The sequence below is a fragment of the Erpetoichthys calabaricus genome, chromosome 3 (assembly GCF_900747795.2).
Source record: "Erpetoichthys calabaricus chromosome 3, fErpCal1.3, whole genome shotgun sequence".
NCBI lineage: Eukaryota > Metazoa > Chordata > Cladistia > Polypteriformes > Polypteridae > Erpetoichthys > Erpetoichthys calabaricus.
In genome coordinates this window covers 215,122,987-215,411,344 of record NC_041396.2, presented here as the reverse complement: position 1 = coordinate 215,411,344, position 288,358 = coordinate 215,122,987, and positions in this window count along the sequence as shown.

The window sequence follows — 288,358 nt, the reverse complement described above, 5'->3', positions numbered from 1 at the left end:
TAGATACACAGATATACACAAAAAATGAATTAAAAATGGTACAAATATGGAATTTAAAAGGCAGTGGTATATCAACTGGCAATTATAAAAGCAACAGTCATAATGCACCATGGCAAATTCCAAAAATCATTTATTTTGCATATGTATGTATACTGTACCAGCAAGTACCATAACTTGTATTAAGTTCACTTTTATTATCATCTTGACCTAATTTGTGCAGATATGTCTGTGAACGTTTTCAGTCATCCAGATCATGATATGAGTATTAGCAGTAAGTCAAAAACCACTGGACTTGCACTATATTTGTGAAGATGTTTCACTACAAACCTTTACACATGTTTTAAACCGGTGACTATAAAGAAGTATAAATAAGGCCATCCATGTCAGACTGGAAACGCCATCCTTAAACAGAGGGAGAGGCCTCTGGCACTATTTATGAGCCACATAAAATTCTATCCTAACACCTTTACCCCAGCAGTTTCACAACAATTCACACCTCCAGTCATGTGAAACACTTAACACCTGCCTCTCTAGAGGTTCTTGACACCATGGTGATTGGACTATGGGAAATGAGTGCATTACCAATAAGGTTTTAAATGGTTGAGAATTTCACTCAGTTGAAGTAAAGAAGTCTCCCAGATGAGCAGTGAAATGTCTTCAAGAACACACAGCAATCGAGCTGTTTTTGACTTAATGCTAATAGATGTGACTTGTGCAGAGCTCAGCATCGATACACATTTTTATGAACTCTTTTCTTCTGTTTGAAGTCTATATAAAGTTGATAATGAATTTATCATGGTGATGAGGGAATTCCTGAAGAAAATCCACACAACTATGGAGATTATAATTAAACATCATAATGTACAAAGAAAACATTGATGCAGTATTGCCAGCTAATTCACCATCCCAAAATTCAATATATCAATTTCTTGATCATGATTAATTCAGCTTTGAGGTTGAGGACAGCCAGAACCTGCCTTGGCATCTTTAGGTACACATTAGGACACATCTCTACTTTGGGTGCCAACACCCCTACAGTCTTTTTGAGGCCAGTTCAGTGTTACTATTTAACTGAAATCACATATATTTGACATTTTGGCGAAGAACTTTAATACTCAAAAGATAATCCAACTGAACATGCAAAGTTCACAAAGTGACTGGACCAGGATTCAAACAAACTGAAGTAGTACTGAAAAAAAAAGTTATATAGTAGCATTTAATAAGTAGAACCATAATTTGGAATTATCCATTACATCAGTTCTTTGGAATAGACTGCAGAGTTCCTGAACAATATTAAGTAGGCTTCAGTAAATGAATGAATTGCAAATCCTGGATGGACTGATGGAGGAAAGAGAACCTACCACAGGAGAAATGTGTTCAAAGCAGCACCAAGAAGTTGGCATGATGACAATTTATTGTGTATGAATATGGCTGCACCATGACCTAGGCACAATAACAGTTTATTGTGTATGCATATAGCTGCACACAGCAGGAACTCTTTGCACACAACAGCAATATAGAGAAGGCCACTGACTTGACATACTGTATGTCTGGAGTCCTCAGAGGAAGGTCACACATACATAAGATAAAAATGCAATTTCTGCAGTACATGGTAAAACAGAGGAGCCAATACGTTTTACATACTGATACTGCCCAGCCAACCACAGTGCTGCCTTTTAAGTTAAAAATCCTTATTTAAGTCTTTGAAACTCTGATTTGGAAGAAGATTTTAAACCATTTGCTGATGTCACAAATCAGTCTTGTAATCCAGCTGTAACAAATTTTTATTTTTAATCTCTTACAGCTCCAAAGACACGCAAAGTAGTGGAAATGTTCTAACTTTTTCTGAAAATGTATTTTCTCATATTCATACTTGACCACAAAAGCTATATATAAACATAAAATTATTAGTTGTGGGGGTAGCAGCCCTGCCAAGAGGAACTCAATGGCTTCCGCAAAATTGTGACATAAAGAAAATATCTTGGCATTGCTTTGCTATTGTTAGTGGCTGAATGTTATAGGCAAAGAGCTTGGAAATTTAAGATTCTAAAAATTCGTGGTAAGAAGTGAACTACGTTAATGGGTACTTTACATTTGTTATAGTTCCAACTTATATCTTTTAAACATTATTTTCTATTTCTTGTACCTAAAAAATTAGCATTCATCAAATCAGATTTTAATTATTTTTGATTTTGAACTGATGTGACCAGAATTTCCATACAAACGAATATTTGAAGTTTGTGACCAAGAAATTAAGTTAATTGGAAAAGGAGCAAACCAAAACAGTAGTCATAGTGTAGACGTATTCAATTACGAAAGAAAAATGCAAGAAACTGTCAAAGTCCAAAACAAAGAAATAAATAATAATATGTAGACAAAAATGAAAACAACAGGTTCTAACCAACAGAAAATATTTTTGTAATAAATGTTAACAATATTATTGTTTTTCTTTTTCGAACATCCAAAATTTGGATGCTTCTGATAGTGTGCCACCATCTGAAACATTGGCAATGAAATATGGTCGTATGTCATGACATCCATGGGTCATGTGACAGTGAACATTGTTGCCAACAACAACATGACTACATTCAGAAAAAAACTAATCACAACACATTGATGACAGAAATAAAAATAATAACATTTATTTCTATGGCACATTTTCATACACTCAATGTAGCTCAAACTGCTTTACAAAATGTCAAAAAATAGTTAAAGTAGACAAGAATAATGAATAAATGCAGTGCATCATGTGCAGAAAAGTAGAGTACCTTATATATAATACTGTTTTATAAGTTTCTAAAAATGATTCAGATGATAAAGTGAGAAGAAAAACTACAGTTAAGCTGGAGAAAAAAAATCTGCAGGGGTTCCAAGGCCAAATCATCTCTCACTAGGCATTCTATGTACCATAAATGTTTTAAAGTCATTCCTCACTGTTTCTGGGTTTTGTCGCAGAGGGTTCAACACAGTGGGTCTCTTGGACAGCTGGGGCATCTGCCTTCATTCCAGTATCTCTGGTGGCTGCACAGTGCCTCAATCATGTGGCCACCACAAAGGAACCAGAAAAGAAAGCAGAGAAAAGTAGAGGTCAGTAACGAGTGCAAATGCCGAAGAATATAATTCTGTGCTTGTATATTCTATAAGGAGTACAGCTAAAATGTAACTACAAAAAAGCCATTAAAAAAGTGGGTTTTTATGAGTTTTTTTTAAATGACTCACAGTATTAGCCTGGCATATCTCAAGTGATAAAGTTTTCCAGATTTTTAGTGTATAACAGCAAAAGGCCGCCTCACCGTTTCTTTTATGCTTAGCTCTTGGAATTATAAGCAGATCACCATTAGAAGATCTACGGTTGGAATGTAGGTGAATGGGCACTCCAAAATACAGGCAAGAGCAAGATTATTTATACACTATTAGTAGTATTTTAAAGTCACTTTTAAAGGATACGCATAACCAATGTAATGATGCTGAACCTGGTGAGATGTGCTCAGATTTTCTTTTTCTGGTGAAGATTCTTGCTGCGGCTTTCTGAAGTAACTGCAGCTTATTAAAGTCTTTCCTAAGTAGACCAGTTGGGAGACTTAAAACAAAAACATGAATTAATTTCTCAGCATCTTGCAATGTTATAAGAGGTCTAACTTTTGCAATGTTCCATAAAAGAAAAAAACGCAGTCCTAGTGATATGGTTAATCTGCGATTTAAAGTATAGGTCACAGTCCATTATTACACCTACACTCTTTACTGCCAAACAAAATGGCGACATGAAAATGTAATAAAATTACAGTAAAAATAAATAATCATAGTAGTATTATATTAGAGTGCAAAATGATTCCAAATCATGAATGTAATATTGAAGGCAGCTTAAAAAATAAACAGCAAATTATAATAGTTTAGAGTTGGAGCAAAGGCAGGCTAGGTGACCTGGTGAAAGAAGCAACAAACATGAGGTTAACGTTCATCATCTAGCATCCAGTGCCTGCTGTAGGTTTTGTAAGTAAAAGCAAGCAAAATGAATCTGGTATTTCTAAAATGTTTATTCAAACATTTATCTTTTAAATTTCTAGCTTAGGATAATGAGTGAAATTTACATAGGTAAGGCCCATATTAATATTTCTTGACAATACACATGAATATAGCTTTAGTGAAATATAATAATTAGTAAGTTGCAAGCATAAGGATGAGTAGCAATAGGAACTATGTATAATACTTTGTGCCCTACTTTACAATTCTACAAGGCAATTTCAAAGGAAATAAGCATTTATTTTATTATCCACCAAGGATAAGCCCATCAAATCTGTGTGCCTTTGTTTACTTCTGTATAAAATTCCCATTCTGGTTGACACATTTAGGCTATCATTCTAGAATTTTGAAGATCCCATAATGGTAGAACTCCATTTCAGATGTTCATAAATAGTTGATGCCCTACTCCACTCTCCACTCCCAGTTCTCTCTTTATCATGTTGATTTTCTCTGGTGAGCACATTTTTTAGAGATAATTCACAAGTAACCATTGTAGGGCAAATCTGTGTTTTCATCTTTAGAATGCCATACCCATTGCTTGATGCTGCTGGCACTCATACAGGAATCTTCAAATGCATGTTTAAGTCTTCCATAAATGTCAGAAATGGGGATTTACTCCTTCACAAGAATATCAGTTACTACACATTGTCAGAAAATAACACTTTCTTATAAGTTATCATTTGGCCTAAACTTGGAACATGTACCAGACAATACTAGTACTGTGCATTTTAATTTTGTAAATCATTTCCTATCAATTAGTTCTTAATGGTAAACATGTCATTCAAAATGTTCCAGTTTTGTTTTATCTTTCCATAGACTAATCTCCCAAAAGATCTTTAGCAAATGAAATGCAAACACATTACCAAACGAACCCTTACTCAATCACACCAGGGAATTTTTAAATCAATAATTAGTTTATCCAGCACGTCTTTGGCATATCTACAAAGAAAAAAAAACATGTAGACTCAGGAAGAACATGCAAACTCCACACACAAAGTGTGAAGGGACTGAGTCCCTAGAGCTATGTAGCAGCAGCACTATCCACTTCATCACTTTACCTCCCATTTATATTTGATTGCCAGAATCTAACAATATTTGTGTAATATTGTAGAGGCAGACCAATAGAAGGAGGTACAACATGCTTGGAGAGCAAATAAGTGGGAGTGATGAACAAGTGAACAGGCATGCAGTTGTTTAGGATAGAGTAATAAGTCTTAAGCAACAAAGAGACACAAGACCAAGTGTTCTGTATTTATAGAGGCATTCCCCATGGACTGAAGGGTGGTGAAATTTAGTTAGGTGGTAAGCAGTTAGGCAGCAGTGTGGTTGTAATAAATGCAATCTATAACTGAAAGAAAAAGAGCTAAGGTATAGAAGTCTGTATGCATAGTTTCGACCTCAGTGTGTGTTACTGTATTTTATTTAAAATACTTTTGTAAAGTCTCTCTAATAGCTTTGGTAGAGATCAACTACAACACTTCTGCCTAACCAAAGTATGGGTAAATGATCACACAACTACCAATAGGCTGACTGGGTTTTTAAAACAGAAAATATTATATCAATTTTAACAAAATGGTAATGCTAGTTTAGGTACTGCAAAAATACACCTATTACTCATGAACCGTCTTGCAGCAAGACCATAATAAGACCTATTTTGGTGTTAATAACAATTAAAAAGCAATAATAAAGTGATTATTCATCTACGCATTGCAGCCTGCTAAAATAATTTCACTTTGGAATTTCAGAGGTGGCTTAAGTGAGACAATTTTTTTTTGATATTGCAAACTTCAATATAAGACCTGTAAATCTTTTTATATTCACACATAATTTTACCAGTATATCACCCGGTTTTAATATGACAAACTGCACAGAGATGAATAACTATTTTACTGATACTTTGAAAGAGTTATAAAACACCAAAAGAAGCCTTTGTTAAGGTCTTGTCATGTAACAGTATATGAGTAACAGATACATACTTGCAATGCCTCAACTAAAGTGTTACCAATAAAATGCACTAAAGAACACTGAAAAGAACCTCTTTTAAAATTTTAGATGACCTGTGTACTTTTGTTACATTTTTTTTGAAAAGCAGATGTTATATGTCAAGACTGTGCCCACAAATTTTCAGGACACAGAATATAAATATACTGCCACAGGGGTTTTTGTGTGTGGTGTCATTAAGATCACAACCCCTCCCCAGTAGCCCCTAGTCATCTTCTCTCCATTTGCTTCCAGCATGGTTGTTTATTTTAGCACATGCCTCATACCTTTATGATCTTCCTCTTGCATGTGCTTGTTTGATGAGGAATTTGCTGGTAATACCAGATTAGAAATAACACTTGCATTCTTCTCATCTAGTAAGAGGAAATGCAATTAGCACATATTAGTGAGACCGGAGCCTCGCTGTCAGGAGAGCAGTGCACACCCAGCAGTACTGCCTCACAACAGGGGCTAAAGGAATTCCAAGTAACACATTGTCAGACCCCTGTGACAAAGAGGTGCAACATAGAGGTCATTAAAACAAATATTTCATTTAGTGCTGCTAACTTTTGTAAAATAAGTTTGAAGTCTTCATTAATATTTTACATGTTATATGTATATACTGTACAGGGTATATATAAAATACAACTGAACTGTCTGAGGAACATGATTAACATTAATGGCATACTGCAAGGTAGCAACATTTTGTCAAGTGTGTTTTTGTATAAGAAAAAAGAAAATACTGCACTGTGCTGATATTTAAGGGTGCTTGCGTGCTTTTATTTCTTAGTGTTGTGGATCCAAAATAACACTGAAAGACCATTGTTGGTTCTGCAAACCTGTCCTTTGGATGAAGTTTGAGCAAAACAATCATTGCAATGCTTAGATTCACCATAGATTAGTTTTTGTGTTGTGTATGCATCCTTAATATTAGTTACTTGCCGTCTGGTATTATAAATATTAACTTGCAGATGGTGTTGCATATTTCTAACTCTGTAAAGTTTAAGATTACTTTAGGGCACAGCTAGAGTCAAAAATGATCATGCTGACTGTTCAAAGAGAAAGTGTAGGGGCAAAGACATGGCATTACCCACAGAACTATTAGCTTCACACTCAGACTGAAAAAGATTTAAGAATATCATTTAGTTTTTAATTTTATACTTTCTATAAAATGCCTTGTTGTCATACATATTGTGACGTCCCATCGAATAAACACACTCAGGAGCCGCTTGTCTGGGGGAGTCTTCCAAATGCCGATTGGCTTTTTATTGAATATGCCGCAATATAAACGGTGCCGTACCACCGCCCGTTGTCTGGGTCATGGTGACACCTCCAAAATGACAAAAATAATTAATCTTCAACCTATCTACCTCTTTAACTGTTCGCTCCCTTCACCACTTGAAGCTGTCTTCCTTTCGCTCCAGCAACAATTCCCACATTTCCGACCACCCCCTCCCCTTTTCTCCACGCACTGTTAATTAACCCGGATCCCTGACACTCAACTCTCTCTCTCTAGGGAGGTGCCCCAAGCCCTTACAAAAAGTGTTCCCCCAAGACTCCTCCCCAACACTGCTTCTGCTCCCTACAGCCCATGCAATGGCAAAACACGTCACAATATCATATGGTAATTATTTAAACCAAAACCTAACTGACTGAATGATCGTCCCATCCAGTGGAGGTACCTGGTTCACACCTATTGCTGGCAGGATTGGTGCCATCTTCTCACAATCCGATATGAGTGAGTTACAAAATGTACAGACTGAAGGATAGTGTTATTATGAAGTAAAATAAAAATATCCTACTAACTTACTTGATATTCTCAAATTATCTTGTCACCTGTAAATTTCTGCATATGAACGTACTGTATTTGGTGTGTGAATGTGCGGCAGATGAAGTTGTAAAAAGATGCAGGAGAGATGGAGCTCTCTGAAACCAACAATTATTACAAAATGTGAGGAGCACATTATTTTGGTTTTTACATTCAGCTGCATTGTTTTTTCTTGACTGTGCCATTTATTAAACAGGGTTGAAGCCGATTTAGCACCTTAAACATTGCACCGTGTCTAGTGATTCTCTCATCTGTGGTTGACAATGTATTTAATTTCCTCTGCATATACTGGCCAGGTCCATCTTTGACAACAGGTAGCTGTCATTCCAAATGATTTAAAGTATTTTTTCAGCTTATTTAGTGGCAGTTTTACCTTAATCAGTGGCATAGGACATAAACAAGGAATATTTCTAACAGTCACTGTAGGGCAAGTCTTCCTCACAAACATTGTACATCTAATGAGACAGATACAGCGGCAAAGACATCTTTACACTGACAACTAGAACACTTCACTTTTTCTGAAGTAGCACTACCCTCCTTGAAGCCAAAAGCTGACAACTTTAAAGAAACAAGGTTTTTAGTTTTTTTAATTGTTTCAGCATGTTTCACACTGCTTTTTAATTTCCTTTTAAGTACTTGAATGAAAAAAGCATGAATCTATTTTTTCATTTTAAATTAAAAGCTATCCCGTTCTCATTAGCTTAATTACAGTTTCGGCAGAAATCAAATGTCCAAGTGTAAATTAGAAGAGTAAACAGTTTTCTTTACAGCATGCATAAAACTTTATTAACCACATCTGTTCTACAGTCACTGACTATGCTCAGTTTAAAGATATTTTTCATAATAAAACAGCCAAACACTTGATAGTTCTAAACAACTAGTACACAGCAGTTTAATGTTGATGAGTTAAGACAGGATTACTACTAATAAAAGAAAGACTGTCAATATTATAAATTAGTCAGCACAGCATAGAAGAAAATCATTGTGCAAAAAGACTTGACTGTACTATATTTATTCTTTTTGTGTCTTAATGTTGTCGAGGTTGGCTTTTACAGTATGCCCTTTGATCATAACTGGATAACTATATAAATGTATCCATCCCTTCTTAAAATGTATTTTTCTTTTACAGAGTCACAAAGAGTAACAGACATAAAGCAGAAACATGCACATGCATCCATATTCATATTTTGGAAATTAAGGAGAAATCCAGAGTATGCAAATAACGCCTACTAAGAGAAAGTCCACAGAAACACAGAACAGACTGGGAGTCAAAGCAGATCTTGGGGCTCTTAAGGACAGTGCTCTGGCCACCATGAGTCCCAATATACAATTTAATTTATGATTGAAAATGAACCTGGTAATTGTGGGTAAGTGCCTTGTATTAACCTGCACATGAAGCTCATGGAATAGACTAACCCTATAATGGAAAAAAAATCAGAAAAATAAGTTTCTACTAAAAAAAACAACTATGAGTAACAATTACAATGCCTTGGTACCATACAGCAAATAAAAATAAACCCTTGTCTCACTTTATAAAGATTTTGATCTGTATTTTACCAAAATAATGTATACTATGATGATATAACAAAAATACTTGTCCAACAAATAACAGGCAGAGTGAATATTAAGGTTTATTGCCTGGTTACCATGCATGCATAATCTGCACTTCCTCCATCAGTTTTCCTCCCATGTGCCAAAGATGCAGAATTCAGTCTGAATGGTAACAAGCGCAAGTGTGTACAGTATGTGTGTGTCCTGTAATGGGCTCCCTTGTGCCCAGCACTGACAGGATAGTCTGATGCCTTATGCAGCCCTAAATTGCATAGTGGTTTTGGAAATGGATGTATGGATGTCTTCAATAAGATTGAATTTTTATTTTAACCAAGCACACCGTAAAGTTTTTATTGGAATCCTATATGCCTGAAAGAGAAACTATACAACAATACAGTAAACATAAAAGGAAACTATTACAAGCAATCTGTGAAATCTGTCAAAAATAATTCATGCATTCATGTTTTTTTCCTTCCCTCCTCCTACATTCCCAATTTAACAAATCCAATAATACAAAATACTTTCAAAGAGAAACGCTAACTGAAACAATGAAGAACAGAAGCCATACACAGAAATTCACCCTGTCCGTATACTGAAAAGCATCTTAAAATAAAGGATAAATCACAGTTTTTTTTTAATTTGAGTGTGTTTTTTTCACAGTTTTGGCATGCAGTTTTTCAATGCAGTCACTTGCTTTTTTAAAGTTCTATGTAGTAATTAGACAAAAAACACATTTCCCAGAGTGTCTTACAATTTCAGCCAAAGGGTAATCATCCAGACTTGAAACAAAAACCTTAAAATACTTCCAATTTGAGTTGAAGAATGTTTCTGTTCACTGATTAATTTCATGAGACTGGGTTGCATAAGCGTGTATCCAAAGTGTTTTGAGAAAAGTATATTCCAATTTATGAGGCTTAACATTCATTGAAAGTGGTCCAAGTGACCTTATCACCTTTCACCTTCTGCATATCACATCTTGCCTGAAGAAGGGGCCTGAGTTGCCTCGAAAGCTTGCATATTGTAATCTTTTCAGTTAGCCAATAAAAGGTATCATTTTGCCTGACTTCTCACCACCTTCAGCAAATAAATAATTGAACCCCCATGATCCCGGGATGTGGATAATGGCAGTTAAAAACTAAAGTTACAAATTTACTTTCATAACAGTTCTTTTGACTATACTCACCAATAAATTCATCTTTGAAAATGATGGTAATGAAACATTACATCTCACTGTTGACCTTTATGTACAGCACCTTACCCACAGAACATAAATGAGCAGCAGTTGTAACAGAGACAATAAGAAGATAGCAGAATTAGTGAGGTAAACATACAAAAATTTAGAGCCTGTAGCTGCTGTGAGGCTCAGGGAGACCAGCAAATGTTGGTGCACATGTGTTAAATGCCCATCAATATCCAATGAGAATGAGTTTAGACTATACCACCTACGATATCAAAATATACACTCATATGGTACAAAAATGTAACCATATGGGAGCAGTGTAATACTGCAGGCAAACACTGTTATATACCTCTTATATGGCTAGATTGGAAAAGACGATAGAACCAACATAAAAAACATAAATAAATAGCCAGTATCATAAAAACATATACTCATCAACCAGTAAGCTCGGATGTTAGATTCATCATTTATGTTTACTGTAAATACACACTTTCATATAATAATTATGCCCACCCGATTGAACGTAATACCCCAATTCCCTGATAGTCAAATATTAGGTGCATTCACTAACAAGGCTACATACAAAACAAAATCAAGTGTGTAAAGAAAAACAAAAAAACAAAATTAATATCAAGAACATGTGATAATGTCTTGTTAAAGAGGATTTTTCTCTTTTCAAACTTTGTCTCTCTGCTACCTAGCTTAAAGCTAATATCCTCTTTTCTGGAATAGCAGAAGTTCAGCTCTGCTTCTCCTCCTATGTGTTGTTGAACCAGTCTGGCCCATTTCTCAAGGAGTATTATAACATCAGCAGCAGTGTGCTGCGGCTTAGGAAATATACCAAATTAGGAATTATTTCAAAACCGTTTAAAAATATTCAATTTCCAATTGGTTACACCACAAACAAACTTTCATCAATACAATAAACAACCTAGAAATCAAGTAATCCACAATGAAATAAAAGAACAGTATGAAAAAAAGTTCTCAAGAGGTTTTAAATTTTTCCAAAAGTAAATTACACAAAGCGACCAAACAATAGCTGCCATTGGAGTAAGTTTGACTAAAGATTTTGTTTTGATGCAACAGGTTTACCAAACATAACTGCATGTTTCAGTGTGGCCTGACCGATATGAGATCTCACGATATGTATATTGATGTTCTGAAGTTTGTCAGAGTATTGATTTCAGACGCAGTAGCCATATCTTAAAAGTATATGGATTATGGAAAGTGTAGGCAGCCTTTCTTTCTTGATTATTTATGATTTCTTACCACTGCTTCCATTGAGACCATCAAATATATTGCTTGCATGAAAACTCTGCCCATGCATTTTGCATTTCAAAGACAGTAACAAAAATCTGCAATAAAATTAATTAATCTCCACTTTGTGTAGTGTCATAAATATATAATTAAAGTACAAAAACATGTTTTGGAAAAAACAGAAAATGTACCACTTCAAAGAGATCATACTTTGTACTTTTATTTCACATATGTTCTGCTACCCCACTGGCTGCTCGAGGAGAATTAAAAAAAAAAAAAAAGATTAAATAATGCTTTGTATCAAATCTATTGTCTAGGGCAGGCATGTGCAACCTTGACAGGACTATGGGCCGGATTAGAAAGTAGAAAGATTACGCGGGCCGGAGTACTTCAGGATATATATGTATTTCTGAAAATCGAAAATGCAAGAAGGCCAAAAAAAAAACAACAAATATTTATTAATATATTATTTAATAAAAACTCTTTATTAATGCGACGATTGAGATTGCATGGTGGTCACAAGCTTATCAATATTAGGAGATATTGTGGACGTGGAAACTCGCAACGTGTTTTCTAGGTGCTCATCAGTAATTCGCGTCCTGGTTTTGGATTTTACGAAGTTCATCCTTGAAAAAAGTTGCTCGCATTTATAGGTGCTGCCAAATAGAGTCATTCTTTTCTGAGCAAAAGCTGTGAGCTTTGGAAACTTGTCACGTGGGAAATAGTTTTTATAAAAGTCAAGTAATTCAATATCATTGAATTTTGATTTCAGGACAAGGTTCTCTTGTAGTTCAATTAATTCCATTTGCAATGAAAGTGGAGCTAGTTCGACATCAACATCAAATGGACAAGAGAAAATTTGCAAGTTTGCTTCTTGATTTTTAAAATCACGGAACCTAGTGTTGAATTCTCCACTCAATAAATTGAATTCATTCGCAAACGATTCACAATCAAAATCTTCATGGTTCGCAAGTGTGGGAAAATGATAAGTATTGCCTTCCTTTAATTGGCTTTCCCAGAGTCGAAGCTTATTTTGAAATGATTTTATGTGTCCATAAAGCTCATGAATCATTTGTCCCTGAGTTTGTAATTTAGCATTAAGTTCATTTAGATGTGTAGTTAGGTCGACAAGAAATGCAAGATCACACAGCCAGGGTTTGTTTTCTAGCTCAGGAATAGGTTTTCCTTTCATGTCCATGAAAAGAGATACCTCATTTCTCAAATCATAAAAACGTTTCAACATTTTTCCCTTGCTAAGCCAACGCACTTCACAATAAAATGTAAGATCTTCATGATCAGAAAGAACATCAGCCAGAAATTCTTGAAATTGGCGGTGATTTAGCGCCCTGGATTTAATGAAGTTTATACATGCAGTTATTGTGCCCATCACATGTGCAAATTTAACTGATTTTGCACATAAGTTTTGCTGGTGTATAATGCAATGCAATACCGACAAATCTTCGGTACTGATTTTGTTACTTGATAATTCGGTTTTTATTTGGGCAACAACTCCGATGTTTGGTCCAATCATCGATGGAGCTCCATCGGTGGATATTCTGCATAACTTTTCCCACTTTAAATCAAATACAGTAAAAACAGTTTTTACTTCCTGGAAAATGTCTTCACCCCTTGTTGTATTCTTCATTGGTTGGAGAGCAAGCAATTCTTCCGTACAATTGAAGCTAGCATCAACTCCGCGAATAAATATAGCCAATTGAGCGGTATCGTTGGAGTCTGTACTCTCATCAAGAGCAATGGAAAATGCTTCAAATTTTGATGCAATATTTTTAATGCTTAATTTTATGTCACTGGCCATTTCGTCGATTCGTCGGGTTATTGTCCAACGAGAAAGACTTATCTTTTCCATTTCATGGCTTTTCTCTGGACACAGAACATTCGTGACTGCAGTAAGGCATTCCTTGACAAACTCGCCTTCAGAATATGGTTTTGAGTGCTTCGCAATTTTTTCTCTAACAATAAAACTTGCACGAACAATATTGTCAGCTACATCAGTATGTTTGTGGAATAACATCTGTTGTGCCGATACACATTTTTTCAAATTTTGTATCTTATCTGTTCTTAGTTTACCTTTGTAACTGTTGTAATTAGCGTGTTTTGTATTGTAGTGTCTTTTAAAATTGTATTCCTTTAAAACTGAAATACTTTCCAAGCATATCAAACAAAGAGGTTTTTCTTTCTGCATTATAAAAAAATAATCGTCAGTCCATTTCTCTTGAAATGTACGACTCTCAGCGTCCACTTTTCTCTTCTTTGTTGAAGCCATCTTAATTAGGGTTTGATCAAAAATTCACAAGTATTTGAAAGTATTGAAATGTAGGCCGATATAGCGTGAAACTCGAAACAACATGCAGATAGGTACAGCACTAGCAAAAACCATGAAAAGACTGCGCTATGCTACACACGACAGCAGAGCAGAAAGATGCAGCAGTCAACGACTACGTGACTACGAGCTCTTGCACACTTTAAACGTGCGACAGTTCCGGACGTGCCGTAAAAGAGGGGGAAGCACAATATAAAGTACAGTGGACCCTTGACTTATGAACTCAATTCATTCGCGAGGGCTGGTTGTAACTCCAGTTGGTTGTAAGTCAAGACTATTTTTCCCATAAGAAATAATGGAAATACCCATAATGCGGTCCGAACCTCCCACTGCAACACTTACTTAACCTTTTCATAATAAAAAAAGGGTTGTATAATGTGCATAATTTACCAAAACACCAATAATTTTTCTAATGTACTAACCAAAAAGTAATAAAAAGTGCCTAGCCTACCAGAAACAACAATTTCATACTGTACTCACCATTTAATTTGACATCTTTGGGCTGCAGGAAGGGAGGAGGATGATAATGAAACTGAAGGCTTTTTAAAGGCTTTCTTTAACTTGCGCTCAGGCATTTGCAATCATTTCAATAGCTTCTTTTGCGTTAATTTTAATCTCCTCCTGCCTACAAGTTATTCTGACGAGAATTTTTCTCAGCATTTCCTTGCGATGATACAAGGAACTGTTTCTGAACTCTTCTGAGACACCCCCCCCCCCCCCCCCCCCCCCCCCCACTCAATGGGAACGACATGCTGAAGTGCGTCCTGAAGCGCGATTGCCGCGACTGTGGAAGCTTGCTTGTCCATTGCCGGGCAGGGATATCACATGCATATCACCCATCGATATCTTTTCTGTTTGCTTTGGCTAAGAGACTTAGCACAGCTTTAAGCCGGCTGTTGCCCCAGCAACAGATAAACAGTCTTCCATACGGAGTTTGGACTTTGGCATGTCTTCTAGTTGGGGGAGGTCCCAAGAGAGTTTACAAACCTGACATTTTATTGAATGAGTGCCGCATTAATAGGAATGATTCTGTTTGTTTACAATCGCGCAAGCGGATACACGTGACCGCATTCAGGTCGTAACGCAAGATGTTGGTCGTAAATCAAAATAAAAATTCTGGTCGTAAATCAAGTTGTTCGCATGTCAAGCCGGTCGTATATCAAGGGTCGACTGTACTTCAGAAAGCACTGGCCGCATCATACTATCAAAAATAATCCAACAATACCACAAGAACAAACAGGCATCACCAAGAGGGTTAACGGGCCAGATTCAATGATATTTGGAGAAGTCGTCGCGGGCCGTATAAAATCAGTACGCGGGCCGCATTTGGCCCGCGGGCCGTAGGTTGCACATGCCTGGTCTAGGGCAAATGGCTATATGCCATGACTGTGGAAAAATAACCTTAACTTCATAAATACTGAAGCTATCCTTTAAAGAACAAAGTTTAAACATGCAAACTGTGCATTTTAATATTCAGTGCTCATATCAATATGTATATCATGCCAACACACCTAAACTGCTGTTGCGTGCACATAAAACGGTTGGTTTCCTAGAGCCGTGCTCCTTAATTCTGATTATTTCTCATTCAATCAGCTATAAAAATAATTTGTCTGACATGTCAGATAGTGTTGTTTTAGTGTTGCTGCCTCTGTTTCCTCATTCTGTTTATTTTCCAATACCTGATGAACTTTGGCCTGATGAGGTTTAAGTCTTGGTTCATCAGTTGTTATATCCTGGATTTAAAATGTCAGCCTGGTGATTACACTCTTCTGAGAGATTAAGTCTAAGAGGCTCTCTAAGTGCTTCTGTCTCTTATGCTCCTTTCTATTTCTATACCTAGTTTTGGCAAAATTGTTAATTTAACAGTAATAAAGGTTTATTTAGATAAATTACCATCAAATGCTAGCACTGCCATGCGGCATATTGATGGACTGTTATCTGATAAATCAATACCTAAAATTTCTGGTGAATCTGCTTTCACTTTTTGATAACAGCTACAGATACAGTACTATAAAGAGTAAGGAGTTTACTATAGCAGTTCACAAGTTTAATGCATTATTTTAGCTGTTGTTACAGCATGTCATGGTCTCTTAGGTATCTTGTGACTTATTATCGAAACTTTGGTACATGTGGAACACTTTTAAAGCAATATGCTTATATACCCTTGAACAAAACCTAATAGCATGGGCCCTCTGTTTAAATTTTTCTATGCAGAAGCAACTCCTTACTTTTTCTAGTTTTTAGAGGGATTGTGATAAAATGTCTGTTGTTTGTATTGTATAAAATAGCATACTTGCAAATGAATAATTTCCATAACTATATAGTTGACAGCTAAACAGATTCAAATTAAGAGATGGACTGCTATTTCAACTTATTATGATTATATGCCAGATCAGAGCAATATTTCAATTCTTGCAATGCAAAATTCCAACAGCACTATTTTTCTTTATTGATATGTGCTTTGACTATCATGCAGTGTTGTCTCTACATTAAGGGAAGTGGGACACTGCTCCAGCAACACCCAGCGGATGGCACTGTTGAATAAAACTTAAATAGGTAGTAAACTCATCTCCTTAATTTAATGAATTGCTAACATGTTTATAGAAAGATCAACTAAGTTGTTATCATCAGGTTTTTTTTCACAATACAACTTCTTATCTAGAAAAATATTTCTTTTTTGTGCCTAGTTATGCTAGCCTGTTTCTGGGATGTTTGGCATGCCTCAGCACATGTGTGAACATGTGCAGCCTGGACCTTTTAATTCTGCCTTCGCGATTGAAAAATAGTGCTCTTTAATCCACCTATTGACTGATTTTTTTGTGACAAAATTTAAAGGGAGCATGAATATCTCACTATTTTGGAATAGTCATCATCGTTATCATAAATCAAGTTGCTAACTCATCTATAATACAATTTAAAGCTTTGCCCATTAAATATAAATTCAAAATTTAACATTCCATCCATTATCCAACCTGCTATGTCCTAACACAGGGTCATGGGGGTCTGCTGGAACTAATCCCATCCAGCACAGGTGCAAGGCAGGAACAAACCCCGGGCAAGGCGCCAGCCCACTGCAGGGCACACACCCACACACCCAGCACACACAAGGGACAATTTAGGATCGCCAATGCACCTAACCTGCATGTCTTTGGACCGTGGGAGGAAACTGGAGCACCCGGAGGAAACCCACGCAGACACGGGGGAACATGCAAACTCCACGCAGGGAGGACCCAGGAAGCGAACCCGGGTCTCCTAACAGCAAGGCAGAAGCGCTACTACTGCGCCTCCATGCACAATTTATGACAATGTATTTTTGTTTCTGTCTTTGGTGTTGAACATTTGATGTTGATGTTGCAAGATGTCTTTTAATACTGTCACGTGGTGGTTGGACTGTGTGATAATATGTTAATCGATTTCAAAATCTGGAATACTTTACTGATAGAAAATCCCATTATTTTAATGTGGCTTTTTCGTAGCTACATTTTAGTTGAATTCCTAATAACTATATGAGCATAAAATTTTCATATTCTTCAGGGATCCGCAATATATACTACTGTCTGCTATTCTGTGCTGTGTTTTTCAGTTCTTCTGTGCCGGAGATCTGTGCCACCACCACCTGATCAAGGTACTATGCAGCCCCCTGAGTTTATGGATGTCCCAACTATCTACGAGACCAACACCATTAAATACTATCATGTGAAGCCTGAAAACCAAGAGGACTGATTTCAGATGCCCAGTGGTGGTTGGGCGGTCTTTTTGGCCTTGGAACCCCTGCAGATTTTGTTTTTTTCTCCAGCCCAACTGGAGTGTTTTTTTCTTTCCTTCAGGCCATCTGACCTTACCCTTTTCTTTACTATTATTGCCTAATTTTATTTGATTATAATTTCATATAAGTTACTTTTTGTTATCTTGTAAAGCACTTTGAGCTACATTGTTTATATGAAAACGTGCTATATAAATAAATATTGCTGTTGTTGTTTATTTTGTATGATATTTTATGGTGTTATTCAGCTAACATTTTACCATTACAAGTACTGGTAGCCTAATACATTGTGAAATGCAATGTCTCTCCCTCTTTCTGTCACGGGATGTTTGCAAGAGGCTGTCTCCTTCCTCGGCTGCACTCTCTGTCGTTGCCTGCCTCTCAAATATTCCATAGCTTCTTCCAAGTGACTTCATAGAATTTTTTCCTGCTGCGTCCCCTACTTGAGTATTTATGTCACAAGCCCTGTCCCTCACTGCCTACTTGGGATTAGAAGCAACATCTGTGCTCACTTTTGTCAATTCCTTAAGCCAATTCAAGCTAGAAGCCTTCCTAATATTACTAGTGGCTCTTTAACTGCTTGATCATTTCTCTTGCTCACTCTCTCTCTCACACACTTTCTACTCTCTCTTTCACTCATTCAAACACATTTACAACACTCTGCATGGCTTCTTAAGTGTCTCTGCTCCTAACGGCAGTGTTTGTCGCTCAGGTCCTTGTGGTCCCATTAGAATACTCATAAAAAATGTCATTGCTGTCAAGCCCAAATAAAACAATAAGCAAAGCCAAACTGCAAATTGTACCTAATGCACACAAATATAATTCAGTTCCCACACACTGGTATTTTTCCCATGTGAGGCATCTAAATGGTGTTTACTGAGAGACTGATTCTACAAGCAAGACAGTCTCACGCCACCTCAACACTGATTACATACTGTACTTGCAGTTCTTTGCAAGTGCACAATAAGAAAATACCAAATGGTCTGCTAGGCATCTCAATTTTTCATGGAATTTTCTGAAGAAATTAAATATTTTTTTTAATAAATGTGCTTTAAAATGTTATTTCTAGTTTTCTGTACCTTTTGACTTTTTTCTTTCCATTGTTTATTTGTTTTAAATATCTCTCTTTATGAGTTCCATCTACTGTATAGTAGAGGGTGGTCACATATCTGGCCTTCTCCATTTTCATAAACAGAGTGAAAATATTACTTCCATATGTTCAGTGACCTTACGACATAACTTAGGCAGTTTGTAGACATTCCAAGCCATCTACAGTTTAGGAACTTCATGAACCCATTCCATCTCCTGAAAAAACACATTTCTTTAACACTATTGTATATTTAAGTCTTTTGTATTTTGTTTCTACGTTAGGACTTTAGAGTTCATATGGGGACTGATTTTAATGGGTGCCTGGGAAAAGGGAATGGATGTTGCATGATCACTGACATATCGTCTGTTTCCAACCATAGACAGAGGAGTACACCTGAAATTAGGGTTAATGATGTTACTTCTGCACTGCCTCAGACACCACCTCAACTGGCCTCAGAGTCAAAAACGTCAAAAAAAAGTGTCCATAATTTGAAGGACTAACACACACAATGGTAGCACTGACAATGTGTTATTGTTATTGAAGGATATTTTAAATCTTTTTTGCACACAGCGATTAAATAGGGTTTTCCCACCTGGGACCCTGACCCTCTGTGCCATGACTGCATGATTATTTCCTCTAATTAAATAGATCTATCACAGTAAAGGTACATGCGTACCACAGAAGTTCATAGTCAACAACATTCGAAGATCAAATAGTAGATCATAAGTATCACAGGTCAAAAATGAAAGGGAAAAAATTAAGACAAAGTCCTAATTTTTATCGCAAAATTCTTTCCTGAATTCACATTAAAATTATTTTCTTAGATGTTCTTTTAAACTTCACATTCTTCTTGGGGCATGTGTTCTTAAATAAGATGATGGCTTTCACATCACACATTGATGTGTGTGCATACATTTGTTACAACGACAGCCCTGAGCAATCTGTTGATTGATTTTTTTGTGATTCAGTTTACAGGGACCATGAACATCTCACTATTTTGGAGTATTTGTTATAATTATCATGAATCATGTTACTTGCTTATCTATAGTATGATTTAGCACTTTGCACATTGAACAAAAATGGGATATTTATGAATATTCATTTGTGCTTCTGCTTTTGATATTGAGAATTTGATATTGATGTTGAGATTCCTTTAAGCACTGTCTTCTGGAGGTTGTAGTGCATTAATATATGATGACAGATCTTTATTTTGTGTGATTATTTTATGCCATTATTCGGCTAACATTTTATCGTCACTGGTGCCGGTAGCCTAATATTTTGTGAAATGCGTCATCTCTCACTATCTTCCTCCCGTAAGATTTACTAGAGTCTGTTTCCTTCTTTGGCCATCCTCCAATGACAATGCCAAAACAACACCATCTGCACTCTCTTTCACCAACTTCATGAGCCAATCCAAGCCAAAATCATTTCCGAGATTGCCACAACAATTGCGGAAACTAGTGGTGTTACCAATGAGTGACATCAAACAAGCAATGTATAAAAAGAATTTATAAAATTGAATTATTAAGCAAATCCAGAACAGAAAATAATAATTATAAAACAACAATACTAAATATTTCTTGAAACTGAGACTTTTATTTTTTTTTTGAGGAAAATTAATCATTTTCATGGTCCTAGTGTAGTACAAACAGAACAGTTTATTAATCATACTCTGAGTATGTAAGGGTAATGCTGTTGATATGAACTGCAGACCTTTAATGGTTCAACATTATGAATATCACAGGATATAATTCAATTATACTGAATGTTCTTGAGGCGGCATGGTGGCGCAGTGGGTAGCGCTGCTGCCTCGTAGTTGGGAGACCTGGGGACCTGGGTTTGCTTCCCAGGTCCTCCCTGCATGGAGTTTGCATGTTGTCTGCGTGTGTTTCCTCCCACAGTCCTAAGACATGCAGGTTAGGTGGATTGGCCATTCTAAAATGGCCCTAGTGAGTACTTGGTGTGTGGGTGTGTGTCCTGTGGTGGTTTGGCACCCTGCCTGGAATTGGTTCCTGCCTTGTGCCCTGTGTTGGCTGGGATTGGCTCCAGCAGACCCCTGTGTTCGGATTCAGCAGGTTGGAAAATGGATGGATGGATGAATGTTCTTGATTAGTATAATGTTAGATTTTCCTGTAGATGTTACATTTTAAAGCAGAGAAGGCAGAGTGGGAGTGGGGTAAGGGGTGCACAAATCAAGTGTATGCAAGGAAGAGCTACAGTATATTGTGAATCCAGGCTTGCATTGAATGTTTCACATGATGAAAATGCCAATTCACAAAACTGAAAAAATATTTTAAAAAACTTGATATTTATTTAAGATATGTAATTTTAAAGTATTAATGAACAACGTTGAAAAAATAACACATATTTTGTGTATTATACTTTGCATTTTTAAATGAATGATGTTATTGATGTATATGGTATTATGTATTATCTCTGTTGAATTAGCTGTAATTTATTTTATGTGAATACAAAAATATTTGTCTAATTAGTCTACCAAGTTGTTTATGGTTCAGTTAATTTAAAGATATTGGTTACTTTTTCATTTTTGCTTTAGTTCCTGTGTAAATGTATATGTATAGCTTTGTGACAACCATAATATTCTGTAATAGCGTACATTATTTTTTATATTTTGAGGGAGCAGTTATCAATACAAATAAACAATATATTGAAGCTAATAAAAACAATCAGGACTTAAATTTCATCTCTGTCGCTAAATTTGATTAAACAGATTAAGAATGGTATTATATAGCATTAACATTAGACAAGTAGACTCTTTAAAATCCTTAAAATTACGATTTGAATAACTAGATTAAAAATACATACAATAAATTCTGCAAACATGTTTCAATACATTATAATTTTAAAAATTTTTGTAATAAAATGTATGTAATTTTAATATGAAAACAAATAATTGATACAAAGTAAGGTAATGCTTTTGTTCATATAAAATAATCCTGTGGTGTTAGATCTGGATTTTTCGGAAAATACCTCAATATAGGCACTATATTGGTTCACTGGATAGCATGAGTGAACCTACTTGTAGATTTTATTTTTAAATTCTACTTTATTTTCTTGGAACTATTTCTTTTTTTGTACAGTATTTACTAGGCTATAATGCTTTAAAATTGTATCATTCTTTTACAGACACCCTGTAGAGTTAATAGTATATTGCAATAACAAAAACAGACAGCTATTTACTTCTAAACTTTATGTTTAAAAGATTTTAAAGTAGCTATGTGACTAATTGAAATCTACTTTTTAGTTTCATTGTGAAGTATATAGTTTAAATGAATGCTTTTACTTTTGAAAGAAAGGGTGACAAAATTGAAACATTGTGATTTGGGCAGCTAAATGACAAACAGAGATGTGGTGAGAGGGATGTGGGCGGCAAGAGGAAGTCTTTTTTGCCTCACTTATTACAATCCTGCGAGCCTAAACAATCTCAAATCATTCCCTACTTGATGCAAGATGCTGCCTAGATTGTATTTGAAACATCTGCGCCCGAAAAGTCTGTTGCGTGTTGTTACCAAGTAAACATGCATATGGATGAGATGCCCTCAACAAGAAGGATTTTTTTAAAGAAAGTTTCTAATGTGCTTGACAGAATGACAAAACATTTTACATGCTGCTTTGCTTTCTTTAGTTTGTAAATATGGCAGTGAATACTAATGACCGGCAACAGTAGAATCAAAAGTGATTTTTAGTCAAATAAATTGATATGATTTAAATATGATATTTTATAGTGTTATTCAGCTAACATTTTACCATTACAAGTACTGGTAGCCTAATACATTAGGCATTATATTATTATATACTTGTAATGTCTATTATGTTTGTTGTAATAATTTAGAAACATGCCATTCTGAGAATTGAATAAATACAAATAGAGCTATATAAAAGAAAATTAAAGCATGTATTCTACCTTGTAGTTTTTAATATTTAAATTATATATGCTAATACCTTTACCTCTGTTGTCAAAATTGTAAAATTATGTGAATTTCTTATTGTTTAATCAGTTTCTTCTGTAATATAACTCTAGATATTTTGTGCTCCAAAACCAGTGCACAAATTCCAAGTTCAGAAACTTTTGAAGGTTAATTATATCCTTTTTGTACAGTATGTCCCATTTGTTGCTTTCATATCTTTAACAGTTCGTGGATGACTGAATTTCTTCTGAACCCAATGCAAAAATTGTATCAAAAAAGAACTTAAGAAGGAACACAATGAAAGGTTTTATTGTGAACAAAAAATTTTGCTAAAAAGAGTCAGTTGCTATTATTGCTTTCATCAGTAAGTCTGGAGTCAGTCTAGGTGCTCATCTCATGATATCAGCCTAGCAGAGGCGACTTTAGGGGTGTGCGGGGCCTAGGGATGACCAACCCCGTGTGGGTCCGGTTACGTCAAACGTTGTTACCGGTATATGTGGACTGTATAAACTTGCGTGCGAATTTAATAAAAGTAATGTTAACATACACTGGATTTTCTCATTACAGTATCCAGCTACATTTTTGCAAGATAACACATGGACTTTATCAAAATATAACGATATAATCTATTAAAAAAGTGCATAATTCATGACAATACAATGACAGTGCGAAATGCGATGCGGTGTAATGCAGAAATTAGTAGGGCCTCTTCTAGAAAAGTACCCAAATTGTGAGTCTCGATATTCAGGATTTCATAGTCATAACTCACGTTGATGTCATGTCAGCCGGTTATCATTAGCGATACATGTTTATGTGCATTAATATTACGACTATGGAATGTTTTCAAAGATATACATGTACAGAATTTGACCTTAAAGAAGGATTTTAAAATGGTTGGTTCCACTTAGAAGCATCTCAAATATATATATATATATATATACTGGAGAATATAACTTGACAAAACCACTCAAACGGGACACATGGACCTCAAAAGCGGGGCCCCCTTAGGCAAGGGGCCTGGGGTGGTCACCCCACTTGCCAACCCCAAACGCCTCTCTTGCAGCCTAGTGCTTTTTTTGGTGTTTATGTACTATGGAGACCAATACTGCACAGAATATTCCAAAAGAGACTTCACATGTGTATTATAAAACTAAAACAAAACTTCCATTGACTACACAACACAGCATGTTATGTATCCCAATGTCGTATTTGAGGTCAAAAGAGCTTTTGTATACTGTCTGGTTGTGGATATAGACAAATAAACTGGGCCACAAGAATGTTGTCATTTCAAATTTCTAATGCTGTGATCCCTTTTTCCAAAACGTCATTTATTTAATTAAGTTTAATTGACACGGTTACGTCAAAGTCTAAAATCTTCCTCACTAAACTGAAAGTGTTCACTTCTGTGGTGCAGTATTATCTTCAGATTTAACCAGCTTTGTGGTTAGATGTCAATATAGATGATATGTACAAATATAAAAGAACAGCAGCCTAGCAGTAACTTCTAAGTGACCTTTAAATATGACATGTGGGTTAAGTTCTTTGGACCTGTCCTGCTGTCTTTGTCTACTTAAGACAATTCTTTTTTGCATCTCATAGGGTTTCTTTTAAAAAATGTTTTTTTTAACACACTAAATAATTTTACTTGCCCTGTCATGATCAATAGATTTTGGTGAGTTCAAATCTGCCCTACTAATTAAACACAATGTAAACTCATGTTGACTACTCACTAGTATATTCACATCATGTAGATGTTTCTCTTTCTCTCTCAAGCTTTGTGTAATTGCTTACACTTAAGAGAAGAAAATGTGTTAATTTTATTTCTGCAAAAAATTATATACAGTACCTATGATGTATTTTAGACTAACTGGCCTATAGTTGCCAGTGTCAGCTGAATTCCTTTTTGTGTAATTGGACAATGTTTGTTTTATCTTTAGTTCACCATTGGTTTTGACTTTGTGGAATATCAGTCGGGTGGCATGTTGGCGCAGTGGGTAGCGTTGCTGCCTCGCAATTAGGAGACCTGGGTTCGCTTCCCGGGTCCTCCCTGCGTGGAGTTTGCATGTTCTCCCCGTGTCTGCGTGGGTTTCCTCCCACAGTCCAAAGACATGCAGGTTAGGCGCATTGGCAATCCTAAATTGTCCCTACTGTGTGCTTGATGTGTGGGTGTGCCCTGCGGTGGGCTGGCGCCCTGCCTGGGGTTTGTTTCCTGCCTTGTGGCCTGTATTGGCTGGGACTGGCTCGTGACCCTGTAGTTAGGATATAGCAGGTTGGATGGATGGATGGATTATCAGTCACCAGGCTTACCTGCACACAAAGCAGGCTCAGTTGGGTTTGGGATGACCTGGTCAAAAATCACATCTAGCGTCCCAAGATTTATGACACATTAATACAAACTCTGGAAACAATCAGTAATAAATAAAGTAAAATTAACATTTCTGGAAGTCTCATTTTTCTTCTGTATGTTACCAAAGAATTTCTTTATTTTTAGATTGAATAAAGAAGTATTGGATAGCACTATGGTGTTGTGTGTAGCCCTGCCACCTCATGTATCCAAACTCCTTCCATTGGTTTAATTAATTCCCATGCCTGCATTGCTGCACAGTCCACATATTCTTCATGTGTCTTTTTCTGTCAGGGTAATTTGTTTTCTTGCCACAATCCCAAAGATGTACTGGTCGATTGGTGTTTTGTCCTTGAGAGTCTCTAAGCATGGAAGTCCTTAACAGTTCCAAAATTGCCCACTAGAGGAGGAAACACTGTGAAAATCCCTGGCCAGTAACAAAGAAGGCCATGTAGAATCTTTATAAGTAAAAGAGTTTACTACAAAAATGCTCTGTAACAACAAGAATCTCTGTAGAGCACAAAAGGCAAAAAGGAACTTCTTGAAAAGTCAAAGGCAATCCAAGGCAAGTAAGTCCCAAAACAGTAATCTAATGGTGAAGTCAAAAATCAGAGCAAAGAGGTAAAAATACTTAAAGCACAAGTAAATCATAAAGCACAAGAAGTCACCACTCCCAAATTCCTTTGAAGTAAATAACAAGGAACTGTGGGTTGCCGCTGCCTTTATAGAGCTAAGGCCAGTCCCTTGTGTTGATTTGGCTTGGGCACCCACAAAACACATAGAATATAACACAGGTATAGATACACAGATAAAATCAAATATAAAAAGTAACACAAATAAGCAGAAATAAAACAAATATAAGCAAAAGAATGAAAAATGAACAAAGAAGATGTAAAACAAGCACTTGGTGGCTAAAATATAACAATTGGACTGGAAGCTCCAAACAAAGCCCTGTTTGTTGTTGTGTCAGTGTACAATTCAACAGACCTAAACCCTGTCCAAGCTGTTTTTTTGCCTTGTGCATTGTGTTCCTGGGGGTAGGATTTGGCTACACAGGCCTAAACCTGATTAAGTAAGTTTAAGAATGTTATGTTATAATATTAAGAATATGATGTTATGCTTTCTGTTAAAATGTAAAATAATAATTCATTTGCCAGGTTCCCCAAATTCCTAATTTCTAACTAATTTTTGCAACACATTATTTAAAATCTAGCTAATCTGAGCTGATCTTCACCCACTAGATCTTTTCTAGTCTAGGCACATGTTAGTCCCCCAGTCGAGTACAAGGTTGCTCTTTCTTAGTCCTTTTCCTCAAAACAGTAAATAAAGCGCTACTATGCTATTTTTCTCCACAAACACCGAGGGGTCTCTCGAGATATGAAGGCTCATAAAGGAGATAACTATGCTGATTCAAAATTCTTTCTGTATTTTTATATTTAAATTACAGTTATTTAACTCACCAAGCAATATTTACTGTAATTTTTATAACCATTTTATGGTGAATGATTCTGTACTTTATTACAGAAATGGATTCAATAAAACTTGTAGTCTATGCCTAACTGCATACTGTAGCTACCCTGTGTCAAAGAAGAAATATGAGATACTGTATTATTAAATAAAATATTCTTGCATCCCCTGAACAGGAGTTTTGCACTATGCACATCTTTATGACTCGTGTTGCACTTGAAGAATGGAGTTTAACAGTTAACTGTGTCAAGGTAATGGGGCAGAATAAAGAAATCTCTTAGCCTAGTTTGGGACACAGGTAAAGTGAAAGTCCTCTTGTGATGTTTCTGTTGTTCAGTCTATCTGCCCATCCCATTTTCTTATGCAATTTCCAGTTAAAAGATAGCCTGGAGTAGTAGCAAGTTTCATCACATTCTTCACATAGCTGGAATAATTCTCACTTAGTGTCCATGCAAATCTGTATCCCTTTATATTTGTTTCATTTTCCTATTGTAGCTTAAGGTTCCTTTAGTCTAAGGGTAAAATTCTCTTGAAAAGAGATCATCACCATTCTTATTATTGACAGTTATTATGGTGCAGGGTGATCTCAGAAATAGAAAAATGACAAAATGCATGTATGTCAATTAATTAATATACAACGTTTGTACACAGATCAGTGCTCAAATCAATATCCTCCCACTACTCTGTGATTAAGATGAATATATTAAAGGGCTGTGTTTATAAATACTATACATCTTTCTACATCCTTTTTCAGTAGTGGTTTTTAACATTTACAGTAACAACCCTATTGTGAAAAAACTTCTGAAGTACAATTTCTTTTTGACTGTACTAGTCTGCCTAAAAGTCTGCAGTAAATCTGACATTACGGTAAAGTTGTTAAAAAAATTACTTAATCTCCCTACAGGTTCAATCAGTCATCTATGAAAAAGGTTTGATGACACAGAATGGTGAGGGTTGCAGTGGGATTAAAGTGTCACTCTCCCATGCTACATAACCCTGGGATTTGCCGCCTCCAGTAAAGAAAAGTCCAAGATCATCTGGGATCAAAGGAGCAAATTAATGACCTGGAAGACTGTTTCCAAATGGTCTGATGGTTTTTCATATGTTGGGCTGAAGGCCAGTACATCCTAGCAAGGAAAGTACTTCAATTAGGCACAAACCTCTTGCTGAGTTGCTTGGGCTGCATGGCTGTAATTCTTATTTACTTATGTGCTTATCCCAACTGTCGGTGCTTTGTTCTCTTTGCAGTATGCAATCCTAAAGACCTGATTTTTTGTAAGACATGCAAAGCCCTCCTAGAAAGATAAGGAAGGTAAAAATTTCATTGCAACAGTCTGTAATACACAATTGTGGTTGATAATGAAATTAGCAAAGCTTAAAATAAAAGATACTGCGACAGTACATGGGTAAAGTTATCACATTTGGATAAAAAGCACAGAGATAAGGCAACTGAGGTATGGAACCAATTGTTCTTATTTATAGATGAGTCAGTGGCAAACATTTTACCAGAAGCAATGCCTAGGAGAATCTATGGACAAAATATGACAGACTGTTAGGTTCTATACATTCAGAGTGGTATTGTCTTGTTATTGCCTTTAATTTATGTGTAGTATTTCTCAAGTTGCCAATTTTTTCATGTCTTTACATTTTTACCTTACGAGATGTCACTTGGGTATTGTGTCACCCCTTTCTTCAGTTGCTGGGATTGCTGGGTATATGGTAACTTGATGCAGTCATTCTGTCCAAAGCAATTTCAGCCAATTAATAGCATGAACTCCCCAAAGTGAAGGTTCCAATGTCCAGGATGTTCCAATGCTGGGTTCCTATCTGTGACATAAATCACAATCCTATTAGCCCTCAGTGACTAATGCCCACTAGCGACCCTCCATTTAGCCTAACTGACTTGATTAATAGATTTTTCTTAAAATTCCAGCTACTAAGTGACACTTTTTTTCAAAAGCATTGCCAATTTCTAAAGTGAATGTATTTTTACCCAGCACTCTTCTCAGAAGACAAGCTCACAGCAAATGCAAAAATTAACAGAAGAAAAAATACAACATCATAAAACATTGACATACATAAACACGTCATAATCTGTTGAAATAGACATTTATCGTAATGGACTATAAACCTCAAGGTTAATAGTCAAACTCACCCTGCGTTCCTAAACAAGCCACTTAACCCATCTGTGCTCCAACTGTAAAAAAGCATGTAAACAACCATACTGTATCCTAAATGTAGAAATCTACTTGAATAAAGGGGTCAGCCAAATATATAATAATTATCAGTCTAGAAGACCAAATGTTTGTGTAAGTGATAACTCATTACATTTACGCACACTTCATAAACAAGGCTCAGCGTTGAAGTAGCATAATAAATCAATAAAAGTATACACAACAGATTAACAGACATAAATAAAAATATTTTACTGAATGAGAAATTTGCTTAAATAATTTTTCTTCCTAATTTGACTCTCCCAAACTGTTATTCTTTCTGATTCTATGTCTACCAAAGGGAAAAATGCTTGGACACACATGTTAGCGTTTTCCTGGCAATTTGATATTAGCTTCATTAGAGAATGCCAAATACAATTAATGAAACAAGAATACAGAGGCACTGTTTTCATTCAGAGTGCCTCTGGTATATGTCGTAGGCTTCAATTAAAATTCCCCTTAGCAGTTTAATGGATTTTTGGGGATAACTGCCATATGGACACATTAAAAGGGGTATACACATGTAGTGTAGTGGTGCATTGACTTTACAAAATATTCAAAAAGGTGAATATTATCTTTTTCTGTTACATACGTTAATGAACATTTTAGCGTTTCTGATATGTTCAGTCTTAATTTTTGTTCCTACATTGTATTCTTATTTAACTTCAGAACTGTATACGGAATGTAAATTTCTTACAATAAAATTTTTTTAAAACAACTTATTTTAAACAAACAAAATAAAGGAAATTCAAGAGGTCATTGGATTCAGAACTGCTTACTGAAACAAAACTCGTCGCTTACTGAAAGCAAACCTGTACCTAAACCAAACTTTTGTGATTAAATGTATACAAAGTAACAACTGATTTTGCCTTCATGCTTCTGTAGTAAATCACTATACTATAATAGTTTCATTTTCATTTCATTTCCTACTCATTTTCCCAGGGTAGTATCATGAGAGCAAAAGTTTGCAGAAGTCTTCCGACCTTCCAGGAGGATTTATAGTAACTTATTGGTCTCTCTTAAGTGAGACATGCTTAGTACTCTTACCGTGGGAGATGACCTGGGGATATTAACTAGATGTCCAAGCAACTCTACTAGCTCCTCTGGTCTGCTTGAAATGTTAGGATTGTGTTAGCTTTGCTGAATTAAATTTGAATATTTATAATCCTATGCATTTTTCTATAGTATGTATTAATTTTATTGTGGTTGATATGAAATTTATGATGAAAGTATTTTATTTTCACTTTGTATAATGATATGTTTTGATAATATCACAACACCATTTTGTTTCTTCATGGCCGCTATTTCCTAAAGTCCCTTCATATGATGTCATTGACGTGATTATATTTAGACACGCGCTGCACTGTGGTACATCATCCAAGTTTATGGATTCTCCCTAAAACTTGGCTTGTGCTATTTTCTGATTAATTTTTGGATTATTATTTTGACTTTGATTCTGGTTTTATTTAGGGTTTTGTTAAAAGAATAGATGGTCTATTCTGGTCTGACCTTTGTTAGTCTATTTACTTTGGCTTCATCTCTTGCTCCCTTTTTTGCCAGCATACTTTTGTGGTCTGGAAATTTGGAAATAAAGCAGTTGGACCTGCATATTCAGACACAGAATTTATTTCTGCTTTTGTGCACGTGTCTCTCATGTCTGGGAGAAGAGGATGCTACAATGACTTCTTCATTACTAAATACATAAATCTATGTATCTATGTATCTATCTGTGTTCTTTTCTCTATTTGTCATCACATTCACCATTTACATGATGACATAACATGAATTTTAACTCTTTACTGTCTTCTTTATAATTTATAAATAACAACTTCTTATATAATTATAAAATGCATGCCAAAGACTTTTAGTTTGCAAACATTCTGGCATCTTATCTTTATATTTCTATAAATATACAGGTACTATTCATTTTTATGTTGATTGATGCAAAATGTTAACTCTTACAAATATGTATGCAAATTATCCTGGCTTTATAAATTGAATGCACTGTCATATTTGGCAGTCTGCATAGAGAACTAAACTGTTAATATGAGCTCCATTAGTTCCAATACTAAAATAAAGATATCCACATTGACTAACTACAATGGTGATGTTGGCTGTTTTTAAAAATGTTAATTTTCCCAGCAACTTATTAAAGCCACCTATATAAAATATTTATTCAGAAGCCAAACTGCACTTCAGTTCTTGAGAGGTAATCTTCTTTATGGACTCCTTCACATTAAATATTCAAATGCCACCTGACATTCCTTCTTAATATTTGGAATTTAGCATAATCATAATCACATCCTTGATCAGTGACATTTAGCCTTCTCATTAAAGAAACATGTCAAGAGAGCACATCCAAAACTACCAAAATAATGTTGTAAGTACATAACAGTGTACTTTGTGGTAGAAATGTAACATCTTATTAAAGAAAGAAACATCCTCCAACAGGACAATTCAGTAATCAGGAAGGAGAAAAGCTGTTGATTGTATCTTTTAATTACTCTTCGGCAAAATGCCTTGGTGCGGTGGGTTGGCACCCTGCCGGGACTGGTTCCTGCCTTGTGCCCTGTGTTGGCTGGGATTGGCTCCAGCAGACCCCCGTGACCCTGTGTTCGGATTCAGCGGGTTGGATAATGGATGGATGGAAAATGCCTTGGAGGGAGCATTCTTCAAAAGCAGTCTGTTACAGCATGGTCAGAATGATCAGAGAAACAAATAATTTACATACAGTGTCAATCAATGCATACTTTTTACTCTGGTTGGTTCATTGGTTTATACCCAAATAATTTATATAAAATAAAATATTATATTTCATTCTGGTTCTTCTTATACCTTTGAGTTGTACCACTACCCTTGAAATTTCTGTGCATATAACAATTTGTCTATTCTTGTTTATAGCACATTTATTGATTTCTTAGTCATCCTTCAGTACATTTTGTATATTACATCAACTTTTCTTCTGGTAAAGAGCAAAACTTAAAAGAAGTGGTGAGGCAGCCTTCTGCTGTTATGCACCTAAAATCTGGAATAGCCTGCCAATAGGAATTCACCAGGCTAATACAGTGGAGCACTTTAAAAACTGCTGAAAACACTTTATTTTAACATGGCCTTCTCATAACTTCACTGTAATTTAATCTTGATACTCTGTATATCCAATTCATTATAATAACTATTCATGGTGGCTCTAAAATCTGTACTAACCCCTACTCTCTCTTCTGTTTCCTTTTCTGGTGTCCTTTTGGTGGAATCTTGCGCCACCACCATCTACTTAAAGCACTGTGATGTTCCAACAATGATGGATGGATTAAAAGCCAGAAGTCTGCATGATCATCATCATCAAGTCCTTCCGTGAGAACCCTAAATACAAAGAGGACTATTTCATTTATGTTAGGTAGAATGCCCAGAGGAGACTGGACGGTCTCGTGGCCTGGAACCCCTGCAGATTTTATTTTTTCTCCAGCCGTCTGGAGTTTTTTTTTGTTTTTTCTGTCCCCCCTGGCCATCGGACCTTACTTTTTTTCTATGTTAACTAATGTTGTCTTATTTTAATTTCTTATTTTGTCTTTTATTTTTCTTTTCTTCATTATGTAAAGCACTTTGAGCTACTTTTTTTTGTATGAAAATGTGCTATATAAATAAATGTTGTTGTTGTTGGTACATTATTTACTTGACCATCTCAATATTTTTCCTAAACCAATTCTTATATTTCAGTGTACATTTTCTTGTTCACTTGACCTTTATCTGGCTTCCTGGTGTGCCTGAACAGGTTTCTGACATTTATTAAGCCTTTATGTTATTTCTTTAAGAGAAATGCTATGTTACTCTAAAATTATTTTTCCACAACTTTCATTACAGTACAGTGCATGGTAAATACCTGCATGGTGTTGTGAGAGAGAATTAATTACTTGCTACTTTTTAATGGTTTTTTTTCTATCTAGTACAGAAATATTCTGCTTATGTTATTAGGCAGTAGGCTCTGAAACAGCTCAGCTAAGAGCATAAACTTCACCTGAATAGTGCAAAACAAATTAAACATTATTGATGTAACGTGACCACCAGCACATAGTGAGTGAAGATAAAGATTTGAACTCAGCACTGTGTGGTTTCAAGCCCAGATCTATAGCCATACCCAATGGCAACGCACTTCCTTATTAAATGCCAAAAATGTCTTAACTTATTTTTGTACTTGTGAATAGCATGTTTGCTCTTTCACAACTTCTATAACAAGCTGATGAGAAAAATGCTGGCTATTCAGAAAGCAGCCACAGATGTGCGAGTCCTCGCTTCAAAGTTATTTATCATTTACAGAATACACTTTAAAGGAAACACAAGAGAAATCAATAATGTACAGCCCACAGTTATAGTAACAGTTTTCTGCACTAACTCAAAGATAAGACTACCATAAGCAGTTTAAATGGATTCTGAAGAATGTTAATTACTCAGCAAAGCTTACTAAATTGAGCAGTTTTAAAAATGCATGGGCCTAAAAGTCATTTAAGATGACATGCCAAGTTGTAATTGGGATTATAATTATCATCACTGCCTTTCTTCTTATATGGAATGAAAAAGGACCATAATAAATCATACACTGTGGTTGTGTCTATGGATCATGCACAATACAATAAATGGTACAGTATGTTCCAAAATGATAAAACAAAAAAGAGAAACTGCAATTGATCATTTAGCTTGTCAAAAGTTATCATTTGTCTGATGGACAACTGTCCCTCAAGACATGTAAAGGAACAGTTTAAAAATATGTATTTTTCATTCTTTAATATATGATTTTAAAGGGACAGGTCTTCGATTCAAAAGCTTGAGTTTGCTTGAATGAGCTTCATTACTGTCATTTTCCAGAAGCATTTATTTAAAATAAAATATATGTGTGTTTTGGACATTGTGAGCATGCAGCTGGATTACTGACAAATGGATTAGGCAACACAAGTAACTTGACATGTTTTCATGGATGTTTTATTATTGTTTACTCCCACTGTTCCCTTGTGATGACAATTATATTAGAAATGTTGTTCTTTTCATTTACAATGAACACATGAGATTACTTTTATTTATTTATTTGTTTATTTATTTATTTATTGTTTTGATATGATTTTTGGATGGAACATTCCGTTAATATTATCAGTACATACAATATGATTCAATCAGTATCAAACACACTGGCCAGGTTCTTGTCTGTTAATTGTTTTTTATTTGCTTAATTTTTCCTTTGTAATTGATCATATTAACGACATCTTCTCTTTAAAGCTCAATTCATTTAAGTCCATATTTACAAATCTATGTGAAAAAGAACATCCTTATAATCTTTTGCCTCTGACATTACAAAAAGATATCACTATGAACAAAGATTAAGTCATTGCACTCAATCAAAACGTACAATACAAAAGGTATATTTTGTTATAAAATTGAAGACACCTTGAAAGAAAAAGTGCATTATTAATTTTGTTTTGTTAGTTTGTAGGTGCATATTTATTAATATTTAATATTTATTGAGATATATATATAGTGTTTGTGTGTGTGTTTGGTCCCTCCGAACAATCTGATTGGTTAGAATGGCTTTGGTTTTATTGGTCAGTTTTACTTGGTTGCTTGGTCAAACCTGATCAAGACAGGAATTGCTGTCAAGCACAATTGACACCCACACAACCAAGCACTACCAAGGAGAGGAACGGTGCAGGAAGAATGCGGAGAGTCACCTTCAAAGATGGGAAGTATTTGCAAGAATATAAATGAATGTTTTCATAGCAGATAATGGGAACCCACCTACCATTGCTTGTAGTCAAAAAACAGACAAAAGTTGAGCAAGGTGCCTCAAAATAACAGAGTCTGAGAAGCAGGCTTTATGGGAACATGATCAAGAGAGGAAGCACCTGCCAACAGGATAAGACATATAAGGATACTGAAGAAAGGCATAGGACAAATGCTGAGGGTGCACGTAGGGCAAGAAATATAAAATACTTTTAAAGTTTATGCTAATATTTATCTTTGATAGGTAACAGAGGTAGTGTGTGTGTGTCTGTGTGTGTCTGTGTGTGTATTGTGACGTGTAAGTCACTTTCTTGCACCCGAAAGACGAGGCTGAGTCCAAGGGCTTCAGGAAAACCATCTTTATTCAAATCAAAACACTACCACTTCAATACACACAGACACAGCAAACAAGCAGTGATGTTATCGTTCTGCCTTGGCTCCCTTCTTCAGTTCAGGAAAAGATAGTCCTCCTCGTCAGGTCGGTCCAGCAGCTGGGATCAGGTCATCCTGGAGGGAAGGAGACAGAAAAGAGTGTGCCTGGTCAGTGGCTGGATTAGATTGTTCCCCACCTTAACCCCGAATGGTGTTTTTTGCAGTTTAAGGAAAAAAAAAGGAAGCACACTAAATCAATTGTCAAAACCACAACATAAAACCAAAAATCAGAAGTCAGCAAAATGCTCTTACCACTACATTTCTCTCCGAAGCAACATTGACCGTCCTCTACTGTGGAAAATATTGAAATAACTAAGAAACAGAATTGATACTTGGATGATACATAGATGTCAGGTACTGTATAGTGCACCTTAAACAGGTGTGAAATAATGATGCAATTCAACATTTCAACCCAATGTCAAATGACTAAGAAATGAAAAATGGAGACTGCAAACAACATGGCTGTTGCTAGAATAATGGAAGATTGTAAACAACCAAAAAACCACAAGCAGTCCAAAAATGAAGCAGACTTTATCCCAGGATGTCAAAACCCAGATTCACTACAGTTAGAAGCTTCTTTATTTTAGACTGGTGCTTCTTCCTTATTATGTAGGTTTACTGACTCAAAAGAGACAGTATGAGCAATAAACTGACTCAAAGATATGCAGTCAAAAACAAAAATCAAGCCAATCTGTTTCCAAATCCAAAATGTGATCAAAAATTGAACACTGGGGACAAGCTCACAAATTTGTGAACCAGTATATTAAAAATAAAGGCTTGAAACAATCACAAAAATGTTTGTATTTGCAAACCTTGATACAAAACGTCCACCACGATATCCTTTTAACCCCTCACCTAACTGACCTCTCGATTTTGTGACCTTGTGATCAACTCGGATCTGTGTCATAATGACAGGACCCACAAAATGGCAGAGTCCATATGAAAAGCAAAGTGGTATTGTGGGAGGATGCTAATAAATTATAAGTTCTTCAGAAATGTGTTATATATAAAATTTGACTTCACAATCAAAATGCTTGAGTTCCAAAATGCCAGAAAAGACACATAGATGGCCAGAATCCATTCAAGACGTAAAAAAATTAATGTAAAATATCTAATCGTAACAGTAGGGTCACACAGAAGCAATCCTTATGGTTTCTACAACAAGGCCTTCATAAATGTGTAGCTTCATCTTCAGGTCAGTCAGAAGTAAACCAAATAAAGGGCTTAAATGTTCAGTCACTGCCTATATTTAACTCAGTTTAGAGTCAGGGGTCGGTTCTCTGGGAAGGAAGTAGAAACTACAAATTTTAGAAAAAGTAAGAGATAGAGACAACAGAACACAGAATGGTGACCATTGTTAAGCTATTTGGCATTGGGGAAAGAGGAGCAAATGGAAAGCCACCCTGCCTGGCACTAGCATACTGCTTAGTCAAATGGATTATTTTGTTAACTGTTTTGATTGTGTTCTCCATCTATTAATATTTATCATTTCTAATAATAAATTATCTAAGTTAAAATTTTTAAAGAATCTTTCCATTATCATTCTAGACATAAATGACCCTTAGAAGACACATGTTAAAATGTACAATGGATTTTGATTTTTAATAAATTTGCAAACCTTTCTGAAAACATTTTTTACTTTATTATGTACTACTGAGCATAGATTGATGGGCAAAAATGACAAATTTATTCATTTAAAATTATATCTACAACACAACAAAGTTTGCAGAAAGTACAGGGGTCAAAATATTTTCCGATTCCACTGTACTTTACCCTATTTCCGTATTTTACTTAAGGGTAACACAATATCAGCAACATTTACACAGACTAACTTGCATTTAAGAATAACTGATACTGCACCATGGATTACTACTTTTATATTTGCCATTTGTCTCTTTGCAATCTTCATTTTTACTTGTTTTTGATATAGTTGCATTTTAAATAGATAGATAGATAGATAGATAGATAGATAGATAGATAGATAGATAGATAGATAGATAGATAGATAGATAGATAGATAGATAGATAGATAGATAGATACTTTATTAATCCCAGGGGGAAATTCACATATTCCAGCAGCAAAAATATTAAATTAAAGAGTAATAAAAAATGCAGATAAAAAAAACAGACAATAACTTGAATAATGTTCAACGTTTACCCCCTCTGGTGGAATTGAAGAGTCGCATAGTTTGGGGGAGGAATGATCTTCTCAGTCTGTCAGTGGAGCAGGACAGTGACAGCAGTCTGTCACTGAAACTGCTCCTCTGTCTGGAGATGACACTGTTTAATGGATGTAGTGGATTCTCCATAATTGATAGGAGCCTGCTGAGTGACCGTTGCTCTGCTACGGATGTCAGACCGTCCAGCTCTATGCCAACAATAGAGCCTGCCTTCCTCACCAGTTTGTCCAGGCGTGAGGCATCCTTCTTCTTAATGCTGCCTCCCCAGCACACCACTGCGTAGAAGAGGGCACTCGCCACAACCATCTGATAGAACATCTGCAGCATCTTACTGCAGATGTTGAAGGATGCCAGTCTTCTAAGGAAGTACAGGCGGCTCTGTCCTTTCTTGCACAGAGAATCAGTATTGGCAGTCCAGTCTAATTTATTATCCAGCTGCACTCCCAGGTATTTATAGGTCTGCACCCTCTGCACACAGTCACCTCTGATGATCACGGGGTCCATGAGGGGCCTGTGTCTCCTAAAATCCACCACCAGTTCCTTGGTTTTGCTGGTGTTCAGGTGTAGGTGGTTTAAGTCGCACCATTTAACAAAGTCCTTGATGAGGTTTCTATACTCCTCCTCCTGCCCACTCCTGATGCAGCCCACGATAGCAGTGTCGTCAGCAAACTTTTGCACGTGGCAGGACTCTGAGTTATATTGGAAGTCCGATGTATATAGGCTGAACAGGACCGGAGAAAGTACAGTCCCCTGCGGCGCTCCTGTGTTGCTGACCACAATGTCAGATCTGCAATTCCCGAGACGCACATACTGAGGTCTGTTTGTAAGATAGTCCACGATCCATGCCACCAGGTATGACTCTACTCCCATCTCTGTCAGCTTGTCCCTAAGGAGCAGAGGTTGGATGGTGTTGAAGGCGCTAGAGAAGTCTAGAAACATAATTCTTACAGCACCACTGCCTCTGTCCAAGTGGGAGAGGGATCGATGTAGCATATAGATGATGGCATCTTCCGCTCCCACCTTCTCCTGGTATGCGAACTGCAGAGGGTCGAGGGCGTGTTGGACCTGTGGCCTCAGGTGGTGAAGCAGCAGCCGCTCCGTGGTCTTCATCACATGTGATGTTAGAGCGACAGGCCGAAAGTCATTCAGCTCACCAGGATGTGATACCTTTGGGACTGGGGTGATGCAAGATGTTTTCCAAAGCCTCGGGACTTTCCCCTGTTCCAGGCTCAGGTTGAAGATGTGCTGTAGAGGACCCCCCAGCTCTGATGCACAGACCTTCAGCAGTCGTGGCGATACTCCATCTGGACCTGCTGCTTTGCTGGCACAAAGTTTCCTCAGCTCTCTGCTCACTTGCGCTGCTGTAATTGTGGGTGGGGATGTCTCTCCTATGTTGGTATCAGCAGAAGGATGTGTAGAGAGTGCAGTAATCCGAGGTGAGAGTGGGTTAGGGTGGTCAAACCTGTTAAAGAAGATGTTCATTTCATTTGCTCTCTTCACGTCTCTCTCGATGGTGGCACCCTGCTTCGAGCTGCAGCCAGTGATGATCTTCATCCCATCCCACACTTCCTTCATGCTGTTGTTCTGCAACTTCTGCTCCAGCTTTCTCCTGTACTGCTCCTTCGCCGCCCTGAGCTGGACTCGGAGTTCCTTCTGCACGCGCTTGAGCTCATGCTGATCACCGTCTTTAAAGGCCCTTTTCTTCTGGTTCAAAAGGCCCTTGATGTCACTTGTAATCCATGGCTTGTTGTTGGCATAGCAGCATACTGTTCTTACTGGAACTAAAGTGTCCATACAGAAGTTGATGTAGTCAGTAGTGCAGTCAACAACCTCCTCAATGTTCTCACTATGTGATCCCTGCAGGATATCCCAGTCTGTAGTTCCAAAACATTGTCTCAGAGTATTCTCAGCCTCCGGGGTCCACTTCCTGAATGATCGTTTGGTTACAGGTAGGACTCTCACTTTTGGTTTGTAGTGAGGCTGAAGCAGAACCAGGTTATGATCTCCTTTCCCAAGCGCAGGCAGCGGGGTGGCACTGTATGCGTCTTTAACGTTTGCATACAGTAAATCAATAGTCTTATTTCCCCTGGTGTTACAGTCCACATACTGGGAGAATGCAGGTAATGTTTTGTCCAGCGTCACATGGTTAAAGTCTCCAGCGATTAGCACAAGCGCCTCAGGGTGCTGCGTTTGTAACTTAGCAACAGCAGAATGGATGATGTCACTCGCTATCTCCACGTCCGCCCGAGGAGGTATGTACACGATGACAACAATGACGTGTCCAAACTCTCTGGGCAAGTAATAGGGACGCAGACTTATGGCCAACAGTTCGATGTCCCTGCAGCAAGTGGAGATTTTGACTTTAACATGTCCAGAGTTACACCACCGTGTATTAACATAGAGAGCGAGTCCTCCTCCTTTGTGCTTCCCACAGGTACTTGCATCTCTGTCCGCTCTAACGGTGCTAAACCCGGGTAGCTCCACATTAGCATCTGGGATGGTGTTAGTTAGCCACGTTTCGCAGAAACACAACAAACTGCATTCTCTGTAAGTTCTGACATTTTTCACCAGCGCAGCCAGTTCGTTGATCTTATTTGAGATTGAGTTCACATTCCCCAGAATAACAGAAGGCACCGAAGGCTTAAAACGCCACTTTCTCGCAATCTGCTTCATTTTTAGCTTAGTGCCGGCTCTGCTGCCACAATACCGCCTTCTTACCTCGTCGGGTAAATATGGAACCACACCGGCACTGGCATTTGTTCTCATGTATACAATATATCAGCATGGGGCTGGAGTTAATAGCCAAGATACATGTAGTTAATGCTATTTTTGGCTACAGACACTGACCACTGGAACCAATTAATACTGCTAACCAAGATTTCATAGTACTGTAAAGCAAGAGGATGCTGCATCATCATGATCATGAAGGCAGAATATAAGATGAAACCTACCATTAGACATAAGTCTATGATTTCACATGCGGCTGAGAACACACTCTGATCTGCAAGAAGGAAGCTTTTCAATGTCATCAGTGAATTGGGGAGCTTCCAACCACTACTGCCTAGGGGCCCCACATACTCTTGAGCTGGCCCTGACAGTTACCCTACATTTTCTTCTGAAGACTTCTCATGTAAAGATGACCATAACCTACCAGTAAGTGCAAGGACTAATAGGAAGGTACAAAACAATTTGGAAATTAAAGAAAGAGAGAGAGAGAGAACTATCCCAGAATGTTCAAGGCAATCAGTGATACATACTGCATATAAAACCCTTTTTTTTTTTTTTTTTAGAAAAATAGATTTTTAAAAGATCACAGGTCACTGGGGACGACTGGAAGGTAATAAACATTGCCCCGTTATAAAAAAGTGATGGAGTCGATCCTAGTTACTGTAGGGGGAGTAATTATTAAAGAAACACATATCCACTACTCATGCATTAGTGAATAGCTACAATGGGTTTCGATGGTCTTAATTATATATCATTGTTATATCTGGATAATTCATCAGAATGAAGCAAAAAACATATGATCAGAGAGATGAACACTAAATTATTTATCCATCCATTATCCAACCCGCTGAATCCGAACACAGGGTCATGGGGGTCTGCTGGAGCCAATCCCAGCCAACACAGGGCCCAAGGTCAGGAACCAATCCCGGGCAGGGTGCCAACCCACCGCAGGACACACACAAACACACATCAAGCACACACTATGGCCAATTTAGAATCGCCAATCCACCTAACCTGCATGTCTTTGGACTGTGGGAGGAAACCGGAGCGCCCAGAGGAAACCCATGCAGACATGGGGAGAACATGCAAACTCCACGCAGAGAGGACCCGGGAAGCGAACCCAGGTCCCCAGGTCTCCCAACTGCGAGGCAGCAGTGCTACCCACTGCGCCACCGTGCCGCCAAATTATTTATTTTGATTTCAAAATAAAACTGCTATGATACTATTTTAGAGTTTAGAGATCAAATCAAAATATGTGGGATTTAAAACAATGCAATATGTAGTTGAATGCAAAATAGGCTTTAAAACAGGACACAAATAGTTATGATGCATGGAACATTTCCAGAATTAGGTTATGTTAAAAACAGATTCCCTCAGGCACCAGTCATAGGGCCTCTTGCTCTTTTAAATTTATAGAAATGATCTAGATAAGAATGCACCTAACAAGCTTGTTATGTTTGCTGATGACTCTAAACTTTAGATTGGCTAATGGCCTAGAGTATTAAGAATGCCTAAAGGTGGATCAGAGCAGAATTCACACTTAGGCATATACAGTATGTTTCAGATTATATTTAATATAAATAAAAATCAAGTGTTACATATAAAGTCGAGAAGCAGGCTTCACAGCTTGCACAGGGCATAGGAACCAATAACAACTTTCTATATACTAAAGGAAGAGGCAAATCTTTAAAACACTATGCCTAAATGACCAAAACAATTTTCCTTTATATTTAAATATGTATTTAGTAAATGATCAAGAATAAGGTCAAAAATAAGGTCAAAGAAGTAAGAAATGGCATGTGTGGCATAACAAATGGGTACATTCAAGGACTTAATTAACTGATTTGAAAGTTGGTACTTCATTAGAGAGTTATCAGTTTTAAGTTTATTAAATATCTTTGTAACAATTAGTTGCAATAAAAAAAAAAAAAAGCGATAACAGAATGCAATAAAGTGTTAATGGACCACATTAAATGCATGCTATTTGCAGTCATAGAGTTTAACACCCAGTAAGCTCAATAGCGTTCATATTCTAGGTATTTTTTGTAAAAACTGCATTGATTTATTTCCTGTTGTTGGTTTTAGAGGGCCTGCAACTAATTGTAGTTCACTTTTCTTAAAAATAACAGTTTTGAGGGAAATTGCCAAAGGAAGTCTAAACTGTCTGTTGAAGTATCAAGGTAAAATTGTTAGCTACTTTGGACTATGACAGCCTGGAGCTGTGCCGATAAATTATAATGTCAAAGAAATACTTAAATTATTATAATATGCAGATAATGCAGAAATTAGTTTGTTTTCAATAAAATGTAAATGCTGACTATATATTTGTTCACTCTGTGCTTCCCTCCCACATTCATTTGTAGGCAAGTGACTTTTTAAAAAAAGTTTACTGTTAACTTGATATAAGTATTTGTATTGGGGATCCACTTTGCCATCAGAAGCAACTGTCAGACAAGTATAAGAGGAAAATATACCAAATATATGAGTTTACGTAGGCGCTCTCAAAGTTAGAATTGAAACAGTAAAGTAATCTGTAATTGAAATTTTAATATAGTGGACTCTATTCAATATACCTCAAAAAAATAAAAATTTGCCAAAATTTTCGTCCAAAATAAATGTGCCAAATTTCAACAAAATCGTTCCTCTGGGAGTCCCTAGACAGATAGTTATGGCAACTGCAGGTGCTTTTCACATTTCACAAGGCGAATCAAAAAGCAACAAAACACAGTCTGTAATACAAAACTTTTAATTCAAAATTCATGAGCAGAGTTTAAAAAACAGAAAATCACAAATACTTCTTAAAAAAAATCTCCAAAAATCCAAACCCAAGAAATCAAAACAGAGCTAAATCAAAATCAATATATGCTAACACCTCAACACTAATCCAGATGTTTTTCCAAATGTATATAAAACTTGGGGCAGTCTCACAGCTACAGCATCAAGGAGCCCTGTTTCCCTGGACTTAATACATAAATCACAAGGGGCATATGATATAGAATAAATAAATAATAATTAGCATAATACAATAAAAAGAGAAGTATTAAACAGAATAATATCCATGAAAAAGAAAATTAGAACATATTCAAAAACAAAATAATACTCAAATGATAGCAAAATGAATGAATTAAAAGAAAAGAAACCCAAGCCAGGGAAGAAAGACTCTCTATAGCATAACAATAATAAAAATTTAGGAGTCATAGCTTACTCATTACTGTGCAAATAATAGACAAAATTGACTAGGAACTGTGTACAGAAGGGTATCAGGTGTTACATGGCGACTTTTAACTGTTCATTTTAAATTGCCTTTGCATTAATGATTATGATTGTGGGCTGAGATAGACTAGCACACTGCCAAAGGGTGCATTGACCCTGATGCAAAAAAGTTTTTTTTTCCCCAAATCGTACTGAAATAATTAGTTGAGCTTTACAGAAGTACCAGTTTTAAGAATATGCAACAAGTTGTTCACACTAACAAAATAAATTACTTTTCCCATTGTGTAGAATCTGAATGCGGTTTCTTGAAGCTATGGTGACACAAATTGAAGAGCCTGATTACTTCTGTGTTACAAACAAGGTACACTTCAGAATAAAGTGTAGAAAAATCTACAAAACAGGAAATCACAGGTAAAACAAAAAATAAAATACATTTTGGACAGAAACATGGGGGAATAGGATGGTGTCTGTGTTGTAAGAAGGTGATTCAGATATTAGGGTAAGTGTGCTCAGTTTGACAGTAAAAGCTTAGATGCAGACAACTTTGCTCTAAAAATATTCCCCTCGTTTCAGACATGCAGAGTATCAAACAGAAAATCTCATCTGACTCAAATATTTTTGCTGACATTTCTCAGTCTAACCAAATGGTTACACCCTGAGGTCACTTTGAATGGTAATATAATATTCTTTGCCTTTTTAAAAAGCAGCAATCATTCCTTTAATACTGTATGTTCTTGTAGAAATTAAAAGCAGAAAATGATGTGCTTTTTTGTATTTGTGGAAATTTTTCAGTATTTTAATTCTCTAATATTTTTGTTTTTTTCCATTAGTCGCATGAGGCATTTTATAAAAAATATTCACTGCAATATTTACTATATATATGAGAATCTTAAAATCCAAATATGACTGCATTGTGTTCAAAGTTGTACTGAAATATATTATAAAATTAGTTTCAGGACGGGGAGGACAAAACTGGTCTGGAAAGTCTACAGTGGCTTCAGATTAGTTCTGTAAGCCAGTTAATTGATGTCACTTTCCTAATATGTATGGAATATGAAAGAAAATCAAATCAACTGGAGGAAAAAATAACAATTCACACAGAGAGACTGTCAATTTGAACTCCATCCATGTCTTTTCCTTTGAGGCCTTTTCTTGCTTTTGAGTCTCTTAACCTATGTAGGTTGGAGTCTAATTAGAGTTCATGGATCTGTGTGTCCTCCTAGAAGCTTTGCTGATGTTCAGGGCTTCTTTAATTGCACTGTACCCTCTTTGCTTAATTATTAATATAACAGCGTCAGTTCACTTTTAAAGCATTAATGTTCTGCAAGTACTGAATGTCTCTGCTGAGGAATTCACTCAGGGTGTTGCTGCCACTCCCAGCCTGCACCCTTCTCTGTGACATGAATATGGGTTGCGAGAATTACAAGCAGCAAGTTCTGCCATTGAACTAAATAAAGATTGCCCTTTGGCTGACAGGCAGAACTTGCTGCTTATAATTAAAGTCCTCCACTGCTGTTATCTCATAGTAGACAAAGGTTGGGAGGGTGAGTGACACTCTGATCAAATTCCTCAACAGAGATAAAGCATTACATACAAGTCTTAAGACTACAATTTTAGAATTCTGAATATATATTTTAAAAAATATGAATTGATGCTACCCTATGATAAAATATGTTACAATGTTATTTAAAATCTAAAAACTGTATACTGAAATTTTAATAAAATTTTGCCCAGATTTTATGTTACCTGGTAACAAATACAAATTATTAGATTGTTATAAATATGCAATACAACTGTAAGTAATTTATACAATTTTGAATGGGAAGCTAAATTTGCAGCACCTTATTGAACCGAATTAAATAAAAAAAAAAATCCTAATTTTTAGAATTTTTGTCACAATGTAAATGATGCTGCCTCTTGCGTAAAAATGTTGTCAGTCTGTTCTTCGCCTGGTGTCAGCAGTGTTGCATTTTAACTGTGTTCACCCTTTTCACTCTACAACCACCATATAAACACTCAGAATGCTGGCAAAGGCCTGGCTGGACCACAGAGCATTTCCGTTTCTATGACACATGGCTGAGGCAATATTTTACAACCACACTTGTCTAGACCTTTTAAAAAACTAAATTTCATGTGTATTATAACAGTCTATATAATACAGTTTATAAAAAATATATTTTTAAAATGGGTATTCTATATTCTTGCAAACTACAGTATATTCAAATAAAATTATTTATGTGTGGCTGCAGGCAGTAATTAACTAACTCTGGAATCAATAAGAGTTTTTGTACTTTCATCAAGATTAATGACAACTAAATTTAATCAACTAAAACATAAAACAAAAGAATCAGAAAATGTATATTTACCAGATTTGGTGTCCAAGGATATCTTATACAAATATTGCAATCTTGATTATATTGCAAGCTTGAAGTTCATATCCATTTCTGTTCCAGGTATACTTATCGTAAATGCAATTGAATGCAATATGGAAATTTACTTTCATAAGATAATTATAATGTCATATGTTTAGAATCACAATGGTCTATATTTATTTTAACAAGAAATTCCACTTGAGATTTAATGATTCTCATGCAAAACTTGTACTTTAAAAGGTCAGCCAAGCCTGAATGGTGTGGTCTCCGAAATATAAAATGGAAAATGAAAAACTCATAATGAAGAATCAAAAATAGTTCCCTAAATTCTTGTTACAAATTAAAACAGTTTTGACTTTTATTTGTAAATTGATTTTCCTGTAAGCCTCTTCTTTAATGTCAAAAACAATTCATATTCCTTTTAAGAATACCTAAGCAAACAAATATGGTTTGTTTTTGGAATGTCAGTACGTAGGTGTTGTAACTGCTTAAATATTCTTAGAACTTTGTTTAATAAGCTGATATAAGAGTTTTTATGTAGAATGAGTATGGCTAATTGAAGAAAAATGAAGGGAAGGTGTGAAGATATCATGATGTAAAAGTGATATGAAGACATGCTATGACAGCATTCTGCGCAGATATGAAATAAAATGAAGCTCTGTTATGGCAAGGCATGTAGGTGTAGGATGGGTAATGACACTGTACATTGATGGTGACTAGTTAATTAATCTCGATTCTCAATTTTTACCAAAATGATAACACATGTGTCTTTTAAAAATTATGTGTTTTCTGAATAAGGCAACAGGTCTGTCTCCATAAACTAATCATCAACAAACTGCAATAAACTAAGGCTTTTTAAACTGGGGGCCATCATGCTGAGCTTGGGGGTCTATTGCTGCCCTGTTTTGGTTAACATTTTTAAAAACTGAAATCTGAAAAAGTTGTCTTTAAATTATCTCATGTAGTTTTTAAATAAGTTCTGGTATGTGCCACCTAATGTTCACAGTACATTCCGCGAAACAGAATGTTTTGTGATTTTGGGCGTGTGCTAACACCATATTATACACAGCACTTTTTTTTTAATACCAGATCCCCATAATGCTTTGCAAGGCCAGTGTAATGTCCTCGGGAGCTGTACCAGCCAATATTGATGGGACTGCACCCCCCTGGGTATATAATGTTGATCATTTGTATTACAGACACTGTGGGATGAGTTATCTGTGCTTGTAGCCAAATGTGCAGGTCGATGTTCGAGTTCCATAAGAGAAGGAGGCGCATGCCCTATGCATACATAATATTTAGCCTTGTGGCAGGGTGTGAGTGAAAACAAACCTTGAAGGAGGCAAATCTATGAAATAATAATAATAACGAACGGTTTATTACTATTTACAAGACGTTTCTATCTTTCTGGTAGAATAAAAAGTGCAAAGCATCAGCACAAACATTTTAGAGAGCCTTCAGTGTGACTTCAAAAAACAGAACAAGCCAGCGATTTCAATCATGATTACGTGTCTCTCACTCTGCACAGTTCAGATTACCTTTTTGGCCACAATAATCCATCCAGTATAGTTGGCAGACATTTCCCTAACCCTCCAGGGACAATTTAAAGACGGCTTTAAATTTATAATCCAGTGAAATCTAGTTCAGTTAGTCGTTCCCCATTGACTTCAATGCAGTTTGCCATGTTCAGCAAATATCGCAAACATTGTTACTAACCCTCACCTATGTATTCCGTATCTGTTCTCAGTACTTAAATGTGGCACTTGGTGTCACTGCCCTACTGCCAAGTTGTTTTGCCTGCCTAAGGTAAAGTCGGGTAGAGGGGTCCTTTCATCGGATTGGCTGGCCCAGCGCTGTCTCAGCTGTGGAATGGCCAATAGGAGGAAGCAGCCTGATGGCAGAGGTCTCCAGGAATCTGAACAAATCCAAATCGTATTATATCATCTACTGTTGAATTTGGCTCTGTACTATATATTGTATTGAAGATTACTTGTGTTCTGTTCTGTGTATTGTATTGTATTTACCCCCTTTTTTTTGACACCCACTGCATGCCCAACCTACCTGGAAAGGGGTCTCCCAAGGTTTCTTCCATTTTTTCCCTACAAGGGTTTTTTAGGAGTTTTTCCTTGTCTTCTCAGAGAGTCAAGGCTGAGGGGCTGTCAAAAGGCAGGGCCTGTTAAAGCCCCTTTGCACACTTCTTATGTGATTTTGGGCTGTATAAAAATAAATTGTATTGTATTGTATTGAATTCCTGTAATTTTGGAGAAATCACAATGAAGTGAGCTCGGCAATGTTCGCTCATCACTAGCCAAGAGTCAAATTTTCATTTCAAAAGCTTGTTCCTATGTGCAGTCCTCTGATCTTCCACAAGTGTTTATTTAAAAGTATTTTAACAAAATATGCAAGCGTTTTGCACATTTTGAGTACATGACTGGATGATTTGGCATGTGAATTACTGCATGTGAAATGAGTAATGGGCAGTTTTATACTGTTTACATTTATTCCTCACTGGTCACCAAAGAGGGACATTCTATCAGAAAGTTTGTATCCCACAACTCCATGAAACCTTAAGATTACATTTTTTTCTTGGTTAGCACTACAAACTGCATGGGGTGAGTAACTGCATGAAAGTTTAGATTATTGAATTTGCAGCTTTTCGATTGCTATTTCAATATGTATTCATGTACAGTATATAGTTGGGGTAGGCAAATTAATTAGGAGGGTTTTTAAAGCATTCAGTATACACAAAAAGACAAACCTTATAATCTGTTATTATATTAAATTAAAATATGCACAGTTAGAGTTGTCATCATCGCTATTATTTAGGTTTTCTTTCTACTTACAGTACATGGATTTGACAATTATGTCTAGTAGATTTCATTGCTCTTGGAAACTGCTGCATTTGAGGGATTGGCATTTCGTAGATGTGGTAGATATTTATTTTTAAGTTTTGGCTTTTAAAAGAATTGACTTTATTGACACTTTGGAACTAATTAGGTATTGGGATCAAATTGCAGAAAAAAAGTTGTAAATCAATTTGCACTGCCACTTCAGAAACACTCTAGTGGGATCTTGGTTAAGAGTTCCTTGTTATGAAGTGGACTTGGAACGCCAACAAAATAAGCTCTTTAATTTTTGCAGCTTAATTTGCCAGCAAATACTTTGACCACATGAGTGAGACGTTGTGTAACAGGGTTCCAGCTGTAAAATAATGCTGTTTGCCTGGCAGTCATCCTGGTCCTGGTGCCTGTTTAAATAGATTCACTTTATCAGCTGCTAGTAAAACAAATAATACTTCCTGTATTTGTCTGATTTGTAACCAACCAAAAATAAGATCCAAGTGTGAATAACAGTTTCAGAACATGCAGGATAAAAAGGCCCAGCTGCTGGTAAGCTGTATGCAGATAGAAACACTATGTTGTAGATCTTTAAAACCAGACATTCCAGAAATTCAAATGAAATCCTACTCCTAAAGTGACATCTCTAACAAATAATATGGGTTTTTGATTCCTCTTTGTGAACAAATGCCTGCAATGTGGGTTGACTGGCAACTCTAAATTCTCTTTTATCTTCAAGCTCATGCGTATGACGTTTGACTTTGCTGTCCTTCAGTCTCATCTGTTTCTGTCTTTCTGTTTTCTTTTTCTTTATAGACAATGAACCAACTTTTTAATTAAAAGGAAAACCTAGAATTAGGCATAGGAAGTAAGCTTCTATTGCACACCAGTCTATTCCAAGGAATAGTCCCTGGCATGCTCTTACACTCAGCTATGTGGGTGAAGGAAACAGACCTCCCTGGCGTAAGCCCATGAAAATATGGACTTAGTCATTTTCTGAGTGAAGAATTGATGATAAGATTGAGATGGGTACTCAGAAGGCAGGTTTTAACCCATTGTGCTACTGCACTACTGCACTGTATATTTGCATGCTAACACACTAATCAGAATGCTGTTTGCATTTAAAGCAAAAAGCACCTACTGCAATGGCTATGTCTGTCTGTCCAGCCATCTGTCTGTATGAATCAACGCAACCCTCACTGGACCAATTTTGTTGAAATTTTGCACACTTACTCTTAAAGGAATTTTGTCAGAACATTCTAATTTTTGTTCAGATATCTCATCTACAGCATGCTGTACACATTTTTGAAATTTTAAAATCTCCCATTGAAAAGAAAAGATGAATTTGCAAAATTGTCTGTCTTAAAACAGGGAAACATTCCATGTAATTTCAACTATGAATTGGTTTACTGTTTCGATTTTACCTTGAGACAATTTTTATATATTTTTTTTAACTCATATGACAGCTGCTTCTGATGGCAGAAAAGTGAAACACCTGCACTCCTGTGTGCTGAAGCTATGTGCTATGAGAAATAGCATTAATAATAAGACACTGAAACTCCAACAGATTTTTACTTGTACTTAATTGTACTTAATTGTATGGCAATTAACTAATAATACTCGTATCTAACATTATTTAAATATCAGAGGGCTAAAACCAAATACAAGTTCTTCAGTACTGCTGCAGCATGTACTTTATGTGTGAATCAATGAGCATATACGGTACACTCCTGACAATGAAAACAGAGCTTGTTATGCTGCATTGCATTTACCTCAGAATTCGGATGTCAGAACTGGGAATGATGACACGCCCGAGTTGACCAAATGGGAAAATCAATATGAACATTTAGAGGGAAACCTTTTTTTGTGCTAGCTTTTTTGGAATAAATACCAGTTGATAACAATGCATTACAGTGTATTTTATGTGTCCAAACAATCTATTTGTCTACATCTACAGACAGAAGTTGGACAGTATTGGATGACTGACCGATTTAATGATACACAAATAGACAGAAGTAGTAATAAACTTTATAATACTACAGCTTTCGTCCTCTCTGTACGTCACCATTTTGGATTGATGACATAATCTGAAGTCAGGCCAGCCCTGAATTTCTTAGTAGGAAGTCTAGCTTGTGGCTGTTCCAGTTGAAAATTCTGACTAGGAACTTGGAAATCTCGACTTCCCATTTCAAATGGAATGCAGCATAAGTCTGTGAAAGCCGCATACACGCAAGATATTAATATTTCTGGAGCTAGCTTCTTCAGAAGATCAGTATTTAGTCAAAGTGACTTTTGTATTGAAATAAAATTACCTAAAGTGTTGGCCAAACGAAAAAAACAAGGATAAGGTAAGGTAACTAATCATGTGCATTGCACGTAAATGGCTAGAGCATCTGATAAAAAGTAGACAATCATAATAAACAAGGCACATATAAGAATATCGCTCATTGATATACAATGCATAAAAATTGTCAATCAATTGTAGTCTTGTTTGAGCCATTTTTTAACATTAAATTGCTGATGGTACAAATTATTCAGCATTGAAGGATTCATTCACTTATCAGAATTCTAAAGCAGTGCTTATATTATTGAGAAAGAGTATAACTATTACAGATTTCATACATTTTTATGACAAAATCTGCCTTTAGCTACTCTGCACAATCACAATGATGTTGCTCGACTGCTGAAATTTGTTTTTACTGTTTTTATGGAATGTTATTCATTGTTTATCTTTATGAAGATATTATTGTAAAGCATTTTTCACTTATCTTTGAGCTTGCAGGTTAGTGTCAGAGTAAAAAAAAGGTAAAAAGAACTATTCAGGAAACAACAAATTTGAATGAAGTAGTGGTGCTGTGGTGGCACAAAGAACATACACTTCTCAAAGTACAGCATGTTACAGTTTTCTATTGGCACATACAGCATCCTCAGTTTTCTTTGTGGAAGCAGTTCTACTACAATATTTATTTGACAGTTGTCATATGTAACACACCCCTTTGTTTAATCAGTGTTCTTTACGCTCTACAAAAAACAAAAATCAATAACCATCAGTGACAATAAGGGCAGATAAGGAGTCACACATACACACATTTGGGGCATCTTCAGGTTTTCTATGATAACTGTAGTTCCACCCTGAGATGCGGGTTGGTGCTGTCATTTATACCTTTCCCTTTTTAGTTCTCAGCTCTGAAGACTGCAGGATGGAGGATCTCTAAAGATACTGTCATTTATCCACTGGAAGTCTCACCTCTTCCAGCCCTGAGACCTACTTAAAGCCCGTCCTCGCTGGAAGTAGGCGGTCATTATAGATTAGCACCTAACCAAGATGTTACCAAGGACCAGTGCACTGGCCAAACTTCATTTAGGTTTCTCATTTTGGTAAATCAATCTGCCATTAAATGGGGTTCAACCTGTGGTGCCTTAAGTCCTTTACGCTTGTTGATTATTTTTTCTTACAAAGGTTAAACTTGGCATCTAATGAGCTCAAATGGAACAAGTGCACTGTAAAAAAGAAGCATACTTGCTGTAAGAAACCTGCTCAGTGAAGTGAACTGTGTGTGTTTAGCATGACTCGCTACGACAGTTGTTTCCTGTGCTCTGTGTTGGAATGTAATGTGCGGGGAGTGCCACCCATGACGACGGTTACATCTTCACTCACAATTGTGCACCAACAAGAAGAAAAAATGTTTAAAAAAAGCTGCATTAATGGTATTGCTACAAATTTTCTTGTAGAAGGGGCCTGAGTTGCCTTGAAAGCTTGCATATTGTAATCTTTCTAGTTAGCCAATAAAAGGTGTCATTTTGCTTGGCTTTTCTCTACATTCATAATGGCTAACACGGTACAACACCCTAGTACTACAAGTTTTCTGAAAATATTAAATATTATGATCTTGAATGCATGGTAATTAGCTTTGTCTCATTAGAATGTGTTGATATTTGCATTGTCAAATGGTATGTGTAAAAAGACTAATGTAACAACTAATTTAGATTTTTAAATGAACAGGTTCAAGTGTTAAGGGACTGCTGAGCAATTTGGCATGGTGTAGGTATCTTGTGAGACCACTGGGGGATGCTCAACCAACCAAGACACTAGACCACAAATGAAATGTTTAAACCCAGGCATGCTAGACATGTTTATTTGTGTTATTTTCAACTGTAAAAATCCATCCATCCACTATCCAACCCGCTATATCCTAACACAGGGTCACGGGGGTCTGTTGGAGCTAATCCCAGACAACACAGGGCGCAAGGCAGAAACAAATCCCTGGGCAGGGCACCAGCCCACCACAGGGCACACACACACCCAAACACCAAGCACACACTAGGGACAATTAAGGATCGCCAATGCTCCTAACCTGTATATCTTTGAATTGTGGGAGGAAACCAGAGCACCCGGAGGAAACCCACGCAGACACAGGGAGAACATGCAAACTCTATGCAGGGAGGACCCGGGAAGCGAACCCAGGTCTCCTAACTGCGAGGCAGCAGCGCTACCACTGCGCACCCGTACCGCCTACTGTAAAAATCTCCATTCCTATTTTCAGAGTAAAATTCATTTTAAAATAAAAGTTTTAAAAATGGCAATATGCAGTAAGAACTAATTTCTATGCACATACTTTATGTTTAAAAGGATGTGAGTCCTCTTTCCTCTTCCTGTTCCTCTTGCTAGCATGGTATCCTGGTGAAACAGGTGAAATTCCAACTTTCTTGACATCCAAGGGTAAACTCCTTTCCCTTTTTTCCGATCTTGATTTATACATATCTGGAGTCATGTAACCAGAAGGGACAAACTTCTCTGTTCCTTTTAATTTTTTGCGAGTCCTGCTTTCTAAGATTTTCTGGAACCAATTAAATGCTTCATTTTTCCATATTCTTGCTGAAAAAGAAGTGAGACAAGCTGTGAGATGTATGAATGTGTTCATTTCTCTTGTAACAAGTTCTCCAGTGCTACCTGTGCACTTTGCTTGAGGATACAGAATAAAAGAATACTGTGATAGATAGATAGATAGATAGATAGATAGATAGATAGATAGATAGATAGATAGATAGATAGATAGATAGATAGATAGATAGATAGATAGATAGATAGATAGATAGATAGGAAGATAGATAGATAGATGTGGAAAATGATAATCATGCCAGTCAACTGTGAGGCCAAGTGAAATAAATCAATCCATCTATTGATTAAATTGAACCAGACAATGTGGCTACAGAGGCAGACAAAATAAAACAGACTCGGAAAACCAGGAGGTGAAACTCTTAATTATTACTTTGAGCTTAGATATCCTTTTTTGTTTATTTGTCTTTTTTATCCTTCCAGGATGCCTGGAGAGGTCTCCCATTTAGATTTGTGTCCTATTGTCGAGGCAAAATGAACTAAGCTTCATCCTGGCCTCTGACTTTTTATATCCTCTGTCAGGGGCATAATGGGAACCACTAGTCCTGAAATGCCCTTGTATTCACATTAACTTTTCAAGTTTCTATTTTCCATTCTTGGGCAATTTTTGCTGCTGGCACTGGAAGTGAGTTCCCGCAACGAGAAACTGACAATCACTGAGGCATCTGCAGCTCTTAATCCTACTTTTAGTAGTCTCCTCTGTACCCTCAGGGTGGTCGGTGTAGTGTTATTCATTTTTTTATGTACCATTATGAGTTGTGATTTTTATTCAGTGATTATACAAACACATGTCGAGTTTTACAAGGTGATGATAAATTGCTCTTATCATCTCATAAAAGTTCTAATATTATGTGCCAGATCTGGTATAACCCAATCCATCCTTTTACAAGTTTTAATGCACTCCTCACCTCTTTAAATTCAACAGTGTGTGACTTTTCAAGGCTGGGTACACATTATTTTTCCATATTTAGCCTCACAGCAAGCCCAAGGTGTTTTACTAATTTATCTGTGAACATTTCTTGCCCTTGTAATATTTATTTTAACCAATAAATAAGTGACTGTAATATTGTATTCTGCATTGCTCTTAGACAATTCCACATTTTACATTATAGCTCTGGAAAATATGACAATATTTCTTGCCTCCTTTAGATCTAAAATTGGTATCATGCCATGTTTAAGGCTTCAGATGTTCACGGTGCTTGCAGATTATTAGGGCCTTTTATAGGCAAACATCAACGATAAAATGTAACTTTTTTGTAATCAGTGCCCAATTTGCGAGTCTCAAATTTAATTGGATTATTCCCTTATACAATATAATGAAGAAACTGTACAGGCTGGCACACCGCAGCATTGTAATGAGAATTCCCTCTTTCCACAATTGTAATGGACTTTGTAAGATTTTGCATAATTCTAAATTACCGTTCAATTAGAATGCATACTATTTTTCAACATTACTCAGAGCAAAATATTTTTTAGAAATAAATAATATTTAATATATTTTAAGATTCACCTTGCCTGAAGAAGGGGCCTGAGTTGCCTCGAAAGCTTGCATATTGTAATCTTTTTAGTTAGCCAATAAAAGGTGTCATTTTGCTTGGCTTTTCTCAAGATTCACCTTTTAATCACACATAGGGAGGATTTTACTTAGGCTAAAGGTGCCTGCCATAACACATCTAACCTGCTGCATAAAAGCATACTTGTCAAAGTATTGCTGCAGGTCAAAGAGCATACATACCTTAAGTGAGCTTACAAAAGGAAAAAAAATAAGCTTCAGGTGCTAAACTTTCATGATTTCTCAACAGATAAAACATCTGGGAACCAAAGCCTATTAAAACTACATCAGATTGAATTGTGGTTCATCAATAGGCATTTACATATTTACATTCACTGACACTTTAATAATTTAGAGTAAAAATTAACCTAAAGTGTGTATCTTTGTAACACTGCAGGAAAACTATGCAGGAATCAAACAAAAATCCCTGCAGCTGTGAAGAAGATGCACTAACAAGCCCACTGCCGAGTCATTTTTACAAGTTAATTCATCTGATAGACATGTTTTGATAGTCCAGTAGTCTTTTAGTTAGTTAATCTAATAGTTTTAATGTTGAGTTGTCCTTAATCGCTCTTTCCTTTGTACACATCCCGTTAATATTTTTGAATGATTTTTCAACTCATAAGAGCTGGTCTCCATGCAATACCAAGATTTCAGACAGGTAGGATTGACTGGCTTTCTGGCTACCTTAATTACAAGAGTTAGTAGGCAGCAAGCTTCACATTGTGATGAAATTGCCTCCCATTGTTAGCACCTGCTTTGTGTCTGTTGTTACTAAGTTGGAACAAAGTCATCAAAAAACTTAAAACAATAATTGCAACGACTACACTGACAAATAAGAGTATAATTTTTGTGCACTATACCTATCAGTTATCACAAATGGATACAAACTACAATAATAATAATAATAATAATTGATTTTAAAAATTTTGTCAGGGGAAATTGAGACTTCAGTAACACTACACATTACATAGTGGGGTGACTGAGCCTCTCCTGCATGTCATCTGGGCATGCAATAATTCTGAATTAATTTTGATTGTAGATCAACTACAAGCTATATGACCTGCTAATGAACTTTTTTAACAACCACTTCCTCAATAGACTTTCTTCCTGTGCCCAATGCTCCCAGGATAGGCTCACACTCTCTGCAACTCTGAACCTGATTAAGCTTTCCTGATAATGGATTGATGGAGCTACTTTCAATATTCCTTTTAAACCCGCAAAGTATTTTTTTATATTTATATATATTGTAAGTACAGTATATTGTATTGGGTTGGGCTTTGGCACTACTAATTATATGCATTTTAGTTACCCAAAATTGGGTAATAAAAGAAAAATTATTAGTTTTAGTTTAATTCTGTAGAAAGAAAGATGCATCAGGCATTTTAATTGTGCAAATTTGAGCTTAAATTTTGAGCTTTCAGATAAAAGTTCCTTGTTTTCATTAAAAATTAGTTTAACAATTTAAGGTCAAGATGAATGTTATTATCCCAGGGTATGAAATTCAACTGGTCTTGTGCACCGAAATCTGGGCAAGACACAATGTTAGAAAAAAACTATATAGTGAGAGAAAAAGGAAACTGCTTAAATACGCTATGCAGAATGGAGGAGTCTAATTGCTAGAGGAATTAAAAATTGCTTGAATTATGCCTTACAGGATTTTATAAGTTTTCAGACTGTTGTTTTATAGTGCAGAGGATAAGCAGGATGAATACTGACATTATGAACACTGCTACTATTACTAAGATTTTGAAAAGTATAAAATAAAAAGGAATAAATTATTCATTTGGAATATGATGTAAAGAAATCCAAGGAATACATAAACCATTGTTTTGGACCATCACTTTACATCTAATTACATTTTTATTTGATGCAACCTTTAAATATTTCAATGCATATTATAATAGTATGTGATTATTTAGTTATATTCGTTTTTCTTATATGATATAGTGAAGCTGACATAACCAAAATGATACTTATAGCATGGACAGTTTAAAGAAAGATTTAATCCCATATTAGGTGTGAAAACCAAAGAGAGAACAGTTTTACAAGCTGTAATACTAATAGTATGCCTTAGGGTGAGGCTGTCTTGAGCTGGGCTTTAAATTTCCACCATTTACAACACTACTGAGCTTTTATGGTAACACTTTATGAAAGGAACTTTAAGAATTTCCTATAGAGCACTTATCAGTATGTAACACAAACAAAGACCAATCCTGAGGTTTGTTATGTTCTAATAAGTGAATAATAGATGCACTACAGGAAATCTCAATTCTAAAGTGTTACAACTGGTGCTTTGTTATGTCTTATTAATACCACAAAGACCTTCTTTAAGGTCTTGTTATACAGTGTATAGCAGTATGAGACTAATAGATTTTCCTAGGTAGCCTGTATTCTAAAATATTACTACTGTACTTTTATTTTTCCAAAAGACAGCTAACATATATACAGAAGATGCAGCTATATATTCAACAGAAAGTGATGAAGGCAGCACAGAATTTTACAAACACCAAGCTCCCTTCTGTTCAGGATATTTATACCTATTTATATCATATGCTGCTTTAGAAAGGCAAACAGAATTATTAAAGACCTCAGCCATCCCTGCAGTCATTTTTCCTACTCCTCCCTTCTTGCAAATGATACAGGACCATTAGCATTTGCATCAACATTTTTATATAGAATTCAGAGAAATTCTGTCCACAAAGGTTAGTGAATAGCCAAGCCAGTCATAAATGTACATATTCTTACATATAATAATGTAAGTATGTGTGTATGTACTTATATATAGGTATATATGTGTATATAATGAATATACGTACTGTATATATTATATATACTCTATGTATGCTGTTCATTTATTTATATGTGAGTGTGGGTCTTTTTCTTGGTATTGTATCACATTCTCTATTCCAATGAGACATGCAAGTAACATTTCACTGTACTATGTACACTATGTATTATGTAAAGTATGTATTATGTACACGTAACAACAAACCTGAATTGGAATATTCTTCTCTGTGTCCTTCTAGAAATTGCAGTGAAAATACAGCCCAGAACATTGCCGTGTTTACATTATCTTCCTTCATCACACACCATTTGATCTTGTCAGAATTCAGTCTTTCTCACTTGCTTCACTCAGCTCCCATTCTTCTTTCCTTTCCTTTATTCACATATTTTTCCTTAATTATCTACATCAAATCATGTTTTCCTAAAATGACTTCTCACATATTGAGATATTCTAAGGCAAGTAATTGTTTTTTTTAATCTGACTGATGAGACCAGATATGTAGAAAAAATAGTTTAAGGAAAGATCTGTGAGTTGTAAACAAAACATAGGGGTGCAAGTTTCCTGACTAAGCAGTCAACTTTCTTAGTTGTTAAATGATTCCTTTGTAAGTCACATATTCTAACTGTGTGAATGTAGATTTCAAGCAATTAGGTATTCTTGCATAATACAATAGTCCCCAGGAGTTTGCAAGCTTGTTATGGTAGTAATACAGTTTATGTTCACCTATGCCAGACCATAAAAATCTTTTTTTTTAATGTTTAAGATTTACAAGATTCCCATTTATCCCTGGACAGTAATGTGTCAGCACAATGCTTATCATTTTTTCCTTAACTGTCAGTTGCTCTCCTCCGTTGATACAGTGGGGCAAAAAATTATTTAGTCAGCCACCAATTGTGCAAGTTCTCCCACTTAAAAAGATGAGAGAGGCCTGTAATTTTCATCATAGGTATACCTCAACTATGAGAGACAAAATGAGAAAAAAAAATACAGAAAATCACATTGTCTGATTTTTAAAGAATTTATTTGCAAATTATGGTGGAAAATAAGTATTTGGTCACTTACAAACAAGCAAGATTTCTGGCTCTCACAGACCTGTAACTTCTTCTGTAAGAGGCTCCTCTGTCCACCACTCGTTACCTGTATTAATGGCACCTGTTTGAACTCGTTATCAATATAAAAGACACCTGTCCACAACCTCAAACAGGCACACTCCAAACTCCACTACGGCCAAGACCAAAGAGCTGTCAAAGGACACCAGAAACAAAATTGTAGACCTGCACCAGGTTGGGAAGACTGAATCTGCAATAGGTAAGCAGCTTGGTGTGAAGAAATCAACTGTGGGAGCAATTATTAGAAAATGGAAGACATACAAGACCACTGATAATCTCCCTCGATCTGGGGCTCCACACAAGATCTCATCCCGTGGGGTCAAAATGATCACAAGAACGGTAAGTAAAAATCCCAGAACCACACGGGGGGACCTAGTGAATGACCTGCAGACAGCTGGGACCAAAGTAACAAAGGCTACCATCAGTAACACACTACGCCGCCAGGGACTCAAATCCTTCAGTGTCAGATGTGTCCCCCTGCTTAAGTCAGTACATGTGCAGGCCCATCTGAAGTTTGCTAGAGAGCATTTGGATTGTCCAGAAGAGGATTGGGAGAATGTCATATGGTCAGATGAAAAAACTCTACTCGTCGTGTTTGGAGGAGAAAGAATGCTGAGTTGCATCCAAAGAACACCATACCTACTGTAAAGCATGGGGGTGGAAACATCATGCTTTGGGGCTGTTTTTCTGCAAAGGGACCAGGACGACTGATCTGTGTAAAGGAAAGAATGAACGGGGCCATGTATCGTCAGATTTTGAGTGAAAACTCCCTTCCATCAGCAAGGGCATTGAAGATGAAACGTGGCTGGGTCTTTCAGCATGACAATGATCCCAAACACACCGCCCGGGTAATGAAGGAGTGGCTTCGTAAGAAGCATTTCAAGGTCCTGGAGTGGCCTAGCCAGTGTCCAGATCTCAACCCCATAGAAAATCTTTGGAGGGAGTTGAAAGTCCGTATTGCTCAGCGACAGCCCCAAAACATCACTGCTCTAGAGGAGATCTGCATGGAAGGAATGGGCCAAAATACCAGCAGCAGTGTGTGAAAACCTTGCGAAGACTTACAGAAAATGTTTGACCTCTGTCATTGCCAACAAAGGGTATATAACAAAGTATTGAGATGAACTTTTGTTATTGACCAAATACTTTTTTTCCACCATAATTTGCAAATAAATTCTTCAAAAATCAGACAATGTGATTTTCTGGATTTTTTTTCTCATTTTGTCTCTCATACTTGAGGTATACCTATGATGAAAATTACAGGCCTCTCTCATCTTTTTAAGTAGGAGAACTTGCACAATTGGTGGCTGACTAAATACTTTTTTGCCCCACTGTATGAAGGTCAGTTTATTTGGCTGTACTATACAATACAATAGACAGTACTGTATGAGGAACAGAAATAGGCTAACAAAGGAACATGAAGCAAATCTTTTTTAATTTCTACTCTTCCTCAGCAGAAAGTCTTAAATCGTTGTTAGCCTGTGGTGTACATTTAAAATGAAATATTGAATATAGTAACTACAAAATCACTGTGGATGGCCCAATGACACAAGACGTTACCTCTTCTGGCTTGTGCATCAATAGTTTTGAAGCTTTAAGTGTCCACATTGCCCAGGCACTCAAGTTTCCTGAAAATAAAAAGAATTATAAAAGTATTCAAATCAATGTATGGATGATTTTTGTAGTGCTCCATATAACTTGGGATGAACATACATACTTATTTTCTAGCATGTCTATAAATATGTAAATTATAGTTTAGTAAAAGTCAAAACATTTTTCATATAGTCTGACTTTTACATTTATCAATATCATTTTATATTTTTCCTTCACATATGAAAAACATTGTATGTGGATTTACATTAAATGTATTTTGAGCCATCCCAATGTTCAAATTCTTTTACTTAAGATGCAAGTAAATTGTCAGTTATGTGTTTCATAACAAACATTCTTCAATGCTTAGTTCAATTCATGGTGGTGGATTTCCAGAGCCTATTCCAGCAGATATAGGTATGAAGTAGAACCAAACCCTGGACAGAGTGCCATTGCAATGCCCACTCATTTCCAAATTCACACTCATGTTCAATCAAAGGTAATGCAGATTTAAATATTAACCTAACACACGTCTTAGGGAATGTGGAAGTAAAAATAGTGTGCCTAGAAGAAAACCAACATAGACATAGGAGGCCACTTAATGTCTGTGGAGACAACTACCAGGCAAAGGATTTGAAGTCAGGATACTAGATTCTTAAGAAAATTGTGCCAAACACTGTTTAGTTAAGTGATGTTTACAAGTCATTGAAATCGTGTATTGGAATAAAATGGCTTTTGAAGATTAATAGATGAATGTACGTAAATGAAACCACATAATGACCAGAACATTTCCCTATGAAGTACATGTTTTACATCTTTGAGCACTAATAACAAGGAGAAGGGCATGAATATGATAATTTATTTCTTTCCATATTTAAAAGAATTTTGTACTCATGTACAAAAGATAGGTTGCATTGTTGCAGCTGACTGTTTTCCAAATTTTCAAAACTATATTATGTAGTCAAAGATGATGCTAGATATCTGTTTTAGAAATATATTTTCATGGGATATAACAGTGGCAAAAATCAAATAGAGTGCTTACTAACACTGCGTTTAATTTTGCAGAATTTACAAAATGTGTCCACCACCTTTTTTTATTAACTCATTGGACTAAGAGAGTTTTGAAAACTTGCACTTTATTTTGATGGCAAAATCACAACTAGAACATCATATTGAGAAGATAAAAATCAGCACCTGCTGCTGTAGAAATAGAGCTGGATATTTAGCTTACTGCAAAGCCATACACTTCTATTGAGAGCCTTGAATTTGAAGCACAATTACTATTTGAGAGGTTTGAAAAAATTTGAATAGACTGAAATTTTAGCAAGTTAAAACTCAAAATTACATCTACTGCATCTATCTATCTATCTATCTATCTATCTATCTATCTATCTATCTATCTATCTATCTATCTATCTATCTATCTATCTATCTATCTATCTATCTATCATTTGTTATTGCAAGGTCACAGGCAATGCTCTCACATTGGTAAACTAACATTAAGAAAAAGCCATAATGTTTATTTTAACTCAGAAAATTCAAAAAGTGCTAGGAAGTGTACAGACAGAATCACAGACTAAATTGAATCGGGCAGTACAAAGAAAAAGCATGACTAAAGTCAGCAATACTGCCTTACTTTAGCTAAGCCACATGACTAAACAGAGTTTATAAATAGAACATAGAATTGGGATACGCTTCAAAGAGCTGCTGCTCTATTATTTTGTGGGAGTTTCATTTCAGATGGCATCTGCTCATGGAAGATAAGCAAAAACACACCCAGATTTTGGCAATCACCCTGTCTGCTAGTTACGTCTGTCTACTAGAAGAGAGCGGTGCAAGAAGTCAGTGTCAAAAGAAGCCATCTGATGAGAGTGCCCAATTTGCTCTAATGAAATGACTAAGAATTTCCTTTTCCCTGTCCAATATGTTAGACATCAGACTAATAAAACAAACGCTAGTATGCTAAAAATTAAAATAAGGCAATTATTATATACTATAATCAGTTGGTGCCAGATTCAAGAATTTATGACAAAGAATGAGTAACAGGATAGGTTTTTGCTTACTTATTCCAGTTTTCTTTCATGGGCCAAATCTACTTATGTTAGGTAATTTGATAACTTGTATCTGACCCTTGAGGATAATAATTGTGCTGTCTTGAACTATGCTTATTGTGCAATAGTGAGCTAAATGGGTTAATGACTTAATGAAAATAATTAGATGGATAAAGCAGTGGATAAAATATATATTTAAAATGAAAATGAGCTCCTTCAGTATTATAGTATTATAAGCTAGTTTGGATCATGTCAAAATCAGAAAATATAAAGCCTAGGTAAAATCAACATATTGTGTAATTTCAAGTTTTTTTCAGATGCTGCTAGTTTTCTTTTGAAGTTACATATTGATACAAAGGTTTTTCCTGCTCTAGAATACTGCGTTCAGTTCCTGGCCAAGCCACTGTCTATGAGTTTGCACATTTTGCTCCTGTGTTTTCATCAGGTATTCCAGTTTTCTGCTAAATGTAAATGAAGATTATGTCTAGTAAACTGGCAATTTAAAATTTTGGGTGTGTGCATGAATGTGCCCAGTGGTGTCATTTTGAAGCATACCTTGGTGAGAGCTGTGCTGCTATAGTAATAAAGTAATTTTTATTTGTACAAACCTAGTTCTGAACTTCACTCTTGGGTGATTGAGATGGAACATGTTTTTGGTGAATATGAATATGAAATGTCCAAACTAAAGTAGAAACAAATTAGCAGTGATTAAATCCATAATAGGCTTTAAGCCTAACACAAATGAAGTGGATTTTGAAAATGGATGGGTAAATGGATGGAAAAACATTTTTAAAAATTCATAATCTGGTAAGACCAAGGACTGCTTGTGAACAATACACATCACATTTTTTCAAACGTTAGCACTTGTGACGAACGGCCGGGTCCCATGCCCGGTCGGGACGCCCCTGCTGTGTATGTTCCAGGGGAGCAGTCATGGACAGCTCAATACCTCCCCCGGGGCACTTGGTGGCAGCCTCCCTGGCCGACGCTTATTCCCCAACCTCCCACAGGGCTCCATGGGAGATGGAGTCCTCCACAGCTTGGTTGGGGCCCGGGGTGGCCGCTAGGGGGGGCTGTCTCCTTCCAACAGCCTGGCTGGACGAATCTGCAGCCCCACCCAGAAGTGCAATTAGGACCAGGTGGTCAAGCACCTGGAACGCTTCCGGATGGGATATAAAAAGGGCCAGCCACCACCACTCAGGGAGCCAGAGTCGGGAGGAGGAGGACTAAGTCTGAAGAGGAGTGGTGGTGCCAGAAGGATTGTTGTGGTTATTGTGAGTGTTTTGGGACTGTGTTGGGCCTGTGGGACACGGGGAAGGCGTACCCCATGGCTGAAGAAAAATAAAAATCTGTTTATTTAAGTACGTGCCTCTGCATCAATCTGTGCCGGGTCGAGCGCTATATAGCACCTTTCACACACTCTTAAGGCATATTGTGTATAACATGATCATTACTAAAAAAAAAATTCAACAAAATGTGTATGTGGAAAACTACATCTTCTCCTCTCTTCACTGCAAAACTAAATATATTTTTGATAAAAATACAAAATGAAAGTATTAAAACAGATTGCTCCAGCTCCTCGTCATGACAATCACAGATTACTTGGAGCTTTTTGGCTTCCTTTGCAGGAAAGAAGAAACTTCCTTTTAAATGGTACATTCTCATAAAAGTCATCCAGACGTCCTTGGAAGAAGATTCAGGGGTGTGACAGAAATCATGTCCCTCCCAGTTATTGACACTAAATAAGATAAAAGAAATTAACTCCCTAGGAGGGTAATGTAGGAACTTTTTCTTTGTGACATCAACTCTGCTAACCAGGAACATATTATACATTTTATTTTAGTTTATTAAACACATTCAGTGACCACTTTATGAGGTCCATGCTGATTCAATAGTATGATAGTTTCTGCTGAGTTTTCTGCTAAGCATTCACACTGTATACCTCCTGTTCTACAAGGGGTGTTCAATTATAAACAGGAATTTTCATGCTCTGTTCTTATAAATAGTGCAAGGTAGACCTGACTCATTAGACAAACACACGCATACCGTATATGCTCGCGGAAAAGTTCTCCCGTGGATAAGTCTAGACTTGATTTTACAGTATAATTTATGGTATTTTATAATGTCGGTCGTATAAGTTGAATGCAGAAAACTCACACTATTGGCACAAGGGATTATGATATGCTAACACCCATCTGAGAGAGTAACCACGGAGCACACTGCCTTTTTATTCTACATGGGTGCTGTATCAGTGCGTGCTCCTAACCTCTCTCTCTATTGTGCCTACATGACCACGCGGTAATACCCAAACTATTCCGAAGCAACGTTTGCACTAATTTGTGTTTTTTGTATCTCACACTCTCATATACCTTTATCGTAAGAGCATCCCTTATCTATGATGGAGCGCTCGATCAGAAGAAAATACGAAGCTGGTTTTAAATTAAATGTTGTTGAAGTAGCAAAAGAAATGGGTAACTGCGAGAGATGCGAGATTGGAGGAGGCAAGAAGATGTTAAAAAAAAAATTAAGTGATGCATTTTTGAACGGGCATATAAGTCGGGGTCTGATTTTATGATCGATTTTTCAGGTTCCAAGACCCAACTTATACGTGAGTATATACGGTATATGCAGTTGTTAGTAGTACTAGCTGCTCTTTCCCCCTTTCCTGTCAGTTGTAATCAACTTGTCAGAGCAGGAGGTACACAGTAGTGTTGTGCAGCGCATTATTATTCAATTTTTGACAAATGAAGGAGTCATTCCATCTCAGATTTATTCGAGACTTAAAAAACAGTTTGGGGATGAATGTCTCTCTCTTTCAGTCTGGAGTGTATGATTGGTGCAAGTCATTCAGAGAGGGACTATCATCTCTTTGGTCCACTTAAGGAATTTTTAGGAGCAAAGAAATTCAAGCCGAATGAGGAGGTTATTGACACTGTGTAAGAATGGGTCAACATGCAGTCAAAAGACTTCAACTCTTTGGGATTTAAGAAGCTTCCTGAGCACTGGAACAAGTGTATTGCAGTGGCAGGAGACTATATAGAAAAACAGCGTGTAAATTGTTTCATTGTATTCAATAAATAAAGCATATCTCATAAATTCCTGTTTATATTTGAACACCCCTTGTATATTGTGCTAAAAGTGCAGTTTTGTTTTGAAATCTGAACACTTTGCAGGCCATAGCAGTAAACTGAAGCTAATGTCACGTTCATGGAACAAGACTGAGGTGATACCTGATTGGTAACATAGGGCATTGTCCTGCTGAAAAACAGTAGACTTTGGTTATAAAAGGCTGTATATGGTCATTAGGAAACCTTATTGGTGCTAAGAAAACATTCCCTTCACCTTTGTAACACTGATGGCATGCTGTGGTGGAAATTGAGATTCAACATTTTTTCAATCTTCAGTCATTCAGGATTGGCTATCATTTGTCCACTGTGGGCTCTTATTGATGTCCCTACATAACAAGTAACAAGTGTGAAACTGAGAGTGGTCCAGCTCTTCTCTAGCTCAATGCACTGTGCCTTTGTCTTTGTACAAATCACTCTTGTTGATTATTTATGGCCTTTCAGTTAGCATGAATGAACTTTGCCATCCTCTGATCTCTCTGATTAACATGGTGTTTTCACTCACAAAACTGCAGCTTGTGTGTTGTTTTCTCTTTATTGCGTCATTCCCTGTAAACTCTACAGAGTACAGTAATGTGAAAATCTCAGGTGGGCAGCTGCTTCTGAAATGCTAAAATCACTATTTCCGGCAACAATGGTCATTCCACAGTTAAATACATCATGCACCTTGGCCATTCTAATGTTTGGTCAAGCAACAATTAAACCTCTTGACAATGTCTCCATTCTAGATATGTTGAGTTTTAGCAACATGTTTAGTTGTTTGGAGAAACAGGCTATTTAATTTAATGAGTAGACAAATCTGATAAAATAGCCAGTGAGTGTATATTGCTTGAATAAAGCCACAAGTCTTGGTCAAAACATATGGTAATACGAGTATATTTAAATGTATGGACATAGAATTTTAAACTTGTCCAACACGAAAAATACTACAAAAAAGTCAGGCAAGAAGATATAGTGATTACATAAGCACTCCTGTGGAAGTAGTGTGGCTTGCTGAAAAGGAGATTGGATATCAAACTATAAGGCTTCCAGTTGAATTCATACTTCTGACACCCTGTGTGACCCTGATCAAGTCACTTAGCCTGTCTGGTCTCCATGTATAAAAAAACTGCAGTACGTAAGCAATTTTTAAGGCATCCTGAAATTGTTAGTTGCCTTGAGAATCCTCAGCAGCATGGTCCTACGTATCATCCTTTTGTCATTTACAATTAATTCTACTGCTGATGTTGTTCTGCATAAATATTGTAATAGTCGGTCATTTGTCTTAACAGCTTATTCCTGAACAGGGTCATGGCACTGGGGGGGTGGTTTGGAGGTGCTGGTACTGAAGCCCAACCCAGCTAGCACAGAGCACAAAGCAGGAACATTCCCTGGACAGGGTGCCAGTCCATCTCAGGATGAACACACACACCCTAACAGCACACTAAGGCCACTTTATGGCCGCCAACCTACCTAACATGCATGTCTTTAATCTGTGGCAGGAAACTGAAGCATCTGAAGGAAATCCACACAGATACATTCAGAATCCATGCAGGGAGGATCCAGGACGGGAACCCTGGTCTCCTTACTGCAAGGCAGCAGAACTACCACTATGCCACTCTGCTGCCTAATACTGGGTTTGAAATCCAGCATTGTCACTAACTGGGTTTTAATTCCTACAGACTTGGGGAGAACACAATGAGCTCTGGTGGTTTAGGAGCACTTACCCTGAAGGATTTAGACAATACTGGCAATGGATGATCTATTGATTGGGAGTTATAACTGAATCCAATAGTCTGCCTCACTAACTCAATGTAGATATCTGGAAAGGGGCCAAACAAAGACAGCCCAGCTTTAGAAAGCACCTCTAGTTATTTTTTGATTTAAACTCTCAAAACCATTCTGAAAAGGGTCATCCTTGGTCAGGGTGGGGATACGATCACAGCTATCCAACTGCCTCATTGAGTTCATCTTCTTCAACAATACAAACCATCTCCAGGATCTTCTAGGTATTAAAATTATAATATTGGATCAACCAATTGTTCTTAAATTTCATTTTATTAAATTATAATAGTCAGAGCCAGTTCTGTAGCTGCTCAAGTGTGTGATTAATAGGATCCATGCTTCTTTTATGTTTTTGTGGTGCTACTAAGCATGAGACTGAAAGCCTCTAAGCAATTATGTTCTAAAATATAAAATGCCATACATAATTATTATTAATTTAATAATCCATCAATTTTATAATCTAACTTTGCCCTTTTACCAGATAAATAAATTTAGAGCCTATCCTGGTTTTACTAAGCACAAAGCAGGAACCAGCCTTATGTGCCAGTTTGTCACACAGTTTGAAACACAGTATGTACAAACCCACACTTAGTCACAATGGGTCAGTTTAGAGCTACCAATCAGCTTAATGTGCATGTGTTTTGGATATGGCAGGAAACTGGTCTTCCTTGAAAAAAGTAACACAGACATCCGAAAAAGTTAAAAATTGAACATATTGAGGGGTCAGACCAGAACCTGACACCAGATGCATGGAGCTGAATTTATTTGGCATCAGTACTAACTGTTGTCTTAGCAGAAAAACAAAAGCAGTACTGTATAGTGTAAAATCTTGCAATATTTGCATACTTATATGAACTCAGATTTTATAATACATATATATAACTAGTATTAAAACTTTATCAGTCACTTTGTAAGAAGTGTTCTTCTAGAGGGCGGCACAGTGGCGCAGTGGGTAGCGCTGCTGCCTCGCAGTTGGGAGACCTGGGTTCGCTTCCCGGGTCCTCCCTGCGTGGAGTTTGCATGTTCTCCCCGTGTCTGCGTGGGTTTCCTCCAAAGACATGCAGGTTAGGTGGATTGGCGATTCTAACTTGGCCCTAGTGTGTGCTTGGTGTGTGGGTGTGTTTGTGTGTGTCCTGCGGTGGGTTGGCACCCTGCCCGGGATTGGTTCCTGCCTTGTGCCCTGTGTTGGCTGCGATTGGCTCCAGCAGACCCCCGTGACCCTGTGCTCGGATTCAGCGGGTTGGATAATGGATGGATGGATGTTCTTCTAGATAAACACAGGCAACCAAGCCAAGCACTACCAAAGGAAAATGTGCTATAGTGGTGATTGTAGAGATTATTAAAACACAAACTGAAATAAGATAGGAGAAGAGTTTTTTATGGTTTAAATAAATGAGTTCAATTGTGTGATTAATCCTTATCATTTTTTTCTAGAACCTCCCTAAAAATTTTCATTTAAATAATTTACCCAGCCAGCAATAAACATGATTAATGTGAGATCGGATATAAAATTAGAGGAAACATCTAGAGCTGTGTTTTTTCAACCAGTGTGCTGTGACACAGTGCACCATGAGAGCTACCCAGGTGTGCTCTGGAAATAATAGTGTAGGGCACCTGGGTCTGAACCTGAGAGGGACAACCTCCTTGGGTGGTCAAGACCTGTCTTAGGAGGTCAGGACTACCTGGAGAAGCTGGTATAAGAGCAGCTCGTGATCAGTATGTTGCAGACACAGCTCTATGAGCACTTCAGATGTATCTCCAGGCTGCTAGGTTCCATCTGCCTGAGTGTGTGGCCACCAGTGAGCCTCACCATACGAGTTGCCTCTGAGGCAGAAAGGGGCAGGCAATGGGGCGAAGCAGCTGGGAAATGCAGTGTCTGTGAATGCTGCTTTATTACCAGCTTCTCCCGTAGTACCGCCCATCCGGGCAGTTGAGCACATGTATGAGATATACATGTGTTTGTGGTTAGTAAGACAGTGGTGTGCCTTGGGATGTTTTTGGTTACAAAAGGTGTGCCACCAAAGAAAAAAGCTTGGGAAACACTGATCTATACCTATTATGGACACCTTCAAAAAAGGGCTGGGTGCCCAAAGAAACTAATAAGAAAAACTGACTTTGCAAAATAATGAAGACAGAGGATCAGACAAAATCCTGGACATAGGACAGGCAGAATTAAAAGAATTTGAGAAACAAAAAGAACAATTGTCAAAACAGGAGCAAGATCCAAATTTCAAAAAAAGCACTGCAAAAGGTCGTAACCACAACTAGAAATCCTTAGCCCTAACTGCATTAATAAAATTAATTAATTTTAGGTTTATTACAAGGCTTGGATAACTGAGTAGTATGTGCCACCATGTTAAATAGTGGCAATGCGATGATATCATGCCATCACCATGTAAAATGAATACAAAATGGTAGTTTTTTAAGTAACAGTCCTACTACATGACCACATCAAAATAATGACAAAAATTAGTAATAACCAGAAAAAAACAATACGATTTTTAAAAATTTAAATATATTCCAGAAAGGAACAAACCCATATTTATGACAATACTAGTTAAAGTGAATATGGGAAATATATACTGGTAACAGGGTGAACTTCTAAAAATATTGAAGAAACTTTCCAAAAACCATTATGTCATGACTGAGATAGAAAGGTAAGCCTGACAGCAATATTCACCAACCAAAGATGAAAAAGCCATAAATGGGCTGAAATAGTGGCCCAGAGAAGAACATCGCAGGAGGTTGCTTCACCCTCCTAACTCTACATAGTCAGGGCAGACACCTGCCTGGAGCTAACAGAAGAGGTGTTGCTGAGATCATCAAAGGGCACTTAACCTGTAGTCTGAGTGTGGGTCGCAATGCCCAGGGCAGTGACGGGAACACTGTGCTGTAAAAATAGTGTATTCCTTCAAACGAGATGTAACAACTGAGGTCCTGTCTGTCAATGGTCTTAAAATATTCCTGCGTATCTTTTAAAAACTGTAGGCTGTTTCTCAGCACCCAAGCTAAATGGCCCACCTTGGCCTGGTCATTCTGGGTCCCTAAACATTCCCTGTCCCTTATTGGTTAACTATCTCTTTCACCCCTTCACTATTTAATAGCTAATGAGTAGTGAGTGTGCTGACACAAAAATGTCTGTCGTCACATCAACCAGGTCGATGCTGCACATTGAAGGTGGTTGAAATGGCACCCCACTATCTACTGTATGTAAAGCACTATGAGTAGGTAAGAAAAGCTCTACATAAATGTAATTTATTATTATTATTATTATAACACAAAGAAAATAAACAAAAGTACGCAAAAATGTTTTGAAAATGAAAAGATAATAATGGAAAAGCGGGCGGCACGGTGGGTAGCGCTGCTGCCTCGCAGTTGGGAGACCTGGGGACCTGGGTTCGCTTCCCGGGTCCTCCCTGCGTGGAGTTTGCATGTTCTCCCCGTGTCTGCGTGGGTTTCCTCCGGGCGCTCCGGTTTCCTCCCACAGTCCAAAGACATGCAGGTTAGGTGGATTGACGACTCTAAATTGGCCCTAGTGTGTGTTTGGTGTGTGGGTGTGTTTGTGTGTGTCCTGCGGTGGGTTGGCACCCTGCCCGGGATTGGTTCCCTGCCTTGTGCCCTGTGTTGGCTGGGATTGGCTCCAGCAGACCCCCGTGACCCTGTGTTCGGATTCAGCGGGTTGGGAAATGGATGGATGGATGGATAATGGAAAAGCTAATGTCAAGCAGCAAAGCTGAACACTTTCAAATACCAAATTTAGACTCAACAGAATTTGTGTAACTAGTACTGTGTATTACCAATTCAATTTTATAACTCACTGTGTGTTAAACTTAAACAAGGACTCAAATTATGGTGCATGACAAGTAATATTATAAATATGGATATTGGGTTAAGTTAAACCTGCAGTTAAAAAATGAAATGGAATAAAAGAAGTGATAATTAAATGTATAATAATATTTTATGCTGTGTTTAAGAAGGGCAAGTAAAGTTGAATATACTGTTTTTACAAATTACATGAATATGAGGTCTATAAATATACAGTAGGAACCTAGAAAAATGAAAATGTGGGATAACAAAAGCATCAGATTGTTTGAAACTGAAACTGAGAGTCTGCTCTGTCAGTTTTATTATGTGAAATATACTTTGGATTGCTTTGAAGCGAAACTGATTAATGACAGGCCATCTTGTGAGACATCAAGAGTCAGCAATATGACAAGAGTAAATACATTGATTGATGATGAAGAGCCTTACCAGATGGCATAGACTTTATGATTTTTTATGTAGCTGAATTTTTCAAAAGCCACAAAAGCATGCTAAAGTTACAATCTAATATCAATAAAGCAAATGAGCTGTTTTAAATAACGAAACAAAGACAGATTTATAAATAATGAAACATTAAGACTATTCATTTAACTTTCTGTAAACAGTGGCCAACCAGTCCAGATCAAACCCCTGAATGGCAAAGTGGAAAAATGATCATTTTTACCAGTTCAATATCAAAATCAGAGAAATGAAGTATCACCCACAATTTTATGCTTACTATGTCAGATAATGGAGTGTTAATAGTAGGAAAATTCAAATTTACTGCCTGTTATTCCTTCTACAGTTCTATGTATGCTTTGAATTGTAAATAGCCTGTGTCTTGTAGTCATAATGGATGCCATTTCTATTGAATGGAGGGAAACAAAACCTTTGGTGGCTTATTAGATTACAAAGAAGATTTTGAAGTTTAGCCCTAAACTTAAGTGTACTGAATGCAAAGATTTTAGAACACAAGTTAGGCCATCATTGTTCCTACTTACCTACAGTAATGACTGTCATGTCAGCATTTTGAAATAGCTGCAATCAAGAACATGAGCTAAAAAAAATCTTTTCAAGCTCAGTAGAAATTAAAAGATTTTACATGTCATTTTTTTTTAAAACAAAAATCAATCTAAATGTACAGTTTTCAATGTTTTGGATTATCTCAGACCTAATTGATGTGTACTTAATGCTTGTGTATTTAGTGCCTTTTGAAACTACTGCTTCTTCAAAATTTCCAGGGGCTCGATATTTTAATTATTCAAACCATAGTAGGACCTAAGCTCCAAGAAATACAGAGAACAAACAATGGTGAGAAGAAAAGGCACCTTAAATATCATTTTAAATAGATACATATGTCTATTGCATAAGCAACTATCAGTTGAAAGTATACATGATATAAAGCAAGACACAATATGAAGAAATACATAGCTGATGTATTAAAGAGTAAATTTGGATAAAACTACACCTTTATTAAAAAGGCTGGAATAAACAAACAAGCTAAAATCTGCTATATGTTATATACGTAACAAATTTTATGTTCAAAGAAAGACTGATATCTTGTCTACAATTGTTTCCTGTCTTATACGCCACTGCTGCTGGAATAGCTTTTGACTCCGTGTTTGAAAAATCAATTTAAGTACATAGGCAGAAATTTACGTTAGGAATATATGGGGGACTAAAAACTATTTCTAGTTAATGTGTTTACCAATTGCCTGGATTTGTTCCACTTTTGCTTACCATTTGTTTCACTTTGTGCATGGTGAGCCCCAGTAATGCCTCCACATTGATTTTTCAGTGTGAGTTTGACTGTGTTACTACATGTGTTACCTGGCCACTAGGAGCATACAGAGTAACATCACACCGAGGCCTGAACCCAGGAATGGCTCCTGAGATCTGTGATGTGGGCAAAATTCCCTTTAATTTATTTATTTTTATCACTGTCTGGTATGCATCAACTTGAATTTATGTATTTCATTGTTTTCATTGAATTATTATTTTTCATATTTAGATGTACTCTATCATTTTTTTAATTATGTACTGTGTTTTTAAATGTGCCCTACATTCCACTTGTTTTGTGGGTGGAGCACCAAGAGGCGGGGCCACTCTGACATCACCACATCTTTATCTGGAGACAAGAGCGAGAAATAAAGCCAGTGGTTCATTAGTTTGTAAGTATTAGTTTTATTATTTCTTTTTTTGCTGGTTACTGGATTTTCTTAAGTGTTTATTTAGATTTACATTGATGAATTGTGCATTGGCAGTTGGTGTCTTTGGATTGCTTTTCGGCAAATCCCTTTTTTTCTCTAAGCATTTTGATCTCATTTTCTTATTTTTTAAACACATTTTTTCCTTTATAAAGATTATTTGTTGCCCTTCTGTTAACAAGCCAGGGGTTAGCAGTTATCCACTCTGTCATAGCATATTTTCATATATATTTGGAACCTTTCTTTATATTGTGAATTGTTAAGCCAGTTTCATCAACTTTTGGTGAGCCAGGATGAAGATGGCAGGCAGTTGTCCGGGGCAAATTGGACTGGGTGTTTCTTCATCTGGGCTGGCTAGAGAAGGTCCTGGTAGTATTTATGTTTTTGGAGCCCTCTGCCCCTTTTCATCATGTTTGTGTCTCCATCATAATCCAACATAATGTTTGTTGAGGAACACACCTCCAACTACACACAGGTCACAGTCCTAGTAGAGTGTATGTCAGTATGTTCTTACTATGTATCTAATCAGGATAAGCCTAGTAAAAAAGAAGGAAACATACTGATCAAATGTAAAAAAAAAATATTTAAGATATGACAAATATTTTTAAGAATATTTAACATCAGCATTACTCCCACAATTATTATCTCTATATATATAAAATCAAATCCAACGTCTGTCTGCCTGATTTTATGTCTGTCCACTTTTCACGACAGAACTACTTAACGGATTTAGATCTGTTTTTTTTTTTCTACAATTTGCTTGAACATTCTGGTTGATTTTGCGACTAAGTATCATAGTTCGCTTCCAGTAGTGATTTATTTCCACTAATCTGAGACAGAAGCTGCTGGCCGAGGGAGGGGGAGGCATGGCATCAGGAGTGGGGAGCTGGGCAGGGCCCCCCTTACTCACGCGTCAGCCTCTGTTCCAGTCGGTCTACCTCTTGCTACGTTTTGGAGCAGACCTTGCCTCCACTTAGCTAACTATACCTGTTTGTTTATTGATTTTTAAAGTTCATCCTATTTCACTGCTATGCGGGTGGAGCCGCTGGGGACAGCTAGTTTTTACTAAAATATAATTTATTTTGTATCTTAGTAAAATTAACTTGAGTTGAAGATAATGGAGTTATGATTAACATTCTAAGACCCATTTACTTAATTTAGGGCTCTTAACAGCATCAGGCTCAAGGTAGGAACTACACCTGTAGAGGATGTCAGTCCATAACAGTACCTACCCATACATAAATCCACACTCAAATACACATCCAGGAGGTTTAAAATCACCGCACCACCTAAACTGCACATCTTTGGGATGTGGAAGGAAAACTGGAGTGTCAAGAGGGAAAACCCACACAGACATAGCGAGAACTTGTAAACTTCATATAAAGAACACTTGAGTAGGAGATCTGGACCCCGAATCTATGAGGTAGCAGCACTAACTATTGCATAACGGATTTTTAGCCCTTTATTTAAGTGCTGATATTCTTTTGATAAATATTTTTTTCTGAAACTCTGCTCTCCGTAATTGCAGATGCAATTTGGTACATCTGATGTTATTTCCACATCCTGCAAAAAACTTTAGTTAGGCTTGTATTACATTACTTCCTATGCCATGGGAAATATCTAATCCTTATGAAATGATTTGAGCTATTCCTTGGTGGCAGGCTTAGGAGAATTAGCTGACAAGCCAATCTTTTCAGATCAGATGTCAAACTACTGCTGCAATAAAGCAACGCAGTTGTGGCACATTTAGGAAGTCCCAAGAAAAATAACTTGTTTTTGAAGGCCTTACAGAGCTCAGCACTCATAGCCACTAATAAAGTGCTGTCTGCCGGACATGCCATAGGGACCAGCAGGCTAATTAGAAACAGCAGTGCATGGGTGCCTGCATTTTCACTCTACGCAATCCACATAACATGCTTTCTGAGGCTACTCATTTTAAATTCAAAAATAGCATTGTTAGGTGTTCAATAAAGCTGCTCTTTAAACACAATGCAGTTTTTTTAATGCGTAGTCTTGGTGCATTTATTTGATTAATTGTGTATCAATAAAATATAGCACTGTGGGGTAGCAAATGAAAATTAATAACGGACCTGCTTGCCAGAATCAAATTTATTTTAATTGCCTAACTATGCTGTCATTATAGTACTTGCACCTTTATGGCCAAGATCCAAAAATGTGAACAGATGTTTAAAAGTTTTTAGAAAACTGCAAAGAAAAAAGAAGGATTAACAAACTTTCTTGAACCAGCAAGATACAATTAATAATTCAAGGTTAGAGAAACACAGAGAGATGCAATAAGTGACTCATTCCGCGGACACAATATTTACAAGGTTAAATATACTCCTCAAGCTAATCAGTATAATCAATTAGCTGAAACTTCATTCACATGCTTCATGCCCACTTTTCTGACAATTTATTGTATGAAATACAGTGTATGTTGGTTTTCTTTGTTCTCTCCGCTGCTTAATCATTCACACACCCTTGGTTCTAACCCAGTCACTTTTGGCAAAGTTAAATAGCTCATCTTGAGAAAAGTATCGGGCTACATAAGGACATAGGAAAAGCTCAAATAAAAGCTAGTATCTATCATACTTATTTCTTTTGTGATGTTAAATTCTTCTTTCATGTCACATTTTAATCTCCATTCTTCTTAAATTGAAAATATCAAACTTCAGTTATAGACAAAGTATAGCAGGTACTGGATTTCTTTAGTTCTGTTATGCCTTTCATATAACCAGAAGTGTACCAGGTATTCTAGAAATGGCGTTGTAAGTAAGATCTGCATTATACACAGCATGCTAAATAGCACAAGACTTAAGAAACCTTGTTTAATCTCTACTGTGCAGTACTTGTTTTCAGCAAGTGTCCCATATCCAGCTCCCAGTAATGGGTACCAAACTTATCCTAACAACATCACACCCAAGTCAAGAACTAACACAGGAAGGGACACTAATCCACTACAGTTGCAGAAACCCACACTCATGAAATTGGGTACAGTTTAATGTCACTGGTAAACCTAAAATGCCTGACTTTGTGGAATGAGAGGAAACTCAAAGTACCTGTGGAAAAATTCACACACACTCAAGAAACTCCATGTTGGCAGTAGCCAGGCCCCAAATTCTAACCTATTGCAACCATTGCATCACTCTCACCATTGCATCACTCTCACTGTTCTCTAATTATATCTATAACTAGCTGTGTAAACCCATGCTGTAAAAAGCCCAGGGTCCAAGAAACTATTGAAATTGTCAGAAAAAAAAACGGAAATGTAGAGATATCAGGTAATTGAAAGGAACTACTCTGGGCATCTTTCTCCTAGGAGGATTCGTTTTGCCTATGTGCTCCCCTCACTTGTGTATTAGCGGCGGGAGGAAAACTACAAGGGATACCGTTTGGTCGATGTTAGTGGCTAAGCGACTTTGTCTTTCTTCTATGGTTTTGTTTTGCTGATGTGTTGGCCTCACTTGTGTATTAGTGGCTAAGAGATGTTTCTGTTTCCTTGGAGGTGGAATCCTTACCCCGACTCCACCTCTCACTTCCGGGCCAGACAGACAGACACACACACTTCCATACATAGATGTTTATATATAAGATATACTTACTTCATATGCAATAGACTTCATATTTATTTACATGAAACCTCATTTGCCACAAATTAGACCATTATCTGAATTATTGATGATAGCTTCCAGGCTTTAGGAATTTTGCAGTTACTTTTAACTTAAAAAAAAAAGTACATTATGGTGTGTCTATATAATTATTAAGTTAACTGAAACAGGAGAAAAAAATATAAATCCTTAATACATGGACCTAAAGGGGCATTATTAATTATATATATATATATATATATATATATATATATATATATTATATATATATATATTATATATATATATATTATATATATATATATATATATATATATATATATATATATATATATATATATATATACTGTATTCACATTCAGAAATCTGAGCAAACAAAAAAGGGGTAACACTTTAGATTACCTCTAATGCATCTATAAGTCACATACTGTTTATTATATAATAAGACCTTAACAAACACTTCTTCTTGTCTTTAAAGCATTAATAAAGAGGTTAATCATCTCTGTACTGTGTGGCATATTAAGAATTTTTGAAATGCTGGTAAAATTACTTCATTTGGTCATAGTAGTAGGGTAAGCAAAATGACACGTTATTGGCTAACTAAACCAATTACAATATGCAAGTTTTCAAGGCAGGGCGGCATGGTGGCGCAGTGGGTAGCGCTGCTGCCTCGCAGTTGGGAGATCTGGGGACCTGGGTTCGCTTCCCAGGTCCTCCCTGCGTGGAGTTTGCATGTTCTCCCCGTGTCTGCGTGGGTTTCCTCCAGGCGCTCTGGTTTCCTCCCACAGTCCAAAGACATGCAGGTTAGATGGATTGGCGATTCCCTAGTGTGTGGGTGTGTTTGTGTGTGTCCTGCGGTGGGTTGGCACCCTGCCCGGGATTGGTTCCTGCCTTGTGCCCTGTGTTTGCTGGGATTGGCTCCAGCAGACCCCCCTGACCCTGTGTTCAGATTCAGTGGGTTGGAAAATGGATGGATGGAAGTTTTCAAGGCAGCTCAGGCTAATTTCATTTGGTCATGCAAAGCATTAATTAAGGAATCCCAACCCTTATAGTTAACTATGGAATATTGACAGACATACTGCATTGTCACCCACATAAGTCACCAGAATGGTCGTTGTAGCATGCCACATTGCACAGAGTTAAATAACCACTTTCCTGATGCTTAGTGTTATTTACATTTACTTTTTTTGCTTAGCAGATGCTTTTACAAAAAGCAACTTATAAAAAAGGTCAACATACTCAGATAAACATCAATCTAGGAGACTGTTTGGGAACAAGTGTTAAAGGGCAAGACTACAAAATGGATCATCACAAGTGAAGAGCTCAAAACAAAATCAGAATTCCTAGGTTACAAATCCTAACAGCTAATATCAGTGAGACAGAAATGAACAAAACAAGACTCTTCAAGAGTTTCCCAAACACATTATGGTAGTCAGAATTTTGGATGCGGTGGGCAGCTCGTTCCACCAACTAGGAGCTACACATAAAAAGAGTCTGGACTGACATTTGATGTCACAAAGAGGTGACATCACCAGATGCCATTCATCAGCAGACCCGAGTAGTCAAGAAGGAGCATAGGACTTCACAAGGGTGCTGAACAAAAGAAGACTTTGTTAATGTTTAATTGCATAATGGTTTAGGAATACTATATGCATCATAGGTAGTGCCTAATGTACAGTGTTACCAAAAAGATTGGGGACAATTTATAGACACTGAGAACATTTTGTTACATGGACCTAAGTCTGTTATGCTGATGGTGACAAAAAAGGACATTCTTCTGAACATGGAGTTATCAAACAACTTAAAGAATACATTTGTGTAAGGCGCACCATTCCTTTGAAGGTAACCACACTTTTGTCTTTTTTACTAGAGCTCAGCAGGCTCCTATCAATTATGGAGAATCCACTGCATCCACTAAACAGTGTCATCTCCAGACAGAGGAGCAGCTTCAGCGACAGACTGCTGTTAATGTCCTGCTCCACTGAGACTGAGGAGATCATTCCTCCCCCAAACTATGCGACTCTTCAATTCCACCCGGGGGGGGTAAACATTAGACAATAACTTTGAATAATGTTGTTTTTACCTACATTTTTATTACTCTTTAATTTAATATTGTTTTTTTGTATCAGTATGCTGCTGGAGTATGTGAATTTCCCCTTGGGATTAATAAAGTATCTATCTATCTATCTATCTATCTATCTATCTATCTATCTATCTATCTATCTATCTATCTATCTATCTATCTATCTATCTATCTATCTATCTATCTATCTATCTATCTAGAGGTTTTAGACACTTGCACAAAAGATGAGTACATTTTACATAGAGGCTGCCTTTTAATATTAATTTAAACTGCCTTGTATCATTAATTCAAAGAAAATTTGAAAGCGTTTTTCCAATAAGTCTTTTTTAAAATAATAAGCAACTGCTATAGCCATACAAATAAATTGTGTCAGTGCTCTTCTGTTTAAGTACACAAGTTCATACTAAGTTAAGCATAACATAACAATAATACCTCTTAAATCTATTCAGGTCCATATGGTGTTAGAAGTCTATCAAAGGAGAAAAGTAAGATAAGATTAGATCAGATTAGTTTAGATTAGATTAGATTAAACTTTTTCAATCTCATGGGGACATTCGGATGCATACAGCAGCAGAAGTATAAAAAACAATGTTACAAACTCAGAGAACAGAAAATGCATCTAATCTGTCAATAAATAAAAAAACATCTGGTGGAAGTGGTCAGAAAAGACCTCCAGAAGAACTGGTGGAATGAGCATGTGGCTAAAAGTGCTCCAAGACAGCGCTTCCTCGAGAGTATGAAGGGGATTTTTCATGATGTCATCCAATTTTGCCAACAGCATCCAACCCTGGACAGGAAGCCAGTCCATTGCATGGCCCACTCACATACACTCCCACATTCATAGACAGTCAAGTTATAATCGCCAGTGAACCAAACATGCATGCCTCTAGAACATGAGAGCAAAACTGGAGTAAAAGGGAAAAAAAAAAACTCCAGTTCAACAGAGACAGCAACTAAGCCAACAGTCGCCATTTAGCATAACATGCACATGTTTGGAATGTGCAGTGAAAGCCAGGGTACCGGACATTATGGAGATGTACAAACATCACACAGACACCAACCTGATGTGGGATTCAAGCAAAGCACACAGGATCTACAAGGTACCAGCACTAACCACTTTAACATTTGTTGCTGAATTGCAGATTACATTATATGCTATTAATAGCATCGGGATGACTTTCTTGAGAATTAGAAAGTATTTTTATGAAAATTAGATTATTCTGCTAAATTGTTGTTGTGTATGCTGTTTTTCTTTTCAAGTGGACAATGACCAACTGGTAGCGAATACAAAATAATTGGCAGGAATAAAGCATCATAATCAAACTTAAGGGAACTTTTACCCTTAATTACAAACACTTTGATTTGCATATTTTTGAGTCCTCACTTATTTAATAAAATTGCATAAATATATGGATTTAAAAATAATTCATTACTACATTTAACACACTAAGGGCCAACCTATGGGGTAAAATATTTTTAGTTAATCACAGCACAATTATTCTAGTCTCATCGTACTTCAAAAGTTTATTGAGCCAAAATTATTAAGAAGAAATAACTCGGCATTCATGCTTGGAAAGATCCGAAAAATACCGACTCCATCCATCCATAAATGATCAAATAACACCTAGTTGTGTTTCACTTATAAAACTGCACCTCATAACATTAAATGGCTTTCATTTTTTCCCTCCCTCTCTCTCTCTGAGAATGTCGCAAGCCTGCATTAGCCCTTTATCAGCCAGTTTAATCCAAAGTCTATCTCCACCAATAACTGCCAGACAAAATACTTCATGCTTAATTTCCTCCGAGCAATAGGGGCCCACTTTCTTTCCCAACAATGTCCTCACACCATGTACACTTAGCAGTCATAACACACAGTCTGACAGCCAAAGGTTTTAGATGTTAAGAAAAGCCATTGTTATGATGAAAATGCTTTGAATACAGTTGATTGCATAGTGCACATCGTTAATAAATGTGTAAAACACAGTTGAACACTCAGACAACACAAGAGGCTTTAACTGCATAAAATAATAAATGTTCATATGCATTAAGTAATAAGGTTTAATATTTCTGTCAGGATGGTAAAACACTTTTTTAACTATGTGCAGATGTGAGGGCTGAAACATATTATAAAGTAGCCAGCAAAATATACACATCCTTATCCCTCTACTTAAATACAGTTGTATTATTATAACACAGCCACGACCATCTGGAATGATAAAGTAGCTGTGATTTGAAAACCACTGCTACTCCAGCAGACAGAACCCTAGCCTTCAAAAAGCACATATACAAAATCAAATGCATTTTCCTCTTTTTTCTGGTTATTGAACTCTTAGTTGCTTTTTTCACAGTTGCTCATTTGGATTTATGCCACGTAGCCTATGCCATCAAACTGATCTGTACTTGCCTATTGAGACCCTACTGTCTGGCTTTGCTCTTCCATGCAGCTGCACTCTTATGATGACCTTGTTCTTTAAGTGCAGAACATCTGTAGGTTGTCCCAATATGACCTTGACCACAAGTTCCACAGGAAAGAAAATAATTCATTTCTCTCACAATATGTATGCCACCTTGTGTACAAGAAGGAAAGGTACAGTACAGTACTTGGAAAAAAAATAAAAGCAGCCTTGAATTTATTTCTGTTAAAGGAGAAGACTACTTGGAAAATACACACTTGTGCAATATAAATATATATACATTTATATACATATTTTTATATATAAAAATTGTTTCCTGAAAATAATTAATATCATAATGGATTTGAAAAGTATATACATCAATTTTTTATTTCCTCTTATCCAGCCTGGGATCAAGCCAGAGACTGCCTTTGAGACTTGCAGGACTTAAATCCATTCAGGATGAAGTATGGCCCACCATAGGATATACACACATACAGCAGTTGACCTTCCAATATACTGTGTGTTTAGTATGTGGGATAAGCGCATCTTTAAATAAGCAGTTTTATTTTCCTATAATATTATTATTACCTTTTTTATTGCATGCTGAACCTTTTAAAGTAAGAAGTATGGGAAGGGACTTTATCAAAGAACTAGCTCTATTACGCAGCTTTACCTTGTAACTTTCTTAAAACAATGGGGCTCAGTTATAGTGCTGTCCGTGTATTAGAAGTACTACATAACTAAATAGTTTCTATATACAATACAGGGTGATTTAAAAAGATTCATCCGATTTCAAAGTGCCATATTTTTAGATCCCAGGCACCTAGAAACCAATCACATACCACTTGAAAGAGGTGGTCATAGAGTTTTTGACTGTCACCGGAAGATGACTACCTTCTGTCTGCTGTGAGATATGGCCAGCCATTCATCCCGGCCAATACCCCCAGGCCGCCAGATGGAGCCCTCCTTGCAGCATGGAGGTGCCCCGAATGCCAGCAGGGAATTATGGACAGTGGACTTTTAATGCACAGCCCTGCTGGATACCATGGGGGCCACCAGGAGTCGCTGCAGGGAGGCCCAGGGACTGTTATTTGCCCTATAACCCGGAAGTGCGTCTTAGTCACAGCGACAGAGGGAATGACGTACTTCTGGGATAAAGAAGAAGAGTTATTACCTGTCCCGGAAGTGCTAGATAATCACATGGACTGAGGGCTCAGAAGCACTTCCAGGTCGAGGACTATAAAGGACTGTGGGAGATCCCAGACAGACGAGCTGAGTTGGGAGGCAGGGTTACTAAGCGTCTGGGAGTGGAGGATTGTTTATTGTGTATTGTTTATTGTTGAGAATTGTGGAGTGGAGGGTGCTTTGTGCACTGTATTATTCAAATAAATATCATATTTGGACTTTTATCTTGTGTCTGACGTATTGTCCGAGGCTTCAAGAGAGAGAGATGCCCCATATCTGTCACACTACGTATTTCTCAAGAATGAGCTCCCTCATTGCACACCACTTCTGGCCCCCAAGATCACCAGATCTCATGCCGTGTAACTCTTTTTTATGGGGGTACGTTAAGGATTCTGTTTATGTGCTACTACTCCCAACAACAATGGACGATTTCTGAAATAGCATTGAAAAAGCTGCGAGTACAGTGACGCCGTACAGTGACACTGTTGTCCGTACAGCTGGAGGAACACTTGCAAAATTACATAATAAACTTTATGCTCACCTAAACCATTTACAATTTACTGCATTGTTCTGTAATGATTTACAAGTGAAATCAATCATTTTGAAATTGGATGAATTTTTTTGAATCACCCGTATTTGTAAGTTTTTTATAAAGGGGTAATATTATAGCCAGGCAATGCAGTGTAGTGGTTAAGGCTTTGGACCTTGGACATTAAATCCTTAGGTTGTGGGTTGAAATCCTGTTACTGAAACTGCGTGACCATTAGCAAGTCACTTTACTTGCCCACCTCCAACTGGAAAAACAAAAATGTAACCAGTTGCACCTCAAAAGCTGCATGTCGCCTTGGACAAAGGGCATCAGTCAAGTAATAAGTAATAATAATATTATAAGGTTGCTGGAGGTGCTTAGTGTTTAAACTGCTATACACAATTGTCCATGAGCAAAACATTCCTGTACTTGAGCAATTTCTGCTTTTCCTGATTTGGCTTTTGTTGATGTTCACTGCAAAATACAATATTACAAGAAAGTGTATTTTTTTTGTTTTATTTGAAACATGTAATCAGTAGGAATAATCTGAAATCTCAGCATGTATTATTATTATTATTATATATTTACAATTTTCATTTTACTCATGTATAGTATTTCTTTTTTTCATGAGTTGTGTGGAGTCCCCTTTCAAACTCCACTAGTACTAATACAGTAATCCCTCGCTATATCACACTTCGACTTTTGCGGCTTCACCCTATCACGCATTTTATACGTAAGCATATCTAAATATATAATGCGGATTTTTCGCTGGTTCACGGATTTCTGCGGACAATGGGTCTTTTTACTTCTGGTACATGCTTCCTCAGTTGGTTTGCCCAGTTGATTTCATACAAGGGACGCTATTGGTGGATGGCCGAGAAGCTACTCAAATAGAGCACGTGGTTACGTTCCTGGGTGCTGATTGGCTCAGCAATGGAGCGCCAAATTCGATTCTGCTTTGTGTTAACCAGGAAGTATCATCTCGCTCATTCAGCATCAACGTGTTTCGCTGTGTAAAGAGTTAACTTTTGTGCTCTTTTGTGTTTATATTTGTGCACAGTCAAGCCCTTCGTTATGGCTCCAAAACAATCTGCTCCTGCTACTGCTTCAGGGGCCGTGCCCAAGCGCCAATGGAAGATGCAAACAATTGCTGAAAAGGTAAAAGTTTTGGATATGTTGAAGGAAGGGAACAGCTATGCTGCTGTAGGACGCCATTACAGCATCAATTAGTCCACGGTTCTTTTTATTTAAAAAGGAGGAAAGAATATAAGATTTATGGCCACAGTGTCCTTTAACCAGGGCGCAAAACAAGTTGTAAGTGGACGTAATAAGGCGGTAGTCCGGATGGAATCTACTTTAGGGATTTGGATTGAAGACTGCCGGAAGAAGAACAACGGCGGTGCTACACAGTCACCAGAAGAGGTTCCTTTAGAAGAGCTGTAATGCTCTCCTTTGTTGTACAGTAAAATTAAACTTATTATCGGACAAGTCGTCATGTCATTGTTGGTGAGTAACCATGATTAATTTTCTGCGTACAGTACTTAGTACATGTACGTACGTTTAATGTAGGGGTGGGCAAAGTCATTCCTGGAGGGCCGCAGTGGCCATGGGTTTTTGTTCCAACCCAGTTGCTTAATTAGAAAACAATCCTTGCCAATAATTACATTTCATGGCTTGTTAGTGCTTTAACTCTGCTATGTCAAGTCATTCTCATATCCTAGATTTTTTTTCCATTCTAAGGATATCATCCAAATACTTTGAAGTGTAAAACAGAAGGGTAATTCTCAGTCCTTCACTTTTTTCTCTTCTCTTTCCTTCAAAGTATTTAATTAAACCAAATAGTGCACGATAAATACACACAGGTATAAAGGGTAACAAGCAAAATGGATAACTGCTGGTTTCTTTTGTCATTTGCATCTTATTGCTAATAAGGAGCAATTAAAAACCAAGAATGCAGCTGTTTAAGACTTAAATAAGCAATAAGGGTTCAAAATCTTAATGAGGGAGATAACTAAAATGAAGCAGAAGTGTTTCTAGTGTAATAACTACTTCTTATTAAGCAATTGGGTTGGAACAAAAAGCTGCAGCCACTGCGGCGTCCTTCAGGAATGACTTTGCCCACCCCTGGTATAGTGTCACTGTACACACATTTTACTATATACAATTTTTCTTGCATTGTACGTATTTATTGCTGGTGGCCTGTCTATCGTAATGGCTGTAACATATATGATATCGGAGACGCTTGATATCTTTAAAATAACACTTAGGTTTTACTGTATATAAACAGTGTGTTTATATACATAATTTCAACGAATCTTACCTATTATCTAAGACAATACAAAGGATTTATGCTGTATAACTGTGCGGGAAATGTTTATAAGAGAGTGGGAGAGTTTATAAGGGCTTAAAATATATAATAATACCCATATAAACATATGGTTTTTACTTCACGGATTTTCACCTTTCACCTCGAGGAGGGATCACTGTATACGCAAAGGAGTACTTAAAGTGGATATACAGAACTGTCAATTCCCTATGAGCGGGGAAGAATATAGCTTTGAGCAACATGACAAAATTTCAATTACCCATTAGAAATTGAAGCACCACAATCTAAGGCTAAAACTGTGATTGAAGCGGGAGGAGTTACTCCCTTTTGGAATTACTAGAGCCAAGTCCAAAAGCTGGCGGTAGACGGGGTGGAATGGATAACCATAATGAAAGCTGATAGTCTAGAAAACACTAGCATACTAGATGTCTGGTGGACATCTAAGAGTGCATATAATCAAATGCAAAAATTGAAAAATATAAGCCCACTTCAATGACCGATGCAAGGAATTTTGGGACATCCCTGTTCAAAGTAAGCAGACACACATGTAAATGTAAACAATTTCTGAGGGTGAGGTAGGGGTGCCCCTTCATAGTCCATAGATGTGAAAATGTATTGCAATGGGAGTAGTTTGTGGGGTAACCCATTACGTTTAAACTGATCCCACCAGTCCAGGGGCATATCTAGGATTTCCAGATGTCAGGGCCTCAGCCCCGTCTGTGATTGTCACACACGATCATACATGTATATAAAACTGAAGTGCGTAGGGTGGTGGTGTGGCATCCAGTCATATAATGGTGTAACATTGATCATGAGCAATATTATATATAATGGACAAAACGATCAGAGGCTTACCCTTCTTGTTTTCAGAGAAGCAACACCTACTCACAGCCACAGAACCTGGCACTGGCACTTAAGGTTTATTGTGTTTGCAAACCATTGACCTTCACATCTTCAATGAATTTTACTTAACTTTTTCTGTCCATTTCATACCTGACTGTAGATGCCAGACGTGATCACATCTCTTTGTACTTCTCCACGATACAGCCTCTTCTTCAGTTATTCGTCCACCATATTAGCTAGTGCTGCTGTCCGGCCCGTCAATCGTTTCTGCGTTTCTACTTCCTCCTTTGTTTGCATAAAGCAAATTCTCAGTGGAGCACAGAGTATTTAAGTTTGCGTAATATTAATACATATCGAAAAATAAAAGATGCATCCACAAAAAAAAAAGTGTCAGCTAATTTTCTTTTTTCTATATCATACTAACTAAATAGGAAATAATGTCTTGTTGATAAGATAGTGAGTTAGTCAGTCAGTCAGTCAACTTTGCATTTTTTTATATACAGGGTGTACCACTGTTAGATGAGCATTGCTGTTGAGCCTGGCTCTTCCTTTTGCTTTTGCTTTATGACCCACGAACAGTCTGGGAACCTTTACCAAAAGAAAAAGAGTTATGACAAGGGCTCTTCTCACTTTGAACTCCAGCATTTCTCTTACCCACATTGATTTCTGTAGTGTGCGTTGCCATTTTTCTGACTCCAGGACTCAGTATATTAATTTTGTCTATTAAACAGCTTGTCGGAAACAGTGCCGCTTGGTTCCCTTCAGTTACATATTCTTTTATGATGCACAGTACAAAGATTCTTCACCTGTGCAGCCAAATCAACCTTGGGACTAGTTGTTATTCTAGGTCATTTCAGGTAGGTTTCAACCCCTTCCAGCTCTGCTTTGGCCGGAGCTTCCACCACCTTTAGTATCGTTTTCAAGGAGTCATTTTCAAGGACTCCACCACCCACAGCTACATAAGTAGTGGGTGCAGCAACACTTCCAATTTTTAAGCTTTGATACTGTTCTTTCAGTGTTGTAAAGGTGAGCTTCAGCATCTTCTATAAATTTCCTCCGAGTCAGACAGCGTGTTCATCTTCTGCACATACTTGGTTGGGAGGGTGACAGCAGATGTGGCTTTTCAGAATGGGTGGTTGTTTATGCAACCAGTGTTACTTGGCAACATTAAGTCAAAGTTGAAACCCAGACCACTCTACCATTCTCTTTCTATACAAAAAATTAATGAGTGTATCATTCACCAATTGGTTCCTGCAACCTTCTACCATGTTTCCCTTTGGGATTCACGGTCCCTAGTACAGGAAGCCAACTTGATTTTCACAAAGTTCTTTGTGGTCCACCATGTGTCTGTTCCTGACCAATGGGGATTCCGAGACATCACACCAGAACTTATGGAAAAAGACAAACAGGAAATGGCCAGCCTTAGCTTCGCCTCTCACTGGTGAGTCAGGTGTGGTTTATCTTAATTGACTCTTGATGTTTTCGGCTCTGTGATGGGGCCTACCACTTCCTCAGTGCCTTCACAATAAGCAGCTGTTGAAGCAGCCGTCATGCAGTCGTCTTCTCTAGCTTCTAAATCTCCTGTGGAGTTTCACCAGGACAAGCACCCACTCTTCCATGTGGTGCTACTGTAAAGCCACTCATCCTTTGCGTAGATTCCAGGTAGACAGGGTTTGTTTATTCCCTGGGGACTTTTTGGGATGTTTTCTTTCCATTGTTGCAGGCAACAGGCATGGATCACTTTATTTGCCATCATTTGGATCTCTTTGGGGTTTTTCCACAAATAGTTTTTGTTATAGGTCCCTGCCAAACAGATCATCAGGAATCCTGATGACTACTCCAGTTGCGGCCACCAGCAGGCATCACTGGGCCCCAAATTCCATACACAACTACAGAAACACAATTACAAGTTTAAATAAAGCTATTTTTATTTGTAACAGTACCTCAATAGGCTTCTCTTCAATTTGTTGATTACCACACAGTACAATACCAAAGAATGAAATTCTTTCCCTTCATGTTCATTACCTCCCAGCAAGTGTTGTCCATTGCCTAGTGACTCTAACTTCCTAGATGTACTTCTGATGCCCAAACCTTACATCCAAGAAGCACTTCCAGGTTTGGCAGAGTCTCATTAAACAAAAGATGACATCCTTTTGCAGCTGCCCATAATGGTCTCCACATATTCTTGCAGGCCTGCCTGCCAGGAATACAGCTCCATTGAACACATTGGAGCGCCACCAGCAGTGTGCTGCCATGCAGTGCATCGGGGAGATATCTGTCGGTGGGGAGCAATCTCCCTCTGTCCTTCCACTAACTCAGCCAGGGGCACTCCATGCATCTGTGTCCTTCCATTAACTAGGTGTCCCAGCTGAGTAAGGAGCCATCTATCACGTGTCTTCTGTGACAATACACATTGCCTTTTTCATGAATATAAATGTGCCCTTCACATTTTTAATAATTTATAGTAAAAAGAACTTCATAAAATACATTAATTCAATACTTTGCTCATTTTATCTGTACTTCTGTCTCTTTTCTTAGTCGCTGTGTTCTGCATGCGATGTATATGAAAAAAGCCTTCCATGATACTTTTGGTGGATAATTGCATCCAACCAGTTTATTTATGAAGTTCTAATGAAATCCTAAAATTTGAGCCTAACACAAAAAAAATATGGGATAACTGGAAACTAAAGGGGAAGCTGGAGGCGCAAACAATGAGAAAAGTAACCTTCAGCAGCATGTGATAAAGATTCCACTATACAAAACTCCTAAAATTTCAAAGCAATGCTATATTACAAACAACATTAATGACAAGCACCATGGACCTCCTGTACACTGAAGCTCCCAGAGTGTGCAAAGAAGCCTGAAAATAGGGAAATCATGGAAACCAGTAGATGAACGTTGGTGGCCTACAATAATTATCAATACATAAACAGTTAAATCAATAAAAGTAAATAAGCACAAACATTAATGAATGTTAATCTGCAAATACTAAATAAACAGCAAACAGACCAATTAGAAATATAGAGGTTACTTTAAATGTATGCCAAATTTAAACCCTTACTCAATGTTCTCACTAGAAAGAGACGGCCTGGCTTGGATAACATAATAAATTAGTAAATATAAATAGTAAACAATGTCATAAAATTTATTTTTTAATCCACCACAAATCAAATAACTTCTGAAATTTCTAAAATTATTGCAGTACTAGGGTGTTGTACCGTGTTAGCCATTATGAATGTAGAGAAAAGCCAAGCAAAATGACACCTTTTATTGGCTAACTAGAAAGATTACAATATGCAAGCTTTCGAGGCAACTCAGGCCCCTTCTTCAGGCAAGATGTACATCTTGCCTGAAGAAGGGGCCTGAGTTGCCTCGAAAGCTTGCATATTGTAATCTTTCTAGTTAGCCAATAAAAGGTGTCATTTTGCTTGGCTTTTCTCTAAAATTATTGCTTAACTTTATACTTATATATGCTATTTACCTTGTTTTATGAAAGGTGCATGAAATAAACTCCTATTGATTGTCTCTTAGGAAATAGTGTCAAGTTTCAAGTTCCTTTGGAGTTGCTTCTCATTCTTTCTTCTGTCCTTGCTTTGACCTTTAAGTTATGATGCATCCATGCTATTTTTTACATTCTGCTTTTGACCCCAACACGGCATTGACTTTTGCAATCAGCTATTGCTCATTTTATACCAGTTGCGCACAATGATATTTGGGCCATCTTCCTCGTGCGTAACATACTCCAAACAGTCTAATCTGGCTTATGGCCCAATAGCGAGACAAAGGCTTTAAAATCCAAATGTCCATAAATGCGGAGAGAGAAAAATATAAAAACCGTCTGCCCAGCAAATACAAAGTTTTTTTGCAAACTCAAAAAGTTTACAAAGGAGAATATAGACAGCAGTAAAGAAAAAGGGTAACAAAAAGTTTGCCTTGCATGGTTTACTTCATATTTATCAATTAAGTTCAATATGTACAGAAATGGGCTGGTGGTACTCCATCATTATATTTGGAAGTTAAATATGGTGTCCTGCATTGGTCTATACTTGGACCTTTACTGTTTTCATTTTGAGTTAATTAATTAAAATAGTAAGATGGAAGATAACTACCTGTCTCTGAATACAGAAGAAGCAGACATGTTATTTATTGGGGGAACAATGCAGACTGCAAGAGTATTATGTCACTTTATAACACAGTTCCCCTAAACATTAGTTTTATTGAATTGGTACACTACTTAAGCATTATTTTAGAAGACAGTTTGTCTTTTAAAGCACACATCATAAAACTATTTAAAACCTGTTTCCAGCCTAAAAATATTTGAAAATTAAGATGGTTTATAAATATGGAGGATACTGAGAAATTAATTCATATATTTATTTCTAATAGGACTGACTAATACAATGTGTTATTCACTCACTGGCTGTTCAAATTGTTCTTTGTGCAGCTTTCAGTTAATTAATAATTCTGCTGCACGAATCATTACATGAACTAGAAAGTACAACCACAGAACGTATGTTTGCAAGGTTTTTAGCCTGGCTTGTAGTTAAACTTAGGGCTTATTTCTAAATCCTTCCTTCTTACATGTAAAGCCTTAAATAGCCAAGACTCTGCTTACCTAACTGAACTTATCATTACTTACAAGACACAGTGCAAATTAAGATCTCAAGATGCCAGCCTTCTAAAGATTCCAAGCACTAATAAAGTAAAAGTGGGAGGTTTAATTTATAGTTACAGGGCCCCAAAGCTGTGAAATGATCTGCCTGATGATATAAAAGATGCACATTCAATCTAAGCTTTTAAGTCCAGGCTGAAAACTCACTACTTGAATTTAGCAAACCCTGATTAGAGCTGCTGATTAACTGTGTATATTGCATGTCTGCTTTTTAGTCATTTGTTTAAAAGTACAAGTAATACAACAATCGTAAACTGTTGCTGAACCTCCTCTATTCTGTTTGTGGTATCTTGATGTGGCATTTGGTGCCACTGCTCTACTTCCAAGCTGTATTCCTGTCCTTGAAAAAACATCTCAGATACTGAGATAATTGGAATCAAAGGATACAAATATTCTGTTGTCATATTAGACTGCACAGCACAGACTTCACTGTAGAATGCACAGGTAGGTGTGAGTGACCATTTGGTAGAGGTCTAAAGGACTGCAACTGTGTCTGACTTTCATTTTCTCTATTGTAACTGATCTAGTGGTTTACTTTCTCTGGGGATGCCGCTCTCTGGAGTTTTTGTGTTCCTCTACTCCATTGTCAACATGCCCTAGTTCAACAATAATATTAATTGACATATATTGTTAGGTTCCATTTATGTTAATCAGTTTAGCACTGCATTGTTTTCTCATGTATTTAAACAAAAGTGTATCTTTATAAGTATTTAATATGTAACAAATAATTTGCAAAGCTTGTAATTGTATTTTATTATTATTATTATTATTATTACAGTGTTCCGGGCCTGAAATCAGTGAAGAGCATTATACTAAAATAAACTGAATTAAATCAAATTGAATTCAGGAATTTTTATGTACAGCTACTTGAGACTCTGAACTGGATAAGCAGGTAAGTAAATGGATACAATTTGAAAGAGCATGGGTATCTAGATTACTGAGCTCTATAATTAGTCCAGGTTTATATCCTACTTGGTGATCAGTATAGAGTTGTGTGGATAATAATCCTGTGCCAACAGAAACTGGCAAAAGCATGAAGCCTTTAGGTTAGGGAATTCTAGAGTAACCCCCTGTATCATGTACTTGATAACTCTGGAAGATTTTTAAAATTACCTGGGTAGGATATTGGTGTACCTTAGCCCTAAACTCACTCCGATTATTCTGATGAATCAGATGATTTCCAGTCAAGTGTAAAGTTCCTATCACAGTGCATAATCATGTACTCTCCCATACTAATTCTCGCATGTCAACCCTCACTGCTCTTCTTAATATTTTTCTAATTCTGAAACAGTTTGAATAATAATAGCAAGAGTGAGTAACTCTTGTTACTCACCCATGACTAAAATCTATTTGTTCCAAAACTTTTATGATTCACCAGTTTCTTGGGCCTCTATTTTGACTTTTTTTTGTATGGTATGACTTTTGCCTTGGCTGATTTGAAGATATTTGGCTCCTTTTCCAAATTTTTCATTGAGCAACAATTTCCAAACATAGATGCAGCTTCAGAAAATCATCTTGTTCAAATTCCTCTTATTATCACTTTGAAATAAAAGACAAAATAGTTAGATTGTTAAAGTGTCCCAGGTAATGGCTTCAAGTGCTGTTTCTGGAAGAAAACAATATTTCTGCAAATTATCCATATAGTGACTAACAGATATTGCTTACTTTATATATTGTAGACAATCATTCAGAAAAGACATCATTGGAAATGACAGAAAACCCATACATATAAAACAGACAATTAGGCCTATGTATTCCTTATAATATGAAGATCTAAGAATTGTCAAGCACTTATGCCATATACTGTTCTACCAAGCTGCCTGTCATAAACAATATAAAAGAAACTTATTTTATTTTAACTCCTGTATTTTTTAAATAATATTTTATGTATGAACTGTGTGCCATTATAACCCATACTGTTCAAGCACAGTTTACTACCTGAAGACTATTCCAAAAAAATTAAATATAAAATAGTCTGCTTTTCATAATTAACACCAATGAAAAGTTCTTAGTGTGTACTGATCATTTCATTATAAAAGATCTGTGATTCTGATAGGCACACACAAAAATTAGTGGTGGGGACAATAACCATGTGCTTAATAGCTCAACTTCATAGCCAACAGGCCACACTTCAGACTAAAACTTTGAACAATGCATTCTTAGGAAACAATGTAGGCTTATTACAGGCATAAATCTTTCAAAATTGTGAATGTGCATGTATTTGCTTGGTACTTCTAAAGTCAAAGAAAGTAGAAATACTTATAAAGATAAATTAGATATATACTCTTTCAATTGAAGGAAGCTTGAATATTCTACACAGAGGAAACACTTTTTACAGTCTGCACTTCATTTTATTTAGCCCCTTGGGAACTCTACTCGCTAAAGTCTCGGGAAATCCTTGTATGCAGTGCTGCAAGTATTAGGAATTCTTGATAAGTATGCAAAAGCAGCATCTACAGTAAACTTTAGTTTGATATTTCTACAAAAGGTCTGCCTTATTGCCAATCATTTTGGTGGGTAGCTTTCTATCAAGGCTTTTATTATACAGTTAAAACTTTCCAGCATCTGACTATTCATGTAATATTTTTGCTGCTCCTTTTTGACAATGTTTCACTGTTTATGCATTATGTTATTATCAATTCCACAGCTCTGATTAATTGAGTTCTATGATTGTCTCCCTCTGGTGACATGCTTATCCCCCTGCATTAAATAACTGCCAAACCCACCCTGACATTTCATTTTACTCTTATAAATCACAACAATGTAACCTAAATGGAAAACCCTTCCTAGGCTAACATCACTACTCCACTTGACCCAGTCCAACTAGATATGCGAGAAGATTGTACACATACACATTTACCGGTAAGAGTCAAATGAACTGTAGCCTAAAACCTTTTTCGTCTGTCCTTTCTTTTTTCCTCTTCTGACGTGCAGGCTCCTCTTATATTCAGCCTGCCTAATAGGGTGCAGTTGTGACAAGCCGCTCCCTGAAATGAGAACTCTGACTGACTGTCACATTTGCATGTGTGTGCCCCTGATAAGCCAGGAACCCCAACAATCCCCAGAGCAGAATGCGCTTGCACACACCCACACCCAATTGGAATCTACACATTGTTGGACCTGATTATTTACTTAAAATCTGCACAGCGCCGTGGACCACTTATCACAGGGTAGCTTTAATGAAGTGCAAACCACCATTTGGTTCTTGTTTTCTGATTTATTTTGAAGCATCTTCATGCATTATGAGTGTTTACAACAAAGAAGAAATTAGGTACAAGTTTTCCGGTGTCTGATAGTTTAATTTTTTGTAGACAGAGGCACATAGCACCCTTAGCTAATATTTTAAAATTCTCCTTTTTTGGGTAACGGTTGGTCTGTTTAACAAAACATTCTTATTCTTGCAGCCATTCATTGTTTCTTTTTTTCTGACTTTTCCTTTCTATCCACTGAAAAGAAGCACCCTATAGCATGATGTTACCACCACCATGCTTGACACTAGATACTGCCTTCCTTGGGTAATAAACTGTGCTGTGCAAAGCATGTTGTTTGAAATTAAGGCTAAAAAGTTTGCTCTTGATCTTATCAGACCATAAAATTTTTTCTCACATGGCCATAAAAGATGGAATTTCATTTAGGGCATGTAGCATTTTGATATTTGTATCAGCAAACTTACTATAAAGGTTCTCTGGGAAACAACACATAAAAGCATACATGGTAAAAGCTTTCTCCATAAAACCGAATAAGTGCTTTACAAAAACCCTAACCTAACACAAATTTAAAATTTTGCAACAAGAAGAAAACCACACATAATTCAAGCACTGGACATCATCTAAGATTCTTGAAATCTTTACCATGAAAATGCTGCAGCAGGAAGATTGAAAGAGTTACAAGCTAGTGCTCTGAGTACCACCTAGCATTATAGCCAACTACACATTCTGATGTGTGTTAATACCATTGTGTGCTGGATACCATGGGGGCCGCCAGGGGACGCTGCAGGGAGACACGAGTGTTTCTATTATAGCCCGTAAGTACTACCTCGTCACGGGGACGGAAGAAATGAAGTACTTCCGGGCTTAAGAAAAAAAGAAGAATTTTCATCTGACCCGGAAGTGCTGTGGCATCACATGGACTGAAGGACAGAAGCACTTCTGGGTCAAGGACTATTTAAAGGACTGTGGGAAACCCACCCAACTCCGGCTCCACTTGCTGGGAGTGTGGCGGAGCTGCTGGGTGGAGAGGAGGATTTATTATTATTGTATTGCTTATTGATTTATTATTGAGTATTGTGGAGGTGGAGGTGCTTTGTGCACATTATAGCAATAATAAATATTACTGGGACTTTTTTACCTGGTGTTTTGGCATGTGGTCTGTGGGTTTGGAAGTACAACAGCGCCCCCTACTGTCACACCCTACATAATTATTTTCCTGAAGTCACCAAACGTTTGCAGTTCGTCTTAGATGTGAAGTAATTGGTCATAATAAGAGACACTGTATACCATTCCCCATCAATCTTTCCTATATTTTTCAAACTTAGGTGCTATATAAATGAAATGTATTTTTGTAATTATTATTGTCTTAGCAACTGCTTTTGATTCGTTTCATCGTACCCTAACCCAACTTCTTTTTCTTCAGTTATATTCTTGAATAAAAGCACACTTGTTTTGTTATACATTACTTGATCTTTAGTGAAAGTGTTTATTTGATATTTGGACTTCAGTCTTCACACATTATACACTTCAAATATACATTTTGTCAATTACTACTAAAACATGAATAACATTTCTGTTTAGTTATGTGTTCAAGAATTCCTGCCTCACATTTCCTGTCATCCTACATTTACATAGATTGTTGTAGACATGGAACACACATGAAATGAATGCATTCCAAATGACAATATATTACTTACCCTATACAATTCCAGGCATCTCACACCCAGACAAACAGACTTCAGCTCTAAGAATCTTCTGTGCGACTTGAACTTCGTCGGTGGGAGGACAGGATAACAGGTTGCTTGCTGCTTGTGCTGATCGACACATTTGCAAAACAAAAGACGCTAATGGAGAATTTAAGGCTTCAGGGATTCTAGTGTAAATAAATGATGGTCACTGCTTCAATGTTCTACATGAACATCTAAATACTACATGATTTTCTACTAAAAGTAAACTAATTCAAGTTTTGAGCTATCAAATGCTAAATATTACTACTTCATACACTTGACTTGTTCTTCTACTCTTACCTGCTGATGTAATTTAAGCCTAGCAAATCGTCAGCCTAAATCATGATAAATGATCACAATTCTAAACCAAAGTTAATTGTCTACCTGCTCCTTACTAATTCATGCATATTTTCTCTGAAAATCTACAAAATGAATGCACTAAACCTTAGCATCTTGTCTTTGTTACAAACAGCTGCTTGGTCCCTTTTAGGGCCATTTATTTTATTTTATTAAAAATATTTAATTGAAAGCCAACTAAAAGAGTGGGTACCAAACATGCCTCACAGATCCAGCATTTTGAGTTTGAAATTCATTCCTGGTCATTTTCAATATGACACTTGAACAGTGCGGCATAACTTGGTTGTGTGAATATGAATGTGTGTGAGTGGTGCTTGCAACAGACTGTCCCTCTGTCTAGGGACAATTCCTACCTTGCACACACCACTGTTGGTATAGGCTGTGGCTTCTCACGACCTTGAATGTTATGTTTTGTAATAAGTACTTGGATATTGAAATACAGAGAAAACAGATTTTTTCTGTAATGTTGGTTTGCTTTATGATAAGACTGATTATGAAGGAAATGGAATAAAATATGAACTACAGAAATCTTTGTGATATACATCAGCTGTTAACTCTTTGACCTTGTCTTTTTACAAAAGTTTTGAGTATGAACATGCTGTATATATTTAGTTTATAATTGGCATAGCAAGACTAGAGACTTTCAGAGGGGAAAAAATTTAAGTTTAGTGTACAGAACGAAAACAAAAAACACAAAAGGCACTGGTCACAACACTTTTTAGAATGCAGTCCTAAATTTAAATTTTCATTTTATTGATTGAAAAAAAAATGTAAAAATTAGGTTAAAATATGCAGTTGTGATGGGAGGTTTTGTATGAAACGATGTTACAGACAAGACTAGTGTTGTACCTTGGAGTGTACTACTTCACAGGCAAAGAAGAATCACCAGAAGTGACTGCTAAGTACGAGTATTTAGGAATCCCTTGACCTCAGGGTGGAACCAAGATAGATAGATAGATAGATTAAGTGGAAATTTAGAGTTTACACAAGCTCAACAAAAATGAAATATAAATAAATAAGCTGCTCTTTAAGAAATATGTTTTACACAAGTGTATTATGCATGGTAAAGTGTGTTTAATATTGAATGAGACACCAAAACTGCAAAGTACCTGAGGCTGCCTGGCAGAGTTCTGGAAAGGTTGATCAGAAGCAGTTCCCAGAGTTGTGTTGGATATAATTCTGAAGAGTTTGAAGTTTATACCATATTCTTGGCCAGCTGAGTGTGGAGTCAAGAGGCGTGCAGAAGCATTCACTGTCCAAGCAGGAAGTAGAGGAGAGTGCTTGATGTGCTACATTTGATGGACATTTGGTTGACAATTACCCAATCCACCCCACAGGGCAAACGGGGGTAGAATACCCATCTAGGCAGGACCAAAGAAGCTGTACTGTGTTTGTTTAATGTGTTTTATTTTGTACTTGTGTCATTTTGTTTACCTGTCTCCTGCATTTATTTGTAATAAGCTACCCTGATTTTAATATTTTAGCCACTGTGGTATGGTTCTGGGAACTGCCATGAAAGCATCCAGAATCCTTTACAATATTGGTATTAGTGATAAAATGAATTTATTATTTCTCCAAGCGACAAATATAACAGGAAAATACTTAAGCTAACAGTTACACTGTTAACAGAAGCTCCTACCTTTAATTTTATCTTTAATTTACAGTATATGTGTGGAAAACAGTGAGACAGTAATGAGTCCTAATGGTAATATCACCTCACAAGGGCTTGAGTTCATTTGTGGCTTGGTAATTGTCTCTGAGGATGTTTTCATGTTCAGTCTGTATCTGTGTATTTTTTTTGAAGGTATTTAATTTCCCGTCACATTCGGAACGTCACGATTCTCCTATTTTAGACTTATAATTTGAGACCTGGATTATTGTGTGTTATTTTTACTGTGGTTTTCTAATGGTATTAAATTTTGTGTTAATATGTTTGTTTTTCTGGTGTTCACTGCCAAATTAGGACTGTGTAGATGCCCACAGCTATATTGTTTGCTGTTTCCATGCCTGTTGCTAGTCTCATAACATTTCAACATGCCTGTATTGTGGATAATTCTTAAATAAAATATTTATGCATGTGTGTATAGCTATCTTGAGAAAAGCTTTTTAGTTAGGCAGGACTGTGTACTTTGAGTTTTTGACTCACAAAATAACTTTAGTGACCAAATGTTTGACTTCCTGGCTTAGACCTTTTTCTGTTAATGCGTTGTTCCCTTTCTTTTCCTTTTGTGTTGCCCATTCTTGGTCTGTCATTTTCAAATATAATCTTTCAACTTGAGTCTTCCTCTGCATCTGATCAGTACACTGAAGATTTGTATTTTAGGGTGGTCGTCATTTCTAAATTGGCACAATCTGAGTGTGTTTAGGTAAAAATGATTCCTGGCTTGTGTTCAGCACTTCTAGGACACTCATAGTAAATTAGATTAGATTACATTAGAGTCAACTTTATTGTCATTGTACAGGTACAACTAAATACATCTTAGCATCTAACCAGGAAGTGCAAAAGTAGAGTAAGGTTCAATAGACAGTGGTACAAAGAGTACTTTAATGAGTGTGACAGATTGAGGTCGCTGTCGTCCTCTTGAACCCTCGGACAATACGTCAAACACCAGGTAAAAGTCCAAATATTACTTTTATTTGAACAATAACGTGCACAAAGCACCCTCTACTCCACAATACTCATAAATTAATCAAGACACTAATCAATACAATAATCAATCCTCCACACTCCCACACACTTCGCCACCCTTCCTCCCAGCTCAGCTCAGTGTACTGGTTTCCCAGAGTCCTTTATATAGTCCATGACCCAGAAGCGTTGCTCTCTTCTGTCCATGTGATCATGAACACTTCCGGGTCGGATAAAAAGCTCCTTTCTTCAACCCGGAAGCACGTCGTTTCTTCTTGTCATATGATCACGACGCACTTCCAGGATATAGGGCACGTAAGAGTCTGATAGCCCCCTTACAGCGACTCCTGGTGGTCCCCAGGGTATCCAGCAGGGCTGTGCATAAAAACTACGTCCATGAGGCCCTGCTGGAATTCGGGGCACATCCATGCTGTCGGGAGAGCTCCTCCTGGCGGCCTGGGGTGAGGACCGGAATATTTAGCTGGCCACCCACCACATGAGCAATAGATGGTAAGGTGCAATAAGGCAGCATCCAAATAAAAATATTTACCTGTATGATATTTGAATTTACAGGTAGTAATACAAACAAGGAAGAGAGTATATATATATGAATACTGATCAGTTTATACAGATACATGGTATGAATAAATACAAATTTATAAATATCTTTGTACAGAACAGATGTATGTAAACAGGTGAAAACATACATAGAGTGCAGCTATAAATTATTGATATTTAGAAAGGTCAGCTATTGAGTGGTAAGGATTGAGAGTTCAGAATGGTGATGGTGTTATCTAAGAAACTGTTCCTGAGCCTTCTGGTGCTTGACCAAAGGCTCCTGTAGCGCCTCCCTGATGGAAGGAGGTTAAACAGTCCATGGTTGTTGTAAGAGGCATCCTTGATGATGCTGTGAGCCTGTTGCAGACACTGTGTATGCTGCAGGTCAGCGATAGTTGGCAGCAGGATCCCGACGAGTTACTAAGTAGTTTTCAACACCCTTTATAAGGCCTTCCTATCAGCTGTAACGGTTGAGGCCTTTATCGACCTCTCGAACCCTCAGGTACCACGCCAAACACCAGGTAAAAGTCCAAGAATTATTTATTTGGACACTACTAAAGTGTACAAAGCTCCTACACTCCACAATACTCATATAAACAATAAACAACACAGTAATCAATCCTCCATACTCCCAGACACTTTGCCACCCTTCCTCCCAGCTCAGCTCAGCGTACTAGTTTCCCAGAGTCCTTTATATAGTCCCTGACCCGGAAGTGTTTCTCCCTTCTGTCCATGTGATCATAAACACGTCCGGGTCGGATAAAAAGCTCCTTTCTTCAACCCGGAAGCACGTCGTTTCCTCTTGTCATGTGATCATGACGCACCTCCGGGTTATAGGGCAAGTAAGAGTCCGGCAGCCTCCCCACAGCGACTCCTGGTGGTCCCCATGGTATCCAGCAGGGTTGTGCATATAAACTACAAAGTCCATGAGGCAGCAGTAAAAGTTCAAAAGTAGTTGAGGAGACAGGCATCCTTTCTTTAGCCTCTGCAGAAAGTAAAGATGCTGCTGTGCTTTTTTAATGATACTGAGTGTTTATTGTTCAGGAAAGGTTCTCAGAGATGTGGATGCCTGCGAATTTAAAGTTGGTAACACACTCCACCTCAACCCCATATAGATGGATGGGAGAATATCTGTTGCCTTTAGTTTTCCAGAAATCCACAATCTATTTGATCTTCTTACTGATAAGGGCAAGGATGTTGACAACACACCAGGTTGCCAAGAGCTGGACCTACTCTCTGTAGGCTGACTCGTCATTGTCATTGATCAGTCCTATTACCGTGGTGTTGTTTGCAAACTTTACAATGGAGTTGGAGCCATATAAAGGGATGCAGTCATGGGTCAAGAGGGAGTAGAGGAGTGGGCTGAGTACACAGCCCTGTGGAATGAGTGCTCTGTAATTCTATAAGTGGAAAACTTTTCTTTTATTTTCCCTTCGGTTTATAGACAGATACCGAGCAACATATTACTATGAATAAGAAATGTACTATTTAGTGGAAAAGAATCACATAATCCAGGCGTTGAAGACATTTGTACATAGAAAATAAATTTTAAATTGTTTGGAGCCTAAGACTGACCAGAAAACACCTGGCTGTTTGGTAGGTTGTGCTACAGAGTACAGCTCGAGTCCTGCAGTGTATCATGTCTACTTGTGCATTCCATATTATTGTGTCTTGTCCTTTATCAAGTCAAAGCCATTCAATTTTAAACCTACTGCCAATTCAGTTTAGGCAATTCATAGTCACTTTACGTACCGTTTAAATTTATATGGTTGTATTTTTCCAGATGATGATGATTTCAGAGGGTATCATAATGAACTGATGCCATTTGAAACAGGGAAGGAGTTAGCATCCTATTGTTAGATATTTTTTGTGATGTGAAAGATGTGTGAGTCATTAGTAAAAGAGGGCCACACATTGCTTGTTTGGTAAATTCATTTTTATTTTACACACATATAGGAAAATTCTGGTATGACTCCACCGATATTTTCATGCTAAAAATATCAAGTATGTTTGAATGTTTAAGGTATAGTTGTTGTAACATACTTACTAAACCAAAATATCAAATCCAAAATGGCAATCCAATACTTACCTTTCTAAAATCATAGTTTGTTTTTCATTTAATTCTCAAACCATAGATGGAAAATACACACATGCAGATGCCAAAGAGACAAGTAACATAGTAACAGACATTACATTATCAATGCACAACTCAACAAATCAAATAACACATAAATGAAGTTATTTCCGTGACCAGAAATAATGTTAACATAAACAACAGGTAATAGCATTTTAAATAATAAAAGGTGCCAACACTGTGAAAACATGACAGATGATTTTGTTAAATTGACCAATGAATGTGGTGTTTACCATCACATCTGCAGTAAATATCTTACTACTGCAATATATTCACATTCTTTTCCTGTCACATAGAAATAAAGGCAGGCTACCAATAGCAGACTAAATCTAATATAGATCCCAAAAAAGCTTTACAAGAATAAAACAAATTATGCACTGATTAATGGAATTTATAAGCATAAAATTATAAAGTATGAGTTTTATTTACACTTGTCTATCACTTTATATTTGAAGTCAAAATAAAGCCAGAAAGAGAATTATGGTTCCAAAGAGTAATCAATAAATTTAGTTGTATTATATATTCCTATCTTAGTTCTCTTTGTAATTCAGCCCAACTACCTTGAAAGTATCATCTCACTAATGTCTCAGCATACAATATGTCCTGAAATTAACATACTGATGCTCTGTTTTGGCATGCACTACTGAGGCAGAAGACTTTGTTCCAGGATTTAGTCTTATTTTGTGAAAAAGGAAATGTTCCTTTCAGTCTTGATTTTATAGAGCTTTTCCACATATTTTATTTCTGTCTTCTCATGCTTATTTTGAGGATTAATATTGACTTACTTATTTCACTTTTTCAACCCTAATGGATTCATACTAATTGTAATTGTGGTTGCCTTTAGTTAATTATTTAATCTCTGAAGTTTATGGAGATATGGAAGGTAAATAAATATAAAACTTGTATGAATGTATAAGAATGGAATGGCAAAAAAATGGAAAGCCATAAAGGCAGAATCAATTGGAATAGACCAGGGGCCTCATGCATAATGCCATGTGTAGAATTCACACTAAAACATGGCGTACAGACAAAAGTGTAAATGTGCATATGCACAAAAAAATCCAGATGCAAAAATCTGTGAGTACACCAACTTCCACTTTCTTCCGCTCCATAAATCCCAGTTAGCGTGAAAAGTAAAAAAGCGCCTGACGCCCCACCCTGACTCCTCTCAGAATTGTGCCTCTTTGAATATGCAAATCAATATAAATAGCCCCCCCCCCCCAGGAGTTGGTTTCGTCCGTTTATAGGAGATGGACGTCTGAAGCAGAGCTCCGCTAGCAGCGGCTTTATTTTCCCACATATTTCATATTATTTAGAGGTATCCTGTATTTAACCCGACCAAGGAACTTCCACTACAATATACAAGCATGAGTAACAAGAAGAAAAGTCAGAAGGAACCGGAAAAGAAACTTAAAGCTGCATCAAAGTCCGGACAGACTTCTGGCCTGAGTGCAAGTGTAAGGTATGGCATCACGGAGACTGACCTGGAACAGGCAGACGAATGCGCAGAATTCCTGGGACCCCGCTCCATTGTATCGTCTCCAGTCGAGAGTGAAAATGGGAGCGAAGGCGCAAGTGATACAGGTCGCGAGGGATCGCCGATTTCTGAGGATCATTCGAGACTAGAAAGGGCTCTGCAGGACGTGCTCTCATCTACTCATCGCGAGCCTGTAACAGGAGCTGCATTTTCACTTGCGGAGCACGAAAGCCGAAGTGAACTGTCCGAACTGAAAGAGATGATTGCTACACAGAAAGAGATGATCGCTACACAGTCAACTGCCATGGTTACGGCCATGAAGGAGCTTAAGAATGAGCTTAAGAAAGATAACACAAATGATCTTAAGAAGATGGCCATTGAGCTCAAGAAGGATAACAAAGATAAGGAAACGCGTCTATTTAAACGTTTCGACGTGAACTTTAAAGGCATGTTGGAGAAATTAGTGGAACACATTGAAGAAACTAATTCCAAACTGAAAAGGCTTGATGATCATATTAATGACATTTCAGATCAGCTGGAAGACGTTAAGCAGGGACTCACGGCTCGAGTGGAAACAGCGGACCAACTGGCATCTAACGCCAATGAAAAAGCCACAGCTGCGAACTCGGAATGCAAAAAACTTGGAGACAGACTTGCAGCCCTGGAGGATGGGTGCAGAAGAAATAATATAAGAATTGAGGGTATACCTGAGAAACGAGAAAGCTCAAGCCCAGTGAAATTTGCAGTAGAATTACTGTCTAAAATAATTGGAGATGACTTTAAACTCGACAATGAGATAGCCACGGCTTATCGCACAAAGATACCAAGCGCCTTTAAACCTAGGTCTTTTATTGTCCACTTCGAGCGACTAAGATGTAAGCTTGATGTGATGGCACTTCTCAGACACAAGCAAGAGATTATATTTGAAAATAATCTTATTCGTATTTTTCCCGACTTCTCACCATCAACAGCTGCAAAACGCAGATCCTACATCGACATTAAAAAGATTCTACGGGAAGCCGATATCAAATACAGCCTATTGTATCCTGCCAAACTGAAAGTGGAAGTTCAAGATCGACATTATATTTTCTTCAGCAAAGAAGAAGCTGAAAAAGAATTAAAGAAGCTGTTTCCGACACTTTTTTGAAAGTTAATTAAAATTAAAGAGCCGTATTCTATCAAGGCACGGGAAGGACCTATGATCTGATCGCTGGATCCATGTTTAAAGAGACTGGTATTATAATTATACATCCCTTATTTTCTTTTTTTTTCTTTTTATCTGGACTTTATATGTTATATGTTTATGTTTTAATTAGAGTTATAGAGTTATAGACGTGAGTGCGAAAATGTGGAAGTGATTAAAGTAGGATTCGTTTTATTTATTATTTTTTCTTTTTATTATTATTTATTTTTTTATTTAATTTTTTTTATTTTACTCTACCTTAAAGTAGACTGTTTAACTTCATACCCTTGGTTTATTGCTTGTTCTACTATTTATATAATTACCATTATACTATTACAGTAGGAATTACCAGGTTTATCCTAGACTAGTTTTTAAAATCATTCCCAGGGTTGTTTTTTTTTTTTTTTTTAATCTTAATATCTTAACTTAAAAGCGCTGAAGATTATTTCAAGCTTAAATATTGTTAATGAGAACATTTTCGGCAGATAGTATTAAGGATTTAACTGTAAAAGATATCTCTGTTTTAATTCTGTAACGCCGCTGCAGGGTGGGGTTTGTTTTGTTTTGGACGTGCTCTGTCTCTTCGTATGTCAGAGGACTGGAACATCGCGAAGTGGGGTCTAGCCTCATGTGGGGAGGCAAATTGGGGGGGTGGGGGGATAAAGGGGGGAGAGAAGGAGAGCAGGTTATATCTAATCTATTCTTGTAATCCTTATAATTATAAATATCAATGCAACAACAGGCTAAAACGCAACAACTCATGGGGAATCTTTAAACTAAGATTAAAACTGCCATATTACCAATTAAAACTATAAATGACATTAAAAACTCAGAATCAATGTCTCCATGATGGGACAGTTAACTTTGTGAGCTGGAATGTTAAAGGCCTGAATCACGAATTAAAGAGAAAGAAAGTATGCTCTCACCTAACAGGCTTAAACGCTAAAAATACTATTTCTACAGGAGACCCACTTACTAACCAAGGATCAGTTCAGATTACAAAAAGACTGGACTGGCCAAATGTTCCATTCTAGCTTTATAAAGAAAACTAGAGGGGTGGGAATTCTCATACATAGAACAGTTCCATTTATAGCATCAGAGGTAGTGTCGGACCCTGAAGGGAGATATGTGATGGTCATGGGCAACTTATATAACAGTAAAATGATTTTGATAAATGTTTATGCACCCAATGTTGATGATAAGGAATTCATGCAAAATCTATTTGCATCCATTCCCAATGTGAACACTCATAAAATTATAATGGCTGGGGACTTTAATTGTGTTTTAAATCCACTCTTAGATAGGACTCCTGTGACAGGGGGGACGACGTCTAATACTGCAAAGATAATTACACAGTTTTTAAATGATCACAACTTATCAGACCCCTGGAGGTTTCTTAACCCAAACTCAAGAACATATTCGTTCTACTCACCAGTGCATTATAGCTACTCAAGAATTGATTATTTTTTTATAGATAATAATTTCCTGCCTACAATTAAATCATGCAAATATGACACAATTGTTATCTCTGACCATGCCCCTCTAGTCTTGGAGCTAAAATCAATAAGCCCCTCATACTCACCTCGCAGATGGCGTCTTAACCCTCTTTTATTGGCAGACGAGAACTGCACAGAATTTATATCCAAACAAATCAGTTTCTTCCTAGAGACAAACACGTCCACAGAGGTTTCTGCAGGAACACTCTGGGAAACTCTAAAGGCCTTCTTAAGAGGCCAGATTATTTCATATCTTTCCCATAGAAATAAATTAGAAACCAAGAAAGTGTCAGAGCTAAGAAATGAAATTACTAGAATAGATGAAGAACAAGCCAGGCGTCCAAGTGAAGCTCTCCACAGGAAAAGGCAGGCCCTGCATACAGAACTTAACATCTTAACAACTAAAGAAACTGAACAACTTATTTATAAGTCTAGACAGCATTACTATGAACACGGAGAAAAAGCAAATAAGCTTTTAGCTCAACAAATTCATAAACAAGAAGTTCACAATGTAATACCAGTAATCACCAACAAGAATGGAGAAGAAATCATCGACCATAATAAAATAATGCACACATTTAGAGATTACTATAAGTCTTTATATTCCACTGAGCCCAAAGAAGACAACACGCAATCTAATGCATTTCTGGATAATTTACAAATACCACAAATAGATGCTTTAAGTGCTGAGGAACTGGATAACCCTCTAACGCTAACAGAATTACTAGACGCTATAAAGTCACTACAAAGCGGGAAATCATCAGGCCCTGATGGTTACCCCGTAGAGTTTTATAAGAAATTCTCCACTCAGCTAGCTCCACTCTTATTGGTAACATTTACAGAAGCTAAAGACTACCAAATACTACCTCAAACATTTTGACAAGCATTAATCACCGTCTTTCCTAAACAAAATAAGGACTTGTTACAATGCGCATCATATAGACCAATTTCACTCCTGAATAATGATGTTAAGATACTCTCAAAAATCCTAGCTAGAAGGATGGAGAAAGTGCTGCCCTCGGTAATATCACAAGATCAAACTGGATTTATTAAAGGCCGACATCTATCTTCAACTCTCCGACGCTTGTTTAATGTTATATATTCACCAGCAAAATCAAACACCCCAGAGATATTACTATCATTAGACGCAGAAAAGGCATTTGACATGATCGAATGGAATTACCTTTTCACTGCACTGGAGAAATTTGGGTTTGGCCCGAATATTTGTGCTTGGATCAAACTACTGTATACCAGTCCAGAAGCTTCAGTTTGTATTAATAAAATTTGCTCAGACTACTTTAAACTAGAACGTGGTACCAGACAAGGATGTCCCTTGTCGCCACTGTTGTTTGCAATCGCTATTGAACCACTGGTGGTTCGCTGCCGAAATTCTTATCAGATAAAGGGGATTGTCAGAGAAGGACTGGAACAGAAAATTTCTCTATATGCAGATGACATGGTCTTATATATATCGGACCCAGAAAACACTGTCCCTGCTGTTTTAACAGCACTAACAGAATTTCAAAAGATATCTGGTCTTAGAATTAATCTGAATAAAAGTATACTCTTTCCAGTGAACTCACAAGCATATAATATTAGATTAGACACCCTACCTTTTACCATAGCAGATCAGTTTAAATACCTAGGGGTAAATATCACAAGTAAACATAAAGCTCTTTATCAACAAAATTTTGGCGTCTGTATGGAAAAAAATTAAGCAAGACTTGCATAGATGGTCAACCCTTCATCTCACTCTAGCCGGAAGAATTAACATTGTTAAGATGAATATCCTTCCTAAACTTCTCTTTTTATTTCAAAACATTTCAATATATATCAATAAATCGTTTTTTAAACAGTTAGATTCAATAATAACCTCATTCATTTGGAACTCAAAACACCCACGTATCCGAAGAGCGACCCTACAAAGACCTCAGGCAGAGGTGGCATGGCTTTACCTAATTTTCAGTTTTATTACTGGGCAGCAAACATACAAGCCATAAAAACCTGGACACAAATAAATGCACATACCCAGGCTTGGTCTGCAATAGAAGTAAAATCCTGTAGTACTTCTTTATATTCCCTGCTCTGCTCTCCAATAAATGAAAGTTATCGCAAATATACTAATAACCCAATTGTGCTTTACTCACTCAGAATATGGAACCAAATTAGGAAGCATTTTAAGATGGAAAATCTTTTATCAGTGGCACCTCTGCAAGGGAACCACCTCTTTCAACCTTCGCAAGTATATCCAGTTTTTAATACCTGGAAAAGTTTTGGGATTAAAATGCTCAGAGATCTTTATATAGACAACATATTTACATCTTTTGAACAATTACGTTCAAAATTTAACCTCCCAGCTACACATTTCTTTTACTATCTTCAAATTAGAAATTTTGTAAAACAGAAATTGCCCGATTTGCCCCACCTTGCACCCTCCACAATGCTGGAAAAAATACTGCTCAATTCCGAGGAAACAAACACTATTTCCGCAATATATAAAATCTTATTAGAGTCCCTACCTTTCAAAGACCCAAGAGGACATTGGGAAGAAGATCTCTTAATCAATATATCAGAAAAGGAGTGGAAGGTAGCAAAGCAGAGAATTCACTCGAGTTCTATATGCGCAAAGCATAGAATTATTCAACTAAAAATTATATATCGAGCTCATCTGTCTCGCTTAAAACTGTCCAAAATGTTTCCAGGCCAGGATCCAACCTGCGAGCGCTGCAACCAAGCTCCTGCCTCACTGGGTCAACATGTTCTGGGCCTGCACCAAACTAACATCATTTTGGACAAAAATTTTTAAGTGCCTCTCAGACAGCCTTAGTATCACAATCCCTCCTAACCCACTAACAGCTGTGTTTGGTGTCCTTCCAGATGGACTGGAATTGGAGAAGGACAAGCAAACGGTGATTGCATTCACTACACTCTTGGCACGCAGACTTATTTTGTTAAATTGGAAGAATCCTAATTCTCCTCTTATAAGTCAGTGGGAAACCGATGTTTTATATTATTTGAAATTGGAAAAAATCAAATTTTCAGTTAGAGGATCTGTACAAAATTTTTTCAAAACATGGCAGGATTTAATCAATATTATTTTAGAATAAGAGAAATAACTATTATTGCATTTAACTCCCTTCTCCATCTCTTATTTTATATAGATATTTACTTCTCCCCTTCTTTTGTCTAATGTTGCCTTATTAAAAAGCTTAAAGAAATTTTCCTTTAGCTAAGCTCTCCTTCTCAGGGGTGGGGTTTGATTTGTTTTCAAATTTGTTGGGTTATAAATTGATCTGTTTGTATGGAATGATTACAATGAAAATTAATAAAATAAAAATATTATAAAAAAAAAAATATATATATATATATATATAAATAGCCCCTTATGTTTTGCGTTCTGTAAAAAAGACAATGGCAAAAGCACAGGGAAAAAGAAGAATTTCAGCGAATACCAAGTAGAGGCAAGGAAAAACATACTATTTGTTGGTTTAAGCAGTGATATAAAAAACAAAATGAAGTTGATCGAGTGACAGAGTGGCAGAGAAACTCAAAAGTTCAAGTTCAGAAAGTCATACAGTGCCTGAAATAAATAAGAAGTGGTCAGATATCAAAGTCGCTGTGAAAAGGCGAGTCGTAGCCCACTGTCTTGAGTGTCATATGGAAGTGTATTAGGGTACAAAGAAAAAAAAAACTGGGACACGGTGTGAAACAAAAGGTTGAAATTTCCACTTTAATCACGTAGCTTATTTTGTCATTAAAGGAGAATGTCATAAACTTCATCTTAAAATCATTAAATTTAACAGTTTCTCAAATGCCATTGTAACTAAAGTAGCACGTTAAATGCTTCATATTCTATGTACTCTTACATGTGTGAATCAGTACGTGTTTCTTAAACAGGCTTTCTCTTACATCGACAGGACACAGAATACATTACATTCATGATGTTACACCTCTCTGAACAATTTTAATACTAAGATGTATACTTGATATCATTTTCATGATGATAGAAATTAAAACATGTATAAACCATTGAGGCACGTTGGCACAGTGGTAGCAACGAGCTGGTGCCCCGTCCAGAGATTATTCCTGCCTCCCACAAGATGCTTGTTGCGCCATGCACGACCCTCAATAAAATAATTTATTGCAGCAGTACTATCTCTTTCAAACGTAATAACCCCTGATTCCTGTCCTTCCTTTACTTTCTCCAAATAACCAATTGCCAGACAATCAACTCTTTAATAAATGTCAAGCCATTTGTAAGCTTAGAACACAGATTTTTCAAAACGTTAAAGGTACATTGAAATATATTCGTAGTACATGTTTAATTATTCCATCCATCTATCCATCCAGGGACGCGCCAGCCCCAGCAAGCATACAGTGTGAGGCAGGAATAATCCCTGAACAGGACACCAGCTCATTGCTGACACTGCACCACCGAGTCCTCGCATATTTAATCATTAACAATACACATTATTTAAATGAAGTTTAAAATGTATCTGTATAACGTAATATATATATTTTAATGCATTTCATCTTTAAAATGATATCAATAGCTCCATGAAGATAGCGCCTGGAAATCTAAATCAACTTAGAAGCTAGTCATCATCTGTAAATACGTGCTCTCAATTAAACTGAATTACTTTATTGTTACTGTATGGTACAATGAGATTCAATATGCAAATTGGCAACACTAAAGCAGCTATAGTATTTGGAATAGTTTGGCCATTCTGTGCACCATTAAATGGTTATGGGCTGATTACAATTAGATGCCTTAAACTTATAAACGATATGTGGTTAATTTCAGTGTATTTTATAAAGCCGCATCAGGGATGTGAATCTAAAAAATAAAGGGGAACCACACAGGAACAGTAGTACTGCTTTGACACTGGGTGCCGCTAGTGTACAAAACCGAGAACTTGCGCATACAAGGGATTGACCTGGTGTAAAAATGTGCGTGGCTTTATGCCAAGTTTAGTTCGTGATGTGAGCATGGAAACAGGCGTACACAACATTTTTGTGCATATGCACTGTTTATACATAAGGCTCCAGGAGATGAAAACAAAAACAAGCAACGGGGTCTAAATTAGAAATCAAAAAATACAGTATATATAGATACTAAACCCCAAAGCATTAACCAGAAGCGATATTTCAAATAATTTGCAAGATCCAGGCAAATTTTGTTTTCATTCCAGAAATTAGATGGTACAGATAGTGTGCCACCATCTTAAATAGGAACTGACACGTGACATCACACTAATTTTGCCTTCCGGTTAAGTGGTAGCAATGGCCCAAGAATCAATAAATAATACGGCTGTGAAAAAGCACACAAAATCGTAGTGTTCATAAAATATTTATAAAAATAACAATAAAAATTAAGAACAGTGCAAAATGTAAAGGCAGTTGTAAATTGCAAACAAAATACATTTATGTTTCCACGAAACCTCAAAATCATAACATAGAAAAGAAAATAAAGTGTGAGCCAAACTTTCTCAGACCTGCTTAATGTAATTCTGGGTCACAAACGACACATACAAAAGATACACATTCAAAATGAATGTGAAATAATCCCTTTTGAATTGTAGCAAAATGTATCAAGTTATCAAATAGTTTTTTCAAAATATATAACTGATGTCATATCCTTCATAGTAATTCTTACCAAGTATGTTAAGTCAAATTATACAGCACTTGTCTGGGTCATCAGAAATATTTTCTAACAAAAATATACAGAATGATAACTGCTTAAATCTGCTCCTTCTTAGACAAAACGTCACTTTTCTCCAAAAAGTCAAAGAAATCATAATCATAAATTCTTTTACAACAGTTCTTTAAGCAACTATTTCATATTTTGTATATGTTATGTTATTTATTAAACTTTAAGTAATTCGACTTTAAACCTGAAAGTTGCCTTTGCGTACCTTTGAGCAAATGACTCTAGCTTCCTGTCCTCTCATCCTAAAAATACATATACAAATTGTACTGTAATTTGGTAACTGTAAATTACCTTTAAATGGTACTCATTATATAAAAAAAAGTTTGTTAGATATATAGTATTTTATCAATTTCTTCCCAGTACGGACTTCGCGGTTTAGAAAAAGTTTCATCCCAAGAACTCTAAATGCACTCAATCAGTCCATCAAGTGCTCCTTGTAGAACTGTTTACTTATAAGTACAATTACCTCACTGTAAACTTGCACTACAGTTATAATATTGCACAACCTGCGCCACTTTATAAAGCGCATATTTACATATGATGACAGTATTCATTTTTAAGATGAAATGCAGCAAAATATGTTGATTATATTATACAGATAAAACTTTAACTTCACTTAAATAATCTGTATTGTTAATAATTAAACATGTGAGGACACTGTGCCGCAGCGCTAGCTAGTTCATGGATTGTTCCTGCATTGCATTGTATTCTTGTATTCTCCCTTACTTAAAAGAAGAGGACGACATGCATCAAGACTCTTTGCAGTGTTGGCTCCTCAGTGGTGGAACGAACTTCCTCTTGCTGTACGAACAGCGGAGACCCTCACTGTCTTCAAACGTCGTCTGAAGACACACTTCTTTAAACAGCACTTGGGGGACTAAAGTCCCCATACTCTTTTCTACCCTTTTCTCAAAAAAAAAAAAAAAATTTGTACTAACTTACTATTTTCTTCTAGCATGGTTTTGTGTACAACTTGGTCAGCGGTAACTTGTTTAATGACAGTAGATTTAATCCTAGCCTTAAAGACTGAAGAACAGTCGTAGATTACTAAGCACTGTTGTAAGTCGCTCTGGATAAGAGCGTCTGCTAAATGATGTAAATGTAAATGTCTTGCGCTGAAGCGACACTGGAAAGATAGACGGATAGAATAATTAAACATGTACTACAAAGATATTTCAATGGTCCTTAAAAGTTTTGAAGAATTGGCGTTCTAAGCTTACAAATGGCTTCACGTCTATTACATAGCTGATTGTGTGGTGATTGGGTATTTGGAGAAAGAAAAGTAAGGACAGGAATTGGAGGTTAGTACGTTTGAAAGAGACAGTACTGCTGTGATAAATTATGTCATTGAAGGTCGCGCGTGGCGCAGAAAGCCTCTTGCGTGAGATATGAACAAGCACTGCGCCACCGTGTTCCCATGCTTAATAACATGCTTTCATTCCTATCATCATGAAAAGATATCACGTATTCATCTCAGTATTTTAATTATTCAGAGAGCTGTAATATCACGAATGTAATGGATTATGTGTCCTGTCGGAGAAAGAGAAAGCCCATTTAAGAAGCAGGTAGTGATTCACACACAGAGTGCACAAAGAAGATCAAATACAGAACAAAGCATTTAACGTCCTACTTTAGTTACAATGGGATTTGAGAAACTAGTAAATTAAACGATTTTAAGATGAAGTTTATGATGTTCTACTTTAATGGCAAAATAAACCACGTGATTAAAGTGGAAATTTTGAGATTAAAGTTGACATTTCGTGCTTTTTTCCCACTGTGTGCCTATTTTTTTGTCTGTACCCTAATAAGCTTTCATATGACACTCAGACGGTGGGCTACGACTTGCCTTTTCACGGCAACTTTGATATGTGATTTCTTTTTTTATTTCGGGCACTGTACGACTTTGTGAACTTAAGCCTTCGAGTTTCTCCGACACTCTGTCACTCGATCAACTTCCTTTTGTTGATTATACCACTGTTTAAACCAACAAATAGTACGTTTTTCCTTTGCCTGTTCTTGGTATTCGCTGAAATTCTTATATTTTCCCCCGTGCTTTTCCCATTGTCTTTTCTCAGAAGGCTATTTATATCGATTTGCATATTCAAAGAGGCGTAATTCTGGGAGGAGTTGGGGCAGGAAAGAAGGCGCATGCACGTGCGTTACTTTTCACGCTGATCGGGATTTATGTAGTGGAAGAACGTGAAAGTTTGTGTACGTACAGATTCCTGCATCTGGATTTTTCTGTGCATACGCACATTCCCTCTTTTGTGCTTACGCCATGTTATAGTGTGAGTTCTACGCACAGCGTTATACATGAGGCCCCTGGTGATGGTAGTTACCCTTCGAACCAGGAGTTGGCGCTGCATGCTAACACCTTTTCTCTTCCTGCCTCTGCAGAGTGGAAGATTGATGGTCAATCCACCGAAGATGTCACTTCCATTTTCTGCCCTGCTGGACCCGCCCCTTCCTGCATGGAACCCATATAACTGGAAGTTCTGCCATGTTTGAAGTAGTTCTGTATTGGACTCTAATCTGAAAAGGCTTCATTATTACTTTTGTTAAAGGATTCTTTCCTTCCTTTTCAGTTATCTTCATTACATGGGGTCAAGGACATGCCCCAACCCTTTTTTTGTGTTTGCTTCTTGTCTTACATATATTATCCAAATTAATGTAAAATATTAAGTGCACTGCCCATATTTTAAGGCTACTCATGGAAATGTTGCATAAAGAAGATGAAAGCTCCACAATAAAAGCTATTGCTAAGATCCTAACAGGGAATCATTATATTGTAGTCTATAGCCTCTTTGCTACTTGCTATTGTTTTACTGCTTGACATTATTATCCTTAATCTCAAACACTTTTTGTCCATATTCATCCAAGTCTTTACTTTTATTTTGTCTTACAAACATAAGTTTTATAAAAAAATAAATGATATGTTTCTTCAAAATACTGAAAGGAGTCGGGGGCAGGTATAGCAGAAACTAATTCAAGAAAAAAGTTATAAAGACTGAAATGGATTAAGAATCTAACCAAAATGAAATCCTGGAGCCATTAGAGTTGCTTAGGACTAAATTCTGTAATAGGCAACTCATTCTAGAAGTGGTAAAAATGAATATTTGGTATCCATTTTATAGGAGATTGTTTTAAAAATCACATTAATATGAGAATTTCTGTTTATTCTAAAGTCATCCTGCACACCATATATATACTGAAGACCCAATTTTCCTGTATTGTACTCTCTAGCATATAATACTGTATCAAAAATGAGCTTGTTTAATAATACAATGTAAAACCAAACACATTATGCATAAAAATATTTTACCTCATCAGTTTAGTGAAAATGTTATCAAATCAGTAAGTTCAAATTAATTGTCATGTCAACAGTATGATTTTTGCATAAAAAAACTAATCAACTGAATATACATAAATTAAAAAATATATAGTTTAGAATTTTTGCCATGATTGATGATTATTGGGTTCCAAAGTTGCAACTCTGAGTTTGGCTCCTTAAAAAGTGTTTTGTGTTTTGATTATCTCAAAAAATGCATAAATTGTGCCCATATTATCTATTCTTGCTGAGATAGACAGAGGAACTTTTTTTTTTTTCCTTTTGGGAATAAATGACTTAATTTCCTGAGTTTCAGATGCTCTAATAGTGAATGGCAGCAAATGTGACCCTTACTTTCCAATTATTTATTTATCTGATCACAGAATAATATGAATGTAGCCAGCCTCTCCCTCAACATTTTCCGATGTTATTTAGATACTTCTACAATTTTTCATTCAGCTTTCTGCCAAAGGGATGTGATGGCAAGAAAATGTGGATCATTTCCCTTCTGTAGAGAAAACCACAATCTTTACTTAGAATATTTGTGTGTTTTTTTTATGGGCTATTCCCTCAAGGGTGTTTCAGTTATGTCCCAGAGTAAGCTCACCAGGTGCCATAAACACAAGTCTTCCATGGGAGCATCACAGGAACTACAACCAAAATATCAAGGCAGCTACAACTGTTAACATGACTCAAAACCACAGGGCAGTATTAGACTAACGTTGTTGTTATTATTATTTTTATTACTCACAAATTAACAACCTACTCACAAAAGTTTTTGTTTATGTAGATGAGAAAATCTATATACATATATGGCTCCTGTACATATTTGAATTTGATTTGTAGATTCACAAATATCCATAATTCAGCAGGACTGATGTTGTTATGTTGTGCTTTGAACAAAGCTTACATTAAAAGTTCAATAATTTGAGCTGAAGAAAGCCTTATCCAGTATCATTTTGCCTCAGCAGTCCAGGAGCTATTAACAAACACAACAAAAAAAAATCAGAGAAACAGCAAGATATCATTTTTTAAACTTTCAAACCATCTTCTGGAATTCTCAATTAATCTTGACATAAATTTGAGCAACCAGTGGCTTCTTTTGTATTCTGTCTCTCTTATAGTGCTGCTGTTGTGATTTATGATCTTTTTACATTTTTCTCTGGTTTCAGTAAAGCTAGAAACATAATGTTTTGGGTTTTTACACCCAAGGAATTGATTTCTGAATTAGAGTTTAAATTAGAGGTTTTGTTTTGAAGTTCATTATTTTTTACCATAATTTTCAAAGCCATTTTGTTTTGGCGAAAGACATTGCAATTTTGCAGGTTTTGTGCTGCCCATGTCCATGGAAATATTTCCTATGATGCACCAGGTCATCACAGTTTATGGGCATCATCAGGTGCAAGGGTATAATGGACACCCATGAAGTGATTCAGTATTTGAAATTGGGCAAGATATAGCAAATTTCTTTTTGACAATTTTGATTACTGGTTTTTGAAACAAACTTTGCTTTTCAACCTTGATTTTCAGCTTGCATTTTGGGATTTGACCCTTGCTTTGTCTTATGAGCATCCTGATCATCACTCACTCTGTTCTGTTTGGGCTGATTGTCCTTTTTGAAGTCTTTCAGCTGCTATCCATTTAGAAAGTGAAGTTTTCTGTTGTGATTTGTTTTGATTCTGATTAGTTTTATGCATTGTGTGTTATTTCAGTCTATTCTTATAGCATTTTGAGTAATTGTATGATTGATACTATTGTCACTGGAGAGCCATCTAGGGTGGCTTCTTATGAGGTCTTTGCAGTTCTCTCGGTAGCCATGATGGCCATTGTTGGTCTTGTATTTGGATGTTATTGAGACGTCTGATATCATTGCGCTCTATCCCCTTTTGAGATGCTGGTGCCTCAATGTGCAAATCTGCATATTGGAATTAAAATAAATTTGACATTATATTTTTTTATTTTGTTTTTTGATTTATGCGCTTGGTTTTTCTAGTCCATATTGATGTTCAACCCCTGCTTATTCTTAGATATTAATTTACTCCCCTTTTTAAGCAGTATTTCAGCTTCTCAGACATCCTTTTTTGCATTCAGTGTTTCTTACTATAACACTTTCCACCAAATATATTTTTCTTCTAAAGAATCAGCTTAAGACAGAAAGAATCAATGCCTCATGCATGTCAGCAAAAGGCAGTTTAAAATGTTCTTGGTTGACCTCTTGACTGTGTAATATGAGCTATAGCGTTTCAAGGTAGCATAGTACAAAACAATTTTTCAACTGCTTCATTGTGTGGGACCTCAACGATGCGGTGAATTAAATGTAGCCTTACTTGTAGAAAGTATATGAGGAAGTGTAGCCTTTTTAAAAAGTGCCAATGTTTTTGCTTGGCTTGTAGGCTAGTACATTTCTAATTTGATGTTGCAAGCTTTTATTTTTATTGTTGTATTTTGGCAGACACTACCTACATTGTATTTCATGACTGCAGGAAAATGGGATGTTAACTTGACTTGAAAACTTGTTATTTGTCTTTTTTTCTTGTCTTTTGAATATAAATTGTAAATTTCATTTTTGAATATGGTTTGTTCTTAGTTAATACTGTCCTATGTATTAGTTATGTTTTATTAGATTCTGTTGTTTGTCTGTATATTACTTCCTATTCAAATGTTCAGTCTTCTTTATACCTGTCCTGGTTGGCCTCCTTTATCAGCCCCAAACCACAACTAAGCAGCGTTTTGGTACTGTAGTATTTAATCCTATCTTTTGGGTTTCATTTTGGATTTTCTAAGTGCTTTCTTGATCTCATTTTAGTTATAATATTTGCCTTGTTAAATGTTAAAACAACATATGGTGGATTTTGGACTGGATTTGTTTTCTTAGTTTTTCCTTTTAGGCATAAGGTTTTTTGTCACCTTTTCTGCTTTTTGTTGTTGCTCTTTTTAAATAAACCATTAACATAGTCTAGTAAATTTTTTTAGTTTTTGTAAGCCAGACATTTAAAATTTTGTCCCTTTCTCATTTGTAAATATTTTGATTATAAAGCCCTTGCCTCATTTTTTTGCGCTGTGTAAGCCATAGGCCTGCCTCTTTAGTTTGGGCTAAGAATGGTGAGGCCTACACTGTTTTGTTGTCATGGGTCTGTTTCTTGTTTTGTGATATTATACACAAGAAAGGTCACAACATCTACACCTCATACTGGACTAAGAAATCCACTTATTCCTTTTCCACATGCTGCCTGTCATTATGACGGCAAAGCCTGAGGGTGCATTGAAAAATCTTACTCTCATGAGCATGGAAGGGCACATTTTTTTCTGACAAGTCCTATTTAAAATAAAAGACTAGACTGGCAGCACACTGATAGTATGCCAATGAAAATCTTCTTAAATATACTTGACTTAACATCAAGGCTTTGGACGGGGCTCTCAATCTCAAATACAGAAACTCAATGACAATCAAAACCTGTAATTCCAAAGCACTTCCCACAAAACAACTCCAGAAGCATAATTAGAAGCCCTCAAATATCATTCTCTCTGCCCAGAAACCAAGCTGGCCTACTATTTCATGATCATTTGTTCCATTGTTGAAAAAAATATCTTATGAAGCAATTTGTATAGGCTTTCATGATGATGCCAAGTATCATAGCCACCTGAAAAGTGAAATGTACTGAGAAGGGACAAATGAGTAATTTAAAAGGGCCTGGAGAATGAGAAGGTTTTAACAGAGCTTTGCAAGGGCTAGTTGAAAAACAAGCCAAAGAGTAAGAGATACCATAACCAAAGCATGAGGTAAAATATGAAATTGAAAAAACAGCAAAAGGTTCTACCTCTAACTGAGATTCCTGTCTCCATCCTACAACATTCATTTGCCATCAACTTGTTATATAATTAAATTAAAAAAAAATAGGTGTTGTGAACTGTATGCCACCAACTTTTATGGTGTCCCAAACTAACATTACGACTATTCATTATTTTGCATCGAAGTGACATGACTAGAAGTGCCCTAACAATGATAAATAATATAGGTGTTCCCATCAGAAATTGTGCAAAATAGTGGTCGGTCAGAGTGAAACAAATCAGTGGCCAAAAATAAAAACAAAACAAAACTGAACCATGGATGTCTGGAAATTAGTGATGAGCGAAACCTGTGGAGTTTGCTTCACTCTGAGATTGGTGAAATCATGGGTATGTTCAGGAACTTGGCTGAACTCTGCTCCATTAAAGTCAATGGGGAAGGAGGAACTAGTTTTGAGTGGCTTATAATTGTGTAATGGTTGTTTAACACTAGAATCCCTGTAGCCTACAAAAAAACTCATAATCCTGAACCACCTTAAATTCCTTTGCACCTCTCCTCATCAGTGTCTTTTGTTTTGTAAATGTGTCAGTCACCACAAGCAACAAGCAGCCTGCTATCCCATCCCAACCCCTCCGCCACTGGAGCTGAGTCCATTGCAAAATTCTCAGAACTCAAGTCTCTTTATCTGGCAGTTAGGTGCCTGGAGTTGTATAGGGTAAATAATATATTGTTATTTGGAATGCATACGTTTCATTTGTGCTCCGTGTCTGCAATGATTTGTGCAAGTGTAGGATGAAAGGAAATGCAAGGCAAGAAATGCTGAACACATACCTAAAGCAGAAACTTTTTCCATGTTATACTAATAATGACGTGAAGTGTATAATGTATGAAGACTTTAGTCCAAATATTAAATAAACATGTGCGCTTATATTCAAGAATATAACCAAAGAAAAAAATCATTCGATTTACATGTAGCTGTCAATGAGGTAAAAACCCAAGCTCAAATGTCAATTGACAGGAAGTTGATATGTATTCTTGATGCCGGGCACTCTGCGTTTTGAGTAGTGAGCTGTAAATAGTAATAAACCTCTCATTATTATTATTTTTAGGGTCCCCTATGTTTACAGATGTTGGGGGGGGTGCTTCTTTAAGGCTTACTTTGACATTTAAGCTGGACATAATTAGCCATATATATATATATATGTATATATGGTGGCAGTACTCCTAATATTCTCATCAAATGAAATTATATTAAGTTTTTTTTTTTTTTTTTTTTAAGTATTCAGGATGGAAATCTGACTAGACTACTGATTGTGCCTTGACATCACACATGCGTGAAGCAGATTGGAATGATCATACAATAGAAATGGGTAAAACGGCTGTGTATGGCTGCTACAGCTCTGTTATGTCGCACTGGCCTGGCAAAGCATTGTGGGGTGCTGGGGAAAAATGTTAATCTAAGCCAACCTCAAGGTAAATTTTCAGGAAAATATATGACGAATAAGATCAATGGCAAATGTATTTACAGCCATAAATGCTTTGGTGAATTTTCCTGATCAATACTACTGCCAATGCATGACACTAAGGAGTCTATGTTCCTCATCCCTGGAACACACACTCAGATTTTTCTTTTAACAATGTGGACTGTAGCTACTGCCTGTCAATCAACAAGTAGTAGCAATCTAGAAGCACAGCAAATATGTCCCAAGTAAGTTAGATTTAGTATCTTCAACCAGATCAAATTCATATATATGTATATATGTGTGTGTGTATGTGTATATATATAATATGTGTGTGTATATATAGTCACACACGCATGTTTAGATAGATAGATAGATAGATAGATAGATAGATAGATAGATAGATAGATAGATAGATAGATAGATAGATAGATACTTTATTAATCCCAAGGGGAAATTCACATACTCCAGCAGCAGCATACTGATACAAAAAACAATATTAAATTAAAGATTGATAACAATGCAGGAAAAAACAGACACTAACTTTGTATAATGTTAATGTTTAAAATCCTAAAATCCACCACCAGCTCCTTGGTTTTGCTGGTGTTCAGGTGTAGGTGGTTTGAGTCGCACCATTTAACAAAGTCCTTGATTAGGTCCCTATACGCCTCCTCCTGCCCACTCCTGATGCAGCCCACGATAGCACGTGGCAGGACTCCGAGTTGTATTGGAAGTCCGTTGTATGTAGGCTGAACAGGACCGGGAAATAAAACTGTTATATATATATAACAGTCCGCCTTGTGAAAAGTACTTCTAGATTCATCTATTTGGACACCATTGAGTTCACTGACCTCTCCACCCATCTCCTGATGGGTGAAGAGGTCCAGCTTGTTGTGCAACTGGGCACATAGGTAGGCATAGTCTAGGTTATCCAGTGAATGGCCACAACTGAGGTAGAGTGTCAACATTGTTGCCAGTAGCACACAGTCCAGTGACAGACTTGGAACAATCCACAATACCACATAGAGTTCTAGATAAACTGGGTGGCGGAGGTGTGCATAGAGTCTCTGAGCACGGGGAGACTTTAGGGAAAGGGGATCCTCTAATCCTAGACAGTGGTAATACACCTGCTTGATGCCCATTAGCTCTGGGTAGTCAAAAATGAGGACAATGCTGAAGATAATCAGCCAGCATATGAAGTGCAGGATAAAGCACAAGAGAGGTACCCATGTGTCCCATGGAGCAGTACTGGCATTCCACAGCAAAGGAGCATTTTGTACTGGCTGCCAGTACCTTATCATCACCTGTAATGACAAGGAAGTGGTGAATACATAGAAGGCTCGCTGTAGTCAACAACCTTCAACATCTGCAATAAGATGCTGCAGATGTTCTATCAGACAGTTGTGGCGAGCGCCCTCTTCTACGCAGTGGTGTGCTGGGGAGGCAGCATTAAGAGGAAAGACGCCTCACGTCTGGACAAACTGGTGAGGAAGGCAAGCTCTGTTGTTGGCATGGAGCTGGACAGTTTAACATCTGTGGCAGAGCGAAGGGCGCTCAGCAGGCTCCTATCAATTATGGAGAATCCACTGCATCCACTAAATAGTATCATCTCCAGACAGAAGAGCAGCTTCAGCGACAGACTGCTGTCACTGTCCTGCTCCACTGACAGATTGAGGAGATCGTTCCTCCCCCAAACTATGCGACTCTTTAATTCCATCCGGGGGGGTAAACGTTAACATTTAACATTATACATAGTTATTGTCTGTTTTTCACCTGCATTATTATCATTCTTTAATTTAATATTATTTATTGTATCAGTATGCTGCTGCTGAAGAATGTGAATTTCCCATTGGGATTAATAAAGTATCTATCTATCTATCTATCTATCTATCTATCTATCTATCTATCTATCTATCTATCTATCTATCTATCTATCTATCTATCTATCTATCTAGTACTCCAAAGATAGCTTGGCACCATCTCTTGACAGATGCTGAAGCAAGAAGGCTGTGCTGGACAACAAATAGCAGGAGCAGGAAAAAATCCTGAGTGAGAGGTCCGAGTACTTTGGGGTCACGGAGCGATTCTCCCCACTCCCGTGAAGACTCCTCTTTACTCTGTGAAGCCACGCCGTGGTTATTGTGATAAATCACCCTAAATGAGATAAAACGGACAAACTCCACACCCGTTCCGAAGACAAAAACAAAGTTGCACAAAGCGATAAATGCCAAGCACACGCCACCTATGCTCGTCGGAACCATGGTCGCTACAAGCAGGATTAAAAATTAAGTCATATCATATAGTTTAGGAGACAACTAAAGGGCTTGAGTAAATGTAATTCTCCCTCTCAATCTTTTACAGACCATTCTAGGGAAATCTTGCCCGGCTCTGGGGCAGCCAACGACGTCACTTCCCCTACTGGCCTTTAAAGCTGCCACTTTGTGGATAATAAGGCAGTTCTGTTTTGGACTTGATTGCGTGAACATGTCAATGTTTTTGCAACTATTTTGCAGCCGGGAACAATTATACGGGTGGGTGCCCCAAACCTTTGCAATGTCTAAGGGTCATTCTTCTTACTATACAGTGTATCCAGAAAGTATTCACAGCGCATCACTTTTTCCACCTTTTGTTATGTTACAGCCTTATTCCAAAATGGATTAAATTCATTTTTTTCCTCAGAATTCTGCACACAACACCCCATAATGACAACATGAAAAACGTTTACTTGAGGTTTTTGCCAATTTATTAAAAATAAAAAAACTGAGAAATCACATGTATATAAGTATTCACAGCCTTTGCTCAATACTTTGTCGATGCACCTTTGGCAGCAATTACAGCCTCAAGTCTTTTTGAATATGATGCCACAAGCTTGGCACACCTATCCTTGGCCAGTTTCGCCCATTCCTCTTTGCAGCACCTCTCAAGCTCCATCAGGTTGGATGGGAAGCGTCGGTGCACAGCCATTTTAAGATCTCTCCAGAGATGTTCAATTGGATTCAAGTCTGGGTTCTGGCTAGGCCACTCAAGGACATTCACAGAGTTGTCCTGAAGCCACTCCTTTGATATCTTGGCTGTGTGCTTAGGGTCGTTGCCCTGCTGAAAGATGAACCCAGTCTGAGGTCAAGAGCGCTCTGGAGCAGGTTTTCATCTAGGATGTCTCTGTACATTGTTGCAGTCATCTTTCCCTTTATCCTGACTAGTCTCCCAGTCCCTGCCGCTGAAAAATATCCCCACAGCATGATGCTGCCACCACCATGCTTCACTGTAGGGATGGTGCCAGGTTTCCTCCAAACGTGACACCTGGCATTCACACCAAAGAGTTCAATCTGTCTCATCAGACCAGAGAATTTTCTTTCTCATGGTCTGAGAGTCCTTCAGGTGCCTTTTGGCAAACTCCAGGCTGGCTGCCATGTGCCTTTTACTAAGGAGTGGCTTCCGTCTGGCCACTCTACCATGCAGGCCTGATTGGTGGATTGCTGCAGAGATGGTTGTCCTTCTGGAAGGTTCTCCTCTCTCCACAGAGGACCTCTGGAGCTCTGACAGAGTGACCATCGAGTTCTTGGTCACCTCCCTGACTAAGGCCCTTCTCCTCCGATCGCTCAGTTTAGATGGCTGGCCAGCTCTAGGAAGAGTCCTGGTGGTTTCGAACTTCTTTCACTTATGGATGATGGAGGCCACTGTGCTCATTGGGACCTTCAAAGCAGCAGAAATTTTTCTGTAACCTTCCCCAGATATGTGCCTCGAGACAATTCTGTCTCGGAGGTCTACAGACAATTCCTTTGACTTCATGCTTGGTTTGTGCTCTGACATAAACTGTCAACTGTGGGACCTTATATAGACAGGTGTGTGCCTTTCCAAATCATGTCCAGTCAACTGAATTTACCACAGGTGGACTCCAATTAAGCTGCAGAAACATCTCAAGGATGATCAGGGGAAACAGGATGCACTTGAGCTCAGTTTCAAGCTTCATGGCAAAGGCTGTGAATACTTATGTACATGTGCTTTCTCAATTTTTTTATTTTTAATAAATTTGCAAAAACCTCAAGTAAACTTTTTTCACGTTGTCATTATGGGGTGTTGTGTGTAGAATTCTGAGGAAAAAATGAATTTAATCCATTTTGGAATAAGGCTGTAACATATCAAAATGTGGACAAAGTGATGCGTTGTGAATACTTTCGGGATGCACTGTATATATAATATGATTGGCTCCAGCAGACCCCCGTGACCCTGTGTTCGGATTCAGCGGGTTGGAAAATGGATAGATGGATGGATATCTTTTTTTTTTTTTTTTTTTTTTAGTAAATTGCCTATGCAACCCAGAAAACATGTTCATATTTATGTTTATATGAAATCTCAGTAGTTAAAAGTATACACATTGATTAAAATAAAAAACAGGCAATGTATAGCATGCCAATAAAGGAGGGTGTGGCTTTAAAGTCACATTGAAACATTTTATTAGGAATTTTTTTATAATGTGAATAAACAAGTTTACTTAAAATGTTTCTTTAAAGAAATAACAGAAACCAGCATTTCATCCTTGTTAGAGATCTATTACATTACACAGCCAACTTTGAACATTAAACAAGAGATTTTATTTAAATTGCATATTTTTATTATATTAACATACAGTATATCTAACAGTCTTTGAGCACAGAGTGAATAGACAAAATGGAAATTTGTTGGTCACAAATATATGGATGGTGGAAGAATACTCTACATAAGTATTTAATCTGCTTAAACCATCATACAAGATAAAAATGATTATACTGAAAATCTTTATAATGCTCGTCTGAAAAATACCCTGCTTGCAGACCGATTAGGGTTCAAGTTTCAAGAAAATGGAAAATACCATCATCCACACCACTTCCATCACCAGCCTTCACATTATGCCAGAAGAACTTCAAGTACACATTCTTTCAAACTCCAAAGGACACAATGTTCCTGCTCTTTAATATCTGTTGGTTTCAAATGTAATTTTCTAAAACCAAGTAAATTATTTTATATTTATACAGTATGTTTAGCATTTTATGTTTCTTTTATCTATATAACCATCTGTGACTGTCGGACTCTTTAATTTGAAAAAGCTTTACTGTGAAGCCCAATATTCATTTCTTTTACCATTAACCAATTCAGTCCAGTTTAATATCATTTATTGTCACTGTGCTTTTTTCCTAAAATGGCAGCAGTACTTACAGTAATCTTATGATTATGAAAAAGATTCTGTTGTGTACACGAAGAGCAAGGTAGGTAGAAAAGAACATAAGAAAAAAGGAAAATAATAAACAAAAGAAACTCCCCATTTCCTCCCCCTCCATATGCCACGCCAAAAACTACATTACTTTTTATTGGATCTATTGAGTACTTCAAGAAGTTTTTTCATCTCAATAAACCCACTTTTTACAAAATAATAACTTTGCCCCTGACTATTCTTTGGTCACAATTGTCAAGAATTCTTTTTGATCATCCAGCAGTTCTCAATGGTATCCTTCATTCACATAATCTTAGTGCATCTTTGACAACAAGTTGTGTACCATGACATCCCCAGAGATTCAATGAATGTGAATGTGTGTAAGCTTAATACTGCAATGGCTAGGGATGAGTCACCAAAAGAATGAGCTGACATTACATCATCAGTAGCAGGAGCACTTATAAATACAGCAACCCTGCACAGTCATGCGTGCTTTTTCCAACTATCCATCCATCCATCCATTTTCCAACCCGCTGAATCCGAACACAGGGTCACGGGGGTCTGCTGGAGCCAATCCCAGCCAACACAGGGCACAAGGCATGGAACCAATTCCGGGCAGGGTGCCAACCTACCGCAGGACACACACAAACACACCCACACACCAAGCACACACTAGGGCCAATTTAGAATCACCAATCCACCTAACCTGCATGTCTTTGGACAATGGGAGGAAACCAGAGTGCCCGGAGGAAACCCACGCAGACACGGGGAGAACATGCAAACTCCACGCAGGGTGGACCCGGGAAGCGAACCCAGGTCTCCTAACTGCAAGCAGTCCTTTCAAGGAGAGCGAGCCGCTTCAAAGAGCCATATAAGCAGCAGAGAATCCATGCATTGTGCCACTCGACACTGATGCTACCATACATAGTAACATGAGTCTGCTGGACATCTTACCTTATCAAAAAATAAATGTCTCTGTCCGAGCCAGCAAAATGATGAATACCACACTGCTGCTTCATCAAGGTAGAGAAATGCTGACTCTGGAGCCAAAATGTAGTCGTGGTCCTTGAGGATTTTACTATGGTTCTCCTTGCCAAGTGTGTCATCCTCTTTCAATCGCTTTCTCCTCTCCTAAACCCCCAGTCTTGAAAGTAGAATGGAGAAACTGATCCACTCAAACAATGCAGGAAATGCTCCCTTCTTCAACAGTTGCACCCTGTCTCGTGAAAAAAAGTGCCAGCTACAAACTCTGGTATGGGAACTAACCGTAAAGCTCTCTGGATAGTCACAATCCATTTAGATTGGGTTTCCGCATCAGAGGGAAATGTAAGAAAACTAAGTACTTTGTTGTACTTACTGGAAGCTCAACATAAGTACACAACAGTGTTCAACTATAGAGCTATACAGGTGCTGGTCATAAAATTAGAATATCATGACAAAGTTGATTTATTTCAGTAATTCCATTCAAAAAGTGAAACTTGTATATTAGATTCATTCATTACACACAGACTGATGTATTTCAAATGTTTATTTCTTTTAATGTTGATGATTATAACTGACAACTAATGAAAGTCCCAAATTCAGTATCTCGGAAAATTAGAATATCAATTAAGACCAATGCAAAAAAAGGATTTTTAGAAATGTTGGCCAACTGAAATGAAAGGTATGAACATGAAAAGTATGAGCATGTACAGCACTCGATATTTAGTTGGGGCTCTTTTGGCCTGGATTACTGCAGCAATGCGGCGTGGCATGGAGTTGAACAGTCTGTGGCACTGCTCAGGTGTTATGAGAGCCCATGTTGCTCTAATAGTGGCCTTCAGCTCTTCTGAATTGTTGGGTCTGGCGTATTGCATCTTCCTCTTCACAATACCCCATACATTTTCTATGGGGTTAAGGTCAGGCGAGTTTGCTGGCCAATCAAGAACAGGGATACCATGGTCCTTAAACCAGGTACTGGTAGCTTTGGCACTGTGTGCAGGTGCCAGGTCCTGTTGGAAAATGAAATCTGCATCTTCATAAAGTTCGTCAGCAGCAGGAAGCATGAAGTGCTCTAAAACTTCCTGATAGACGGCTGTGTTGACCTTGGACCTCAGAAAACACAATGGACCAACACCAGCAGGTGACATGGCACCCCAAACCATCACTGACTGTGGAAACTTTACACTGGACCTCACGCAACGTGGATTCTGTGCCTCTCCTCTCTTCCTCCAGACTCTGGAACCTTGATTTCCAAAGGAAATGCAAAATTTACTTTCATCAGAGAACATAACTTTGGACCACTCAGCAGCAGTCCAAAGGTGAGACGCTTCTGACGCTGTCTCTTGTTCAAGAGTGGCTTGACACAAGGAATGCCACAGCTGAAACCCATGTCTTGCATACGTCTGTGCGTGGTGGTTCTTGAAGCACTGCCTCCAGCTGCAGTCCACTCTTTGTGAATCTCCTCCACATTTTTGAATGGGTTTTGTTTCACAGTCCTCTCCAGGGTGCGGTTATCCCTATTGCTTGTACACTTGTTTCTACCACATCTTGTCCTTCCCTTCGCCTCTCTATTAATGTGCTTGGACAGAGAGCTCTGTGAACAGCCAGCCTCTTTAGCAATGACCTTTTGTGTCTTGCCCTCCTTGTGCAAGGTGTCAATGGTCGTCTTTTAGACAACTGTCAAGTCAGCAGTCTTCCCCATGATTGTGTAGCCTACAGAACTAGACTGAGAGACCATTTAAAGGCTTTTGCAGGTGTTTTGAGTTAATTAGCTGATTAGAGTGTGGCACCAGGTGTCTTCAATATTGAACCTTTTCACAATATTCTAATTTTCCGAGATACTGAATTTGGGACTTTCATTAGTTGTCAGTTATAATCATCAACATTAAAAGAAATAAACATTTGAAATACATCAGTCTGTGTGTAATGAATGAATCTAATATACAAGTTTCACTTTTTGAATGGAATTACTGAAATAAATCAACTTTGTCATGATATTCTAATTTTATGACCAGCACCTGTATGTACGCTGAAACTTAAACATCTTTTTCTCTGACATTCTTGTCACTAAACAAAAATCACAACTGTAGTACTTACAATGGAATTGACTGAGCTAGCTGAGATTTCACCAGAAGTAACGTGTGCATATAGCCTATTGAAGAAATTTTATTGTCAAGGCTTTTGGTTCTTTACAGTCCAAATCTTCTAAAACTTTTTCAGTGTTGCTGTACCTTCATAGCTCACCAAAAGTAAAAAAATAAAAATCCTCTTCTTTGGCTTTTCACAGTAAAATACAAGCTTCCTCTGCTACATCAATCACTATGAACCAGAAGCAGCTGTAGTCAAGGCAAGGCAAAGGACTAAGCTAGCAGATCCTTTTTAAGCAGATGAAAATTAAAATATTATTTTGCAGTTAGTTTTAAGCTTTTTTTTTTTTATGTCCGTTATGATGTGAAAGAAAATTTAAGGCTTACTCTTGTGCCTTCATCAAACTCACTCAAGGAATGTATAACAATAGTACAGTGAAATAACATAAGTATGACATGTGATAAAATGAGGTAAAAATTTTACTGTCACCGTTACCAAAAATCAAACAAAAAATTAGCCAAGCCTGTAGTTTCAAAATAAATGGAGGAAGATACCTATGGTGTGGCTCACATTGTTTTCATCTGTTAGCTTTACTCTCTGTTGGAATGCAGGCAGGACAAATTAAAATCTCAGTATGTCATCAGAATGTGAGAGGAAATGATGGGCGTCCAGCTGTTTACCCGCAAAATCTGTTGATGTCTTTCGCCTGCTCACTGGATAACTGAGAACAGAGAGCTACATCACTAGGCATCCATTCAAATGAATGGAAAGCTTGCAGCTGAGTACGCTTTTCTTTTATTTCATACACACAAAGCTGAATTCAATTAATTAGCCTACACCATGTGCAATTTTTTTTTATTTTCTTTTCCTGACCCGTTTGATTCCTAATTTTTCAAAATCCACTAATTTGCAGTGGTGCAGCCACTCGTGGTAACTGTTGAATTTACACAAAAATCGACTTCAATTGAAAACAATGAAAGGATGGTATCTTTCAGCCTAAATCATCTTCTCTTGATATTACCAACTTCTGCCCAGTGTTGCTTGGTATTACAAAAAAGAAGCTAGAAATGATAAGTAGAACAGAATAAAAAATGAAGTGGAGGAACACCTTTGCAGTGTTTATTATAAAATTAATATAAAGATCATAAATCAAAAATCATCAAGGGTTGGGTGGCTTTAACCAAAACCATTTTCCAAAACCACTTCCTATTGTACTGCATTACAACACAAAAGACAGACCATAATCAAAAAGTAAATGGTGTGGGGAACAGCCCAGACACAGACAGGTAGACATGATGGTTTCACCACACACACGTTTATTTACAATATTTACAAGTTTGAAGTGCACAATACCCAGTGCCGCAGCACTAATCACCCCTTCAGTCCTGGCCACACAACACAATGCCTTCTCAGTCTCTGGTCCGCCTCCACTCCTCTCCACCGAGCTTCGTCTACTTCCACCCGACTCTTGCCATTGAATGGAGGGAGGCGGCCCCTTTTATACACCCCCGGATGGACTCCAGGTGCTTCCTGAGGAGCCTCCATTGACACACCCCTGTGTGGTGGAAGCTCTGGCTGCGTACCCGGAAGTCCTCCGGGTGTCCCCAATCCTCTTGGGAGCTTCCAAGCTCTGTACCCGTGGCCCCCAAAGCAACCAGGGCGGTTGCCCCCTCGTGTTCTGGAGGAGGCACAAGCCCTCCTCCGGTCCTCCTGGGCATCCCGGCCGGGCATGAACCCCAGCCGGGTGCCACAATGGTCACTTAAATGCCATAAAAGAAAGAATTGGAATAAAACCTAAATATAACGTTGTAGTTTTTTGATAAGTTATGATATATACTGATAACCTGAATTATCTGTGTATTCATCTGTGAATCCGATTTCTTTCTCTACAAAATGTTCAAAAATATGTTGTGGCAGTTTGAGGTATGAAAGAGGAGAGCAATCCACTCCGTGTATACAAGCACAATCTTTTTAGTACAACAGTGCTACAAGCTCATTGTCATTTTGTCTTACGGTGACATCTGATTCCTCTGTAAATTGTATTGTCTCTCGGCACGGATTTTTTTTGAATTCCACAAGCAAACAGTTTTCAGAAACTTGTCAGACCCACCAGCACAAAAGATCCATTCCGGAATACAATTATTTTCACATTATTAAATTTAATTATTTTCACATCTCAATTACAGCATCACTGATTTGTCTGTGTTTTGTCACAAAAACCTGAGGACACTTATTAAAGGAAATCCAGCAAAAACAAATGTATTTTCCACTCATTACGCACAATTCCCTAGGACTGATCAACTGACTAATATTTTAACCTCCCCTTGTATCTTCTTGGATGGCTTTTCACTCACTCTGGTCTTCCACATTTTGCTTTACTGTGTTAATGCTTCCATTTCCCTTCTCTCCCCTGTCTTTCCTCTGGTTTTACATCATTCCAGACAAATATCTTAATTTTCATCTATGCTTCTTTCCCCTTTGAACAGTAAACTTATTTTGTATGAGTAGTCTGCTGCTAATTTTTATCATAGATTATTTGGCAAAATGAATCTATAAATAGCATTTCTTTAGGTGATTCCAGTTTTAGTAACTACCCTGGAAATTCCTCAACATTCCATTTTCAATGTGATGCCATCCGATCCATTAGTGCCCACAGTTCTTAATTCTACTTCCCATTTTAGCACTCTCAAAACTGGGTGTAATAATCCATGTATTTTTTTTATTTGCTAGTAGTGAACATGAGCTGTTGAAAATTGTTTGTACCTATTCCCAATTCTGTTTACATGGCGGCACTACTGCTGTAACAGTTCGAACCCTGTCAACAGAATATACCATAGTCAGTCAAAACGTGTTACTATGCTGCAGGATGATACAGCACAGCAGACTTCACTATACTGGAAGGCAAGAGCCGACCTCACAGGTTACAAAGCAGTGACACACTGCCAACACAGCTTTTATTTCTCAGAATTCTTTGGAATATGAAAACAAAGCAAACTCAGATGAGAGAGAAACGAATGAAAAACATATTGTGAAATCAAAAAGTTAAACACAACTTTAACATTCATTAATGAAACCCAAACAGGGGACAGACCACTCTGAAAGATCTGCCTGATTCAGAATCAGAAAGACGTAGAAGGACAAACTTGCATGACATGTCAAGACACTGATAATAACAGTCAATAAACATTTTTTTATCTTGAGGGTAGGAGGAAAGTGGCCATAATTGATTTGAACATTTGTACCTGAATTGCATTGGCATTTAAACACTGCTGGTGTTACATTAACACAATATACTGTAAGATGAGTTCTTTTTAGTCTTAATTATAATTCTTTATAGTGCATGAATGCTTTAATTATCATATTTATATACCTAATGATTGGGACAAACTAAACAGTCTCATTGCTGAATCAGATCGCTTGCCTTACTGACAGATAGAAAGTAACAAAAGTAGCTGAGTAACATGTTACTAACACCCGGTTAATGCCAACATAAGTAAGGTGTTGTAAGATAGATATTATACAGCTTTCACAGTAGCATTAAGAGTTTGATACAACCAGTTTACTGCTGAAAAGTGAAATATCAGGCCCATCAGAAACCGCACCAAATTATAATTCCAGAATTTCTGGCTCTGGACCATTACACTGCACAACAACGGGTGTTTCTTATAGATCTTTGAGTGCTGATCATGAATATCACATCAAAATTTACCTATCACATACCATTTCAGTTTTGTCATGATTTTTTCTTATATTTGTATCGAAAGATTTTCTCTCCCATAAGTGACTTATCAACAACATTTTGTGCAGCCTGGGCATGTCCAGGCATGGAATTAGGCCAGGTTGGAAGCTGTTCGTGCGATATGTCTCGTCAATGTTGTAACAGCCGTGATTCATTCTGCTATATCTGTGGCGAATATACACTTGCACCTCATAGACGTTGGATGACTGCTCTTGTGAAGAAAGCTTATCTGCATTTCGGCTGCAAAATTGGTGATCAAGACCAGGAATGGCCGCCTCACATTTGCTGTGTGACATGTGCTGTCAGTCTGAATACCTGGCTCAGAGGCACTCGAAAGACGATGCCGTTTGCTGTTCCGATGATATGGCGAGAATGGAAAGACCATGTGACGGACTGTTACTTCTGTTTGACTAATGTGTCAGGTTTCTCTGCCAAAAACAAAAGTCAATTGAATATCCTAATCTGCCTTCAGCAATGAGACCCGTGCCACATGACAGTCTTCCAATTCTGAAACCACCAGAGGATTCGGCCTTAGACGAACCAGATGAAGAATGCAGGGTACTGAGAGTGAAATTGACCCGGATTTTGAACCGTGCTCATCAGGCGATCCACATCTGATAACACAGTCCAAATTGAACGATTTGGTCAGAGATTTGCGTCTGCCAAAATCTAAAGCTGAGCTGCTGTGTTCGAGACTGCAGGAATGGTGTTTGCTGTGTTTCGAGGCCGACATCATGATATAACCAAATTTTTTGCACAAATCGACAGTCTCTGTTTCTGTTGTGACATTGAAGGATTGTTCTTGGCCTTGGGTTGTGATCACAACCCGGAAGAGTGGAGTGTCTTCATTGATTCGTCAATGTTAAGCCTGAAAGCTGTTTTGCTACACAATGGCAACGTTTATCCTTCAGTACCTGTTGGCTATGCAGCACACATGAAAGAAACGTATGAGAATATGGAACTGTTGCTGAAGCACGTCCAGTATAGCAGGTACAACTGGAATATCTTTGGAGATCTTAAAGTTGTTGCTCTGTTACTAGGACTGCAGCTCGGCTATACAAAGTACTGTTGTTTCATCTGTGAATGGGACAGCCGTGCCAAAGAGTCACACTATTCTCGATAGAACTGGGCACTCCATAAAAAGTTAGTTCCAGGACAGAAAAATGTGCCACATGAATCGCTTGTTGACCCGGCAAAGATATTTTTGCCTCCTCTACACATAAAACTGGGACTCATGAAGAATTTCGTGAAAGCACTGAACAAGGAAGGCAAAGGTTTTCGTTATTTAAGACAGATATTCCCAAGAATAACTGACGCCAAGATCAAAGAGGGCATTTTTGTTGGCCCCCAGATCAGACATGTTATGAGTGACAAGTGGTTTGAAGATCTGTTAGTTGGGCTGGAAAAAATTGCCTGGAAAGCCTTCAAAAACATTGTTCACAATTTTCTGGGCAATTGCAGAGCCCCAAACTACATTCAGCTGGTAGACAAACTTCTCAAAGCATACAAGACAATGAAGTGCAACATGTCACTCAAGATTCATTTCCTCCACCCACACTTGGACTTCTTCCCGGCAAATCTCGGTGCTGTCAGTGACAATCACGGTGAAAGGTTTCACTAGGACATTGCTACAATGGAGACACGATACCAGGGCAACTGGAATCCGTCAATACTTGCCGACTACTGTTGGACACTGCAACGTGATGCACCACACATTGAATACAAAAGAAAATCGGGAGCAAAACACTTTTAATTCTGTTGAATTTAATAGGTAATGCGAAACATAAACGTGACTAAATACGTCATTGTCAGTAAACATATAAATGTTTATTTCTCAGAGTTCCTACATGATGCAGTAAAACCCCAACTATATTTGTGTATACCCAGTAGGTACCTGTCAAAATCAGCAAAAACTTTTCAGGAAGCAAGACATTTACAAAAAATTGTTGTGCAGTGTTATTAAGGTGTTCTGGTCTACCGGTGTCCAGGACCATCTTAATGTATAGGCACTGGTCGGGGGTCCCAGGAGCATAGGGGCCCACGATGTTTCTGATGACTATGTATACTTCTGTCTTGCTATCAAAACAGGGGCCCCAGAGCACTACTTTGCCCGGGGAACCAATGATGCTGTTAAGACGCCCCTGTGTCCTGTTAAAGAAATTCAATAGTCTATCGCTTTGTAGATATTTACATATGGTAAGTATTATTGATCTCCAAAAAGTTATAAAGGTCCTGAAATACACTTGACTAGTGTTACAGATCTGGTAAGAGTACAGCACCTGGGATACCCCAGCTTGGCTGAATAAGTGTTTCTGGAGAAAATTGCTAATTTCTTATTCCTTTTGTTTTGGGAAAAAAAACATTACAGGCTTCACACAATGAAATAATTGTGACAAACCAAAACAGTAATTGCTATACAATTTGACCATAATTTGTGTCACAGGTCGTCCTGGCTACTCCCTGAAAATGGTTCAGGATTGGGCTCTGCCACCACAAAAGGAGCAGTAGAACTACTGATGAGACCAAAACATTTTGCCTCTTGCGACAACAGCAAGTTGAGAAGACTCTATTCAGAATTGCCTTTGGAACGCCACTCTGCTCTCTGATGATTAGAAGTGCTTTTCCAGGAAACTTGTCAAGAAACCCAGTTATGCTTGTGTCTCTTTAAATAAAACATCACGTAGGTAATAAAATAGCTCCTGGGTATTTAGTTGAAGTTTTTAGACCATGTTAATTAAAGAAGTCTTTCAAAAGTTCCTATTTTACAATTTTGGCTGTTTCATTGTCTTCAATTCAGGTCCCTAAACTCTAGAATAGTATGTTTTTGAATCATCATTAATAGGTGTCGATTTAAAGCAATTCCCTTGACTATCTGGCAGGTAAATTATAGTCCAGCAGAGTTTAAGCATAAGATATTAACAAAATATATTTCCATGGGAGGCATGCGCTTCAAAACATAGTATGTGACCCGTAGGGTCAAGATTAGGGTACATTTTTCACATTCTAAGTATTAATAGATTGTGTGTGTGTGTAGTGAACAGGTTTTAACTGAAGTAAACCATTGTGTGATTTGCGAAACAACCTAAGCATTCATTTGACTGTAACTTCTCCCCAGACCAAGGGTTGCTGCTGTTGCCTAATGTCTCTCCTCTTTTTTTTTTTTTTTTTTTTTTTTTTCATCTGTAGATCCAATGATCTACAGCGACATCACTTCTGATTTCTGGTTGCCTGAACCTGCCTTTTCCTCTCCACTGACCTCTTAATCAGCTCCACTGCCATCTGCAGGCATTCTGTTGCTAGACTTGTGTCTGAAAAATACATCACTGCTAAATTAATGTTGATCATTTTGTTATTTATTTTTTTCCAATTATTATATGGGGTTTACCTATGGGTGTCCCAAATCTTTGTCATTTGTCTTTTTATTACACCATTTTAGATGTAAATTGACAAAAGATGACAAATTCCAGTGAGTCCAGGGTAGAGTTGACTTTCTGCCATGCAAAAATGTATCAGTGAGTATAGGCCATGTGCTTTTTGTTACTGATCTGCTAAAATTCAACTATCAACTAAATGTGAAATTCTCAGCTTTCACAAGCATGTTTGCACTCCATATATTGCCATCATAATGTTCACACTCTCCGCATCGCTGTGCAAAACAGCTGAAATGGTGCTGGCAGTGCAACTTGGGACACACCAGAATTCATGTTTTAAATTTACACAAATACGTTCAATGTTTTTGAAGCCTGGCCACAAGTGTTTATCATCTCTGACAACAAAATCCTTACACCACATGTCTAGAGCATCATTTTTATATGCCTTATTGCAAATGTCATTAGGGATTAAAAGGAGTCTTTTTGTTTTTTATTAATGAGATTTCTTCTCTACCCCTTCTTTTAACAGATTGGCTTTGATGCTTGCACATTAATTCCCATCTCAGTTTTACAGTAGTTATCTGAGAACCTTTGAAATACTCATTTTCACATTGTTATCCTAACCAGTGTTTTGTTTGGTTGTTTGTTTTGTTCGTTTCTATCTGGTGGCTGGTAGCGTGAAATTCATTTAATCTCATTTCTTAAGAGATTCAAGGAGATATCTGGCATCACAGAAATATTCTTATAACCAAAACATTATATAGACAATGAACGAATTAATGCATTAAGTTACAAAAAAAACCACTGTTTTGATACTGAGATTTACCTAAAATATTCATTGAAATATGCAAATGAAAAACTTCTTGATTTCAACTTGTTCTCATGGCACAGCAATTGCTGATCTGTTAAACATCACTTTGGATTATTTTTAGATAAATAAATAAATATATTCATCAATCTCTGATATACATTCACACAGGGCCAATTTACAGTAGAAAAGCAACCAAGCAAACTGGCACCAGGAGTATATTCAAAATCCGAACAGACAGAGTTCAGGATTCAGTTACATGTTTCTGGATTTGTAAGGAGCCATTGTTTCCCACTGCTCTTGTGGTAGAAATTTATTACACACTTAGTGACCATTTTATTTGGATATACCTGCTTGTTACTACAAACAGCCTTCTCCTTAAAACAGCTAATCATTTGGCAGCAATTTCATGTATATAACGTGAAGATAAAGTCCAGGGTTTTACTTATTGTTTAGTGAAACAAAAGAATGGGCAAGATACCGTATGCAATCTGAGCCACTTTGAATGCCACGTGACTGGTGGGACCAGACATGGTCGATCCAGCATCTCAGAAACAGCAGCCCTTCTGGGATATTCAACCATTATGGTCTCAAGAGTTAAAGGAGGAAGGTGCAATAAACAAAAGCAACCAGTAAGTGATTTTATTATCGTAGTATTTCCTTCTACTTACCCTTTTACCTGTTTTCTCTCAAGGGTAAATGTTCTCGTCAAGTTCGTTATCGGGTTGGTCTACTGTTGCACTTTAAGATGAACACACACATACATAGATATACGCATACACACAGACCGTAACCACCACAGTGCTCCATGAATGACACACACACACACTGATTAACCTCTAGCACTTTAAACCACACAAGTGCTTTAGGAATAACACAGCCTGACACTCTCTCAGCACTTCAAGAGACTTACTTATTATCAGTATGAATAACCTACGATGTTTTAATGATATCTCAGACCTAAATATTACTCTTGGTCAACAAGAATACATTTAAACATACAAAGACTCAGCACTCTTGACTATAGGCCATTTATCAGCCAAGAATACCTTCTTCACGTACTGTTCCTACTATTGAGTGGAGCTCCCACTCTCAGCCAAAATAAACTTTGCAGCAAAGAGGTAATGGCAAATATTTGGCTGCACTAGGTGCTCAAAGAAATCTACCTTATTACTTCAATCACTCAAGACATGAAGACAAAGCATAGAAAGTTAAAAAGCAGCATGGTATTTATTACAAGAATAATAATACCAGTGGAACAAAGAATAATAGAAAATATGTACTGATAGGAAAGCCTGGATATATATACTCTTTAGAAAAAGCTTATGAAAAGTTACAGATGTCAAGGATGAATGACCCAGGGCGGCGTTTGATTTAGCAATCAATGTTCATGATGCTTTTCTGACGACCAGTGACATCTTCGTCCATCGTCGCTGTTTTTCTTCTTCTTCTTCTGACGTTGCTTTCAAAATGTAAACCAAATTGTTGTTCCAGATGTCCATCCATAAAGTAATCAATAGCCTGAGGCATGGCTTAGTCTTCCTTTCCCAGGTTATAAAGTAATTGAGCCACCAGCATGTCTTCCTTTCTATGTTGGAACAGCTGTTTTAAAAGTGAGGTGTAAGGGAAGAAAACCTGCTTTGATTTGTATTTAATGTAGTTCATCTGTTGCCTTGTCTCGAACAAAATATAATGGAAAATGAAACCAAAATGTACAGATTTTATACACCATAACAGTGATCATTTTCTGCGTTAAAGCACCTGCTTAATCAGAGAGGACAGAGGAGAATAAACAGATTGTTTTGTCTTAATAGAAAGTCCACAAATATTGACATAACACTTTTTTACAACAGGGGTGTGCAGAAGACAATCTCTTAACACATAACAAGGCAAAGGTATAGCAAATGGTTTACAGCAGCAAAAGACCATGCCTGAAAGCACTCGTGTCAGCTAGGAACAAAAATGTGAAGACACAGTGGGCACGTGATCAGACAAACACATTTTGAAGACTGGGGAAATGTTGTCTGGACTAGCAAATTTATGATTTCTTCTGAGACAGACAGAAGATAAAAATGTGGTAGACACAGCATGAATCCATGGATCCATCATTCTTGTATCACTATCACAGGTTAGTGTTCATAGTGCAGTGGAGGAAGATGTTTTCTTGACACAAACTTCATACAAATTGAGAATCCTTTGAATGCCACAGCTTACCAAAGAGGTGGGGATCCTACAACAAAACAACTGGCTTTGTTTTGGTTAAGGCGAGTGTTGTGGTATCCTCTAGCATCACACAGTAGGAAACAAAGAGTAACAAGAGTATTGTCCTCTTTCTTCCTCAATTTGTGGTTAAATAACAACCTACTGGTTGTTGTGGGATAGAAGTGATGTCATGCTTCATCTGCGAGTTCCTTCATTCTATAGAGGAAAATGGAAGCCACATGAATAAACATTTGACCCAACTACTAGTGCACCGGTCTACCCTCAAAACAGTCTGAGACTTTCATGTGTAACATTTTTTTAAGTTGTCATTTCCAGAAAGAAAATGCTCAATGTCGCACAGCATGTATTGTATCAGTTTCCTCCACTGACATTAACAGTAATTTCATTTTAATTTTTGTGTGTAAAATATGCAGAAGCTGTGTGGTATTATCAGTTCAGCATGGACCACAATCCCCATAGTGTTTTCACCTCATTCAATGCCTCAAAGAATTCTGGCTGTTCTGAAAGGTGCTGGGGGGGCCTACATGGTACTAGATAGATGTAATTAAAGTGGCCACTGAGGGCATTTATGGAGTGTTGTTTAGCCCTATAAAAATCAAATCACCAACTCATTATGTTTCAGGAAAAAAGTCAGTTCAACTTCATGTATTCTTATATAGTTGGCACCTGATCCTCTTAACCACAGGTGTCAAACTCCAGTCCTGGAGGGCCACAGTGGCTACAGGTTTTCATTCTAACCATCTTCTTAATTAGTAACCAGTTTTTGCTGCTAATTAATTTATTTGGCCTTAATTTGAATTAACTTGACTCAGGCTCCTTTGTTGTTTCTTTTTCCTTAATTAGTAGCCAAATAATGGTGAGATACACAACAACCCGCCACATGTGCAGCTCACCACATTACCTGAAAATAAAGAAAGGTGAAGTTCACAGTAAGGTTGATCTTTCAGGTCACCAAAACGTTTTGCCAATGTTCTTAGAAAAAATAGAAAATAACCAGTTTTGGAAATTCTGCTGTGGCAGAAACAGAGCAGCAACAAGCCATGGAATTAAATAACGAGTTTAATTAACAACAAGAATCTCCTTCTCATTAAGAAACCAGTTGGAGTGAAATTGGTTGAAGTTTGTAGCCCCAATTTAGCTGGTCATCTGTTGGCTCGTTTCACATCTCATTTCTGTTTGGCTGTCATTTAATGAAGAAAAGAATCAATTCAGAGGGCTGAATCCTTAAAAACAGAGCTATTAAAATGAAGGGAAATAATTTAATTAGCAGTGAAAACTGGTCACTGATTAAGAAAAGGGTTAGAATGAAAACCTGCAGCCACTGTGGCCCTCCAGGCTTGGAGTTCGACACCCCTGCTTAGCAGAGAAAAGACTAGGACCATTGCCCACATTTATAAATATAATGTAGCAAAAATAAAATATATACTTACAGGTCATTTTCACACATAATCACACAAATCTAGATGTATTTTTGGTTAAAAAAATGTCCATGATAACACAGAGTTCCAGAAAACAAAAACAAAATCACCAGTTGACAGTAGAGGAGAGAAAGCAAAGTCCTTTTTTTATTTTAATTACTTTCATTCTTATTAAGCACTTCTGATTAAAAGTCAATTGTGCTTTACAATAATTACAAATATAGTTTGGAGAAAAGAAATTCTAAATATATACCAATATCACACGCTTATGCTTGGGGAGCAAATTTAGGGCTTGGATAATTACATTACTCCTCCAGAACACATGAGGGCGCTAAGCAATAACGATTTCTGTCCTTTTCCCCTCTTAAGAAAAAAAGATTGACATGCCTTCAACCATAACATCACTTCTGGTGTTGCTCCAACATGAACTTGCCTCTTTCTTCCTGAAACCATAAAAAATGGAAACATAGCCATCTTGGACAGACTCCATGAAAACTAACATGAAGTCTTAAAAGTTTGCACTTACCACACCTTTTCTTTGCACCTTTTGTGTTGTCTTCAAGGTGCTCCAGACCCTTTATGATTGTCTGTCTTGTCTTTACAACCAAACATAATTTTGAAACATAAACTGATAAATACATGTAATATACCGTATGTGAAGAAATTTCTATACTATAGATAAAGCTGAGTTGCCATTTGTTTGTATGTATACATGTTTGTATATTTGTTCCTGCATCACACAAAATATCTCCACAAATTTTCATTAACATTGGAGGATGTCTCGGGCATAGTTCAACTTACAATAAATGCTATATGGTGTTTTGATGCTGTGCTAATATGCAGCAGGTGTGGGTCTTGCAGAAGGGGTGCCAGGAACTACTACTTTATGACCTATCACCACTCCTAGGGCCTCATGTATAAACGGTGCGTACGCACAAAAATGTTGCATACTCCCGTTTCCACGCTCATTTTCACAATGTATAAAACTTAAACTTGGCGTAAAGCCATGCACATTTTCACACCAGCTAAATTCTTGGTGTACGCAAGTTCTCCGCTCGGTTTTGCAAACTGGCAGCACCCAGCGTCAAAGCAGTGCTTTTGTTCCAGTGTGGTTTCCCTTTCTTTTTTAGATCCACATCCCTGGCGCGGCTTTATCAAATACACTGAAAATAACCGCATATTGTTTATTAGTTTAAGGCATCTGATTGTAATTAACCTGTAACAATATAATGGTCCACGGAATGGCCAAACTATTCCAAATACCATAGCTGCTTTAGCGTTGTTCCTCTCAATGCACCACTCAGAGTATTTATCCCACTGTATCTGAGTGTGGAATCAATTCTCTTTCCGATCAACTGCTGCAGAGCTGTATCGGTATACAGCATCAAGCACATGCTGCCTCAGCCATGCTGCCTATTTGAACTACTTTCTTACGACAAATTCTTCAGATCCTTTCCTGTACAGACCTCATGGTTCAGAAACAGTTTCATCCGAAGAACTATAAACGCACTCAATCAGTCCATCAAGTGTTCCTTGTAGAACTGTTTGTACTTATTAGTATAATTACCTCACTGTAAACTTGCGATACAGTTATACAGTGATCCCTCGCTATATCGCGCTTCGCCTTTCGCGGCTTCACTCCATCGCGGATTTTATATGTAAGCATATTTAAATATATATCGTGGATTTTTCGCTGCTTCGCGGGTTTCTGCGGACAATGGGTCTTTTAATTTCTGGTACATGCTTCCTCAGTTGGTTTGCCCAGTTGATTTCATACAAGGGACGCTATTGGCAGATGGCTGAGAAGCTACCCAACTTACTTTCTCTTTCTCTCTCTCTTGCGCTGACGTAGGGGGTTGTGAGCAGGGGGGCTGTTCGCACACATAGACGATAGGGACGTTGCTGACCTTCTGTGTGCAGCTGCTTCCTGAAGGACATGCTGCACGGTGCTTCGCATACTTAAAAGCTCAAAGGGCACGTATTGATTTTTGACTTTGTTTTTCTCTGGCTCTCTCTCTCTCCCTGCTCCTGATGGAGGGGGGTGTGAGCTGCCGCCTTCAACAGCTTTGTACCGGCGGTGCTTCGCATACTTAAAAGCCAAACAGCCCTATTGATTTTTTTTTTGACTGCTTGCTTTGTTCTCTCTCGCTCTTCTGACGCGCACTCCTTTGAAAAGGAAGATATGTTTGCATTCTTTTAATTATGAGACAGAACTGTCATCTCTGTCTTGTCATGGCGCACAGTTTAAACTTTTGAAAAAGAGACAAATGTTTGTTTGCAGTGTTTGAATAACGTTCCTGTCTCTCTACAACTTCCTGTGTTTCTGCGCAAATCTGTGACCCAAGCATGACAATATAAAAATAACCATATAAACATATGGTTTCTACTTCGCGGATTTTCTTATTTCGCGGGTGGCTCTGGAACGCAACCCCCGTGATGGAGGAGGGATTACTGTAATATTGCAGAACCTGAGCCACTTTATAAAGCATGTATTTACATATGAGGACGATATCATTTTTAAGATGAAATGCAGCAAAACATGTTTATTACATTATACAGATAAAATGTTAACATCATTTAAACAATCTATTTTGTTAATTAAACATGTGAGGACACGGGGTCACAGTGCTAGCTAGTTCAGGGATTGTTCCTGCCTCGCACTGTATTCTTGCTGGGGATGACATGACACTGGAAGGACATATGAATAGAATAATTAAACATGTACTACGAAGATATTTCAATGTTCCTTAAAAATGTATAAGAATCGGCGTTCTAAGCTTACAGATGGCTTAACATCTATTACAGAGCTGATTGTGTGGCGATTGGTTACTTGGAGAAAGAAAAGGAAGGACAGGAATTGGAGGTTTGTACGTTTGAAAGAGACAGTACTGCTACAATAAATTATTTCATCGAAGGTCGGGAATGGCGCAGCAAGCATCTTGTGGAAGGCAGGAACAATCTCTGGACGGGGCGCCAGCTCATCACTATCACTGCACCACTGTGTTCCCATGTTTAATACATGCTTTAACTCCAATCATTATGAAAATTATATCAAGTTTACATCTCGGTATTTTAATTATTCAGAGAATTGTAATATGTAACTGTAAAATGTAATGGATTCTGTGTCCTGTCGGAGGAAGAGAAAACCCGTTTAAGAAACACATAGTGATTCACACAGACAGAGCACATAGAAGAACACATACAAAACAAAGCATTTAACATGCTACTTTAGTTACAATGGTATTTGAGAAACTAGTAAATTAAACGATTTAAAGATGAAGTTTATGATGTTCTACTTTATTGACAAAATAAACTACGTGATTAAAGTGGAAATTTCGAGACTAAACTTGACATTTCCAGCTTTTTTCTCACCGTGTCCCTATTTTTTTTCTCTTTTCTCTGTACCCTAATAAGCTTCATATGACACTCAGAAGGTGGGCTATGACTCACCTTTTCACGGCCACTTTGATATCTGACAACTTCTTTTTTTATTTCAGGTATTGTGTGACTTTGTGAACTTGAGCTTTCGAGTTTCTCTGACACTATATGTCACTCAATCAGCTTCCATTTGTTGTATATACCACTGTTTAAACAAACAAATAGTATGTTTTTCCTTGCGTCCACTTGGTATTCGCTGAAATTCTTCACTTTTCCCCTGTGCTTTTGCCATTGCCTTTTCACAGAACGCTGAGCTTAAGGGCTATTTATATTGATTTGCATATTCAAAGAGGTGTAATTCTCGGAGGAGTTGGGGTGGGGAAGCAGGCGTGTGCATGTGCGTTACTTTTCACACTGAACAGGATTTATGGAGTGGAAGAACGTGGAAGTTGGTGTTTGCACAGATTTATGCATCTGGATTTTTTGTGCATACGCGCATTTCCGCTTTTGTCCGTACGCCATGTTTTAGTATGAATTCTATGCACAGCGTTATGCATGAGGCCCCTGGTCTTCCTGTGCATATAAGTAATAGCTTGGGTACAATAATAGATGAGCTATACATCAGAATATAGTCAAGGCCAGAATCTGTATTTAATCTGCAGATTCCTCTCATTTTGTCAGATTTCTAATACCTGCATTTCCTTGTGATTCTGTTTTGCCATAACAAAATATAAGGCATGGGGCCAGACTGAGCAAATGGTGGAAAAAGATCTCCAGTCAAACTGCATATCCCTTTAATGCCTCTAACAAAGTAAAAAACAGTTTATCAGGAAGAATTGAATTGACTAGTTTCTTACCAATTGGTAGGTGGTATTAATCAAATTAATTGAATTGACAAAAATTGAGTATTCAAGATTTCAAGATTATATAATAATAATATTCTATCTAAATCTAAGGGTATAATAACTACCATTCCCTCCAGAAGAACATTTAGAATGTCACTGACAACACAAATGCTGTATCTGTAGTGTGATGGGTTTGAAAGCCAGACTAAAATTTTTCAGAGCGATTATAATATGAGACTGAAATACTTTGGAAAGAAAACATATATAATTAGAACAATTATGTTTAAATTCTATTCGTTCAAGATCTGACAATGGTCCCTTTTAAGGCATTACTAACTTTGTTGGTCTATAAAGATATACGAAGAATTTCAAATTCATCAAGTTGAGGTTTCCTGTCCTGTGTACACAGCCCACTGAAATTCTTATTTGCACATCTTCCACACATCAAGTAACAGTGGTATAATACTGGTAACACCGTATATAGAATACATCATACAGTATCATCCACAAGTTATTGTGACAAGTGCAGCCAGGAAAGGCTGAGTGGTGGTAATCCTAGTAGACAGAGTGCAATGCGAGGAACTGTTTGATTGTGAAAGAAAATTTTTTTGAGGTTCTTTTAATGGTGTCTCTCATGGTCAGAACAGAAGTTGTAGTTCAGGGAGTCAATATCTTCTGGGGTTGCAACAATGGAAGGTTAAATTAGTGCTCTGACTTCAAAGTGAATAGTCTCATATACAGAACTTTAATCATCAACACACTGTCTTGTGGTAGTCATTCTGCCACCTTGCTGTTATTGCCCTAGCTTAAGTTTGTTTTGGTTTATTTAATCTTTTTGGTGTTTTATAAGTAGTCATCTTCTATTATTATTTCTGTTTTTGGTTTTATTTTGCCTTTATGTAAAATTGTGAGTTTTATTGTTATGGTGTTTATTAATGTTGCTGTTATGTTTAAACTTTGTCTTTTTTGCTCTCTGTCCTGCCTCCAGTAAGTGGAACCTAAAGAGGCAGGGGTGCCTAATTTGGTGGCTGAGGTACTAAGCCCAGAAGTATTTAAGCCATAGCTCAAGGATGTTCAACAACTTCAGCACTGCTCTATTTGTGTTCCTGTGGTTTCATTAATGATTTTGTTGTTTGGATTTCCTTGGCTTTTGACCCCTTCATTCTCTTAAAGCAGTTTCTGGATTGTGTTTTTTTGGATTTGGTTACTTTTACTTGCTTTGTTTTTTGACAATCTGTTTGGAATCTTCTTTAATAAATATACCATTATTAAAGAATCCTTGTTTTGCCTTTTAAAATTGAACTTTAAAGATTTAGCCACATTTTGGACCCATGTAAGTGTGAAAATTAACCGTTTAAGTAGGAGTGAGGCTGCTTTAGATAAGACTTATTCCTGGGGCCAAGACTAGTACTAGGGATGGTCTGTCCTTTTTTTGTGTGGGTTTTTTTCTGCTCCCTTTTTGTTCTTGCAAGGTGGCTATAAACATTCTTTTTGAATTGAATGGTTTAGTTGTGAATGATTCTCTATCATTTCCTGGAAGGAAGGAGGGAGAAAAGCGACTGTGCAGAATGGCTCAGGAGTTTAAAAATACTGCTAGCTTTCCTAAGGCAGTGTGCGTTATATTTGTCCGAAACAGTGTGCAGCTGGATGCCACTAATATTCTGTGCCAATGGTTTGGGCTGAGCAGGTGTCATACCAGAATGTTATACAGTCAGTAAGTACGGAATGCAATGTGCACCTGTAGAAGTTGGTGGGCATAGATGAGGTTATCTTGGGTTTGGTCAGACATCTAAGCAATATGACTCCTAGTTATTACAGCTGTTGACCATCCGTACAGCATCCCCTGTGGTAGGGAAGGGTCTGTAAGCCATATATCATTGTTGATGATTGGGCCCATGATGGTGGTGTTATTGTCAAATTTAATAATAAAATAGGAGTTGAGTTTGGCCAGCCAGTAAAGAGGAAGTGTTGCTGCCAATCCCAACATTCTCTGGTATGTCAGCTAGTAAGTGCAGAATCTATTTACAGAGGGTAACAACAAGTCCAGAATCTAAAATCTTGGTGATCAGCTTTGATGAAACAACAGTGTTAAATGCTGAGCTGTAGTCTATAAACAGTTTTTTATTATCTGGGGATAGCAGGGGCACCTTGGAGGCAGAACTAATGTCATGAAATACAACAGGTATGTGAGGATGATATGAAGGGATACGCCATCCTCTGTGGACCAGTCGCTATAATATCTAAATATTTGGAATATTACTTTTAATGTGCCCCAGGATTAGTCTCTCAAATAATAATGTTAATAAATTATGCTAAAATATGCTATTTGAGTGCTTCAGTAGCTTTGCAGTGACTGGGCCTAAGGATCTAATTTTAGGACGAATAGGTAGGTAGAATTTCCGTTTATGTTATTAAAGGATAAGTTTGGTATCTTTCAAGTAAGTTATTTCTTCACCATAATGGTGTATATGAACTTGCATTCCAAAGTGAAGCATATTTTATAAATTTTAAAAAAATAACTAGCCCAGTCTTGTTTTTTTTTATAGTGGAGCTAATGAGTACTGGGGTCCCATTATGAAAAAAGCATTCAAACTTACAGAATGCATACATTTTTCAAGCCAATAATGTTATTGATTATTGATCCGTATCTTGTGATAACATACATATTGCAAAACTGTGTACCCATGTCATTTTAAGAAGGAAATAAAGCAAAAAAGCAAACCGTGTGTAAGATACAGCCATTTTAAAAGGAGACCAGCTCTCTGTCTTCCTCTGCAGCACCTTTTCAGGGTCAAGGGCTTGGATTCACCTCAAACTCATTGCCACGCACCATTATTGACATTACAGAATGTTAATACTGCCGTTTTCATTTTCTGAGTATTTTCATTTTTATTATTGTGCATACGTATGACACATTACGGAAAGCGTGAAGTGCAGGTGGCTTGGCTCTTTCAAAAAAATTTAAGGCTTTTATTTAAAATACAATGCAGTATAATCAGATTTATTTTAATGTGAATAGAGTACAATAAAATTCTTATATGCTCTGTTGACCAAGACGCTACCACTTAGAATGAATGTCACTCTGTAAGTTATATAAAATAACAAACAGTGAAAAGTAGGCACCTTTAAGAAAAAAATCTATTGGTGTGAGTGTGCATCTGTTTGTTCTTACAAGCCACGCCAGAACACAACATCTGCAGAAACAGGACTGCAGAAGCTAAAAATCAGATCAGGTCAGGGGGGTATTTTTCGTACGTGGATTACTCGTTTAGCCGGATGTAATTGTTGACGATTTGGCCTGATCCTGGATCTGTCGGTTTTTCGAAACTCTTGCTGGAAGTGTTGTCATAGCAACACATCCTAATCCTCAAACCTGCTCGGAGAAGGTTTGTTCGATGTAAACAAGGATTACCTCACACACTTAATCAGTGTCCGTGCGTGGAATCCATTCAGTCATGACTTCACCGTTCATGAATGAGCGACCAATTGATATTGGTACGCAAATTATAAGAAGAGAATTTCATATAGAGGGGTTTGCGCGATTGGCAAGATCCTTTATTGCTCCCGGAGGAAATTCTTTTCGAAAGATACCAGTTTAGCCGAGGGGGAATATTGTACCTCAAAGATTTATTAGGACCTTATATTCGAAGTCAAACTCAGCGAAGTCGGGCTCTCACAACCACACAGACAGTATGCATTGCTTTGAGTTTTTTTTGCAAGCGGCACTTTTTTTATATACTGTAGGCGATGTGGAAAGTCTAACTAAAAGTACAGTTTGCTAGGCAATTTGTAAAGTCTGTTTGGCTCTGAAATATTTCCTTCAGGTTTTCATAGTGTTTCCTGGACACCTGCGTGTGCAGACAATAAAAGAGGCGTTTCATGCCATTGCAGGTAGGTAATACACAGGCAAAAACACCCACAGTTCCATGAAGAATCTCACAATCAGCCTAACATTCTCATTACCCAGGATTTCCAAATGTGATTAGGGCACATGGGACTGATCAGAGTGGAGTTTGATCAAACATTATTTGGAAAATGTACCTCTTCTCCTGATGAATAATCAGACACAGTGTCTTCATCAAATATTTGACCTTTGTCAATATCTCGTTGGTCAGACACAGGTTCTAGGGATATGACATTCCCTGCAACTGACCCAAAAAAAAGAGGGCTATATGGAACATACCTATGGCACACATTGAGGACAAATATATGCAATGACCATTCTTTACCTGAAATGAAGTGACCACTCCATCCTGCCACTGGTTCTGCGGAGGAGCTTCCCCCTGGAATTCCCTCAGAAACAAGGCAATGGGCATTTTGCTGGAGAGCCAACTCTTCTGCAGGGGTTAGGTCTGGACCGCATGGACTTCCACCTGTTTTTTGCTTGTCTGCCTTCTTATTAGCTTTAAAATTAATGTTCTTTACATTATATATGATTCTTTATGTCAACAATTCTTTAAATTAGATATATACCAATATTTACCAGTCTGAAGTATATTCTTGTACTTCACTTTAACCTGTTCCCGTGTTCTTCTTGTGCTCACGTTTGATCTGGAATTATGACATATTAAATAATAATTAATCTGACACATAGGAAATGAAACGCTGCATTCAGTAAGTACAATGCACACGCGTTTAATTTGTCGGCCACTTTTTGCCAGCCGTCTTTTCTGGTTTGGGCTGCTTTTGCAGTGTTATCCCTTGTGCATATTAAATCTTGAAATTCTTCATGTCCTTCGATTAAAAGGTCTTGCTCCGCTCCGTTCTTTCATCATTGTGTTACAGCCTATCAAAGACTTGCTGATCATGTTTTCTAGACTCAATATATATGGGCTTTTCAATCAGCGCAGGTGCGCGCATTCATCTCGGATGATTAGATCCAGCTAGACTAATCTAATACACGGCTGCGTTTGAAAAACCGACTTATCCCGGATGAGTTTCACCAGCATTAACTCATCCAAGATGAGGCATCTGATCTCGGATGATTTAAGCGATGTATGGGAAATACCCCCCAGGTTGGGGAACATGCACTGGTACAGCGCTTTGCCGTACCGACAACATAACAAAACAGCTCGTGTTCCTGGTTGGCAACTCCCCAGACAGAAACACAGTCCAGTCCCACCTTCTGGAAATTACCAGCTATTTGCCACAAACAGGTGTTACATGGGTGTCCCCTTGGCCTCGTCCAGCCACTCGGGTCCTCAGCAGTGAGGATCCTGTGAGCCAGATCACCCTTGGGGAATCGCACCATGTGGCTCTAGTGCCATAATGTAGGTAATGTGCCTCATTCGGGACTCAGACACCACTCATTCGACACAAAGTCTAACCAGCGGTACCCAAGGATACTCTGAAGAGACACAGTACCAAAGGAGTCCAGTCCTCATCACAGGTCACTGGATAGCGTCCATGTCTCACAACCATATACAAAACAGGAAGTACCAGGACTCTAAAGACCTGGACCTTTGTCCTTTTGCAAAGATATTGGTAGCGCCACACACCCCTTTCCAGCAGACCTCATGACCCCCCATGTTTTCCCATTCCATCCACTGACTTCATAAGAGTCACCAGAGACGTGAATGTTGCTGGAGGAGGTATTAGGTAAGTTTTTAGGCTTTTTATCCACACATGCAATTTCCACAATTTTCCACAGAATGCAATTTCATAAGGCAAATTAATATATAGCATTATTGTGAAGAAATACCTTTGACTTGAAAAAACTAAAGTTGAAATAACTGAGGCAGTGCATGCAAGGAATGATACATCCAAACATTACATTTTGGAGTTGATTTTTCAGTCTGTCGCCTTGGGGTTTATACTGTAGTATATCATTCATATTATTCATATAATCAGTCCTGCCCATGTTGGAAGGAATTTTAAATGGCAGTTCAGGTTTCTCTTTGTCACGTTTGCCAGTGTTCTAAATATGACACAAGGATGTTTGTTTTTATCCATTAATTTAGAACAGTTTTGAAAGTGGACCAGTTAAAGAGCTGTCTTATGCATTTTACACTTTCAGTAAATCATGTTTCCCAAACCTGTAATTTAGTTTTTCTCTGTCTACACTCTTGTTTTTTGGCATTCTAATTTAGGAATATGTGAGCTATTGTTAAACCATGACCTTCATTGTGCTCAAATTGATTTATTTTGAGAAGAGCTACAACATTTCAAACTGCTTCTATTCATATAGACACTGACCTATATTGTTCTCAAGAATACAATACAATACAATTTGTTTTTTGTATAGTACTCTTCACTGAGTGCAGGAACAGAATGCTGTGAACAATTCTCAGTCATAATAAAAGTATTAATTATACGATTTACTAAATATAGAACTGCTACACATATAAATGCAGATATGTTAAAACATACAAAGAATAAGGCAGAAACTGATTAAACATAAGTGGAAACCAACAATATTTACACCGTTAATTAACTGATGAGCTATGGTGAGTTGACAATAGAAGAGATTAATACTGTAAAAAGTCAAAGGCAAAATCACAACCTACATGCGCCAGGCTTTTCTATGATAGTGTCTCTGCTGGTTGTCCAATCTGATGAGAGAATCTTTGCATCCAATGAGTCAAAACGCTCCTTTATCCAAGATGACTTCTCCATATCCAGCAGAGCGAATAAAGTCAGAATATTAGGGAATTTTCATGTAGTATTGTAGTGCATGAGAACAGACTTTCTTGCATCCTCTCCTTCACAGTTACACTGTCAAAAGTGAGTCACCCATTAGCTTAACGTTCAGACTTTTGGGATGTTGGAAGAAAACACACAGACTTGAATAGAATATACAACCTGTGCACGGACAGTGACCAGGTCAGCAAATAAACATCAATAAACAGATAGGCTCCTGCACTGGCCAGCATTACTGCTCCACTTACTAATCTAAAATTTGCTCAATTACAGCATTTCTGTGAATAAATGTCACACAGTTAAAATGAAGTATACTAGAGTTTTAGAGCAGGGCTTTGAAAAAAAAATGTAAATAACATAATGTCTTTCAAGTGTTTAGCAAAGGATATGCAATTAAATTGGAAAACAATCATTTGATATTTAATTTACAGTATCACCTTTAACTTTAATTATCACAAAGTACTTGAATGAGAAGTTAACTTATAATTACAAAAACTATGCAGTGATGTAACTACTTGGCTTTATCTGGCTTAGCATCTTGAAGGTTAATACAAGACAATTCACTGATATGTTCAACTGCGGAAACAGAGGTGTGCTGCAGAATTCTACTCCAAATCAAAGTTAACCAAAAAATGTACATAATTGTTGCACACATATGCTTTTGGATATGTCAAACAGTCCTGATTTACCACTCTCATGCAATGCTGCTGAAACATCTGCGTTTCCCCGAGAGCAGCAGGAACTGATAGAAGGAGCAGTACAAGTTCACATACCATCTTGTTCTGTAATATCTGCATGTCTGCCAATAACTCTTTGAGTCTGGCTCTGAAAAACTTCTCTTAAATTAGTTATTATGATCCTTTCATAAAGTTTACACATCCTCCGTGATGAATAAAAGTATATCAAAGGAGTCCTTTGGAGTTCACATAATGTTTTTATATTCTCTTTTCATTTAGAACTGCCTAGCTTTACTCGTCTTTTTAATTTTTGTAACATAACATAATGCTGTTGAAGCGCTAGTTCATTGTAGATTTTCAGTTTCAAAATTCATATCCAGTCTGTGTGGACTTTTTATGTTCTCCTCATGTCTGTGTGAAATTTCCTTTCACATGCCCAAAGACGTGATTATTTGGGCTAACTGATGATTCAAAATTGCCCATTTGTGAGTGTGGAATTATACATGAGTGAGCCCCACATCACACTAGCTGGGATCACAAAACTTATGTTGTTCTGATAATTGTATATAATATAAATTGAATGGCATCATTGCTTTTTACTTTCTCATATACAAATTATAAGGAAAGTTGTAATCATCCAAAAATTCAATGTCAAAATTTTATGAATCTTGACATTTTAGACCTCCCTGACTTTCGCCTTTACAAAGTATAGGGAAAATATTGGAATCCTCCAAAAAATTTTTTCGAGAGTTTGATGAATCTCGACGTTTTAGAACTCCCCAAGTCCGAAAATACCAATTTTGTAATTATGTCTGTCTGTGTGTGTGTGTGTGTGTGTGTGTGTGTGTGTGTGTATGTAAACACGATAACTTCAGTACGTTTTCACTTAGTTCAACCACATTTTGCATACAAGTATTAGGTACAAAATGTATATTTTTATCAACTTTTGGGCTATTTCCATTAACCGGAAAGTGGTACTTTACCTTTTATTCATGCAACTGCAGAGTTCTATTTATTCAAATTTGCTTTTATAATAATTGCTCAATATATTATTAATTTGATTTGATTCGTTGTTGGTGGTTCCTTAATGTACATAATATAAAAATATAATCATTCTCTTGTGGTTTACTCCTCAAATATCCATCCCCATATCTGAGTATACGAGAACGTCTAGGGGAGACAACTTCCTATTTTTTTATCTTGAGATCTTATGGTTATGTGAAATAGAACCACTATAGTATGTTTTATTGAACTTAACCAGATACTATAAAATATTGAAGAACTCTAACTAAGATGTCCAAATCTCATAAACCGCTCTTGTATATAGGGTTGATAAAACCTTGAAATTAACACATCACTTGCTTGTAGTAAATAGCTGCAAGTTGCAGTATTTTTCAATTTACTTTAGATTATTTCCCAAGTTTTCATCTTGTTTTGCAGCTGTTATGCACACGACCATGTGCTCAGGACTTAATCTGTATTTGAAGGTGCAAACAATGCTCTTGTTTATTCACAACATTTGTATATTTTTTTTTTTTTGCTCTTTATTTCGTCTTATACGATTTCTCGTATTAGAAATTTGTTAGTTTTCGCATACCCCTTGGGGTCAGAGCGCAGGATCAGCCATTGTACAGCGCCCCTGGAGCAATTACAGGTTAAGGGTCTTGCTCAAGGGCCCAGCAGAGTAGGATCTCTTTTGGCAGTGACGGGGATTCGAACCGGCAACCTTCAGGATACCAGCGCAGATCCTTAGCCTCAGAGCCACCACTCCACCCCATATTTGCAGATATATATGGCATTGCAGACTGTAGCCTTTCCAATGTCAACATTAACATGCTTTAAGAATCTTGTTGAGAAACTATAGTCTGAAAGAGCTTTATTTATTTCTGTTGTGATTTATTTTTAATTTACTACCAAGTGTGCAATATGCATGCACACTGTTAGAAAAAAGTGTTAATATATTGTAGGAAAAAGATGAGATAAACAGAGGTTGGAAAAATATCCTCTTTATGGAAGAGGCGGTATTATTGAAATGTTACTGGCAGTTACTGTGGAGAAGTCATTGAAGTTCACTAGGACAGGCTGAACCAGTGGGTGGAGTCAAACTGAAGTCAAAGTTCTTCTAAGTCAGTTAGTTCCAGACAGCAAAGGAAAGACACATATATGTTCTGCCTTAGCAAGAGGTAGCAAACGTTTTTAATTAAAATAATCAGTAGATGTGTCTTACCTGATATTCTGGCTTCAAGTTCTGCTCCGTTTTCAATTGCAGTTTAATCTCTTGTTCTGACATAGGTTTCTCATAGAGTTTACTGGCTTCTGACCTTTCTCCCATCATTTATTTCTCTCGATTTTGGTTTTACATTTTAGGCTACTTAGATTTTGTTTGACGTATCTTTTCATGTTTCTGTCTTTGATTCTATTTCTAAATTTGAATTTTACATTTGTACTGCTTTCACCTTGTGCAGTCAATACACACAGTAAATTAAGAAACATGCCAAGTTTAAATAAAAAAAATACACCAGGCAGTACATCAAGTCAGGAGCCAGGAAGGCGAGTTTAGGCAAAATTATTCTAACAGTCTTAAAATAGAACAATGCAATTAAAACAGTGTTCTATCCAGTAATGACAATTTTTCAGAGTCGCCATTATTTTTGGGTGAAGCTTTCATTTTTAAAAGAGAATAGCAATTTAAGAGTCAAACAGTATTTTGTAATTAGGTGTATTTATTTCTCCACAAAGTAAGGAAGAGACAATATAAACAACTGTGTATTTATGCTAAGATAGTAAAAATATGGGCAGCCCCTCAGTCCAAAAAAAAACAGTAATATGTAAGGGTAAAACAAATTTAGATGACAATAATGTAAAGGATAGTGTTATTTTATGATGCGACTTAAAAGGTGAAATGATTTTATTTGATCAGAAGGAGCAGGTAAAAAAGAGGGAAAAGTGATCCAAAGATGTAAGGCAAAGCTGAATCAGCCAGCTCACTCTCTGTTCACGTATGGTGTCGAGGTTTTGTGCTGTCACATCACTCATGATAATTCCACACTCTATGCACAGTTTTCCAATTTTTTGACTGCTGAAGTATACAATCCATGAAACCTAAGGTTTACAACCCAGTATATAAAAAATATACAGTACAGCCATGACTCCTCAGAGCTGCCACTAGTCATATGGGTCTTAAGAATTCTAATGATAGTAAAAAGAATAATGTAAAATAATTAAAGTAGAATCTTATGTAGGACCAGTTGACAGCAGAAATGTGGAGGGCAAAACTCCATTTTCTGTGGAGAAAGCCCCAGGGGAACTTTTTGCTTGTTGGGAAAAGGCAAAGCTCTAAGTGACATAGGACAGTCTGGCACTTGGTTTGTTACCAGTAATACCATTGTCATCATCTACTGTCATTCATTTTTATTCATGATTTTTTTTGGGGGGGGGGGGGGGGTAAATGTTGCTTAAACTTATTCATGACATGACCGGATGACCTTCTTTCCATAAACCTTATTTTAAGCTTTCTATATGAAAAATTCTTCAAAAATGTTTTTTTACAAAGTTAGTGAAAACTGGCCAGGAAAATATTTTTTGGATGTAGGAACACTGGTGTCTCTGCATTCATGGCAAGTGGGGCATAGCCTCCCCACCCACTCGTTCACCAGGTGCATGTGCAGCCTGAGCTTTTCAGTTTCGCCTTGTTGATTGAAGGCTAAAGTTATTTTTAAGTGACCCATTTGTGGATTTTATTGTGATATAATTAACAGGGTGCGCAAATTTGTTTGCTGTTTTGAAGTAGTTGAAATCATTATTATGAATCATGTTGATTAGCTATATACTGTACTCAAGAATGAAATTAAACATGTTGACCATTGCAGAAAACCTGGAAGTTTATGAATACCCATTTGTGTTGAGTAATGGATGTTGATGTTTAGACTTCTTTTAATACTGTCCTTTGATGGTTGTCCTGGATGACAATATTGATGTTTATTTTGTGTGATTTTTGTGGGTTCCTGTGTCTTCTTGTTTGGAAGTTTACTTGCTACTTTCAAGTGTTGACTAGGGTTCCAGCTGGATTTAGACTTTGAATCCAATTGTTACTAGCTGACAAGGAATTTGAAAATTAGTGCAGGGCCTCAGGAGTTTCTTTCTTCTTCTACATAGCTTGCATATCCCTAAAGGAATGTTCCACCAAAAAAATTGCCCACATATTTTTAAATTGTTATCTCCATTTTGTGTGACGACATCAAAGTTTCTGAAAAAATATGCAATTATGGTGAACAATGCTGGAAAACAGCATACAATATCTAAAATCTCCCATTACTCATGTGGCATAATCCACATGACGAAAAATTCAATTATATCCACACAACATCCCAAGCCCATGTATTTTCTGCAAAATATTGTGCCCTAACACTTTGAACGCTCTAGCTCGCAATAGCATCTTGCAAGTTGCATCCTCATTCTTCTGTTCAAGTAGTTGCAAAAGTCTTGATTTCTGATTTGATTTTGTGTATTTTCCAAAGGATAACAAAAACAATAAATATGTTATTGATGGCAATATTGACAAAGCTATTTGTGAAATTGGAGCTGAACCATTTATTATCAAGTTTAGATTTCTTTCTAAAAGTAAGAAAAAAAAATCCAACAGCAGTGGTGTCAGGCATCAGACTGACTTCGAATGATTAGTCTCATGTTTATTCAGATTGTTGGAAATGGATTTTATTTTGCGTGATAAAAAACAAATGGGCACTCATCCATCAATAGATGAGAAAGAACAAATCAGGAAATGAGATTATAGGAGTGAAAGAGGGTAATTATCAAAACTAAAGACAAAATACAAAAAGGAAGTTAAATGGATGTGACAAGCCAAAATAATGTGGACAAAATCAAAGTACCAAACAAAAGGTCAACAGCCAAAAATATCAAGTTCAATTAAGAAGCGAGTAGCAAGGAGTCTTTTTCTTTTTCCCAGCACTAATAACAATCATATGATCTGCAGTTGGGTGATATCACCCATAAGGTTAAACACGCAATGTTGCTGTGGGAGAATCAAAATAAATACAGAAAAATCTCACAGAAGTAGCACATCATAACAGATTGTGTTTGCCTAAATAGTATTTACTGCAGTTCATAAATATGATATCTTTACATTTATTGATTTTTCAGAACATCTTTGACAATTACCCTGGGTGAGAAATTAGGCATCACAGTCATAGTGTTAAAAAAAAAAAAAAAAGTTTAAGAGACTGTGGCATCGTTGATGATGCTGAGCAAGTTTTTAGAGGCACTCTACCTTTCATTTCTGTTAATAATGCCATGCTACTTAATCATAGAAACTAGATAAAAACATAATCAGAATACTTAATATACACTTTCAAATTAGCTCTCTGTCAAAACACACATGATTTTAAAAAATTAGGTGAATTAGTCCGACCTTTTCTCACAAACAGCAGAGTTTGAGCTGCAGTGCGCCCGCCCATGCAGGAGGAACCGTAGTCACATACTAATGAAATGTAAATTGACCTGAGCCTTCTGGGAGGAGCACGGCTGTAGAGCATAATGCCCACTTGGCCATTATGCTGATGATGTTTTCCCAAACCTGGCGCACATCAAATGGAGAAAATGTGAGCCTCGGCTGCAAACCCATTTCAGAATAGCATTCAGCAAATTCACATAATATAACAGGCTTTGTTAGGTGCAGTTAATTTGACTTGGGTGAAGATGGAATTTGTGTACAGAAACACAACATTGTCTTTTGAAATAAAAAAAATTAAAGAAATTTACAGTATGTGTATGCTTGTATTTTATCTTTGAAAAAAATGATTCACAAGTGGCTCTATATTATAGCTTCCATGTATAGTTTTGCAGTGGTCTTTTCAAACCAGGGCAAAGTAATAAGACTTGCTGTTCTTTTTACTCTTTCACTCATATGCCGATTTGCTTTTTAAAAAAGCATAATTCCCTAAATGTGATGTTTATTCAAATAAGGCAATCACAGAAACGTTTATACTTAGCTTATACAGTATAATCAGAACACAGTGAAAAGCTATTCCCCTTTCCACGTTGAATTCAAAGGAAGTTGTACATTAGAAAAATCTAGACAAGAACAGGCCATTCAGCCCAACAAGGATCGCCTGTCCTATCCACTTATTTCTTCCAAAAAAACATCAAGTCAAGTTTTGAAAGTCCCTAAAGTCTTATTGTCTACCACACTACTTGGTAGCTTATTCCAAGAGTCTATCATTCTTTGTATAAGAAAAACTTCCTAATGTTTGTGCAAAATTTACCCTTAACAAGTTTCCAACTGTGCCCATGTGTTCTTGATGAACTCATTTTAAAATTACAGTCTCAATCTACTGTACTAATTCACTTCATAATTTTAAACACTTCAGTCATGTCACCTCTTAGTCTTCTTTTACTTGAACTGTATAGGCTCAGCTCTTTTAATCTTTCCTCATAATTCAAGCCCTGTATCCCTGGAATCAGCCTAGTCACTCTTCTCTGGACCTTTTCTAGTGCTGCTATGTCCTTTTTGAAGCCTGGAGACCAAAACTGCACATAGTATTCCAGATGAGGCCTCACTAGTGCATTATAAAGGTTGATCAGAAGCTCCTTGGACTTGTACTCCACACATCGTGCCAAATAACCTAACATTTTGTTTGCCTTCTTAATGGCTTCTGAACACTGTCAGTAGTCGATATCCACTACGACTCCTAATTCCTTCTCATAAGGTGTACTCTCGATTTTCCAACCGCCCATTGTGTATTCAAACCTAACATTTTTACTTCCTATGTGTAATACTTTACATTTATCCATCCATCCATTATCCAACCCGCTATATCCTAACTACAGGGTCACGGGGGTCTGCTGGAGCCAATCCCAGCCAACACAAGGCGCAAGGCAGGAAACAAACCCCGGGCAGGGCGCCAGCCCACCACAGTACTTTACATTTACTGATATTAAATTTCATCTGCCATAAATTTGCCAAAGCCTGTATGCTATCCAAGTCCTTCAGTAATAATATAATGGATTCCAAATTATTTTCTAATCCACCTATCTTGGTGTCATCTGCAAACTTAACCAGCTTGTTACTTATATTCCTATCTAAGTCATTTATATATATTAAAAATAGCAGTGGCCCAAGCACTGTCCCCTGTGGAACACCACTCTTAACACTTGCCAATTCTGATGAGGTTCCTTGCACCATCACCGTACAGCGCTGTAACACTTTCCAAGATTGCAGCCAACCTGCATTTTCCCACTCTCTAACAGAACTTGAAAAATTGAAGTGAACAGGAGAAGTGGAGTAATGATGCTGGACACATAAAATAAATGTATCACCACCCAAATGCTAGGTTATGTAATATACAGTGAAAGGCTACAATCTTATTTTTATTTTATTATTGGTTTTATTTATTTGGGTGTACCCTTTTTCTGCATTGAAATCAAAAGCAGATGAGTGTCTCTGTTCTCTCCTAAGTAACTCATCATGAGAACAATAATACTTCGATACTGAGCTTATAGCGCACTATGAATGGCTACTTCATTTTGTAATGTTTTATATATTTACCTTGTGCCCAAATGTTTTTTTCCATTCAGAGTTCCAGTTCGTAAAAATTGCTACAATATTTTTCTCTCACAATGCTACTTTACTATTTAGAAACTTTTGTTGAATGTTGTGCACTCATTCTGTGTTTTTCTTGCTCTGAAAACACTTTGTTTTGCAATACAGTGCTGTCACTCTGCTTTGTTTTCTTGATCAGCTGGGTTTGTTACCTGATCTTAGGTGTGAATAGACCACCCTTAATACATATTCTGCAGATAGACACCATTTCTCTGCACATTGAAAGCTTGTCTTGAAAAAATATTAATAAAAATAAGGAGTTCTATTAAAGATTTCTAAGTTTATTATCTGACGTATTTTGGTATGTTCAGGTACTCAAGTCTTTGAAGAACATGCTTCAGTAATCAAATAGGAGTAATGGTCTAGTATGTGTTTTCATAAAATTCCTGTACATGTTTAAACCCACTGTCTACAATTTTTGTACTTTTGGAGAAATATAGGAACTTAATACAATCCTGACTCACTTATTGTTTGCATATTATTGTAGATGAGTTTTGTGCTGAAAGTAAAACTACATAACACTTGTGAAAAGTCTGTGAAATATGCATAAATGTCAGAGCACAGCTGAATCTCCAAAGATCCTAATTTTAGCCAGAGTCTCGAGAGTGTTAAGAAATTCATCAGTCATGAACAGCCAGCTTTGGGACTAATGCTGCATTCCATCTGAAGTGTGAAGTTGGAATATCTGAGTTTCTAGTTGGAATTTTCAACTGGAACACTGCCCTATGTCTGATTTCCAACTCAAAACCCCAGGCCTGGTCTGTCAAGACTGAGTTTGTCCTACTTCAGATCATGACGCCAATCCAAAATGTCGATGTACACCTCAAAATTTAGTGAAGGCTGTAGTATTGTACTGTTTATTAGCACTTCTGTCTGCTTGTGTCTCGTGAAATCAGGTGTACACACAGTACTGTCCAACATCTATCTGGAAACATGTTGCTATGGTGTTTGGATACACAAAATACCACATAATGCATTGTTATCAACTGCTACTTATGAGCAAGCATAACAAAGGTTTTCCTGGATGTGTCCATATTGGTTTTCCAAATGTTTTACTGGAACGTGGTGTCACAAAAACCAGACATAAGAGTCATAAAAAGGTTTGGGGCAGCCACCCGTATATTGGTATCCTGGCTGCAAAGTTGCAAAATCTATAACAGCACTGATGTGCACAAAATCGAGTCCAAAACAGAACTGAGGGGATAGGGAAAAGGTGGAGGCTTTTAAAGGGGAAGACAAGAAGTGAAGTCAGAGGGGTCGGGCTTATAAGGGTCTTCAGCCATTGGCTCGAGCCCAGATGTGACATCACAGGGGCTAGAGCTGGCAAGGTCTTCTTCCATAGGCTCGGACCCGGAAGTGACATCAGGAGGGCCAGGTAGAATCTCCCGTGAATGGTCTGCAGGAAAGGGAGAAAAACAGTCAGTGCACTCTGCCACATCCTGGTCTGATTCGGAATTGCCCTTATTCAAGCCCTTTAGCTGCCTCCCATGCACATGTGTATGACAGTGGTAAACTCAGATATGATGTCATTCCCAGCTTTGACATAAATGGAACGCAGCATAAGTAGAACTTAATCCTTACTTCCTCTGTATTTTCTGTTCCGTCAGACACCTCTGCTGTACCTTCTCTACATCCAGCCCTTTCTGAATTATAAAACAAAAATAAATTGCAAAGAAAAAATCATCTATATATCTGAAACAACCCAAAGGGGCGTATTTTACCTTTTAAAGTATTTAGATTTTATGTAGTAGTGTCAAGCTTATTTCTACCAGGTTCAGATTATATCTACTGAAAATTAAGTTCCACTGAAAGTGAAAATCATGTGTTTAGTGAGATTGTTGTATAGTCATGAGCTGATTTACAGATGAGAGTTGAAAGCCATTTGTACTTACGATTGAAGTTAATAGGAAACCAAAAGGGTAATATAATAATGTTCTAGAAATTGTCAAAACCAGCCACTACTATATAAATGCTAATAAATCTTCTATTATTATATTATTTTCATTTATGTTTTCTGATTTTTACATGGAAAAGGTGTGCAGCCGTCAAGACTTGAAGATATGTTTGTGTTACTCCATATTGCCATTTAAAGAATGTGTACCTGTAACTCGCACCAGAACCACACAGCCTCAATTTCAATGACATGAACACTTTGTGAGTGACATACAGCCAAATGGCCAGTTCCAAAATAGACCGTAAGTCAGTTCATAACTGTATATTGTCAAGCACGACTGCTTAGGGAGCATCTTCAAGAATCTGAAAAGGTAAACAATATCACCCCAAGCAGAGAGGGAACCACTCTCAATAACATCTATATATGAATATAAATAGGGCTCGGAATAGATTAAAAAAATTAACTACGGTAATTAATTGCATAAATGTATGTTATTAATTGTGATTAACTGCATCTAACATTAAAATGTAATTATAAAATGAATACATAAATCATGAAGTAAATACACACTGAATCTACACAAATCAATTAATTAAAAATTAATGGTATGGTTTAAACTTAAACAATGTACTTAAACCTGAACTTTTGACAAAATACTACTTGAGCAAGTATAACCTAAATTTGAATGCCTTCCTAAAAGGCAAGTTGAAAAGAAGGCAATAAAAAAAACAAGGCCAATATATTAATTCTCAAATTGGCAAAGCATAAGAGACACAGACGTGTCAAAGTAAAAAGCAATCAAAACAACTATTGGCTTTGAATGCACCGCTGAAGACTGATTTAATTGAAATAAATATCTCTTAAATGAACATACATTAAAACTTGTGTTAAACCTCTGCAAGTACTATCCTCAATTGGTTGTTGTCATCATCAACTCTACACAAGTATTTTTCAATTGGTGCACTGTAGAAAGAGCAGTGTAGTGTCCCTGGGTCCTAACCTGAGAGAGACCCTGTCCTCTGGTGGTCAAGACCTGTCTGAAGAGGACAAGACTACGAGGAGAAACACATAAAAGCAGCTCCGTGATTGCCATTTTGCAGACACAGCATTTAGCACTTTAGCAGCCAGGAGACGTGTCTGGGGTACATCTGCCTGGGTGCAATTTTGTCTGTGACTCTCACAGAGCCGAGAGCCAGTTGGCATATGAGTTGCCTCTGATCCTGGGAGAGTGGAGTGAGGCAGAGAGATGACCACCTGTTTGAGTTGACAAAGGGACAAAGCAGCTAAGAAATATGTCCAAAGTTCTCACTAAGTGCTGTGTCTGCGAACAGCAATCTCCATACTACTTTTTTTCCACCCCCGTACTACCCTTTTGGACTGTTTAGCACATCTAAGAGATTTAATGCTGTTTTAGCTGGTAAAATCGTGTTCATTGGGATTTTTTGGGTTACCAAAAAGTGTGCCACCTCAGAAAAAGGGTTGGAAAATACTGCTCTAACTATACCTTTGCTCCTGGCATGCTAAAAATACCTCCACAGATGGTATTTTTCTTAAAAACTGACACTGTGCATTATTAGGATGGTTATATTGTGTTCTTTGCATAAATTAGCAAAGATACTGTAAACTGGAATTGTAGCTGCTGGAATATAAGGTGTTATCAGGCACGGGTAAAACGCGTGTCAAAAGAATTCTCAAAATCCAAAAGTTCGTTTTAAAAGTATTTAGTGAAAGTTAAAAGCAAGTAATCCACACAAAAATAAAAGGAAAAATAGTTACATATAGAATAAAAGGCAAAAAAAAGAAAAGTGTATCTTCTATAAACTTAGCCTTTCTTGAAAGAACTTTAGTTATTTCACTACTTAAAGATTCTTAATTTGTTCTTCTGTACCCCTTAGCGTACGGTATGGTACTTAAATAAACAAGTTTTTTTTACGTGTTATTTCTCACATTCAAAGAGCCCGTAGGCCATAAGCACGATCACGAGAGAGAGCACGGTCACGGTTAAAAACCGTATGCCTATACACCTTATACAAAGCAAGGCTGTCACTAACTGAAGAATAATATTTACTTGAAGCAGTTAGAAAAGGCAAGAATGTACCAATAGAATTCTATTTATGGGGGTTATAGGAACCTGCCATAGATTATACATTGTCAACTAGATAGATAGATACTTTATTAATAAATATTCATAAATTTTATAGAATAATAATAATAATTCATTACATTTATATAGCGCTTTTCTCAGTACTCAAAGCGCTATCATAGAACTAGGAAAATGGCTCTTACAGGATGGGTAAGGAAAATCATTACACTTTCATTTCGTAGACACTAGCTTCGTAGTACAGAGGTACTAGAATCTTATTTTGGCTTTAGTGCCATTCAAAGGTAATTTATTTAGCACTTATGTGATATGACATTGATTTGATCTTCTTACTGAGACATGGAAAAAAAGTGTAATTTTTAAATCGCAATTTTCCTCTGTTGCACCTGGACTGCCATAAGCTACCCCTCCCCACCTCCTTTCCTTCCACTCCTGTACACCTATGTCAGGTGTATATTAAAAGAAATTACGAATTACAACATTTGCTTTGTTGCCGGCCTGGATGTTACAGTACTTTTTAACATGTTAAACAGGCCACATTAATCACAAAATTAACAAGTTAACTTTCCCAGGCCTAATAAATATATACATATTAGGGGGCTCGCCAACCCCCCGGCCTGCGCTGCATGCCAGCCATTTCGCATCTCTGGCGCTCGCGTATGTGGATTTCACTTTTACCCAACAACAAATTCTTTAATTCTCACGGATAAGCCTCTTCATTGGAAAGAAACACTACTTTTCCATGATGGCAACATGAATTAGACGATCTACAAGTCTCCGACTTAAAGTTTAAGTCCAAACAATATATTCAATCTCTTTTCACTGTTCTTTTACTTCACCAAGTAATAATTTCCATTTGTTTATGCTAATGCAATCTTTACTATGATTTTTTTGGAGATTTTAGAATTGTAATACTTTTCATTATCTCAAACCTGCTCTGCATGTTTATCGAGCCAACGTTTTTGAACCTCTTTACAACATTCTACTTTGTCACCTACTCTTTGTCTTTTATTTCCGGCCCCGGGCATGGTTAAATATCTTGTCACAAAGTCTTGTCTTGCGGGACTTGAAACTATCTCTTTGAAAAAGTCACATCTTGTCCCAGGATAAAATGTCTCATCTTGTCCAAGGATTTTATTATATAATAGAGAGATATATTATACACACTGTCGCATAATAATGAAAAGCACAAAAATGAAGCATACAACCATAGTTACATAGTAATGAAATATAAATACGTTGTTATTGTTCTGTACGGTTTGACAATATTTCTACTTTACATGAGTATAACATTTTCTGTCTGCTATCACTTTTACTTCACTACATTTTCAAACACAAATGGCAACATTTACTCTGATATATTGTGCTAGGCACTTTCATTACTGTAGTCTTAAACCAGAAAAAAATGGGCTATACAAACATGCATGATATCTAAAATACAGCTTTCCCCTGCTTTATAGAAAGTTCATGTATGTGAAGAATCTGGAATGATTTCCTTGTCTTCTTAGAGAGTCAAGGCTGGGGGGCTGTCAAGAGGCAGGGCCTGTTAAAGCCCATTGCGGCACTTCCTGTGTGATTTTGGGCTATACAAAAATAAACTGTATTGTATTGTATTTTCAAATGTGATGCACTGGCTGCACTGCATTGGCGCTAACACTCAATCTTTTACACAATCATCCAAGTACTCACTGCAGCAGCCCGCAACATGGGGTAAGTCTGGATGTTTGGGGCGAGGCTGGACATTGGTAAACAAGCAATTCCAGTCTCAATCATTTCCATAACTAATGATGACTTGTTCAGACACTGTCTTCGTGTCTGCCTGCCGAATGGCACAGGGCTGATTTGCGGGGCGCAGCAAGGAGGACTTGTGCATTTAAATGTTGTGAGTTTACTCACTTTGCCATATGTGTTGCCCAAACATCTTCTCACATTATCCTGGTCATCATGGCTCTAAAACGGTTTGTGAACAAGTTGGAAAAAGCATTTCCTTGAATGTGAAATTAAAAGTAATAAAGTCAAAGTAAAGCGCTTTATTAAAAATTATTAGGGTTTTCTTTTAATAACTTAGGATATTATTTAACTGATTTTTTTTTCAACAAAGGAGGAGCCATTTTTGGGGCCTGGTCATGTTTAAAGTGGGGGAAGCCTACATGCCTCTCTTATTAGTGGCCTCCCCACTGGATTCAGTCATCAAGGTAACTGCTCACTCTGAATGTAACTCTTTCAAGTTGCCGTTTGGCTCATAATTTAGTGACTACAATTCAAATCACACACATTAAGATGGTAGGCCTAATTATTTTAGGTTTTTAAGAACTCCTACACTTTACTTGTACTTTTGATACTTAAATGTACTTAAATATTTAGTAATATTTTAAAACTTCTACTTGAGTAGTTTGCTCATGGGAAGATTTTACTTTAATTACTTAAGTAACTTTTCAGAATGGTATCTACCTGTATAGTTTTACTGAAGTATGGCTGTTTAGTGTTTTAGATAATGCTGCACATGTCACATTCAATATTTGCATCTATGGCCTTGGGCACTTTTATCTTCTTCTCCTGCACCTGCAACAACACCTCCTTCCTCCATTCTGCTTTCAGAACCACAGGATATGCCATCAGAATAACAAACGTGAAGGATTCCTGTGATCTCTTTTTGCCCTGACCTCAGTGACATCATTTGAAGGAACGTGCTGGGTGCAGAACCTCCTAGTTAGGCAACATGTTAAGGTGAGGCTAAATAGTGTATTATATTTCTGCATTTTGGAACAACTACCAAAATTCAAAGGTCACTTGTTACAGTTTCTGCCTACCTGCTGAAGAAGGAATTTTTAAAAAAAACTTAAAAAGGACCAATACTTAAGACAAGCAAAGATATTTTCATTACAAACCCATAATCATTTTATTATGCTTCTGCATACACTATTGGCTGCACACTATCTGCACTTCAAAAGATAAACAGTTCCATTGGCAGGAAAGTGTGCTGTGTGATGTTAAATAAACAATTTCATATGAGCCAGACCACCATGCACAAATGTACATTCAGATGTCCCTGACTTTTTCAATATATTTGTATGCACAAGAATCCTCAGATAATGAAACTTGTCAACATGTTTCAGGTCATTTGGAGGTATGTGTGCACAGGTGCTACATTTCGACAGACACAGAGGGTAAAACAAGTTATTTCAGTGTCCGCATCAATACTGCTTTGCCTTTCCTCTGTACTGTTACACACTTTATTGATTATCTATGATTTCTAATAACTTGTATTTACTCTTAACGTTTATGACAATGTACTCCCTCAAATTTAACCATTTTAGCATTTAATCACAAATGAAAGAAGCCTTGCATTTCCCTTTTAGCTTGTCTGTGTTAGTGGTTTCCTCTTGGTGTTGTGCCCAGCTGTTCCCACCCATATGGATAACAGGAGCACGCAATCTGAGAGGGTGATTGCAGTAACCTGAAAATGTATTTCCCATTGCACTGCCAATATTCTTCAGCACAAAAGTCACTGGAAAGAAAGTTCTAGAAACAATGCCTGACAAAATAGTGTCCTGATTTGTTCTTTGAAAGTAGAATAATTTGGCTCTAGAAGGCCATTATTTTCTGTTTGCAAAAAGACAAAGGGCAGGTTGATTTTTCTCAATGATTCTTAGGTAAAAGGTGTTCAAATAAAGAGCGCAAACTTTAAAGTGAATTTCAAACATTTAAACTTGGTGGCATAGTGATGCGGTGAGTGGCTTTCCAAAGGGTAGTTTGGAATTTGCATGGTTTTCCCATGTTAGTGTGGGTTTCTTCCCAGAGTGCAAAGGTTCTGTGTGACTGAGTTCTCTCTGCAAAGAATTGGTGTCTCATCTGGGTTTTATTACTATCTTGTGCTCTGTGCTGCTGGAAGGGGACCTTTCTTACACTAATGACTTGATGCTTGGGATAAGAATACACAACTAAGGACAGCTTGCTAATATCTTGATAGATAGCGGGGAAATCCACCTACGCAAACCTACACCTATGAAAGGATCATGTCCACAGGGGGTTCCTTTTAAAAAACTGTCCCAATGTCCTCTAAATTATGTGCACTGTAATCGCTCTGGTACAACCGAAAGCACAACTGAAACAACATTTTGCCGGTTAGCAATATTTATTAAATATGTTTAGGCCACATTAATATTAATGTTCTGTGGTGGGCTGTGCCCTGCCCGGGGTTTGTTTCCTGCCTTGCGCCCTGTGTTGGCTGGGATTGGCTCCAGCAGACCCCCGTGACCCTGTGTTCGGATTCAGCGGGTTGGAAAATGGATGGATGGATGTTTAGGCCACATTAATATTAATGTTCTGTGGTGGGCTGTGCCCTGCCCGGGGTTTGTTTCCTGCCTTGCGCCCTGTGTTGGCTGGGATTGGCTCCAGCAGACCCCCGTGACCCTGTAGTTAGGATATAGCGGGTTGGATAATGGATGGATGGATGGATAATATTAATGTGTTAAAAAGGATGTCTTAAGAATATTGTTTGGTTCGGTATTGTGGTCTACATACTGTTTACTCTAGTATGGCATGTTTGACATTTAAGATTAGACAAAGGACAGTTATTTCTTTAAAAGTGTAGTCAAAACTTACTATAGAAATCTGTAGGTCATGTCATTCATTGTTATCAACAGAACAAAAACCTTCTTTAGCTGGAGTTCTTTTCACCTCCGTTTAAGCGGGTGTGACGGCACACTGTTTAGCTTGAATGCATTTTAGAGTTCATCTTTTTCATAGCTGACAATTCTTTCAACCTCACAGTTGTTCCAATTGTATAGTTGTAATTGTGGGGAACAGAGACCACAAATACTAACGGCAATGCGCCCTTCACTTTTGACACTAGTCTAGTGATGTCTTTTATAACTTTGTATATACAGAATGTTTTTTCCTTTTCAACAAATTGTCTATTTTTAACATATGTATTGTGTTTTCCAGACATACAACACACATTTTACAGTTTGTTTAATGGGTATTTTCAGCACAATTTTCAGCCTTAGATGATTTTATCCATCCTAACCACTTGCTTGCTCTCAGTCAGACAATGTTGACAAGAGCACCATTACTCTTCGCTATTTAACCTCCTTGGTATTAACACTGAAAGTCACTTGGGCTCAGAATTCTACATAAATATGGTTAACCCCAAAAGTCTTTCGGAATTTAGTTGCTATAATCCAATGTAAAGAGTTAAGCCCTACAGTATTCTGTTATCATTTGGTGGATAAAGTAAAATTATGCTGCAAAAATATCCATGAATATTTCTATGTGTTTTGCCACTCTAAGGTAACTCATCAATATTCATGAGTGGGGTGGAATGGTGTGTAAAGGAAAATCTGTAAAACCAGTTTTACAACAAACTGAAACTGAATCAACTGATAATGATGACAATGTGAATAGGTCACTATGCATTGGCACAGTTAGAGAAACTGATGTGCATTGTATGACAGAAGTGCGGTGACATGCCTGGTAAATTCAGTTGCCTGAAGCTTCACTGTGGTGCAAGTAGGTGTGTAGCAAAAACAACAAAATGATTGCAATCAAGTAGAAGGATGTTAGCTCCTTAAGAACTGTTCATAATACAGCAACTGTCATTTGTGTCCGGGGAAAATTTGGAAGTCACTAAGCCTTGTGCTGTTGTATCCTATAGTAACTCAAGAGATAGATAGATAGATAGATAGATAGATAGATAGATAGATAGATAGATAGATAGATAGATAGATAGATAGATAGATAGATAGATAGATACTTTATTAATCCCAATGGGAAATTCACATTCTTCAGCAGCAGCATACTGATACAATAAATAATATTAAATTAAAGAATGATAATAATGCAGGTGAAAAACAGACAATAACTATGTATAATGTTAAATATTAACGTTTACCCCCCTGGGTGGAATTAAAGAGTCGCATAGTTTGGGGGAGGAACGATCTCCTCAATCTGTCTGTGGAGCAGGACAGTGACAGCAGACTGTCGCTGAAGCTGCTCTTCTGTCTGGAGATGATACTATTTAGTGGATGCAGTGGATTCTCCATAATAGGAGCCTGCTGAGCGCCCTTCGCTCTGCCACAGATGTTAAACTGTCCAGCTTCATGCCAACAATAGAGCCTGCCTTCCTCACCAGTTTGTCCAGGCGTGAGGCGTCTTTCCTCTTAATGCTGCCTCCCCAGCACACCACTGCGTAGAAGAGGGCGCTCGCCACAACTGTTTGATAGAACATCTGCAGCATCTTATTGCAGATGTTGAAGGAAGCCAGCCTTTTAAGGTAGTATAACCGGCTCTGTCCTTTCTTGCACAGCGCCTCAGTATTGGCAGTCCAATCTAATTTATCATCCAGCTGCACTCCCAGATATTTATAGGTCTGCACCATCTGCACACAGTCACCTTTGATGATCACTGGGTCTATGAGGGGTCTGGGCCTCCTAAAATCCACCACCAGCTCCTTGGTTTTGCTGGTGTTCAGGTGTAGGTGGTTTGAGTCGCACCATTTAACAAAGTCATTGATTAGGTCCCTATACTCCTCCTCCAGCCCATTCCTGATACAGCCCACGATAGCAGTGTCATCAGCGAACTTTTGCACATGGCAGGACTCCGAGTTGTATTGGAAGTCCGATGTATATAGGCTGAACAGGACCGGAGAAAGTACAGTCCCCTGTGGCGCTCCTGTGCTGCTGACCACAATGTCAGACGTGCAGTTCCCAAGACACACATACTGAGGTCTGTCTTTAAGATAGTCCACGATCCATGCCACTAGGTATGAATCTAATCCCATCTCTGTCAGCTTGTCCCTAAGGAGCATAGGTTGGATTGTGTTGAAGGTGCTAGAGAAGTCTAGAAACATAATTCTTACAGCACCACTGCCTCTGTCCAAGTGAGAGAGGGATCGGTGTAGCATATAGATGATAGCATCCTCCGCTCCCACCTTCTCCTGATATGCAAACTTTAGAGGGTCAAGGGCGTGTTGAACCTGTGGCCTAAGGTGGTGAAGCAGCAGCCTCTCCATGGTCTTCATCACATGTGATGTCAGAGCAACAGGCTGAAAGTCATTCAGCTCACTAGGACGTGATACCTTTGGGACTGGGGTGATACAAGATGTTTTCCAAAGCCTTGGGACTCTCCCCTGTTCCAGGCTCAGGTTGAAGATGCGCTGTAGAGGACCCCCCAGCTCCGATGCACAGACCTTCAGCAGTCGTGGCGATACTCCATCTGGACCCGCTGCTTTGCTGGCACGAAGTCTCCTCAGCTCTCTGCTAACTTGCGCTGTTGTAATTATGGGTGGGGATGTCTTTCCTATGCTGGTATCAGCAGAAGGATGTGTGGAGGGTGAGAGTGAGAGTGGGTTAGGGTGGTCAAACCTGTTAAAGAAGTTGTTCATTTGGTTTGCTCTCTTCACGTCTCTCTTGATGGTGGTACCCCGCTTCAAGCTGCAGCCAGTGATGATCTTCATCCCATCCCACACTTCCTTCATGCTGTTATTCTGCAACTTCTGCTCCAGCTTTCTCCTGTACTGCTCCTTCACCGCCCTGAGCTGGACTCGGAGTTCCTTCTGCACGGGCTTGAGCTCATGCTGATCACCGTCTTTAAAAGCCCTTTTCTTCTGGTTCAAAAGGCCCTTGATGTCACTTGTAATCCATGGCTTGTTGTTAGCATAGCAGCGTACTGTTCTTACTGGAACTACAATGTCCATACAGAAGGTTGGTTTATAGTGAGGCTGAAGCAGAATCAGGTTATGATCTGCTTTCCCAAGCGCAGGCAGTGGGGTGGCGCTGTATGCGTCTTTAACGTTTGCATACAGTAAATCAATAGTCTTATTTCCCCGGGTGTTACAGTCCACATACTGGGAGAATGCAGGTAATTTTTTGTCCAGCGTCACATGGTTAAAGTCTCCAGCGATTAGCACAAGTGCCTCAGGGTGCTGTGTTTGTAACTTAGCAACAGGAGAATGGATGATGTCACTCACTAACTCCACGTCCGCCCGAGGAGGGATGTACACGAGGACAACAATGACATGTCCAAACTCTCTGGGCAAGTAGTAGGGACGTAAACTTACGGCCAACAGTTCGATATCCCTGCAGCAAGTGGAGATTTTGACGTTAACATGTCCAGAGTTACACCACCGTGTATTAACATAGAGAGCGAGTCCTCCTCCTTTGTGCTTCCCACAGGTACTTGCATCTCTGTCCGCTCTAACTGTGCTAAACCCGGGTAGCTCCACGTTGGCATCTGGGAGGGTGTTATTTAGCCAGGTTTCGCAAAAACACAACAAACTGCATTCTCTGTAGGTCCTGACATTTTTCACCAGCGCAGCCAGTTCATCGATCTTATTTGAGATTGAGTTCACATTCCCCAGAATCACAGAAGGCACCGAAGGCTTGAAACGGCACTTTCTCGCAAGCCGCTTCTTTTTTAGCTTAGTGCCGGCTCTGCTGCCACGATACCGCCTTCTTACCTCGTCGGGTAAATATGGAACCACACCGGCACTGGCATTTGTTCTCAGCGCCCGAAGTTGAGTACTTGAATAGGCGAGTCTCGGCGTGTAAAAATCCATGCCCACGTTATAAAAGTAAGTGTGTCCAGGGAACGAATCCACATAAAATAAAGTAATAGGAGTGATCAATAAATAAAAATAGAAAAATAAAAGTAGAAAAGTACACATACATATACAGTCATACACGGAGCTGCTGAAAAGGCTGCCACTCACGGCGGCGCCGGATGTTAAATGCATCAATCATGAAGATCATGCACTGACATTCTATCCTATCATGATCAAGCAACAGAAATAATATAATAAAAGTATGTAAGTAAACACTCCTGTAGTGTCCCTATTGCAACATCGGAATGGCCATTTGTGACTGTTTCAAAACATATCACACAAAGGATGTTAACTAAATCTGCATTACTACAGCAATGGACACTAGATATAGGTTTCCTATTATGTTTATGTTGAAATTTTGATATTTACATGTTTCTTTTACATGTAAAAACATTATTTCTTGTTGAAAAAAATTCAATGTTTTTGACTTGTTGATCCAGTCAGTGTTATGTTCCTTGTGGTCTGTGGGGGGAATGCAATAAGGCAGGTCAACCATGATATCACTGCTCAGGACCACCCTCAACCTTTATATTCTTTCTGATTCTACGTATACCTTTTGGCTTTAGTTTTTGAATATTTACTTGTTTACCATTTCTGTGCTTCTTTTTGTTTAAACAAATAAATTCTTAATTTATAAGCATATTTTTGTTTTATTTTGTCTTTTCAAGCCAGGTTTATGATTGTTCTATCCATTGAAGTGTTTTTTGTGTATTTTGAGTATTTTAAAAGTTTTGAACATTTGAAAATGTGAGCCCTGATTGGGACTAGGCTACTTTGGGTGAGGCCTATTTCTGATGTAGATCAGTAAAGTCCTAATGTGGTCTTCATTTATTATGAGGCCTGCTCACCCCTTTTGACAAGGTTTTCTTAATACTTCAGATGCCATCCCACATGCAAATGATTTGTAGATTAGGTTGAAAGACAGCTCTAAACTGGCATTACTTATGTGAGTGTCCTGTGATGGAATGGTGCCCCATTCCAGGGTTGGCTGCAGTCTTGTTTCCAAAAGGTGTCGTTCCCTTTCAACCTTACATTGAAAAAAACAGGTGTGGAAAATAATAAATTAATGAATGTACAGTATATAACCTACAGTAACTGGTTTCCAAGTACATTTGCTTAGTACATGAAACACCCTTATTATTGATGTAACCAATTTGATTTTTCCATAAAATGACTGCAGAAAAAGTCAGTATTATTAAGTGTGGCAGAGGTCTTTTGGGGGCAAAATTAAAAGATATTCTGGGAAGGGCAGGGGTCAGTTTACAAAGATCTACAAAGCAGCAGCTAAAATACAGTATAAGGGCTAGACAAATCTGAAGAAGTAAAAACAAAAAAAGAAAATTAAAACCAAAAGTTAAAAACAGCCTCTGAAATAAACTCCCAGAATAATTCGTTTTTTTGCAAGCTTAAACAAAGGGTCTTCCCTTTGAAACAAATTTCAGATATTATTTGATGCATGCCACTAGCACTTAAATAAGATGGGTGACAAAACTATGAACTCATGCTCCCTAATAAAAATGTTGTCAAGCTTGCCATGTTACAATGATGGCAGCATCAGAAATATATTAAAAACCCATGTTTTTTGAAATCCTCAGATAACCTAGCATTATTGCTGATCGGACATATCCTGTCGTAGCTGCAATGGATTATTAAGCAAAATAATGCTACCTGAGGCAATACTAGGAAAAGCCCTGAAATATTTCTTAGGAAATACATTCATTTTACATTTATTTATTTGTCTGATGCCTTTATCCAAAGCAACTTACAACAGTTGAGATACTGTTCACATTACTTTTCTTTTTCCATTTGGAGTTCAGGCGTATTGAGAGACTTGCTCAGGGTCACACATTGTCAGTCACAGGATTTGAACCCACAACCTCAGGGATTGAAGTCCAAAGCCTTAACCACTGTGCTACACTGCCTGTGTATATTTCTATAATGGTGTTCCTAGTCTCCAGGTCTACGTCCAAATGAGCACCTGTTAAATGAAATGGAATGAATTATCAGAAGCAGAGGTTCACCACCAACTAAATTTGCAAAAACTAACTAAGAGTTGAACTGGGTCACTCTCAACACTTTAAGTCTTTGTCATTATGAATTCAGAATATTACATCTTGCGTGAAGAAGGGGCAAGAGTTGCCTCGAAAGCTTGCATATTGTAATCTTTTTAGTTAGACAATAAAATGTGTCATTTTGCTTGACTTCTCACTACATCCATAATGGCTAACACGGTACAATACCCTAGTACTACAGGATATTTCCATAAACAGAGAAGATCAACATAATACTACATAGGTTAGGATATTGTCACTGTGACAAAAAGCTAATGAAGAAAGGTTTGTATCCACCATCTTACTGCTTTCATCTAGGCTGTACTGACATTTGCAGCATTTTAATGATCTAACTTGTCTAACTATATTACTCTAGGGACTGCACTGGGTCATAGTGGTTATCCTTGCTGCTTTATAGACCCATCATCTTGGGGTTTAATCCAGTATCTTTTCAATGTCAGTTTGGAGCTTGTATGTAGGCTATGAGTGGGTGGATGCATGAGTGGGCTCTAAATTGGAATAGAACCCTGTCCAGGTCTGGTTGGAACCTTACACACAAATTCTGTTCTTAGTTTTTTAATGGTGTTGAGACTACATTGTTGTTTAAAAATTCTATATAAATACATCATATTATCATGATTGTTTTTGGTTTTATTGTGCTACTTTGTTAAGTATTAACATTTTAGAATTGTTTATTGCATGGTGTGTGATGAAGATAACATGTAGGAACTCAGGGTTCAACACCCTAAGTGTCACAAGCCATGTGTAGCTCTTTGGAAGTCAGTGGCATTTAATGAGTATTCTCAGTCTAGGAAAACAATGTGGCAGGTCATAGATTGTTTAGTTCATGAAACATGACCAGGGCTGATCAAAGATCAACTGCTATTGCATCATTTAGGTAAAAGAGCGTTGTTTTTTTTATCATTTTATGTCTTTAGACATTTTACGTAACTAGTACCATGTACTGTTTTAAAATAAAAAAGAATAAACAATACCACATTAAACATGTGCTAATTATGTGGGAACACTGAGTGCTAAAATGCTTCTCAGAAAAATTTGATTCAACCAGAAATTGCTAGGTCAATAAAACAAAAAAGTGCTGCAATTTTAAGGCAAAATTGTGGTGAAATATGAGAAGTGCCCAGAAAATTTCATCATTCCAGGCTTATTTCCGAGCAAAAAAAGCCAAAGATTTAATGAAATAGAGCCTCTCTCTAAGCCTTAGTGGAAGAAAAAGAGGTAAATCAACTGCAGAGAGTGAATTCATTGTTCTGCTTGTTCACATTCTGTTAGTTCCCTGGATTTACAGATACAGGTTTATAGGGTCGTTGTTCTTTTATCTGTTACTGTATGTAAAAAATGTTTTAACATTAATTTACAGCATATTCTAACATATCATGGATAATAGAACTGCCATGAATGCTGTATAAAAGTACAGCAGGAAGAGGTATTGAATTGCCTGATAGCTGTGGGCAGAAAAGACCCCCAGAGGCGCTTCTTAGCATACCATTTTGGTGTGGCTAAAAGTGCTCCAAGAATGCACCTCATGGGGGCGATGGAGGGAATTTTTCATGATGGTAACCAATTTTTCCATCATTTCCACAACAGCTTCCAGTGTCCAGGGTTTGTCCTGTCATGGACCAGGCTTTCTTATTAAATTTGTTCAGGCGTTGTGTTTCTTTTGAGCTCCAGTTGCTTCTTCAGGGGGCTGCAGCGTAGAACAACACACTGGCTACTACAGACTGATAGAACATTTCCGGCAGCACCAAAAAAGCCTTCAGAAGTAAAGTCTGCTCCAATCCAATTGTGTATGTAGACCACAGGGCGCTTGTATCTGTGCACCACTTCCACATCCTCCCCCTGGATGGTGACTGGTCTCAGAAGCTACTTGGCACGCCTGAAGTCCACCCCTGGCTCTTTCGTCTTGCTGATGTTGAGTTGCAGGTTGTTGTCCTTGCACCACAAGACAAAGTGCTCCACAACCCTTTCTGTACTTTGACATGTCTCTATTATTAATGCAGCCTATGATGGAGGAGTCATCTGAAAATTCATGTAGATGGCAAGTGTTAGTATTATGCTGGAAGTCTGTTGTGTGTAGAGTAATAAAGAAGGATGACAGGACAGTTTCCTGAGGTGCTCCAGTATTACACACCACCATTTTCTGACACACAGTCCCTCAGCCTCACAAACTGCTGTCTGTTGGTCAGGACATCTATTATCCAGGAGAATGTGGAGGCACAATGATGAGGCACAATTGTGTTCTTTTAGGTTCTTGCTTCATGCTGGCACAGTGGCAGCACTGCTGCCTAGCAGTAAGGAGACCAGGATTCATATTCTGGATCCTCCCTGCATTCTGCTCGCATGTTCTCCCTTTGTCTGTATGGGTTTGCTCTGATTTTCTCCCACAGTCCAAAGACATGCAAGTTAGATGGATTGACTATGCTAAAATCACCCTACCATGGACTGGCACCCTGTCTAGGGTTTGTTTATGCCTTGCACCCTATGCTGGCTGAGATAGGCTCCAGCACCCCCTGCAACCCTGTTCAGGATGAAATGACTTAAAAACTGACTGAGTGACTGACTAAAGAGCAAATATAGGCATTTTGTTTATCAAGTATTCTAAACAAATTTAAAGTTGGGACAGGAACATCTCAAAATTAGGAAAGAGCGAAGAGAGAAAAAAAAACATCAAAACAGCAAAGTTTAATTTATATAGTTACATTGTACATTTATTATAACAGGAGGGGGCATACTTGTGGAGAGCGCCCCACCCCCATACATCCAGAATAAAGCTCGGGTGACCAAAATTATACAAAATTACATGTTTATTGGACAAAATACACTAGGGAGAGACACATAAAAGGAGCATATGAAGTAAAAAGTGAAAGAGAAATGAAACAGAGTGGGAACAGTGTTTTTGTGTCTGACTATACACCTCTTGGATCCCTGTCTTTCCGGTGGGGTGGCTTTTCACTTGCCTGCATACAAATTACCACCAACTGCTTGCAGTCTCACCTTTTCCCCCCTCCCTCTTCTCCCTTTGTTCTGATTTTCTCCTAATGGAAATGTTTAGTTGTCCTTAACACTCGTCCCAACTCCTTAATGAAATAAATCTGTGTCTCAAGGCACGTTTAAATCCACTGCTGGGGTAATTTGCAGCGGCAACATAGAATCACTTCTAGCTGTTGGGGGAAAAGAAAAGTAATGGCCTCTTTCCAGCCTTCACTGGACTTAAACCTAGGTTCAGATTCTCCTGCTTCAAAGTGTTCTGATCTTAAAAAGATCTAGATGACAAGAATCAAAGTGAAAAAGAAAGCCCTGCATCAATATCCTTGTGGAAAGACCTTTTAGCTTTCTCTACACTGAAAGTCAGCCATGTGCCTCACAAAAAAGTTTGCAACCAAAGTTAAATTCCAGGAAGGGGAATTTAGAATTGAGTACAGATATACAGGCAAGAGTCTCGAACAACAAATAAAAAAAAGCAGAAAGAAAGAAGGAATAAAAATTGTGGTCATAATAATCATTGAAAGAAGGTACTAGCTATCAATTGCAGTCGTTCTTAAATGTCTTAATCTAAAGAACAAAATAAGAAAATTGGTACCATACTGGGACCCAAGATGATTACTCCTAAAGTGACAGTGGAGCCATACAAATAACAATGACAGTATATTAAGATGTATTTTCTCACATGAATATTATTATATGAGAAAAGTGAAAAGCAACCATGATAATAAAACAATAATTATAATTCAAAACAGAGAATATATTTGTAAGGAGTATTATTGCAAGTGTAAATGCATAATGTATGGTTTAGCTATAATTAAAAAAGTAAGTTTTATTTTTTAGTGGGTGTAGCATGATGATGATTTTGTCACAGTATGAATTGTCACTTGACTTATTGTGCCAGGTAAGGAAGAAAATAATAAAAAAATAATCAGTTGTTTATTTACCTAGTCTTAAATAATATTTTTATAATGTTTCTCAAGGAGGCTGAACCATTATTACATTATTGTAAATGAATTTGCAAATCATGTAGTATGTTGCAGTTTTTAATAATTCAATAAACAATAAACTGAGCACAAAAGGTTGAGTCGCTTAGCTAAATTATTCTTAAAAAAATCTATTATAGATGGATATATCTTATTGAAGAATCTGCCGAACAGTCCAGTTTGAAAATTTTAATGCTGCCGACTGACTTCGTGCATAATGCTAGAGGTCACTCTACAGCCTGTCTCACATTTTTCATATTTCCTAGATAGAAATTTATCAAATCACTTTCAAATAATGTTAAATGAAGGAATTTGTCTTCACCATGGCATGCTAAACTTCATGCAAAATGTTCTCCAACTCTCAACATGTTTTCTTAGGCATATTTTTGCTGTCATTCATCTCATTTTGACTATTTCATTGATTTGTGTCATGGAGAATATTTTTTGTATTTTTTCCTACTATACAAAAGAAAGCTCTCTGCGAGGCACCAACGGTGCTGTTTATAAGATACATCACTACAGTAGTGGGCTAAATAAAGGGTGGTGCATTGGTCATGATAGAATTAATCTTAGACTAACCCTGCTAATTTTACTACACAATCAAGTGGGGATCCATCACATACATGTCAGAAATCCAAACCCATAGTTTAAGAGGCACTGAGCTATTGTCTTTAACTCTAACATAAAACATAACATTTGTTTTGTGAGTCCCAAACACAGCAAAATGGATGTGAGGCCTCCAAATTACAGCTATAAATCAGGCTAAAAACATCACAGGCCAACCCAGAATAGGCCGCCCAGTCCAAAAGAGCAAAAAATAAAATAAATAAATAAAAAACAAATGGATTGGCCTTGTGGAAGAAACCCCTGAGGAAGACAGGAATAGTTCAATCAATCAGTCTTTATTCAAGCACCAGGGAGTGCATGAATTCATGCGTTGCAAAGCAGAAGAGCAAAGTTCCATTTTTCGTTCAGCTTTTTAATATTTTCTTCCTCCCGCCCCCTTCTCCTTACTTCTCAAAAAGCATAATATTGTTTAGTTAAGCATTTCATTTTTATTATGCAAATGGGCCATCTGTTTCTATTTTGTGTACGTGTTAGATGGACCCTAAAGAAGGAAAGGTCATCTTTCCTGTGTCTAATAGACGCATTCCTAAAGATTTAATTGTCCTAGGTCAACTTACTGTACTCTGTCTTATTACAGACGCCTGTATGAATAACCTGCCATTATAGCAAAACAGCTTTGTCAGCTTTTAACCCTTAGTAGCTTACAAGCAGTTAATTTTTCTTTCTCAGCCTAAAAGGGTAATACATGGCAAACAAGTCCTGATATGTGATTCCGGTAACAGTAAGCTCAAAACAGAAGCAGAGAAATATAAAAAACAGCAAATTCGACAGGAAAAATAGCAATACTCACAAAACCAAAAGACTTCTAACAAATACAGTGTTCTTCTGATCTGGGCCTTCTCTGCTCTGGCCTAAATTTCCAAAGGGAGTGCTCAGGAGCAGTGATGTCAGAGTTCAAATCCAACAACATCATAATATGAAAAATAATAAATAAAGATGACAATAAAACATTGAATACACAAAAATACCTATCCATTCACAAGTTTTTTTTTTAATTTAACTACAATAAACCAATATTCTGTACTGTGCACCATCATCCTAAAATAGACATATAATGACATCTTGCATCACAACACTGTATGATCATGTGACTAATAACAGCCATCTTTTCTATAAACAGCCTGGGAGCTATCATCAAAAAAGACCACAAAATATTGGTGGTCAGAGCAAAACAGCATTTCAAAATAGCATGTTGATGAAATTACTGGTATACAGTTATCCCTCCTCGATCACGGGGGTTGCGTTCCAGAACCCCCCGAAAATCCGCAAAGTAGAAACCATATGTTTATAAGGTTATTTTTATATTGCCATGCTTGGGTCACAGACTTGCACAGAAACACAGGAGGTTGTAGAGAGACAGGAACTTTATTCAAACACTGCAAACAAACATTTGTCTCTTTTTCAAAAGTTTAAACGTGCTCCATGACAAGACAGAGATGACAGTTCCGTCTCACAATTAAAAGAATGAAAACATATCTTCCTCTTCAAAGGAGTGCGCGTCAGGAGCAGAGAATGTCAGAGAGAGAGAGAGAGAAAAAAGCAAACAATCAAAAATCAATAGGGCTGTTTGGGCTTTTAAGTATGTGAAACACCGCCGGACAAAGCAGCTGCAAGGAAGACAGCAATGTGAAGGTAGTCTTTCAGCATTTTTTAGAGGAGCGTCCGTATCCTCTAGGGGTGCGAACAGCCCCCGTGCTCACAATATATTTGAGGAGTTTTATTTAATACGTAATACGCGCTCTGGTTGGGTAGCTTCTCAGCCATCTGCCAATAGCGTCCCTTGTATGAAATCAACTGGGCAAACCAACTGAGAAAGCATGTACCAGAAATGAAAAGACCCATTGCCCGCAGAAACCCACGAACCAGCGAAAAATCCGTGATATATATTTGAAATATACTTACATATAAAATCCGTGATAGAGTGAAGCCGCAAAAGTCAAAGCACGATATAGGGAGGGATTACTGTAATACTAAAGTTTTGCATACCAAATACAAGTACACAAAAAGAATAACAATGAAAACTAAAGATTCATTAACATAGATTACAACAAAGCTCCCCTGTTATTGCATCTTAGTTTTAAAAAAGGCATGTTAATATACTGGACCAATTCCCTTAAAGACAGTATAGAGTACAGTCATAATTTAACTGGGAGCAACTTCCAGGACAGAACAGTCTGGCATAGCAATTCACACCTTCTTTGAGAACTTGTAAACAATCACCAATGTGATGGTATAACCTTGGGAACCAAAAATATCTATAAGGAAGCCCATGGTATTATCCTTATAAGGTCTAGTTGGAGGGCGGCATTGGTTTAAACAGACAAATTGGACTTCCTAATATGAACTTTTGTTCAAACCTGGATGATCACCAAGAAAAGTGTCATACTTGCTTAAATGATTCATGAACAAACTGAATCAGTAATTGAAATGTTGTTTTGTAGTTCTTTTATTAGATAGATAGAATCTTTTTTTTCCAAATAACGATCTATTATTTCCACTCTAAAACTCCAGCACTTCACTCCCAGATAATCAATCAAGGCATGAGCTGGGAGAACTTTGTGCACGTTCTGCAGCTGTGGGGGGATGGAATAGTAGGCTGCTTGCTGCTCGTCTTTATCGACACATTTACAGGACAAAAGATGCTGATGGAGAGGTGTGAACGGATTTAAGGTGGGCAGGATCTACAAGTTTTTTCGTAGGCTCTGGTAAATCTAGTGTTAATGTCAGCTTTACAGCAAGTAACTCTTGATGCCCCTCATCAAAGTTGTGAATGTTTGGTTAGGGTCAGTTTCTTTGAAAAGTAGGTTCAAGTATGGAATTTGCCAATGTCCCTAAAATGTTGAGGAAGGATGGCACCAACCCCAATACTTCAGTCACTTGAGGCACCCACTGCCAATTTGAAAGAAAAGGAGATTATGAGGATGAATAGGGGCAGTAGTGAGCAGTTTGTTGAATTCATTTTAGGCAGTCTGTGCCTCAGTGGTCCAATGAAATCTTTGTTTGCTCGTATTCTGCTAAGAAATAACACCAAACAAAATGGTTAATAAAACAGTCATAAAAATGTGTGAAACCTACAAACTGTTACACTTGTTTTATTGACCTTAGTTCATTCCATTCAATGATGGCCTTTATCCTTGTCAGAGCCATACTCAGTACAATAAGAGAAATGAGGTAGCCCAGAAACTTCATCTTCAACTTTATTGTCATATGTATACTCAGTACAATGAAAACAATTACACTCAGGTTTCTCTAGTTTTGCATATAAGTAAATCATTTGTAACCAAGTAATATCTTATATCACATTATAATGAATAAACTTTACATCAGTGGTGAGCAACGTAAGTATTGGAGGGCCGCAGTGGGAGCAGGGTTTTGTTCCAACCCAATTGCTTAATGAGAAGTCAGTTATTGGTGATGAAGCACTTATGGTTTAGGTGACATTTTTCTGCTTAATTTCAGTTTTCTTGCTTGTTAAGATTCCAACACCTCTTAAACAGCTGCATTCAGTTTTCAATGGCTTCTTATTAGCAACGAGTTGCAAATGACAGAGGACCTAGCTGTTCTCCATTTAACTTGTCTCCATTTACACCTGTGTGTATCTATCATGCACTAGTGGGTTTAATAAAATACTTAGAAGTAAACTGAAGAGAAAAAACAAAGGACTGGTAATTAATCATTCATTTTAGACTTGATATTGGAGAGTTAAAAGACTTAAGAAGCCATGAAATTAAATAAGATCTCTTATTGGCAAGAATTGTTTTCTAATTAAGCAACTGGACTGGAACTGATGCTTCTCGCCCCTGATCACCACCTGTATCCCTAATGTATTATGGAAAATTTCATTAATGAATGACTGAAAAACTGTTGGAGCATTTGCCAATCCATATGTCATTAGCAGGTACTCATTATGACCATTGGTGGTATTGAAAGCTGACCTGACTTGCCTAGCTCCACTGTAGGTCTTCTTTAATTGTTGGCCTCACTGCCGCTGCTTTCCAGATTGAAGATAAGCTTGCTTCCTTGAAAACTTCCACCACTCATAATCTTACCAATTGCTTCTAAGAAAATGTTGATTGGAATACAGAGAAGTAGACCATTTAGCACTGATTCATTTTAAAAATGATTCATTTCAGCAGTTTTTATTTTGTCATGTGAGTGATGGAGTACAAATGTTAAGGCAAATACCGTGTCCAATCAACAAGAACTTTTTTGAGACAATCTTGAATCTTCATTGCCAAAAAAAATTCTTTGCTTCTATAAATCTCACTATAGAATAAAAAATTTGTCAGGCTCAAGGCAGCATTTTTTTTTTTACCATATTTAGTGCCAAATGGTCTAATTTTTTATTTTCGGAGTCTGCTTGCTCAAATATGTTAAAGTAAGGGTATGACATTTTGCAGACATCCAGAGAGCAGAGTGACATTGTGTGGATGATAACGGCACTTTAGCAGACGTATCCTCTACTCTATCTGCTTCTGGATGCTACAGAGCCTGCTGATTACTACTTTCAAGCCTTGTATCGCTTTTCAGCTCTCTTTGTCTCACTTCTGAAGTTTCTTGTAGCCGGGGCTCTTATGTAAATAAAATAACATTCTCATTCTCATTCTCAAACTTAAATTTTCAATAACATCTCCTCATTCCAATTCCTGTCAAAGCTGCTGCCACCTTGTGCAGTCAATACAAATGTGGGATGAGATCTACATGCAGGACACTAGACTTAATGAGGCAGCAGCATATTGCACTGATCTGTTATGATTTTGGGTGTTTCTGCAAGTTTCTTTTTTTTTTTTACTTTTTTTTCCATACTGATTTGGGTTATGTGATGTGTTTTTGTTCTTTTATTGTGCTGCCATTTTGCTTCATAGGTGCTCCTATTTTTGGAAACAGATCGCCGTTGCTGCAGAACTGACATCATATGTACTGGTTTAGATGCCAATGACACACTACTGTTTGGATCCAAGTTTCTGGATATTTAAAAATCCATTTACAGCATGTCATTCCCAAGGTCCTGTTTTTGGCCAGGCTCTTTCTTCAGCTCATTTGCAAAGCTGTTATATACACTGACCATAAACTGTAGCAAACAAGCGTATTTTCCTTTTTTTTTTCTTTAATAAAATATACAGTACTGTATATGTCATTCAAAAAGTATTGCATCTTCGGGGCACTGTGCCAGCATGGATTCTTTGCTCTTTACATCTCTCTTTTGGGCAGTTTGCTATCCTTAAAAGGGTAGCTCATAGCTGCCACACTGTATAGAATTTATTTGCAAATTTGCAGGTTGCCACTTGTATAGGCTCCCCTGCAGATGGCATTAAAACTGCTGACTTTCATGATGGAATGCCAGGTTAGTGGTGGTGACTCACCCCTAGGCAGATTCAGCTTGTCAGTGCTGTTAGAGTAGCGCCATTACACAACAAATATTTTCCATCTCTCCACCTTTAAAAACATGTAAACATGTCTACACATATTCAAATCAAGCCAAAGTCAATTTTAATATGTTTTATGAATCTTACCCACTTGAATTCAGTTTATTTGGATTATATTTATCAAAAAGATAAAAGGCAATAGACAGTAACCAGTGTCCACTTTCATATGTTTGGTCTTTGAAGACTGAAATATTCTTTATAAAATCCTATATCTAGATCTGAAGAATACAGTATAGTATTAAAATGTTAACAATTAAGAAGGCAGACACATAAGCTGTGTATACAGTAGCATGTGTACAAAGTGAAATAAGGAAAATAATAAGAAAAAAATCCATCATAAGTTGGAATGAAGGGGATAAACTACACTCCAAACATTTAATTTGTCTTAATAACATTTAAGTGAATTAACACACCTTTACTTTCTGGGGAAAAAAATGTAGAAATGCTGTCTGGAAGAGGAGACCAACCAGAATATATAGGCACCACGTTTTAGTGTGTGACTACCGTTGATTAGCCCAGTTAGCACAAACCATGTAGCAGGAGTGGCAAGGATTCCAGTTAACAGAAAAAGCATGTTAAGTCTTCTTAAAAAGAGATCAGAGAAGTCCTGCTCTGGGACGATGCATTTTCTCGCTGATGTGTGAGGGTGTCTTGACCCTTCACATCAAAAGGCAGTAATTTCACATACCTGCTTCACAGGCCAAGGCTGGCTCTAAATTTAGAATGGAAATGAATAGCAGGGAAGTGAGAGGCATCTGAGTCTCTTATGTCAAAAGATCCAGGCAAGAAACCAGCTGAACTTGGCATTTTAAAAACATTCATCATGCTGTCCCATTCCAGCAGTTTTAACAGTTGTGCCTATTCTAGGATGCAATTCATGTCTGCATGTAAAATGAAAGGCAACCAGCTATTCCAGATGATGACTTTAATAACTAGTGGATCATATGCCTACATTGCTAGCTGACTGACTCAGTGCACCGAACAGTTTATCACAGTTTGCGCACATTGTACACGTAGGATAAAATAAGACACCACACATTACAAATATCACCTTAATAATGAAGTAAACTGGAAGACAGAAAGGCCAATCAACAGTACAAGGTAGAAAAAAAAACAATATATACATGAACTTAACAAACCCACTTAATCCAATTCAGAGTCCCGCAGGGTTCAGAGCCTGTCCCAGTAGCACCATAAGCAAGGAGGGCAGCAGTCTCAGACATGGTTCCAGTTCGCACACATACAGTGGGCCATTTTAAGAATAACCTAACCTGCACCACTTTGGGGAAGCATGGGGAAATCATAGTGTATGCAGTGTGAAAATACAGTATGAAAACCCATGTAGACAAAGTGACAAACGAAAATGGGCTGGGAAGACAAATGGGTTGGGTTATTAATGGTCACTCAGACACTGTGATCTCCACAATTACTGTATACCTCAACAGGTAATAATACAACATGAACAGCGACACCAGCAGCTCCAATACGAAAGGGACCATAAGGATTGACATAAAAGCTATGGCCATTAAAGTATCCCTTATGTCTACAGCAAAGATACCTGCTGAGCACACAGACCTCTAAAAGTAGGCTAAGACATGATAGTTACGATGATTGCTTGAGAACCATTGATTAGATTCAAAGCAAATGTTATGTTGCGTAACACTATGTTCTACAGTGAAAACAATTCCAAGACGCTTTACAAGTGCAAAACAAATATCTTTTGGAAGTGAAGAAGGTTTATTGACTTACTCAAGGCCACAATGAGTCATAGAATGGAGTGACTTGGCAAACTTTTGGTTGAAAACCAAAATCTTATTAATCAATGAATCAATCAGTCTTAATGTAATACAGTAGTATTAACATCACACTTTATAGAGCTAACAAAATTAAGCTTAACAATATACCATTAAAGCTGGGATATCAGAAAAAAGAATTGCTCCATTGGTAGACATGAGCAGAATGTTGGAAATGTATCTAACAGATTTTATACAGCAGTGTCTCAGAATAAAGTTTGAAGTAATTAATTTGTATCACTGATTTTTGGCTCTGTCCTGGATATATTTTTACTTCTCTGTTCACAGGGACTCGCATGAATGGACTTTTTCATATCGTCAACAGACGGAAGTTGTGGTGGCAAACTGGAAACAGTGCAAGTAAAGTCTGTAGCGGTTTATCACAACATTGTCTTTTAGCTAAAATTATTAAAAAATGCGAAAACAACTGAGTGGCCACATTGTAACATAGAGTACATGTCTTTGGGATGTGGGATACAAACCAGAGAATATGGGGAAAACTGAAAACTGCACACAGCCACATTGGCTGTGAAACATCAGTACTAATCAATGTGATGCTGCAGAAGCTACCAAGATCCATAAACAAACTTACTCTTCAGAAACTGGCTGTTTGGTGCTTCAGGCTTTGATGCTTCTTCCACTTTAAGTTCCAAAAACAGCAAAATATCTTAAGAACTTCGTGACCAATGACTGTTTGAAAATCTCCCCAAATCAGCAATCCAAAGAACAGCCTTGTGTAAGAAAGTATGGTTGTCTCCAGACACATATTTTCTAGTAGCAGTAGCATTAAGTCCATGTGTCTGCTCTGAAAGGTATTCTTCCTCAGTAGGCATTATTTCACATTTTCAACATATGCACCACCAATTGCCAGTTGACATGAGCCTCTCTGTAGGTTTTGGATGTAAATTTTCCACTCTGTGTCTTTCCAATTCTGTCTGGCTCTTTATTCTCATGTCTTCAATCTGTTTTAGTTTCTCAAGATGTAAATCAACACTTGGGAACATTCTCAGCTTTAAGTTTTAAGGCTTTTGTTTCAAGTTTTCTCTGGTACCCTATAGACTATCATTGTAAGCCGCTATAAATCTTTTTTTTTTTTTTAATAAATAATGCTTCACTTAAGAATGCAAGTTTCAGGGCCAAATGAATGTGTTAACACTAAAAGAAGGATATGATCAGGGACATCTAAATCAACAAAATCTTTGAAACTATACAGTGAAGTAGACAATATGTAAGTAGTAAGAAACAGTAATGCATAGCATATGAAGCATATATTTGGCACAAATAGAAAAGTAATAATAAACACTATATGTAAAAAGTATCAAGAAAAACAAGCAGAAAATGATTGTAACTGTAAAAAATTGCTCAAAAAATGAACAAAACTGAATATTTTTTCTTTATTTTTAGAAAATAACATTCCATAAGATCAAGTCTAACTTATACAATGAAGAAGATAACATTACATACAATCAAGTCAAACTTAACAAAGCAGAATTCAACACCCACCTGAGAGAAAGAGAGGAGAGCCAACTGCATCTTTTGAGATTCTGCTAGTGTATTAAGGACTGCTGGCAAGGAAATTTGTGGGTCTGATATATACAGTATCATATCATATCATCTGCATGTAGTGATATTTTCTTTCTCTGGTAATCCCCATTATCTCTAATGTATTTCGAAAGTGAATGGTCAGTGGCTCAGTGGCAATGGCAAAAAGCAATGGTGATAGGGGGTCTTCCTTGATGAGTACCATGTTCTAGTTTGATGTAGTTTGAAATAATGTGAATGCAAACAGAGGCTTCTGGACTGATATAAAGTAGTTTTATCAATGTACATATATTTGGGTGAAACCAAAATTTGCGCTTTGTAGAGAATACGTAGTCCCACTCAACCATGTCAAATGCTTTTTCTGGATGCAAAGATAATAACAGTGTTAGATTTTATAGGTGAGTGTATTACATTAAACAAACATCAAAGATCAGATTAGAAGCTAAGAATCTTCTTTTAATATATTTGGTTTGGTCTTGTTATATTACAGAAAGAAGCACTTCTGTATTACTGAATATTTTTCTAAGAAAGCAAGGATGAAGAAAATGAAATAACATAATATTCAGGAAAAAGCCACATATAACATAAATATACAAATAGAAAAATACAATTGAAAGCATAAATATAAGTATAGAGCAAAGCGACAAAAAGTCAAAATGATTACAATAATGTCTCAGCATAATATTAACAGAAAACACAAAATATCAAAAATAAAAACAAAAATACATATAAATGAATCAGGAGGTGACAGAAACAATACAATGTATTAACAATTAAATATAATACTCAAAAGGGAGTAAAGTATAATCTTAGCAATGTGACAAACAGAAAAATGTGGAGTCTATTGATCCATTCAGCAATCCCTGTGCCCCGATGATCCTGAATTTGATAACAGAGCGATGGATGAATGAATTGATCAGTTAATAGAGTTGCCAGCCAGCCTTTCTGTTTCCTTCTAAGAACTCTTGCTTGTCAAATTTTAGACTAACACAAACCAGAGGGCCAGATTTAATCAGCCAATCAAGCATACAATCAATCAGTCAGTCCATTCTTATTTTTTATTGGTTACGTTCCTTTACAATGCTTTGATTTAGTGCCTAGAAATAAAAAAGATTTCTTCTTGGGTACCTCCTTTAACATAAGGTTCATCCCACCATATCTTAGAAACGCATGGGCAAAAGTTTGCTTGGCCCTATTGTAATTATTTCCAGATTTGAGCTGCTCATGTTGTAATTAAATCACTTTTGAGCAATCTGTTCTTTCGTCATCTGGTTAAAGCTATATTTTATTCCTTAACACAAAACAGAACTGGTTTAAAAAGTGCTTACCATTTGGAATAATAAAATACAGTAGATCTGAGTACTCCAGTACATGTTGGCCATTCAAATAAATCTTGTAAGCCCTTTGCTTCAATAGCACTATTTTTGGAATGGTACAGCTTGTATTCATGTTTTTAATTTAGAAAATGTGTACCTTAAAACAGTTTTTTTGCATAATATTCCTCTTTTGGTTAACATATTTTATCCTATTGTAGATACATGTCATTTATAACAATTAAACTACACACTCTCCTAAAAACATCTGGTAATTGCTATTTTGAGAGCTCCAAAAATGAATCAATGTCATTTATTTTGGCCTTTTTACTCCTGACGGCAGCATTTTGTGATATTCGGAGATTGTTTTGCAGGTCTCCGAGACCTTCAGTAAAATGTTGGCCTATGACTCTCAATTCTTCCTAATTCATCCAAATTCAGAACTGAAGATTAGTATGAATGAGTAAGAATTCCCAGGTTTTTCCAGTACGTCTAAGTGTCTTGTATGTCTGTAATACTAGGGTGTTGTATCGTGTTAGCCATTATGGATGTGGTGAGAAGTCAAGCAAAATGACACCTTTTATTGGCCAACTAGAAAGATTACAATATGCAAGCAACTCAGGTCACTTCTTCTGGCAAGATGTAAAGATTACAAGATTACATCTGGATGATTGTATCCATCTCTGTTTCTACATAGCCAAATGTAAAGAAAAAATATCCTTGAGGGAAAAAGAAGTTTCACTAATATAAATCATAAAAGAGCATAAATGATGCCACACTGTTACATCTGTAAAGGACAGTTTTGTGTTGAGTTGATTATGCGACGATATAAAGAAAATGGCAACAAAAACAACGCAAATGCCAAATGTAAAACACAACATTTTTTTTTATTTGCCTTTCATACAGACAAACACCAAATACAGGCCTACCATTTATTTCATTGAGAAGTGAGGACATGTGACCCTGCTTAACATTCTTTTCCAAAAAGATCATGTGATTCCTAGCATGGAAAAATAAAGGTTGCCTAAGCACAGATTTAGTGAGAAAATAAAGACTAACTTGTATTTTGCTCTAATTCCTCCAGCAATAGAAAGTCTTTGATTTACTTCTTCAGCTTCTGTTTTTGAGCTTTCCACTGGAATTCATTGAATTCACAGGGTTTCAAACATATAAAAGAAGACAATGCACTAAATTACAAATGGTTGTGGGATTTGAAATTGGCTGTACATCCTTATGCAGCTTTTTCATTGGTGCATAATGGGACTCAGATTTTATGATTTCCTTTAAATCACAAAGCATAGTTTGGTAATGGTAGGATCTATGTGAAGGCCATCTGCTTTTTTGGATTTTGTGAATACAAAAAGCCAAATTGGCAACCCTTTTTAGCAACATTTTAAATAACATACCATGTGCATTCATCATCGGGTCTAATATTGAACTCTTTTATTTTATTTACCTTGTTTTACCTTATTGGATGACTTCACTTTTGCCTTGATCAAAATAAAGGGAAACAGCTGTCTTTATCCATCCATTTTCAGCCACTTATCCAAGTTTAGGTCACAGAGACAGCAGTCTAAGCAAACATGTACACTGTACTACAGTAGGTAGGAGGGCAGAATGTATAGATCTTTGATAATTAGAAAAGTGAATCTGGAAGAGATCAAGGCAGACAAGACAGATCAGTAGGAGGGAGCAGGGACAAGCAATGCATTTCATAAGAACTGATAGATTTAGTACTTTATTGCATATCCCTTGCATGCAGTGGCTTCTTGAAGTCTGCAATTTATAAACATCACCAGGTACCGAGTATCTTCTCTGGTATTGTTTTGTACTGAGGGCACTGTATATATTCCTTCCATCGATCACATAACTCGCTCAAAGTAGCATCACTTCACAAAGGCAGCCTTAATTCCTCAACAGGCACATCGAGCTGTAACAGGAGCCGCTGTGTCACTAACAAAGCCCTTGCATCTGGTCCCTCTGATAAATCCTATATTAAAAAACAGTTCTGTTGCCAGTCTAAAAGCTTCATTTGCTGCATTTGTTGAAGGAAGTGTGCAGCCATCTACATGATGAAATAGAGTGATGGCTAGCAGACGATTTCAAAGAACACATCAGGCTGTTAAAATCAAAGATCGTACATAGCATATTGTAGAACACTTCTCATCCCTTGAGCATAGCCACACTGATCTCTCTGTTTGTGTTCTTCAAAGATACTTCTCAATGAAAAACAGAAGAAGCTAAACTGATTGTCATCCTGGGATCATATATCTCTCTAGGTCTTCATGACTTACTGAGCTTTTAATCTCTCCTTTCATCTTCTATATTGGCAGCTTTTTCACACCAACCATCACCTTTTCTCCATTCATCTGCCCTGACCTTGCTCTTTCCTGTTCAGATCCACACTTGATGAAGGCTATGCATAAGAAATGTTGTGTCTCTCCCTTTTAGCAAGTAAAGAAATTGGACCTTTTTCCATTTGCAGATGCACACTAACCCTAAACTAACTCCATTCTATATATAAGACATGTAATAAAACAGATTGAAAGCATTTGATATATCTTGCCCTACATGGACCTTGCGTGCAATTCTTCTGTATCCTCGTGTGTCTGAACTTCTATTGCCTGGTGCTGTCTCTCTCAAGCACATTCTCATGAAGCCTGCTTCTCAGACTATTACTTTGAGGTGCCTTGTTCATCTCCTGTCTGCTTTTATACTTTCCATCTTTGAAGGCGACTCTCAGCATGCCTCCTACACCTTTTCTCCTCCTCGTACTTCTCACACTTGCACTTCCTCTTTTGATCATGATATTAAAGGCAAATTGACCAATAACACCAAAGTCAATCTAACCAATTTGGTTACTTCTGGAGACCAGACACACACAGATAGCCTATTGTGTTATTATATAGTATAGTATACAATATAAAGAATTCAGGGGTGTTAAACATCTATCACAGTAGTTAAAGCTATAAAGCAGGAAATAATCCTTGAAAAAGAGTCAGTCCATCATAAGGGACAGCTACACTCACAACGAGACAAATATAGAGTTGCTAGCGTTAATCGTTAAGTCTGCATTTCATGGAGAAGGATTTTAAGGGTACACCACTGAAAGGGTTACTCCAATGGGAGTAACACAGGAATTTACCAGTGTTTCCCTTGTAAATGATGACAAAAGAAACGTAAAAAGGTTTGGGGTTTTCCGGCCCCGTATACTGTACACTCTGCACAATAAGGTACAATTAGGTCCAGGGAATATAAATACATTCAACACAAGACAAAGAAAAATGGCAAAATGGGGGCATTTATAGAGGGGGACCGGAAGTGCCAGAGGAATGCTGGGAATTGTTGGTGAACTGGATGCTGGGAGCCATGCTGTCCTCAGAGGGAAGGACTAGGAGTAAGTGGGTAGGTGTGGTAAGAGACTTGTGGATTCAGGGTGGCGACGCTTCCTTCTTTCTAGGAAAACAAAGAGAGAGGTTAGTGCTCCGCCATTCCCATTTGGCATGTGGTTGCACGTTACGTCTTGGGTCCTTCCGCGGCTCCCTAAGCGCGCGTGCATGACATGACCCCCCCTCAGCCCAGACCCATTGGGGCGGGCGCACCGGACCGAGAGGTCGTGAACCCGGGAGAGGGCATCAGCATTGGCCTGAAGGTTGCCCTGACGATAAGTGACAGTAAACTTATAGGGCTGCAGGTCCAAAAACCACCTGGTAACCCGGGGATTCGACTCCTTATGCAGAGCCATCCACTGGAGAGCGGCATGATCTGCCACCAGGGTGAACTCCCGGCCCAACAGGTAGTACCTGAGATGAGTCACTGCCCACTTAATGGCCAGGGCTTCCCTCTCCACTGCTGCGTACCTGGTCTCCCAGTCCAACAGTTTCCGGCTCAGGTAGAATATGGGGTATTCGACACCGTCGACACTTTGGCTCAGCACGGCCCCCAGGCCTGTGTCCGAAGCGTATGTCTGGAGCAAAAAGGGAAGAGAAAAGTCAGGGGTTTTTAATATTGGTGCCGTTGTCAGGGCCGTCTTTAGGTCACGAAATGCCTGTTCTGTTCTGTCGTCCCATACCACATACAAAGGAGCTCCTTTCTTTGTGAAGTTAGTCAAGGGCGCTGCTCTTTCAGAGAAGCGAGTTACAAACTGGCGGTAGTACCTGGCTAACCCCAAAAAGGCCTGCACCTGTCTCTTGGTATTCGGACGGGGCCATTCAAGGATGTCTTTGATTTTAGAACATTGTGGCTTCACCTGTCCCCGTCCCACTAGGTAGCCTAAATATTTCCTTTAAACCAAAGAAACATTTACGGGGATTTATACGGAGACCAGCCTTCGCTAGCGTGGCGAGGACAAGCATAGACCTGCAAAATATGTTCCTCCCAGGTGTCGGAATGGATGACTACGTCATCCAGGTAGGCTGCACAATAAGACTGGTGGGGCTGGAGCACTGTCTACCAGACGTTGGAAGGTCGCAGGTGCCCCATGCAGTCCAAATGGGAGGACCTTATATTGCCAATGTCCACTTGGGAGACTAAAGGCTGTTTTTTCTCTCGCGGATGTCGATAAGGGAATTTGCCAATACCCTTTGGACATGTCAAGAGTAGTCAAATACTGTGCCATACCCAACCGTTCAATAAGGTCGTCAATTCTAGGCATAGGATAGGCGTCGGACTTGGAGACCTGATTCAGACGTCTGAAGTCGTTACAGAATCTCCAGGAGTCGTCGGGCTTAGAAACGAGGACGACAGGACTGGACCAGGGGCTATGACTTTCCTCAATAACGTCCAAGTCCAGCATCCGTTGGATTTCGACTTCTACCTCCACGTGCTTTGCCTCCGGAAGACGATATGGCCGTTCCCTGACAACCACCCCGGGGTCTGTAATGATCTCGTGTTCAATCAGCGAGGTGCGGCCCCGCGTCTCGCTGACCACCTCGGGGACGGCTAGGATGGCTTGTTCCAGCTCCCGCCTCTGGTAAGGGGTCAAATCTGGTCCGAGATTAAGACTTGTTTTCTTTGAAAAGAGGGAGCGGGGTGCACCGGAACCTGAGGTGTCCTCTCGTTCTCTCCATGGCTTTAACAAGTTCACATGATACACCCTCTCAGCTCGGCGGCAATTTGGTTGTCGGAACAAATAGTCGACCAGCCCTTTCCTTTCCTTAACCTCGTAAAGCCCCAGCCAATGGGCCAACAGTTTAGAGTGAGAGGAGGGGACGAGCACCATCACCCTGTCCCCGGGCTGGAATTCCCTGAGGATGGAGTTTTTATTATAACACCGTGCCTGCGCTGATTGAGCCCGCATCATGTGTTCCTTTAGAAGTGGTCTGATATGTTCCAGTCTATCACGCAGTTGCGCGATATACTCCAAAACATTAGTGGAAGGAAGAGGTTCTGCCTCCCATCCTTCTTTTAACATATCTAAAAGTTCCCGGGGTTGGCGTCCATACAAGAGTTCAAAAGGGGAAAAGCCAGTGGAAGCTTGGGGTACCTCCCGATAGGCAAAGAGCACAAGAGGCAAAAGTTGGTCCCAATTCCTACCGTCCGCACTGACTACTTTACGTAGCATTTGTTTAAGCATCTGATTGAAACGTTCTACCAACCCGTCAGTTTGCGGGTGATAGACAGACGTCTTAAGATGCGAAATACGGAGTAATCTGGCTACTTCCCTGAACGTATCCGAGGTGAAGGGAGTACCCTGGTCCGTGAGGACTTCTTTGGGTATTCCTACTCTAGAAAAAAGATTTACCAGTTCCTGTGCGATATTTTTTGTGTTAGCGGAGCGCAATGGAACCGCCTCTGGGTATCGAGTCGCGTAATCAACCATGACTAATATATACTTAAAGCCACGGCTTGAAGGCTCGAGGGGTCCCACTATGTCCACTCCCAGTCTTTCGAAAGGAATATCGACAAGCGGTATTGGCACAAGAGGAGCGCGGACCCTCCTAGGTATCTGACAGTCGGGGCAGGATTGACAGAAACGTCTGACCTCCTCGTTTGTACCGGGCCAATAAAAGCGGAGTTTTATTCTCTCCAATGTTTTCTCGGCCCCAAGATGGGCGCCTAGGAGGTGGGCGTGCGCCAGTTCACACACCTTCCGCTGGTAGGTTCGCAGACCTAACAGCAGTCTCCGCACCTCGTCTTCGTGAGTCGCCACTCGATACAACAGATCATTATCTAGGACAAAGTAAGGCTCCGGTGGTAAGGGACTAACTGACAATTGGCCATCTACAGAAACAATAGCATTTCTAGCGAACTTAAGGGAGTCATCGTTCCACTGTTCACGTTTAAAGGAGGCTGGGGTAGACCGGAACTGTAAGTCCACGCAGCCTAAAGGATCGTCTGTCGCCGGGAAGTTATCGGGTGCACGGCTCGGGCCTTCGCCAGGTGTTTCCGGGTTAGGGTCCGTCGCCTGGCTATCTTCCCCCTGGCGGCTTACGTCATCAGTGTTCGCCGCATTGCACGGCGTGGGAGCCACGGGGAGGGCGCCCTGCCCACCCATAGCGAGACCTAAGTTGGCGACAGAAGTGGATTTTATCTTACCTTTTTTATTTTTAGACCAGTCATGTCCTAGGATCACCGGGAAAGGGGGTTCGTGTAACACAGCGACCGATAGTTGACTTATTTCCCCTTTCCAAGTAAGAAAACACTTCACGGACTGATACGCCCTGGTCTCACCATGTACACAGGTAATTCTCACATGTTGTTTCAACCATTGTCGCGGCAAAACAAAACGGCGAGCAACAATGGTAATGTTACTCCCGGTATCAAATAAAGCAAGGCCTGTGGTCCTTCTGGCCGTAGCCAGCGGCCCATCTTGCCCCATAACTCGAATGCCTGCGCTCTGGCAGGTTGCTCCGGGTTAAACCACCAAAGCCACCACTCACTCGCCTTCTGGTCCGAGGTTATGCCGTAAGGATCTCATCTTTTAGGAGGTCATAACTCGCGGCCTCCTCCTCGGGGAGGTCGTAATAGGCCCGCTGCGCGACACCCTTCAGGTACGGCGCCAAAATGGACGCCCAGTCCGCTCGCGGCCACTGGTTTCAGGAGGCGGTTCTCTCAAAAATGCCCAGATACGACTCTATGTTGTCTGCTTCAGAGAGAGGCACAATTGGTGAAGGCGGAGGTTGGGCAGGCTCTGGTCTTACCGCTTCTGCGTTGTCTAAGCGGGCCGTGGCTTCCTCGAGCTTCCGTTTAGTTGCTGCATGTTCCACTTGTAGGGTCTGGAGCTGAGTAGCAAGGGTGGTCAAGACAGCGTTCAGGTCCTGTCCTTCCGTCATACTCGGACTTCTATCCTGCCGACTACGCCACTGTAAATGATGACAAAAGAAACGTAAAAAGGTTTGGGGTTTTCCGGCCCCGTATACTGTACACTCTGCACAATAAGGTACAATTAGGTCCAGGGAATATAAATACATTCAACACAAGACAAAGAAAAATGGCAAAATGGGGGCATTTATAGAGGGGGACCGGAAGTGCCAGAGGAATGCTGGGAATTGTTGGTGAACTGGATGCTGGGAGCCATGCTGTCCTCAGAGGGAAGGACTAGGAGTAAGTGGGTAGGTGTGGTAAGAGACTTGTGGATTCAGGGTGGCGACGCTTCCTTCTTACTAGGAAAACAAAGAGAGAGGTTAGTGCTCCGCCATTCCCATTTGGCATGTGGTTGCACGTTACGTCTTGGGTCCTTCCGCGGCTCCCTAAGCGCGCGTGCGTGACATGACCCCCCCTCAGCCCAGACCCATTGGGGCGGGCGCACCGGACCGAGAGGTCGTGAACCCGGGAGAGGGCATCAGCATTGGCCTGAAGGTTGCCCTGACGATAAGTGACAGTAAACTTATAGGGCTGCAGGTCCAAAAAACCACCTGGTAACCCGGGGATTCGACTCCTTATGCAGAGCCATCCACTGGAGAGCGGCATGATCTGCCACCAGGGTGAACTCCCGGCCCAACAGGTAGTACCTGAGATGAGTCACTGCCCACTTAATGGCCAGGGCTTCCCTCTCCACTGCTGCGTACCTGGTCTCCCAGTCCAACAGTTTCCGGCTCAGGTAGAATATGGGGTATTCGACACCGTCGACACTTTGGCTCAGCACGGCCCCCAGGCCTGTGTCCGAAGCGTATGTCTGGAGCAAAAAGGGAAGAGAAAAGTCAGGGGTTTTTAATATTGGTGCCGTTGTCAGGGCCGTCTTTAGGTCACGAAATGCCTGTTCTGTTCTGTCGTCCCATACCACATACAAAGGAGCTCCTTTCTTTGTGAAGTTAGTCAAGGGCGCTGCTCTTTCAGAGAAGCGAGTTACAAACTGGCGGTAGTACCTGGCTAACCCCAAAAAGGCCTGCACCTGTCTCTTGGTATTCGGACGGGGCCATTCAAGGATGTCTTTGATTTTAGAACATTGTGGCTTCACCTGTCCCCGTCCCACTAGGTAGCCTAAATATTTCCTTTAAACCAAAGAAACATTTACGGGGATTTATACGGAGACCAGCCTTCGCTAGCGTGGCGAGGACAAGCATAGACCTGCAAAATATGTTCCTCCCAGGTGTCGGAATGGATGACTACGTCATCCAGGTAGGCTGCACAATAAGACTGGTGGGGCTGGAGCACTGTCTACCAGACGTTGGAAGGTCGCAGGTGCCCCATGCAGTCCAAATGGGAGGACCTTATATTGCCAATGTCCACTTGGGAGACTAAAGGCTGTTTTTTCTCTCGCGGATGTCGATAAGGGAATTTGCCAATACCCTTTGGACATGTCAAGAGTAGTCAAATACTGTGCCATACCCAACCGTTCAATAAGGTCGTCAATTCTAGGCATAGGATAGGCGTCGGACTTGGAGACCTGATTCAGACGTCTGAAGTCGTTACAGAATCTCCAGGAGTCGTCGGGCTTAGAAACGAGGACGACAGGACTGGACCAGGGGCTATGACTTTCCTCAATAACGTCCAAGTCCAGCATCCGTTGGATTTCGACTTCTACCTCCACGTGCTTTGCCTCCGGAAGACGATATGGCCGTTCCCTGACAACCACCCCGGGGTCTGTAATGATCTCGTGTTCAATCAGCGAGGTGCGGCCCCGCGTCTCGCTGACCACCTCGGGGACGGCTAGGATGGCTTGTTCCAGCTCCCGCCTCTGGTAAGGGGTCAAATCTGGTCCGAGATTAAGACTTGTTTTCTTTGAAAAGAGGGAGCGGGGTGCACCGGAACCTGAGGTGTCCTCTCGTTCTCTCCATGGCTTTAACAAGTTCACATGATACACCCTCTCAGCTCGGCGGCAATTTGGTTGTCGGAACAAATAGTCGACCAGCCCTTTCCTTTCCTTAACCTCGTAAAGCCCCAGCCAATGGGCCAACAGTTTAGAGTGAGAGGAGGGGACGAGCACCATCACCCTGTCCCCGGGCTGGAATTCCCTGAGGATGGAGTTTTTATTATAACACCGTGCCTGCGCTGATTGAGCCCGCATCATGTGTTCCTTTAGAAGTGGTCTGATATGTTCCAGTCTATCACGCAGTTGCGCGATATACTCCAAAACATTAGTGGAAGGAAGAGGTTCTGCCTCCCATCCTTCTTTTAACATATCTAAAAGTTCCCGGGGTTGGCGTCCATACAAGAGTTCAAAAGGGGAAAAGCCAGTGGAAGCTTGGGGTACCTCCCGATAGGCAAAGAGCACAAGAGGCAAAAGTTGGTCCCAATTCCTACCGTCCGCACTGACTACTTTACGTAGCATTTGTTTAAGCATCTGATTGAAACGTTCTACCAACCCGTCAGTTTGCGGGTGATAGACAGACGTCTTAAGATGCGAAATACGGAGTAATCTGGCTACTTCCCTGAACGTATCCGAGGTGAAGGGAGTACCCTGGTCCGTGAGGACTTCTTTGGGTATTCCTACTCTAGAAAAAAGATTTACCAGTTCCTGTGCGATATTTTTTGTGTTAGCGGAGCGCAATGGAACCGCCTCTGGGTATCGAGTCGCGTAATCAACCATGACTAATATATACTTAAAGCCACGGCTTGAAGGCTCGAGGGGTCCCACTATGTCCACTCCCAGTCTTTCGAAAGGAATATCGACAAGCGGTATTGGCACAAGAGGAGCGCGGACCCTCCTAGGTATCTGACAGTCGGGGCAGGATTGACAGAAACGTCTGACCTCCTCGTTTGTACCGGGCCAATAAAAGCGGAGTTTTATTCTCTCCAATGTTTTCTCGGCCCCAAGATGGGCGCCTAGGAGGTGGGCGTGCGCCAGTTCACACACCTTCCGCTGGTAGGTTCGCAGACCTAACAGCAGTCTCCGCACCTCGTCTTCGTGAGTCGCCACTCGATACAACAGATCATTATCTAGGACAAAGTAAGGCTCCGGTGGTAAGGGACTAACTGACAATTGGCCATCTACAGAAACAATAGCATTTCTAGCGAACTTAAGGGAGTCATCGTTCCACTGTTCACGTTTAAAGGAGGCTGGGGTAGACCGGAACTGTAAGTCCACGCAGCCTAAAGGATCGTCTGTCGCCGGGAAGTTATCGGGTGCACGGCTCGGGCCTTCGCCAGGTGTTTCCGGGTTAGGGTCCGTCGCCTGGCTATCTTCCCCCTGGCGGCTTACGTCATCAGTGTTCGCCGCATTGCACGGCGTGGGAGCCACGGGGAGGGCGCCCTGCCCACCCATAGCGAGACCTAAGTTGGCGACAGAAGTGGATTTTATCTTACCTTTTTTATTTTTAGACCAGTCATGTCCTAGGATCACCGGGAAAGGGGGTTCGTGTAACACAGCGACCGATAGTTGACTTATTTCCCCTTTCCAAGTAAGAAAACACTTCACGGACTGATACGCCCTGGTCTCACCATGTACACAGGTAATTCTCACATGTTGTTTCAACCATTGTCGCGGCAAAACAAAACGGCGAGCAACAATGGTAATGTTACTCCCGGTATCAAATAAAGCAAGGCCTGTGGTCCTTCTGGCCGTAGCCAGCGGCCCATCTTGCCCCATAACTCGAATGCCTGCGCTCTGGCAGGTTGCTCCGGGTTAAACCACCAAAGCCACCACTCACTCGCCTTCTGGTCCGAGGTTATGCCGTAAGGATCTCATCTTTTAGGAGGTCATAACTCGCGGCCTCCTCCTCGGGGAGGTCGTAATAGGCCCGCTGCGCGACACCCTTCAGGTACGGCGCCAAAATGGACGCCCAGTCCGCTCGCGGCCACTGGTTTCAGGAGGCGGTTCTCTCAAAAATGCCCAGATACGACTCTATGTTGTCTGCTTCAGAGAGAGGCACAATTGGTGAAGGCGGAGGTTGGGCAGGCTCTGGTCTTACCGCTTCTGCGTTGTCTAAGCGGGCCGTGGCTTCCTCGAGCTTCCGTTTAGTTGCTGCATGTTCCACTTGTAGGGTCTGGAGCTGAGTAGCAAGGGTGGTCAAGACAGCGTTCAGGTCCTGTCCTTCCGTCATACTCGGACTTCTATCCTGCCGACTACGCCACTGTAAATGATGACAAAAGAAACGTAAAAAGGTTTGGGGTTTTCCGGCCCCGTATACTGTACACTCTGCACAATAAGGTACAATTAGGTCCAGGGAATATAAATACATTCAACACAAGACAAAGAAAAATGGCAAAATGGGGGCATTTATAGAGGGGGACCGGAAGTGCCAGAGGAATGCTGGGAATTGTTGGTGAACTGGATGCTGGGAGCCATGCTGTCCTCAGAGGGAAGGACTAGGAGTAAGTGGGTAGGTGTGGTAAGAGACTTGTGGATTCAGGGTGGCGACGCTTCCTTCTTACTAGGAAAACAAAGAGAGAGGTTAGTGCTCCGCCATTCCCATTTGGCATGTGGTTGCACGTTACGTCTTGGGTCCTTCCGCGGCTCCCTAAGCGCGCGTGCGTGACATGACCCCCCCTCAGCCCAGACCCATTGGGGCGGGCGCACCGGACCGAGAGGTCGTGAACCCGGGAGAGGGCATCAGCATTGGCCTGAAGGTTGCCCTGACGATAAGTGACAGTAAACTTATAGGGCTGCAGGTCCAAAAACCACCTGGTAACCCGGGGATTCGACTCCTTATGCAGAGCCATCCACTGGAGAGCGGCATGATCTGCCACCAGGGTGAACTCCCGGCCCAACAGGTAGTACCTGAGATGAGTCACTGCCCACTTAATGGCCAGGGCTTCCCTCTCCACTGCTGCGTACCTGGTCTCCCAGTCCAACAGTTTCCGGCTCAGGTAGAATATGGGGTATTCGACACCGTCGACACTTTGGCTCAGCACGGCCCCCAGGCCTGTGTCCGAAGCGTATGTCTGGAGCAAAAAGGGAAGAGAAAAGTCAGGGGTTTTTAATATTGGTGCCGTTGTCAGGGCCGTCTTTAGGTCACGAAATGCCTGTTCTGTTCTGTCGTCCCATACCACATACAAAGGAGCTCCTTTCTTTGTGAAGTTAGTCAAGGGCGCTGCTCTTTCAGAGAAGCGAGTTACAAACTGGCGGTAGTACCTGGCTAACCCCAAAAAGGCCTGCACCTGTCTCTTGGTATTCGGACGGGGCCATTCAAGGATGTCTTTGATTTTAGAACATTGTGGCTTCACCTGTCCCCGTCCCACTAGGTAGCCTAAATATTTCCTTTAAACCAAAGAAACATTTACGGGGATTTATACGGAGACCAGCCTTCGCTAGCGTGGCGAGGACAAGCATAGACCTGCAAAATATGTTCCTCCCAGGTGTCGGAATGGATGACTACGTCATCCAGGTAGGCTGCACAATAAGACTGGTGGGGCTGGAGCACTGTCTACCAGACGTTGGAAGGTCGCAGGTGCCCCATGCAGTCCAAATGGGAGGACCTTATATTGCCAATGTCCACTTGGGAGACTAAAGGCTGTTTTTTCTCTCGCGGATGTCGATAAGGGAATTTGCCAATACCCTTTGGACATGTCAAGAGTAGTCAAATACTGTGCCATACCCAACCGTTCAATAAGGTCGTCAATTCTAGGCATGGGATAGGCGTCGGACTTGGAGACCTGATTCAGACGTCTGAAGTCGTTACAGAATCTCCAGGAGTCGTCGGGCTTAGAAACGAGGACGACAGGACTGGACCAGGGGCTATGACTTTCCTCAATAACATCCAAGTCCAGCATCCGTTGGATTTCGACTTCTACCTCCACGTGCTTTGCCTCCGGAAGACGATATGGCCGTTCCCTGACAACCACCCCGGGGTCTGTAATGATCTCGTGTTCAATCAGCGAGGTGCGGTCCCGCGTCTCGCTGACCACCTCGGGGACGGCTAGGATGGCTTGTTCCAGCTCCCGCCTCTGGTAAGGGGTCAAATCTGGTCCGAGATTAAGACTTGTTTTCTTTGAAAAGAGGGAGCGGGGTGCACCGGAACCTGAGGTGTCCTCTCGTTCTCTCCATGGCTTTAACAAGTTCACATGATACACCCTCTCAGCTCGGCGGCAATTTGGTTGTCGGAACAAATAGTCGACCAGCCCTTTCCTTTCCTTAACCTCGTAAAGCCCCAGCCAATGGGCCAACAGTTTAGAGTGAGAGGAGGGGACGAGCACCATCACCCTGTCCCCGGGCTGGAATTCCCTGAGGATGGAGTTTTTATTATAACACCGTGCCTGCGCTGATTGAGCCCGCATCATGTGTTCCTTTAGAAGTGGTCTGATATGTTCCAGTCTATCACGCAGTTGCGCGATATACTCCAAAACATTAGTGGAAGGAAGAGGTTCTGCCTCCCATCCTTCTTTTAACATATCTAAAAGTTCCCGGGGTTGGCGTCCATACAAGAGTTCAAAAGGGGAAAAGCCAGTGGAAGCTTGGGGTACCTCCCGATAGGCAAAGAGCACAAGAGGCAAAAGTTGGTCCCAATTCCTACCGTCCGCACTGACTACTTTACGTAGCATTTGTTTAAGCATCTGATTGAAACGTTCTACCAACCCGTCAGTTTGCGGGTGATAGACAGACGTCTTAAGATGCGAAATACGGAGTAATCTGGCTACTTCCCTGAACGTATCCGAGGTGAAGGGAGTACCCTGGTCCGTGAGGACTTCTTTGGGTATTCCTACTCTAGAAAAAAGATTTACCAGTTCCCGTGCGATATTTTTTGTGTTAGCGGAGCGCAATGGAACCGCCTCTGGGTATCGAGTCGCGTAATCAACCATGACTAATATATACTTAAAGCCACGGCTTAAAGGCTCGAGGGGTCCCACTATGTCCACTCCCAGTCTTTCGAAAGGAATATCGACAAGCGGTATTGGCACAAGAGGAGCGCGGACCCTCCTAGGTATCTGACAGTCGGGGCAGGATTGACAGAAACGTCTGACCTCCTCGTTTGTACCGGGCCAATAAAAGCGGAGTTTTATTCTCTCCAATGTTTTCTCGGCCCCAAGATGGGCGCCTAGGAGGTGGGCGTGCGCCAGTTCACACACCTTCCGCTGGTAGGTTCGCGGACCTAACAGCAGTCTCCGCACCTCGTCTTCGTGAGTCGCCACTCGATACAACAGATCATTATCTAGGACAAAGTAAGGCTCCGGTGGTAAGGGACTAACTGACAATTGGCCATCTACAGAAACAATAGCATTTCTAGCGAACTTAAGGGAGTCATCATTCCACTGTTCACGTTTAAAGGAGGCTGGGGTAGACCGGAACTGTAAGTCCACGCAGCCTAAAGGATCGTCTGTCGCCGGGAAGTTATCGGGTGCATGGCTCGGGCCTTCGCCAGGTGTTTCCGGGTTAGGGTCCGTCGCCTGGCTATCTTCCCCCCGGCGGCTTACGTCATCAGTGTTCGCCGCATTGCACGGCGTGGGAGCCACGGGGAGGGCGCCCTGCCCACCCATAGCGAGACCTAAGTTGGCGACAGAAGTGGATTTTATCTTACCTTTTTTATTTTTAGACCAGTCATGTCCTAGGATCACCGGGAAAGGGGGTTCGTGTAACACAGCGACCGATAGTTGACTTATTTCCCCTTTCCAAGTAAGAAAACACTTCACGGACTGATACGCCCTGGTCTCACCATGTACACAGGTAATTCTCACATGTTGTTTCAACCATTGTCGCGGCAAAACAAAACGGCGAGCAACAATGGTAATGTTACTCCCGGTATCAAATAAAGCAAGGCCTGTGGTCCTTCTGGCCGTAGCCAGCGGCCCATCTTGCCCCATAACTCGAATGCCTGCGCTCTGGCAGGTTGCTCCGGGTTAAACCACCAAAGCCGCCACTCACTCGCCTTCTGGTCCGAGGTTATGCCGTAAGGATCTCATCTTTTAGGAGGTCATAACTCGCGGCCTCCTCCTCGGGGAGGTCGTAATAGGCCCGCTGCGCGACACCCTTCAGGTACGGCGCCAAAATGGACGCCCAGTCCGCTCGCGGCCACTGGTTTCAGGAGGCGGTTCTCTCAAAAATGCCCAGATACGACTCTATGTTGTCTGCTTCAGAGAGAGGCACAATTGGTGAAGGCGGAGGTTGGGCAGGCTCTGGTCTTACCGCTTCTGCGTTGTCTAAGCGGGCCGTGGCTTCCTCGAGCTTCCGTTTAGTTGCTGCATGTTCCACTTGTAGGGTCTGGAGCTGAGTAGCAAGGGTGGTCAAGACAGCGTTCAGGTCCTGTCCTTCCGTCATACTCGGACTTCTATCCTGCCGACTACGCCACTGTAAATGATGACAAAAGAAACGTAAAAAGGTTTGGGGTTTTCCGGCCCCGTATACTGTACACTCTGCACAATAAGGTACAATTAGGTCCAGGGAATATAAATACATTCAACACAAGACAAAGAAAAATGGCAAAATGGGGGCATTTATAGAGGGGACCGAAGTACCAGAGGAATGCTGGGAATTGTTGGTGAACTGGATGCTGGGAGCCATGATGTCATGAGACGGAAGGACTAGGAGTAAGTGGGTAGGCGTGGTCAGAGACTTGTGGATTCAGGGTGGCGACGCTTCCTTCTTTCTAGGAAAACAAAGAGAGAGGTTAGTGCTCCGCCATTCCCATTTGGCATGTGGTTGCACGTTATGTCTTGGGTCCTTCCGCGGCTCCCTAAGCGCGCGTGCGTGACACCCTTTATACACAGACAGGACAAAATCATCATTAGGCAGACCAGCAGCAAACAGTGAAGAGTTCTGAGTGTGATCACAGTGTGTAATGATGACAGAGATGACATATTTTAGCTCTTGGCTAATCTTCTTCTTCTTCTTTCGGCTGCTCCCATTAGGGGTTGCCACAGCGGATCATCATCTTCCATATTTTTCTGTCCTCTGCATCTTGTTCTGTTACACCCATCACCTGCATGTCCCCTTTCACCACATCCATAAACCTCCTCTTAGGCCTTCCTCTTGCCGGGCAGCTCTATCTTTAACATCCTTTTCCCAATATACTCAGCATCTCTCCTCTACACATGACCAAACCAATGCACTCTTACCTCTCTGACTTTTCTCCCAATCGTCCAACTTGAGCTGACCCTCTAATGTAGTCATTTCTAATCCTATCTATCCTCATCACACCCAATGCAAATCTTAACATCTTTAACTCTGCCACCTCCAGCTCTGTCTCCTGCTTTCTGGTTAGTGCCATCGTCACAAACCCATATAACATAGCTGGTCTCACTGCCGTCCTGTAGACCTTCCCTTTCACTCTTGCTGATATCCATTTGTCACAAATCACTCCTGACACTCTTCTCCACCGACTCCACCCTGCCTGCACTCTCTTTTTCACCTCTCTTCCACACTCCCCATTACTCTGTACTGTTGATCCCAAGTATTTAAACTCATCCACCTTCACTAACTCTACTCCCTGAATCCTCACCATTCCACTGACCTCTCTCTCATTTACACACATGAATTCTGTCTTGTTCCTACTGACCTTTATTCTTCTCCTCTCCTCTCCAGAGCATATCTCCACCTCTCCAGGGTCTCCTCAACCTGCTCCCTACTATTGCTACAGATCATAAAGACATCAGCAAACATCATAGTCCACGGGGATTCCTGTCTAATCTTGTCTGTCAACCTGTCCATCACCATTGAAAAAATAAGAAAGGGCCGATCCTTGATGTAATCCCACCTCCATCTTGAATGCATCCATCACTCCTACCGTAGACCACACCACAGTCACACTCCCCTCCTGCCTGCACTCTTTCACTTCTCTTCCACAATCTCCGTTACTCTGTACTGTTGATCCCAAGTATTTACACACATGTATTCTGTCTTATTCCTACTGACCTTCATTCTTCTCCTCTCCTCTCCACAGCATATCTCCACCTCTCCAGGGTCTCCTCAACCTGCTCCCTACTATTGCTACAGATCACAATGACATCAGCAAACATCATAGTCCACGGGGACTCCTGTCTAATCTTGTCTGTCAACCTGTCCATCACCATTGAAAAAATAAGAAAGGGCCGATCCTTGATGTAATCCCACCTCCATCTTGAATGCATCCATCACTCCTACTGCAGACCACACCACAGTTACACTTCCCTCCTGCCTGCACTCTTTCACTTCTCTTCCACAATCTCCATTACTCTGTACTGTTGATCCCAAGTATTTACACACATGTATTCTGTCTTGTTCCTACTGACCTTCATTCCTCTCCTCTCTAGAGCATATCTCCAGCTCTCCAGGGTCTCCTCAACCTGCTCCCTACTATCGCTACAGATCACAATGTCATCAGCAAACATCATAGTCCACTGGGACCCCTGTCTAATCTCGTCTGTCAACCTGTCCATCACCATTGCAAATAAGAAAGGGCTCAGAGCCGATCCCTGATGTAATCCCACCTCCACCTTAAATGCATCCGTCACTCCTACCGCAGACCACACCACAGTCACACTTCCCTCGTACATATCCTGTACAACTCTTACATACTTCTCTGCCACTCCCGACTTCCTCATACAATACCACAACTCCTCTCGAGGCACCCTGTCATATGCTTTCTTCAGGTCCATAAAGACACAATGCAACTCCTTCTGGCCTTCTCTATACTTCTCCATCAACATCCTCAGAGCAAACATCGCATCTGTGGTGCTCTTTCTTGGCATGAAACAATACTGCTGCTCACTAATCATCACCTCACTTCTTAACCTAACTTCCACTACTCTTTTCCATAACTTCATGCTGTGGCTCATCAATTTCATCCCCCTGTAGTTACTACAGTCCTGCATATCCCCCTTATTCTTAAATATTGGCACCAGCACATTTCTTCTCCACTCTTCAGGCATCCTCTCACTTACCAAGATTCCATTAAACAATCTGGTTAAAAACTCCACTGCCATCTCTCCTAAACACTTCCATGCTTCCATGGGTATGTCATCTGGACCAACAGCCTTTACAATTTTCATCCTCTTCATAGCTGTCCTTACTTCCTCCTTGCTAAGCCATTGCACTTCCTGATTCACTATCTCCACATCATCCAACCTCTTCTCTCTCTCATTCTCTTTATTCATCAGCCTCTCAAAGTACTCTTTCCATCTGCTCAACACATTCTCCTCGCTTGTGAGTATGTTTCCATCTTTTTCCTTTATCATCCTAACTTGCTACACATCTTTCCCAGCTCGGTTCCTCTGTCTAGCCAATCAGTACAGGTCCTTTTCTCCCTCCTTAGTGTCCAACCTCTCATATAACTCATTATATGCCTTTTCTTTAGCATTTGCCACCTCTCTCTTCACCTTGTGCCTTATCTCTGTACTCTTGTCTACTTTCTGCATCTCTCTGACTATCCCACTTCTTCTTCGCCATCCTCTTCCTCTGTATACTCTTCTATACTTCCCCATTCCACCACCAGGTTTCCTTTTCCTCCTTCCTCTGTCCAAATGTCATGCCAAGCACCCTTCTTGCTGTCACCCTTACTACATCTGCTGTAATTGCCCCACTGTCTGGTAACTCTTCACTGCCACCCAGTGCCTGTCGCGCCTCCTTCCTAAACTCAACCTTACAGTCTTCCTTTTTCAACTTCCACCATTTGATCCTTGGCTCTGCCCTCACTCTCTTCATCTTCTTGATCTCCAACATCATCCTACAGACCACCATCCTATGCTGCTTAACTACACTTTCCCCTGCCACCACTTTGCAGTCTTCAATCTCCTTAAGATTGACTCTTCTGCATAGGATGTAATCTACTTGTGTGTATCTTCCTCCACTCTTGTATGTCACCCTATGTTCCTCCCTCTTCTTAAAATACATATTCACCACAGCCATGTCCATCCTTTTGACAAAATACACAATCCTCTGACCTTCTTCATTCCTCTCCTTGACACCATACCTACACATCACCTCCTTGTCTCCTCTGTTCCCTTCACCAAAATGTCCATTGAAATCCACTCCAATCACCACTTTCTGTCCCTTGGGTACACTGTTCATCACTTCATCCAACTCACTCCAAAAATCTCCTCTCCTCCATCGCACACCCAACTTGCGGGGCATGTGCACTAACAACATTCATCATCACACCTCCAATTTCCAGCTTCATAATCATTATTCTGCCTGACACTCTTTTCACCCCCAAAACACTCTTGACATACTGTTCCTTCAGAATAACCCCTACTCCATTTATCCTCCCATCCACACCATGATAGAACAATTTGAATCCACCTCCGATCCACCTGGCCTTACTCCCCTTCCATTTAGTCTCTTCCACACACAATATGTCAACCTTCCTTCTCTCCATCATATCTGCTAACTCTCTCCCCTTACCAGTCATACTGCCAACATTCAAAGTTCCTACCCTCAGTTCCACTCTCTTTACCTTCCTCCTCTCCTCCTGCCTCTGGACACGTATCCCCTTCTTCTTCTTCGGCCAACAGTAGCCCAATTTCCGCCAGCACCCTGTTGGCTAACAGTACTGGTTGCGGTCGTTGTTAACTGGGGGCTCGACTGATCCAGTATGGAAATTTGTATTGTTATCCGCATATTGATTTGGCAAAATTTTACACTGGATGCCCTTCCTGACGTAACCCTCCCCATTTATCCGGGCTTGGGGCCGGCACAAAGAAACACACTGGCTTGTGCATCCCCTGTGGCTGTAGCCCTTGGCTAATAAACAGGGTTTTTCATATTGAGACCCAAAGCCTTTGTAGTTCTCTTATGTCTGTTATTTTTGTTATACATGTTGCTTCTATGAGGAAGTATCAAGAAAATTAAAACATTTTATATATATATATATATATATATATATAAAATTCACTACATTTATATATATGTATATGTGTATATATGTATATGTGTAGATATATATATGGTTTATCTGTTTGTTAAAAAAAATCAAGTCATTTTCAATTCACCTAACTTCATTTCACACTTTAGATAGGAATAAGTTTATTTTCAGTAGCTGTACTTCTTCACTTATTCAGACCTTCACTAGAATTACAATTTTAACAAATACAGCTTTAGCCAGTTTGAAATAGTGAACCTGTCAGCAATCCCATATAGCATCTGTAGAAGTGAATAAAAAAAAAAATAGAATATTCTGCCAGAGACATTTGCTCTTCACTATGGACAAGATTCTGCCATGTGCTCATCTGACATCCCTGATATACTGCCGCAGGAGAGAAAAAAATGGATAGATAGGCTGTTCAATTCATTTCTAAATCGTCCTTCTAAGGAATTTGGACAGCAGGGCTGCCAAGTGCTGCATCTCACAGAAACCTTGCCTTAAGGCACTTGACTAGTTGTCCAGCTAGTGCTGCCATTGCCTGTAAATCTGTGCACAGCACATCCCCATATGCTTATGATAATCTAATCTCCACACATCATTTACTTTCATTCTGCAGATTGTGTGGCTCAGGCCCACTAGCGGTCCTACATTTAACTGTTTGGTTGGTAAAGTATTCAAGGTATAAATGTGTTTATACACTGGTAAATATAACAGTTTATACAAGAATTAGATAATCCAAATACAGTGTGGGAGAAAATAAATATCTCATGTATGGAACAGCCCTTCCTAAAGCCTATTAGAGCATTTTAGTGATTTAGTGATCAGTGAATTTTCCTAGAGTGCAGCATTCCGGAAATACAGTGCATAACTTATGTGTAACTTTCTAAATACAGTATAGGTTATTAGTTCTTTGAATTGAAATTACAATACTAGAAAAAAATCAGTTTATTACCTTTTTCATTATTTGAAATTCAAAGACTTAGTTTGACCCGATCTCTAATGACATGACACCAGGTTCTTCTAATTATGTAACAAAAGTGAAGCAAATCTCCAAATATAAAGTCCATCTACTAAGCTGGGAATTGCTAGGGTCTGTTATTTAAAATTAACACTAGACCAACTGAGCCTGGTGCAGTGGTCTGTGCTTCCACCTGTAGGCTTCAGGAGAATGGCTTCAAATACCAACACAGTTACTGTACTGGCTGTGTAGAGTTTTCAAGTTCAGGTGGCACAACAGGTAACACTGCTACCTCAAGAGTCCAGAGTTCTAGGTTCCAGCTCTGCTACAGGCTGATGTCCTGTGTGCTCTCCTTTGGTTTGTAAGGGTTTTCCATTGATATTCCCCACATCCCCAAGACAAGCAGTTTAGGTTAACCAGAGAGTTTAACTTGATTCTATTGAAGTGAATGTGGGTGTGTGAGATTGTGTCTGTGTTGTCCTGGTGCCATATATTCAGGTATTTGTCTGGTCTTGTGTGCAATGTTGAATCCCCAAAAGCTTGGAAATTAATTAAGTAGTTTCAGAAATGAATGAATGAGTAGGTAAAGCAATGAAATAGCATACTCACATTAAATATTAAAGGTCAGTAATTGTATGATTCTAATATTTGCGGACTATCTACACTTCATCTTATTTCAAGCCCTGCTTTTAAACACTTCAGAAACTCAAAGAGACTGAAATACATTGTGCTGGAATTCTTTAGTCAGAGGTAATAATGTATAAATGAAAAAATGTAGGTTTAAAAATGAACCATTTTAGCAGACAATTGCTTTTTTTATTTGTTCTGAATGTTTAACATAATTGCAAATAACACATGCTGCAGTTTTAGGCCAGTTTTAAACAAGCTATATTTGCATCACTGAAAAAAGTAAAAACTTTGCGGTCAGACAAAGTAGTATCATTACACCTTTTTCTGTATAATAAAGAACAACATGTTCTTTGAATCACTTAGAATTATTTGGCAAAAGAGAGAAGCCTGTTGTTTAATGCTGTGTCAGCACTCCAAATTGCGTTTATTGCTTAAGTAACTTGTTTAATTGATAATTGTTCACATGTTCTATCACTATGTTGCACAGCAATTGAATGTAAAATCAGTAAAAAATGTAACGGTGAAAAGACTGAAATGGTTCCTTTTATCCCCTGTCTTAGAAGCTAAATATTGAACTGCGATTGTGTAACCCAAAGCCAAAGGTTTTGACCATGAAGTTTCTACTTGTGCAAATGCCATGGTTCAGATAAAATACAGTCAAATCAGCTGGAGTTTGTGTGCAGTACTTGCTGCTATCTAAAAAGAGATAACCGTGTGAACAGAACAAACAGACCAGTTTGGGTTTGATATCTGAACAGTGAGCACCACTAAAGAGCAGAGCCAGCTGCAAGGTCCCCGCTTCAAGATAATGAAAATTTCCTGGAACATTATTTATAATTATCACTTATGTATCAAGAATTAATTAAGCATATTCAATTACTGTGCCAACAAAAAACTTACATAAACATACTTTAATATAAGAAAAACAATTTTTGTATAAACATTAAAAAATATACTTTGCAACCAGTCTTTAATTTTTATAATGTGTTACATTATTAGTACCATCTTAAAGCATTTTACAGGTTAAATATTCTGGTTACTGTGCAGGCCATTACAGTATGTATGGTATTATTACAGTTTGAAATTAAGATAAAAAGGTGATCAGAATTTTAAAATTCTTTTTATGGGAAAACTAATATTATTGAAAATGTGGGAAGGCATTTCTTTCAATTAAAGAACTACTTTTTAACAGTCTTTAATATCAAATTTAATATTTTAGGGTGTAAAATAAACACACCATTAAGGTTTTGGCTAAAGTTTTACAGCTGGATGCCCTTCCTGATAGTAACCCTCTCTATTTATCCAGGCTTTATCCAGGCTTGGGCTGGCTTTCACATGTCTGTCTGCGGGGACAGTTATTGAAATGAGTGGATAATTTTAAATATCTAGGATCAGTGGTAGCCCAAGATGGAAAACTCGATGCAGAGATAACCCATAGAGTACAGTGTGGATGAAACAATTAGAAGAAGGTATCAGGAGTATTGTGTGACTGAAGAATTAAGGTGAAGGTTAAAGGTAAGATTTTTAAGATGCCAACAATGATGTATGGAGCTGAGACATGGGCAGTATAGGGAACATAGGAGAAGAACTTAGATGTGGCAGAAATGAGAATGGTGAGATGGATGTGTGGAGTTACAGAACAGGACAGAACAAGAAATGAATCAAACAGAGGTACAACAAAAGTGGGAGAGAAATCTAAGAAAGTAAAGGAAAGTAGGTTGAGGTGGTATGGACAAGTAATGAGGAGAGACGTTGAATATGTGGGCAAAAGAGTGATGGGAATGAAAGTACAAGGGAAGAGAAAGTGAGGGAGGCCAAGGTGGAGGATGATGGATGGATTAAGTAAAAGATGATCTTATGAAACATGGCTTGACTGGTGAAAAGGTGCAGGACTGAGCTGTTTAAAGGTTAATCAAGAACATCAACTCCAAAAGACATGGGAAAAGATGAAGAGGAAAAAGAAGACGTAAAATAAGCTCACCGAGGAGATGAAGAGAGGGTTGAGGTCTCAGACAGGGAAAACAATAAGTTTTCTGCAGATAAGAAAACACTTTTTTTACATGCGACTTTGCAACCTTTCATAGCGATCTTGTTTCAAAACCAGGGTGCCCAAACATTAAACACCCATCCAGAGTGATGACTGGGTTTCTATAACTGGGACAGGAACAGGATGAGGTTTATGGTGGGGACAGGACATCATCTTCATTTGAGTCTGAAACATCCAGTCTGGAGAGTAAACAGAGAAAGATTTGACTTTCTGTGCACCACCCCCAATGTACTCTTTAATTTGGTCCCCATAATATGTAATAACAATTAAGGCAACAATGACAATTCAGATTACTTTCACTCAATTTTCTGTTTTATAGGGTCCAGAACCCAGTTCAGCAGGATGAAGTGTGAAGTGCAAGACACCCATCAACCTGAGTCTATCACTAGATAGAAAGGCAGGCTATTATTATCATTACTCATACCGAGCTAATTTTGAGTCACCTAACATGCACATTTTTTATTATGTAAGAAAAAACCTCTCATGTCTCTTTCATTAGTAGGAACGCATCAAAGCTGAGTTGACCCATGCCCTCAAGCAAAAATCAAGCTAGGGTTTGAACCCAGCACTCTGGGGATATGAGGCAGCAGCTCTACACACTAAAGATATAAAATCATGGACGACTCACCAATTTTCTTCAATTAAATAGCAATAAAATTGAGGTGCTCCTTGTTGGTTCTAAATCTACACTTGCTAAGGTTAACTATTCCTCCATTTTAATTAACAATACTATCACAAACATCTCTTCCCAGGTTAACAACCTGGGCATCATTCAAGACAGTACCCTCTCTTTTTCTTCCCATATAAATATTGTTTCTCAGACTGCCTTCTTCCATCTCCGGAACATTTCTAGCCTTCATCCTGTTCTTCCACAACACAGTACTGAAGTATTGGTTAATGCCTTAGTCACTTCATGTACAGATCACTGCAAATCCATCACTTACAACTTATACAAAATTCTGTTACTAGGATAATTATCTGTTCTAAATCCACTGAACATATCATACCTATTCTCTCCCAGCTTCACTGGCTCCCTGTTTATTACCGAATACAATACAAAATACTGCTTTTAACATTTAAAGCACTCCACAATCTTGCTCCACTCTCCCCCACTATTCTCCTTCAGACTTACACTCCCTCTCGCTCCCTCAGATCTTCATCTGCAGCTTTCTGTACTTTCTGTACCACACATCAAACTCTGTTCTATGGGAGCTCGAGCATTGTCTCTCATAGTGCCCCTTAAACTCTGGAATTCTCTTACCTCTCATATCCGTCAGCTAGACTCAATAACGCAATTTAAAACTGCCCTCAAAACATAACTTGTTAAACTGGCGTACCAATTAAGAGTTTATCACTGTTACAGTCAGTTACCTTTTATGTTTGTTACAACTTCTGTACCTTTATTGCTATTTAATTTTATTGTCCTATTTCTTTTTATCTTTATTAATGTTTAATTCATTGTAAGGTGACCTTGCTAAGAAAGGCACCTATTAAATAAAATGTATTATTATGATTATTACAATTATTCTTCTTCTTCTTATTGGGTTAGTGAACTATAGAGGAAACAGACATATGCAATAATCTTCAATGCTTCTCTTTATTATGGTCCTGTAAGGTCAGAAGTTATGACACTCATCAAGACAGCTCATGGCTATTCATTCATTTTAATGTTTTTTGTTACATCATTTTGACGGAAAACAAATATTCTGCAAAATATATTGTAAATAATCAGAGATAAAATTAGTACATGAGCTCATCCATTTTCTTAAATCAATTTAATTCAAGGGTGCACCATAAAAGAATCAAACCCAAGCCAAAGCTTTTTTTGGAAAGGATTCCAGCTCATCATATTGAGTAACAAAAATAACAGCATGTTTAATTTTACAATATGAGGTGACTAGGGTTTTTGTGCATCTTTAAAGTTCCCTGTTGAAATCTGTTAGATCAGGGCTAGACAATGTTTGCCAAGAGCTACAATGATTTTAACAACCATTTTCCTTTTTACCATTTTCATAATTTTTGTTTTTAATATAATTTAATTAGATAGATAACCCTTCTTTAATTTGTCAGTGTGTATTTTACTGTTCAGAAAACAAATATGGCAATGCACAGTTGACCAGAAGGGGTTAATACCTCTGAATCCTCAACTTTTTTCCCTCTCATCTTTTTCTAAATACATCATTAAAATAACTTCTTCATAAAAACACACCTGCAAATGGTACTAAGTTAGTGTGTTCCCTTTTGGCTACGGTTTTATTGGCACCTCACTGCGAATTGGCTCCTGTTTAAAAATTAACCACTTCGGAAGTAAAAACATTACAAGAGAGTAAGCTAAATGAAACAAAAAATTGGGAAGAAAGAATAGGCTTTTTTTACAGTAAAGGTTGTAAAAACAGTGAAACCAAACTCACACTGGTGTACAATATCTGAGATTAAATATTGAGAGTAAGTTTAACTTTGAATTTCCATTCAAACTAAATATCAAACTCCAGAAATAGTGGCTATCTATGATGAGGGTTACACTACTTGATATTCATAACCTTACCTTTGGACAGCTCCAATTAGCAAAATGCATTACATCAGTAGGATTTCCATGCAGTTAAGCACAAACACTTTTCTGGGAATGTTCTTTGAGATATTCCAGTATTCTTTGCTCACATCTTCATACATGCAAAACATACACCATCTCTACCTCAGTTCTATAAAACCATTATGTAAATATGTTCCATCTTCATGTGATATCTGGCTGTTCTTCTCCCCTCCTTTGTATCAAGGCTATTAGCCATTTTGAACTGAGGGTAATGATTGCTTAATATAGGCAACATGAAAATGGCAAAAGGAAGTGAAAGCTTCAAAACAGACCCACAAGCGAGACCAGGGGCCTCATGTATAAATGGTATGTACTGTATGCACAAAAATATTTCCTACGCCAGTTTCCACGCTTACTTCGAGATGTATAAAAACTAAACTTGGCATAAAGTCACTCACATTTTCACAGCAGCCTCCCTCCTTGCATATGCAAATTTCTGCTGGGTTTTGCAAACTGATGGCTCCCAGCATCAAAACAGTGATACTCTTTCTGTGGTCTGCTTTTCTTTTTAAGATTCAAATCTGTGATGTGGGTTTTATCAAATACACTGAAATTAACTGCATATTGTTTATAAATTTAATTCATTTGATTGTAATAATTCTGTAACAATATAATGGTGCACGGAATGGTCATATTATTCCAAATACCATGGCTGCTTTAGAATTGTTAGAAGACACCGCAAGAGGTAGAATTAGAAGAGAGTGTGTATTTATAGGTGATGATGACTGACTTCTAAGTCAATTTCAATGTCCAAGAGCTATCATCTTGAAGCTATTTTCTGAACTAGTGCCAGCTTTACAAAGGCAGACTTTAAGGAATTGTGCTCTACCTGATCCTTTGCAAGTTCTGTCCACCTTCGGGTTTTTAGCCACAGGAGCTTTTCAACATGAACTTGCTGACCGATCGGGTATTTCTCAGTCATCACTGAGTCGCACCTTGCCAGCTGTATAGGATGGATTCGCTGGTCATCCACATATATAAGATTTCCTTACACTATTGTTGAACTGGGAAACATTAAAGCACGATTCACAGCAACGTCCAGTTTTCCAAATGTAATCAGAGCTATCTGCCATCAGCAACAGCACTGGACAAGTTACATCAACCAGGGATATATCACAGAAAGAATGAGCTGGCATTACACCATATATAGCTGGAGAGTCTATAAAAACTGTAGCTCTGCACAGTCACAGTTGCTTTTTCCATCTAGCGCAGCAAATGGCAAGTAGTCCTTTTAAGGACAAAGAGCAGAGAATTGATCCGTTGTGGCACTCGGTGTTGGCACTATAAAGGCCCCTTCAGAGAATGAATTTGCTTATGTAAATACTAGGGTGTTGTACCATGTTAGCCATTATGAATGTAGAGAAAAGCCAAGCAAAATGACACCTTTTATTGGCTAACTAGAAAGATTACAATATGCAAGCTTTCGAGGCAACTCAGGCCCCTTCTTCAGGCAAGATGTAATCATTAATGATTACATCTTGCCTGAAGAAGGGGCCTGAGTTGCCTCGAAAGCTTGCATATTGTAATCTTTCTAGTTAGCCAATAAAAGGTGTCATTTTGCTTGGCTTTTCTCTACTTATGTAAATAGAAAGCATTTCCACTGTATTAAGGTGCTGCTCTATAGTGCACACAACATGTGTCGCCTTGTGAAAGCACTTGCTTCATAATATGGGTGCACAATCATGGCTTGCCCGTACCTGAAGAGATGTGGTATGATGAACCTGACCCACGAAATGTTCAGCCAAATCAGACAGCGTTACAACTTCATTTAAGTGTAATTAGCAGAATGTAATAACAGGTTATTAGATGCAACATTTATTTTTTAACCAATTTATTTAATTTGTGGTCAATAGCAAATAGTACAGCCTTTATATTCTTTAGTTTATTGGCCTCATCTCTTACAGCATCCACCATTGCATTTTGTGAATCCAGAACAGCATCCATCAGCACACAGACAGATGGTCGCCCAGCAGTTTCTGAGGCAGAGGTGTGTGAGCAGCCAGCACCTGAAGAGCATCATCAATGCCTGACCTTCGCATGGGTCAGCTTTTGTAATATTGTCTGAAACAGAATACAGAGATGGTGGGCTGCAACTTGCCTTTTCACATTGACTTTGATATCTGACCACTTCTTTTTTTATTTTGGGCATTGTGCGACTTTATAAACTTGAATTTTCGAGTGTCTCCACCACATTTGTGTTGCCTGTACCACTGCGTAAGCCAAATAAATAGTACGTTTTTCCTTGCCTCCACTGTACATTCACTAAAATTCTTTTTTTCACGTGCTTTTGCCATTGTCTTTTAACCAAACACTAAAGGGAAAGTGATATTTATATTGATTTCCATATTAAAATAGGCTAAATTCTTGAAAGAGTCAGGGTGGGATGGCAGGCATGTGTGTGTGTGTTAAATTTCAAGCTGACCAGGATTTATGGAGCGGAAGTGTGTGTAAGTTGGCTTACGCATGGTTTTGTGCATCTGAATTTTTTTCTGCGTACGCACATTTCCACTTTTGTCCGTACACCATGTTTTAGTGTGAATTCTACGTATGGTGTTATACATGAGGCCCCAGGACTTTTACTGGCCTGCTTAGATTACAGGCCTCTTCTGAGGCAGCCTGACTCCAAATGATATCGGCAGGCTTCAGCCTGTACAGGCCCAAAATTAGGAAATGGTTTATCAAGTTGAAAAGTTTGGTTTAAATGTTCCAGATACCCAAAATGCCTTTCAGAGAAGAGGATTAATAGTTAATCATCTGACTTGGGACACAAGTCTAATGAAGAATTTATTTAAATGACAACTAAAACATACCAAAATGAAATAAAACAGTGAAAAGGCTTAAAAGTACACATCAAAATGAAATCCAAAGAACAGGGCAAAAAATCCTCAAAGCCAGAAAATATAAACTGCTTACAGAAAACACTGCTATCACTTGAACAAACAATGAACTTCTGAGGGACCTACTGCTTAGCTTGAAATACAAAGGCTGAGGGTAGTCACTGAGCAGTGACATCAGGATGGACTAAGACTTAGATTCACAATACATAAATATTACCATTAAAAAGTACATAAAAACAAAAAATAATAATTTTAAAACAACAAAAATAACACAAAATTAAAGGAAAATATACATAAATTAGGGATCAAACTCTGACTATAACATAACAATGATTACTTAAAATGTTTGAGAGATTCAAATTTATTAGAACATTATGGTGTTATTGGATGTGACAATATTTAGGTGTGATTATGTGAACTAGTTGGTGATCATATCAGCCATTTTCCCCACTCTTCTTAAAGAGTTTAGAGCCACTACTCTCAACTCTTTACGAATCGTCAGACTTGGGGAGTATTTTCCATACATAGATTACTCGTTTAGCCGGATGTAATTGTTGACGATTTGGCCTGATCCTGGATCTGTCGGTTTTTTTTAAACTCTTGCTGGATGTGTTGTCATAGCAGCACATCCAAATCCTCAAACCTGCTCGGAGCAGGTTTGTTCGATGTAAACAAGGATTAGCTCACACACTTAATCAGTGTCCGTGCATGGAATTCATTCAGTCATGGCTTCACCGTTCATGAATGAGCGACCAGTTGATATTGGTGCGCAAATTATAAGAAGAGAATTTCATATAGAGAGGGTTTTGCGTGATCGGCAAGATCCTTTATTGCTCCCGGAGGAAATTCTTTTCGAAAGATACCGCTTTAGCCGAGGGGGAATATTGTACCTCAAAGATTTATTAGCACCTTATATTCGAAATCAAATTCGGCGAAGTCAGGTTCTCACAACGACACAGACAGTATGCATTGTTTTGAGGTTTTTTGCAAGTGGCACTTTTTTATATACTGTAGACGATGCGGAAAATCTATCTAAAAGTGCAGTTTGCCGGGCAATTCGTAAAGTCTGTTTGGCTTTGAAATATTTCCTTCGGGTTTTCATAGTGTTTCCTGGACACCTGCGTGTGCAGACAATAAAAGAGGCGTTTCATGCCATTGCAGGTAGGTAATACACAGGCAAAGACACCCACAGTTCCATGAAGAATCTCACAATCAGCCTAACATTCTCATTACCCAGGATTTCCAAATGTGATTGGGGCACTGGATTGTATGGAGATCCGAATAATCAGACACAGTGTTTTCATCAAATATTTGACCTTTGTCAATATCTCATTGGTCAGACACAGGTTCTAGGGATATGACATTCCCTGCAACTGACCCGACAAAAAAGAGGGCTATATGGAACATACCTATGGCACACATCGATGACAAATATATGCAACAAGTCATTAAGCCCGTTACAATAACGGGCACTAGAACAGTAGTGCATAAACATTAGTAGGAACTAGTATTAAATGGCAAGGGACTTTGACCTCATTCTTTTTGTTGGTCGTATTTTTCTTTTGTCTTTCAGCCTTTCTTTTGTTGATGTTTACTTGCTGAACTGACCGTTCTTCGTGAGCTGCCGCCGTGTATTGTGTGTCTTTAAATTTCTGTGACAGTAATACTGTCTTGTACGTCCGCTGGCTTGTACGTCCGTAAAATACCTTTAATTTTCTCTGGCGGTAATACAGTTGTGCGCGTCGGTAATATGCCTTTAATCTCCTCTGACAGTAATACTGGCTTGTATGTGGCTGTAATATGCGTCACTGAATTGTGTACCTTTAATTTCCTCTCGCAGTAATACTGGTTTGTATTTCCGTAAAACACCTGTAACTTTCTCTGACAGTAATATCGTGCATCACACCATGCCCCGCGCATGCACACTTCACCAGAAGACACACACATATGGACACCTGGACGCACACAGGGATTTTATTAAAGAGGATGACCATCCTTTACCTGAAATGAAGTGATCACTGCCTTCTGCCACTGGTTCTGGGGAGGAGCTTCCCCTGGAATGCCCTCAGAAACAGGGCGATGGGCATTTTGCTGGAGAGCCAACTCTTCTGCAGGGGTTAGGTCTGGACCGCATGGACCTCCACCTGTTTTTTGCTTGTCTGCCTTCTTATTAGCTTTAGAATTAATGTTTTTTATATATGATTCTTTATGTCAACAATTCTTTAAATAGTTATATACCAATATTTACCAGTTTGAAGTATATTCTTGTACTTTACTTTAACTTGTTCCCATGTTCTCCTTGTGCTCACATTTTGATCTGGAATTATGACATATTAAATAATAATTAATCTGACAAATTGGAAATGAAACGCTGCATTCAGTAAGTACAATGCACACTACTTAGCGTTTAATTTGTCGGCCACTTTTTGCCAACCGTCTTTTCTGGCTTGGGCTGCTTTTGCAGTGTTACCTCTTCTGCATATTAAATCTTGAAATTCTTCATGTCCTTCGAATAAAAGGTCTTGATCCGCATGTGTGAAAAAAAAATGCACCCGTTCTTTCGTCATTTTGTTACAGCCTATCAAAGACTTGCTGATCATGTTTTCTAGACTCAATATATATGGGCTTTTCACTCAGCGCGGGTGCGCGCATTGATCTTAGATGATTAGATCCAGCTAAACTAATCTACTACACGGGTGCGTTTGAAAAACCGACTTATCCCGGATGAGTTTCACCAGCATTAACTCATCCAAGATGAGGCATCTGATCCCGGATGATTTAAGCGACGTACAGAAAATACCCCCCTGGTCTTCTGATATTGTAAATTTTACATATTTGTTGCATATTTTTACGTATGTAAATTTTACATTTTTTTAATACTCATTACGTGTTAGTTAATTTAGGCAGGTGCTCATGTTGACCATTATGAGCATAACATAAGGCTGTTATAATTATTTCCATTTTCCTGATTAGTGTTAGTTACAGTGTAGCCAGGGTTGTTTTTTGTTTGTTTATTCTTTTTTTCATATATAATTTTCCATGTTATGTTATTAATTCTGTTTTTTTTATTTTGTTCTGTTTTGTACTTATGTAATATTGTGTTGTTTATTACTTTTGCTATTAAGTATTATGTTAAGAATATATCTAATGTTTTTTGTTATTTGCCATGTCTGCAGTATGTGGGGCCTAAGGAGGCAGAGCTACCAAATTATGTAGTTAAATTATGCTTAAGGACTAACAGCTGTGGCATTCTACAGTAACTTTTATTATGATTCCTGCCTTTTGTGATTTTGTAATTATTTTAATTTACTGACTTTTGGCTATTGCTTTCTCTTTTGAGGAACTGTTTCTGGCTTGTGATTCTTGAATTTGTTTGTTCCTGCCTCATTGTGTTCCATTATATTTTGAATTTTGGCTTTGTTGTCCTGGGTCCGGAGGTATTACAGTTTCTCTGTCATTTCTTATGGATATTTTTGAACTTTAAAAAACTTTGCCCCATTTTGGGGCCTCTGCTGGCCACAAGTCTGCCTTTTGAGTTTGGGTCTAGGCGGCTTATGGTAGGGAAGCCTACTTCTTTATTGCAGATCTGTAGTATGTTGCATATCTGGCTTTTCTTTGGTTTGGACTGCACTCATGTTTGAGCTTACATATGACAGGAATCACAAAAGTGATAGGACAGTCTAAAGACATATGTGTTGTGTATCCTGCCTCAAAAACACTAAAGAAATGAGGCAGTGCCTCTCTTATCTAGGCTCAGACATTACTACAGTATTCAACATGGCTTTCCCTAAATGTTAAGCTGGTTTCGGCCTACTCAGCTACACACCATGGTAAAGCTCAGAATCGCAATAACCCTAAATAATTTTCAATACCAAAACTTAATAAACAGAGAGAGAAAGAAACTCTGAAAACTATGACTTTTTAATAATGTTGCAACTGATTACACAGAAAAAATAAGAATGTAGAAATATTGAAAAGAGCAAAAAGGGTTTGTCCTAAAAAGGCTGCCAAAAAACAAATAAAACCAGTCTGAATACCGATTTCAAATACTACAAAATAAAACCAAATATATCAGAAACCATAAAATCTACAAAAGTACTCATAAAGAATGTTCTCCAACAGGACCCAATCTGAAGAGCCTGACCCTCTGACTAGAATACTTAAGCAGAGGACATTTCTCCAGCTGAAACCTGCTCCCCCTCATAACCAATAACATAATACATACAAAAACAAAAACAAAAAGAAACAAAACCAAAATACAAAAGTATGACTAATATCATAATATACAAAACCATATTAATAAATGTAACAAATTAAATAGAATTTTACTTGGGGTGGAAATAAAACCCTGGCCAATCCATAGCAATTAATCAGTACTACTATAAGTACTCTCCACACCCACATAGACAATTTGTTTTTCTGGGAGTATTATTTGGTATCTATGACATAAAATTAGCTCAAATTTATGAATGAATTTTAAACAGTTGAGTTGATTAGCCAAATTTTTGGATGAAGGAAACTGTCCTGAGCCAATTAAGGTTGACAATATAAAGCTTTCTTCCATAATGACTGAATAGCAATGTTTAAATTATAAGGACAGACAATAGCAATAAATAAATATGAAAGCAAGAATCAGTTTCAGATGCATAACAGAATGGTATCAACCAAGGGATGGGACAACAGGGATGCCTTCCATTGTACACTCCCAAGTTTTTAGGGCACTAATGCAGAGAAATTATGAAAACGCTGTTTTCATTTCAAAAGATTTCTATTCAAACTGTTTTTTTCACAAAGTTTGTCATTTGTACTGAAATGCCAGAAATTTCCAATCTTTCCTAATGGCCATGCAAGGATTGCCAGCTAAAACCATTTTCACCAATCAGTTTTTCATTATATTACAATGTCTATTTAAGGAACAAACACAAAGTAAATTGAAAAAGCACCAGAGAGAGGTTTTGGAGCCCTACTATATAAAATAATTATGCTAAACTGGAGAATGTTTATGAACTATACAAATTACATCAATAAAAAATATGTACTTGCCTAATTGTATACTTCCAGTAAATAAGTCATAATTGACCTTAGGCAAAATGGTTAAATGAATTATGTTTATGTTTGAATCCTGAAAAAAGTTAAGTCTTCCAACCTAAACACTTTAATGCTGTTCTTTTGTATAACTCACCATGAAGACTGAACAAACAAAACAAAACCATCCGACTGATCAAATGAAAAAATAAATAAACCAAGTTTGAACTTATGAAGTAAAAGACAACTCACTGAATTTGGATGTTGTTGTCAGGATTTAGGAAAAAATTGTTCTATTTATTATTACTTTATTTACCATTGTTTAGGTGGTAGTCCATGATATCATCATGTGCTGAAGTTCTGGAATGGGCTGCTGTGACACTACACTCTCTAAGCAGTGTGTCTTAGGCTCCTTGTGGCGTACATGTGATGTCATGGTGACCATCTTTAAATGTATAAGCTGCATGCTCAGAAAGGAAATACTCTGGTGAGAGAATGTTAGTATCTTGTGCAATTTCTTGTCATGTTTTTTACTGTTTAGTTTTGACATCTTTTTTTTTGTTGTTATAATTCAGCCAGGATTGTTATTCCCTTGAGGCAAAGATATAATTCAATGAAACAGTCAGGAAAGAAATACAAAATTTAAGTACAAGATGGTCCAATAATTTGAACTTTTCTGTCTCTTTAAATGAAACTTAGGCTTATAATGTGGAGTTTTTCCTTAATTAATATACCTGCAAGATGTCAGTCCAACTTTTGATGCACAGACATATTTAGGATCAATGACAATAGCTGCAACAAAAGGAAGTCAGTAATCTCATTCAGAATTAGGACCCAATGAGGAGAACAGAAAAAGAAACAAATATAAGACTTGAATTTTAAACAACAAATAAATAGAACCAAAAATAAGAATAACATTCACATGCTCAGGTCTTAAAATATATGGAGGAGAAACTACAGTGGAGCAATAGTATAATAGACTTGTGATGATTCAACAAGCTAGTAGACAGGACATCAGAGGTGAAATGGATAATAAGGATGCCCAGTCATGATCCTTCCATTTATTCACAGAATTTATGGTCTGTTAAAAGTAAGAGTTTTCTCGTTATGCTAAAATGTTAAGTAGCTGCAATCAATAGCAAAAATGTATGATCGGAACCCAGGCAAAAGGGCACCTTCAGTCTTGACTAGGCCTCAAAATTAAGAACAGGCTTTTAAAGTTCAAAAATCATAAGAAATGTTCTAAAATAAAGCCCAAATCCCCGACTTGTACATGAAAAGGCAAACAAAGAATCTTTATAAAGAAGGATATTAAATAAAAAACAAAACAATAATACAAAAAAGCTAACCTTAAGGCAAGCATGTCCCAAAACATTATCTAGGCATCAAAAATAGAAGCAAATGATCAAAAAAACAGTGAAAGCAACAAAATGGCAGTACTCAAAATAGCCTCTGAAGCAAATTCAAATGAACTGCAGTGGGACTCGCTTTGCCAGCTTGCCATTTGGTGGTGTAAGAGGTGGTCCCATCCTCAAAACACAAGTAACATAATGATGTTTAAAGAAATATTACATAAATAATTCTAATTGTAACAACTTTTTGATACATGAACAAAATAATATTATCAGAAATTATCCTAATAAAACATCCAAACTGAAAAGTGAGCACAACAGACAAAGAAAGGGGAATGTAAACATAAACTAGGGAAGGAACAATGGCTAAAACATAACACTTACCGTACATACACGTGTTTATAAGTTGGGGCTTGATTTTACGGTATAATTTCCGGCATTTTATAATATTGGTCATATAAATCAGATTGTCAAAGGTCCAACTCATAATCATAACCACACATTAGATTTAATTATAACTTACAAAGTTGAAATTCAAAATTTAAATATTGCTCCATTAAATTAAGTTATTTCTGATCACTACTTAATTACATTTGATTTAGTCCTGCCCTTGCCAACACACTCACAGATTAAAACAAAGACAGTGCAACATCTGGATTGTAATTCTGCTTCAAAATATATAGATACTTTGAGTAAGTCGAGTGTAATTGTGGAAAACCATTTAGATCAGTTAACATCAAATGTAAATGTGGAAAACAATTTAGATCAGCTAACATCACATTATAATGTGACCTTGAGAGATGCTCTGGACACAGTGGCTCCCCTTAAAACAAAAGTGACCAAAGCACATAGAAACTCTCCCTGGTTTAATGAAAACACTCGAGCTCTTAAATTAGAGTGTCGAAAACTGGAGCGCAGATGGAGAACAACAAAGCTACATGTCTTTCAAATTGCATGGACAGAGAGTGTTAATAAATATAATAAAGCTCTCTTTAAAGCTTGCTCAGAATACTATTCTACAATAATAGATAGCAATAATAAAAATCCTCGGGTATTGTTTAGAACAGTTGCTAAATTAACAAATGGAAATTCAGATCAACAGTGCAAAATACCAATAGATATTAGCAGTACAGACTTTATGAACTTCTTCAATGAGAAAATTAAAAATATAAGATCCCAGATCTCTGCATCACAGTACAAACCAAATACTAGCTTAGCAGACCCTGTCTCACATTGCACTCAGCACTTTAATAATTTTAATCCTGTAACTGAGCAGGAAGTCTTAACTTTAATTTCTAAAATGAAGCCCACTACTTGTTCCCTAGATCCAGTGCCAACATAGTAAAAAGTGCAATGGATGTTCTTGCAGCGCCTATTCTAAACATTATCAATAGTTCATTATTGCATGGCACAGTACCTGAAGCACTAAAAGTGTTAGTCATTAAACCATTACTTAAAAATTCAGACCTAGACCTACACATACTAAATAATTATAGGCCTATTTCAATTTTACAATTTCTCTCTAAAATACTAGAAAAAGCAGTTGCCAGTCAGCTTCAGTCACACCTTACGCATTACAATTTTTTTGAGACATTCCAGTCTGGTTTCCACACTGGTCATAGTACAGAAACGGCACTAACACGGGTTGTAAACGACATTCTGATATCCTCTGATGAAGGAAACTCCACTGTAGTTATGTTGTTGGACTTAAGTGCAGCATTTGACACCATCGACCATTCTATTTTACTACACAGGCTAGAAAATGATGTTGTGCTCACTTGGTTTAGTTCTTATTTATCAAATCGATTCCAATATGTACAGAAATGTGCTGACAGTACTCCATCATTATACACAGAAGTTCAATATGGTGTCCTGCAGGGCTCAGTACTGGGACCTTTACTGTTTTCAATTTACATGCTTCCACTGGGATCTCTCATTAGGAAACATAATGTTAATTTTCACTCGTATGCAGATGACACCCAGTTATACCTTTCATTTAAATCAAATGAAGTTTCTTCGATGTTGTCTTTAATTAGTTGTGTTAGTGAAATAAAGGAGTGGATGAATGAGAACTACTTGTCTTTAAACACAGATAAAACAGAGATGTTAATTGTTGGAGGGAATGACGCTAATCATAACAATATTTTGTCATCATTTAACTCAGTTGGAATCCCTATTAATTTTACTGAATCAGCCCGCAATCTAGGAGTTATCTTTGACTCTAGCATGTCATTTAAAGCGCATATTACAAAGTTGTCCAAATCATGTTTCTTCCATCTTAAAAATGTTAGGAAATTAAGGCACTTTCTAAATAAACAGGATTCTGAGATATTAATTCATGCATTTATTTCTAGTAGGATTGACTACTGCAATGCGGTGTTCACTGGATGTTCAAACTGTTCTCTATACAGCCTCCAGTTAATCCAAAATGCGGCTGCAAGAATTATTAGAAGAACAAGAAAATATGAACACATAACTCCAGTTCTTAAATCCTTACACTGGCTCCCGGTTAAGTTTAGGGCAGATTTCAAAATTCTCCTTTTAGCATACGTATAAAACAGTAAATGGCCAAGGTCCGGCTTACTTGTCTGAACTTATCATGACTTACAAACCAGAGTGCACATTAAGATCTCAAGATGCTGGTCTGTTTATGGTTCCAAGGACTAATAAAATAACAATGGAAGGTCGAGCTTTTAGTTACAGGGCCCCTAAACTGTGGAATGGTCTGCCTGCTACTATACGAGATGCCCCTTCGGTCTCAGCTTTTAAATCCCGGCTGAAGACTCACTAATTCAGTTTAGCATATCCTGACTAGAGCTGCTGATTAACTGTACAGACTGTATCTCTGTTGTTAGTCATTAGCACTAAAATATAAGTAACATGATAGTTATAATTGGATACTAACCCTCACCTATTCTGTTTCTCTTCTCGGTACTCAAATGTGGCACTTGGTGCCATGGCCCACCTGTCAAGTTGTTTTGCCTGCATAAGGTAAAGTCATCTCTGAAGGAGGATCGCAGGAATCATGGGAAAGAGGGGTCCTTTCATTGGATTGGCTGGCCCAGCACTGTTTCAGCCGTGGAATGGCCAAATGTGGGAGGCCGCTTGATGGATGAGGTCTCCAGGACTCTAAATATATCCAAATCTTATTATGTGATATCATCTACTGTTAAGTTCTGCTCCGTACTTTTAAAATTTTTATTTTTATACCGTATTGAGGATTTGTTCTATTCTGTGTATTGTATTGTATTGTATTGTATTGTCCCCCTTCTTTTGACACCCACTGTACGCCCAACCTACCTGGAAAGGGGTCTCTCTTTGAACTGCCTTTCCCAAGGTTTCTTCCATTTTTCCCTACAAGGTTTTTTTGGGAGTTTTTCCTTGTCTTCTTATAGAGTCAAGGCTGGGGGGCTGTCAAGAGGCAGGGCCTGTTAAAGCCCATTGCGGCACTTCTTGTGTGATTTTGGGCTATACAAAAATACATTGTAATGTATTGCATTGTATAAATCAAATGCAGAAAACTCACACTATTGGTCCAAGAGATTATGATATGCTAATGCTCACCTGAGAGTAACCATGGAGCACACTGCCTTTTTTTTCTATGTGTTGTGCCTACATGACCACACAGTAATACACGGACTATTCCAAAGTGACGTTTGCACTGTTTGTGTGTGTCTCACCCTCATACACCTTTATCGTAAGAGCATCCTTTATCTACGATGGAGCGTTCAATCAGAAGAAACTATGAAGCTGGTTTTAAATTAAAAGTCGTTGAAGTGGCGAAAGAAATTGGTAAATACGCTGCTGCAACAAAATTCGATGTGTCTGAGAAACTGGTGCAAGATTGGAGGAAGCAATAAGATGAAAAAAAAATGTATATGTCGTATTTTTGAAAGGGCGTACAAGTCAGGTCTGATTTTATGACCGATTTTTCTGGTTTCAAGACCCGACTTATACACGAGTATATATGGTAATTTTGTGCTGTATTCAACTCATAGAGTGTCAAGAATAGTTTCTTTGCAGACATCCTGCTCTATGAAAATTCAATAGAGAACTGAGCTTCCTTTATCCCAGTACCACCTCTTATAGTCCCGGTTGGAGGTGTGACTAGAAGTAGTGACTCTTGCTAACAACCTTTCTTGAGCAGGTTTGAACACCCTCTTGGACTCCTGACAACTACTTTGAGGTTTAGACTAATATTTTCTGCTTTGGTAAATAGACTGTAAGGTATCCAGAAATCTTCACTCTGACCCATTGGTTTTTCTAGACACTTCTAGAGATTTCAGTTGGAGTAGGGCAAGCAAAATAGACAGTAACTTTTCTCAATACGATATGAAGGTTTAGCCACCAAGCTCTATGCAATAAAAGGCAATCAGTTGCTGAAATGTCTATATCACACATGCATAACTATAACAGAAACAAAACTAGGATGATCACATTTTATTCATTATTTGGCTTTTTTTTATGTATGAAAAATGGAGTTCAATTAAATATCGTCCTACTGGATTAGGTACTCAGAAAAAAATTGTTAACTCTTTATCATAATCTTTATTAATTGCATATGTTGGAACAATGTATTTTCTTTGATTTTTAAGTATTTTTGCTTTTGCTATTTTTGTTACATTTTTGCTATGGGAGTTATTCATTTTTGTAAATAAATGTTATGTGAAAATCAAATGTATATCAGGTGCCTTTAGGAATTTGGTCAGAAAACTATTTTATTCCCTACTGTTAAGTAAAGAATTCGATTTATGAAGTATTTTACAGGTATTTTTATTTGTTCTGAAAGTGCATAATCTATTATGAATAGTTATACCCTTTATTAACATGCCAGACATTGCCGATGGCAGCTGGGTTTAATTCACAAGAACAAGGACCTACTGAGGATCTGGAATTTTTTTTCCATGAGTATTAAGATCTAACCAGGTTAGACTATTTTTAAAAATGTACTCTAATCATTAACATCCAAATGTAAATACAGCATATTAACATAATAACATAACTTTGTAACTTCTAAATTAATTATGAAAAAGGTTCATTAAGAGGTAAACATGCCCTGAATTGGCTGCTGACAACAAATAAGGTAGTAGCCAAATAAAGTGTCTAATTATTGGTGGTGAAGGCTTTGTGGGTCCAGAATTTGGCAGAAACATGCCATAAAAACCTCTGTGAAGTTAATCTGGCAACTGGAATGCCCCCAGACAGGCCTCAAAATGGTTAATCTGGGATTGTGAAGTCCAAGACACTAGACAAGCTCTTGGGAGGTGCAGCAGGCCTAATTAAAGAAACAGAAATAAAGTAAGATGGCTATTTGACTGTGCAACCTAAGGTAGCCAATATCCAGCCTCTAACATCTGAATTATCTGAATCTACTGTAGAATTTTGTATCTAACATGTAACATTACAGACATTTAAATGCAGGAGTTATGTGTGTAATATTTTAATGAACAAAACAGAAAAGAATTGCAGAATAGTTTGAGATGATATGCTACTGATTTTAGACTTGCTGCACGTTGTAGGTTGCATCTGTCTGATTGGATTTTGCATATTTTTCTTATGTATCAGTGTTTATTTTTCCCTGGGTATTGTGGTTTTATTCCAGCATGTCAAAAATGTAAAAGGGAAAAGCAAGCCAGAACCTATGGTGGTAGCAATAAGTATAAAGGTAACAGCATTGGATGGGATACTAGTCCATCACATGGCCCACTCATACACCCACCCAAACACAGACAAGAATAATTTAGAATTACATACATACATCATGGAATTACTGACATAACAAGCAAGTATTAACTCCGATGTACAGTACAAGACGGTTTATTTGTCTAACACTGTTTCAATTAATCACTTTGCTGTGTCATTATTCACATTCTTGTTTTCTTAGCCAGCATAATACAATTATTTTTGAAGTAAAGCTACCTAGGCCTGGATTGAAAGGCAGACCATTGGTGGACAATTACACAAATTCACAAGGGGCCAGTTTCAAGTCGGTAGACAGGTTCACTGACAAATGTTTTGAATGGAGGAAGAAACTGGAAAAAAACACAAGAAGTATTTGCAAAGTCTACCCAGGGAGCTTGCACATTCATGTGTGACCCAAGATTTGAACCTTCACAATACTCATTCACACTAAAACTAACATTTTGGAATTGCCAATTCATGAGGATGCCGGCAAAAAAATCAAAGGCAAACCCATACAGACACAGAGTATGTGTAGACTGTACACAGACAATGATTTGTTAGGGAGTTCAAACCCTGGGCATTGGATTTGTGAGTTAGCAGTGTTAAGTACTGCACTTCCATACTACCCATCTGAAATTGCATGTTAATGACTTTATTATTATTTACAAAATTTAAATAAACATTTCAAAGTATATTCACTCTTGTATACTTGCTAGGAAGCTGCACTCAATAAGCTGTCAGCACATTAGTACTTCTAGTTAAAGGGGTAATCAAACTTAACAACTGCAGTTGCTGGATTTTGTCACCTTGAAGATGTCAGAATAAACGAATTGGAATTGCAGGGGATGACAAATTACACAACTCTGTTGACGACTGTTCAGCACAGTTTCAAATTTACAGAGTATCCTGAGCTTGCAGCACACTGACAGCTTTCCAAGTTTGGCAAATTTAGCTACCACCTCTGCCCTTTCATTTACCTTTATCAAGTCTGTTGTGGTAAGACAAACATGAGACATAAGACAGATGAGCCTCTCTTCTTTTTGTGCAGTCTGGTATCTTACATTTCTGATTCCTCGTGACTGTATTGTAGAGAGTGAATGTCTGAGTGAGTGCTCATTGATGGTCGTCTGTCACATACTGTACATAAGCCCACCCATGTGGCAGAAGACAAAATCAAATGGGGATAGACACAGACCAGTCTGAGTTGCAGTGCACAGTTAATGAAAACAAAACAGTTAAGACATGCACTCTAGTTAAGTCTTATTAAAAATAGAGATTGACTTCAATGAGAGCATTTTTAAAAATAAAAGCCCTTAGCCAGTATGCCTTAATTAGACAAGAGTTGTCTATTCCTACTTTCAACCTTAGGTGAGATCCAATCTATTGTATATTCTTAGCTCCTTTTATATGTCACTGTACAATCTAACATATACATCTTTAATGTATATCCACACATTCACCACATTTGCTTGTATCCACATTTAAAGTAAAGTAACTTATGATGTAGAACAGGAAAAGTAAATTACCCAACACCACATAATGGTTTTAACTGAGTAAACATTTTTGTTTATTCAATTCAACTTGGCTTTGTACAATGCTCATCAATGAGTACAGGACATGTTTCCAGCTAAAATGCAATGACAAGTTTGCTGGTAGTCAGTGCTTTTTTTTTTTTTTTATTAACTTTGGGCACAAGGCAATAACCAACTCTTCACAAGGCACTAGCAGTTATAATGGGCCAGATTAGAGGTGCCAATTAACATTACATGCACATCTGTATGATGTGCAAGAACGCCAGAGTGCTCTGAGAAAATTCAAATAAATAATGAGTGACATAGGCAACAGTTGAGCCGGAATTTAAATTTAGGTCACTGGAGCTGTGAGGAGGTAGTTCATCACTGGGCTCCTTTGCCAACCCTGTATAATGTAACCTTTGTGGAATGATGGAAGGACACTCTAGGAGGTCAAGGAAGTGTTTGTGTGCCAGCAATGTCACCCCATTTATTCCTAACTCATATATTCTTAAAGAGAAACAGTGCTTGATAACACAAAAAGTAGAGAAAATAATAAATATAAGCAGTAGTCTTCATGAGTCTCAGCAGTTAACAGCTCTGGGGAGAGTGTCTTTTCCAGGAGCTCCGTTCTGATACAAATCTCTCTGGGGTATCCAGTCTTTTATAGTGCTCTGACTGGAAGGTTCAGTCATTTGCCCTCACTTGGCACCTTCTTGCCACTGTAGGTGAACAAATAGACAATACTGTTAGCAACAGCACTGCCTTTCGCACCAGGGTGGTATTGCTCACCTCTGATAAACCTGGAAGGTGATCTTCTGGCACCAATGCGTGATATCTTCTACAAGCAAGTAACTTCAAGCAGTATGAGTCAAATTACTGCTGGGCCCTGACAACCTTTAAGCAATGTTTTCATACACATTTGTTAATTTCTGTTTGCTTTCTGTATGCACTTATGTTCATTTATTTATGTACAGTAGCTTCACTCTTCAGTGGCATCACCTGGTCATTCTACTGTGAGTTGAGTTATTACTAGACATGCAGGTGCCTATGCCATCCATATATCAGTAAAGAATGGCATAGTGGCTGTGTTATCTCTGAGTATGTATGAGCACCACATGTACTAATGTTCTGAACTATGTGTAATCAAAGGAAAGTCCTCCTGTGCAGAAAAAAATAAACAAATTTAAATAAAAGAAATCGAGACCAAAGTGATCTCCGACATAGTTACTATCCTTTTTTCTGTCATTTACTTTGAGTTCTTGTTGCGCATTTGGCATTGTTATTTTGATATCTCTTTTTTAAAGTCATATGGACACTCTCTGGAGTATATAATTTGTTTAACCATGTGTTTTTCATTAAGGCCTTAAAACAACAGAACATGAAAATTACAGTTGTGTTAAATATGTTCCAGTTCATAAGAAATATCATAAAATATACATCAGCACAATACTCTCCATCCAGAAAGAGTGGAAGCTTTTATGATTTTATTAATTTTCTGAAGCCATCAATCCATCCATCCTTTTTCATAAACTTATTACTTCAATTCGGAGTCTCATTGAGCTGAAGCCTGCCCCAGCAGTATTATTTTGTGCCTGGAAAAAAGTGGCATGCCACATGGGCAGGACTGGGAGATAAGAAGAGCTGTCATCCATAGGCCAAGTCAAAAATCAGTGATATCAAAGAAAGTGTTTGTATAAGCCAAAAAGAAATCCAACATTGTAGTTGAACAGAAATGGGCTAACAAGATTTTTAACACTCAAAAGACTTTTAGGACTTTATCCATAAACTTGAAAAATCCAGAAGTCTCATATACTAATCTTTGTACTGATGATCCTAAACATCACAGTTAATGTGACATGGACGTCGTCCTTAGCTATCTCCTGACAATAAGGATTAATAAAAATGGTATATGTGAATAAGAATTATGTAGAAGGAGAAAAAAGTGCATTAGTAGCAATACTACTATATAGTAGTAATAACAAAGTATTCAAATTTTACTTAGACCTGAAAACTGTATTATTAATTTTGAAAATCACATTAAGTAGCATTTGTCCAAACTAATATTACAAATATATAGGTACTGAATATTTTACTTAACACTTGCAAGCTTTAGCAGTGAATTCATTTCTGATGCAAAGCCTACCTTGCAGGATTCTATTCCAGTCTGAAGATAGCAGGGAAGAGATTGCAAAGTGTTTTCTTGGTTTCTTCAGCTGTCTTAAATGTGTAGGTTTAGTCATTGTTTTAGAACTCGCAGGTTAACAGGGTAAAGCAGGCCATATCTAAAGTCTACTTCTTCCAGCTTCTGTTTAATCTTGTGTGTATGAGGCTTTCTTTTCAGCAACTGCTGCAGAAAAGCTCAGATTTATATACATCGGATTGTTCTCAGAAATGATTTCTTCCTGGGCAAGCGGTAAGCTTGCTCATCTTTCCAGACTATTATTGATAGATTTTTAATAAAAAGTCAGAAGTAAATTTAGTTTAAAATTAACAAATGCCTTTTCACAGTCATTTTTTTCTTTTTGCTGTGTCTCCTGATTTCCACTTTTTTATTTTGAAAGGATTCATTCATTGGGCCAACATCCTATCATCCATTGACTCCATTATATGTTCAAGTTGTTCCAGACACTACTCCTAAAGTTAACTACACAAAATGATGATGTCCATGGAAAAACAAAATGCCTTTGCAGCAAAATGCAAAATATTTTTAGGCCTTTTAAATGACTGAATCCATATGAATTAATTCCGAAATTAGATTTAAGACCTCAAAAAACCCCAACAGGTAGCTATCAACTGAAAAACAATATGAAAATGATCTTAAAAAATAATAACAAATACAAATCACAACATATTAATTATAAGGCTGTACAAGATGCCAGTCCAGTTTAAGGAAATCTTATATATCTGAATGACAAACTCAGTGATTATTATGAAATACTCACGTTGAAAAGCTCCTTTGGCTAAAAACCCGAGAGTGGACAGAACTTGCAAAGGAGCAGGTAGAGCAGAATTCCTCAAAGTCTGCCTTTGTAAAGCTGGCACCAGTTCAGCACACAGTTCTAAGAGGATACCTTTTGGAAATCTAAATCAATGTTGAAGCCAGTCATTATCATTTATAGTGATGCCTTCTAACAACACTAAAACAGCCATGGTAGTTAGAATAGTTTTGACATTCCGTGCACCATTATATTGTTACAGAACGATTACAGTCAAGTGAACTAAATTTGTAAAAGATATGCAATTAATTTTGGTAAATTTGATAAAACCTGCATCATAGGTGTTTAAAATAGAATCTAAAAAAGAAAAACAGACTACAAACAGTAGCACTGCTTTAACGCTGGGTGCCGCCAGTTTGTAAAACCAAGCAAAAGTGTGCGTACGCAAGTGGGGGGGCTGCCATGAAAATGTGCGTGGCTTTATGCTAAGTTTAGTTTTAATAAATCTCGAAGTAAGCGTTGAAATGGTTGAACGCAACATTTTTTTGCGTACACACCATTTATACATGACACCCCAGCTCTGTCAGGCAGCATGTTATTGGCTGGCATTAAAAGGGCCAAGTGTAATTGTGGTGACATGTGACATACCCAGTGATTTTCAGTCGTTTAAATTGACATGGTTCGGCAATGAGATCAGCCACTTCAGTCTGTGAGTCTGACATAATTCAAGACTGGAAGTTGCATAATGTAGCATTGTCTTAACTTGCATATCTTTAGTATGTCGGAGGAAACAAGTAGAAGCTGGAGAAAATTTCAAGCAGATAATGGGAGAATGTGCCAACTTTGATAGATGTTAAAGGCGCCTAAATCTGAATACAGTTTCCCAAAGATAATGAGATAGTTATCTATTAAACATTGTTTGGGGCAAAGTACAGGCACATTCTGATTGTGAAAAAATAAGATTATGTATGTATCTGATAGCTCTGGCAATGCAGTTTTCTTTTAAAGCAACACCATTATTCTTCTTTCTAAAGCCTCAGGTCAGTCTCTGCATTGGTTAACTCTAGAAAGTGCTTATTCTTTGAGAAAAATTTGTATCAGTCTCAGTACCCACGTGTGCACCATTCCTAACAATTCCCCACTTGACGTCAGCTTTTCTCTTCTGGGTGGGCAGGAGAGTGAAACAGGAATATCATCAGCCCAAATGTCTAATAACGACATGGATTAAAAAATAACTATATGAAAAGGAATATTCACTATTCAAGGTAAACAATAAAACGGCAGTTAAAATTTATGACCTGCAACCCCCATAAACTAAAAACCAGCAGTCGCATAAAAGGGTGTCATGAAATTCTAGTGGGCTTTCTAGTGGAAACTTTCTGAGAATACATTTTCCGTTTCACAAAGCATATTTGTTATTATTTTTTGCAGGAAAAAATGTGAACCACCTGTAGAAGAAGCCCTGTGGGATTAAAATAACAAGCATGCAGTGCAGATGAATATCCTGGACTCCCCCAGCCATTTTTTGCCTGGTATTCAAAGTCTCTTCTACTAATTATTTGGAATTTGCGTATAATAAATGCCTTATGTTTCCAGCACTCGACCACAGATAGCTTTTGTATTCCATTTTGTGTGGCCTAATTTCCACAACAATAAAACTTTCAATCAAGCAAGGTAAACTTTTCAGTATTTTGTCTTTAGGTTTTCAATATGTTATTCTTGCATAGCCAGGTTCAAAGTGTACATTTTCATCTAAGATGAAACACTTGTTTAACACTAAGCTTTTTAAACTGTGCAGTGTGCCCATGCAGACCAAATGAAAAAGTTAAAAAAAGAAGAAACTGTATGAGGAGATCCTGGGTCCTCCCTGTGTGGAGTGTGCATGTTCTCCCTGTGTCTGCGTGGGATTCCTTTGGGTACTTTGGTTTCCTCCCACAGTCCAAAGACATGCAGGTTAGATGCATTGGCGATCCTAAATTGTCCCTAGTGTGTGCTTGGTGTGTGTGTGTGTGTGCCCTGCGGTGGGCTGGCACCCTGCCCGGAGTTTGTTTCCTGCCTTGCGCCCTGTGTTGGCTGGGATTGGCTCCAGAAGACCCCCGTGACCCTGTAGTTAGGATATAGCGAGTTGGATAATGGATGGATGGATGTATAGGAGATGCATAACATGTTTTTTGGAAGAGCTGCACTGACAAAGGTTCAGTGCCACTGAGGCTGTAATTCTCTGGTTTAACATTATAACACACCAATATTGTAGCCTTCTTAAAAAAAGACAGATTCAAGCCAATCAGTGCTGTTTTACAACATCTGAAGATTACCTACATAAATGGCTGAAGTTACTAAGTTAGTATAATACATACTGTAAGTCAGGTTAAGTGACCCTCGCGGGTCAAGCAGAGTTTGGAAAGCAATTGGGACATCTATATTTGTGCTTTCAAGTTCCAGTTTATGAGCTTCTATTAACCACCATCTGTAAATGTGGCAACATATTTATTGGTAAGACAGCAATATTAAATAAATTAGAGCTTATCCCAGAGTGAAGAAGTGTTTGCATTACACTGATCTATAGCTAGAGAAAACAATATGTGACTGGTCAAAATGAGTGTTTTAATGAACTGCCTGAATCATCAGGTAAAAGTGCAGTAGATATTACTTTAGCTTCTCAGTTATGCTCAAAATGATATTACAACAATACTGACCAAAGTTGAGGACTTGCACTAAACTAGCTGGAATAGCATATGTTATTCATTTAGCTTGCTCTATCGAAACCAGACCTTTCTAAATAAAGCAAGGGAATTATTATAATATAGGCAAGTATGGTAGCCTCTAGGCCTGGAAAGATGAATTTATTGATAATATAAATGCTTGAAGTAAACAAATGAATTCCAGTTTTATTGAGGAAATTTAAATATATTGAGCATTGTTCACTAAGGTGGGAATAATAGAGTGTGATATTATATACACTGTCATGTGTCACACACTTAGTGCAGTGAAGCCACAATTAAAACTACCCTTGACCTCTAACCACATCGGCTCAGGTCGGAGATAGTGTTTTAACTGTTTTGTAACTGTTAATCCAAAGCCGTAACTCATCAACCTTGAACTTAACAGTTTGTTTTGTTTACTTCAAAATAAAATATAGTGAAATGTGAATGGGGTGGGGGTGGGGGGGGGGCTGAGAAGGGCAATAAAAATGGATGGGACTAGAAAATATATGAATAGTCATACCTTGACATGCAAAAGCCATGCTGAGAGGTGTATAAAGAAGAGAAAGGCTGTGTCAGTTTGGAAATAAGGTGAATGTACTTCAGGCAAGGTGAAACAGCATGTGGGAGAGGTTGAGCAGATCAGGGGCAGACAGGGCCTAGACACATTTATCTATTGATTTATTATTTCCTCATCCTGGTAAGTATATATAAGATCAATTAAATAGGCGCAAATTCATGACTTACCAGCAGGATATTCCATTTGCAAAGTGAGATTGCTAATCTTCGTTCGTCCATTTATCCATAGTCTCATTATTTAGCAAAAACAGTCACTTCTTGATAAAAATATATGGTTTTGTTTACTGTAACACATAAAAGGTTCACACATATAAGCAATTGCCAAATTCAATTCAACAAGATAGAAAAAAATATTTAATTAAACTCATTAATATGACTTCATAGAAGTAAATACAACACATTCATTGTGAATGACTGAAGTAAAGTAAACCAGTGGAAACAAACTACAACTAGAAGTTAAAAAAAATAATAAAAAGGAAGAAAGGACCAATCAGTCTAGCCACGCATTTTCAGATCTCGCTTTATACTGGTTTGCAGGGAATCACAGCGTTCCTCACTAGTGGAAGGCCAGTAAATCAGTAGGCTAACTTTCTGGTTTCACTCTGTCTTTGGTCAGAGGGTCAGGCAGTCCTGTCAGCTGTTGTGTCACCTGCTCTAGGGGAACATTTGATAATCATCCCAAAGAAGCAATAGAAAAAGTAAGGTAAAGAAGGAGTTTAAGTGAGCTAAAAGATTCAGGATCAGTGCACTAGCACCAGAGCCATCAAAACCAAGACATCCATCCATCCATTTTCCAACCCGCTGAATCGAAACACAGGGTCACGGGGGAGAACATGCAAACTCCACGCAGGGAGGGCCCGGGAAGCGAACCCGGGTCTCCTAACTGCGAAGCAGCAGCGCTACCACTGCGCCACCGTGCCGCCAAAACCAAGACATTAAACCTAAATCATAGTTTAAAGAAAACACAGAAAAGTCTTAACACTCACTAGGACAATTGCCCCTAACTCACGCTAGTATTTGTCATTTATTCTTTTGTTTTCAATCCAATATCTAGATAACAAAACTGCTTGATGTTACCATTTTAAATAGGAGATGATCAATGACATAATGTGTGATGTGACATCTGTGACTGGGACAATGTTTGAGTGTAAGGAAACCTTCTGCCATTGTTCTTTTGGTACTATTAAAGATAAAGTGCCATAATGGCATGCCAGAGCTAGACAGAAATGCTTCATGGCCAGAGAGCCAAACGTATCCTTTCTTTTGTTTCACTAAAAGCATTAACTTCTCTTTATTTTCAAAATGAGTATGTCTGTTTCTAACTCTCTAGTTTTGTTCAGTAAGGAAACTTGAGTGTGGGGCAATTGATGCTCATGCAGGTATACTGTATTTATATGGCTGGTTACTGTACATCAGCTATTAAATCTGTAAATTTTATTTTAGAAGGCAGATTTATAGTCTTGTAACTGCATCATGTTTTTTGATAACTGTACAAGCCCAGAAGAATAATTGAGTCTGTATTCTAAATACAATCCGAATGTATGAATCAGCATATAGCAAGCCTGCCATACCAGGTAATATAATGACGTATTTAAAAATTTATAGTACCCAGGACTGTGAAAATCTAAATAGTAATTTCAGTCCCCTTACTGTTAACGGACTCTAGCAAAAAAAAAGCTGTAAAAAGCAGATTTCAGCTATGCCCAGCTGGACTCAGTAAGAGAATGTAAAATTACTATGTTACAGACTAAAGCCAAAACTCACACCAATTTATAATAAAAACTCCAGAGATTGATACCAAACCAAAAACAATGAATAATACTTATAAAATCCTTTTTATTTGTAAAGTCCACACATAAAGTTGTAGCTCTAGTGGTTATAGTCCCATTTTAGTAATAATAAATTTAAAATCTAAAGTTAAAAAAATCACACTAGCTGCTAATTACTAACAGACATGAAAAGCAATCTGAGCGCAAGTATCAAAGATTACATTAGTTCAGCTTGGCCATAAGAACCAAGATTTTGGCTTCAAAGAACTTTTAACCACAAGTATGCAAGTGTTTTTGTAGCTGATTATACTTGTCATTAATTAAATGAATACATTTCAAGAGAAAAAAAACAGCAATACATTCAGTGTTAAATATCTATTGCTTCTTATTTTGCCTTATTAGATCGAGGATATGTTTTTTCTCTAAATGAAAAACAAAAAAGGTACTCGTCCTGTATATTCACATTCTAGGCCATGTCAAAGCACTCTGGAAATAGCTTTTCTTTTTTATTTCACCCACCATTATTAAGTATTAATCCAATAATACCATATTAAGTAAGAAAACTGTTCAGTATCAACTACCACAATAAACATCTTCTACTGGAAATATGTAATAAGCAACATCCTGTTGAGCCAAATAGTACAGTTGTGGGCATGACATTCTGCTAATCTTCAACTGCTTCAAGCTTACATCTCCTTCCTATACTGCATGCATCATTCTCGATGTTCGAGGCTGTCAAAGTGAGGGCAACTACAATCATAACACAGAAATGTGACTGCATGTTTTGTATGTCTTTTCTATGATTAACCTCCTTTATCAAGTGTGAGAATGAACCATCTTTAATATTAAACCCTAATTTAACTTTACCAGAAAGTTTTAGGCTAGGCTGTGTTACCTTTTGTTTATTTGTTTGTTGACCATATAACTGTTTCAGTTAATCAAGAAAGTACTGGTGCTGAAGTGATTCTACATTAAGAGTGCCAATAATTTTGAAGGTGACTGTATCACAAACTGTCTGTAAGCATAATCCAAGGCCTCCAAGATCCAGGAGGTTTGCTTTGAAATCCAGGAAATTCTGTGCTTTTGCCTCACATTAGAACAAATTAAACGAGAAGAGGCCATTCAGACTAACAAAGATTGCCAGTCCTTTCCAGAGTACTAGGGTGTTGCACCGTGTTAGCCATTATGAATGTAGTGAGAAGTCAAGCAAAATGACACCTTGCCTGAAGAAGGGGCCTGAGTCGCCTCATAAGCTTGCATATTGTAATCTTTTTAGTTAGGCAATAAAAGGTGTCATTTTGCTTGACTTCTCACTACCGTCCTATCCTCTTAATTCTTCCAAAATAACATCAAGTCAAGTTCTGAAGGTCCCTAAAGTCCTACTGTCTACCACACTACTTTGTAGCTTATTCTGTGCATCTGTGGTTCTCTCTGTATTGAAAAACATCGTAATGTTTGTATGAAATTTACCCTTAACAAGTTTCCAACTGTGTCCCCATGATCTTGATATGTATCGTTAACTCAAACTGCAGTCTAAGTTGTATAGGTTTCATTTAAGAAATCCAAAATTTACCAGACACTTCACTTCTGCTTAAATTGATTCTTTTATTGTGTCTAAATTGAAAATTTTCCTTCTTTCAGACCCCAGCCCAGAATCTGGAGGCCAGTATGTTTAGGGACAGCTGTGGTGAGGATTCATTGGTGGTCAAAAATAGACCAGGGTAGAAAGTGCCTGAGAGAAATCAAAAAAGACGTAGGGAATGTTTTATATATATATAGATATATATATATATATATATATATATATAATCTGAGTTCACAGGGCTTCTTGGCACAGTGATCTTTTTGATGTAAATGTTTTATAAAATACACATAGATGTTATAGCACCAAAATTTTCAGAGTGAGTTAATGGCTGAACATATCTCTTGCTTTATCATGTTAAATTTTCAATTCTGTTAAGAGAACTATTTAATATGGCCAGCCTGATTATTCACAGATTTTAATGGTAATATTAGGTAATATTAATAATTATTCTATACTTAATTTTACGTTGTTTGATAAACCTAAATGTGTCTGTAGTTTATTATTTCAGTGATGAGGTTTGCAGCTTTGCATATATGCTAAATTATTATGTAAATGTTCTCTAAATACACAATGTGAATGATGTGGTTTACATATTCTTCATAGGAAAATGGTTAAACTTGATCCGGTGTGTGTGTCTGGTTTCTCATATTCACTGGAGGATATTCCCAATTAAAAAAAAATAAAAAGCGGTCTCCCAGTTATGCCATACTATTTGTACTGTGTTTATTTTTCTTATACAGTATGTTGAATTGGATATTATTTAAGATGTAGGAGATATCTACTCTCTATATATAAAATCCTAAGCCTAAAAGTGCAAAAAATTTGTGCAATGATTTTATGTGACGTTTTTATGTCACATTTTTTGTCACGCTTTAAATCGGGCTTATTTTAAAACCTACATATATATGTTTGGTATCATTCTTTTCAGAATTTACTTTAATGTGATGTTGATAGATTTTCAGATTCGTATTCTGTTTTTAAATTCTAAATTAAACAATATCAAAAACTCACGTCCCGCGAGATGAGACTTTGTGACAAGAGATTTAACCACGGCCTGGGATGGAAATAAAAGTCAAAGATTAGGACAGCTGCTGTACAGGCTTTTAAATGTTTGAAGCGCCATGCAAGATGCAGATCACACAGCAGCAGCAGCAGCAATCCAGCAGCTGATCGAGCAAAGAGGAAGTAAAAAAAACTGTATTTGTTTCTTATTGTATCACCGTTTAAGAGGGGGTTTCGGAGGAGCGACGACATCTCCTTGGGGTGTGTTCAGCCCCCCTCTTCACAATACGAGTGGCAGAGAAATGAAGTGGCTGGTGCGTAGCGCAGGCCGGGGGGATTGGCGAGCGAAGCAAGCAGGAGGCGAACCCCCTAGTTTGCTATAATGTCCCAGTAAAGAACTTCTTATGTGAAAGCGCATATCAAAATTATGGTGGGTTAAAATCTAAATTATAATTTATAACTTATCAATTATTTATTTATAAATATAAATCAAAATTATAGTGGATTATAGCACCTAGAATCATTGGAAAAAGTTTGGTTGTAACTGCTAATTCCATAATACTTGGGACATGCTCTAAAATGACAATAGCTTCATAGTAATGCAACCATGTTAATGAGAGCCTGCTATTATTAATAAATAAAAGGTTAATTAATGCACTGGAGGGAACAATACTGTAGTACTGTCTGGATTGTGGGTGAAGAAATGTATCTGTGGTGGATGTTTTATGAATTTGTAGTAATTTTTGGTCAAGGATGGATCAAGAATTTTATGGATACATGGGTGGATGGGTAAAATGAAATAAGTGATAGTGCAAAATATATTACACTGAGGGAATTTTGCAAGGTACAAGGTGAAATAAATCTATAATCTACCCAGATCTTGGGGAAAATATATCTATTGCAGTCCCATGATGCTCTAGGAAAAGTAAAGAAACTCCAGCCATTCTAGGCAACCACTCAACACTTTCTTTTGTGCTTTACTGTTTCATACAGTGCCAGCCAGTTTCTGTAATGCTGGTAGAATTCATGGGTTTTGCGTTATACCCTGTAAAGAATAAACTTTCACTCAGTTACATTAACTATATAGTAATTAAGTGAAGTATATAGCATATACTGAGATAACTTTAGAAAAGTTGTGACAAACCGGGGTGCTCATGAGCAAACACCAAGTCCAGTATATGACAAGTACAGTTTATACTTCCAACAACAAAAGGTTTATTTGGGAAATTAAGGTACATCACGGAAGTTAAAACAGAAGGGTGGTTCAGTGATACATAGAATAAAATGCATATCAAGAAAAATACTGTGACCTTTTGGGTCTACCTAGGTACGTTAACACCCTTACTGTTAACTTTATTAGTGTTTGCCACTTTTTGTACCACGTTTCCTATTTTCTCGAGCGGCTGCAGTAACTCTGGCCTCAATGCCAGGCAAGCTCTTGTCTTCATCTTCCTCCTGACTCCAAGCTACCAGAGGATTTAAAAACCCTTTTAACGTCCAACCCGGGAATATTTTCATTGTCGGGCTGGCATGTTTGCAAACCACTTCCAGGGCAACTTGGCACCTATAAAAGACGTATGGCTTCCACACTGGAGCTCTCTCCGGTGGCCTTTATTTTTCCTTGTGCCTTTGATTGCTGTTTAAACTACAATACCATGGCAATCTTGCGGGAGTTTGAAGGGCAGCAGCATTACTCAGCCATTGTTATGTATCTTTCTGGAGGGCTGGAAACTTCCATAAACAAGTCCAATACGTCTTGGTTTATTTTGGTGTTTTGTCCAGGAAGTGTCTGAAACCACATGAATGTCAAACTCTTTGTACTGTTTCCTGCCAACTGGCTACCTTTTACACAATGCATGAAGCTAAGTTTTGGAAGAAATGGTAAAAAGTTCCACAAACAAAATTGTACCGTATTTCCAAGAATTTAGATGAATATATCATAGAGGGTCATTAAACAAGTTACAGAAATATATTCTTGTAATAGAGATCATCAGTAAATTTCATAGCAGTTAAGGTCATGATGTTTTATATTCTGGTACCTTCTGTTGAGTTTCAGTGTTGTTTATAAAATAAAACTAGCGTCTATCTGAAAATAAGGTTGAACATTGCAGAATCATTTTTGTAAGTATAACTGAAAGTTAATTTTATGTTAAAAGGACTCTACATATTATAATCATTAACTGAAGTTTACTAAATATGATGATCCATCTATCCTTCCAGTTGTTACTTAAAAATACTTAAGTTATTTACTAAGACTTATTTTCTTCTCTTTTCATTGGTCCACTAAGGTGTGTACATACAGTATGTCTGCCTGTTTTATGGATCACATTCTTCTTCTTCATATTCACAGTCACACAATGGCAAGATCTGGTCCCTATAGATGCCATTCTTCTCAATTCAATGCCTTAGTCTTAAGTGAATGGATCATATTACTATCAGTTAAATAGCATGGGCCAGAAACTGCTAATTCACAAACAGAGACCCCAGAGCTAGGATGGCAAATATTGGAATAAAAAGTTAAAGTGTGTATTTATTGACTGAGACTGTTTACTGCTTGAAAAACACAGATGTGCACATGGGTTTTAATGGACTTTGGTTTCCTTTCATGTTCTAAACAGGCTAAGAGTTTACTTCAAAATCTTTCAGTCTTTAAGAAAATAGTAGTTTTCATTGTGACCACGATAAAAATCAGTTTTTGATCTACTTTAGTAAGAAAAACCTGTGTTAGTTCCTGCCATGTGCCTGACATTTTTAGGATGAGCTCCAGTCCATATGACCCAGGACTGATTTAAGCTGGTTTAGAAAATAGGTAGATGGATGTTTATTGGTGGATGGAATGAGTTACAGTGTTTAAGTGCTACAACATCACATGTGGATTATTATCTTGGCCCGGTCTGTGTGTGTGTACTTTAAATGTTCTCCCAATATCTTCTTGATTTTTTTTCTCGGTTTTTCCTCCCATATTCCAAAGATATGCAGGTTACATTAACTGGTGGTCTGACATTAGCCATTTAAGATGTGCCTTGCAAGAGAATGCAGTCCAAACCAGGCCTGTGGCCTTTAGCAAAGTGTTAATAGGATGCGCTCTAATATCCTGTTACTCAAAAATTGGATTTAGCAGATTCAGAGGATAAATTGTGATGTTGGTTTTATTATTTTCTTGTCCAAGAGCTGTCTTGATTCCTCGAAAAATCACTGGTGGCAGGTTCAATCCAAGAGGAATTGAACAGTAAAATACAAATTTAATGGCTTTTAATATTGGATTATAATGACCACTTAGCCCAAATATTGTAATTTGGATTCCTTCATGAATCCAATGAAGTTGGTTTACAATTACTTCTTTTCCAATTCAACCGATTTTTCTAATTGATTGTTTAATTATTTATGTAATCTTTGTGCTTTGTGGTTTATTATTTTGCTTTTATTTGCTAATACTTTATATATTTCATATGTAACATTTTATTGTTTATCATTTACTGTTCAGGGACAAAGCCATCTTTATTTTGAGAAGCATCCTGCCATTATCTGCTTTGGTTGTCAGGACATGACGGTGGACAGCTAAAGGTACATACAGGAAAGGGAGTAAGTATGATGTCTGTGCAACAGTAATAAAACCAGTTCATGAGCCTGATTGATCAAGTTTTCGAAAAAAGAGGTAGCAAAAGAATTACCATGTCATATTGAAATCCAGACAATGAATATTGCATGATTTTCAGTGCAATTCTTTGGGTTACGCTTTGGTTTTAGTGCTTGTATTCTTTGATCTCTTTTGAGGGTCCTCTGACTTTGTTTCTGTTTTGTGTTCATTTTTCAGTTCTGTCACAGCTTCTCACCATCTGCCTTGGCAGTCCATACAGGTAATACAGTAGGTTTGGCCTCTGTGAATGTACTGAATGCCCCTAAAAGCTTATAAACGGGGTTACCTAGAAAGAAGACAGTGATGTGTACTCTTCTGGGAATTCATGTCAGCCAGGGCACGTACGGAACTTTTGCAGCAATCTGAGGGGACACTTTTTAGGGAAATAACGGCTTGAGGATTAGGGTTCAAGTGGTGTGAAAAAATAAAACAAAGTATATCTCTCTTGTGCCAAGAAAAAGACAGAGTAGATGACAAAGTAGAACGCCGTAAAGAATTCAAAAACGTTGGTGTGATACACATTCAGAGCAGGCTAGAGATAATGGAAGTAGGAAAATTCGAAAGTCTCAAAAAATGATAGTAAAGATCGCATTAGCGCAAACAAACGGAAATTATTACTCTGTGAAATAATGGAACAGCGAAAAGACATTGAATAGTGTTTCTTCACAATTAAGAGGCGTATCCACGAGAATTAAAAGATTTGTTGTTTGGTGAAAGTGAAGTCCACATACGCTGTCATGCTTGGGTCACAAAGTTGCACAGATACACAGGAGATTTTAGAGACAGAAACATTATTCAAACACTTCAAACATGTTACATAAGTCTCTTTCAGGAGTGAATCGAGCTCTGTGTGTAGTTGGGGGCGAACTTTTTCAATCTCTCAATTAAAAGAATGGAAAAATCTTCCTCTTCATAGGGGCACGCCTCGGGAGCGGGACCCCCAACAGGAGCAGAGGATGTCTAGGGGAGAAGAGAGACAAGGCAGTGAGACAAAAGGACAGATGCTATACAGGCTTTTAAATGTTTGAAGCGCAGCGCGAGATGCAGATCAAGCGGCTCGGCAGCAGCAGCAATCTAGCAGCTGATGGAGCAAAGAGGAGGAAATAAAACAAAACTATATGATGTTGATAGATTGCAGATCACGTGGCATGGTAGCAGCAGCAACAATCCAGCAGCTGATCGAGCAAAGAGGAGGTAAAAAAAACTGCATTTGTTTCACATTGTATCACCGTTTAAGAGGGGTTTTTGGAGGAGCAACCGCGTCTTCTTGGGGTGCGTGCAACCCCTTTTGTTCACAATGGGGGGGGGGGGGTTGAGGTATTGAGTGAAGCAAGCAACCCCTAGTTGTTTATAACTAATAAGACCTAGCAGGGCAGGGTTAAGCAAATAGATACCTGCAAAGGCTTTCTTTACTACTCAGTCTCTACAAGCTGGAACATACAGAGATTTACAAATTGTAGTGTGGATTTCCCTGTTTGAATCCATTTCTCCCCTGTACCCCTTTTGAGCAATTTTTCCTTGTACTGGAAATATTAACTGTCCAGGTAAGGGGCTATTTGACTTCTTAGTCTGAAGTCTTGTCAATGAAAGGAACTGCAGTGCACGCTGAGGGAGTTTGGACAATATCTACGGTATTATTTTATGTTTTTGCTGACTACCTGAAAATCTTAGAAAATTGACTCTGAGCCTTTTGATTATACCAATGTAAGAAGCATTTTCTTTGAGAAACTTTTACATCTTGCCTGAAGAAGGGGCCTGAGTTGCATCGAAAGCTTGCATATTGTAATCTTTTTAGTTAGCCAATAAAAGGTGTCATTTTGCTTGGCTTTTCTCTACTTTGAGAAACTGCAAAGGTTAATGTCAACACTCGCTACATCTTAAAAGTATATGCCATTGTCTAATTATTATAACCAGTAAGCCAAGGGCTGTATTGTCCATTCCTTGTCCTGCTGTGGTCACCTAAGGACTCAAGGGAATTTGAAAAGCCCTCTATTGGTAATAAATGGCCGTTGAAGCAAAGGTTTGGAAATAAAAGACAGTCCCAGTCAGCAAGTAGTCTGTCATTACGGGTCCTCAGAGCTGAATACACTGTGCATAATATGGACAATGAGACAGGTAAATGGTTAAAGGTAACAGCTGTATAACTGATTTTGACATTTCTTCCATTCTCTCATTAAGAAAAGAACCTAAGAAGTTAGTTTGTACCTTTCATTTTAGGTGATCTAATAACACAATAAAACATTGATTTTTACTCATGAATGACATATACAGTACTGTATATGCAGTATATTCACTGAATGCAATTTTTCACAAACTACAGAAATTATATAAATTCTGGCCATGAAAACAATGAACTTGCCTCTTAATTTTTTTCCATCATCCTTTTTTCACCGAATTAAACATTCCATTTCAGATTTTCAAGGTAAGGTTCTGTAATGCCGCCAGCATCTGATATGTATTTGGGTGTCTGCATGACTGTGTTGGCAAGACATCACAGATAGCAGATGATTTCCACAGGATGAAGCTGGGGGATGTTACTGCCATACAGACATACCTGTGATATTTTCAAATCTTCTTAAATAATTCTAAAATAAGCAATATAGTAACATATAACTGTAGAGCCTTGTAAAATAATTATAAAAAACAAAGTGAAAATCAAGCAAAGTGCCGTTAAGAGCAGTAATATATGTACAATGACCTCTATATATGGTTTTGATCAGTTGACTGAGGACAGCATGTTTACTGTCAAATTAAAAATGAAATCCACAAGAAAAAATAATATTCCAGTAAGCAAACTTACATCTGCTGGTTTCGGATGCATGGGTATTGTTTATCATTATGATTTGGATTATACAACTACTATTTTAAAAATGTGGAATAGTGTTACAGTGCTGCTTAAAGGTCATAAACGCAAGCTGTGCTGTGAAAAGAAATTACTAAGCTGCATATCGGGTCAAAAAAAAATGAGATGCATCATGACGATACAAGAACACTTAACTTCATTACGGCTATGAACTGCTGGCAGTGACGAAACTGTAGGGCTTGAAACAGTGTTAACTTGTTGAAGCCAAGAAGTACTCCATCCATCCATCCATCCATTTTCCAACCTGCTGAATCCGAATACAGGGTCACGGGGGTCTGCTGGAGCCAATCCCAGCCAACACAGGGCACAAGGCAGGAACCAATCCCGGGCAGGGTGCCAACCCACCGCAGCAAGAAGTACTCAGCAAGCCACATGGCAATGGTGCTTTCGATGTTTACAACTAAGGAGGATCTTTTAAATGAAAACAGACGGCATAGATAGAATAGATACATTCAGATTGCCAAAAAGTAACAAAAAATTAATCACTTTTAAGAAAAACAGCAGAGACATTAACATTTACCATTCCCTACCACCATCAAATCACAACTTGTAAGTGCCACTCGACAAAAAAAACAGCATGAGCATATGAATTGTCTTTAACACAAAAATGGTTTTCATCAAGGTTGTTTATTCTTTATCTCCTGTCATTTTGTCTTTCTTTAATAAAAAGTTCATAAAAAAAATTTAGAATCTTCCATATAATTGATCTTCTTCATAATTGTCTTTATTTTTCTAAGAAGTTGAAATGTCAGGATGAGTGTTATTCTCAAACACCAACTAATATACACTCTTTAATTCTGACTAACACTTATCTGTTTCCAACTACTGCTCATGTTAACCTGGCAACAAGAGTTTCCAATAGGACAGAGAAATGTAGAAATGTTCAGATGCAGATTAACAGGATCCTTGATCCCAAGGTGATCATTCACATGCAAGACTCGTTGTATGTTGTTTTCAATGGCAACCTAACTTTGCAACCAAAGAATCCAATTGATCGTACATATCAAATAAAATTTTAATAAAAAGATCAAAAATGTATTACAATACTGAGCAGCTACTTTGTCAATTATTGTGTACTGACTGCATGGGAAATGCAGCAGTACAATTTGTATTAGTAATCCAGAGGTGAAACAAAGTCAAATCCAAGCCAAAACAAGTCAACAAGAAATCAATAAACCATCAACTAGGACAAAGCATTTATCCTAAATCATAGTTAGAAAATGGAATAATACTTTGTAAACCAAAACTTTCAGAAACAACAAAGAAATGATTGCTATAAGGTTTTGACAAATCATAATCTTAGACAAACACCTGATTGTAACGCCTGGTAAATACCGTCGCACTAGTGATGTCACACGGTGTAACTTCCACAAGGTGTAACCTAGCCCCAAGGACCCACATCTTTATGATGGAACTCCCAAAATCTGCCTCCCACAAAAAAACAAAATGGTGTCATAGAAGAAGATAATTGATCTTAACATTATTAAAAAAATAGGTCCCTTGGTCTTCAACCCTGCTTTGCATGTATTGTTTCTATGAAAAGAAGGAGCGTCCAGAAAAAAACTAATAAAACACCGTGAAGTAGTATTCCTGAACACTTTTCCAGAGCCAGTGTAACTCTAAATGTGAACCTGAAAATAAAACTTTTGAATAAAAATCAGGAGTAAGGTGTCATGATACACTGCAGTTCCCCTGTTCAGTCTATTTTTAGGCACTCCAGCCATACATTGTTTGTCTCTGTTTCCTTAGGAGGCATTAGCTGTCCGGAAATGTGTTCTTTTGAAATTGTGGCGTTTTAAGTAACCGAAAAATATAGAGATTTGATATTAAAAGGCAATATCCCTCCCATAGTGATACGGCTGTACAAAAATCACATGAGAGAAAAAGATATACCTTAGCTTTCTTCACTGACGACTTTACGGGGCATTACAGACGGAGGAAGCCATAGCATAACAATTATCAAGGTGGGAACTTGATGTATACAGTCTGCCATTTTCCATCGCTGTGCTGAACGGTTTTTCGGGACGAATAAGTGGTTAGCCTGTCCACAGGCTTCAAAGTGTCTTGGCAGCAGTCCAAGCCTTATATACTGGTTGCTCCACGTGCAGGCTCTCTCTCTAGTCTCCAAACAAGGACAGGAAAGGACTCAACCCCACCTCCAAAAAAATACAGGAATAGCACAATGCCTACTTGCAGTTGTCTCATTCTCCAAACAAGGAAAGAAGATTTTGTGCTGATAGAGGACAGATGTATATTATTCTGTCTTTAGGCTGACTATACATTCCTGCAGCTGTCTTTAGCTATCTAGTCCTATGCTTGGCTTGGCAATACTAAATGCTGAGCCTCTTTGTACTAAATCTGGCTCAGCTATGCATGTACAAAGAAAAGCAAAACAGATTTGAAAAATGTCTGCACAGAGACAGATACATTAACTTAATATTACAACAAACTTATTATAACAATCTCCATCAACCTCCTCCATGATATGTAGAGATTAAGCAGTAGCTGAGCTTTTACATGAGTGTCTGGTCATTGACTTTCATCAGTTTCTTAGTTCTTGAATTTCATATGCTCTTGTTACGTCATGTCTTGGATTCAGTTTCACTTTTTGTTTTTTTTAATTGCACTTTTAGCCTTCCAATTTTGTGTACAAGTATTTGTTCTGAATATGGTGATCTCCTACCTAGCCACAGATTATACCACAAGTGAATTTTGTGTGTGCGCCTATATATTTTTATACAGTAACTCTCTCAGAGAGCACATTATGACAGTCATAAGAGTTTACAAGTTCTTTCCACTATCTGTTGTTAGTGCAAAACTCATTTTAAAATTCAGCCAAGTGGAAACTCTGCTATGGAGGACATAAATTGATGTAGTGTTTATTTTTGGGGCATCTTGTGTCAATCAGAATTGTAGAATAATCTGTGAAAGTATTGCAGCATTAAGTGTTGTTTCCCACATTTCAGGTGACTGCACTAAAGGGAACTTTCATACAAAACTTTCAATTTTTTATTGCCTATGTGGCTGCTCAAATTTTCACTGAAAAACAACAAGAACAAAAAAGAAAATGACTGGAACATTGTTTGCTATGGATCTGTCGGAATCGACAAGGAGCTCTGAGAAATGCTGAACAGGCAGACATCACAGTTATCACTCTTTAATTTAATATTCTCTTTATCAGTATGCTGCTGCTGGAGTATGTGAATTTCCCCTTAAGATTAATAAAGTATCTATCTATCTATCTATCTATCTATCTATCTATCTATCTATCTATCTATCTATCTATCTATCTATCTATCTATCTATCTATCTATCTATCTATTTATCAGTAAAGAGAAAAGCAAAATATTCTTTACAAGGGCTAAGACAAATTGTTATCACTAAACAAGCACTGCTCCTCCGCATCGAGAGGAGTCAGATGAGGTGGCTCGGGCATCTGATCAGGATGCCTCCTGGACGCCTCCCTGGTGAGGTGTTCTGGGCACGTCCAACCGGGAGGAGGACCCGGGGAAGACCCAGGACACGCTGGAGGGACTATGTCTCCCGGCTAGCCTGGGAGTGCCTCGGGATTCTCCCGGAAGAGCTAGAAGAAGTGGCCAGGGAGAGGGAAGTCTGGGTATCTCTGCTCAAGTTGCTGCCCCTGCGACCCGACCTTGGATAAGCGGAAGAGAATGGATGGATGGATGGAACACGCACAAAGGTCATAAATGTGGGATTGACAAGCCAATAGCAACAAGTGCTCAAAAGTCTATAGTCTAAAATTAAAATAAGGGTAACTAACATCGCTATCGAGCTTTGCATTCCTGTGTTCAGGTTCCAGCTTTCCACCACCCTAAATTTGGAAGAACAGTAAAATTTTATAATAATTCTGTTAATCAGTCATTACAGACATTTACAATGGATCAATATTATAAACCTATGAATATGTTCTTCAAAAAATACAATTAATAAATAAATGATTTGTGAAAAGATAAAGGGTAAAATCCTGCAAAAAATCATTCCATGGTATAAAGTAGGCAGAAACGTAAAACAGCCAGTTTTAAAGAGTATACAAGTCATAAACAAAGAAATTCAATATAATAAATGGTTGTAATTATTGCAGTCCTTATTGAGCTAAACATTCACTAAAACAGTTGTTCAATATAAATATTGTGATACTGAATAGTAAAAAAATCTGTAAATATTTAAAGACTGATGATGCATTATATGAATTATCATATTATGACATAACTATTTGAACATACATTAACTAATTATCTGTTATCATTATATAAAGTTTGTTTATGAATTCTAAATGAAAATTGTTACAAGGTCACCATTTTAAGGAATTTACAGGCATAAATGAAGAACAACCAATACTACGGCACATTGGTTAGTGCTGCTGCCTCCTCACTCAATGGACTTGGGTTGGAAGCATAGCTCAGATGCTGTTGGAGTGTAGCTTGAACACTCTAGTGAGATGTAGAGCAATTGTGTTTTGATTTTGAAAACTAGGAGATTTTTGAAAAGTGTGCCACAATTTATTTTTGTTAAAAAGATGAAGATCTCATGAACATTTTCTACATATCAAATATCCACTTCATCTTTTCAGATTCTAGTAATAGGACTCAACAAGTTCCTTGGTGTTCAACCCTGTTTTTTATGTATGATTTCGGTGACAAAAAAGGATCATAATAAAAACATTAATAAAACACCAGATTATGACACCATGAAGCAGTTTTTCTGAGCACTTTTTTAGAACCATTATACTGTACCTCCCATTATGAACCTGCAAATAAAATCTTTGTACAAAAATCAAGAATAAGGTGTCATGATACACCGCAGTTCCCCTGTGCAGTCTGCTTTTAGGCACTTGCACCATACATTGTTCATTTCCATTAACCTCCTCCATGATTGGCTTGTCCATCCTTGGTGAAATGTAGAGTTTGAGCAGTAGCTGAGCTTTTATATGAGTGCTCGGTAATCGACTCTCATGAGTTCTTGGGTTTCATATGCATTTGTTACACCATTTCACAGGTTCAGTTTCACTTTTTGTTTTTTAAATTGCACTTTCTGTCTTCCAATTTTATATACAAGTATTTGTTTTGAGTATGGTGATCTGCCTATCCACAGATTATACCAAATTTTAAATGCACACTTTTACTTTTATACCCTTCAAAGAGCTATAATTACTTTAATTTAGCTCCTGGAAATGATTGATATTCTTCTGGATAGATTGATGTACCTTCCACAAAACTAACTTGTCACACAAAACTGGCCTGGCATGAGTGTGTGTGTGTGAGTGACCAGTGGAGGACTGGCATTCTGTTCAAGTTTACAGTACGTCCTGCCTTGAACCTGATACTGCTAGAATATTGCCCAGACTCCATGAACAGGTTTGTGAGAAAAATAATGTTTGCATCCATCTGCTTTGCCAAAATAGAACTGTGGTCAAAAACTTAAATTTCTTTATTATTGGCTTCTGCATCAAAACAGACCTCTGTGTACATTATGTGTAACATAGAGACAACATAAAATGATACTTACTGTAAAATTCATTGATTCATCTCTGAATAACATCATCATAAACGTATGATGTTTACAGCATCTGAAATCAATTAAACGACAAATAATAAAACCTTTTTGGTAGACATATCATCATGTACAATATAGCCTCAGAAAAGTTGACCAGCAAAAATCAAAGGATGGTGGTGATAGGAGACAATGCAAACATTTACATTCCTTGTTATCCATTGTTTTCTTCTGTTTTTATTAATGAACAGAAGCAAAACTACTTATGTGTATTAAAGTGCTTAGAATACCATATGCATAACTGCAGGGACTTTGTTAATAAAAAAAGAAATATTTATCCTCAAAGCTGAATCTCCCCAAATATATAGTTTGTGCAGAGTAAGGTAGCACTCGACACAACTTATTTTAATCAAGATATAGTTCACTATTTGTTTTGAATTGATAATTATTTCAAGTTTTCTGTCCAAAATGAAACTTTTACAAGTGAGACAGTAAGAATGCTTACTTTGTTTTTTTGAAAGGATTTTTTTTTTTTGGAGTAATTAAATATTGTCTGTTTTCTATAGAAGACTGTTAAAACTGTGTAATTGGAAAAGGCACTTATCGTCTGTGAGAAAGTTGGTGTGCATCCCGAGAACAGTGCAGCAGGGGACTTCTGATCCAGAGGTGCAGAAAAAGGTGTCACCATAGGGCATTGCCAGCTGCATACTATTAATCACGCATCTACAGCAAAGCATAAGCTAAATAGTTAAACAAAACACTTCAAAGTAGTCTTTATTTAGTATGTGAACATAAAAATAATAAAACAGTTTAAACTGTGTGCTTTTATAATAATCCATCCACAAACCACTTCATTCCATTTGAGGCCACAAGGGAGCCAGTTAGTTTGTTATAAAATTTTATCTGTTTTAACAAAGCTTTAATTAAAACAGCAAGGGAGTTTTAAATATATATATATATATATATATATATATAAAAGAAGTACATATTTAAAAAATAAAAAACACCAGTAAAGCAATGACAGTGTCAAAAACAAAAGCAGTGTTACAAATTTAATTAAAAAGAGTGTTGTCGAAGACTGGAGACTGCAGTCTCCTGGGGACGCAACTTGAGATAAAAAGATATTCAATGCCTGAACAGACTTATCAGAAAAGCCTGCTCCATCACAGAGCTAACACAGAACACACTGGAAGTGGTTTTGGAAATCAGGATAGTGGCAAAATTGGAAGCCATCATGAAAAATCCCTTCCGTGCCCTCCAGGAGGCGCTGTCTTGGAGCACGTTTAGCCACAGGCTCATACTACCACCGTATGCTAAGAAGTGCCTTTGGGGGTCTTTTCTATCCATTGCTGTCAAGTAATTCAGTGCTTCCTCCCAACATAGTCTGTAAGTTTATTTTGAAATATCTGCACAATATTTATTTATTTATAGATTGATTGAGTGACTGCATTATTAGTTCTGTATGTATGTATCCTTGTTTTTCAGGTGTATGCATCTGAATTTCCTCATGGGAATAAAAAAGTTTAATCTAATCTAAATGTTTTCAGGGTCAACTGCACACAATCAAACACAACAGTCACAATGAACAATTACATTCACAAGTTCTTCAATTTTGTAATGTTTCAGGAAGCATTAAATTGCATTCATATACCCTGCATGCTTCTTTTATTCTTAATAATGTGCAGCTTTGCTGGGGTACTTGGGTGCTGTTAGGATGAGCTGCTAGGGAAGTTTCACCTGACTCGGAAGTGCTTGATGGTGGTGATGTTGATGCACTCTAGGTACACCCAGATGCAAGTTGGAAAGGAACTGCTCCCTCAGGTGAGCTGGAGTTGGGAGAAGAGGTGAACAATGCTCACCTGGGGGGATTGGAAAAGGAGAGAAGAAAGTAAAAAAGACTTGAATTGTGTTTTGTGGAAGAAGAAGTAGCCTGGTTCAAAGTATTTTGTTAGATAAATACTTGTATGAAGCGTGGACTTTTGGGATAGAAGTTGTGTCTGGGGTTTCGTGCTGTATTTAACCCCCTACAGGTCACGCAGTATGTTCTATTTTTACATAACACAAGGGTCAGAGCCTATTCCTGCAGTATCACACACAAAACAGGTGACCAACCCTGGATATGATGTGGGTCTATCGCATGGTTCCACTGTTTTACACATGTACACACCCACATGGGTCATATTTGGAATCAATTTTACAAACTGAATTTGGGACATTCCAAGTTAATCACCCCTAGTAAATTATGGTGTTGAAGAGTGGTGACATGTTGAATGGTAACTTGTTGGATAGCACAGATATCATAGTACTCTGCAAGGACCCTATGACCCTAATCTATATGTCTTTGTGGGTTTGGGAGGAAAATCCTAAGTACCTGGAAGAAAACTCACACAGACATGGAGGAAGATGTTAGCTCCACTCCGACAAAGTATGGGAATGTATCCTATGACAGATGATCTGTTCTCTTATTTTACATATAAATAAATAACAATTAAAGCTTAACTTGCTTTTATGAATGAATTGATTATCCAGTGCTTAAAGTATAATTGACTTCAAGATCAAAGTTGGTAGCACTTTGATACACTGTTTAGCTGGAAATGATTTTAAAATTTGATAAAGTGATATTTTAAATATCTCAGTATTTAATATTATAACTTATTAACTCTCACTTTAGCATTTTTTAGTTTACTAAGATTTGTATACACTCTTAAGAAAACAAAAATGTTGTTGAAGATAAGGGGACACACAGCTCCCCAAACCCGGACACAGACAAACACAAAGACACACAAGTGCAAAACACCACACACTTTATTTATCTTCCTTCCCTTGGGAAACGCACTCCCCCTTTCCCAAAAAATACAACACAGTCCAAGCACAACAGCACCCATATCTCTTTCTTCTTCTCTGTCTTTCTCATCTCTGCCGCCTCCACTCCTCCTCTCCCAGCAAGCTTTGTCCTCCACCTCCCGACTCAGGCTCCTTGAATGGAGTGAGGCGGCCTCTTTTATAATGCACTCAGAAGTGCTTCAGGTGCTTTGTGATCCTCTTCCGGTAGCACTCCCGGGTGTGGCGAAAGTGCTGCATGGGCACCCGGAAGTGCTCCAGGTGCACCCGCATCCTCTTGTAACAGCACTCCCGGGTGTGGCGGAAGTGATGCAGACCAGGGCTCCACAACTGTCAAGATGTCCCCTGGCGGTGGCAACGGGCCCCAGCAGGGTTCAGCTTCCAAGCTCCTAGCCTGTGGCCCCGATGTAATCCAGGGGGGTTGCCCTCTTGTGTTCTGGGGGAGGCATTGCCATGAACATGTCCTTTCCCCTAGTCTTTCCATCACATGGGAGTCCCAGCTGTGGCTGTCCGCCACAATGTCCATACCTTCCCTAGCAGGAAGCTGCCACCTGTCAGTCCTGTCACAGTCTCTTTTTAGTATTATTATTGTATTCAATGCTGCTACCTTAATCAAAATGACTTACATGATCATGATATGCTATAATGTATTTACAGATATTTTTTTTAAAGTTAATGCAGAAGCGGGGTAACTAAATTTGTGAAGTAACATAGTAAGGCATGGGCAAGACATGGATGTAGTTTAATGTCCTTAGTCACTAAACAATTCTGCCTTCTGGATTCATGTCAACCCCCCATTATCATTCTGAATAGGGGTGTCACACACATCTGCTGTGCTGTCTGTGCTCTACCATCCTGGAGGATGTAATGCTTGCTATACCAACTCCTCTCAGAATGTTCCACTTCATCTCTTTGTGGTAATAACAGGGTCTTCTGCCCTCTCTTTGTTTCTCAGAGGTTCCTGAGCACACATTACTGCCATTGCCCCCATCCTAGCTTAGCAACCAATTGCTTGTATACTTTATAAGCAACAGTCAATAGAGCATAAACTTAACTTCTGAAAAAAGGGATTGACAGAAAATGTTCACCTATCAACAGTAGTTTTGTCATCCTTTCTGTGCAAAGCCTGGTTGATATCCCTGTCCCCTAACGGCATTTGTTGGAGTGCTTAGCTAGAGAAACTTGAGATTTATTCTCCATAACCCTTATCACACTTACACTAGGCCTTTTCCTTTATCCTCTGCAGCAGATGTGGTTTTCTTCACTCTTATTAATGCTGCACTGAAAGCTTTACTTATTAGTGATGTCCACCAACAAGCCCCATGACAAACAATTTTCAATCAGATTCCAGGAGAGACTCTTCAGATAATTAAAATAGAACTAATCCCAAAAAACCATCTGAGGACCCATTGGAGCTTATCCTTGGAGTCTATTCAAATAACACCCCTGTCCTGTTAGCCGACTTAACGTTAAGTTTTTGTCAGTTAAAATTTCAATACTAAAACATATGACCTTAGATTAAATAACATGATTACAAAGAGAATCATGTTCTTTGTTCAGAGGGGCTTTAATGTCATGAACACTTATAAATACTCTTGTGTTTATACATAATGTTTGTTATGGACTGTGCAGGGCTAGAATAGAAATGCTCTTCTTTTTTCAACATGTGCCAGTCATTTCAGTCTTTACCCTCCAGATGACTCAGTCATTACTCATGTGAACAGTGAACTTGTTTAAGAAGATAGCATAATTTTGAGCCGCACAGTCAGTTTCTAAGTCTGAATCCCTGCCGGTGCGAACAAATGTAGAGAGCAACACAAAACAAATAGTACAAACTCCAAATGCCCAGCAAATAGTTCAAGTTTTGTGATCTTTGGTCCAAATCCCCCACATAGACAAATACCTGAGCAGGAGAAAGGCCACCACTAATCACAAACTATGGTTTCAAAATCAGTCATAAATGCAGAAGCAAGTTTGTATATCTAGCTGATATTAATCAACCTTCTATACAAATCCTAGCTTCTTACTTGTCAATGAAGTATGTTTCAGGTACCAAAAATAAACATTTACTGCAAAGGTTAACATTAAAAGTAAATGGAAAGCAGAGCTTACATGGAGTCTTTGAGAAGGAATCAGGAGGATCTGAAGAGTTTTGCCAACAGAAATGTCTGTTAATCATTTCAATGTTCTTTGAGTGAAAAAAATATTTGAGGATGGGTCAAATCAATAATTTGGGGGAACTGATGATTAACATTACTCCAAAGGAACTTTACTTAGAGATTTTTGGCTTGACCTTAGTTTTTAAACATTCTTCTGCATCTATTTTTATGTTATTGGCCCTGACTTGTTTCTGTTATCAAAAAAAAAAAAGATTTTATTTAGTGCAAATGCTGCCTAACATCTGCTATTCAAATATTTATCAGTGATTCAGCTACTGAAAAAAAATATATGTATTTTTTTCAACTGGCTAAATTAAGAAGCATCTGTTTTCTAAGTTAGGTTCTTTTTTATCGAGAAAGAATCTTTGGGCCTACATTTTGTCTAATTGAAAAACTGGTAACCTATGGATGGGGAAGAATCTAGATTCTGAGGGGTTATGAAAATTTTAACTGCAAAATGCCCAACCAAAATCAGTTTACACCAACGTACAAGTGACAGATGCTCCATTCTTACACAAAAGGAATAATTCTTAGGTTTTCAGTCTCTGTCAGTCAATAGAAACAAGTCCATATTATTACAATAAGACACAGCACTAGTCAAACAACACAATCACAACACCTTACTAGGTTAACACCACTACACTAACAACAAATCAATAAAGTCTTACTGTTGAACTACTGGAGTCTTAGCTTTTCCTTAAACAATTGCAGCTAAATGAGGAGGGTTTTCCACTTATGTAACATGCTGTAGCAGTGTTTGGGATTAGCCTGCTTATATGTAGAGAATACATTTACAAACCTGAAAAGGTTTCCACAAACTTCATATACAGAAGGCAAAAAGAGGCTGTTCCTTTCTGTAAGTACTCAAGCCATTCAATACGATTTTTATGTTACATGTGTTTGCTACACTGCTTACTCTTAAATTGTTTCATTAATGCTGTTTTTGTATTAAAAGATTTAAGTTAATAAATAATGTATTAATGAAAATGATCAATAGAATTGTTTATTATACTCAAGACCTAAGAATCTGAACAGGTATAAAATCACTAAGTTTCATCAGACATAGCAGCAAAAATTTGTGGTAAACTAGTTGTCACACACATACACATTGGAGGCAGCTAAAGGGCTTGAGTAAGGGCAGTTCCGAGTCATACCGGGATGTGGCAGAGTACACTGACTCTTTTTCTCCCTTTCCTGCAGACCATTCATGGGAGATTCCACCTGGTCCTCTTGACGTCACTTCCAGGACCGAGCCTATGGAAGGAGTCCTTGCCGGCTCCGGCCCCTGTGATGTCACGTCCAGGCTCGAACCAATGGCTGAAGACCTTCATAAGCCCGACCCCTATGATCTCACTTCCTGTCTTCCCATTTAAAAGCCTCCACCTTTTTCCTATTCCCTCAGTTCTGTTTTGGACGGTTTTGTGCTGTATCTAATTTACGACTTTGCAGCCAGGAAACCAATTATACGGGTGGCTGCCCCAAACCTTTCTATGACTCTGAGTCGAGTTTGTGACATAGTGTCACTGCTAGAATGGCTGACTTTACTGTAGCTGTTTGTTCTCAGATTTTGGAACATCTCTTTCTATTACCCTTCCCTATTAGAGTATCCACTCCCTTGAAGCCATCACCACCAAGCTCAAATTGGCTTCTCACTGGAAAGTCCCTAACGCTTTCTCCTTTGAACCTTCGAATTCCTCTTTTCACAATCCAACCCTTGAAGCTGCCCAGGCTTCCAGCCATATCATTCTCATCAGCATTTCATTCACCAAATTAGAGGACATTATGGTGGTCTAGGAACCTGTGACAAGGGGAGCATCTTTTCTCCTGTAACCTCTCATCTTTCTCTTCTCATTTCTTTCTTTTGTTTTTGGTAAATGGAAAGGTTTTCTTTGTCTTATATTATTTTGAAAGTGGTCACAATTGTCCATTCTTGCTTATTTTTTTTATCTCAATAAGAAATTGATCACTGAGTAGCTTATTGTTTTAATATTTTCTTGTAGCCATTGTTGGATGCACATCTTTGTAGTGTTAGCATAATGCCAAAAATGTTTTATTCAGCTTTTTCCCCCAAGTTGTTTGTACTCTGGACAGTGACATGAGATTAATTCCTGACTTCAAACTGAAGAAAACAAAAAAACAACTGTGTTAACAAATAAACTTCATGTCACTTGACCCTTGTTACAGAACCCAGTCACCAGGTTGGCGGCTCACTAACTCTAGCAGTGCTCACATTTTTTCCTATCAACTAAATCTGCAGGAGTGGCATCCTTGATAGCAATCAAATGGAAGATCAAAACTCAAAGTTATCAAACTAACAAAGAAAGAATGATAATATAGTAATAGTAAAAATTCTATTAATTATAATGGACAACACTAAGGGTGCTAAGCCTGCTCACAATAGTTAAAAATAGTAATAATACATTTTATTTATATAGCACCTTCTCCATGCTCAAGGTGCTTCACAGAGTCTCAGAAAGAAACAGCGGGTATATATAACATTGGATACAGATGTTTCCTGAATAGAACATTAAAAAGTGATAGATACAGGATATACAATACAAAGGCAAGGCATTAAATAGAATAAAAGACAATAAACCAGAGTAAAATACTAAATTCAATGCTAAAAGAAAAGCCTGGCAAGGAGCATCATTTGTGATATAACATACACACAAACTATACTGAGCATCTGGACAGAGAGGAAGACTGAAAGAGGAGGCAGAATGTCAGGTTAAGTTAAAAGGCTTCCTGAACAGATGAGTTTTAATTTGTTTTTTGAAAGAATGAGTCAGCTGATTTGATTAATTTAGGGAGGTCATTCCAAAGTCTGGGTGCTATACAGCTAATATCCCTGTCACCCATAGATTGCAGGTTAGTATGGGGCACAACAGGATTGCCAGAATCAGAGGACCTTAGTGGGTGAACAGGAGCATAATGATGGAGAAGGTCACTGATTTAGTCTTGTGCAGGGCCATTTAAAGCTTTGTAGGTTAATAATAGAATATTATATTCAGTTCTGTAAAAGACAGGGAACCAGTGGAGGCAAAGCAGGATGGGTGTTATGTGCTCGCTGTTGCTGGTCTGTGTTAGGACTCTTGCAGCAGAGTTTTGAATCAACTGGAGCTGTGATATAACATTAGAAGCGTCATCTGCCAGCAGAGAGTTACAATAAATGCGAAATGTGATAAAAGAATGGACAGTTTTCACAGCATTAGAAAGGGAGAGGAATGAGAGAACACGGGAGATGGTATGGAGATGAAAGTAGGAAAGTTTCTTAATGTGGTTTATGTGGGCAGAATAAGAAAGGGAGGAATCAAAAATGAGATCACGGTTCCTTGCATTAGAAGAAGGTTTGATAAGATCACTGTCAAGATTGACTGAGAAGGAGCTCATTTTCTTAAGCTGCCAGTTTAGTGCCAATTTGTAACATAAAGCACATTGAATTAACCTGACCCTTTCGGGGCATATTAAACTGTTTATTTTTGTTTTAGTTGAAGTATTTAGTGCAACTTGTAAACAAGAATTGCAAATATTTTGGATTTCATATTCCATGATTTTACTTCTCCTCTACATATGTACATATATACTCCTTTTTAGTTTTAGTTTTCCCTAATTCAGTATGGAATGCATCAGTAATATATGACTGGGACTCATTTTTGGCACCCACCTAAAGTTATTGTTACAGCTTTTATTTTTCTGCCTTACCTGCTTTTAACTGTTTTGGATTAATTTGTTCATTGGCCATAAAGGGTTTTGGTTGACCACTACCCTCCCATTATCCTACAACCCAAAATATCAAGATAATACATCTTTGGTACACTTTGACTTAACAATGTAAAACTATAATAAGTACTGCGGCTTTACATCCTGTCTGGTCATACAATTAAGAAATTACAGCAAAAACTGAAGAAATTGCATTATATTAAAAATAAAAGAGCAATGTGAGAATATTTAACTTTTTTATTATTTCTTGACATTCTTTAAAGAAAAGGCTACACATTCATTTGTCCTTTCACTATTTCTGATGAGAAGCTAAAATCTGGTACTCATTCATTTCCATTACTAGGGCATGTTTGTACTTTTTTCTAATAAATTGCTTGCTTTAGGCACAGATTGTTACATGGACAATCTTATTGTATGCTAAGGTTTTATTTATTTATTAAATATGTAAAATGAACAATGAAAACACTGGTAAAGTAGAAAAATAAACTGGGTACACTTATGACTGTCTGCAAATCATTTGTTTTCTTTTCATGCATTACATTCACTTTTACTAATCTGTTTTGATATGAAGTACTGAGCATTCTTAAAGGACATTTTGTGTGTATGTTTTTTTATCCATTTAAATGTATAGAACAGCATGAATGAATATATACCAAAACAAATTAACAAAGACACTAAACAATAAACAGACACAGAAATAAATAAAATTGAATATATGCAGTGAATTATACATTGAAAACATATTTGGCTCAAACCGTCACAGTGGAAACTCACTCAACCTGCCCAAACTTTATTGGCTTCGAGTACAAAATATTTTTTCTTTCTTTGAATTCAGTGCTTTGTTTTTTTTTTTTCTTTTTCTTTTTTTTTTACCAAGAAGCCTAAAATGCCCTTTGAAATGCACCATATTGAAAATATCTACATCTGGTTTGCTGATTTACTCTATATTCCCCATAAAAATAATAATAAAAAACCTTAGAGCCATTCCTACTTATTCAGTTGATCTGGAAGTAATGGTGGATGCTATTGTTTGGAGGGAAAAAAGAAAAATAAAAAAAGTTCACAAAAGTAATCCAAGATGTTTATAAATTGTGTCTAAATGGTTTGAATTTCAATTTCATGCTCTTTTTTTTGCTGAAAAACATTTTTCATTTAGCCTGAATTTTGCAGATCTTTAAAAATACTTTGCTTTTGTTTCTAGTTGATGGTTAATATTATTATATAATATGTGGTGACATTGCATTATGCTGATATAAAAAATCAAATCAGATATTAAAAAAATTAGTTATATGATGATAGACAATGGATGAACCCAGTTGGATGTGGAGTAGTGTCAGCTGATTCTGAAAAAGCAGATTCTATCTGCACATGATGGCTAATGGTTGCAGTTGGGCAGTCGCTACTACATTTTAACTCCTCTCTCTTTTTAAAGACTGCAGTCAGGTTCTCTTCTTCTTGCCTGTGGTGATGCCTAAACGTACAATCTGTTGCCTGGCCTGGAGCTGCGTCTTCTCATGACTCCACACTAACGTCAGCAGTCTTCATGTCACATTTGCCAGGGTCACTATATCTCAGTAGTGGTCATCCTGAGGCAAGCTCTCCATACAAAATGTCTTTAGGAAAGTGACATTCATACGCATGGCAGACATAGCCCAGGCAGTGCAGATATCGCATGTTAATTATGTTAATTAATGTTGTCTTATTTTAATTTCTTATTTTGTCTTTTATTTTTCTTCTCTTCATTATGTAAAGCACTTTGAGCTACTTTTTGTATGAAAATGTGCTATATAAATAAATGTTGTTGTTGTTGTTGATGTACTGTACCTCAAATGAAACCTATTGAGGTGGTCCTATTGATTTTTGTATGTTGTCCCTGCCAAAGAGAAGAGTAATCAGTATGCAGGCTCTGTACACTACCATTTTGGCCATGGTAGCGGCAGCTTTCCCCTATTCTTCTGTTGATCTTTGTGTACAGCACAGGTAGTTGGAAACTGTTAGTCTGAGGTAGGGGAATTTAACTCATTTTTCAAAGTGTGGTCACTAATGCTGATGCTGTGGACTTCACTGACATCCTGACCCATGATTTCTGTCTTCTTCAGGCTGATGCAGAGGCTAAACTCTTGGCAACCATGTGTCAGAGAACTGACTAATCTCTGCAGACCAGACATCTAAGTTGTCAAGGCAGCATCAACAGCAAAGAGTATCTCTCTAATCAGTACCTGATGTACTTTGGTCTTTGCCCTGAGGCGTGCATGGTAGAAAAGCTTGTCGTCAGATCTAGTGTGTAGGTACAGTCCATCGTCACATATCCTAAAAGTGTATGACAGTATGAGGGAAAAGAAAATCCTGAAGAGCGTCAGAGAAAGGACACAGCCCTGTTTCACTTCTGCTTTACTTGGATGGGAAATGGCTCTGAGGATGATCTATCATACTGCACTGTCCCCTGCATGCCACTCTAAAATAGGTGATGAGATTCAACAGCTTCAGTGGGCCTTTTCTGCTGACCATGTCGAAAGCCTTGGTCAGGTCAATGAAGGCAGTATAAAAGGGTTGCATCTGTTCCTGGCTCTTCTCCTGTAGCTGCCTCAGTAAGGAGATCATGTTCCTCGTGGATTTCTCTGCCATGAAATGACACTGGGACTCTGGGATGACACATTCTGCTAATGCCTGCAGCCTCTTCAGAGCCACCTACAGTAGGTGAATAAATACCTTGCCTATGATGCAGAGCAGGGATCTGCCACTGTAATTATTGCAGTAGCTGCAGTCTCCCTTATGTTTGTACAATGTAACAATGTTTGCATCTCATATGTCTAAACTCTCCTCCCAGCCTTGGTAGAGCAGCAAATGAAGATGACTCAGTAATACTGATTTCTCATACTGAATTACTTCTGCAAGACTGCCGTCTCTGTCTGGTGCCTTCCTGTGAGCAAGCGAGTTGATGGCTTGTTGAGTTCTAATTCTAATTCTTCCATGACAACTTTGACGGGGCTTTGGCAAGGGCAGACTCAGTAACTGCATTTTCAGTGGAGTACTGATTTTGGTACTGCTTGGCCCACCTTTAAATCTGCTTGGGGCGGTCTTTGATGATTTTGCTGTCCTTGGACTTCAGCAGAGGTGATGGGCCCAAAGGACCAGGAAATTCGGGTGAAAATTCTGCCAGTTGTCATTTGCGCAGCATCTAGCCATCCTTGGGTTGTTGTTTATTACTGTTCTCAGTGCAGCGAGGTTCTTTTCTGACAAGTCTTTCTTTGTAGATAATCAGACCTTCTCTCTTTGTGGTGATGACAGGTTCCACCTCAGTCATGTTTGATAAAAACCAATCATATTTTTTTCTCTTCTTCTTTCCAAATGTAGACATGGCTGTGTTGTAGATGGTGTCACAGATAAAGTGCCACCTCTCCTCCATGGATGTAGCAACATATTTCTTGAAGGCCTATTCCATTTGGTTATTGAATTCGTTGTAAAGCTTTGGGCTGGCTATTCCGGCAGTATTGATGCATGGGTGTCCTTCCTGCACTGTACTGTAGATCTTCCTTGGTCTTAGTCTGACTTTGCTGCACACCATGGACTGGTGTGTGTCACAGTCAGAACTATGGAAGCTGTGTGTGAGAAGAACACTGTTTAGTGCAGCTCTTCTGAAAATGATCGTGTCCAGCTAATACCAGTATCCAGACCTTAGGTGTCTCCATGAGACTCTATGACAAGGATTTGTCTTAAAGAATGAGTTGATAATGCACAATTAGTGGTAGTGGCAAAGCTCTGACAGTCTCTGGTAATTTTTGTTCATCTTGCCTACACCATGTGCTATGGTCCAATCCGAATCTAGCATTGAAATCACCCATCAGGATGATGTGCTCAGATTGTGTATCTTGCTGATAGCAGTATCAAGACCCTCACAAACCTGGTCTTTTGTTTCTTGAGATAAGCACAATGTTGGAACGCAAACAGTCAGAATATTTACTTTGTAAGACGATGCAGAGAGACTTTAGGTTCTGAATCATCAGTGGAAAGGATTATCATTGGTGAATGACTGTTTTTGACTGCCAGGCCAACACCATGCAGATGAGATTATTCAGAGGGCCTACTGTACCAGAAGAAACGAACAATCCATTTTCTTTTGAATGCAGCCTGAAGCAAGCCTGGTCTCTTCAAGTTCTTTTGTATTGATTTATCAATTTATTACTTCTGTTTTCCTGCTGTTCTTGATCTGCAGTAGGTCATCTTAAAGGCCAGGACACATGGTCCTTACATTCAAAGTGGCCTGTCACATGACTGGAGTTATCTTTGTTCTCTGTGGTTTGCCTGTTGCAAATTGCTGTCTGCTGTTTGAATCACAACTATGCTTCAAGCACCCTTTGAAGCAGGCAGACAGTAGAGAATCGGCACCCTACAGTCTGGGTGCTGCATGGATTTATGCGTGCGGTAGCTGAACAATGAGGAGCAATTACCTTTCCCACCTGTAGCATGTACCTTGCGCAAATCAGGTTGGACCTATCCTCATAACTGCTGTCTCTAGTGTTGATTTTGCTGCTTTGCAACAGCACCTGAGTGGCCTGTCTGGGGCACAGACCTGGGTAATGAGTATAGAGATCCTAGGTTGCCCAGACATCAAGAACTCCCTATTGGCCTTGCAAATGTAGCCCAAAAGGAGTGCAAATCAGTACGTTTGACATAATACATCATTCAACCGCCTTAGGACCTGCACCCTGGATTTGTGTAGTGTTTACCCTTAGATAAAATGCCTGACAAATCTAATAAGTTCTATTTACCTGGGTTGGAAGACAGAGTTGTCATTCTCCTAAACTGGCTATCCGGCTGCCCACCCAGTTATACGACCAGGCACTCAGCTGCAACACATTGCATATTCTTTGAGGCACGGCATGAAGGTTCCGCTGTGGACACATTGGTATAGCATAGGCCATATGCAAGGACCTCAGGGTAGTGCACAAGCAGTAATCACTACACCTGGAAAAGGAGATGCTATGAGAGACATGTTGCTTTTCCTTTCACTAAAAGACAAGTAAACAGGGGTTGTCACTTTCAGTCTATTTTAAATGTAAGATCAAATTGGTAATAAATAAGATTTACTTTTGGCATGATGTTGGGTATATTGGGAAAAGTATGTTAAGGATAGAGCTGCCAGGCAAGAGGAAAAGAGAAAGGCCTAAGAGAAGGTTTATGGATGTGGTGAGAGAGGACATGCAGGTGATAAGTGTAACAGAGCAAGATGCAGAAGACAGGAAGATATGGAAAAAGATGATCCGCTGTGGCAACTCCTAACAGGAGCAGCTGAAAGAAGAAGAAGACTTTTGGCATATCGTCCCTAAGATTGAAACAAAACTGAAATCCTCAAGTAGTTTTTAGACATGAACCAGACAAGAGGACAAGTTAGAATTTCAAATGCCAGAGAACACTGAAGCCACCAAAACCTGAATAATAATCAGATACATCTTAAACATCTTAAACAAAGATTACTATATTAGAAAATGTATTCTTTTGTCATTTATGCTTATTAGATTAATAAAGAACAATAATTTAATTGGATTGTTTAGCTTTAATTATCTTTTCATTGATGTCCTTATTCTGGGAATCAATTGCAACAAACTTCCCTACTAAGTAGTGGACTAGTCAGTGTTTTGTAGAGATCATGTCCGACTCTGAGCTCAGTTGCAGAAGAAAACAAAAAAAAAATGTGTGGAACAAAGCTGGAGTTCTGTTGTTCTCAGCGCTGTTGTTGTACTAATTAGTGCAAACTGAAGGAGGGCATTATGCATCAGAAATTTCAATTAAATTGATTATTTTCAATTAATTAGGAACATAAAGGGTAGGCCGCATTAGTATATAATTATAACTTTCTCTGTTTCATATTTATATATGTGCCACCAAATTAATTTACAGTATCTAAGAGCTGCATAAAATGTCCTGGTTGATGGTAGGTAGCAACTAATGTGAAGCTCAGTTGCAAATAGTTTGAAACAAAAGGGAATCACAGCTATGGTCATGAAATGGAACATTCCCTTATAATTGGCACTTTTATTTGCTTTGTTTAATGAGATACAGCATGAACAAGCGAATGCATTGTGATTACTAAATTGTTACAAAAGATACCAAACAATGACTGCTAAAGTTATCAATTTCATTTTAATAGATTTGGCAAACTAATGATCTGAAGTAACTTTAATGAAAAAACTTTTTATCTGACTTTCAAAAGCATTTTATTTTACTAAATAATATTGATATTAAGCTATAATATTAATAAATGACACTTTTGTTTATATATGCATTTTAACAAAATTATGAATAAATGTTCAGCTCTTAAACAGTTTAAGTTAAATATCGCCATGATTTTCAAAGTGACTGATGCATATGTTAGGTAAGCAGTTAGAATATTATTTTGTCTATATAGGGGAGCCTCCTAATGCTACCCAGGGTTACTCTCAGTAACTAAATTGGTTAAACCATATGACTTGGAGGTTACAGTTCATTGCTACTTTTGTCACCTCATGAGGGCAGCAGCTTTTTTTTACACTGCTGTGCAACAGCTTTCATTATAATCGAGTTTAAGGTAGAGCAGTTTACAGCTGCATAAGTAACCACGGTTGAACTCCTCTTAGTATGCTGCTTTGACCCAAGTAGTAGTAGAAGATGTTGACCAGTGGTCACAACTTTGACAATTCTACTTATGTTCTTATGGGTTTTCTGAACATGCCATACATCCTTCTCACACCACAAAGATTTGCAGTTAAGGAAATAGAATGAGTATGTTAATGAATGATTTATTATTTATTATGCGGAATACTTTTAGTCAGCTGTTTTAATTTACTTTTTATTGGACAACGTTTCTAAATGTGGACTTTGGACTGATTTTATGAAATGTTAACATATTTTCACAATTAATCATTTTTGGCAACTACTAATTTTTATTCTTCACTGTTTATTGGTCCTCGTCCCATTATTAAACATTCATGGCTTGCTAAAACTAATGGTTGAAAACAAGGGTTGACATTTTTCCAGTCTATTTTAATGAAAGATCAAATTGATTATAAATAAGATTTACTTTTGGCACATTACCCCTGAGACTAGAAGAAACAGGATTCTTTAAGTAGTTTTGAGACTTGAACCATGGAATGAAAACCAACCTTTAAAGAAAAGGCAAGGATGGGGTCAAGAGGACAGGTCAGAATTGCCCTTAAATTGATAAGCTTTCCGTTCGAATTTGGCCGCAGCCCTGCTCTCAGGATAGTTATGAGTGGATTGTACTGTGGTCCCGAAGTACAAATGTCAGAAAGAGGTTTAAAGATGTGGTGAGTGCAAACAGTGAGAGTGAGAGGGCTGGCACCATTACAAATGTGGCAATTCTTCAGCATTGACAGCTTGTAGTTATACATGCTATTTGTTTTAAGTTTTAGCAAATTGCACCTCTGAACAAATGTAGTATTGGAATATATAGGTTCAAAGTAAGGATTAATGGATATTAATATATTCATTTATAAATGTATAGTGAGGGTCTGCTGGGAACGTCTGGCAGAGGAACCGGTCAGAAAAATCTTCAACTGTCACCTCTGGCAGAACTTCAATCTCATTCCGAGGGAGGTGAAGGACATTGAGTCTGAATGGGTCATGTTCCGAGCCTCCATTGTCGAAGCAGCAGAACGGAGCTGTGGCCGCAAGGTTGTCGATGCCTCTCGTGGTGGCAATCCACGAACCCAGTGGTGGACACCTAAGGTTCGAGAGGCCGTCAAGTTGAAGAAAGAGTCCCATCGGGTCTGGCTGACCAGTGGGACTCCAGAGGCAGCTGAGGGGTACCGGTGGGCCAAGCATGTAGCGGCATCGGCTGTTGCAGAGGCAAAAACTCAGGAGGGGAAAGCGGTGTTCCACCAACACTGTGTACAGTGGAGATGGGGCCCTGCTGACTTCAACTGAAGACGTTATTGACCGGTGGAAGGAATACTTCGAGGATCTTCTCAATCCCACCAGAATGTCTTCCTTAGAGGAAGCAGAGCTGGAGGATGCCGGGGGCCTGTCCATATCAGGGGTTGAGGTCACTGAGGTAGTTAAAAAGCTCTGAGGTGGTGGGGCCCCTGGGGTGGACAAGGTCCACCCTGGGTTCCTCAAGGCTCTGGATGTTGTGGTGCTGTCCTGGTTGACATGTGTCTGCACCATTGCATGAACATCGGGGGCAGTGCCTCTGGATTGGTAAAACGGGGTGGTGGTCCCCCTTTTTAAGAAGGGTGACCAGAGGATGTGCTCCAAGTATAGGGGGATCACACTCCTCAGCCTCCCCGGTAAGGTCTATTCAGGGGTGCTGGAGAAGAGAGTTTGGTCAATAGTTGAATCTCGGATTCAAGAGGAACAATGCAGGTTCCGTCCCGGCCGTGGAACACTGGACCAGCTCTACACCCTGGTCAGGATCCTGGAGGGGGCATGGGAGTTTGCACAACCAGTCCACATGTGCTTTGTGGATTTGGAGAAGGCATTTGACCATGTCCTTCAAAGCATCCTGTGGGGTGTGCTCCAAGAGTACAGGGTACAAGGCTCGTTGTTACGAGCCATTCAGTCCCTGTACAGGAGGAACAGGAGCTTGGTCTGCATTGCCGGTAATAAGTCGAACTCGTTTCCTGTTGAGGTTGGACTCTGCGAGGGCTGCCCTTTGTCACCGATTCTGTTCATAAGTTTTATAGACAGAATTTCTAAGTGCAGCCAAGGAGCGGAGGGGGTCTGGTTCTGTGATCTCAGAATCTCGTCTCTGCTATTTGCGGATGACGTGGTTCTGTTGGCTTTAACGGACAGAGACCTCCAGTTCTCACTGGAGCGGTTTGCAGCCGAGTGTGAAGCGGCGGGTATGAGAGTCAGCACCTCTAAATCCGAGGCCATGGTTCTCTGCCGGAAAAGGGTGGAATGCTCTCTCCGGGTTGGGAACACATTACTGCCTCAAGTGGAGGAGTTCAGGTATCTTGGGGTCTTGTTCACGAGAGAGGGAAGAATGGAGTGAGAGGCTGACAGATGGATCGGAACAGCATCCACAGTAATGCGGGCTCTGCAATGGTCCGTTTTGGTGAAGAGAGAGCTGAGCGAAAAGGCGAGGCTGTCAATTTACCAGTCAATCTACGTTCCTACCCTCATCTATGGCCACGAGCTTTGGGTAATGACCAAAAGAGCAAGATCGCGGATACAAGCGGCCGAAATGAGTTTTCTCCACAGGGTGGCTGGACTTTCCCTTAGAGATATGGTGAGGAGTTCAGTTATCCGGAAGAGACTTGGAGTAGAGTTGCTGCTCCTCTGCATTGAGAGGAGTCAGTTGAGGTGGTTTGGGCATCTGGTCAGGAGAGCCCCTGGACGCCTCCCTAGGGGGGTGTTCTGGGCATGTCCCACTGGGAGAAAGCCACGGGGCAGACCCAGGGCACACTGAAGGGATTAGATAGATAGATAGATACTTTATTAATCCCAAGGGGAAATTCACAAATTATATCTCCCGGCTGGCCTGGGAACGCCTTAGGGTCCCCCCAGAGGAGCTGGAGGAGGTGGCCGGGGAGAGGGAGGTCTGGGCTTCCCTGTTTAGGATGCTGCCTCCGCGACCCGACTTCAGATAAGCGGTGTACAATGGATGGATGGATGGATTTATAATACTTTTGACAGCACACACTAGTAAAGGTAATTGTGGATTAATTAAAGGGTGAAAGGATGAACAGTTGAGAAGAAAAGACCTGAATTAAAAACTGGTAAGCGATTTGGGAATTGAGAGTTGGTTTTTAGGCAGGTAATGAAAATCAATGAAAGCATGAAATCAAGGTATATTTCGGTGCAATCAGCATTTGATGAACTGATGCTAAGTCGGTATAAAGAGATGCCAGTGCTCACCTGCTTTCTACACAAAATAAACTGTGTTTGTGTTCAGGCAGCTGTCAAGAAACTGTTTAAAAAGTTCAGTAAAGGAAATTTGAAAATCGATATGGAGGCAAAAGTTTAGAAACAGATGGTTTTGTGTTGCTCCATATTGGACAAGCTGAATGACTGCACTTCGAGTCCATTCATTGTTGTTGCAGGGTTGAAAAGAAAATATTGTCATGATCTTGAGAGGTATCATCCTGAATATCCAGAAAATCTGTATCTTTTTTGTATTTTAAGTTCTTAATATGCGTTAAAAAATGTGCAGTTTTTAATAGCCTATTGAGACTTTAAGCATAAGTACAGTAAAGTTCAAATATTAAAACACATAATTCACATTGCATACAAATTGTTTAGACTTAGTATAGTGTAAATTTATTTTTCACATTTGATCATGTAATAATTTAGAAAGAGCTTTTCTGTGTTTGTTTCTGGAAAGAGTTTAAAATAAAAAAAAACACTGGCAATGTATTACTGAAGTTTTTTTTTGGTTGGGAACAATCCTTTTGCTGTTATCTCACAGATCATATGACAAAATGAGATCAGATTATGGTTGTGAAACAGCATAATTACTAAAAGTCTTCTAATTGCCTAAATGCTTGAAACAGTGTGAATAATTGTTTTTTTACAAAAACAAAATATTTGAAATGTTTATGGTTTGGGGATTGTGGCATATTTAAACACAATTAAAAATTAACATTATAAACTTTTCTCTTTCAAGAATTGCTGATTTACTGGAAACAATAATCTTTCCCAATGCTTTAAATTATCCAGAAAAATCATTTGTGTTTACAGACAATGCAAACCACTTCCTCATAATAATATACAAATATGTGCCTGTTAGTTAACTGACAGCTCAAAACAGACCTGGTAGGAGTGGGAGTTGGTATGTGCACAAATGTGCTCTGCACTCAACTGGCACCCCATCCAGGGTTTTCTTCTGCTTTGCTGCCAATGCTGCTGGGATAGGATCCAGGCCCTGCAACCCTGCTTTGGATAAAGCACGCATTGAAAATAAAATGAAAAATGGATGTTTATATAGAGATTGATTAGAAGTCACTGTGCAAAGATATACTGGCAACACTTTAGTTTAGGTGATAATTAAAAGACAGCTACTTAGAGTCAGTATATTGTAAAAGTGTATTATAAGCCCTTTTAATATGACATACAACAATGAAAATTTAGGCCGAGGTATTTTGAAGGTCTTATAATTTTTAATAATAATGTGTTACTGTTCATAGAATAGCTAATAAAATGTAAAATAAAAAAGTGACTGATATTTTCTTTTGAGTTCTTGTAACATCCATATATCTATCCTCTCGATCTGCCTAATCCAGGGCTTTTAGAGCACCACAGTCTGTTACAACAGCACAAAGCACAACATAGACACCAGCACAAGACAGGATGTCCCTTGAAACATTTGCATTAAGTGTCATGCAAAACGTAAAATTTGTGAATAGAAGACCCTAGGAATAAGAGGACATTTGCAGTTCTGAAGCTATGCATTTTGCAACTGTTTAGTCAGTATGTACTATTCTTTCCCATAAGAAGCAATCCCCTTTCTTTAAAATTAATACATTGGTATCTTGAAGGTCATGATTTGCACACATTGTATGTAAAGGAAATCATGGTTGGATTGGCAACCTGACTGAGATGGATGGTTGTACCTTTCCTTGGTGAGACACTACTACAATGGATGGATAGTGGAGGGCTGTTCAGGAGGACGGGAGGCAGCATGCATCTGGTACTGCTTTGGTTTGGATTCCTGGGAATTGCAGTTAGAGCATGCAGCCCTATCAGAAACATCCAGGGCCAATGGAAACAGCTTCCTTAAACTAATATGTCCATCCCGGGAGTGCTTGTAAGGTGATGTACTAGAAGTATTTTGTGGTCCCATTTTCATAGAAACCTATCACCCTCAGCCAAAGGAGATAGAGTCAGGAGCAGAATGAGATAAAGCTTACCAGAAGTGGGGGTGGAAGAAGAAAGCAAGAGAAGAAAAGAAAAGGGAGTGAATTGGATTCAATTGAAATATATTGAGATAAAGAGGCCTGCTTAAAGAAAAGAAGAATAAAAGACTTATTTGAACATGGGACTGTCTGGTGCAGTTCTGTTATGGGGAAGTCTGAAATGCCTTTCAGGGGCAGTAAAAAAACAAGTTAAAGAACATCACTACCTAAAAGACCCTTCCCTTAATTCAATAACCAACCACCATATGACATGACTATAACAGAGAACTAGCCTAGAGTACCATAGAAAAACTAGTGGTAATATTGCACTGACACAACTTATAAAGTAATACATTATCATTTAAAATGTAATATAAATAACTGAAACTGACAATAAATTGACTTATTAACATACAAAATCAGCCAGTAATTTCTCTGCCTATAGAATGCAGGTTCCATGTATTTTCTGTATTGTAAGTTAGTGTTGACCTTCTAGCAATTCCAAAGATAATGTAGAAAGTTGCAAGCGTATTTATAACATTCAAACAGAACCTCTAATTGTGGTTTTGTGATATGCACATTTGATCAGTTATCAAGATTCTAAACAATATTTTGTGCAATAATTTGATTAAAGTTCTGCATCAGCAGGGTGCATAGTTGCCACTGCTTAGTATAAGCTTTCAGAAAATACAGTTAAGGACACTATATTTTTGTTTATTCAATCAATTCCACAAATGTGATCATAGCAGCTAAGCTTTATGAATTTTCACTTTCAGAATAGTATGTTTTCCAAAACCATACCAAGGTGCAGAACCCAAACCTCTGGCAATACTGGAGTGCAGATTTAGCCTGTACAGGTGAGTCTGATTGCATTCAAATTTTAATCGATTTCCATTTAAATAAAGTCTAAGAAATAGCTGTTTTAGTACAACACAGAGTATTTGCTTCAATATTCTGTGGGTGTACTGTATATTTATTTATCACTGATATCTCATGCTAGGAATTAAGAAATAGGACATTACATTGGCAAACATCAGAAAAACCACATCAAGTGAAAATAATGTGACAGAGTTGTCAGCTGGGCTTTGGAGGGCTGCTCTAAGTTCCAAATATCTCCTGCAAGATATCTTTGTGTAGTCAACAATTATTATAATGACCCAAGCTAAGAAGAAAGAATGGCCTGGTACACAGACACAGAAAGCAAGATAAACTCCCTGTATGGTTGATGAAAGCATTTTCTTTGGTCTAGCTCAACCATACCAGCTCTCCTTGTTAATAGACCCACAAGGCACAGACTGTTTTCCCTTGTCCAGACTCCTCAAAAGGACCTTGAAGACGAAACCCCTGTGAACAGCCTCCTGAAAGTTATGTAAAGTTTTTTACTACCATGATGCTGATGTATGAGAAGATTTGCAGAAGTTAGGTACACTCCCAGATAAAGAAGTTTTCTGACCCAGTTGAAATCACATGAAGAAAAACACCAATTAGCGCCCTCATCTATCACCCAGCAGCCCTTGCAGCAATCGGTGAAGCCACCCAAATGACGCATTACTCCTAGGGTTGCTGGGATTTGCAGAGAGTTTAAGTAGGCATCATCTGCAGTTTTCCTCAATAGGTCACAAACCAATGAATAGGCAGATCCATGAATCATAAACTCGCAATTCGCAAGGGCTGACTTATATAAGTAAATGTAATTGGCATGACATTTGAACAGCTTTAATGTTCTATATCTCTAAAGGTTTATGTGAAATACAATCATTACCAAAAGAAAATATTCAAATGCTTATATTTTCAGAATTTTCAGGAATATAAAATATTTTAATTAATGTTTTAGACAGTAGATCCATCCATATTATGGTACAAATTTCATATATTTTTATAGGGGTCACTATTGCATTATTAGTCATGTTTAACTAAACCCACAAAGGTTTGAAATATTTTTTCAGTCTCTTCCATCTTTGCAGTTTATCTAATTTCTGGAAAAAGTTTAAGCTAGCTGATTATTAGTTGTTTGTCAGTAATTTATAAGTGTATGAGAAAGTATAAAAAAATAACCATATAAACATCTATCCATTTTTTAACCTGCTTATCCATTCCTGGGTCTCCGGGAACACTGAGCATAAAGCAGGAATGAACCCTTCCAATACAAAAAATTACAAGAAATCTGTAACATATATTTAAAACATACATTAAGTGTTTATAAAATGATACACATAAACAAATTTACTTCAGATGAAAGTTAGTCAAATAGTGAAATTTGCTGATTCTGATGCCTGTCACGCTAAAGCAGTTCTAGTAATATGAATATACAGCTTATGTGATCAGACACTTTTCATTGAAGTCAATTTAGTGGATTAGGAACTTTTCCATGATGTCATCTATCTAAATGCTGGAAGAAAAAGTGTAGTGTTTCTTGGTTTACATTCCAGCAATCATCTTCAACAATTTAGCCCATAATAACAGATGATCATCTTTAGAAAAATATTTAAAGTCAAAAATTTTCACATTTATTCCTAACTTTCCCATGTTTGCATAATGCAAGTAATTCTCTTCACTGTAAGCTAGACTCTACATGTATGGTACTGACAGCATTTATTGCAGGCTAAATTAACCAATTTAATGGTCATCCTGCCTTCTGTTAAATTGGCAATTCACACGCCCTGATGTAGAAGCTTTCATAATGTGAACTTTAATTTATCATAAGTTTATACTTTTCCTTCTTTGTATAGTACCACCAAACAAGATAACAAATGTGGATTATTCCAGACACATTGTATTAATTAAGTGTGTGTCATGTCACTTTATCGTACACTACTCCTATTCAATTTCATTTCTTTGTAAAGTTTTTCAGGTAAAACCTTTAATTTACAATTAAACCAAGAGAATGACCAACTCTAAAAGCAAGGGATTTTAAATACATTGCTTAGTGAATGGAGGCATAACAGTGGTGCAGTGGTTAGCAACTTAACAGCTCCAAGAGATTGGGTCACTGGCTCTATTCTATTCTATTCTATTGTGAATTTCCCATCGGGATTAATAAAGTATCTATCTATCTATCTATCTATCTATCTATCTATCTATCTATCTATCTATCTATCTATCTATCTATCTATCTATCTATCTATCTATCTATCTATCTATCTATCTATCTATCTATTCATTACACTGGTTCTCCCCATATCTGCATCATTTCATTCTCCCGTTACTCCATTTTTTTCCTTCCTTACCAGATAAACAGGCATGTTAGGTTGACTGGGGTCCATGAGTGTGTCCTTTAATGGACTGCTCTTTGACCCAGAGCTGGTTATCCCATGTAGGGACTACCGGAAACCCTAAACTGGATAAAGTATGGATGGATGTACTGTAGATTTAATATGATCAGGTTTGAAATGACTTAGTCCTTTAGACATTATTTTAAACAAAATGAGTAAAAAAAAAAATCATGCACTTGCATTACAACCCGGTAAAGTAAAGCCTAGCCATTTTGTCTCATTAGTGTTTTTGTGTTGTTATTGTCAGAAAGGTTAACAGTAAATTTAACAGCCTAGGAACTGTGTCACAATTCAAGAAGAGCAGATAGCTGAGAGTGCGTTTAAGTAAAAGAAAGAGTGAAAAACGAGACAAAAACAAAAATCTTGGTGTGCACTTTAAATTGTAAAGCACACACACTCTAGACTCCCTTCACTCCTAATGTGGGACACTCTCCATGAAATCTTTTTTTCCTACCATTATCTTGGTACTGATCCAAACTCAACAAAGGCTGTTCAATGGTCCGATGGTAACATCACAGAAGAGAGACTGCACCCTGAGCAATGCATTAGTAAAGAGAGCATTTCTAAAAGTTTCAATGTTTTATCTTAGCAACAGCTTTGTATATCAGAAAATAATTCTGCTCGAGATTTACTCATGAATTATACATGAGAAACTTAAGGCACTGGATGCATGCCTGCATTATGTGCAGATTGAGTGATACTGTATCTAAACACTCACAAGTAATGTGAGTGAATACCTGGTGATGAATTATTATGTGATTTATATTTGAAATTAGTTTAGAGCACTATACAGAGATCTTTTTTCACTTTAACACTAAAAATCTTGATGATTAGTGACAAACAAGTAAAATTAAATCCAATTCAGTTTTGTATAATAAAATGTAAAAACTTCCATGTGGGTGAATATTTTTCGTAGGCATATTAGATTTCTTCTACAATTTTCATGTAATTCATTGGGCTGTTTTCAGATCTTATTTTGAAAAAGTTAACTTTATTGGTACAGCACACAAGGGATGAACACCAAGATGGATTTAAACTGGTACCACTACTTGCTGCTCCTCTTAATCAGTTTGTTATAGGAAACTCTTGTTCATTATATATACAGTACATCCGGAAAGTATTCACAGCGCATCACTTTTTCCACATTTTGTTATGTTACAGCCTTATTCCAAAATGGATTAAATTCATTTTTTTTCTCAGAATTCTACATACAACACCCCATAATGAAAATGTGAAAAAAGTTTACTTGAGATTATTGCAGATTTATTAAAAATAAAAATATTGAGAAAGCACATAAACATAAGTATTCACAGCCTTTGCCATGAAGCTCAAAATTGAGCGCAGGTGCCTCCTGTTTCCCCTGATCATCCTTGAGATGTTTCTACAGCTTAATTGGAGTCCACCTGTGGTAAATTCAGTTGATTGGACATGATTTGGAAAGGCACACACCTGTCTATATAAGGTCCCACAGTTGACAGTTCATGTCAGAGCACAAACCAAGCATGAAGTCAAAGGAATTGTCTGTAGACCTCTGAGACAGGATTGTCTCGAAGCACAAATCTGGGGAAGGTTACAGAAAAATTTCTGCTGCTTTGAAGGTCCCAATGAGCACTATGGCCTCCATCATCCATAAGTGGAAGAAGTTCGAAACCACCAGGACTCTTCCTAGAGCTGGCCTTAGAAAGGGAGGTGACCAAGAACCCGATGGTCACTCTATCCGAGCTCCAGAGGTCCTCTGTGGAGAGAGGAGAACCTTCCAGAAGGACAACCATCTCTGCAGCAATCCACCAATCAGGCCGGTATGGTAGAGTGGCCAGACGGAAGCCACTCCTTAGTAAAAGGCACATGGCAGCCCACCTGGAGTTTGCCAAAAGGACTATCAGACCATGAGAAAGAAAATTCTCTGGTCTGATGAGACAAAGATTGAACTCTTTGGTGTGAATGCCAGGCGTCACGTTTGGAGGAAATGAGACACTGCTCATCACCAGGCCAATACCATCCTTACAGTGAAGCATGGTGGTGGCAGCATCATGCTGTGGGGATGTTTTTAAGCGGCAGGGACTGGGAGACTAGTCAGGATAAAGGGAAAGATGACTGCAGCAATGTACAGAGACATCCTGGATGAAAACCTGCTCCAGAGTGCTCTTGACCTCAGACTGGGGCGACGGTTCATCTTTCAGCAGGACAACAACCCTAAGCGCACAGCCAAGATATCAAAGGAGTGGCTTCAACTCTGTGATTGTCCTTGAGTGGCCCAGCCAGAGCCCAGACTTGAATCCGATTGAACATCTCTGGAGAGATCTTAAAATGGCTGCGCACCGACGCTTCCCATCCAACCTGATGGAGCTTGAGAGGTGCTGCAAAGAGGAATGGGCGAAACTGGCCAAGGATAGGTGTGCCAAGCTTGTAGCATCATATTCAAAAAGACTTGAGGCTGTAATTGCTGCCAAAGGTGCATCGACAAAGTATTGAGCAAAGGCTGTGAATACTTATGTACATGTGTTTTTTTTATTTTTAATAAATTTGCAAAAACCTCAAGCAAACTTTTTTCATGTTGTCATTATGGGGTGTTGTGTGTAGAATTCTGAGGAAAAAATGAATTTAATCCATTTTGGAATAAGGCTGTAAAATAACAAAATGTGGAAAAAGTGATGCACTGTGAATACTTTCTGGATGCACTGTATATATATATATATATATATATATACAGTATACATTTAATATATATATGTGGAGCATTTCCCGGACACTGACAGTTCACCCAACACACGTTTATTATACATAATATTTACACAATTGAAGCACACGCAACCCCAGTACTTCCCCAAAGTCCAGGCCTTCCTTCACTCTGCCTTGCTCAGGTCCACCTCCACTCCTCTCCTCCAAGATTTCATCTTTCTCCACTCCTGACTCCAGCCATCTCATGGAGGGAGGTGGCCCCTTTTATATCCACCTGGATGTGCTGCAGGTGCCTCCCAATGAGTGACTGCCGGCACTCCCTGGTGTGGCAGAAGTGCCGGATGTGCACCCGGAAGCACTCCAGGTGTCCCTGGTCTTATTCCCCCCGGCACTTCTGGGTGTGGCAGAAGTGCTGAGGGCCAGGGCTCCCTAAACATCTGGGCGCCTCCTGGCAGTGACCATGGGCCCTTATAGGGTTGAGCTTCCAAGCTCTGTTCCCATGGTCCCCATACCATCCAGGGCAGCTGCCCTCTCGTGGTCCGGAGGAGGCATAGTCCCTCTTCCGGTCCTTCTGGGTGTCCCGGCTGGGTACCATCCCCAGCTGCTTGCCACAATATATATATATATATATATATATATATATATATATATATATATATATATATATATATATATGCTTTACATAGAAAGTGTGGAGCTGCATGATGCAATGGCAACTATTTTGTGCCAGTACGCTCAACATGTATTAGGTATTAAGTGGTTAAGAGGTGAGAAAGATAACCAATTAGACACACAGGGCCAGAATGGCTAGGGCATGGGGGGCAATTTAGCCAGGACATCAGAATACAACCTACTCTTTGCAAAGGATGCCCAATGATCTTTTATGACAACAGAGAGTCAGGACCTCAGTTTTATATCTCATCTGAATTACGCCTCCATTTTTACTGCACAGTGTCACCACACAGACCACAAGGTAAGTGAAACCTACTGACATCACCACCATCTCTTCCAGCGCCGACCCAAGGTTTTCCTAGATGGCCTCCCATTCCAAGTACATATTTGGCTCAAAAGTAAAAGCAATAGCCCATCTCTGTCTACGTGGTATCCCGACATATGTTTGAACCCTGTGGTGAGACAGTAGTCCCTGCACGTGGTGAAATATTGATAAAGTACATCCAGCATCATTCTTTAAGCTTAAGGGTAAATGAGGTACTCAAGGACATCAGTGGAAATTAAGGGGAAGTGCGTTTAAAACTGAAGCCAGGAAGCACTTCTTTACAGAAGGAGTTGTGGAACTCTGGAACAAACTACCGAAACATGTAGTTGATAAGGCAGAAGCCTTGACAACCTTTAAGAAGAATCTGAATGAGATATTGGGAGAGCTTAGCTATTAGGAAAACAAACAGGCTTGATGGACTGAATGGTCTCCTCTCGTATGTCAAATTTCTTATGTTATTATGTACTGGCCAGGCCTGAACATGTTTTTTCTACAGGTGCATTACCTGTTCTGAAGTACATGTGGGTTATACAAGTGTATGGTATTGATATTTTCATGTTAGATTTATTTTAATATATGATATTTTTCTGCTTAATAGCTACATGTGTGTATGTCATTCCTTGTAATATCAGACATAAATTGTAACTTCCTGACTTGACCATGACTGCAGTTTGCTACAGCAAAGACATCTCTATACACATATGCACTGTCTGAACTGATTAGAACTGTTAAATCAATATGGCACAAATAATATTTATTTCATATGGAATCTTCAGTTTTGAATGCAGTCAGAAAGTGCTTTTGACTTGCAGTCCAATTGTTTTCCATTTTCTACAGCTGGAACACTGGCATTTTAAATGTCCTGCTCAATAGCACACAGTAAGTCAAGCTTGGGGATTAAATGTTCAACCATGCGCTTTACCGTCCAAGTCTTTAGTCACCAGTGTACATTACCTGCCAAGTATGTTTATAGGCAAGGAAAGGAAAACAGGATCATAATGAAATCCATGTGAAACTGCCCACAAAGTGTGACCTACCATGGAGAAACATACAAAACCCATACTGTACAAGTTCACTATATTCATTTAAATTAAAATAAAAAAATGTAAGCTGTTTATTTTTTCTTTCCTATTTTTAGTTGTTCTAAATAAGCATCAGAGCACCTTCATCTGAAAAACTGCAGGCAAGTTAACCATTATTTTTATAAGAATTTTGGTAGCATAACTCCATTTTAACCTGTGACAGAATGAAATATTTCCAGAATGATGATGAAATCCGTATGTGTCTGAGAAATGTGTAATGCCTCATGAGGAAGCTTGATTTTTTTTCTTTTCTTGCAGCCAGCAACTTAAATATTTCAGTCATATATCATAACTTAAGTGAACTTTATAGCTTTAATTTCATGGTTGCACAGAAAAAAACAGCCCTAAGAGTTTTGAAGGAGAGAGTTAACATTTATCAGATTCCCATGTATTGTTTTGGTTGTTTGAAGGTTTGGTCAAAAATGTCCATATCTAGATGAAGCCTTCGCCAACTGTTCAGACACTTGATATGCAGTGTAGTAAATGAGTGGTAACTCAGTGAGATTGTCAAAACATTAAACAAGATCTGAAGGTTGTCACTCATCTTAGGTCACCAGATGTCAAAAAAGCTTTAATTTTGTAAGTGATTGCCACTGGTGTAGACCAAAGCCTCAGCTTAGTCAGACATATGGTGAACACAAGCATAATGTAAAAAAAAATCAGTTCAACATGAAGATGTGTAATATTTTGTAAAAAAGCAAATTTGTTCAATCTTGTAACCCTAACCCCAACTATATGAACTGAAGCATCTCTTTGTAAAAATGTATGAAGAGCACCACCTATGGTATTCCAAAACACTACAAAAAAACTTCAACAATAAACCAAAAAATTTGATTTTTTCTTTAAAAATAAGAATGGAGATATGAAAAGTGGAGGAACAAATTAGGAAATGAATGGCAGCATAAAATAACCTGATGGGACTGAGTTAGTAGAGTGTTTCACCACAAATCCTTTTCATTTCACTTCTCTCTCTCTCTCTCTTTCACTCTTTTTTCCCTCTCCAAATCACTAGCCCGTCTGTCTCCATGACAGACAGGTTCTATCCAACCTACTCTCCAACTGTACATCATATTACTCAGAAGGAAGGGATTATATTTCTGCATTCTTCCATTGAGATCTGAACCAACAGGCCACACTGCTCTCCAGCTCCCTGATACACACACACTCTTTTTTATGCATCCATAGCAGTTTCCAGACTACCTGCTCTCCACATGTTCCCATGTTACCCTAGCAGGCTGCCATGACCTCTCACTTGGGTACCCTTAAAAGTCACTTCCAGGACACAACAAGCTTTCCACTTTAGCCAGTGTGAGTTTCTCTTCCTTAATATGGCCCTTGGCAGGTGTGAGGGATGGCCGGCCATATATTCCGGCCCACACCTCTAAACCGCCAGGTGGAGCCCTCCCAGCAGTATGGAGGCTCCCCGAATTCCAGCAGGGCTTCAGGGACCGTGTAGTTTTTACAAACAGCCCTGCTGGATATCATGGGGACCACCAGGAGCCGCTGTAGGGAGGCTTGGGTAGTGCTACGTTCCCTATAACCCAGAACGATGTGCTTCCGGGATGAAGAAAAGGACTTTTAATCTGACCCGGAAGTGATAACGAATCATGGACTGCAGGGTTGGAACCACTTCCGGGTCAGGGGATATAAAAGGACCTTGGGAAAGCCCCGATGCTGAGCTGAGCTGGAAGGAAGGGTGGCTAAGTGTCTGGGAGAGGAGGATTGAGTATTGTATGTGTAGTGTGGAGTGGAGGGTGCTTAGTGCACAGTATTATAATAAAAATAAGAAGTATTATACTTTTACCTGGTGTTTGGCATGGTACCTGAGGGTTCAAGGGAGCAATAGCGCCCCCTACTGTTACACAGGCTAACAAACATGTCTAGAGCCAGTACAAGGCCATAGTCAGTCCTTTACAGTGTGAATGCAAAGACTATTAGTAATTAAATTAAAACTCTTATACTTATTTTCATTTTTGTTTACATGATTAGACTTTTATATGGAAATGGCCAAGCATTGTCTGTCTGGAATGTTTTGAAAATTATTGTAAAAGGAGCATTAGTAGAGTAGGATTAGGTGGAATATTGCAGTTGGCTTCCTATTGTCTGCCATGCTAAGTGCAAACCATCTTATGGATGGTACTTCTTGAAGAACACCTAAGTGATCAACCAGTATGATATGCTAAATGAGCATCATTTACCCTTGTATTTGTTCACTGTTTTCAATTGCAGGTTTTATAACACCAGTGCACCTTAAAGAAGCATAAATTATAACTATTCACAATGTCTTAATTTCACTTTCACTTATTTTAAGAAAAAGTTTTTTTTAGGAAATTTGTTACATATGTAGGCATGCATTCAATCATGGACCGGCAGCACTTCCGGCAGCACTTCCAGGTGTGGTGGAAGTGCTGTAACCCAGGGCTCAGGAACAGTCCAGGCCAGGGGGGTTGCCCTCTCATGTTCCGGGGGAGGTATTGCCCTGAATATGTCCTCTCTCCTGGTCCTTTCATCACTGGGACGTCCCGGCTAGGCAAGAGCCCCGGCCATCCGCCACAACAGCAATAATATTATGTTTACAGGTTACACAGTGCTTTCCCCTATGAACGTCTCCAGTAGTACACATACCTTCATGTCACTTTGCATTGACTATGTACCGAACATTAAAAGGTTACCCCATGTTCTATGCAACACTGAACAGCACTTTGAAACTTTGTAAAGCTTTAACTGACATGGCAAAGCAATGATAACTTTGTACTGATATTCTTCAGCCAGGGTTTGTTCCCTTTTATTATTATTTTTCATGTGTTTTTAGTTTTTATGTAATTTTGCTAGTAATGTTTAATATACATTTTGTTTAACTGTTCTGTATTGTGTATGTGAACCTCAGAGCTACATTCCTTGTGTTTTGTGAGTGAAACCTCAAGGGGCGAGGCCACCATGGCATTACTTCAAAAGAGGCTGCCTTTCACCTTTATATTGAAGTGGAGGAGATGGATCTCTCAGAGCATCATGGAGAGTTGTTAGATTAATCTTTTCAGTGAGCATTGTATTTATCTTTTATGGTTATTGCGGATTTTTGTTTCTTTTATTTAGATTTTGCTTTTAGTTTGTTGATCTTGACTTGTTTGCCTCTTTAGGCATAGCTTTTTGACTTTCCCTGTCTTATTTTCTTTCAGATATGCAATACATTTTTTAATACATATAAGAGACTTTAATTTGTGTTGTCCTAAAAACCAAAGGGTGGTGGTTTCTCTTTCCCTTGAAGGTCATTTTTGTGCACTTTTGAATATTAAAGTTTTGTTTATTTACTTTTAAGTTCCATTTTTGGGCTTATGTAGGCCTTGAAGTGTGCCAGGGGACTTTGGGGTCAGGCTTGTTTTTGACGCCAATAAGTGAAATTCTGGTCAGGTTTAGTTTATTTTAAGGTCCATTCACCCCTTTTTGCGATTGTTTGTGCTAAGAATCAGAACTTGTACATTCTGTTTTTTTTTTCAATAAATTATTACATTCTAAAACTGAGTACTGCATGTCATCTCTTTCCCCAAGAACCACAAGATATTGAGACTGCAGCAAAGACACATACTCTTTGTTGAATTTGGCTTAGTTTAGTACTGGATCAACTACAAACTGTTTGAAGTCCCATCTCTCATGTTAATGAAAGTCTTTATTAGAGGCACTACTTTTGTAAAGTTTCCTTGTTCCGAAAGAATTACAAAAATATCAAAATGGTCCACTACATATTTCCTGTGGGTGGCCAAACTCAGCCATTCCTGGTATCAAAACTTCACAATCATAAGCTCTGATTGACTTCAGTGCCTTCTCATTTCCTCACATTAAGGGGCTGATTATGAAAAATGTGTGAAGTCTTGTCATTTTCTAACCCACTTAATTCTGACCAGGGTCACAGGAGCCTATTCCAACTACAATAGGGCACAAAGCAGAAACAAACCCTGGGCAGGGTGCCAGTCTATTGCTGGGCGAACACACACACCACACTTACAATTTAGCATCACCAATTCACCTAACTTTCATGTCTATGGTCTGTGGTCACACAGACACAGGGAGAACATGTAAAATCTGAACAGGGAGCACCTGGCATACAAACCCTGGTCTCCTTACTGCACTTCTCAGATTTGGGAACTGCCATAGTTAATAGGGTGGCGTTGGAACTGAATATACATGGAATGAGTAAGAAGGAGCAGAGAAACTGTTCTTCCAAAGAAGCCTCAACTGATTTAAAATAAAAACAGTTTTAATTACATTATTTGAGATGTCATTTACTTATATATTTGGAAATTATAGAAGCGAAAACAGAAACTGTCTTAGCACTCTCATACTTTTGGTCAGTGTCAGTCCTCTCTCACTGAGCTTTATCACAATAAAATTACTCAAAAGGGCAATCATACAATGTCACACAACAACCACTGTCTTCTTAAGCTGTAGTTTCAGGCATTGCCATGAAGCATAATGTTAAGGATTACAAAGATTTAACATGCTTAAGAACTCTTTTCTTTACAGTGCAGTTAGCATTTTGAACTTTAAATCACACAATGATAGTAGGAGGGGTGTTGTGGTTTAATAAACCCAAAATTACAAGATGCTTTAAGAATTCAATATTGTTGTAAGTAGAAATGTCAAGTATGATAAGATTTTGCTTTTAGTTATTGTTGATTCACATTTCTGCATCTCTGGAATAATTTTCTATGTTTATTACAGAGCACAAGTTCTCAATAGCAACAGTAGTGTATAGCTTTACCAAATTACCAAACAGATTAGTCCACCAACGATTGCCAGCAAAGAACAAGAACTTACAGCTAAATCGGTCAAAAACAACTGCAGTCTTGGAAAATGGGAGAGTGCAAAAGTGCTACCTGGTTCAATACAGGCATGAGGCAACTGGTTGTCATGCCATGACAATTTTCTTTCACTGGCTTTTAGCCTATGGTCTTGTTTTAAAATATTTTGACTTCCATATCTTATTAATAAACCAAATATGCACCTTTGTGTCATCTTCTAAAATGTAAAAATCAACATGCTCTTCAATAGAAGCGCTTTGTCTAGATCATTCATTTACCGTATATACTCACATATAAGTCAGGTCTTGAAACCCGAATCGTTGATAAAATCAGACCCTGACCCCATTCATAAATGAAACCCTTAAATCTTTTTTTACATCTTCTTGCTTTCTCCAATCTCGCAAATCAGTTTCTCAGACACATTGAATTTTGTTGCAGCAGCGCAGTTACCAATTTTTTTGACACTTCAATGACTTTTAATTTAAAACCAGCTTCATATTTTCTTCTGATTCAACGCTCCATCGTAAATAAGGGATGCTCTTACAATAAAGGTGTATGAGGGTGTGAGATACAAAAAACACAAATCAGTGTAAACATTGCTTCGGAATAGTTCGAATATTACTGTGTGGTCACGTAGGCACAATCTTCTTCTTCTTCTTTAGGGGTTGCCACAGTGGATCATCTTCTTCCATATCTTTCTGTCTTCTGCATATTGTTCTGTTACACCCATTACCTGCATACATAGAAAAAAGGCAGTGTGCTCCGTAGTTACTCTCTCAGGTGGGCATTAGCATACCATAATCTCTTGAACCAATAGCGTGAATTTTCCACATTTGACTTATACGACCGATATTATAAAATAATGGAAATGATATTGTAAAATCAAGCCCCAACTTAAGTCTGTGCTTCATCAGGAAATCTAAATAATTTTTACTTTCTTTCATGTTTCAGTTTTAGACTTCCCATTGACAAAATTAATTGAGCTGCCAACATGTCCCTGTATGAATTCTCCTTTTTATCTTCTGTCTCCTAAGCAAGTGAGGGGAGTCTTTCATGGGTGTGTCTGTGTCTGAAAATGGAGAAGAGAGTTTTGGGTGTGAAACCATTACTAACACTGTTTCCATTTCTTTTAGAATGGAGGAGAACACCCCGGAAGACTAGTGACATAATTTCCACTTCCGATGTCATTAGCCCTGCCCTTTTTTGCTTCCTGAACCATGAAGTCCCGGAGTAAACAAGAAGTCCTTGTTAATGTTGGGCCCAGCTTCAAAAGCAAACACAGATCTTCCCTAAACA